The sequence below is a fragment of the Sus scrofa genome, chromosome 4 (assembly GCF_000003025.6).
Source record: "Sus scrofa isolate TJ Tabasco breed Duroc chromosome 4, Sscrofa11.1, whole genome shotgun sequence".
Lineage (NCBI taxonomy): Eukaryota > Metazoa > Chordata > Mammalia > Artiodactyla > Suidae > Sus > Sus scrofa.
The window spans coordinates 5,669,678-5,958,035 of NC_010446.5; the positions used below are offsets into that span (position 1 = coordinate 5,669,678).

Genomic DNA, 288,358 nt, shown 5'->3' on the forward strand with positions numbered 1-288,358 from the left:
AGAAGAAACCAGCCCTGATGGTATCTCGATCTCAGAATTCTAGTCTTAGAGACAGAGAAATCTAATTTCTATTGTTTAACCCACCTGGTCTGCAGAACTTTGTTCCAGGCAGCCTTAGCAAACTAATACGGAGGATAAGTTCTTCAGATTTATCAGCACATCATTGCCAAAAACCCTTCAAAGAGTATTAAAATGATTCTGCTAATAATAAATGTCACCTTTAAAAACAATGATGTTGGCCATTTCCTGTGAGAGAGCTTGTTAAATGCCAGCTGCTCTGCTTGAGGCATGCTGTCACAATAATGACTGTCCCCCTCCCTCCGCAGGGGCAAGGTGGGTGGGATAAGAGGTGGGTACCAGCAGGAGGCCGGAAGTGATAGCACAGAAGTAAAAGAGGAATACAATGGGCTTTTGTCTTTTTCCACTCATTAGCTGTGCAGCACGTGGCTATTCCGTACACTCTTTGGTCCTCACATTCCTTCTCAGTAAAATGGAATTGTGAGATTTCATGAGGCTGGGACCACATGCACCTACAAGCCCATTCATCCTTATCATTCTTTCAGTCCATGTTTCCGTGATTTTAAACAAGGGCCAGTTCTCAGTAACACCTGGTACAGGTAAAAGGCATAGCTCCTTCTCTCACGGTACTTACAAATAATTGACAAATAATAAAATACTGATGGCCATGCCTTGGGAAGTAGTATGAAACACGCTGTCAACAACGTTATGGAGACAAGCAGCCTTTGGAGTCCCTTCACATCTTTAACCAGCTCTCCTGGTTAACCCCTCCGCCGGTGGCCACATCTGGTACCAATCACAGAAGCACAGAAAGCACAAGGCAGTTTCTTTCATTCCCTTGAGCGGGGTTACTGTCACCTACTGCCTGGTTTCCCAGATTGCGTTTCTGCGGCAGCCATCTCCCAGAACACTAGTTATTGGTTGCTCCACTGGGCTGCAGAAATACAGCATATCCCACTTCACTGCAAACATGACCTCAGCCTCTGGGATCAAGGAGGTTCTGCCAGAAGCAAATCTGTTTCTTTTTCAACCATACACCATTTCTCTGGATGATGCCTGCCTCAATTCACCATTTCATTCCATGTCAATTATTTCAGAAACTGCCTGGTTGAAATACATTCTACAGGGGTGTGTGTGTGTGTGTGTGTGTGTGTGTGTGTGTGTGTGTGTGTGTATTTTTCCTTCTTCTTCAAATTTCGTATTGGTTGAGCCTGGCTCTGAAACTAGGTTACTTCTGGTAAGCCTCTAGAATTTCATCCAGGGCTTATTTTAGACTGTCAAAGCTATGAAATTGGACTCCACTCTTGTGAGAACTGCCTTCACCAATAGAATTTTTAGTAGTTTTATTTTGGGTCAGATGCAAAAAAAATTTTGAGGACAGCTTGTCTGTTGGCATCAATTCTGATTTAATACTGAGGGAGAGTCACAAACATATTTTTTAATGGAATAGATATGAGTCCTCTAATCATTCTGTCACTGTATCAATCCTTTATTTTCTACCATGTTCCAGGCACTGTTCTGTGTCTTTATTATATAAAAATAATTGTGCCACCATCACTTCTTCCAAGTAAATAAAACTCATATCAGAAGTATAGATGTATAAATAATCACATGTACATGTCATTGATGCATGAAGAAAAGGGCGTGCCCTATTATACAAGAGTGAAGGGACTCTTTTATCTATAATGTTTAGGTGAGTCAAATAAGACTTCACAGAGAGATGCCTTAACAGATGTTATCATTAGGTTAATAGCATAACATAGAAAATAAGATGTGTGGCATACTATCCTATTTTACAGATGAATACCAAGACAATCATGGCATAAAGGCAGGAAAAGAGCATTGGTGTCAAGAAGACCTGGGTTCAAATCCCATCTCTACCACTTACTGATATACTACTTCTCAAATTGGGTTGCATGATTGTTAGGATGGTTTACTCTCCCACAGGGTATGGTGTCATTACATCTCCAGAAAGTGGAAAAATGCAGTCCAGCAGGGTGGCAGTGGTGTACAGATTTGGGATGCTATTCGCAGGTCACCTCAGCCCTTTGGTACCGCACATGTTGCAAGGGAGTAACTGCGTTTCACCTCTGTCCAGTCAGCATGTTCTCCATCCTTGCCTTTGATTCATTTCACTCCTCTAAGCCCCCCCTCCACAGCAACTCAGCCCCTCCTCATGGGAGTTTTGTTCTCACAATGGCTGGGAATACGGGGACCAGTCATGCGGGACGGACCACACATAACTTGAGAGAGCCAGATTCTGGTTCTTTTTCCCTGTGACGTTGTACGTGTGGTGGTGGATTGCATTATTGGCAATGCAGCACTATTATAACTTAGCTCTGTCTCCAAACCAGGTAGAGCCTCCAACTTTTTTCTTCTTTTTCAAAACTGTTTTATTAGCCTATGTTCTTTGCATTTCTGTGTAAATTTTTAAATCAGCATGTCTTTATAAAACATTGATAATTTTGACAGGCATTGCATTGACTCTATATCTATGTTAAAGTTGAGAAGAATTGACGTTTTAACAACTTTAGCCTTCAAGTCCAAACATGATATATTTTCCATGTGCTTAGAACATACTTTCAGCAGTGTTTTGTAGTTTTCAGTTTAATGTCTTTTGCGTATAGACCTATGGAAAAGAAGTCCTGTACGAATGAATACCTTCTATGGGTCAGTTCTAAGTATCATTCACATTCCTTGACTCCCTAGAACTTCAGGCAACACAATAGCATTTTCACTTGCTTTCTTTGCTCCTATTTTTGCTGCTTGTCCTAAAAAGACAAAACAGCTGCTAATAGACAAATTAACGCTAGCAATTAAAAGCCAGTGAAAATGCAAATATTTTAGCAAACTTGAGAAAATGCATTAGCACTGGTCTCATGCCACCAAAAGTGCCACACATTTCTTAATCTTCTGGAATTTTTAGAACAATATGTTAAAACATTTGCTTTATTTTGAATTTTCCTTTTCTAAGAGAAACTTGTATTTTCTGCTAAGATTCTTCTCCTTCTTCTTCTCCCTCTTCTTCTTCCAGCTTTGAGAAGTGATGGATATGTTTATCGTCTTGACGTTGACAGTAGTTTCATGGGTCTATACTTATCCCTAAACTCATTGACTTGTATACATTCAATGTGTACAGCTTATTTATATGTCAATCATAACTCAATAAAAATAAACACAAAGATAAAAACTATCTTTTAGAAATACCTATTCAAATATTTAAGGATCAAGTAATCCATCGCCAGCTCCAAGGTGATATGAGATGGGCACTAGGTGGAGATAGAGAGAAAACATGGTTTGCGACTAGGTGGTAATTATTGAATCTGGGTGAGGGACGTGGTAATTAATTCTCTCTAGTTCTGTTACGGCAGCTACCCAGCAGCCCTGCGCTGTAGCGTATCAGCTCTGGCGACAGCCCTGTGGCTGTAGGGTACCAGCTCCGGCAGCTCTGTGACTGCAGTGGATCAGCTCTTTTACCCGCGAGAAACCAAGCGAGCACTCGGAGAGGTGGAGAACTCAGGTTTATGACGCCGGCGGGCTCAGAGGAGATGCTCTCCAGAGTCTGAGCCCGGAAGAAGGGTTTCCCAAGGCTTTTGTGGGCTACATCTTCCGGGTCCAAGCTTGGCTCGTTGGAGCGGAGTGACGTCAGGCAAGGTAGTAGATGCGGAAACAAATTGACAGAAGCAGGTGTGTGGGGGAGAGGGGTTGGGGCCATTGGCTGGACTTTACTTAGTCATCATGGCCGGGGTCTCTCCTTTGTACATTTTTATTGGGACATTTTCTCCTACAGTTTGTGTATGTTTAAAGTTTTCTACAGTAAATTTACTGAGTTCTCAAAAATATATACAACACATGGTTCTTAGTACAAAAAAAAAAAAGAAAAGAAAAGAAAAAGCCTTCATAAAGGAGAAAAAATTTGATAAGTGGATTTGAAGGATGCAACCACAGAGGAGAGAAGAGGACCAAGGAGCCCTGGGGAGACATTTAGTTTGCAGAACCCATATTTTATTTGGCAGCAGCCTCAAAGGTTTTGTTTTTGTTTTTCTTATTTGATGGGCTCTTTAAGAGCAGGTGGAGTGGGGAGAAAAAAGCAAAGAGAAAAGAGACATGGTTAATTGAGGAGTAGCAAGGACCTTGCAAAAATAGCTGCATCAGAAATTGGATTAAGCAATGTGTCCTCGAAAAATGAGATCACATTCAGATGAATAAAGCTAGATGACAAGCCCTCAGTAGACTAATTAAGAGAATGGGTTAATAAAATTACAGAGTCATTTAAAATTACTTAGGAAGTGTGTGGTATAACTAGAAAAACAGAAAAAAAAAAAGAGCAAGAATGAGTATGCTAAACACGTATGTTCGTATACATGTGTGCACATACACGCATACTCATACAGCTTACCTGATAGTGGGTGTCCTCGAATCAAATTGACACTTTACTTAGTCTCTAGGTTGGTGATATCCCTTGTTGATCAAGTTCAGAATTAGTAACAGCTATTTCTTCATTATACATGTTTTCTTAAGTGTTGGCTTTTTTATCAAAATTGGAAATCAGTATATCCTCAATTATTGTGTAAAGGATTTTAAATATTTTAGAAACAAATTTTGCTAGATTAAATGGGTTTTGAATTCATCTTTTCATTCTTCAAAGCACAATTTATTGACCTTAATATTGAATTTCCTTTCTTTGCATTTATATAGTGGAATATTTTTTTCTGAGCTTGAATCCCAGCATCTTTTTAATAAGTTGCTTACCAAAATGTGACATGATCTTAAGAGGTTTTGGTTTTCTTTTATAATGGGCATGTACCGCGTATGACGACTTATCGTTTTAGTGTTGGAAAGGGTAACAGGAGGCATCAGGGCGGAGATGAGAGACCCTGGAGAAGGTGAATGAGAACAAAAGGCTGGAAGAGGATGCAGGGCCCTTAACATAGTAAACCCGTGATTCTAGCCAGGTGTTCTCAGCCTCTCTTTTCTGATGTGTAGCTAGCTCAGTTCTTCATTCCCATTTCACGGATGAATAAAATGAATTCAGAGAGGTAAGTGCATTTTCACGTACAGTAATAGAGTCCATGTCAGAAATCAGGCATGCCTTTCAGCCTTTTATCAAAATGAAACGATTGCTTTTTTACTATAAACATTATTTTCCCAATCAGACTAATAGTACGAGTAATCTGTAAAGATTCCATTTTCTCCTGCTGCTACTTTGATTTTTTTTTTTTTTTTTTTTTTTGTCTTTTTGCCTTTTCCGGAGCTGCTCCCGCGGCATATGGAGGCTCCCAGGCTAGGGGTCCAATCGGAGCTGTAGCCACCGGCCTACGCCAGAGCCACAGCAACGAGGGATCCGAGCCGCATCTGCAACCTACACCACAGCTCACGGCATCGCCGGATCGTCAACCCACTGAGCAAGGGCAGAGATTGAACCCGCAACCTCAAGGTTCCTAGTCGGATTCGTTAACCACCGCGCCACGATGGGAACTCCCTCCTGCTGCTACTTTGAGATTGCATGCCCTGATTCGTGAAATGCGTTGATCTTAAAATCCCTTTAAACCCTAGAATTTTTCAATATAGGACTCCAAAAATTTGCGGAAAAATTTCTGGGTGTTATTTTGTGTACCTAGTAGATCTGTAGGAATTAATCATGGTTTTTTGCCAGCCAAGATGTAATTAAGAAAACTTTAAGAAGCACTATAATAGTCCAGGTTGTCGGCCACATGCTGGATATAAAAATAAAGGACATCACCACTGCCTTTCACAAGTTCATAGAGTTACAATGAGAAGAAGGAAAAGAAAAAACAGGTGAAGAAACAAATGCAATGTCAGGGGAGCTCAGAGAAACAATGACGAAACTTACCTCTAATTATGTTCAGGTTGCCGTTAAGATTAAATGTTTTAAGTATTTAAATATGTCATCACAGTAAGTCTTGGACATCCAGGGTGTGTTTTATACTTACCAGGTACCTGTCTCCTTTCAGACTGGCCCTATTTCAAATGCGCAGGGGCCATATGTGCCTCCCAGATTGAACAACGCAGCTCTGAAAGTTTGAAATTATATTTACCATAAAGGAATAGAGCAGTTCTATTATGAAAAAGGTCTAATTATTTTTCCATAGCGATAAATAAAACTGTCATTCTCCCACGTATTTCTTGAGTTAAGAATTAAATTTTTCTCCTACTTTAAGAATACCCAGGGGATCGTGATTGGGAATGTACTTCCACACGTGTGTGTGAACAACACGGGACTGAATCAGGGTCAAATGTTAGTGAAAGCCTAGGTTTAGGAGTCACCGCTCTATCTAATACAGTTGTCTTTAAATCCTGTTCCATTAGGCACAGTGATAAAGAAACCCGATGACCAGTTGATGGGACAAATTTTAAAAATAAAAAAGCGTACATTGTTGTCAGCTCCTGCTTCTTTTCTTTCTCCTCCATTTGGTGTCTCCACATCCTACTGTTTAGATTTATTTATAGATACCATCGAAATTTCCAAGCCCGCTATCGTTCCATCTAAGGCTGTAATACTGAGCTAACACGTGATGTACAGCACTCTTCCGCTTACCTTCCCAACACCGCCTATCAAAATCTGTACGTCCTGGACTAAATCTTACCTACTGGTATTTCCTTATTATGTTATGTGGAAGAAGATGGTATTATCCTCATTGTTGTTGTTATTGTGATGAGAGTAACATGATGACACACAGTTTAGGAGAATTGTCTTTGCATAAACTGCACACTGCTTATAGGAACGCATTTCGTTTCCTCTACTTATTTTTTTAAATGCACCCTGCTATCCCTCACTTTCACGCTTGGCCCATTTGATTGAATATTCTTTTGCTAACTGGTAATGTTTCGAGGCCCATCCCATGTGTGGTTTGTTCCCTCCCACATTTGATACCAGTCAGGGAACAAGTCAGAAGAGGAGGAGGCCCTTGTTCCGGGATCCTTAGAAGAAGAGAGCTCAGACAGCTCACTCTCCCTTCTCTCTTTCTGCCGTGTGAGGGCATAGCAAGAAGTGGCCGTCCGTAAGCTAGGAAGAATCTTTACCAGAAAATGAATCTCCGAGCACCTCCATCTCAGATTCCCTGCCACCAGAACTGAGAGAAGTAAATTCTTGTGGTTTAAACCCCGCAGTCTTGCTCTTTTGTTACAGCAGCCTGTGTCGACTCATATGCCTTGTACCCATCCCTCCTCCTTATCTAAGTCTCAGTTTCATCATCTGTAAGGTGGATGTCAGCCACTCTATCACATCTTCTTTGTAGGGCTGTGTAGAGAAACTGAAAAACAACTAAAATCATGTCCTAAACATTGCTTTGCAACTTGTACAGAAACTATATAAGTGAAAAGGCTGACCATCAGTGGTGTTTCAGTTTATCTTGTTTTTCCTCTGGAATTCTCATCTTCCCACGCTTGGCCGTCTGCTCCCATGGTCACTGCTTATTAAGGAGTGTTGCGACATGATCGGTGATCAGAACATAGATTAAAGAGCTGCAGGGGCACCACTGGCCGAGTGGTGTTTAAACTGAATTAGCATCCCATGGGCAGCAGGAACACCACAGAGAGTCCACACAGCCCATCCGTCAGTGGAGACTATCAGCAGACCTGGGTCAGAAGCAGCCCAGCACTGATAACCCTGTGTGACCTTGGCCAAACCACTTAGCCTCTCTGAACTTGAGTAGTAAAAGCTGCTAAATCGTATTAATAAGAGCTCTTATCTTACAAGCCTGATGCGAAGAAAAACAGAAAATCCTCCACAGCCCTGACAATTCATCTATTTCACGGAGAGGCCATGAACAATGTTCTATTAGGAGAAAGGGGAGGGGCAGCGGCGGCCCAGACCTTGGGGAGGTTCTGGAGCCCATGTCAGTGGACGCACATCCGAGGCGGGAGTTTTCCACTTACTGACGCATCGTTCATGCACTTCATTTAACAAATATTATGAATTCTTTTTGGAGCTGGGGTTGCAGAACAGAAAAAATTCTTATCCTCATGAGAAAAAAACAGAAAACAACAAAGTCTATCAAGTAATCTATTCCATCAGATGTAGGAAGTGCTATGGAGGAAACTCAAATAATAATGACAAATATATAAATGATGTGTGAAAAGGAATTTTGCAGGATCAGCACTGGAAGCCTTCTAAGAAAGGAAAAGTCAGTTGCAGGAGCCCTGGCAGAAAAGAATGTAATGTTTAAGAAGAAAAGCCAGAAAGCTGGTGTGACGGGAGCACATGGTGTGAGGCGGGTTGCGCCAGGAAATAAGCGAAGGCAGTCAACTTCAAGTTCATCAGCTTTGGACAGATTCTTATACATTTTAAATACACTTCTGCAGAATTTTGTATGTTACGCTTAACAGACTGGGGTTTTGTCAGGATACCATGGAATTCTGTATGCAGAAGCAAACTGCATCCTGAAATTATAAGAAACCTTTTAAATGGTCAGAAGTCAGCTGAGCATGCCTCCTGGTTCCAGCTGCATTCTTTTCTGATGAATAACCCACCAACTACTCTTCTACTTTATGTCTCTGAAACACCTTGAAAGAGTCGTGCACATTCAGGCCCATGTGGAGCATAATGATTCAATATCTTTATAGATTGTACACCATATAAAATTATTATGCAATGTTAATTATATTCCCGTGATGTACGTTATGTTCCCGTGACTTATGTGTTTTATAACTGGTGGTTTGCACCTCTTAATCCTCTTCACTGAGATCACCTCTCCTCCTAAACCTCTCCCCTCTGGCAACCAGTAGCTTGTTCTCTGTATCTGTGACTCTGTTTTTGTTTTGTTGTATGGTTAATTGGTTTTGTTTTTTGGAGTCTGCATATAAGTGAAAACATAGTATTTGTCTTCCTTAGTCTGACGTATTTCACTATGCATAATATCCTCCAATTCATGTTATTGCAAAGGGCAATGCTTCATCTTTTTTATTACTGAGTAATATTCCTCTGTGTGTGTGTGTGTGTGTGTGTGTACACCATATCTTCTTGATCCATTCATCTGTTGATGAATGCTTATATTGCTTTCATATCTTGGCTGTTGTACACAATGCTGCTGTGAACATTGGGGAGCCTATACATTTCGAGTTAATGTTTTCATTTTCTTTAGGTAAATACCCAGGAGTGAAATTGCTAGATATAATGGTAGCTCTATTTTTAATTTTTTGAGGAACCTACTTTCTATAGTGGCTGTAACAATTTGCATGCCCCACCACAGTATTCTAGGGTTTCCTTTTCTCCACATCCTCGCCATCACTTGAGGTTTCTTATCTTTTTGATGACAGCAATTCTGACAGGTGTGAAATGATACCTCATTGTGGTTTTGATTTGTATTTCCTTGATGAGAGTGATGTTGAGCATTTTTTCATGTGCCTATTGACCATCTGTATGCCTCCTTTAGAAAAATGCCTGTTCAAGTCCTCTCCCCTTTTTTTTTTTTTTTTTTTTTTTTTTTTTTGTCTTTTTAGGGCCTTACCCGTGGCATATGCAGGTTCCTAAGCTAGGGGTTGAATCAGAGCTGTAGCTACCAGCCTATGCCACAGCCACGGCAATGTAGGATCTGAGCTATATCTGTGACCTACATCACAGCTCATGTCAACTCGGGATCCTTAACCCACTGAGCAAGGCCAGGGATCAACCCCCTGTGCTTATGGAAACTAGTCAGGTTCATTAACCACTGAGGCACAACAGGAACTCCCCCTCTGCTCATTTTTATTTATTTATTTATTGCTTTTATTTATTTATTTATTTTTTATATAATAATTTTTGTTTTTTTCCTTATAGCTGGTTTACAATGTTCTGTCAGTTTTCTGCTGTACAGCATGGTGACTCAGTTATACATACATGTATAGATTCTTTTTTCTCACATTATCGTGCTCCATCATAAGTGGCTAGATATAATTTCCAGTGCTACACAGCAGGACCTCATTGCTTATCCATTCCAAAGGCAATAAATTGCATCTATTAACCCCAAGCTCCCAATCCATCCCACTCCCTCCCCCTCCCCCTTTGCAACCACAAATCTACTCTCCAAGGCCATTTTCTTTTCTGTGAAAAGGTTCATTTTTGCCATATGCTAGACCAGATATAAGTGATAACCCTAACCCTAACCCTAACCCTTTCTCTTTCTGACTTACTTCACTTAGTATGAGAGTCTCTAGTTCCATCCATGTTCCTGCAAGTGGCATTATTTCGTTCTTTTTTATGGCTGAGTCATATTCCATTGTGTATATGTACCACATATTCTTAATCCAGTCATCTGTTGATGGACATTTAGGTTGTTTCCATGTCTTGGCTATTGCGAATAGTGTTGCAGTGAACATGTGGGTGCGTGCGAGTGTCTTTTTAAAGGAAAGTTTTGTCCGGGTATATGCCCAAGAGTGGGATTGCTGGGTCATATGGTAGCTCTATGTATACTTTTCTAAGGTACCTACATACTGTTCTCCATAGTGGTTGTACCAGCTTGCATTCCCCCCAACAGTGCAGGAGAGTTCCCTTTTCTCCACACCCTCTCCAGCATTTGTTATTTGTGGACTTATTAATGAAGGCCATTCTGACTGGCATGAGGTGGTATCTCATGGTAGTTTTGATTTGAATTTCTCTAATAATCAGTGATGTTGAGCATTTTTTCATGTGTAGTTGGTCATCTGTATATCTTCTTTGGAAAAATGTCTGTTCAGGTTTTTTGCCCATTTTTCAATTGGATTGTTGGTTTTTTTGCTGTTGGGTTGTATAAGTTGTTTTTATATTCTAGAGATTAAGCCCTTGTCACTTGCATCATTTGAAAGTATTTTCTCCCATTCTGTAAGATGTCTTTTTTTTTTTTTTTTTTTTTGTAGTTTCCTTTGCTGTGCAAAAGCTTGTCAGTTTGCTTAGGTCCCATTGGTTTATTTTTGCTTTTACTTCTGTTGCTTTGGGAGACTGACCTGAGAAAACATTCATAAGGTTGATGTCAGAGAATGTTTTGCCTATGCTCTCTTCCAGAAGTTTGATGGTGTCTTGTCTTACATTTAAGTCTTTAAGCCATTTTGAGTTTATTTTTGTGCATGGTGTGAGGGTGTGTTTCAGTTTCATTGATTTGCATGCCGCTGTTCAGTTTTCTCAGCAATACTTGCTGAAAAGACTGTCTTTTTCAAATCAGGTTTCTTTTTTGATGTTGCATTGTGTGAGTTCTTTATGTATTTTGGATACCCCCTTATCGGACATCTTGTTTGCAAATGTCTTTTCCTATTCAGTAGATTGCCTTTTTGTTGTATGGATGGCTTCCTTTGCTGTGAAAAAAAATAAATGGAAAGATAATCTGTGTTCACATATTGAATGAATTAATTTTGTTAAAATTCTCATACTACCCAAAGCAACACAAAGATTCAATAAAATCTCTATCGAAATATCCATGGAATTTTTCACAGAACCAGAACAAATAATCCTAAAATTTGTATCAGACCACAAAAAAACCCAAACAGTCAAAACAATCTTTAAAGATGAAGAACAAAGCTGGAGGTATCATGCTACTTGACTTCAAATTATACTACAAAGCTATGATAATCAAAAGAATATGGTACTCGCACAAAAACAGAAACATAGATCAATGAAATAGAACAGACAGCTGAGAAATAAACCATGTAGGTATTGGGTAAACTAAACAGCTACATGTAAAAATATGAAATGTAGACCACTTTTCACATCATATACAAAAATAAATTCAAAATGAATTAAAGCTTAGGGAGTTCCTGTCGTGGCACAGTGGTTAACGAATCCCACTAGGAACCATGAGGTTGCGGGTTGGGTCCCTGCCCTTGCTCAGTGGGTTAATGATCCGGCGTTGCCGTGAGCTGTGGTGTAGGTTGCAGATGCGGCTCGGATCCCACATTGCTGTGGCTCTGGTGTAGGCTGGCAGTTACAGCTCCAATTGGACCCCTAGCCTGGGAACCTCCGTATGCCGTGGGAGCGGCCCAAGAAATGGCAAAAAGACAAAAAAAAAAAAAAAAAAGAATTAAAGCTTAAATATAAGTCTTGAAATCATAAAACTCCTAGGAGAAAGCATGGGCAGTATGCTCTTTGACATTGATCTTAGCAATGTGTTTTTTTTTGGACCTGTCTCCTCAGGCAAGTGTAACAGAAGCAAAAATAAACAAATGGGGTCACAGTTGGTTTTTTACTTAAGAATAAACTTGTGATTTTCTTCCAGCAACATCATTCTCCAAAAAATGAAATAGTATTCTACCAGTGTCTGAATTTTCACCATCAGTGTTTTTGATGTATTCGAAAGTACATTCTATGCAGAGAAAAGACACTGAAAGTTTATTTTGGCTTTAAAAATTAATATTTAATGCATCAAAATCACAAAATCAAAAACCCCGTTTTTGTGCTTTTGAATTTACAAATAATTTTATTTTCTTTTATAAATCTAAAAAAATTAAAAAAACTTTTAAGTCAGCCTTTACAACTTAAAGTCCATTACATGTTTTAAACTTTATCAATTGAATGTGTTCCTATTTATTAAGTACTTCAATTCTCTAGTAAGCTAAGCTTCCCACTTAACTAACTTCTATAAATCTCATAAATCAAAAGTGTAAGATATTCTAATACTTTTCATAGATGTAGTAAAATTTTCTTAGACTATTCAACTTAGAATGACAAGCAAAATCAAAATTTCAGTTCCACATTTTAAGTTGGAATGAATTTAATCTGCTAGATACTCTACAGTGTCAAATTATACTTTAATATGCCAAATTCTCCTAAATTATAAGTGATTAAAATGTCAAATAAGCTCAGATTATTTTCAAACTTAACATGAAAATATTAACACCCTGAGTTGTAATTCACATCATCATTTTCAGAGTTAAGTCTGTCATTTCCTGTGGTTAAACTACTCATTCACGCATCAATACATTCCTACAACCATGAGTACCTACCAAGTGCCAGGCACTACTTAGGATGCTGGATCTAAAAAAGAAATATCTCCAACCTCATGCAACATAAATACGAGGGAAATGCAAAGGCAGAGAGACTAACAAAAAAAACAAAATAACTGGATTAACATGAGAGAAGGATCACCATGAACAAAAAGGCCTTGGGCAGGGAGTCCCCGAGCTACCAGGGTGGCACAAAAGATAACAATTGGGAAAACACCTGGAAGAAATTAAAGAAGTCAATTTGGGACCTGAGGCCGGTGGATTCCAGGTGGAGGGACGAACAGAGGCGGAGGTTCTCAATGTGACAGGCATGTAGGAGGACGGCCAAGGTCAGTGCGGCTGGAACAGGTGGTGGCAGGAGAAAAGGAGGGGCTGGGGTCAGGGAGGGGACGGGGTCCAGGCTGTGTGGGGCCCATCTGGCCAGTTCTTCTGAAGGAGAAGGAATCTCAGGGCAGAGTTAAGGAGTGTCACGATGTGTCATGACATAGCAGGATGCCTCTAGTGCTGCACTAAGACAAGATTGTGTGGGTATGGAGTGGGGAGTGCCAGGGCAAAAGCTGGGAGACAGCTGAGAGGACTATGGGCAGCAGTGTTGCAGGTGAACCGCCATGGTGGTTTTAACCGCAGTGGAAACAGCAGAGGTGTAGAGAAGTGGTTGATTCTAGGTACATTAGAAGGATCTGCTGGTACTTTAGGGGTGAAAGTGAAGAATGACTTCAAGATAGTAGGCCTGAGCCACTGGCAGGAGGAGATGGAGGAGACCACAAGAGAAGGGAAGGTGGAGGGCTCCATGTTTGGGGCATGTCAGGTTCGGGAACTGAGCTGAACATCGGGTGGAGAGGCCTTATCGGCGGTTAAATCGATGAGCCTGGACAGAAGAGGTTCTGTGCTGAGCAAATTTGGGATTATCTGTTTACCAAATGAATTGGAACTACATATTAACCCACAATTTTCATGGGAACCTGAGACTTGGAGCTTCAGATAGTAGGGGTGATTTTATTCTCATCCTCTTTCTCTATGTGGATGGACGTGGGAAAGACCTCTAAGGCCATGTCCTGACAGTGGAGTCTTAGATCCCATGGATTCAGCTTGTACATAAGCTAATGCTCAAGCCAGTTTGTGCGTGTTTTTAAAGCCACTCAATAGAACTCAATTTATCTCTTTATTGTCTGGCCCTGTTTTGAAATCTTTTTTAGGTCCTTCCCCTCTGACAGGGCCACCATTCTTATGGATATTTAAACTGATGTGGTTGGATTCTCTTTCTATCTCATGATCTTTCTGGAATTAAGGTCTCATCTCTAAAAACAGCCTAACAAAAAAAATCACCCACATCACTTTCTTTTTTTTTTTTTGTCTGTAAACTCTGCTTTCTCCAGAATTCTGTATGAAGATGCAAATACTGGGAGTGGGGCAATACTTCAACATCAATCACACTTTGTTTTTTTCTTGATCTGAGAGAGCCAAGGTAGAGAAAAAAATCTTTGAGCTTTTCCAAGTTTCGTGTGAATCCACAGCGTGTTCAACGATCGCCATGCTTATTTGGAGGAAAATGAGCTTTTGCAAGCCGTGCGTAACATAGTAGGAACATGTATCCTCTCTCTGAGCTTAGTCACCTGGCTACTCAACCACCTCCACTGTGAGCCATGTAGCCAAGAGAGAAAAAGGCTTTCCTAAGTGTCTAAGCGGTGTTATATAAATCCATTGGTGCCAACCTGTGCCTTTTACTTAAAATACATCCACCCCCAAACTCCCCATAAGGCCATCTTGCCACAAGTTTACGAAGTCCCTGATGATTAGAAGAGGGAGAACTGTTGGAGGAAGGGCTGCTGGAGCTGGAGGGGAGATCTGAGCAAAGGCAGAAAGGAGAAAACTTAAACACAAGACCCCACTTAGGTCAGGTCACGATCAGACAGTATGGGTTCCTTCAATGCATTAAGAAAGGTGAGCTTGCATTTCGTATCACTTACATAAGAAAACTGAACCAGGAGCAACCAAGGTGCATATGGTAAAGCAAATCTAGTAAAAGTGGCGGAACAAGTTTTAGTCCTGAAATGAGTACATTTTCCACCACTTGGAAAACTGTTTTCTGAGAATTCCAAATAGCAGAAGTTTTGCTGTAGAATAGTACAATATTATTTCTAACAGAAAGCTTCAACATCATTTACTTTAAGTGGAAACAGGTCCAGAAAGGGTCAGGGATTTTTCCAACATCACACAGCTTGTTAATGTCAGAACCTCAATGAAAATTCAGGAAAAAAAAAAAAATGTCCAGGATGGAGTTTTATTCAGTCACTTTTCGAGTTAGCATTTAACTTTCTATTCTTTTTTGCTGATTATTGTGTGATTTTTTGCTTGATTATAGTGTGATTTTTAAAAAATAAGTGAAAATGATATTTGTGTGATTTTTTGCTTGATTATAGTGTGATTTTTTAAAAAATAAGTGAAAATGGTATTTGTCGTTTTCTTCATTTACTTCATAAAATGTTTTATTTTCATTTATTTGTGATCATCTAGATCAAATTTTATCTATCAAGGAGCACATGACCTGAGGCCAATTTTGAATGTGGCTATTTTTGCCACATCTTTAGTGTTCTCTAATGAGCCACACTGCTTTCTTTTCTTTCAAGGCCTGGTTGTAAAAGCATCTTGTATGCAACTTTGTGCATTTCCCCATTAAGTCAGTCTGTCTTCTCATTGGCTAGTTTTACTGCATTTGCACCAGTCTCTAAAGTGAAGAGCTTCAAAACCTTCTTTCTTTTAACGATGCCCTGTACATCTTCGTGGGTATGTATTTTCCTACATTTGCATTCTCACTCTTTTATTCTTAGTATAAACTTTTCTAACCTAGCGATACATTTAGGTATAAAAAAATAAGAACAGGGTTCTTGTGTTTAATTACTACATCAGGACTTTATTTTTCAAGTAGCTATCTTGTTTGCCGGTGAAATATGTAATTACTATAAATCTAACATTTTCCCGAACATTTTGTTACATTTTATTTTGGGACTTTGGAAGGCATCTTCCTAGAACATTTTCCTGTTCAATCTTAAAATAACCTAATATAATAAACACCATTAGTTTAATCTGGAGGATCAAGCACTGCGCACTAAGTGGCGGTACTGAAGACCAAACGCATTTCTCACTTCCTCCAAAATGTTCCAGGGTTCTGTGTGTGGACCAGTGGTCATATCTGTCTCAGGCCTCTTCCAAAGACAGTAATTATGATGAAGAATTGATAGAAAAAGCATTCATTTTTAGTGGATATTATCTATCTGCTAAAAGTCAGTTGCTTGAGGGTTTTTTTTTTTTTTTCCGTCATTCTGAGCATTCATGATGTAAGTTATAGGAACTACACCAAGCAGTTACAGGTGTCTTAATAAAGTGAACTGCACATTCTGTCACCTTTTTGTGACACCTCAGGATCACCATCATGAACAGTAATTATCAAATTACTGTGTCTAACTCGTGTGTCAGCTCCACTTCCAGTCATTAAAACTGTAGATAAGATCACCTGAAATTCCATTCTATACACTGTGGGAGCTTTACTGTTCTAACCAAAACTTATGCAGGTCAGAGCCATGAGTTCTTCCTTCTTCCAAATTGTCATTTCAGGTGATTTGTTTTCTCTACAAGTTACTCCTCCTCATTCTTCCTTCCATGAACTGCAAGTATATATATACACACATGTATTATATATATATATATATATATAACATAGAACACACATATATGAGAGCTGAGTTTGAGTTTGAGCGCGGGAGCTGAAGCGAGCTGAGTTCTCAGAGTAGTAAGTCTGTGCTCTTGCATCTGTTTTATGGGATGCAGCGGGCTGAAGGAACCCGAGTCTTCTCCCCACATTAACACTTTCTAGAGCGGAGGAGCCTTTGTTTTGGTAGCATGTGGTAGCACTCATGGGTACTAGCATTTTCAAGTTTAACAAAGAAAATCTTCCAGTTCCCAGCTTATTTTCCTCCGTTTTACTTCCTTATCTAAGGAGTGGGTTTCTCTGCTACAGTAATTTCTAGATTTTGTGATGCAGAATCTGGCTTGGGGAGAGAAGGGCAAGACCAGATCTCTTGTGTTAATTATCTCATTTATACATCCATGGGTCTTGCCTTTCTTTCCTATGAGTGCAGAGCCGCATCTGTTTTGTTCATTTTTCAACTTCCCATGCCTAGAATTGTGGTCAGCATATAGAAAGAATTTAATAGTGAAAAGTATATTTTTCAATTCCATTTTTTTATAAAGCAATTACATGTATGTTGTTTCCTAACCATGAGCATGGAGAAAATCAGTTTGCCTGAAGAAGGAAAACAGGATGGCAGAAGGATCTATCATTTCTTCTATGCCCCCTAGATTTCAGGCACTATGTTAGACATATTATATTTACCTAAATGTGTAATTTAATTCTCCTAACTTCCCAATGGAGTAATCACATTTAGAAATAAGAAAACATTAGCTTAGCTATGTTAGGTAAGTACTCCAAAATCTCATAGATGGTAAATTGCAGAGTAGATAAGAATGCAAAATCATTTTTCCTGATTTATATGGTTTTCTCATACTGATTTTCTAATGTGATCAACATAACAACACTGCAATAGCATGTATCTATTTGCTGACAAAGAAACTGAGACCAGGAGAGGAGAAATAACCTCTCCAGAGTCGCATGGCTGGCATGTACTTGAACTCTGAGTTCTGGTAGAGGCAGACCTCTAACGATAGGTTAGGGCCCCGTTCCTCAGCTTGCGGCAAACCATCAGCATGAGCAGCAGCACACGGCAGCTTATTGAAATGCCATATCTGAGGGTCCACTCTCGGAAGACTCGGAATCGTCCTGGGAATTTGTACCTCAAGATCCAAATGAGGTTTCTGTAGGATGTGGATCCAATAGGCCACATAACCCAGATCGTATCTGACAAGAATGCCAGCTCCGCACACCAGCCTGAAACCTTTCAGTCATTTGTGCTGATTCCTTAGACCATCGCCAGTTTAAACTTCAGAGGTGGTGTGAAGACACTGGACACATTAGAATGTAATGTTTGGAAAACCTTGGCATGTAGCTTCGGGACCAGACACAATGTATCACAGGAATTATCATTTCCCTGTGCTTCTTCTCCATCTAAAATGAGATAAAAGACTGATGGAAGATGCTCCTGGCACTCTCTTAATGGATGCTAATTCCAGGCTTGCTTTGGACGAAAGGAAACAGATGAAGAAGGCAAACACAATAGAACTCACAGATGGGCTTCTGGAACAAGCAAGGTGGGCTGGAGAGGGCTTTGGTGATTAAGACACAACACTATAGAACTTGCAGCAGTTGAAGCTGTCTGTTTCTCTTCTAGACACAGTGTGAAAGTAATTATTCAAATGTAAATTGTATGATTTTTTTTTCTCTCTTAAAATGGCCTTATTCACGGTAAACACAAATTCTGACAAATGGATCCAACTGAACATTATTCTGTAGATTCTTCTTTATTTTCTTATCTCTCTTTTCTGCTTTTAATGGCACTCTCCTTTTAGATGTGACTTTGCAAATAAAAAAACATGTAACATCTGGAACTGCTTAAAATCAATTTCTTTTCTCCTTTATTTTTTTCTGTTCTATAACTAAAAATGGACTTTCCAATTTGCATCATGCTTTTCTCCTCTCTTTCCTTTATAAAATAAATAAATAAATGCCATCTGGTCTAACAGCTCAGTTGCCAATTACCAGCCTGAGGCAATCCAAAACTGCCAGATAGTCAACGCAGAAAATATGGTTTCAAGAAGAAATGCTAACAGAGCCCTTGCTGTAGTATGGCTTGGCCCCCTGCCAAATTACCACCCCATGCAAACACCATCTTATCTCCTAGCGACTTGCAAGAAATCCTCGAAATTTGCATTATGGTATATCAGCACCTTGACTTAGCCTAATGAAGATGTCTTAGAAACTCAACTGTTTCATAGTTAGTGAAACATCTTGACAGCTCGGAAAATCAGATCAGCATTCTTCTGACGAAGCTGTGAAGTTTGCAAGTGACTACATTTTCAGCTTGTTAATTTTCCTCAGATCACAGTGTCTTTTTGGTCAAGGCCATTGGGAAAGGCAGCTTCTCCCTGTTGTATCCAGTTGAACTGATGTCGCTGGGTCCACAGACAGTAGTCAGTCTCATCAGGAAATAATCACTTAGCTACCTGACCTAGGGACTAGTTTGGCTGTTTAGTTAAATTACTTCAATGGAAGGTTTAGAGTTACCGCTGAGCTTTCACTCCCCTTTATCCTGCACATCTAAAGCCCATAACTCCTAGAAAGTCTCCTCCCAGTACTGACCCCTTCCTATCCATTGTCTTTACCGCTATCTAGATTCAAGCTATTAAAATCCTTCTCCTGGTTCCCATTCGAAACCTTCTGCCTGGCCTTATAAAGCCTGTTCTCTCTTCATCATGGCTGTGGCCTTTGGAAAATATACATCACCTGCTTAATATGAGGGAATGTCTTTCCATTGGAAGAATAAAATCCAGAATCCTGAAATTGGTGAAAGGTTCTCTATGAACTGACTTTGGCTCTTAAACCATCTCAGTCCTTTCACTGTTTTTCTCCACAGATTGGCCTGTTGGATCCAAAGCAGCAGACGCTGTTCTACTTTGTCCAACATTCTCGATTCAGCCCCAAACAGTGCCCGGCACTCAGTAGTCATTCCACATGTATTCTTTGAATTAATTCAGATTGAATGTTCGTTCTTACTCACTTTGTAATATTAGACAACAACAATTCTTAGCCAAAATTATCTTATCTATAAGACAAGACAACCAATTACTTCTTAGAGTTTTGTTGGGAGAATTAAAGGAGAAAGTGCTGGGAAAGCTCAGCTAGCGTACCACATTCCAAAACGTTGGTTGAATAAATTAATATTAGACCATCCTTTAATGCTGCATCGTCCATCTCCTACTGCATGACTTTAGGCAAATTCCCCTAAACGTTTCAGGCCTCATTTCCTGTCTATAGAGTGTGATAATAATATCTTCTGAAGATATTTGCTTGGCAGAATTAAATGAGAAATATATTGGTAGAGAATAGAGACTGGTACATGGCAACAGTTCCATAAATGGAATAACCATGGTTGTACTGCTATTAATTTATGGCCAGAAAAATCCATAAAAATGTACAAAGTCTTTGTTCCACTAGTTTGGGAACATTTCACACTTAGAGGGTATTTCCCCAGGAGCAGTCATCCGTCTGCCTCTGACTCCCATCCATCATCTCCACACAACTGCAGGTCAAAAGCCTTGACTAGTACGGTGTGGAAAACTTCAGGAGCCTAAATTTGTGTTTCTCCAAGAAATCCTTATTTTGTTGTTCCACACATATACCCATCATTTTCTGTTGCTCTTATCCCCCCTCTCACCCACCACTCATGTCCTTTACTCAACACACACCATTTTTATTCCTTGCCTCCCAATCAATACCTTTAATCCGTGCTCTCTTTGGGGCTTGCTGTCTTGGTTTTACCTTCAAAGTCTCTTCAAATTATGTCTTCTGACATCACTTTAGTAACTCCTATTTCCCAATCTACCTTAGGTGTCAGATATGTGTTCTGTCTTTCCTTGACCCTGGCACACGTGACGCTACACAGGTATGCTAAGACCTATTGAGGATAAAGACTCCTTCTACGTTGTCCATCCAGCCTAGTGCCTGCTAAATAACTCATAAATAAATATGTCTTAAAACCACGAATTTAAGATACCCCAACCTCATGTCTCAAACTACCTATGTGGAATATTCCAGTTCTGTCTGAGCCAGTCCTTCTTACACCTGATAAGACACATGTTTAAACACTGGGGAAAAGCAAAACAAAACAACGTCACCTTTTACATGAAGAGGTGAATATTGTAGCCATTCTTCCTGTGAATTATTAAAAGAAGAAGGTGAGGGACCTTACATAACTTCCCAGGGCATCATGTCTTCATCCAAGTAATAGAGTTAAAAGTAGCCAACACATACAATTATGTGGATTAAATCACCTGTACAGTACTTATCTGAGAAATGTCCATTAATTTCCTTCTCCCATCTTCTTATATTAGAATGTGAAGACAGTATCTTACACAAAGTTGCAAAATATGCCAAAAACATTTTAAGTAGACCCATTGGTATCCATACGCCCATTTTATTACAGAGCAAGTTTAGAGTTCCCCTTCTCCTTGAAATGCTGCAAGCCTTCCACATCATACTGTACCTCCAGGTCGAGGCGAGGGCTGGGAGGATGTCCTTGCTGCCACTCACAGAGAACTGCTCTGAGCTTTAGGCGCAAGACCCGGTTATCCTTATTGTCTTCCTTTGCATAGATAAAAATGTTGTGATTTCACACAAAATTAAATAGTATCCTCTGCATTCTGTCAACATGGATTGGCTTGATGACTTAAAAGAATTTGAAGGATAAAATGGAAGATGAGAGATGTAATGAATTACAGGCAGTGGTTATCATAGCCAGGAGTCATGTTTCCACACTCCAGGTGTTTCGAGGAGCATTTTAGTATACCATAAAGCAATAGAATCATAATTATAGTTGGAGGACTGCATTATGTTTGTTCAGTGGTTTGGTTATCATAAATATTACGACTTTTTTTCATTTCACAACCAACCAAACCTAAATTATCTGTTTCTTCAGGCAGCGATGTCACTGTCCATTGTTTACTGGGACGTCATTGGCTTCATGAATACGGTGCCTTCCTATGAGGCAGCTATACAAAGCACAGAATTATCTTGTTCATTAAGTTGTAACTGGAGAGAACATCTGTTAGAATTGTAGAAATTTGAATGAAAAAAAAAATAGGTAATGCATTATTTGTCACCATGGTTTTCATGTGCATATTGCTACTTCAACCAACAAACTGTTTTGACTTGAGTCCATTTCACGGACCTTCTTTACCGGTGAGACGAACATATATCAGTAACTCATTTCTTCAGAATATTTTTATGGACCTACTATGTGCTAGCCACCGTTCTAGTGACTGAAGATACAGAGATGGATTAGTCATTTTCTTGGCAAAAATGGTGATGTTTACTTTAGAGCTAATATGCGCATTGATAATCATGCATATAGTATTATGTAGTAACTTCTGTAGCAGAAGTGCTAAGTAAGAACATTGAAATGGCATAGTCATGCAGGAGGGCCCCAGAGACCTTGGAGTGGGGGAATCCAGAAAGGGGAGGTTTTTAAAAAGAAGAAAATATTTCTACTGAATCTAGATAAGAAATATCAGACTGATCATGGGAAAGTTAAAGTGCCGGGGCTGGGGAGCGTATGTTAAGCAAAAGGACAAATTATGTGGAAGGCATGGATGTGTGGTTATGCTATTTTCAGGGAATTTTAAGTCACTTCTTCTGGAAGTAGAATGTTATATTTGTAGTAGAGCATGGCAGAATATGGTACTTGATGTAATACAGACAAAAATCATACAAATGATGAAGGGCCTCCTACATTAAGGGAGGGAATTGGGGTTTTTGTTTGTTTGTTTGTTTCCCAGAAAGCTATAGGGAGTCATCCAAGGATTTTTAACAGAGATGAGATGGTATTGGATGTTTGTTTGAAATGATTAGTTGGACAGATGTGTGGAGGGAGAATGGGGAAGATCCAGGTGAGAGGCAGAGACCAGATGGAGATAGTGAAGTAGCTCAAGCGGGAAATGATGTCTTTCGGTATAGGGATATGTGCATTTAGGAAATAGATCCTTCATGGTTTGGACATTAATCAGATGTGATATTTGGCAAGGCTTGGAATTGGAAAACTAGATGGATGGTGTTACCACTGTGAAATGTAATAAGTGTGGCAGATTGGGATCCCTGAGTTGAGATTAAATATTTTATCTGAAGACATGCTTTATGGTATTAATTATAGTTGCAATATGAATTTTTAAAAGTAAACCGTCCTATATCTTATCCACTCGTGAAATCATTGGGTTCTAAGGTATTGCTGTTTTGCCTTTGTTATATGAAGGAATTAGTGATTTAAGGGGAACTGAGCCATCATGTACTCCATCAGCCGCATTTTGCAGATAAGCAAAGGTTCAAGGGGAGAAAAAAAAAAATAGATCCAGCTTCCAGGATTCCTGAGATTAAAACTCAAGGCTTCCACCACACTGAAAACTGACCAAATTAGCTGCAAATCCAGTGTCCATTAGAGATCACGGAAGCCTGTTTCTGATTCTTTACCTCTTTCTTCACCTCTTCCCGATACTCTGAAACCAAAACTACGCATGGAGTCTTCTCTAGTTCTTACCTCAGGCCCTGAATCCATCTCCCAGCCTCGAAGAAAGCTGGAAAAAACTAAACAAAACAAACATGTTATGTGATTTCCCAGCTCAAAATCTGTCAACGGACAGAAGGCAACACTTCCAAGTGTGCCTGGAGCCCCACTAGGATTTGCTTTGGCTGTGACCTGCAGTGTTGCATTTTCAGGGATAACCCTTGCTTCCCAAGGTTTCAGCCACAAGGAGTTGCTGGCTGTGAGGTTCAAATAGTCTGGAGTTCAACTTCCTGGGGTGACATTGGATGAGGTCCTTAACTTCTCTCAGTCTCAGTGTCCTTTTCTATACAACAGGGATAATCAAGGGCCACACCTCTCAGGAGGTGCATTTGAGACAGTGGAGGTGAAATGGCATGGACTTTGGAGCATGTAAATCCCCTCCTCGCACGTTAACACTTTTTTACTATTAATAACTTCCTAAGATTTTCTTTTTGTCATTGAGCCCCCAAGTTTAGGTTAACCCCTCTTTCTCTGTACCCCTCTATTGCCCTCTTTCATACCTGTGATACTGTGATGTCTAATAAGAACTGCACATTAGGGCATCAATCCCATTTCTAACAAGGAGCTCTTAAAACCCTAGGTGTTTTTGGAGTTCCTGTCGTGGCTCAGTGGTTAGCGAATCTGACTAGGAACCTTGAGGTTGCCGGTTCGATCCCTGGTCTCGCTCAGTGGGTTAAGAATCTAGCGTTGCTGTGAGCTGTGGTCTAGGTCACAGACGTGGCTTGGATCCTGCATTGCTGTGGCTCTGGCGTAGGCTGGTGGCTACAACTCTGATTCGACCCCTGGCCTGGGAATCTCCATATGCCATAGGTGTGGCCCTAGAAAAGATAAAAAGACAAAATAAATAAATAAATAAAAATAACTAAAATAAAAAACCTTAGGCATTTTCAAAGTGAAGAAAGCCATAAAGATAGCTTGTTCTTTTAATTAGGTAACTTTTGGACCACACCTAGGGATGGTTGCCAGGAGAACCAATCACGTGATTGGAAGGTTGGAACTTTCAGCACCACCTTTGACCTCAGAAGGAGAGAAGTGCTGGAGGTTGAATCACCCACCAATGACCAATGAATTAATCAATCATGCTTATATAATGAGGCCTCTATAAAATCCCAGGACTGGGTTTGGAGAACTTCTGGGTTAGTGAACGTGTGGCTCATTTGAGGGGAATGAGGAACTCCCAGAGGGCATGGAAGCTTTATCCCTTTTTCCCCAAACCTTGACCTGTGCACCTCTTCCATCTGATTGTTCCTGAGTTATGTCATTTTATAATAAGCCAATATTCTAGTAAGTGTAATGTTTCTCGCACTTCTGTGAGCTGCTCTAGCAAATTAATCAAACCCAAGGAGGGGATTATAGGAACCTCTTGTTTATAGCCAGTTGGTCAGAAGCTCGGGGACACGCTGAGCTTTCCATTGGCACCTGAATTATGTAGGGCTTTAGTCTTTATGACCAAGTCCTCAACCTGCAGATAGATAGTGTCAGAATTAAGCTGAGTTGTAGGATGTTCATCTGATGTCAGAAAATTATTTGGGGATGTGAGAGAAACTCTCCCTTCCCTCAGCTTCCAAGTTGAAATTGGGTCCAGGAACTCAAAAGAATACCCTTACTGGGTACCTAGTTGACTTTCCTGCAGATGTGGGTTATTGGTGGTTATGTACGGTTGATGGATATTGGTTATTGGTATTGAGTAGCTGTGCCTGGACACTAAGTTCCCTAATGACCACTGAACTCATCATCTGTTGGTCTCAAAATGACCCCAAAGCCATTTTTATTCTGATTACAGAGCCTCAAAAGGTCTCTCTGGCCAGATGCTTTAAAAACGTTCACCAGGTTACTTCTCTTTAATCCATATGCTGTCTTTTCTTTCTGTTGCCCTTGGAATAAAAACCCCTCAGCAAGGCAAGTCTCATTCTTCTCGCCTCTGCTCCAGACTTCCTTCTGAGACCCCCCAGCTTGCTCACTGTGTTTGAGACACTCAGGCTTTCTCTCCAGTCCTTAAACCTGTCATCATTAGGAGAGTCTCAGAGACACAGGGGCTTGCTCTTTCCTCCAGCAGGTAGGGAGCCCCCACATATGGTCCCAACCCCACTGTAGCCCGAGTGCCTCAGACGTCACTACCCATCACACTCTGTTTATCTCCTTGCATTATTCTCTGCAGACAACTTTTTACTCTCTGACTTATTCAGTTTTCAGTAATAGTTGCTTTATTCACTTACCTGTAATTTACTTATTTATTTATACCATCTATTTCTTTTTCCTTTGATATGATGGCTTCATGTGCAAAAGGATTTAGCCTGCTTCAGGGAAGCAGAGATGTTAAACACACAGACACTAGACTCGCATGACCCAGGACAGATCCCTGGTCTCACCTCTTAGTAGTTGTGTAGTTTGGGGTAATTTGTTTAACCCATTTCTCTTCTGGAAAAATCAACTAATTACAAAGCCCCTGCTTTAGTGTTAGTGTACCTAGCACATCGTCCATTATCTGTAAATGGTGTTATTGTAGGCGTTACTGTCATCCCCTCACCTATAAGAGGGATAGGCACAGAGAAGGCACTCAACATCACAGGCCCTGGCACAGTGCCCGAACCACAACCAGTGTTCAGCAGTGGAGTCTGCACGTGTTACTGTCAATAATAGTGCTAATGAAAATGTACTAATAACCCCTTTGTTCATCAGCAGCAACCTCAGGAATGGTGAGTGTCGGGATTTTGAAAAGATCTATAGAAACCAATAGCTGTACTACTCTTGCTTTATTTTCCGTATTTTCTTTCTCTTCATACACAGATTTCAGTGCCTATAAGCCATTTCTAAAAAGGTGGAAATAGAGAGGTTCGTCAGCCAGAGTCCTTGTCCACAGAGCTGACACTCCAGTACAGACACAGACATTTAAAAAATCACCCTGCTGGTACAGAAATAGGGATAAAAGTGCTTTGGAATCTTGAAGGATTCCCCATTCTTCCTAAAGGGGGCAGAATGTTTTCACAGAGCCAGCACCAAATGCATTGCAGTTGGAATAAAAATGAGGAATTCTTCAAGTAAAGAAGACAGGAAGGCAATTCCAGGAAGATAGAAAAGATTGTGATGGTTTAAAAAAACCACTATTCAGAGAAGCATGAGATATTAGGAGGAACTGCAACCGTGTATAGGGGGTAGAAAACAGACTGGGGTTCAGTTGCTGTTGAGGTCAAATAAGCAACGGTAACAGTTTGGGGATTGAGTTTTGTATTACAGTAGATAGGGACTATCAGAGGTTTTTAAAATATGAACGTCAAATGATCATATTTTAATTAATTTATTACCTTAAATTATTATTTTAATTAATTGTGATTAATTAAACAAGAATGGTGGATAGTGGGGGTCTTTCGGATGAGCGAGGAAAGAGTAGCAGTAAGAATATCACTGTGAGGAGTTCCTGTGGTGGCTCAGTGGTTAATGAATCCGACTAGGAACCATGAGGTTGAGGGTTCGATCCCTGGCCTCACTCAGTGGGTTGGGGATCTGGCGTTGTCGTGACCTGTGGTGTAGGTTGCAGACTCGTCTGGGGTCCTGCGTTTCTGTGGCTGTGGCGTAGGCCAGCGACTGCAGCTCTGATTTGACCCCTAGCCTGGGAACCTCCATATGCTTTGGGAGCGGGCCTAGAAAAGAATAAAAAAAAAAAAAAAAGAATATCACTGTGAAAGCTTTTATGATATTCATAATTGGAACTGGGCTCAAGCTGCACTGGTGAGGAAGATAAAAGGGAAGCAGATTTTAAGAGTATTTAGGACAGAGGGTCAAATAAGCTTGGCAGCCCTGGGGATATAGTTATTAAGAGAGAGAGAAAGCCAAAGATGCTCTGATATATCTGTTTTGGAAAATAATGTCTTTCTGCCAGTCATGTATGTAGGGAATACAAGATTAGAAATAGGTCAGTGACATGCAAGTCTGAATTTGGGAATGTTACTTTTGATTTGCAAGGCATTGATTTATACATTTTTAATTTTAATTTGTTAATAACGTATTAACTATTTCCTATGTGAATATATTTGTGCAAGGTTTTATATGTAGGTAACTCCATCACTTTGGTTAGGGCAGTGGTGGTTTTTGTTTTCATTTTGTTCTGTTTTGTTTTTGGCCGTGACGGCAGCATGTGGAAGTTCCGCAGTCCAGAGATCATCAGGCATGGAACCTGCACCGCAGCAGCAGCCTGAGTTGCTGCAGCGACACCACCAGATCCTGAAGCTGCTGTGTGTGGCCAGGAACACTAGTGCTGGCTTTTGACTTATCGTCCTGGAGGAATTATTAATAACATCCCCTTTTCTTCATTAAAGTATCCTGGTTTGCGTCATAATTATCTGGTTCCTAAGATAAACGGAAATACATAGCTGAAGAACTGAGAAGTCAATAGACATTTAGAATCTAGTGTAGGAGGTAGACATGTTTGAATAATTTTTTTTTTAATGCTGCCAGAATGAAGGAGAACAGGAATAAAAGTATCAAGATCCCAAAGTCAAGAGCCACTTTTATTTTCTATCCTAGCTTTCTGGGCAATGCATTTTTTTTTTCTTTCTTTTTTTTTTTTTTTTCAGGGCCACACCTGCGGCAGGCATATGGAAGTTCCCAGGCCAGGGGTCAGATTGGAGCTTCAGCCACTGTCCTACGCCACATCCACAGCCGGGAGGGATCGAAGCCACATCTTTGACCTACACCACAGCTCAAGGCAATGCCGGTCCCCGACCCACCAAGCAAGGCCAGGGGCTGCACCTGCATCCTCATGCGTACCTGTCAGATTCGTTTCTGTTGTGCCTCAACAGGAACTCCCTGGGCAATGATATTTTGATGTTGAGTAAGTAAATGACACTTTTTACAAGAACTTCTTATTCTTGTTCGAGGAGGATGGGCTCCAGAAGGGACAAGCATGATGCACTAGATACCCTGAGAATCCTCCCAGACGTAGGGTGATGTAGGCCTAACTGTCCCCACTTAGAGGTGAGGAACCCAAGAGACTGGGAGGTCACATAACTTGTCCATGGAGGCAGCACCTGAATTCTCCCAGCCTGACTGCAAAGCTTGCTTTCCTTGTGTGCCACCAATTTTCTTCTACCTCGTCCAGAGAAAGTGAGTGGAGAGAGGCATGCGGCCAGGCCTCGCGTGAGAGCCCACACGCCATGTCAGTGCGAGAGAGGAAAAGATGACTGCTGTCAGCAGACTTAGTGAAACCCACTCAAAACGGGTTCAGCTGGGCTGACGTCACCGTCACTGTTATCCAGGAGAGGGTTATAAGCAACAGTGTCAAAAGTGGCATTCAGATCAAGCGAAATTAAAAGACTCAAACTGTCAGACGCGACTGCGTTAATAAACCAAGACAAAGAAACTCAGAAAAGGCTGCCTCTGCCATGAGTGAAGCCACAAAAAGCTGGATTTAAATTTCTCAGGGAGACCGTGTCCCTTTCTTTGCCGTAACCTGCCACCTCCGGCTGTGAACGTTCCTGATACAAAAGAGCACGCACGTCTGGTACCTGATCAAATGACTACCCATCGCACCGTCATTTATCACCCGAGGCTTTGTTGTCCCCTCCAAAAGAGTGACGGGCAAAATCCATTCACTGAACAGTCATTTGTTGATTCTTAACTCAGACAAGCACGGTAGCAAGCGCTGTGTGTGCAGAATACCCCCTTCGCCTCAAGGTGCTGACAAACCTCGTTATTAAACTTGGTGAATTATACAATCTTTGGTAACAAAGGAGTAAGGATATTTGAAAACACTGAAGAAGGACTGGATGCGGGCCTTAGAATTCCCTTTGAGAAGAAAGGGAAACAGCAACTCAGCCAAAATTTCAAAAGACGCCTCCGGGGAGGGGTCCTACTCGGTGAGGCGTCCGTGGCGTTTGCCACGTGTCTTAGCTCCCCGCTGCTGACCGAAAATGCCATGAGCGGGGCCTGAGGGATCGCAACCAATAGACGCATATTCCTAGAGTTCTGGACGCTGGAAGGCAGGGGGCGAGGTGCCAGCACGGTCAGTGTTTGGTGAGGGTCACTTCCAGATTCGGAGGCCATCGTTCCCTTCGCCCTCGCGCAGCAGAGAGCCGTCTTTCCGCGTGTCTTCCGCGTGGCAGGACGGGCTCCCTGTGCTGCCCTTCCTGTAAGGGCAGGAACCTCATCCCGTCGCCTCTCAGAGGCCCCTCTTCTGACACCATCACGGTGGGGGTTCTGACTTCAACATACGACTTTTGGGGGAAACAGAAACACTCAGTCCAGAAACATCATCCAAACTGGACTCTGAAGATAGAAAAGAGATGTGAGTGCTCACAGTAGGGCAGCAGACACACACTGGCACTGTCCCCATTAGGCTGATCGGCAGGACCCCCGTGAGTCATTGAGTGTGAGAGACCATCAGTCATTCTCCAGGGAGAGATTTCTTTGGGTTTGTCAGGTCAAGGGCAGGTCCCGTGTATGCCACTCAACTTGTCTTTTTCTTTGTCCCAGACCCTGCTGTTATACTTATACTTCGATGGAATTGAGTACTCAGGTCTACCCTCCTCTCAGGGTACTGTTCTTCCTCAGCCCCTTCTTTTTTTTTTTTTTTTTTTTTGGCCTTTTTCTAGGGCCGCTCCCACAGCATATGGGGGTTCCCAGGCTAGAGGTCAAATTGCAGCTGTAGCCACCAGCCTACACCAGAGCCACAGCAACGCGGGATCCGAGCCACATCTGCGACCTATATCACAGCTCACGGCAACGCCAGATCCTTAACCCACTGAGCAAGGCCAGGGACCGAACCCACGACCCCATGGTTCCTAGTGGATTCGTTAACCACTGCGCCACGACGGGAACTCCCTCCTCAGCCCCTTCTAACTGTGATAGGATGTAGGAGGAGATTCCGAAGGCTGCTTGCATTAAAGCCATGATCCTGTTATAGCCCTCACTTAATCCATCACTGGCCTTCCCCCCAGGATTTTGGACCCCCCAGCCGAAGGAATTCCCGGCAGATTCTTTTGCTGGACCAAAGATGTACTAAGAAACCCCCTGCATTTGTTTCATACCGTAGCCGGTCAAGACATTTTACAATCTGGATTCCGTCTTCCCAGGCTCCTTCTACATTAATGCCTAGTATAACATGCCGCAGTAATAAAATTATGCTTGCATATTATAGTTATTATGTCATTTCTGTTATCCGCGTCACAATGATATGTGAAATTGACACAATAACATTATGTGAAATTATGGCTTTCTTTTTCTGTTAGCGTTGTCAGGAAATTTCTGGGTATGAGGAACTTGGGCTCAAATACAAAGAAGTTGTTTAGGATGTGGAGGGCAGTTTCTGTAGAACCACTGGTCCTCAGGTTAAAATCAAATGTGGTCCTGCTACATAGAACCTGTGTTAACCCTGGAGTGTAACCCATGTAACTCACCTCTGGCAACGTGGATATTTATGAGAGTGCTGCTCCGAGAAGACTAGTCCAAGCCGTGACTGATGGATGTGCCACCAGTCCAATAAAAAATTTAATTCTGTATCATTCATAAAACCCATTCTTATTTTGGAGTTTAAAAAAAAATCCTTTCCTGATGTATAAATATTTAATAACTCCTTTAAATATTAAATGGCTCCGCTCAGTACAACATATTCCAAAAATGCACATACGTCAGTGAAAATGGCCTGAAATTTTTGCCTGTCTCCTGAATCCTGTTTTCAGCAAACCTATCTCGTATTTAGCTGTATCTTTCCCATAACTAAGACCTGTGGTGCTGAGATAACGTCCATGGCGATACAGTGATCCATACAATATCCAATTATGTCAACCCTATGGATCTGTTCCTTCAACCATGGCGTTTCTCATCCAGATGCTCCCTGGGGTGGTTTTCAATACAGCCCGAAAATCCTTTGATAATTAGTAGCTGGTGGACTACATCTGTCCCGGGCTTGGGTTTCAGGGTGAATGTAAGCCCGGTGCGCTTATGAGATGGGACTTTGGGGTTCTTGGTAGGGAGAGGGTTTGCTTTGCGTTTGAGAGGCGCATAAATAATGCATGGCCAGAGGGATGACTGTGACTGTCTTAAAACGTGACCTCAGAATGCTTCGGTGATCGTCTCTGAACAGATGGGTAAGCGTCCCTCCCCTTTGACTCTGGGCTCTGTGACTGATATACCAACAGAATATAATAGAGGCCACAAGCTTCCACTGTGGGGGCCCATGCCTCTGGGAACTGCTCGCTCAGAACCCAGCCTCCATCCTGTGAGGAAGCCCATGGAGAGGCCAGAAACAGGGGCCCAGCTATGAGCTAATAGCCAGAGTCAATCATTGGGTGATTCGTCCTCTTGCCTCTGAGTCTTCCCAGGTGAAATTCTAGGTATTATGGGGCAGATATAAGCCCTACATGCTGTGCCTCATCTGAGTTCATGACCCAGAGGAAGTAGGAGAGACAAACAATTACTTTAGATTGATAAATTTTGAGGCAGTGGGTTGCATAGAAATGGTGAGAATACTAGTGCTAACTTATCTCAAAAGTCTCTTATCTTCCAGAAAAAAAAAAAAAGAAAAAAAATTCTATTATTTCCACCCTTTGGTTCTCAACCTTCAAAAAGCTTTCTTTACTTCATTGGCTCGAAATCCTCCTCCAGCTCTTTATTTTGTTTAATAATGTGGTGCCACAGATAACGTGCTGTTTACCAATCCGACTGTAGCAATACAAACTATTGAAATTTTGTCGTTTTACTCTTTTAGCCAATCACAGCAGTTGCTCATATAGTACATAATAAATCTGAATTGAATAGATGAATGAATAAATGAATGTGTGATCTGAGCCATAAATTTGTGAAAATCCTTTTTGTAAGAGTAAAGTGAAATATAAAATTTAGACATTCTTTTCAGTAGTTCCACCATTGTAGTAACACAGTATTTGAAATAAATAAATAACTTTCATGAACTACGTATATTTTTTGGTTTCTTAGTATAGAAGATACCTACCTGAGTACACGTTAAGTCTGATCCTTCAATGTGCTTTAATTTTAAACATATCCTTTGTTTAAACCAATGCTCTTACCTGTATCTTTAAGGCAGTGTTTTCCGTTTTCCTTCTTTTCCTCCTCCCTTCCTCCTTCCTTCCTTCTTCCTTCCTTCTTTCTTCCTCTTTCCCTCCCTCTCTTTCTCTTTCTTGCTTATTTTCTTCCATTCTTTCTTCCATTTTTCTTTTTTGCTGTTGTCCTTTTAGGGTTCATCTCAGTTAAAAACTCTTGGGTGTGCATTTTTAATTGGACTTTTTATCTTGGGGTAATTTCAAATTCACATTTACTGGTAAGAAATCATATAGAATGATCCCATGTCCCCTTTACCCGGTTTTGCCCAGTGGTTAACATTTTGCAAACGTATAGTACATATTGGACACGGGGGATGTTGAATCATGTCCTCCAAGCAGAGAAGGAACTCAGACTGAAAAATGAAGCGGGCACCTCCACCAAGTGCAGTTGTGAAGTTGCCTGTGGCTAATCTACACACACACAGGATGGGGCAGACAACAGTCCAGAGGCATCTGCAGCTGTACTCACCCCTTCATCAGGGGCTGCAGGGGGACTTGACGGGGCCAGAGCTGAAGAAAGAATCTCACTGCTAAGGGAGAAGCCCGTCCACATGGATGGGAGCTGGTTTCCCCCCACTCCTTGGGAGTCTCAGGACATTTATTCCTCCAGGGTCAATAAGCACCTGCATCAGTAAATGACATTCTTCCAGCTTCCCTCTCAGATGATAGGGCACTTACCTGGCTTGGGCACCTTCCTTGCGAGTAGCCTAAAGCTCTGTCACATAGGAAGGGAGGGGTTAGGACTGCCGGCCCAAATGAAACTGACGGAAAGCAGTGCAGTTTGTGTGGTGCAGCCACACAGTGCCATAGTGCAACTGGGTAACTGACCCAGAAGAGTCAAGCTGTGAAGCATTTCCGCCACCACAGGGATCCCTCATGATACCCTGGTTCAGCCATTCGTTCCTCCCTCCAGCCCCATCTTCTCCTTAACCCTTGGCAGCCATGAAGCTGTTTTCTGTTTCTATAGTTCTTTCACTGGAATGATAATAATAATACTATTCTATAAATAGAATCATTTTAAGATTGGCTCCTTCACTCAGCATCCTTCTGTGGAGGTTGTGGCATTTGTTAGTGCTTTATTCCTTTTCACTGCTGCGTGGTACTCCATGGTATGGACATTCTACAGTTTAAGTGTCTAAGGACATCTGGGTTGTGCCCAGTTTCTGCTGTTACACATTAAGTTGCTAGAAGGAGTTGTGTGCTAGTTTTAGCTTGACTAGGTTTTTAAGGAGACTGCCAAATGGTTTTTCACAGAGACTATGCTCTGCTATATTCCCATCAGCTGTGTGTGAGTGATCCAGTTTATATTCCCATCAGCTGTGTGTGAGTGATCCAGTTTTCGCATGTCAAATGTGAAAGTATATGATACAATCACTAATTTTTATTTCAGCCTTTCTGATAGGTGTGTTGTGATATCTGATTATGGTTTTAATTTATGTTTTTAATGGCTGATGATATTGAAAAATCCTTTCATGTGCTTATTTATCCTTTGTATATCCACTTGGGTGATATTCTAGATACTAGTCTTCAAATATGTGATTTGCAAACATCTGTAACTCATCTTTCTCTGCTCTTCTCAGGGTCTTTCGTGGAGCAAACATTTCTAATATTGATGAGGTCCAGTTCCTCTATTCTATCAATCGATTTGTAATATTCGTGTTATTTTCCACATGTGTTTGGTAGAATTCTCCACTGAAATTGTCTCAGTCTGAAAGATTCTCCTTTCAGAAGAAGGATTTTGTAATTACAACTGTATGATAGCCTTAATAACTATAAGGCTGTTCAAAGTTTTTATTATTTAATAATTTTATTTAATTCTGCTTTTCAATAAAGTCGTCCATTTCATTTAAGTTGTCAGAGTTTTTCATTTTTATTTTCATTCAGTTCAGTGCATTTAAAACATCAATCAAGGGGAGTTCCCGTCGTGGCTCAGTGGAAGCAAATCTGACTAGCATCCATGAGGATGCAGGTTTGATCCCTGGCCTCCCTTACTGGGTTAAGGATCTGGCATTGCCATGAGCTGTGGTGTATTTTGCAGACATGGCCCGGATCCTGCGTTGCTGTGACTGTGGTGTAGCCCAGCAGCTACAGCTCTGATTTGACCACCAGCCTGGAAACTTCCATATGCTGCCAGGGCAGGGCTCAAAAAGACAAAAAAAAAGTCCATCAAGGGATTGAGACTTTGTTTTCATCTCTTGAAATATCTAGAATTGTGGTATTTAGTCTCCAGTGGTTTGGTATTTCCTGTAAATTATCCATCTTTGCCTCTAGTTTATTTCCAATGTCTCGCATCATCCTTGACATCAACAGTCTAGTCTTTTTCCTGGAGGCTGAGAATCTCCTGATCACTTAGCTGTTTTTCTGGGGTTTTTTCTTTCTCCCTCATCTGAGTTATAGTTCTCTGTCTTTTCATTTTTATAGGTTTTTGGTGTGGTGACCTTTTTACAGATAATAGAGTTGTAGCCTCTCTTACTTCTGGTGTCTGCCCCCTTTGTGGCTGAAGTTGGTATGGGGGCTTGCTGTAGGCTTCCTGATGGGAGGGACTGGTGCCTGCCCCCTGGAAGGTGGAGCTGATTCAGTCCCTCTGGTGGGTGGGGCTTTGTCTCTGGGTGAGATTAGAGGCAGCTGTGTGCCTGGGGGTCTTTAGGCAGCCTGTTTACTGAGGGGTGGGGCTGTGATCCCACCTGGGTTGTTGTTTGCCCTGGGGCTTCTCAGCACTGGCTGATGGGTGGGGCGATTTTCCCAAAATGGCCCCCTCCAGAGAAAGGCAGCTGCTGAATATTCCTGAGAGCTTTGCTTCCAGTGTCCTTCCCCCACAACAAGCCACATTCACCCCTGCTTTCCCAGGAGGTCCTCCAAGAACTACAGTCAGGTTTGACCCAGATTCCTGTGGAGACTTTGCTTTGCCCTGGGACTCAGTGCACATGAAAGTCTGTGTGCACCTTTTAAGAATGGGGTCTCCGTTTCCCCCAGTCCTCAGAGCTCCTGCGCACAAGCCCCGCTGGCCTTCAATGCCAGATACTCCAGAGGCTCTTTCTCCCAGTGCCAGATCCCCACACGTGGGAGTTTGATGTGGGGCTCAGAACTCTCACTCCTGTAGGTAAGTCTCTGAGAATCAGTTACTTTCCAGTCTGTGGGGCTTCCCACCCGGGAGGTATGGGGTTGTTTGTATCAGTAATCTACCCTTCTACCTCTGGATGTGGCCTCCTCTTTGTCTTGCGGAGTAGGATATCTTTTGGAAAGTTCCCGGTCTATTTGGTTGAAGATTGCTCAGCGTGTGGTTGTAAATTTTGTTGTTTTTAGGAGAGAAGTTGAGCTGCAGTCCTTCTACTCCACTATCTTAATGCCACCTCCCTCCAGTGCTTTGGTGTTTTCCTTTTATCTTTCTGTGATTAATTTCTAGTTTGATTGCAGCATGGACAGAGAATACATTTTGTATGATTTCAGTTCTTTTTAATTTGTTAGGATTTGCTCTACCTCCCAAGATATCACCTATCCAGATATATGTGTCCCATGTGCGTTTGAAAATAAAGTGTTTTCCTCTGCTGTGTAAAGTAGTCCATAGAAGTAAGGTAGATCTTTTCAGTTGATAATGTTTATGAGTTCCTTTGTATTCTTGTTGACTGTCTGCTACTTGTTCTATAAACGGTTTAAAAACAGATGTGGAAATCTCCAAATATAATTGGAGATGTCTGTTTATCCTTTCAGTTTTATCTGCTCTTGCTTCATATATTTTACAGTTATGAGAATTGTGTGTCACCCTTAGGACTGCTGTGTCTCTTGAGGATTTGACTCTTCTATAATTGTGTAATATCCCTCTCTGTCTCTGGTGAATTTCCTTTGCTCTGATGTCTAGTTTTATTTGATACTAATGTCTACTGCTGCTTTCCTCCATGTAACATCTTCATAATATACCTTTCCCTGTTCTGTTCCTCTCGGCTTTCCTATATTGTTATATTTGAAGCAAGTTTCTTGAATACAGCATATTGTTGGTTATACGTTTTAATCTACACTGGTGTATAACTTTAAAAGAACAGCAGCAGAGTAGCAATTGAAGAAACGCTTTATTAATATCAACCAAATAAATCCCCAGACAGGGAGCCCCAATATGAACTGGACTGGAGCACACCTTGAAGTTAAAGTTAGAAGTCAGGTCTCCTATTACTATTTCAGCTAAACCAGCTAGGCTCAGGCACTTCAGAGAAGGAGGGATAGACAGACTCCAGGCTGATACTCTTTTCAACTTACGTGTAGGTAAAAACATGGAGAAAAAGTGAACTGGATATGTCTGCTGGGACAGACCGTGCCCCAGTCCCTTTAGGAAGAATGCTGATTTCCAGTGGATCAGAACTCTTTTTGATGATAAACTTGGTCTCACGAATGACCTGGCCCTAGCAATGAAGTAACTGCTAAGTCGTGGATAATGGTGTACAGACTGGTGAAAGGAATTTAAGAATCTTCTAACAGGAAACCTTTTTTGTTATGGCCGACTTTTTACTCTTCAAGCTAAACTTCAGAATGTTACATTTTCCTGTTCCTTTTCATCTTTTTATACTTCGGACTCCCTCTAGAGGCACTAATTCCAGTAGATTTTCCAGTAGATGTTGGGGTTTAGTCATCTTCCTTCTCTGCTTTTCCCTTTTGCGCATGGTGTTCCAGGGCTTTCCTGGGACGATTAGGTGCCCATGATTCCCGCTCACGGCAGAGAGTGGCCTTCACTAAAAACCCCACCTGGGCTGCATCACAGTTGTATTGTGCTTGAGGCAGTTGGCAAGGGCTCTTCCGTCGCTTCCACTTAGCTTGGACACTGCACAACCAAGCAGTGGTAGAGACTGAGGTTTGTTTTATCACTGAACATTCCCTGGGTGATCCAGCCCCACGTGTCCAAGGTGGAGACCAGCAAAGTCCCTCAGACAAGTCTGTAATGATTCTGTGAGAACCAGTTAAGTCAAGATCAATTTATACCAAGAGCCAACTGATCACATTGGGGTATCTCCCAGGAAGTATTGAGGAGAAACACACAGTAGAAGACAAGTAAAAGATTATCTGTAGCATCTGTGATAAATCAGTGATTAGTTGATCAGAACAATCCCAATTCAGATATTCATTCTGCACCAGCTGCGGTGATTCAGGAAGACTCCAAAGAAAAAGGGACACCATCCTATCTCCTGAAGCAGAAAAAGTCACTCCATGACAAGTGCATTCATACTTAAAGATTTTTAATTACCTTTATTAGAAAACTAAACTTGAACCTTAGAATGGCTATATGAGAGGGACAGAATGTGAAGTATTATGATGTAATGAAATTAAAGTATTAAATGACTCACTCAAGGCACACCTGTTTAGGATTGATAGTGACTGAATGTGAACCCATACTGAACTTCAGCTTCCATGCTCTGCATATGTCTGTTAAAACTGTGTTAAAAAGGGGGCAGTGTTGGAGTTCCCGTCGTGGCGCAGTGGTTAATGAATCCGACTAGGAACCATGAGGTTGCAGGTTCGATCCCTAGCCTTGCTCAGTGGGTTACGGATCTGGCATTGCCATGAACTGTGGTGTAGGTCGCAGATGCGGCTCGGATCCTGCCTTGCTGTGGCCCTAGTGTAGGCTGGCAGCTGCAGCTCCGATTAGACCCCTAGCCTGGGAACCTCCATATGCCGCAGAAGCGGCCCTAGAAAAGGCAGAAAGACAAAAATAAAAAATAAAAAAAATAAAAAGGGGCAGTGGAAGGAAGGGGGGGGGCTCTTCTTGCTAAAGATCGCACAGTAAGAAACACATGGGAAGATATCAAAGGCAACATCAAATTACAAAGAAGAGTGGAGGAGTTCCCTTTGTGGCTCAGCAGTTAACAAACCCGACTAGTATCCATGAGGTTCGAATCCATGTGGGTTCGATCCCTGGCCTCTCTCAGTGGGTTAAGGACCCAGCATTGCCATGAGCCATGGTGTAGGTTGCAGACTCGGCTCAGATCCCCCGTTGCTGTGGCTGTGGTTATGACAGATTTGACCCCTAGCCTGGGAACCTCCCTATGCTGCAGGTGTGGCCATAAAAAAGCAAAAAAAAAAAAGAATAGTGGAGTAGGCAAAAGAAAATGGGGGAGAAGCAGAAATCATGACTCACACACAAAGTTAATGAGTAAAATGTGAGTAAAAATTACTATGTTAAGCTTTGAAAGTATTTCAGGTGTCATATGAAGTTTATAACTCTGAGGCACCCAAGATAGGAACCACAGTATATGTAGAGTAACAGAGTGACCACGTTCCCCTGGTTTAACTGGGACTCTTCCAGGTTTGGCGCTGACATCTCATGTCCTGGGAAGAAGCTCTGCAGTCCTGTGCAAACCAAGCCACCTGGTCAGCCTAGGCAGTAGAGAAAGACTGAGGGTTCACAGAGATGCTTGGATTCTATTGCCAGTTCCAGTCCAGGACAGACATGCTTATTAGTCAAGTCATGTCAACCCTCTGTCCATTTCCTTATCTGTCAAATGTAGATCACTTTACCCCGCTCAGGTGTTGGGAAAGTTAAATAGATCATCTCTGGGAAAAAGCTTTCATCCAGCAGCTCAGTGCTTTTGTGTTTCAAGGCTGACAAGAAAAGTTGCAGGGCCGCAAAAGACCCCATATTTGGGAGGTGATGGCTTATCAAGGGGAAGAAGAGAGCTCTCCCATGGTAATTGCTGGGGAAGAGAACCTTCCTTCCTGGGAGCGAGCAAGGTGAGGTAGTGGAGGTGACGGCAGGTGAGAGGTTTAGGAACTGTACGGACATGTGCCCCACTTGCCTGCTGCCCCCCTCCCCGCCCCCGTTATCTAGGGGATGACTCTGGATGTCAGCACAGGCCTGCAGTGAAGACCTGAGGCCTCTGAGAGCTGGGCTGAGGGTCTCTGCCCAGCACTGAGAGCTGAGGACCTAACTACAGTGCATGGTGCTGGAAGACGTCAAGGCAAGGATGGGGTCCACAGTGAATTCCTATTTAGGGGTGTGATCTTGGCACCAGGAAAGGTGGGGATATAACAGATTGAATTAGCCACTGCCTTGGGCAGTGGGGACTCAGATCTGATTTGACTTAAAACACATAGAGTGACTAAATTTCCATTAATCTAAACATTCTAAGACAGACTTTTGTAATCTACTCAAAGAAAAATGAGACATTTTTCTGGACCACACATGTGCTCAGAGAATAGTTTAGGAGGTAGACACATATATAGTCAATTACCATGTAAGAAGGTGAAATAAGATGTGTCAGGGGACAAGGGGAATGGGACAGCTAAGGGGGGAGAAGGGGGTACCTGCTTATAAGTTTCCAGAAGGAAAGGTGGCCAAAGCAGCCCTGAAATGCTCTCCCATGGTAATCACAGGGCAAAGGACTCTTTGAGATCAGGTGAGCCAGCAAATAGAAGCCGTGAAGAACAGGCTCAAAATGCCATCTTTCTGCCTAAGAAAATAAATGCTGATCCATAGAAACAATGTTCCCTGAATGTTAATCTTTCCATCTCCTGCAGAACTTCCCTGCCGGGATAGAAGAGGAGAGAACAGCCCCCTCACAGAACACTTCGTGTAAGTAACGCTCTGGGATGCACCAGCCCTCCTGATCTGAGGAAGGAAAAACAACGACAGACCCGTCAAATGTCAGAAAAGTCACTTTGTTCCAAATGGGCTACTTTTAACCACATTTATTATAATCTATTGCTAATTCCACTGAGAGTGTAAGAATTAGCTTCCCCTTAATTGGCAATTGCAAAGAAGTCTCCCCAGGAAACTTCCTTCTAAGGGAAAATTTTAAATTCCATTAGTGACAATGACAGCACTATAGCTGAGAGGAGGTAGGGTTGGTCTAGTCTTTTGTTTAAAATATTCAGGATAATTGACATCAGAGAAGGGCAGGGAGGGAGGGAAAGAGAGCGAGCCTGTGCCTGCATTAGTTGAATGATTGATAATGGAATGTTTCTAATTACATCAGCCCTTTCCAGAAGAGACAGGTCATGGGGAACTTCTAGATCCACAGCTACAAGTTTGAGAGTCTTTGACAAATAGCTATAATTTAAAATACAATTATTAAAAGATAAGACAGATGGGAACAGCTTGTTTCTTTTTTCATGCGTGAGTCAGATGGGGCAGAGAAATTTTCCTCCCCTGATGGAACTAAGAGTTGCAACTTCAGTGAGTGGTTTGGTAAAGTTAGATTACTAAAAGTTGAAATTGAGGTTGCCTTTAACTTCACAGGGAGAAAAATGTATGTCTTCCTATTTTTCATCCTCTAGAGATGACTTATTTTAAAATAGTATTATATTTTCTGGCTGTAAATGGCATACACTCTCCTTATAGAAGTCAAAATAAAATGAAATAAAGTAAAAAATAAAATATAGGCCACAATCAATCCTCAGAACTAACTACTGCTATGGCTTTTTCCTGAGTACCTTTATATAGTTGAGATTTTATGTAATCCATGTAGAAACTTGATTTTCTTCTTATTTAGTATTAAGATACAAATGTTTGGCAATGCCATTAAAAACATTTTCTACATATAATATTTCAAGACGTTTGAATTTTCAAAGTCTGTTTTCAAATTTTATAAAATTTAAAAAGTAAGCTAACAAAATTTACTTCCTAAGATTGCTATGGGGCATTTCATTTGTTTACTACTGTAAAATAATTCTCTGACAAATTAATTTTAGTGAGTAACATTAGTTTTGTCAAATTGCTTTCTAAAACCTCTGTACTTGTTCTGTACCTTCCCCATATCCTATCAAGCAAAAATTAATTTATATATTTCTTCAACCCAAGTTCCCAGATAAGTTCTCCATAAAGGTGAGTTACTAATTAGCAACAGCACATTTAGGTCAGGAAAAACGTCTCTCTTTCAGTTCAGTTGAGTTCATCATGTTTGCTGTTTTAATCCTATTCCTCTGAAAATTCCGGTTTCTCTGTAAAAGCTTTCCCATGCCAATTGTAGGGGGAACAATGGCTCTTGGCCTTACCTTAAATCATTGACAGTTCTTTCCATGGTCAGTCTAACTTTAGTGGGCTTTTTTCTTTTATTTATGGGTTTGTTGTTTTGGTTTTGATCATTGTATGTTCTTGGAAGAATGGTGATTGCTGACTCATAGACCAGAACTTTTCACTGCTAGATATCATTTTTGCTAGTTATTAATACAAGGAGTGGCTAAATTATATTGTGTTCACTATATGCAGGCACCATGCTAAGGAATACATACATGTTTTTCCTCCAAAATTACTTCTCACAGTAAATAGTGTTATTTCTGGTTTATAAATGAAGAAGCTATAACTCATAGAGGTTGAGCGCCTTCTCAAAGTCACACAGCCACAGGAGTAGATGGAATTTAAGCCAGGCGTTGTGACACCAGCAGTCATGCACGTTGAGCAATGTAGAGTTTGAAATACAAATTCAACAGTTTCTATTTCAGTAATGTTCTGGATGTATAAAAGGCACATTTCTTAGACTTTTATCTCTAAAACTGCCCTTGGCCATGGCAAGGAACAAGGAGAGGGGGGTAGTTTTGCTCTTGTATGTCTTAGATGTCTGTTCTGAGTCAAGGATGTGACTGTTTGGGGTGGCTCTTCCTCCTATCCAAATCCTTATGTTCCTTCTACCCATTGGTATCAATTCTTTAAACAGTAAATCTTTGGGAATCTGATTATCTCCTCAGTAACCAGCTGGAAGGTGAGATCTGAATATATTCATTTTAGGAAAATAACCACTATTAATAGGGATATGGTACAGTATAAACAGTTGAAATGCTGGTTCTACCAAGCCGAGCCTTGATAACTTTGGCTCAATCCCTGTACCTCTCTGTCCTTCTATTCCATACTCTGAAACATGAGGACAGGGGTAGATTTCTCACAAGTTATGAGGATTTTGTGAAGTAATGGATATGAGTGTGTTTTATAAAGCATAGTGGCCTGATAAACACCTGTCAAAAGACGAGACTGTCCTGTTCTCTCATTTTCTGGTAGAGAAGGGAAATAAAGCCTAATGTTTGTTCTTACCTAGGCTAAGTGTGCTGCACATGCTCTGGCAGGGAAGCCTCAAAACACTCTCTGAAATAGATCCTTGTGTAGACGGGAATCTGAGATCAGATTAAGTCAGTGCCCCCCGTTCATACGTGTCCTGCATAACCTGTTCCGTATTTGAAGCCAGTCCCTCTCTCTCTAGAAGATTCACACTCTGCCCCCATGCCCACGGTTCCCTTTCTTCATCCCAAAGGCCCTTTCTTCTGCATTTGACCACCTTCCACTTCTGACCAGGCCAGTTCTTTGGTGTCTCTCAGAAGGCAGTGCAGCCCCCACATTCAAGACTCGTTCCCCACGCCCTCGGTGCGCGTCTCCCCTGGGTGCTGGCTCTTCAGCCCTGTTCCAGTTGTAGAAAATATCCTCCTTGGTGAGTTCTCCTCTCCCTCCTGCGCAGAAACTCTCTGCATAATGGAAAATCCCAGCAGTGTAGGTTCCCATGATGTGTAGGATCCATCCCTAACCACAAATCGCGGAGTGTAATTCAGCATAAGGAAATGCGTGAGTCAGTCAGGCCCTAAAGGAGTTTCTCTACCATCGTCACCCCCTGCATTCATTCTCTAATTAGACAACTGCACTTGCTCTTTCCATAGGCCCAGTGCAGTATGTTAAATAAAATTGATTGTATTTAACGTACAGCTTATATTTGAAATCCAAATAGCTGCTGTGGGTGAAAGGGCTGGAGAAAGGGGACAGAGACAAAGTCCTTCCTTTCCAAAACACTACTGCTTCCTTGGAATATGTAGTTCAGACCTAGATGATCGCTGTATTCTTATCGGCATCTTTCAGCAACAGCACCTTTAATAACAACTCAGCATCTTGTCACCCATTTGTTCATCTAGTCAGTAGATAAACCCTGGCCACATGTGTGCCAGGCACTGTCCCCTGCGCTCAGGATGGATCAGTGAGCCATACAGACACGGTCCTTTCCTTTCAGGATTGGTACCCCAGCAGCGGAAGTAGGCACTTCATTATCCATCATGATACCTGTCTCGATTCTATGGCGTGTTGGGATGGACATGTGAATCGGGGTACATGGCATCATGGGTGGCTTGTGCACCAGTTGACAGGAGTACATGGAGCAGTCATGCGAGTCTAATTAAAGGGGCGAGGGCTTGAGCAAAGGCTTGATGGGGGCAGAGAAGGAGATTCGGCCAGGAGGGAGCTGGCAAGAGCACTTCTGACACAGGAAGACCAGGGGCAGAAGCCTAGAGTGTTTAAGAATCCATTAGGAGATAGCTGGGGCCACAGAGGGACCTGTAAAACTTGCTGCGGGGACCACTAACGATTTTTGAGTGGAGGACTGATGTGAGCTAGTATTCTATTTAATGAGAACTCATTGGTGCTGGACTGCTGTGGACCACAGTTCATATTCTGAAGCTCCAGCCTCGGTTGTGATGGCATTAGGCAGTGGGGCCTATGGGAGGTAGTTTGTTTTAGGTGAAGTCCCCATGATGGAATTTGTTTCTTTATGAGAAGATGAAGGGACCAGAACTCTCTCTGTCTGCCATGTGAAGAAATAGCAAGAAGTCTTATGTCTACAGACCAGAAAGTGGAGTTTTACTAGGGACTAAATCAGCCAGCATGTGGAGCTTAGACTTCCCAGCCTCCAGACTGTGAGAAATCAGTCTCTGCTGTTTAAGCCACCTGGCATGGTGTTTTTGTTACAGAAGCCTGGACTGAGACACAGGCCCGAACCTAAGTTATTTGTATTTAATTCTCAACAACTCTGCAACAGTAGCAGCTTCATTCTACAGAGAGGCACACAAAGGTTCTGAGACATGGAATGCCAAAGTTGTGATGTTTAAGAAGGCGCAGAAGTTATTACTTCAAACCTCAGCAGAAACCCATTACCCACACCCCATACCACACTGAGTCTTACCCACATAGATTCCCAGACATCCCCACTCCTACCTTCCAGATTTTTCTGGCATCTTCTTATCTTTCAGAGCTGAGCTTAATGTCTTGGGCAAAGCGAATCCTAAATATTCTCTTCGGTGCTGCAACTTGCAGCCCCTCCTTGGTTCTTCCAGAGTACATATCACAGTCTGTATCTGTTTATTTACTGATTCATATTCTACCCGCTGCATTGACTATTAACTAAATCACTCTAAGTGATTTGCGAATATTTGCCAACCTAGCACAATGCCTGGTATTTTGTGGGTGTTAAATAAATATTTATGGAACGAGAGAGTGATGAACACTTCGAACAATATAAAAACAAACAAAAATTCATTTTTTTTGTTATTTTTACAAATGAAACAGACATGGCTCCTCCCTGTCCACAGAACCAAAAGCTGAAGCCTTCCGTGCGCTCCCTTCACGGTTTGGCCAGCGTGTGTCTTCTAGGATGGCCTGCCATCAGTCCTTGGTTGTCCCACTAGAAGGTATCTCTAGGATGTCTGGGCCCTTATTTGTCATTGGCTACCCTGAAAAAGCATATAATTCCTGCTGTATTACTTCTCTCACTAGAATGAAGCTTTTCAGGAGTAGCATCTATGGTTTAATTTATAACCTCAGATTTCACTCACCCAGTGAACATTAAAAATGACTCTTGGGGAGTTCCCGTCATGGCGCAGTGGTTAATGAATCCGACTAGGAACCATGAGGTTGCGGGTTCGATCCCTGGCCTTGCTCAGCAGGTTAAGGGTCTGGCGTTGCCATGAGCTGTGCTGTAGGTTGAAGACACGGCTCGGATCCCGAGTTGCTATGACTCTGGCGTAGGCTGGTGGCTTCAGCTCTGATTCAACCCCTAGCCTGGGAACCTCCGTATGCCGCGGGAGCGGACCAAGAAATGGCAAAAAAAAAAAAAAAAAACAACTCCAATAGAATATGTACATGTATGTGTAACTGGGTCACCATGCTGTACAGTAGGAAAAAAAAATTGTATTGGGGAAATAACTATCAAAAAATAATAAAAAATAAATAAAACACAAAAAACAAAACAACGACTCTATACCTCGCTATATAAAGAGAGAATATGAAGTTGAAATGTTTGAATGTATAAAGTTAATGTTCATGTTGGTTATTCATGTTATTCTTCTGTTAACTCCACACTTGGGTCCGGCCGTTAAGTATTATTTAAGTCACCACTGCATCACCCTAGAGTCCTCTGCTGTAGATGCCCTGATTCTTATCTTATTTTAGGAACAAGGAAACTGAAGTGCAGGAGGGTAAAGTCACTTGTCTAAGAAGACTTAACCCAGTGAGGGTTTGAATCAAGGCCGTCTGTCTTAAGAGCCTGGGCATTTGAACCCAACAGAGTAGCTGCCTCCTGTTACGCAGAGTTGATGGTATCATTGCCCCTGTTTTCTGGACGGGGGGGATCTGCTTGGAAAAGGTAGACGGAATACCAAAGCCCACAGTCTTTCCGTTACATAAACTTGCTTGTCCCAGGTTTAACTTTGTTATTGAATGTCTCTGAGAATTGAGGGTCCTAGAATCCCCAAGGGTAGTTAACACTAAAATTTCCTCACCAAAGGGAGAAGCAAATGCAATGAATTCCATGCAGGTGTGTGCAGCCGAAAAAGCCATCACATGTATGTATCCTTCCTGGGAATTCCCAGTAGAATTGAGCATTGTTGGGCTAAATGGGGCCATAGTTTTAGAAATGAGAACTCGGAGGCCCACAGAAAGTCCGACACGTGCTCCACATCACAAAGAATGAACCTGCCCCTCCCAGTGGAACCCTGCTCCTCTTGACTTCGTCCTGAGCTGCTTCTACCACTCCTTGAAAGAGCCAGGTTGGTGCCAGGCCAGACTGAGTCATCTCCTCTAAAGTGACATTAAAGAGACAGACACGTGCAAAATGTCAAGTGACCCAGTTGAAGCAGAGACCTCACTTATTTGATTATTATGATAATACTGACAGTTGTAATAATCCTTGCCACAGAGCAGATGCTGGCTATTCAATAAAAATTGAATAATGTAGCACGGTTTTTTGACATTGCTGCCCTGCTTAATGGAAGCAGCACGTAGGAACACAAACATATATCATTATGTAGGTCTGGCTGAGAAATTACTGCAAATGTGGACAGTTGAACAGTACGTTAATAATCTATGTTCAGCCTTAAAGGATCCGAGGAGTATGAGGCAGCGGGGGGTCTGCAATGCCCCCTACCACTCCTAGTGTGAGAAATCTCCTGTGAAAAGATCCATAATCAGCATTAGGAATACTTAGCATCCCCTTCTGTCCATAGCTCTTGGCTACCTCAGGAGACCCCTGCTCTGCTGTCACAGGTGTCTGTCAGAGCCTCAGTGGGGGCTGAGGAGGGGAAGCCAGACCTCCAGGAAAGGATGAGTCTAAGTGGACACAGCCAAAAAAATATATGGACCACGGCCATGGTCCGTAATGAAACACTAAGGGGAATGCTGAGATTGCAGTTGCTCAGGGAACATTATGTGAAATGTAAGAGAATGGGGCAGAGACTCAGAAAGTATAATTTCTCAATCATTTTTAATAGCAGAGCCCAGCATCAGCTTTCCATAAGCCCTTTCCTAGGTGACAGATTGAATATGAAAAATTAGGTCTCTGTCTTTAAGGGTACTGCTATATATAACTGGTAGAGAGAAACATGAACAAACAGTTGCAATGCAATTTTGTTTTTATATAAAGACACTGCTCTGTGGGCTCAGAGGACCCCCTCTCTGCCTGAGGGGAGCAGAAAGATTCAACTAGTGGAGGAAAGATGTCAAGGAGTTGAATACAAGCCTAAGTCAGAGAAAGGGGATCGTTTTGAATGTGCAAAAGACATAGGGGTGGAGGTGAAAGGTTACAAAGAGCTGCCTGGTACAGGAGCAGAAATTCAGGGAGATTGGGCCAAAGAGAATCCTGAGAGAAGAGAGACTGTGTGTGTGTGTGTGTGTGGTGGCAGGGTGACTGTGTGGTCACAAAAGGGAGCCTGAACTTCTCTGGAGAGAGTGAGGGTCCAGGGGGTGCTAGAGAGACCAGGCTAGTTTTAAAGGGGAATTTGAAGGACACAGAACAGTTTTAATACCTGTGCTTTCGTTTTATAGAATGAATACTTTAAATGGCTCCAAGTGTGAAGATATAAGACTTTTTCCAGATGACATGATTTTCATTATTTTTGGCAATAGAAACATGCCATGATGGAAATATTTCAAAACACTGCATACCATATGCTCTTTTAATGATTTTTTTTTAATGGAGAAGAGATTAATTACTAAAATGTCTTCTTTTTCCTAAAGGGATATGGCTGTGGGTATTGCTATGGATATGGAAAGAGTATAGAGATTCATATTTGTATCAATATGTATACAGATTTATAGATATATTTAGCCATATATCTACTTACACAGATATTCATCTACCTGTACATGCATATAAATATATGATGATAGAGAGTTATAGTGAAAAGACAGATAGATACATATAGATTATAGATAATGATAGAGACAGCTCTTGCATAGATATAGATACTCCATCAGTCAAGTTTCTCCAGAAAAATAAGACCAATGCACACTCTCTGTGGCTTAGCATTTTGTAAAGTGACACTGCTCACAAAGGGCATGCTGGGGACAGGGAGGTATAGCATAGGCCATTGAGATGACCTGGGCAAAATAGGTGATAGAGCCTGGAATGAGGCCAAGGCAGGTGGTCAGGTGGCCGTTGGAAGCTTTACCTAATGAGCCAGCATATTGTGGCTGGCTTTAACCTGTGTTTGATAAACTCCGTCTCTGCTTCAACTAACATGTTGACCTGTGGATTATGCTCGTGGTAGCACAGCACAGTTTCCAAAGCTTCTCAACACTTGGTAACTTTCCGAAGAGAAAACTTTCTCCCTCCAGTAGGGGGTACCAGAACCAGGAGATGCTCACCTGGTGCTTGGTAAAGCATGGTGTTGGTACCTTCTACGAGGACTGCCTCCACCTGGAAAGGCTGCTGGTACAACGTTGAGCTCTGAGTCTAAGGAAACGGCCTCTGCTCTGCCTCTGCCGTTTGTTAGCTGTGCCAGCTCGAACGAGTCTCTCCTCCTCCTGGGACTCTGTTTCCTCTCCTGGCACGGCCTTCGCAGCGCAGTGAGGCCTCCGTGGGCTGCTGTAGGTGGTGATGTCGCTACACCCAGCACTCAGAGTGTGCTTCCCACCCCTGACTCCGCTTGCATGCCCCTCCCTAAACGTTGCTGATGAAATATGGGTGACCTCACCTGATGTGCTTAGAGTAGAGAACTAGCAGAGTTGCACACGCTACACATAAGAGCAGAAATTTGCTAGAGAGTTTCTGAGACTGCAAATATACATCTTAATTAAACTAACACATTCCCATTTATGCCAGCCTAGCACTGGACTTCACCTGAACCCCATTGCCCCAGCCCAGAGAGACAAACTAAGCAGATAGCTCTTGACAGTTTTTCTTGTAATTGCAACAAAGCTTCGATGTCAGCGTCTCAGGGTGACCTACACTCTGAATATTAAATATACACAGCCATATCTTGTTTTACTGCGCTTTGTAGATACTGTGCTTTTTACAAACTGGAGGTCTATGGTTACCCTGCGTTGAGCAAGTCTATTGGCACCATTTTACCCACAGCATTTGCTCACTTCGTGACTCTGTGTCACATTTTGGTAATTCCCATATTTCAAAGCCTCCACAAGGAAAAAGACTACAACTTGCTGAAGCCTCAGAAGACAGTTAGCATTTTTTAGCAATAAAGTATTTTTAAGTTATACACATTGAATTTTTCAGACATAATGCTATTGAGTGCTTAATAAGCTGCAGTATAGGATAAACATAACTTTTTTTTTTTTTTGCCTTTTGTCTTTTGTTGTTGTTGTTGTTGCTATTTCTTGGGCCGCTCCCGCGGCATATGGAGGTTCCCAGGCTAGGGGTCGAATCGGAGCTGTAGCCACCGGCCTACGCCAGAGCCACAGCAACGCGGGATCCGAGCCGCGTCTGCAACCTACACCACAGCTCACGGCAACGCCGGATCGTTAACCCACTGAGCAAGGGCAGGGACCGAACCCGCAACCTCATGGTTCCTAGTCAGATTCGCTAACCACTGCGCCATGACGGGAACTCCAAAAACATAACTTTTATATGCACTGGGAAGCAATTTATTGTGATCCTGACTTTGTTGTGCTGGTCCAGAGCAGAACCTGCACATATCCCTAAGCTATGCCTGTAGTTTGAACCCTGTAAACCGCTATTTGTGTAGGACAAAATAGTCAACTATTAGCAACATCCTATGGCTATCTTTATACCATCTTCATGGTGGATAGTCAAAGTATTAAAACTTAAAAACTATTTATTAAACTAAACGTGTCTTTTCTTTTTCCTGCCATTTGGGTTGGTTTGATAGATATTCAATGCTGACTCTGAGCCAGGCCCTGGCTGTTTCTTACAAACAGAAAAATTAGAGGCGACTGTTACTTCCAAGGAATACACAGTTTAGTGGTGGAAAGTGAGGGTTAAACGTTTGCTCTCTGGACACTGAGATCCTAAGACTTAAGTAGCTGGAGGTTGAGCTCTGTGGGAGCAGTTTACCAAGGACAGCTCGCCTGGGGGGCCGGCCCCCTTGCAGGTTATCACAACCTTGTGCAGTGGAAATGGGCTTGTATTTTTTTGGTGGGTCAGTAAACGTGTTTCAGAGTTTTGGTGAAATCTCTCGTCATTTAAGTCTTGGTGGGAGAAGAACTGTGACCCTCACTATGGAAGACAAAGGGAAAAAAACAGTCCCCTTCTGTCCGGAAAGCAAGCCCGTGGCCGCAAGATCTGAGCTCGACAATCAGGTGCTTCAAGCTCAGGCCTTGCTGCTGAGTAGTTGGCATAAGAACAAAGGGGCAAGTTAGAGTCCATGGGACAGCAGGCCGCAGCGGTGGTGGTGTCTAGCAGCCGGGTCTGGCAGTGACTGTGCTTTGGAGAAACAGTGATGATGGTGTCTTTATCAGCTTCCTAAAAGAACGCTTCTCCCCTGGGCTGTCCTTCATGACCCCAAGTCCATCTGGTTCCTGCTTGGCTATGTAGCATGGTTTTCAGCCTTCCCATAATACATACTATCAGCTTCTAGGTATCCTTCTGCTCAGTAGCTTTCCTGCTCACCCAGGGTACTGGATTTCTGCTCATCTACTCTGTTGCTTGCAACCTAGAAACATGATGATGCAAGTTGTTTGTTAAATGTCATCAGAATGTGGCCACCAGTGCACAAGGGCCTTTACCTAAATATATATATATGTATATTTGCATTTAGTCCTCGAAAACAAACCCTGTAAAGTGGACCTTACCCCCACCGCACAGGAAGAAAATGGAAGTTGAGAGATTGTGTTGCTTAGAAGTTAGGGTTGTGGTCTCTGGAGTGGAACCTCTCAGAGCAGAGTGAGTTACCATAACTTATCACCATCTAAGAAATGGAAATAAAAGTAGCATTTATCTGAAGGGGCTTGGTGAAAATTAATTGTACACACAAACCACTTAGATCTGTGTCTGGCAGTAAGAACTTCTGTCAGTGTCGGCTGTCAGGACTGCTGGGTAATTTAGCTCAGGTCTTTTAGCTGGTAAATGTCAGAACCAAGGTCAGAACGGACTCAGGTCTTGGAGCTGGTAACTCTCAGAACCAAGGTCAGAACGGACTCAGGATGTTCCTGATTCTAAATGCTGGTCTCCAGCCTTGAAAATATACTTAGAATGCTTTTCTGAACAAATCCCTTCCCTCCCTGGAGTTAAAGTTCAGGTGAATGACTCATGTTCCTATTTCCTTGATTTGTCCACATAGATGGCAAGAACAGGAAACGTTTGATAAAATAGCAAAAAATGAAAGTCAAACACTAAAAGAAGCAGCTCACATTTATTCACTGGTTCTCTGTATCAAGATGCATTAGAGATATTCACTTAATATTGACAATAACACAATGAGGAAGATAATGCTTTCTTGGGGGGGTTGAAGGAGTTGGTGCTGGAATTCTTCTACTTTGCCAAAATTCTGCGTAATTGAGGTATATAAAAAAGAAGTGAGAATATGGAGCTCAAAATAGACCATTATGCTAATAAATCTAATATTGAAAAATATATGCAGATTTATTTATAAAAGTGGACTTTCTTACACTGAGCTGCAGAGTTAAACTGACGTACCAAGCAGCAGCGGATGATAGAAGGAAACTTGAACTTGGACCCATGCAACTCTAGACCCTGAGTTCTGACCATTATGGCACACTTCTGGACAACTGCAGCTGCATGGGGCCTCGCTCAGAACACAGTCACAGACAGAAGACTGTGCTCGAGGAATAGCCAAGCACACACTTCCCTACGCAGCCGGGGGCCAGGCTTCACTGCCCCTCCCTGGTCTTCTGCCTTCTGCTGAATTCCATGTGTCGCCTTGCACACAACCTGAGCCAAGGTACTTCTTGTGTGGTGGTTAAGGCGAGCATCGCCCTCCGTTTCCCACACTGCACGTAGTTTGAGTGCCACTGCTGAGTGCCCAGAGAGACACACAGTTGGAAGCCTCGGCCAGGGTGGGAGCAGGACCTTCGAGTAGGATGAACAGACGGTTTGGATTCAGGCCAGGTGAGCCAGGTGCCAGAACTATGCCTCAACATAGAGCCAGTGTCAGATTATGAAACTAATTCAGCTGGTGGCCGGAAACCAGAGGCAAGACATTGTGTCTGTGCCTAAGAAGAACTTGGAAGGTCGTGGTTGACAGATCTTTACATTGTCTTTGCCTGTCGTTCTCACCTTTAGTCCCAGATGAGCAAGAAGCAGGGCTCTCTAATCCTTACGAAGGTAAAGTGTGTCTCAGGGCAGGTGGGCAACCTTTCCAACCTGATACACTTATTTATAGGCAGAGATGATCATTTTCTGGATAAGTAAATGCATTAAAGAGGTCAAAAGAAAACAGACTCTTCAGAAAGTTTTCCATCAGCCAAGCCAGGCCCATTCTGTCATTTCTAGCAATACAAAAGAAAGCATGGAAAATGATTCCCTGTGGTCTTCTTAATTACCACTGTTCTTTAAAGAGTTGGAAACCCAGGCATTCGCTGGACACTTAATTAAGGTGCCTACCTAATGAAAAAAAAAATGGAATTTTTATTTTAAGCCAGAAAAGTAAGGGGTTAAAGGAAAGATTTCTTTATGTATGTGGAGGGCTCCTTGTAAGTGAGAGACTAGCTTTGTCATCTGACCAGTCCAGATGGAGTTCTGACATCAGCTTAGAGGTTGTAAGTGGTGCAAATATTATGTCACTGTATAATTGTACTCTGCTTATGAAGTAAATGGTGTTTTCCTGTTATTCTCATATTATTAGGATACGCATGTTCTTTGGGACACTTATCAAAATGAACTGTCACTCAGTGGACTGGGATGCTTCCTACTTTTCCCGAGAGCTTCACAGTGCACGCCCTTATGTCTCTCAGGAAAAAACCAGCCTCTCGGTTGCACATGTCTTAGCCTGCTGCCCTAAGTGCCCACATGGCTAGGTTGCTTTGACGAGCACAACTGTCTCCATTGATGATGGCAGCCATGGCCCTACTCCAGCCAGAGGGACAGGTCACTTCCTTCCTGCATAGAGAATTAAATCCAGTTTGTATCATCGTTTGCTAGTGAGAACAGAACTCAAGGATGGCTTGTGCCGCAGGACTCTCAAACTGCTCTCCAAGACATGGATACTTCTAATAAGTAGATGTCTTTATGTTATGTTTACATTAATTCTGCCGGGCAGCTGCCAGTAAGAAAGAGAGAGGGAGAGAGGGAGAAGGAGGAGGAGAAAAAAAGAAAAGAAATGTGGATGGGGGAGCAGAGGAGATGGAGGGAGAGAAGGGAGAGAAGGAAGGGGAGCGGCAGGGAGGAGAGAGGAAAGGAAGAGAGTGGAGAGAAGGAAGCAGGTGTGTGCTGTTGCCTCGCCAGCCTGCTTCCCGGTGGTCAGATCAGTCAGGTCCTCGCAGCTGCCACAGAGCTAGGCAGCACTCATTTTCAAGCTGGCCCTGTTACTGTCCCACATTCTCTCTTCCTTTAGTTTTGTCTCCAACCCAGACCAAATGTAAATGGTGAGGTTATAAGAATTAGATTCAGGGGAAGCCAGACACTCTTCTTGGACTTAAGACTAAGCCACAGGTGCCGGCCCTGCCTTTGCAGGACCCTGCAAAGGGGTGTTTGTTGGGAACGTTCTCCTGTGTTCCAGTAATTCTTTAATTTCCGCCTCACTGCCATTTCTTGTGTCCATAACTCCCTCGGGAAGCCCGCACGTAAGTTGTTGCCGCAGTAATGTTCTGTAACACAGTAGATGAAAGGCCAAGGCATAAAACAAACATGATTGATTCTGGATCAAGTGTTTGCTGGTCAGCTTGGTGCCCAGCTTCAGACGCAGCCCTGATCTCCCCCATGTCTTCTCTCCTCCTGGGCCCAGCAGCAGCCCTAGGCAGGGGTTCCCACTGTGAGAGCAGAAGGACAAGAGATGCAAACACAGCCACTCGGTGCTTCTTCAGCCTTAGTCTTGGAACTGATGTCCAAAATCTCATGCAAACCCACCTTTAATGAGATGGCCTTTAGTGAGAGGAATTGCAAAATCACAAGGCACAAAGTTCCAATACTGGGAGGCACAACATATTGGAAACAATAAGGCAATCCACCGTAGGTAGGGCTCAGGTATTACTAACTGCCAATGGTTACGCCACTTAAAAGTGTCTAAATTAGGAGTTCCCGTCGTGACGCAGTGGTTAACGAATCCGACTAGGAACCATGAGGTTGCGGGTTCGGTCCCTGCCCTTGCTCACTGGATTGATGATCCGGCGTTGCTGTGAGCTGTGGTGTAGGTTGCAGATGCGGTTCGGATCCCGCGTTGCTGTGGCTCTGGCGTAGGCCGGTGGCTACAGCTCTGATTGGACCCCTAGCCTGGGAACCTCCATATGCCGCGAGAGCAGCCCAAGAAAATGGCAAAAAGACAAAAAAAAAAAATTTTTTTTAAATTATACCCCTTTCCTAAGATTGGCATGTAGACTTAAATGCTGTCATTCTTAACCCCCTGGAAAAGCAGGTAGGTAAATAAACTATAATAAAACCTTATCTACCTCTTAATTAGAATTTCATTAAAGGTGAAAACTCAGCCTTACCCGCTGTTGCAGCCCTGATGTTTGACATGTATATTCGGTGAGAAAATAAAGTAAAAACTAATTTATTAAACAGTTCCAATCCTTTTCCTAAACAGCTTTTCTTTTAAAATAGCCAATGAGCAACATTATTGGATAAAACTGGACAGTATAATTTTTCCAGCTGATACAGGTCCTGATTGGCAGTAAAATAAAGGAAAGCCTCCCGTGAGTTTGACCAGTATAAGAAGGGTTTTGAGTGATACATTAGCTGGGTAATCAGAAACATCAGAAGGAGATTGGACAATGTTAAATGAAAACTTCATAAAGGAAAATTAAACCTCTTTTGATTTGTTGGCAAGGGATCTGGGAACTATTAAAAGGAAATTAATTTCTTCAGAAATCTAACTTTCTAGCTCATGGCATTGTGCTTTCTTTTTCTGATCACTGTTGAAAAAACTTATGGCATTTGGAAGATGGACACCTTTTTTCTTAAGAAACATAGACTCAATGTGTAAGAGGACTGTGCCCATTAGAAACAATTAGAGGAGTTCCCGTTGTGGCACAGTGGTTAACGAATCCGACTAGGAACCATGAGGTTGCGGGTTCGGTCCCTGCCCTTGCTCAGTGGGTTAAGGATCCGGCGTTGCCGTGAGCTGTGGTGTAGGTTGCAGATGTGGCTCGGATTCTGTGTTGCTGTGGCTCTGCCGTAGGCTGGCATCTATAGCTCTGATTGGACTCCTAGCCTGGGAACCTCCATATGCCGCGGGAGCGGCCCAAGAAATGGCAAAAAGACCAAAAAAAAAAAAAAAAAAAAAAAAAAAAGGAAACAATTAGAGAATAGAAAGTGGGCTCTGGTGCCATTACGGACATCAATGTGGGGAGTTCCTATCGTGGTGCAGTGGTTAATGAATCCGACTAGGAGCCATAAGATTGCAGGTTCGATCCCTGGCCTCGCTCAGTGGGTTAAGGATCCAGTGTTGCCATGAGCTGTGGTGTAGGTTGCAGACGTGGCTCAGATCCCACATGGCTGTGGCTCTGGCATAGGCCGGCAGCTACAGCTCCGATTCCACCCCTAGCCTAGGAACCTCCGTGTGCCGTGGGTGCGGCTCTAGAAAAGGAAAAGAAAAAAAAAAAAAATCAATGTGGGAGAAATGTTAAGGGCATTGTTAAGAGAGGAGCAGGCGTAACAAGACTTTACCAACTATAGTTAGATTGTGAAGTCAGATACAACACAAGAGATACTGGATCTGGGAGAGAAGGAAAAAGTACTATATAAAAATTCAGATGCCTCTTATTGAAAAATAATCCACTAAGGACTTGAGCTAAAACGCGCTTCTCTTCTTGTGTGATTTAACTCAGGGTAGGATGCTAGATGGAGAAGTGGTCTCCCCAGCGGAAACCTGCGGATGCTGCTTGCCGTTTGCCCTCCCCTACTTCACAACCAAGAAGGCCCATGCTAATAAAAGATTTCCTAGACTGAGCATTTCACACATGTCCTCTTTGGTTACAGCTGGGGATTTGAACAGGGGGCTCTGCCTGCACGTGGGGATCAGAAGTGTCTGTTGAGAGAAGTAGGAGGATGCTAGGTAGGCATTCGGAGATTTCTGAACAGAACAGATCGCAAAATAGTTTGTCGCAAGGAGTGGTGGTCATCCAGCAAGGGAAAGAAGAGTTGTCACAGCCATTTGGGCTTTTACACGTGTATGTGCATTGTCGGCTCTGTTCAGGAGTCTTCCAGACCCTGTGCTGGGTCCAAGACTTAGGAAGGTTCAGGGTTCCCAGGTGTACCTGGGCCACGCTTGTGGGCAGTTCCTGTTTGATGAGGGGACTGAGAGTCAGGACTGAGCCTGCCTCTAGGCTTCTACTTCTCTTTCCCTGGAGCGTTAACTTTAGATAACTTTCAGATATGAATTTGGCCGGAGAAATTTGAAATATAAACTTCTCAGCCTCTTGCCATTTTTCCTACCCAGTACTGTGTCTTGTACTTTGAAATATAATCATTGAAGGAGAGCCTCCCTCCCCCGTCAGGTCGCTGTGGGAGGGTAGGTGCCTGAGTTTGATGGATGCAACTAACACTTGATGAGCTCAACACATTTACCAGCCTCTCCCTCGGATTCTCTGGTGCTTTCCCACTAGCTCACACATGCACTTTAAAGCACTTTAAAAACCTGCTGCCTCTGTTTCAGTGGAGTTGGGTCTAACCTCTCTTCCCCATTGCAGTAGCCTTGAATAGTGTCCCTTTTCTAGTGGTCTGATCCATTTTTTCCTTGACAGGGGATGCTATTAGTGAGCAAATTTGTTCTTGGGTAATCCACTAAAAAAATGCTGTGTCTGGCACCGAAGCCATGATTGACTCTGGAATGCAATAAAGAGGAAACTCAGGGATGAGAGTCACCAACTCAGAGGCCAAGTATCTGAAAAAGTAAGAGGATGTGAAGGAGGGACATATAGACGGAAGGTGACCTGTGGGGCCACCACAGAGCAGCTGGGGAGCTGCTTCTATAAACAGGGTGCATGTGTTACTTCGCTGTGGTCAGGATTGGCCTTGATGGTTGGAGAAAATGCCCCAAATGACATTGACACTGCAGTAGATGTGAATGAAGCGGGGTGGGGGGTGGGGTGCTCCTCCGACCAAACGGAAACTTCCCATCCTTCAAGGACCTCTGCTGCTCCGCCCAGGGGAGAAAGGGCATTGACATCTGCGCTGCTCCCCAGGTGGAGCCCTCAGGCCTCCTAAAGTCTCCTCTTCTTGCCCACCTCGGTGGCTCCCTCTTGCTCCCCAGTACAGCCTCAGGGAGAGGTCAAGACTAGGAAATCAGAATCGTTCTCCTTGGATTATGCTTTTGGGGCTGAGTGACTCATGGATGAAAAGGGCAAAGTTCAAGTTCATAATTCCGCAGGCTTTCCTTTCACTTCTGTGTTAGGTTCCCCTCTTGTCCAGAAGCAAGCCTAGAGCTAAAGATGTGTCCCTCCCTCCTCCTGCCCGCATTCTTTCTGGCCCTGAGGGAAAGGGAGGGAATTTGAACTTTGTGAACTTGTAGGAAGCTCTTGTGCCCAGGCTCTAGGGATAAGAGTTTGTGTACATCATATAATGTGTTTCTCTAGCCATCCCGGGAAGGAAAATTACCTCATGTTCAAAAAGGATGACATTCAGGAGTTCCCGTCGTGGCGCAGTGGTTAACGAATCCGACTAGGAACCATGAGGTTGCGGGTTCGGTCCCTGCCCTTGCTCAGTGGGTTAATGATCCAGCGTTGCCGTGAGCTGTGGTGTAGGTTGCAGACACGGCTCGGATCCCGCGTTGCTGTGGCTCTGGCGTAGGCCGGTGGCTACAGCTCCGATTTGACCCCTAGCCTGGGAACCTCCATATGCCGCAGGAGCGGCCCAAGAAATAGCAACAAAAAAGACAAAAAAAAAAAAAAAGGATGACATTCAGACTCAGAGGACTTAACTTGTGAGGGATCCCAGAGTTGTCAGAAGCTGAATCAGGATTTCAAAGTAGGTATTCCAGGCACCGCAGCCAGTACATTGATGAGGACCCGAAACTGCAGGTCTTTTTCCAGGGTAATCCCTCCTTCTCTTGCCTCACAGGGAGACCTGGGTTCATTACGATGCTGGACCTTTACCCCTGGAGCTCAGTAGGCATTTGAGGCCTGTGCATTTGTCAGCAATTCCGGTTGGCTTGCTCTTTCTAGTAAAATTCTTTCTAGCAAAATCTGTTCCTCTTGCAAAAATTCAATAAAAGCAGAAAGGCGGGGGAGCAAGATTAGAAAGGTTGAAAAGGGAAACTAGATAACGAAGGAAGAACAGTCCCAATAAGCCTGTAATCTTTCTCATCGGAGAGTTTGTGAAAGGGCCAGGTTGGCAGGAATAAAAAGGAAAATCCTTTTTTATTAAGCTCACCTGTATAGTATTATCTCTTCAGAGGTGTTTATGAAAACATTCACACACAGTAAAACTTGCCTCCCTAGACCCAATTTTATTGAATTTCTGCAGCTCTCCATCAAATTTTAAAATCCCTGCCTATTACTCCATCTCTACATAAATCATAGCCCATGTCCATCAGACTCCAGCTTTGATGCTGTTCTCTCCAGCTCCTGGTAATTTGATACAGACTGTGCATCACGCTGCGAAGGTGCCTGTATCCTGGGCCTCCACATCACCCAGGGTGCGTGGCAGTTGCCTTGCTTCATTTCTTGGGGGGAAATCACCCAGGATCCGGAGGAAGGAGTAAGAAGGCCGCTTGCACTCTTATCCTGCAGACCCTCAATTTTTCAAGCGCCAATGAGCCATCCTCCAACTTAAAACACCATCTCGATCCTGCTGTTCGATGCTCAGAGCCTGTGCTGGGCTTTGTGTTGTTGGTCAGTCCACAGCCCTTAGGGAGGGGCAGCCAGCAGATGTGAGAGGGCATGGAGAGGTAACAGGTTGTTTTCCTAGTGAGTGAGGGGCTCTTGTATGGAGGCTTCAAGGAGGCAATGCAGGCATCCTGTGGATTCCCGGAGCCAAGAGCTGAGGACAGCCCTGGCCTTCATTTGCCCAGACTAACTCAGATTCTATTTGGAAGGGCTTTGATGGCAGACAGTGGGCTGCTAGTCTTCAAAGGTTTACAAATTAAAAAAAAAAAAAAATGCTAGAATATTCCTCTCCCAGCCTGCTCTCCTCCTGTGCTCATTCATTCATTCATTATTTACCGATTCAGAAAGCCCATCTTTCAGTCGTGTAAGTCAGCATGAAACAAACGTCACCAGTGTGCCCGTGGAGCGTAGGTGTTAGATACAGTGGCAGAAAAGACAGACATAGTCCTTGCCCTCATGTACTTGTATTCCAGTGAAGAATGCATCCAAGAGAAGAATTTGATGTAAACTCATGAAGTCCAGCAAGCGCATCTTCAACAGAAAGTCGTAGGCAAGGCCAGTATGAGAAAAACTTGTCAAGGCTTTTAAGTTATACCCATGCATTTCCCTTCTTTGGATAGGCTGCAGATCCCACACGCGTGAGATTGTGTATTGGCCTGTGGACTGATTGTCTCCACCGAATACGTGCATCCTAACAAGCACGTTAATTCACTGGCACAGAGATCCGATGAGTGCGCTGGCACAGATCGCTGATGCCTCGCGTCGAGCTGGCCCTGTGGGGAGAGGTGGGTAGGCCATTATAAATCAAGAACCTGTATTTCCACTACTGGAAAGGCTCCTGGAAGTTCTGTTTGCCCTCACTTTCTGCGTATTCTCTTCTAGTGTAGTCATTCTCTGTGGGAATAGGAACATACCTGTCTGTGGATCCCTTCACGGCAATAGTCGCTCCCACTCTATGGCCCTTTTCATCTCCAGAAGCTCTTTTCCACAGGAGTGCGTCTCTCCTTGGTCACATTCCTTTCTTCTGCTTTCCTGCAGTTTCCCCCACCACGGTCTTCTTTCCTGCCGTGCTGTCTCTTCTGAGCCATCAGCCCTTGTCCTGGCCTCCTGGATTGACAAAGAGCTTGCTCACTGGTTTCTTCCTGCACCACTGCCCTGGACTGGGGCCTTTTCTGCTCCGTTCCTTCTTTCTACTCGCTGGGGGATGCTGTTCTCATAAAGCTAAGGTTACAAAGGACCCTGAAGCAGAGGAGAGTGGCTCTTTTTGGCTCTCGCAGTCACTCCCACAAAGATGACAGGATGGCTAGAGACTAGCAAGAGGGGCACCTCCAAAACCCAGAAGTGACTGAGTGGAAGATGCTCAAAGGAGAAAGGAGATTAATTAACCACAACCCCGAAGTAGCTCAGGAATGGATTCACTCGGAAAAGGGGTTACTGAGTTTAGAAATCAGGGTTTAGCCAGGTGGAATCTAGGCTTTGCCCACTTGAGCTAAGTTGAGCGTAATGGCCATAAGCAATGTGGTCAAGGCAAAGGAAGGTATTTTCTGTTGTAAGACAGGAGTTTTTGGTTTTTTGTTTTTTGGGTGTTTTTTTTTTTTGCTTTTTAGGGCCACACCTGCGGCATGTGGAAGTTCCCAGGCTAGCGGTCAAATTGGAGCTGCAGCTGCCAGCCTGCACTGCAGCCACAGCAACACAGGATCCAAGCTGCATCTGTGGCCTATAACATAGCTCATAGCAATGCCGGATCCTTAACCCACTGAGCAAGTCCAGGGATCAAACCCAAGTCCTCATGGATACTAGTCAAGTTCATTAACCACTGAGCTGCAACAGGAACTCCAGGAGCCATTCTTTTGAGGACTTCCAGAGAGCTTGGGAGAATACTCTTACCCTATAGTTGTTGACAAGGTGGTCAGCTGGGCCCATGCTGGATCCTAGCCTGGGCTGAGACCCCTGTTCTGGCCAGGGAGGTCCTTTTTCTGATCGGATTCACACAGCCAGTAATAAGACCATACTGAGACTAGAACACCCCAAATTTTATTCGACACCCAGAAAATGGAGTAGTGGGAATCTAGTTCACAGATCAACTTTTCAACCCAATTCAGCCAAAGACACCAAAGATACAGGAAGATCAAGGTGAAAGGGAGCACATGGGAAAGAGTGGGAGGAATATTCATGAGTTACGCAAGACAGGGGTGGGCTTGGACCTGGACTGATACATCTTTCCTTTTCAGTCCTTGCGTGGGCTGGTCTGGTTGTTGTCATGGCAACCGCCAACTGTCCTGAAGTTGGGTCATTGAACTGCAATTACAATGAGCTTATAATGAGGCCCAAGCTCTCCTGAAAGTCAAATCCTCCACCATACTGGCTCTAACTAGTTGTTTTTCTTTTTTCCCCCTCTTTGACACTTCCTCCTAAACCTTAGAGAAGAGTCATTGATTTCTGTTTGAGGGAGGGGCAGGGTATGATTCTGGGGCTGGGACGACAGCCTTGATGACATAATCACCAAGAGAAGTAAAGGGCACATCACTGAGGACCGTTACTCCTAGGAAACATCACATGCAGCATCTCCTGCAGTGCTCGCAGCACCCCTTCACCCTGAGGCCATTCTTCCCATTTTACAAACAGACTTCACCCGAACTCAGGAGGGCCAGAGTCGTCCAGCCATTTACCCAAGCAGCCAGGTGAAAGGGTTGGCATAGGAATTCAGGCTGTGCCTTACCCCAAAACTTGTGCTGTTTAATTGCTGGCATGATATCCACACATCTTTACTTCACAGCTAGTATGTTCAAGGGAGTTTAGGTATAACATCTCGTCTACTTTTTAATTTTTCTTTTATTTTGCATTTTAGGGCCACACCCACAGTATATGGAAGTTCCCAGGCTAGGGGTCAAATCAGAGCTACAGCTGCCCGCCTACACGACAGCCACAGTAATGCGGGATCTAAGCCGTGTCTGCAGCCTACGCCACAGCTCATGGCAATGCTGGATCCCCCACCCACTGAATGAAGCCAGGGATCAAACCCCAGCATCCTCATGGATGCTAGGCAGATTCTTTTCAACTGCACCCCAATGGGAACTCCCTACTTTTTAATTTTAATTCTATTCTCAAAATAAAAATAGCCAGGAATAGAAAAATTTCCCGTTTGATCAGAAGGGGAAATACAGTTCAAAGAGTTCGGTGAATATGTCAGTTCAGAGCACTAGCAGATGCCGGAACTAAAATTTGAATTTACCTCGTGGGATTATAGAGAGGATTAAGTGAGGTGGTGAACACCCGGACGCACCTTGTTAGCAAGACACGTAGTAGGAACTCGGGAATCGGCCACTGTTGTTAGTGTAGTGTGCTCACTTAAGCTGCTTTAATCCACTTTTCTGAAATGCTTATCTGGTCCAGCTCAGCCGGTGATCCCCTTCTTCGCTCTCTAGGCCCAACCGCATGGCATCTCCACCTGTGAGCACTGTAGGGTTTTTGTTTTGTTTTGTTGTTCCTTGGTTTTTGTTTTTAATTTTCTTTGAATACAGTTGATGCCCAAGTTGTGTTCATCTGTTGCGTGGACATCTCCGTGTGGGGTGCGTGGTCCTGACCATGACAGTGACGTGGGCTGTAGGTTCAAGCCTGTCTGCGTGGGCATCCTGGTTCCATTCACCAGCTGTCTGATCCTAGGAGAAGCCTTGGACGTAAAATGGAAATCGATACCTGTCCTGCAATATTGGTGAAAGTCTTAAATCCCAAGGGACCCACTTCAAATTTGGTGAACAGGGACTAGGTAATGATGTTACTTCCATTCTCAGCCCCCTCCCAGCTTGGAAATCATAAACACAGACCAAAAAGCAGTGTGGTTGCCATGGAGTCATTGGTGGTTGTAACCTGATTTTCCAGTTCCCCATCTGGGCACAGGGCTCTTCCCTGTCTTTGAAAGTCTACCTTGGCCGTGTGGCTGGTGGTGGCCTGGCAGGTCTATCCATTCTCAGTGGAAGCTTCACACCGTTTTCACCAAACCCCCTTTCCTCCGAAGAGGTACCCTCAAGGTGTATTTCAAGTTGGAGACACTGACAGTGAATGCTTGAATGACCAGAGTGAGCTGGATCCCTCAGTGAGCTGGGCCGACATGAGGTATGAGCTAAAATAAGGCTTTTGTTGTGATAAGCCATGGAGGTTTTATTCAACCGCAGCATAACTTGAATATCCTGACTGATACAGCAAAGTCTACCTTGACCTTCCCTTCCATTTTATTTCTTCACCCAAGAGGCTGATTTAAACTATTTTTTTCTGTTTCCTGAGACGCCCAGAGGAGCTTGGAAGCAATCTGATCATGTAAGTGAATGATTTATCACTCCCGTTTGGCCCCAAGCAAGGCTTTGCCCTGGACCATTCATCTCTCCAGATATAATTGGACTTAAAATTAAAACTGCATTACCTTCCAATTCATTGAGAGGAAACTGGTGGTTTTGACTTAAACAGCAGTTTCAAGCAAGGTATCTATTAGGAGACTGTGAAAAATTGTTCCAGCCTGTTATCCTCCGAGCCAGCATGAGAAAAGAATTGTTTTTCAAACAGTACCTGATTGAGCTTGGGTTCCTGAGGACAGTAATTCAGGATTGGCAGTAGTGGTAGGTTGGGCTCCGTGGCGCTCCCTACTTTAACATAAGCTGCTTCATAGGAACGTATGTATTCATTGAGCTCCATCGTGAGATTTTGTTTGCAAAAAACCTTTCATTGGTAATGTGAGTCCCTGCAGAATGCACGAATGAAGAGATTGGGATCCAGGAAAGTGCAAATGGACTGAGGTCAGAGCAAGCTTCAAAGGGTCCTGATAGGTGAGAGTGGTGGTGTCGACAGGCTCAGCTCTTCCTTCTCCGTGTTTCAAGTTCATCTTGATTTGTCCCTTGAGTTTGGGAAGATGGTCAAAAGAGAATACACTGGAAGTAGAACAACTGGCATCAGCTCCTTCAGAGTTTGGAAGCCACGATGTGGACAGAATGACTTTTTACCTACTTGGTACTCAGGGGGACCCTGAAGGGGGTGACACTGGTGGCTGCCACTCCCTACATTCCTCACAGATGGGCACATCCCCTTTCCCAAAGAAGGTCTGAGCAGTAGCCTCCATGTCAGCCACAGTGGCTCAGAAGCCTCGGCATCACCTGGGCCATGATCAGAAATCCAGAATCTCGAGCCCCATCCGAGACATCCTGCGTCAGGATCGGCAGTCTAACAAGATATCCAGGTGGTTTGTTATCCAGGGTGTCAGAAGCACAGAATTTGATCCAAGGAATAAAAAGAAGGTGGTCTAGGTTCTATGGCTGGTCAGAAAACTAGAGTTCCTAGAGGTCATATCAGATCGAAACTTGATTGAAGAATTCCTTACAAAAGTTAGACTGATAAGACCGCTGGAGGAGCTTGCTACATGTGTAAGCCCCAGACGTCAAACCCAGAGATACTGAGTTAGCACACCTGGAGGGATCCCAGAGCTCTGCCTGTCAGCACATGCCCAGGTTATTCTGGTAATTAATCAGTTCTTTAGCCCTTGGCAGACCCTGACCTGTGCCTGGCCTGGCCGCATGCTCTAGCTCTAAGGCTTTGGACAAATTGATTATACTTTTAGTGTTTCAGTATTTTCAAGTAGAGAAATAGTTCCAAATGGTTGTACTGGGCATAAAATGATAAAACTTTTTTTTCACTTTTCTCCTATTAAAGAATAAAATAAAGAACTAAAAACAAAGGTAAGTTTGTTTTTCAATAAGAAGAGAGAGGGTCACTCCAACAGTGTGTTTCATCTGGTCTCTGATGTTGAAAGCATAGTGCTAGATAAAGAAGCAAATATTTGTGGACTTATTAATGATGGCCATTCTGACTGGTGTGAGGTGGTACCTCTTTGTAGTTTTGATTTATCTTTCTCTAGTAATCACTGATGTTGAACATTTTCTCATGTGCTTGTTGGCCATCTGTATATCTTCTTTTGAGAAAGGTCTATTCAGATTTGTTGCCCATTTTTCAATTGGGTTGTTGGCCTTTTTGCCATTGAGTTGTATAAGTTGTTTGTATATTTTAGAGATTAAGGCCTTGTCCGTTGCATCATTTGAAACTATTTTCTCCCATTCTGTACATTGTCTTGGGGTTTTTTTGGTTTGTTTGTTTCCTTTGCTGTGCAAAAGCTTGTCAGTTTGATTAGGTCCCATTGGTTTATTTCTGCTTTTATTTCTGTTGCTTTGGGAGACGGACCTGAGAAAACATTTGTAAGAGAATGTTTTGCCTATGTTCTCTTCTAGGAGTTTGAGGGTGTCTTGTCTTACATGTAAGTCTTTAAGCCATTTTGAGTTAATTTTTGTGCATGAGGGTGTGTTCCAGTTTCATTGATTTGCATGCAGCTGTTCAGTTTTCCCAGCAATACTTGCTGAAAAGATTGTCTTTTTCCCATTTTATATTCTTGCCTCCTTTATCAAAGATTAATTGACCAAAGGTGTCAGGGTTTATTTCTGGGTTCTCGATTCTGTTCCATTGGTCTACATGTCTCTTTTGTATCAGTACCACACTGTCTTGATGACTGTGTCTTTGTAATAGTGCCTGAAGTCTGGGAGAGTTAGGCCTCCTGCTTGGTTTTTGTTCCCCAGAATTGCTCTGGCAATTCTGGGTCTTTTGTGATTCCATATAAATTTTTGGATTGTTTGTTCTAGTTCTGTGGAAAATGTCATGGGTAATTTGATAGGGATTACACTGAATCTGTGGATTGCTTTGGGTAGTATGGCCATTTTTACAATATTGATTTTTACAACCCAGAAGCATAGAATATCTTTCTGTCTTGTATGTATGACTGGGTCACCTTGGTGTACAGTAGAAAATTGATAGAACACTGTAAAGCAGCTATAATGGAAAAAAATAAAAATTATTAAAAAAAAAGAGAGAGAGAGAAGCAAGTGAGGGAGCCAGAAGAATTCCAGATGTGAATTTCTGATTGGTTAAGGGTAGAGGATTGAGGGATGATTTTGGGACTGGCCATTGTCCTAAGTCACAAAAGCACTGGCAAGCTTTACAAAGGGGTCCAAGAAGGGCTGTGGAACCCAGGGTTTTGTGAGACACGTTTAGATGCACATGCTTGGTCCTGAAATTCTTTCTATGGTCTTGATGCAAACTCATGTGAACACTTACATGGTGTCAAGCCTTGAGATAGATAAGTACCAGCAGTGCTATAGAAACCCCTGTGTCCTTGCTGTCGGGAGCTCGAGGCTTGGGAAGCAATGGCTAGAGGTAAGTACAGGCTGTTATGGGAGAGCCAGAAGGCATCACAGAGAGAAGAGGTAAAGAGAACAGACTGTAAAGCCACACTTCTTTTCCTGAGCGATGGCTCGGATTCTTTTTAGCTAAGAGACCATAGGCAAGTGGCTTACTTCTTTATCAAAGCAACATCACCTGCAAAATAGGAATAATAGCAAGCCTATTTCATAGGACTTTTACAAATACTGAAGGAGCAAGTTTACATAATCACTTAGAATAGTGCCTGGAATAGGGTAAGCATTCTTACATAGCTGTTATGCTAACAATTACCCATTTATTAAATAGAACATAATTCAGTCACTCTAGATACCTCGGGAATATTACAGGTTAAGGGAGTCCACGGATGTAATTCCAAGTGAAGCATAAGACAAGGCTGGATACAAAATTGCAAATATTAAGCTTCAGGAAGTGTTAGCTATTATTATTGCTTAAATCAGACTGAGAAAGTTGTCTCTGACAGGTACATAATAGGGGCTCCTTAAATGCCCATTTCCCTTCTTTGAATTTAAGCATTAATTTTCCTGACTATCTATACATTGCATTTAATGCTCCAGCAACACCAAACCACTTTTTGTCCCCATAATATACTCTATGCTGCTTTCTCCTTCCATGCCTTTTTTGCTCATGATTTTCTGTTCCCGTCAGTACCTCTGATGCTCCCTTATCTGGAGGTGAATCCCGCCTGGTTATTACGACCCAGTGACAGGATAGCACTTGTCAACTTTTGCTTTCCTGACACTCACCATGCAATGTTGTAATGGGGTCTCTGAGATTCTGTGTCCCCCCCAGACTATAATCGCTCTGAGGTCAGAAATAGAGTCTTCCACTCTTGCAACTCCAGGGACTGCTACTGGACTAGTCTATAGTAGTTTCTCATCTATAACTTTTCTTAAAAAAAAATTCTTTACAATGTTTTAATTTTTATGATCACACCCATGGCACATGGAAGTGTTGGGCCAGGGATTGAATCTGAGCCACAGCTGCGACCTACACCGAAGTTGTAGCAACACCACATCTTTTAACCCACTTTGCTGGACTCGGGGGTCAAACCCACACCTCCACAGTGACCTGAGCCCCTGCAGTCTGATTCTTAACCTGCTGCACCACAGCGGGAGCTTATAGAATAAATGCATGAACCTGACTTCATGCAGGCTGGCCATGTGCTCTTTCAGTTTTGCTAATTTCATCTGTATCTTTGCCTCAGTTAATTTTTCAGCCTAGATTACTCTACTCTTCCTTGTCTCTCCTGTTCATTTCAAACCCAACCCTTCCTTAGAAAGTCAGTCCATAGTCTGTTTCTCTATGAAGACAGGCCTGTGAGACAAGCAGGTAGTAATTAAAAGCTAGTGTGGCCTGTTCTTGCCAAGTCGCCTTAGACAAAGCTGCTCAGCCTTCTCTCTCTCTCCTTAGTTTTCCTCTGTGGGGAAAGTAAGGAAGAAATGAAAGGGAAAGATAATTTTTAAAAAGGAGACAGTGTACCTGTATCACCTAAGGAGAACAGTATGTAACAGTGCAGTGTCCGACACAGAGTTTGTATTTGAGCAACAACTGAAAGTCACTGCTGAAATGGTTAGTATGCCGTTGTTTCCCACAGCACGTCCAGGACCGTTCTTTCCCCTAAGCTCCCTGTACACATCCCTGCATAGCTCGTGATGGCCTCAGATTGAACATGTCCAAAACTGCACTCATCAGCGTTATTCCAAACCACCTTTTCCCAGTGAGCTAATGCTGTAATCATTTTCCCTGCTGCTCAGACTTGACAACTAAGGTATCTTAACACTCTCCCTCTCTATTAGTCAGAGTCCTTGGTTGCAGATAATAGTGACATAACAGGACCAGGCATCTACGGGAAGAGTCTGCCCCAGGGAGGAGAAGTATGTTATCATTGAGCTCATCTAGAATCACTGGGCACTTGGTGATTATAAAAAGTAGGCTAACTTTAGTTCTCTTGTGGCCTAGTGGGTTAAGGCTCCAGCATTGTCACTGCAGCGCCTCAGGTCATTGCTGTGATGTGGGTTCCATCCCCTGGCCCATGAACTTCCACATGCTGCAGGCCAAAAAAAGAAAAAAGCAAAAGCAAAACCCAAAAGTAGGCGAACTTTCTGTTAAGTGTATAATTGAATTTTAAATTATTTGCAAATTAAATTAGCATTCCTCCTTTTGCCCTGTACCTGGTGCCGACTGCTCCCACCTCTCTACCCGTGAGAAGTGTGCTGTTCTTAGGGAAGATCTGAGAGCTCACAGACTGTCTGTGATGGCCATAAGGTTATAGCTAACCTGGTCTTTCAAGAACAACACCCACCACGATCTGATGTGTGAGGGGATGGTATTGCCACAACTCCAGTAGAGAGCTCTTCTGCTGCACTCAGAAAGTAAGCAAGGTCACCTACTGCCTCTGATCCCAAAGCCTCTCTGCTTCATGTCAGGGATGCTCCAGTGTCAGAGGAACCAGTGTCCTGAGCCCAGTCTGCATCCCCACGGAGCTCGCTTCCAAATCAAAGACCTATGGAGCTCATTAAACCAGGACAACCTAAGTCTCATGTCTGTAGCCAAGTAGCACATGAAGCCGTGGAATCTAACACACACACACATACTTTGCATGCCTCTGTGTTCACCAAAGCTGCTACATGTTGGAACTGTGTCCCCTTACTGCACAGTGCCCTGGAATTGCATGGAAATGTGCAAATTGAGGACATGCCCCCTCTACGTGAGCTTCCATCAACACACAGTGGCCTGCTGAAGTGAGAGGTAGCTGTATGACCATTTACAAGACTGGTGCCACTAAAACACAGGGAAGTGATTCATGAGATTTAAACATATACAAAAGATGGGTTTCTACCGTATCCTCCCAACATTTTTTGCAGTTATGTCACACTCTGTCAATTTTACCTCTTTTCTGTTCTTCTCCTAACACCTCAGGTCGAGCCTTCATCACCTCTTGCTGACCACTGCTGTGCCTCTGTCTTGTCTCCTTGGTCCCTGCATCTCTGCTTCCAGAGTAAATTTCCTAACACGCGACTTTGATTATGTCCTACTCTCAATGAAGTGACTATGCATCCTTTGTGCGATCTGTGTCCCAGACTTTTGGTGACACCTTATTAGTTTAAATAGATCTCCCTTAATTCAAGAAAGGAGTGGTGTTTATTGTAAGGATTATTGAGGAGCTTCCTGAATAAAAAGAATGAATGAAAATTCAAGCATCAAAAGGTAGAAATTAGTGTAATCCAAGGATCCCAACGGTCTAGAAAAAGAAGCTAGGTGGTCTTTGAGTCCACGTCTAGCTCTGGACTAGTTTAATGCTTTTTCTCTTCACCCTTTAGTCTGTCTTATTAAAGATTGTCTTTTTCCTCAGGACAGGTAGACCTGGTCCCCAGAAGCACTTGGAACATAGATCCTTGATTATAATTGCAACATCCATTAAAATGATAATATCAAATTCTTATAGCACTATTTAAATACTTGTCACTGTTTTAAGTTGTTTACCCATGTTTATTCATTTAATGCTTACCAGATTTTAGAAGATAGATAATATTATCCTCACGTTACTCTAGGGAAACTGAGGCATATGGAGGTTAAATGGATTCCTCAACTGGGCTCTTGTATTCCAGACCACCATTGCTTGTTCCAAACCACCTCACTGTGCTACTTCTCAAGGGCATTCATTGGCCAGGTTTAGAAGTCCTGCCTTCCAACCCAGTCATAGGCATGGTGAGTACTATTACTGAGAAGTGGTTGGCTCTCGTTAGAATACATGTGGGACACGTATGAATATACACTTCCTGAAAGAAAAGAAAGGTCCTGAACAAGCGCATTGCAAGTTCCATACATCGAATGTGTTAGGCAAGGCCCTAAACGCTCTTCCATCTCCAGTCCACCCATTCTCCTCACTGCCCCTTTTAATGGCCTTCTCGTCCGTCTAACCCTCCGGTCCTGCCCCAGAACAAGATCCTCATCTTTCTGGAATGCCACCCTCACACCTTTCTGCCTGTGAGGTCCCTTTCCGCTTCTTCTTCGATAGCCACGTTTGACTGGCTCTTCACCACTAAGTCTCCTATGGCTTCATGAGTGGACTGAGCAAGGTTGGTACCATGTTCTTTTTGCATCTTGCACATCTAATCCCAAGGCATTGTTGTTCCCCAGTTCTTCCACTGGACTGTGTCCCCCTGCCCAGAATTGCTCATCCCTGAACCTCCAACTGTGTGACCACATCAGACGGTTAAATAAAGAGATGAAAAGAGAAGTCAAATTGTATAGTACCTGTTCAGTAAAGTCCATTTTATTTTATTTTATTTTATTTATTTATTTTTTTATCTTTTTGCCTTTTTCTAGGGCTGCTTCCGTGGCACATGGAGATTCCCAGGCTAGGGGTCTAATCGGAGCTGTAGCTGCCAACCTACGCCAGAGCCACAGCAACGCAGGATCCGAGCCACGTCTGCAACCTACACCACAGCTCACGGCAACACCGGATCCTCAACCCACTGATCAAGGCCAGAGATCGAACCCACAACCCCATGGATCTGTTAACCACTGCGCCACGACAGGAACTCCAAAGTCCATTTTAATCATTGGTTTATTCTTTACATGTCAGGGATGCTGGAAAGGTATCCATTGTGCATATTCTCAATTCTGTACCACTGTGCAAACTTTAAATTAGCTTTATTGAACCTTCTCTGTAATCAGCAATTTATAGATGGGAAAAAAATGAAACTCAATGAAACTAAGAAAGTTGCCCATGGATATACCCTTGTGAGTCATAGATATACAATTGAATTCAAGTCTAGACTCCAAGAGATGATTTCATTATATGATACTGCGTTTTACACTAGAAAAGCCATGTCTCCTTTAAAGAAAAGTGACATTTATGAACTGAAAATCTCCCAAACACTTTAAGCATATCCAACAGAGATAAAATATGACCATCTATTTTAGCCACTGTATTGATTAACCAATTGATAATCAAGAAACCACACAGTAAACCCATTAACGTGGACATGAAAGCACAAAGGAGGGCCTGGTGTTTCCAGAAATGTTGCTATTGATTAAGTCATAGTCAGTCTGGCCTCCAAAATGCGTGAACGTTATGTGTGAATATGGAGCCACCATGCTCTGAACAGTAATGCTGTCAGAGCACTCAAAACCCCGGGTGCAATTACAGCAATTACAACGCTGACACCCTCGGCCGCCAGGGCTCTTTGGTGCAGAAAGAGTTGTTCGGTTCCTGGGGTTCGTTCTTCTAGTTTTCACTTAATCAGTCTGCCTTCTTGTAGTTTCAAATAAGCTCTAATCTCTCTTTTTGTTTCTTCCATTGTGTGTCTTCAGTAGAGGAACTCACCCCACAAGGAATAAGCTGCTAAGTGAACCTGCTGTTAACAATACCAAGTCCGGAATGGGTCCTGTTTTACACTGGCTTTTATTTATTTATTTCTAGGCTACTGCAAGCACTTGCTGTGCTGCTAGAAGTAAGAGTCCAGGTGTAAAAGTACAAAAGCTCTACTCGTGAAAGTGCTGGAATAAGAACTTTTCAAACTGGAATAGGCAGGCAAGCATAACTAGTAAAATTCAAGGGGAAAAAAAAAAACTCCATGAGTCAACTGAAGCAAAAAAAACATCTGGTTGCACCAGTTTCCGCCCTTTAACAGAAAATCTTATTATGCTTCTTCCATCAACAAGACTTAAGATGCAGACAGAGGAGGAGCATCCCATGCTCAGAGATGAGGGTATAAAGGCAGAGCTGCAGCCATCCATGCCCACCTGGCCGATGCTGGGAGATGCTTATGGGAATCGGGAAATGAGGGGAGGTCATCTGATGGATTCAGGCATGGGGGAGGGGGGAATACACCTGTTTCTCTGTGTATTTTCTGACGGCAGTGTGAGCACAGAAGTTCAGCTGAGTGAAACTGGAGGCTGGCAAGTGATATTGGCAGGGTTAGTTGAAAACAATATAAAATATCCGGCAAATTTAAGAAGGAAAGGTACTTATTAAAGGAAACTAAAGTAACTAACATATTTCTGGAAGGTTCAGAGTCTCTGCAGTCAGGAACAAAGATTTCCTTACCTGCCCCCAGACTTCCATTCTGACTCACCCACCACCATCCCAGTTGTAAAGCTGAGAGTCTCCTGTCCCGGGACACCCCTCCATCGCAGGCTATCCTACCAACTCCACCCTGCTCTCACAGTGGAACTGAGCCGGTGAAGATACCACTGTCAGTGAGCATAGAAACTACGGATTGTGCATCTCTGATATGAGAGTAACATCTGCTCCTAGAACCTGGATAACCATTCTTCCCAGACCCAGTTGGTTGAGTCCACTGCAGCTATGTCATCACCACAGTGTTGAAGGGTCCCTGCTTTCCACTCTTCCTAGCCCTTGATCAACGAGGTCTACCTCCGTAATAGGTCCTCTGATGGCTTACTGGAGTTTTCTGTTTAAGAGGGCTCTCTAAACACAAAGGAGGATCAAACGTTGCATTTCCCTAAAATAAGGACAGCTCTCAACTCTGGTAGCTCTTGAAGGGGCTCAGATAGAGGTGGTGAAAAGCTGAACTAAGGCTTGGAAAGCATATCAATTAATAGAGAAATATTTAGAAAGAAAATTGTAAGGTCAACTCGATATGTGTAGCTAAGGACAAAGAACTAATTGTTATCCAAGGATTTCTAGATGCGGTAACTTAATGCCTTTTGTTGCAGTCAACTAAAATTAAGACTTCAGGAGAAACAGAGTGTATATATAGAGAGAAATAATGAATGTAGGTATATATAGAGAGAAGTAATGAACTTAGTTTCCACTGAGTTGGAGGTGACTCTGGGACATGCAGGTGGAAAGACCCATTCTGCCAAAGCTGGCAGAAGTGAGCCAGTTCCTAAGAGAGGAAACTGTCCTTAAGGACAGTGTGTAATGTGGGCAAGATAGTGTTTACACCCAAATCTGATGCCAGGTCCTTGCTCTTTCCAGTACTTCTTACTGCTAAGATGATTTATATATGTGTGTGTGTGTTCTGTGGCTTAAATGTATCTTTCTGGCTTCAGAAGAGGAGAAGGGAAGATAACAGATAGTTAATAATTGTCTTGGAAGAAGTGACTCTACGTAGTAACCATCTAGAATGAATTAAAATGAAATATTATTTTACAAATGATGAAAGTGCGTTTCCAAGAGATGAATTTGCTTGACATTACACAGCTGGTAAACTGAATTCAGTGAGCTTTTCTTTCACTTGCTTGTCAAGTGTGAAGAGCTTATGGCTTATCGTGGTAGTTCTGGGAATGTGGACCCAGGACCAGCAGCATCAGCATTGCCTGGAATCTTCTTAGACATGCAAATTACCTGGCCCCACCCACATTCTATTGGATCCCAAACTCTGGGGGTGGGGCCCCCAAATCACCTCTCTGGGGGATTCCAATACTGCTCAAGTTTGAGAACTACTCGGTTATTGTATCATTCCAGATATGAGAAGGAGAACTTTAAAAACTTTTTTCCATTTTTGGATGAGATAAATAATTTAAGTGAGATACCATTTATAAAATCCTTAGCAGCTGTGTGCCAGGTATGTATTAGATTCTCAATGACTCTAATTGAAATATGATGAACCTAATAATTCAAATAGCAGAACAAACTTCACCAAAGACATTTTAATATCCTAAAAGCAAAAAAAGCTTTAGTTGGAATTTATAATGAATTTATATACTTTACATATTTTGACTCTCCATTTGTTTTTTTAATAAAACTTTCATGGCTTCAAATAATTTAGAAATGTTGCATACCTCAAACTATTTTTTTAAGGGTTTTTTTTTTTTTTTTTTTTGTAATCAAGTCTGCTAACAACAGAAGTTAGGAAATTAAAACTGGGCTGTCTGAAGGTGATTTGAGGCAATGAGATATATTTATTCCTCTCTCTGTTAGTGTTCTGATCCCAGCACACACTCATTTCTCTTAAAATTAGAAGTTAAGCTCTCAGAAGTAGCACGTTTCTTGTTAGTGAAGATAGTTTTTAAAAAGGCGTAATGGTCATTGCATGCTAGTAATCCAGCGGGGATGTACGAATTGAATATAAGAAAGTGCCACATCCCTTCTTGGCTCGCCTCCAGACTTGAGGTTCCAGTTTTCAGTGAAGCGTGTGTTAGAACCTCAGGCACACTGGTCCGTCACATCTCCCATGTTCAGAGCGGAGTTCTGCTTCTGTCTATGTGGGAAGCCCTTGGGCGATAACTTGGTGTCTCTACTCCTCAGTCTTTCTTTACGAAATAAAATGCTTAGGCAGCAAGACAGCAAAGATTCCTGCCCACACTGGCGGGAGTCTGGAAAAGATTTACCAACTCGCAAAGGAATATTAGATGAGGAGAGGGAGCGAAGCCATTGACTAGTGTGTTGCACTTTCCGAGAGAGTGTAAGTTGTTCCCCTGGAGATACGGACGTCATCCATTACACTGTGGATAAATTCGGAAAGGTAGTTTGCCCTGATTTAGCACTATGCTTAATTGTTTTGAAGACTAATGTGATGCAGTCATCCCTGCGTGCTGCTTTGTTGTTATATTTAAAAATAAATGCTGCACTGATTTGCTGTGAAGTTTCTCTACAGGAAGAACTTCAAGTTTGTAGCCTCAAGACTCAGAAATGAAAGCATCACCACACTAGGGGATCCAATTATAAGAGCTACGGTTTCTGTTCTGGTTTTTGTTTTTTGGGGTTGTTTTGTTTTGTTTTTCCTTCCGGCACATACTTTGGGCCAGCCAAGTGCTAAAAGTCAGAAAGCTAATGTATTTTTTCTAATCCTCAGAAAAACTGTGGAGAATTTAACAGTCCATATTGCACAGTAAGACGCCTATCTCCAGGCAGAGGCGTGAGTTGCTGTGTGTACCCTGGGAAATAAAACGTGGAGTTTGGATCCAAAATCATTTCCGCTTGACTCTTTCCCCAAGAAAAACAAACAAGCAAGCAGACTTAATTGAGCATGTACTCTTTGTTCAACACCAAGTCTTTTATATTTCTTTAGCTCATTAGCTGCAGCACCTCTCTGTAGGTCTATTGTTAGCCCCATTCTACTTCCTAGGAAGCAGTTTGCTCAAGGTCACAGACGTTGATCTGAGGGACGTGACTCTGCACCTAAGGGCTGGAGTCCCAAGCCCACGCCCCTAACGCGGTGCAGATCAGATACCGAAAATGAAGAAAGAGCACTGGTAAACTAACAACTGACATCACCATGAAAATCAACCTGCCTTCATCGGCTAAGCAAGGATAAAAATGGTTCTGTAACTATTCTCACATATCATGACAATTTGCAATGTTAAGTAGTAATAAATCTTGGGAGTAAATCCGCATTATATCCTAACAGAAATTTCTCAGAAGTGCTCTTAGGGTTGGCTGCCAGTCTCTTGGCTGATATCAGGTAACCCTTCTCCCAGGCACACAGCTTATGTTTCAGATAAGAAAAGCACTTGAGGAGAGATGTCTTGCCTCTGTGCTATTTCTCTTCTGACCACATCTGTTGAGAAACACTGAACACCATTCCACGTCGTTTTGAACAACAGTGGTCAAATACCATTAGGGAAAACTAAAAACCACCGACTCCCCCTTTTTTAATGGAAATAAATAAATTAGATAAAATTTGAGTTTTTCATTTAAAAGTGTATCTTTTGAGGAGTTCTCATTGTGGCCCAGCAGAAATGAATCCGACTAGAAACCATGAGGTTGCGGGTTCAATCCCTGGCCTCGCTCAGTGGGTTAAGGATCTGGCGTTGCCATGAGCTGTGGTGTAGATTGCAGATGTGGCTCGGATCTGGCGTTGCTGTGGCTGTGGCTGTGGCGTAGGCCGGCGGCTACAGCTCCGATTAGACCCCTAGCCTGGGAACCTCCATATGCTGCAGGTGCGGCCCTAAAAAGACAAAAAAAAAAAAATGTATCTTTCGAAGTTACTGTTGAGATTATTGGGATAATACAATTTTGAGTCTAAAAATTGGGGGTCTGTTCCTTCTGCACTGATGCAAGGAAAATGGCTAGATCAGCTATCTCTGGGTCACAAAACTAGTTAGGAGTTAGGCTAAGAAAGGGACACACATCTTTAAGTGTGAGCTTCTTGTTCCATTAGACTTGACCATACCACAGATTGGAGTATTACACTGCAGTGAAATGTAAAACACCACAGTTCAACTTCCAACTTCACTCTATAAGCATTTTACCTACAACATTGAACTATTAAACTGTTAGTTTTTCATTAAGATATATGAATAATACACTCCTTATAAGTTTGTGAAGATTAAATAGATCATGTTTGCAATATTTCTAGCATGACAAAAGAACTCCTAAACTTTATTTTATTTTCTCTTTTTAGGACCACGCCTGAGGCATATGGAGGTTCCCAGGTTAGGGGTTGTATTGCAGCTGCAGTGGCCGGCCTACACCACAGCCACAGCCACACGGGGTCTGAGCCATGAGCCATGTCTTCGACCTATACCGCAGTTCACGGCAACGCTGGGTCCTTAACCCACTGAGCGAGGCCAGGGATCGAACCTGCTTCCTCATGGATACTGGTCAGATTTGTTTCTGTTGAGCAAGAATTCCAGAACTACTAAACTTCTTTGTTCTTCTTTCCATTTTTCCCTCTAAGCCACAAATAGTTACAAAGAGTAATATCTAGCCCAAATAGCAATCTGAGTCAGCCATGGCACAGGCATGCAGCAAAAGCTGTTATTTTTAAATAGGAATGTCTCCTTGTATTTGAGAAACTTGTAGTAAACCTCTCCTGACAGAAGAACTCTCCTGAAGGTGTGTTTATCTCAGAGAAGCTAGTCCGTGATCTGCACAGTTAAATTGCGAAGGTAACTAAGAACCATTTGATATGCTAAGTACAGATGACAAGTGCTGATGAGGTTAAGAAAATGATTTAAAAGGGAATCATGTAATCTTCATTGAAAATGAGAGTAAACCTCAGGGTTCTGTACTCCTCAGAAGGGTTTTATTTATAAAATCCATGAACAAAAGTCTGAGTAGAGAAGAAACAAGGCAGTAGTGAGTTGGGAAAAACTATGGGCTCTGGTGACAGAGAACTAGAATATGAGTCCCGAATGTGTCAGTTGTACAAACTGTAGAACAATATGTGGGTGTATCAGTTAGCTAGTGCTGCATAACAAAATACCTCAGAACTTAGTGGCCTAAAATTATAGCCACTTTTTACTTCTCAGGAATCTATAGATGGGAATTACAATTCTAGCTATCTGAGTTGAACTGGCAATGCTCACTCATCTATCTTTGGGCAGCTGCAGATAACTAAGCAGCTTTTCTAATCCTGGTGCAGCTTTCGCCCAAGTCTGAGGTCTCAGGTGGGATGATGTGGTATTCAGGTCTGTTCCAGATGTTTTATCTCTCACTGTAAGAATTCATACATGCCCTTACAGTGGACAGAGAGGAACAATGGAGAGAAAAGTCCACAAGGTCTATTGAAACTTCAACTTGGAACTGAGAGATACTGGTGTTCCATATTCAAGTCAGTCTGCATGAATGAGACTCAGACACATATTTTGTGATTATCTCTTTCTTTCCCTGCTGGCTGTGATTTACAAGTAGGTTTGAGGACAATGTCTTTGTCTTTTAAATGAATCATCTATTGATCATAATACTTTTTTTTATTAAATGTTGTAAATAAGCCAAACAGAAAGTGGAACAAACAACAACCAAAAAAAGCATCTTTATTAGCTCTCACACCTGAAAATTTCAGAGATAAATATGATTTCTATCATGACCAGCCATAGGGCCCCAAAGATAAAATCTCTGACTGTTTCCTCGGCTTTCCATCGTGGAAGTCACATTGTGAGCACAGGGTCTTGGTATGTGGTGGGGAAAGTGGCCGTCAGCAGTTTCAACAGTCCTTAGAACTTTATTAACTACAACAAGAGAGAGAGGAGAGACAGAGACAGACACACAAAGAGAAAGCTTCTCTTTTCTGAAATGCTGACAAACTCTACTATAAAGACTCCTTTATACAACTTGTATCACATGTCCAGCCAGGAGCTTGGAATAGTGTGTGCGACAGATGTAGACTAAGAACAGAGAAGGTGTGCATTCCCCAAAGGAAATCACAGTGCTATTACCAAAAGAAGAAAAAAGCAGAGACTGGACAGGCAAAAAAATAGCAGATATCTACAATGAATGGTATATCCCACATCTGTTTTTCCACAGCATGCTCTTACATCCCTTTCATTCTGTTGTAATCATGTGTTTTATTCTGACATATACACTGTTCAGTTATTTTCCTGAGTACAAGGAAAATGAATTTTATCTTGTGATGTCAGTATCCCTAGCACTGTGTATGACTCTTAAGTAGGCTGTTGTTATGTCTACTTTTTTTTTCTTTTGTCTTTTTAGGGCCGCACTTGCAGCATATGGAAATTCCCAGGCTAGGGGTCAAATCGGAGCTGCAGCTGCCAGCCACAGCCACAGCAACAGAGGATCCAAGCCGTATCTGTGACCTACACCACAGCTCACGGCAACATCAGATCCGTAACCCACTGAGAGAGGCCAAGGATTGAACCGGTTCCTCATGGATACTAGTCAAGTTTGTTAACCACTGAGCCACAGTGGGAACTCTCTATTATATCTACTTTTAAAAGAGATTGTGTTGGGAGTTTCCATCTCTGATTCCTTCTTAAATTGTTAAATTCATAAGGGGCATATGCATGATTCCTCTTTTTCTTTAGTTTTATTACCTTTGGATCCAGCTCTATATTTCCATTTGTTCTGCAGCCATGCGTGAAACAGAGTTGGGTGAAACAGAGGCCCCCTTTTGTCCTAGAGACTAGACATATTCCACTAGATCTATATCTTAATCTTGGACAGATTTAGAAGTAGTAGGTTGAGGTAGTAGCCAATAAAAGAAGATAAAAAATTTTAAAGCCTGGAGCAATCTGTTCCATGCATCCTGCTTCCATTTTGTGTACCCTTTGGTGCATTAGTCTCATGTGGGATCTTCTTTTAAACAGGGGTTAGGATCGTCTGACCAGGAAAAATCTGTGTAACTGGTGTCACAGTGGAACGATGAAAGCAAAGCACACAGACACTGGGCAGACTAGATGTTAGAGAAGAGTAGACAACAGGGAGAAAAGAACTGTTAATGTTTTCACTTTGTCAGGAAAGTTTCAGATACTCTATATGGCATAACTTTGTGCTCTTCCTCCAAGTCAGAATCCACCTCCTTGTCTTATCCCACCCCAAGTCCCATGTTGACTCTTGCCCCATCACCACCATGATTCCCAATTTCGTGAGAGCTCCATTTGATCATTCAGAGGTGGCCACGTGTAAGTGGCGCTTATACCAGCTGATGTAGGACAGAATTCTGACTCCTGAGATATCGACTGGGATTCTAACTCTTCTAACTCTAGCATTGCTAGACCTGAGTAAGGTGGCTTACCCAACGTCTCCTGTAGGAAGTAGGGGATAACCCACAGACACGCAGAGCAGTAACCCTGCATCAGAGGTTACAAAGGGATCTCGTAGACAGAGGGGGACTCAGAGATCGATCCTGCCCTCTGTCCTTCCCAAAGCCAGCTCCTCCTCTACTGGTCAGGATCTACTCAAGATACTGAAATCCCACCTGCAGTATTGACAAAAAAAAAAAAAAAAAAAAAAAAATATATATATATATATATATATATATATATATATATATATATATATAAAACCATAAAGGTTTCTCAATTAGATAAAAGTAATTGTATTCCTCTGCTTGGGCTACAAGAGGAATTGTATTCCTCTGCTTTGCCGTCTCAAAATACCAGACTGGGTGAGTTAGACAACAGACGTTTACCGTCTAAGTTCTGGAGGTTGTAAGTCCAAGATGCAATTTCTGGCTGATTTAGTGTCCAGTGAGAACAATCTTCCTGGCTTGCAGACAGCTGCCTTCGTGGTAAGTCCTCACTTGGAGCTTGCAGGGGCAGGCTCCTACACATCCTCTCCCCAAGGCCATAATCCTATCCCATCACCACCCCACTCTATGGCCTCATTTAATCCATGTTACTTCTCGACTCTAAATGCAGCCACCCTGTCTGTCTGGGACGGCCTGTTCTCGGACCCTAACGTGGAACCAGCTGGCAAAGGAGAGATACAGTTTGCAGAGTCTGGTCCCCCACAAGCAGGGCAAAGCAGAGTGGCTTAGAAGCTGGGAGACAAGAAGTTAATTATTTGCAGAGTCTATCCTTTGGGATACGCAGCATTCATATGTACCCCTCTGCACAGCTTTGGACTTCCGTACAAAAGCAGAACGGCTCTGCTTTTACCTGACAAGAGGCTGCTAGCCCCTGTCCCAGTGTCCGGGCTGGCCCGTACTCCCCCAGGTCAGGAGACACACAGTCTTGGCAGTCATTGTGTTAATTGCTGACTATATTATTTACTGCTCAAATTAATCACAGTCCCATTAAATATTCTAGTACTAAGTTATACAATGAAATTTATTCTGCAACAGACTTGAATAAAGGGAAAGAAAAATTAATATGTAGAAATAATTATGTGCACAGAACTAAAGAGAAAACAGACAAATTGCCTAGAGCTCTCGTTTCTGCAGTGGGCACGAAGGCCATAGTTGATGTCTGTGACTTCCGTCTTTCTCCTCTTCAGTCCACATTCCCACTGCCTTCAGCCAGGAGCTCGTCTTGCTAATGCTCTTCACTGAGGGAATAACCCACGCCTTTACTTCCGAAGGGCCTGAATATTTTATGGTCATCTTATTTTGGTCGTGGCCATTTTCCACTAGCTTCTGCTATTAGCAATGGAAATATTAATCATCCCAGAATATCCTCTGGTTTTCTGACACAGCTCTCCTTATCTTAATGTGTAGCCACTACCTAGTGTCCTCCTAATAATGCGGATCAATCATTCTAGTCAATATAGTAACTCCCTTCCTTATTTTTTCATTTAATTGATTATTCTTCCTTTTGGTTCAATGGCATAAGGACCCCCAGTCTCAGCTTTGCACTCATTGGCTTATTGGTGTTATTGGAAACATTTCCCCCTGTCAAGCTAAGGCCTCCAAACTAGCAGAGTGTTAAAAAAAATTTTTTTTTTTTTAAAAACATTGCCAGGATTGAAATCAGAAATTCTGTGTGGGTTATTATGTATAATAATGACAAGAGCTACTCCAGTGCCTCCTTTTTCAGTCTCATCTATTTTAGCTATAAGAAAGAAAGCACCTTATAATATGAATCGGAATTGTTTTAAGGCATGTATGGTACTCTGTGATAAACAAGACTTCAATTCTGTTAGAATGATGTCTCCAAACTGATATTATAACTGAGTCCTCAGTGAGCCAACCCTGTCTCTCCGTCATGCCAATACTTCAGAATGATGGGCTGTGTGATGAAACCACTTAATTTCATGGACATAAACATTGCTGGACTTCCTTTGTTGTGAAATGACTTTCTCGATTAGAAGTAATGCCATGTGGACTCTTATCACCATGAATGAGGCATTCTTTCCATCCGCAGATGCTAGTGCTGAAGAGGCATTATGACCGGGAAAGATAATGCTACATTCAGAATGCGTGGCTGTTCCCAAAGAGGAGGACTACAAGACATGTGAGTTCGTGCATGGTGGGAGATAGAGATGGATTGTAGGAAAACTTAGTTCATGGAACCACACTACAGGCCTGCATCTCTATGAGGCTGTCAGGATTCTTCTCTCTGTGAATTGGTAACTCATAAAAGAGTTTAGACAAAATGACATCATCACATACTTATTTCAGAAAAAATCTCACTGGCTGTTCTATAAATAAAAATGGATGTGAGCACGTAAGAATTAAAACAGAAGAAGAAAAAGACGATTGCAGTCATATGAGTGAGCCTAAAGGTACCTGTAACTAAGGGAGGCCTGAGGAACATGGAGGGCCAAGTACTTAAAATCCAGAGATTTTAGAAGATTAAATCAATAGAGCTTAGCAACTAATTGTGCATATGAAGGGTGAGGGAGGAGGGCCAGAGTAAAGGATGAATAATGGATAATGACAGGTGTCTAAATTTACTACTTAGAAGCTGTAAGGCAATGAGAATTATCAGAGAAGTTTCTGTGTTGGAGATGGCTATAACCTGGAGCTCTAAACGCCAAGTGTCATTGATTCTTTATTGGTTTTCCTGCAGCTGAGTGGTTCGTTGGTTCATTGCTAGCTCATTGTAAGCTCGCTAAGGATAAAAACATTACAGTAAACCCTTGGGACAAAGCTTCTCCTGAACAATGGTCTTTGGTTTAAATTTTAAGTTAAGCAGAGAATTCAGGAGTCAGGACTACAGAGTAGAGAATTAGAGAAGGCTAAGTGGACTTTCTAGAGCTTGTGTACAGGTGATAGGACTCAGGAAAGTGGTGAGCTGTGATTGGCAAGGTGTAGAGTCAGGGGTTGAATCAGGACTAATCAGATTTCAATGCTTGTTATGCTCTTTTATCTGTATTAAACATCTTGTAAGTCAAAAAGGCTGTCACAAGTTTGTAATACTAATATCATTAGCATGCTCAACACAGGAGTGCCCACATGTATTTCCAGGAGTTGTAGGCATGTCTCAGAAAGGGAAAATGATAGATTTTACTTGCTCCTTCTTCTTCTCTCTCTTTCATGGGCCATGATTTTTATAAATGGGTAAAGCCTTTCTTTGTATAGCCTATCAGAAGTGGCCAAGTTACTCAGCAAAGCTCATGCACTGAAGAGGCATCACTTACACAAGAATAAGTCACGGTTCAGAGCTGATTAATCAAATCTAATTAGGTGGCTCACTAATTGATCCCAGAGGCTATCACCATTTGACCTCTGGTAAAAGGGCTCAATATATTCAAACTCCTCTGGAGACAAATGAATAGAAATTCCTGTTGGTTGAAACCACATAATTCGATTAACCTACTTAGTGACTTCAAGGGTTGGTAAAATCATTGAAGTGTATGTTGGGTTTCCGCAAGAGATTGAATTGGAATTTACCTTTTTCTAGTGTTTTGGTGAAGACTGTCTGGATTGCAGCATCTTAGGTGCAAGCTTCAAGAAATGATAAAATATGGTTGGTCACTACTGCTTTGGAATCTATTCCTTATTTTCCTTCTTCCCTCCCTCTCTCCCCCCCCTCCTTCCTTCTTTACTTCTTTTCTTTCTTCTTTCATATTCAAAATCCCACAAATCCAGATTCTTTGGTAATAGAACAAGTCTAGATTAATCCATCAAAGAAAAAAGTGGTTGGAATCCATAACCACCCAAACTTATAAAATAAAAAGGTAAATTACAAATTGCCAACGTATCTGACAGACACTGAATTACTTAATATATGAAAACCCCTTTGCCAATAAATGAGGAGTCATAAACATATAATAGAACAACGAGTAAAAGGTATGACTATTCCAGTCAAGAAGTAGTAAATGGAAATAAATAGCCAGTGTAAACATGGGAAGCAGTCTTTGAAATCCTCATTAAAGAAACGCAGATGAAAGCATTAGTAAGGCCATACTGACGTCAGAGGGCTAACTCACTGGAAGCTTCTAACACATTACCTTCTGGAAAGGTTGTGCTTCTACAGGGGCGTTGAGAATACACAGTCCCGGTGACCCACACAGAGTTAAGTGTGTGCGTCCATGAAAGATATTTAATTTTTATCAGTTTAAAAGTATGGAAAAAGTACGTTAAAGTGAGACTACAGAATACAATAGCATTTTGTTAACTAAAACAAAAACTCAGATGTGTAGGCTAAAAAGGTTCCAAAAAGCTAATAGTTGTTCTTTCTGAATGGTAGGAGTAGAGATCTCTTTTACTTCTTCTGTTTGTTTATTTCAATTTACTGCAATATTCTAAATGGGTGCTACTTTAAGGATTGGAAAAGTTATCTATTTTATTAGAGCATTTAAAGAAAAAGTCAATGGCAATGCCGACAAACATCTCCATGGAATTTTACCCTCTCTTCTCCCATCTGAGTGTCTTATCTGAATCTCTCATTTTCCTCTTCCTTGACTGCCCAGTTTCCACTTGTCTCTGTACAAGGCCTTTGATTTTTTTTTCCCCCTCAGATACGTATAGATTTTTTAAAGTAAAGTTTCAATATAACGATCACCCATGAAAAATCCTGGTCATTCCTGCTCTTCTTTCCTTCTCCCCTGGGATTCAGTAAAATTGACTTGGTCTCTCGACCAAAGAGTGAAGCATCCAACTAAACAACCTGAAGAAAAATATAGAAACTGAGTGCCAGGGAAGAAAAACAAATTTAATTTACTTTTCCGACTCTACAGAGAGATACTTTGCCCTGGTTCTGAGAGCAGAACTTGCATTAACAAGTAAAAGGTAACTGAGTAAGGTTCAGATTTAGTATAAACATTTTCCTCCATAAATCAGTTTCATTAAACTAGAATAAATTGCCTCAAGAAATTCAGATGCAACACATACTAGAATATAAACATATTCCATGCCTACTCTACTGGGGATTTAGTTTGTAGTCCTATTTATTCCTTACAACCATCTGGTGAATTTGGGCCCTATCTGCAAGTATTAGCCCAGTCAGTGGTGCTCAGAATTGGGAAGTGATTCTTTAGGGTCCCTGAATAAGTGGCATAGTCAGAATTTTGGGGGGTTCTGAAACCCTGCATCTTTCTCCTACTCCACGAGTAATTCCAAAATTACTTGTCAGTATCAGCACGGTAAAAGTGAAGCCTATAGAAGGCAGAAAAGAAGAGATAACCCCAAACAGAATAAAAGTAAGGGGAAAAATAAAGGTTCAAGACTTTTACAGCAAAAGCAGTAAGAATGGGAGTGATGGGATGGCTTCTCAGAAGAGAGGAGAAGAGTGACTATTCAGGGCCCCCACTCATGACACTACTGGGGCTGCCATAACAAGAACTACAAACTGGGTAGCTCCAACAGCAGCACTTTGTTTTCTCACTGTTCTGGAAGCTGGAAATCTCAGATCAAGGTGTCAGTGGGGTTGGTGTCTTATAAGGTCTTTGTCCTTGGCTCGTAAATGTCCATCTTCTCACTGTGTCTTCGTGTGGTCTTCCTTCTGTGTATGTCTGTGTCCAGACGGCCTCTTATAAGACAATGATCATCCACTCTAATGACCACATTTTAACTTTAATGACGTTATCTCCAGATACAGTCCCATGCTGAGGTTCCAGCGGTTAAGGATTCAACAAGTGAATTTGAGGGGAACGCAATTCAACCAAGAGCATTCTCCTTCTAGGTGGAAAAGGGCAACACTACCTCTAATATTTTTCTTTACCAAGGAAATTTTCTAAGACTTCATTCCCAATATTATAGTCATTGGCGTAAACATTTAATTATGTGCTGTCTTCTATATGGATTGTTTCACTCTGAATCAGTATTATTTGTTTTCAGTCTTATCAGAATTTCAGTTCCTTAAGGATAGATCCAGTGTGTTATCTTTATTACCTAGAGAAGTGCAAGTACACACACACAGTGCACAATGAATGGTTGTGAACTAAAGCAATAAATAACTAATTCGTAGGAAAACAAATGAAAGTCTGTGGAAAGGCTCCCGAGGAGTCACTAAGCCCCTCTCTGAATCAGACTCTCCCTGTGTGGAGACAGGCCTTAGAAAGCTAAGAATGGACCTCAAAATGAAGGATAACCATCAGTAGAAACTCAAAGTTGAAGAGGTAGACTCTGTATGAGACACACAATTCAGGGACAAAAATAAACACTCACAGCCTAGTATAGGTCATGGAAAATGACTTGTTGAATCCATAGATGAATGAGACAATGAATTAATCGACAAAAGCAAAACAAAAACAAAAACAAAAAACAGTGAAAGAGAGAAGAAACAGTCAGAGACATATAGGACAATTTCCAGGAAGGTAGCCCCAAATCACATCCCCCTTCTGTGATCTGTTACTAAGTTCTCCCAAATAATTCTGATATATGGACCCTGAGTCCCCTAGATCTTCTTTGCAAGTGTGTTTACAAGGTGGATGGCTTAATTATCTGAAAGCCCGCCTTGCTCGTCCACCTTCTTTTGCTCCTACAGACCAGCTCTGGCCGCCAGATTTCTGAAACGAGCACCTTGGAGGAGTTCCATGGCAATCTCCCTGGAGACAGAGGGAGGATTATTAATATACCTTTGGAAATAACAGCTCTCAGACACTGTAACTCACATTAATGTGCAATATCCCGGCCGCTCACTCTGTGGATGGGAATGCAATGTACTCATTCTGGTTTATTATAAAAGCATTAAAATGGGCTCTGTTGGTTAATCATGATGACACTTTCATCTGTTTGGGGGGGGTTGAGTTGTTTTTTGTGGGATTTAATCATCCCCTTCTTGAATTTTACCTTCTGGAAATGAGTCTGAGACATGTGGGGCTGGATCTAAGCAATGCATGTCTTCAGCATATGTTTTTTTTTTGCAAATTGGAGCCTCAATCAAAACTCCTTTCAGAATCATGGAACGTTATTTAATCAGTGTGCACCCACTTGGTGCTAGATAATGGGGGGAGCATATGTGGACCTTGACAGTATAATCTCTCATCTAAGCCTCAAAACAACATTGTAAAGGGAAAGAAAATTTTAATGTATCCATTTAAAAAACAAGAAAACTGAGCCTCAGGAAGGTTCATACATCAGCTCACATCACTGAACCAGTTCCTGCCATCCTTCTCCTTCACTCTCTTGATTTCAAGTTCTCCGTAGGCAAACTTTGGCTTTTTTTGGTTTTTTTTGTTTGTTTGTTTTCTGTTTCTGCTTATTAATGCTGCTAGAGCATTTTTTAAATTCTTTTATATAATGATTTTTATTGACATAGTAATTTTAAAATCAATAATAATTTTAAAGTAAAAGGCCAGGAAAAAGTTTAGGTGTGGGACTTAATTCTTTGGACATTGCCATTGAATTATAAAGATATCTTGAAGCATGTAATACTTCATAGATTCTCTGATATCTCACCTTATCCTCCTACCCCCTGTCCCCTACTCCCAGTTACTATGTCAACTTAGAAGTTAGATTTCAAAGTGCTTTACATTCTATTTGACCCTCAGGGCTTCTTGAAGTCGGCAAGATGGACAAACCCTCCCTGTATGATTTAGTTGAAGAGCTGAGACTCAGTGAGTTTCAAGCAATTATTTATGGACACAGGGAGAGAGGTTCATTTAGTAGTGAATGCCTCTTTTCAGATTTAATAATCAGAAAATATTATTCAAATTGCCTACATATAACAGGCAATGCTCCAATCCAGGGGTGAAAATTCTAAATGCATGCCTGTATTAAAGAACCTTCTGATTTCAGACTCTTATGTAACTACTGATACCTGGTATCAACAAAATCTTCTCAAATTTTTTTTTAGCTTTTTATTAATTATTTTTTTTCCCGCTGTACAACAAGGGGATCAAGTTATCCTTACATGTATACATTTTTCCCCCCACCCTTTGTTCTGTTGCAGTTTGAGCATCTAGACATAGTTCTCAATGCTACTCACAGGATCTCCTTGTAAATCTATTCTAAGTTGTGTCTGATGAGCCCAAGCTCCCGATCCCTCCCACTCCCTCCCTCTCCCATCCCAGCAGCCACGAGTCTTTTCTCCAAGTCCATGATTTTCTTTTCTGTGGAAAATCTCCTCAAATTTTTATGTAGTTGATCATTTAAAACACTGCCAATATTTTCCTAATGGAGTAGAAATTCATGTGTGTATATAATTTTAGGTATTCAACAAATGTTCACCTTCAGCATCTTGGGTGATAGTTGCTGAACTGGGCCCGGAGGTCTTGTGACAGTTGGGTCCGTGCTATTAAAGTCCTTCCAGCCGAGGGGTGGGCTCTCAAGGATGAAATGTGTCATGGAGAGAAGTATCTTTGCACAGATTTTGATAAGTGTTATGAAGAAAAAGAACAGGAATCTATAGGAAAGTATAATATACAGAAGATGGAGAATGGTTAGGGGAAAAAAAAATCTCTTTTAGGAGATCTCATCTAAACTGAGACTTGAAAGATCAGTAAGAATTACCTAGTTAATTACATAATTGTATCATGGAGTCAGAAAATGCTCTTGGGACCCATGAAATACATGAATTTAAATCTGCCTCTGTTAACTTAAATGCCTCCTTAGTTTAGTTGAGATTCATATGAATTGATTGATTGTTAAAATAATACTGATCCTGCCTCTCTCTGTGCCTTGGTTTCCTCATGAGATGAAATGGGAGTAGCTGATTCTTTTTTTCTTTTCTTTTTTTTTTTTTTTTTTGGTCTTTTGTCTTTCTAGGGCCTCACCCCCAGCATATGGAGGTTCCCAGGCAAGGGGTCCAGTTGGAGCTGTTGCTGCCGGCCTACACCACAGCCACAGCAATGCAGGATCTGAGCTACGCCTGTGACCCATGCCACAGCTCACAGCAACGCTGGATCCCTAACCCACTGAGCAAGGCCAGGGATCGAACCAGCAACCTCATGGTTCCTAGTAGGATTTGCTGACCACTGCGCCACCAAGGGAACTCCTGATTCTTCTCTTTTGAGTGAGGATTATGGGAGTTAATACATCCCAAGCACTTAGAACTCTATCAAGGTTATTTTAAGTTCACTAAATGTTAGTAGTTATCACTGTTGTTATCTTTATTAATGAATATAAATCTTCTGCCACATTTATTGAGTTTGCACTGAGAATAAAGACGTAACTTTTCCAGATGAGTGAGACAAAGTCAGTGAATTAACTTATACATGTGATGCTCATGTCTCTTCTGCTGGTGTGGTCTGATTTCTCTCTCTCATGCCAAGAGTCAAAGTGGAAAGAGGGGGAGTGGAAAGAGGACTTGGTGAGTCGTTTCGAGCAAGTCAGAGTGCATCCGTAGTGAAGAGTTTCAGAGTACCTCGGGCGAATGACAACAGGACTGGGTCCAGGAAAGAATGGCAGATTGAGCAGTCCAGTCCATCCTCAGGGGTTTGCAAAGTCACATGCATGTGCAGCAGGATAGACAGTCAAGAAGCGAAGCTACATGGAAATCGGAGAGTTATTAGAACAAACATTAAAAATGGAAATAGCTCTAAAGTGATCTTCAAGGTTTGAGTCAACAACACCCATTTGCCATGTGTGAGTCTAATGTAAAGAGCTCCACAAGAAGTCAGGTGACAAAGCATTTGTAAGGTGGATGTCAGAGAGTGTTTTGCCTATGTTCTCTTCCAGGAGTTGATGGTATCTTGTCTTATATTTAAGTCTTTCAGCCATTTTGAGTGTATTTTCGTGCATGGGGTGAGGGTGTGTTCTAGTTTCATTGCTTTGCATGCAGCTGTCCAGGTTTCCCAGCAATGCTTGCTGAATAGACTTTCTTTTTCCCATTTTATGTTCTTGCCTCCCTTGTCAAAGATTAATTGACCCTAGGTGTCTGGGTTTATTTCTGGGTTCTCTATTCTGTTCCATTGGTCTGTATGTCTGTTTTGGTCCCAGTACCACACTGTCTTGATGACTGTGGCTTTGTAATAGTGCCTGAAGTCTGGGAGAGTTATGCCTCCTGCTTTTTTTTTTTTCTTCAGAATTGCTTTGGCGATTCTGAATCTTTTGTGGTTCCGTATACTACTCAGCCATAAAAACAAAATAATGCCATTTACAGCAACACGAATGGAACTAGAGACTCTGATCCTAAGTGAAGTGAAAGACAAATACCATATTATATCACTTACATCTGGAATCTAATATAGGGCACAAAATAACCTTTCCACAGAAAAGAAAATCATGGACTTGGAGAATAGACTTGTGGTTGCCAAGGTGGAGGGGGAGGGAGTGGGGTGGATGGGGAGCTTGGGATTAATAGATGCAAACTATTGCCTTTGGAATGGATTAGCAGTGAGATCCTGCTGTGTAGCACTGGGAACTATGTCTAGTCACTTATGATGGAGCAGGATAATGTGAAAAAATAGAATGTATACGTATACGTGTAACTGGGTCACCATGCTGTACAGTAGAAAAAAAGTTGTACTGGGGAAATAACAATTTTTAAAAAATGAAAAAAATTTAAAAAATAAATCAAGCGATGGTCATGGGGAATAAATAGATAGACAAAGGGCAAAGGATAGATTGGAGAAATCACTTTAGGGGTATATTATAGCACAAACCAAACCCAAGAATGTGAACAAAAGATAGCAGTGGAGAACCCCACGTAGCATGGAATTCCTGGAGTATGTGGTACACAGAGAGGAAACAGACAGAGATGAGGCTAAAGAAGCAGACGGGGGCTAGATACTGAGGATCCCTATATGTGATGCTACGGATCCTATTAGGTCCAGCTATGAAAACACCCTCTTGAGGATTCGAGGGTCAGTTTTCTCTCAGAGTGACCCCAAGCTCCTCATTCAAATGGACAGGAAGAGTTGAAGATGGTAGAACTGTAGTTTTCCCCATCTCCTAGGAGACAGCTACAGGGACAGCTGACAAAAACTGTACTATTGCCGAAACATCACAATGTGAACACACAAATACACACATGCACGTGCATGCGCGTGCACATGCACCCCCATCCGGCCGATTAACCATAAAATGATAACTCTAACAATGGCCAAGGAACAGAGGGAATTAGTTAATTAGAATACATTTCACAAGATGTTCCAGGTTTTAGGCTTCACATTTGCATCTTTCAAAGGTGTAATTATGTCAGATAATATACCCAGTGCCAGAATTTTTACATAAACACTTGTGGTCTAGTTCAGAGTTATCTCTACTGCATGGAACAGCTGTTGGGAGAAAAAATATGAGCTATTAAAAGCAGTTTGAATTAGATGCGGTTTACTTGCTTAAAATATACAATGCCTAGTCACTTATCAAGCAGAGGAGTGAGTTACTATTTATTTATTATGCAAAATGTGTGCCTGGATAAGGTATACAAATTAAGTGGCTTGCAGAAGAGTGTGTCACCAGTGCTGCAAGAAGCTTAATAGCAAGTCACTTTAAATATGCATTGCAGTCCCAGGTAAAGTCTTTATTCACAGGCCCACAAATGAGAAACAAATATTGGAGGCCCCAGACCAGAGAATGAAGCAATGGGAATGTCCTCCCTTCTCCCACAAAGGTCTTTTCATTTTACTTGGTGATCATAAGCACGGTTGCCCTGCTTTCACCAAAGCAGTCTTTAGAATATAATGTAAGAGGTATTTTTACACCCGTCCAATTAAGGTTCAAGCGGGGTAACAGAAGTAGTATGTGTATTATGGAATAAGAACTTTATTCCAGGAAGTAGATCTTACACAATTGTAGGAGACACTGGGGAATGAATGTTCTGGAGAGAATCAGAGAGTGGCCTCAGTCAGTTCTTGGGAGAACGAACCACACTTCCCAGGACGATGGGCACCTGCAGCCGCAGGAGTGCAGCCACGAAGGGCAGGTGTAGGAGTTGGTCGGTGGTCAGCGGTTGTCATGGCTCTTCTGTGGCGTCACAGCTGAGCATGTGATGGGCTTGGCGTTGCTGTGGACCAGCACAGTGGAATTGAGGGTGGATTGCTGGATGGAGGCTGGGGAAGGTAAGGTATTCACCACTCACTTGTTCTAGGAAAAAAAAAATCACAATTTTCAAGTATTTTTTTAATTAATAGAATTTATTTTTTAAAGCAGTTTTAAGTTTACCCAAAAAAATGAACAGAAAATACAGAAAGTTTCCATATACTCCCTCTTTCCCACCCCACACTTCCCCTGCTTTAAATATCTTGCTTAATGTGGTACATGTACTAAATTGATAAACTTATATTGAGTATTATTATTAACTAAAATCTGTGTCTACATCAGAGCCTACTCCTTGTGCTGTCTAGTTCTATGGATTTTGACAGCTGCATAATGCAGTGTACCCGATATTATGGTATCATACAATTTAGCTTCACCACCCAAAATCCTCTCTGCTCTGTCTATCCACGTCTCCCTGACCTCTGCCCTGGCAACCACTGATTCTTTCGCCGTTTCCGTAGTTTTTCCTTTTCCAAAAATACAGCCTTTTCAAGCTGGCTTCTTTCACCTAGCAATATGCATTAGTCTTTCCTTCACGTCTTTCATAGCTTGAGAGCTCATTTCCTTTTATTGCCGTACAATAGACCACTGTATGGATGCACCACCATTTGTTTATCCATACAGCTACAGAAAAGCATCTTGTTTGCTTACAAGTTTTGGCAGTTATGAATACCACCTTCCCATTTTAAAGGCTAATACATCACTTCTACCACCCAAATCTCATACACTTTTTTTTGTATGGCCAGTACTAATTCTGATTGATATAGGAAAGGGAATTTGGGAAAAGTTAGTTATAGGTTAGCCAAGTTAACACAGTACAACCCCCCCACAATCTAGTCTTGTTAACTTGCTATCCATATTTACCTGTTAAGCTAGTTAACTCCCAAATAAAGATACTAGTAAAATTGTGCTTTCATCTAACAGAGGCGACTTTCCCTCTAGGCTATTTATAGCCCTATAAATAAAAACATGCTAATCCTCTCCATTAAAGAAAATATCAAGTCTCACATTAGTTTATTCATTGTGGGGTACCATTAATTCCTTTTCAAGCTGTGTCACATTACCTGTTAGATCTCATTTAATGTAAATATTGAGATATAATGTTAACCACTAGTAGCATATCTATAATTAGCAGATGGGAAAGTGAGAATTTAATATATTCACAAGTGTATCCATGTTAAAATCAAGAAGAAGTACTGGTAACCAGTGTAGTGCATATTCCTGTAACTGGTCACATGTTTATAACTTATAATCTCCTTGTATCTCTACTATTCATATTTCCTTTGGTCTCATCAAACACACTAAATATCCGTGGTTCCTTAACTAGTGGTTCCAAATCTTAGTTTCTAAAGATACTAGGCTATTAGCAATCCTGTGTGTATTGGCTCATGTAGAGTTCCGTCAACTTTTATCACGAGAGATGAAAGTATTGAGGCATCCAAGGAGACTGCCTGCATTCCAGAAATAATCTTCTCTATCATTATTGTATAGAGCCACCCAACTCTCCTTTATCCTTATTTTGTATAGTTAGGGCCAATCACCCCAGCCAGGACAATAATTCCATTTTTTGGCTTTGCTCCCTTGCCTGAGGAGTACAAAATGAGCAAATGACACCCTCATTTTCCACAATAGACTATTGCTGTGTTCCCGACGAGAGCATTCCTTTTTTTAGTAACAAAGATCTTCAAACCAGCAGATTCCAAGGCTGTGGAGGTAAAAATCACTAACGAATCTTTAGTATTAATAGTGAGAGGGTCTACTCCTATTTCCTCTTTTTGATTTTAGACCCACGGGTCCTGGCTAGGGGAGCTATAGCTCCATATACTGCTGGTCGATTTGGGAATACATACATCCTAAGGATATTACGTCAGCCTGTAAGTTATTGCCGCTCAGCTGGCAATGTAATTGAGCCTCCAGAAAGGCCATTCAATTTGTTCTCAGGCCCTCTGCTTGCAGGTGATGGGGAGCATCAAAAGACAAGTGAATTACACGAGCAAAAGGCCATTGTTGCACTTTATATTCTATAAAATGAGTTCCTTGCCCATAAAGAGTCCTATGTGGGATACAATGATAATAAATAGAGAATTCTGTATGTCCAAAGAAGGTAGATTGACACAGAATTTTGGGCAGAGTCAGTGCCCAGAGTATGTAGTAGAATAAACTATCACTGCCCATAATAGATATGGTCAGATATAATCAACCTAGCCTGAGGTGACCCACCGACCCTTCTGGGGAATGATGTTTGGTCTGTGGTATTGGCAGGTTGGCCACTCAGTAGCAGCTGGTGTCAGATCGGGTTTGGCAAGAGGCAGCTGTGTGACTGAACCCATGCATGTCTTCCAGTGCTGTCGTCATTTCCATTTGGACCATAAGCTCATTGTGCAAGGACATATGTGCCTGGGAAAAGAGGTTAATTCATATTCACAAGATGGATTAATTTGTCCAGTAATGATTATTTTTTTCTGAGATTTTTCTTTGGTAAATATATATATATATTTCTTCATTTTGTCTACATTTTAAAATGTATGTCTATATATGTGTTATCCCTACATCTCCACATAAACCAATTTTCTAATTTTATTCTTTCCAAGTCATTGACATTAAGCCAAACCACTAGCCACTATGAATCAGTATACCCATACTTCTGGCCGCCTCTCTGAAGAGGAAAATTAGAAACCTGTTCACTAGACCTAGAGCTGTCTAGCTTATCCTTAGAAACAGGTTCACCAGACCTAGAGCTGTTTAGTTTATCCCAAATACTAAAACTTTAGTAGGATGCCCACTACTTTTTGTCTAGGGACACGAAGATCAATTAGTCAATACCAAAGACCTCTGCTGGTCAAACCACTGGTAATCACCATGTCGTGTGAGCCCTTTGGCCCATTATGGTAGCTGTTTCCACTCTTCTCTTGCTCTTAGAGGATGCCATTTTGCCCCTGAAGAATATTATCATCTCCATTGAGTTCAGGGTGCCCAGGTTGAAGGTGGCACTTCCTACTAGCTTGCTGAGAACAACTGCAGCACTCTTCAAAAAAAATGTGTGCTCTCCACACCAATGTGTCAAAAAATAAATAAATAAAACCATGTGGATTTTTAAAAACGTTTTTGTATGGTTGTGGCTTTCTGAACTATGAAAATTGGATGCTATGAAGGTAGAGAATGACTCCTTTTTTCCCCCAGAACTATTTTTTCTTTTCATTGTAAGGGTGATAGACCTGGAACCGTGGGTCTCCTTTTTGGTGTAAACATGTACTTTCATTTCAAAGGCAACACAACTTTTCTTATATCCCTCAGAGCTAAACACTTACATTCTGAAGCAGGGACTTTTCTCTACTTTCTCCAGAGAGGATCTGTGTACCTTAAAGAGCAAATGTTGTCCTCCTTCTCTCTAGATGTGAGGAGGGGTAGATACGTGGCAGCTCCTTTGTAAACTCTGAGTTTCATAATTTTGAGGTCTTCTTGCTGTAGTGCTAACCCCTCTGTATGTGAAGAGTGACACCTCATCACATCACCCCAGAGAAGCACTGGAGCGTGGAGAAACTGCACAGGATAAATATCCTGTAATTAAATAACAGATCTGACTCTGACCCAGTTTACTGCCAAGATAAAATAAATAACTGTAGATGTAAGAATGTAGCAAAATGTACCTCTCAAAGTCTTGGTGAAGGTGTCTGATAGATATATTGGTGAAGTCAGTTGACTTCGCTCTATAGGCAAGGCAAAGGTCAACAGATCTTCTATAATAGATCTTTTTTTGCTTTCTGATCTCCCTAAACCTTTGAATATCTCCCTATACAGTGATCAATAAAGTTCTGTAATTTGAAATTCATCTCGTATAGATCAACTTTGGGTTCGGGTTTTGGTCAACCAAGTAAGCACACTCCGAGCCCCTCAAGGGAACACACTGAATCCGGTATCTCTGTTTAGTGCATCCATATCACTAGCTATGCCTGATGAGTGTTTGATTCCTCCCCCCTGAGCCAACACACTTCTATTCCATTCCCTTGCAGGACTTCTGTTGTTTTTGAGTATAAATTGGCAAGATTGTGTGTATTTTTGGTGTATTTTTCCCTCTCACTTTGTGTGCCCTACCCCCTGCTCCCGGGAGGGTATTCAGAATTGACTGTGCTTATAGGTGTAGAGCAGTGAGTGGTGGTGGAGCAGGGCCCCAGGCCTCCCTGCCTGGCTGCTGGATCAGAGGAGGCCATTGCAGGTTCTCCAGGAGAAGGGTTTTACTTCTACTGGCAAAGGCGATTTAGTGAAACTTAAGGTTAAAATCGTCTCACCTCATCAGAATCTGTCCCTATGTCTCTGAACTGATTTTAGGGTTTTATTTCACTCCAAACAATGCCCTTTCTTTAGCATAAGAGAAACTGAACCTCTGTGAATTCAACCTGTATTGTAATTCAGGTGCCACCCACCCAAGAATGAAATTTTGGATTTTGCTTTCAGGAACTCTCAGCCCTGTGGCTACAAAAGAGAATATTTCTCTTAGGGCAGTCCAAGAAAGGGAAGGAACCAGGTGTTGAGATTAGGGCTTAACTATCTGGGCTAAATATTTTCTTACTCCAAGCTCTTCAGCATACCAGTGAGCAATCCAGAACTCCATGTTACTGCCCGAAGTGTTCTATGCTGGTAAGTCCTTGGACAAGCAAAAGCTTGCATTCTGTGAAGAATTAATCATTTCAGAGGAGATATTTTATGTCACATTCCGTCACTATCCGTGTCCCTTTATCACTAGCAATGTGGGCATCACCATATTTAAGTGTCACACTATCAGAGAATCAATTCCAAATTCTCATCTTTAAATTTCCTTTTTTTCTGGAAACACTTTTAGGACCAGTAATTAAATGAATAGAGCTCGCTCAGAGAAGCGAAATAGCTGAACATTATACCACAAGTAACAACATGAAATTTAAACATTGCACAATTGTGAGAGGAGCTGAGGAAATAAAGGTCAGAAAAGAGTAAGAAAAATGGAGAGCAGACTTGTGGTTGCCTGCGGGGGAGAGGGGAGGGAGTGGGATGGACGGGGAGTTTGGGTTGGTAGATGCAAACTCTTACACTTAGACTGGATGAGCAGTGGGGTCCTACTGTACAGCACAGGGAACTATGTCTAATCTCTTGCGTTAGAACGTGCTGGAAGATAGTATGAAAAAAATAATGTGTGTGTGTGGAATGGAACTGCTAATGGCGGGTAAGGTTTAACAGGTGTCACCTCTGATCCTCTGAATTTAGAAGGACACAGCCAGCAGTGCCCTCTCGCAAGCCTGGCATTGTAGAAGGAGAGCTGGGTTTGGAAACATTAGGTGGTAGAAAATCACTCACGTATAATGTGGGCTTAAACAACGCTATCAATCAATTTGGTCTAATTTGTTTTTATAGGACATTCTACGCAAAGACGTAGAATACCCATGCTTTTCAAGTATATACAAAACATTTACCACAAACCCCCATATTCTCAGTTATAAAAACAAGTCAATAAATTTGTAGTGATTGAAATAAATGAAGCGTGTTCTCTGACCACAACTGAATTAAGTTAGGAATCAATAAGAAAAAAAAAAAAAAAAAACCCTCCAGAAACATATTTAAATACTCTAAATACTCTTATAAATACCTAAAAATTTTTATAAATAATCCACAGATTGAAGGAAAACTCAAAAGAGAAATTAGAAAATAAATCTACTAATGGATAAGTAATCTCATCTTAAGAACAACTTCACAGAACATTTAGAATAATGTTTGACCAAGTATCTGGGTACCACGACCTAGCCAATTTGACAGATATAATTGTCACAGTGCGTATTTAACCTATAATCAACTGCCAAGTTATTTCCAAAGCACTGTTTTAAACACCCATTTACAATATATGAGAATTCTTATCCAGTGATTCTGCATCCTTTGCTAGCACTCAGTGTAGTCATTTAAAAAGTGTATGGGTTTGTATGTAAATTATTCCTCAATAAAGTTGTTTATAAGTTTTTTTTTTTTTTTTTTAAAGTGTATGGGTAATGGTGTCTAGTCATGGTTTTCAATTGGATTTATTTGATGAATAATTACATTGAATTTTATGGTAGACTCACTAGCCATTTGTGTATCACATGCCAATGTTTTTGCTGTATTTATTAGTCGTATTTTTATTTGAAGCATTTTTCAGCTTCATAGTGGTCACTGTGCCGTGGACCACAGCTACTGTTACTCTCACAGAATGTGCTGTTTTCAAAATCAACCTACACAAAACTCAGCTATAGACTTTGCATTGAATAACACATTTGTATGACTGTGTGACAGAGGCATGCTTATGTGTGCAGAGATATGTCTGAAACATGCAGCATCTCTTTCAGCATCCTCCGTTCCTTAACACCCAAGCATGGCCAGTCTCTAAACTCTGGATACATGGCTGAGGTTTCTTAGAACACAGAGTAAAGAGTAATCCTGTTCCAGATAATTGGTGAATTTGGAGTCTGCCTGAGCAGCTGCCATTGACATAGTTTGAATCTAGTGGATGCAATGGGTATATGAAAGGCACATTTTAGAAGGCACACTCTGCTATTGTAGTTTCTAAGTCTCACTACCAAGAAAGAGGTTTCTCTGTAGAAATAGTTTGGTAATTAATGTCTCCTAACGTTATTATGCTATTTGCAGTTAACATATTTTTGTATCTATTGTATTACTGTTCTCCCTATTTTATAGAAGGAGAAAAACCTCCAACAGTTCTAGCAATGTGCAGAGGTAGATAGTAATTCCGTCCTCCGTGATGTACATATTTTTGAGTAGTTGCTGTGTCTGTGTCTGAGCCAATTAGGACCAAGAGTCCAGTAGTGATGGCTATGGTGTAGCTCTTTTCCCCAAGTAGCTCTTAATCTGTTAGGAGAAGTAGGCTTGTGTAGGTCCATTTAGGGAACACAAAGGGCAGAGACAAAGCATATAGCTTTGCTTGGCAGATGTAATTATCCACATTTTACAACAAAGAAATCAAGGCTCAACAAGGTTAATTGACTTGTTCACAGTGCACAGCGTGCTGGCACTGGAAGACAAAATAGAATTTATTTCTGATTATTGGAAAGACCACACGTTTTATCTGTTCCTTCCTCTCACTCTTCCCTATGTCCATTCCTCCTAAAATCCTAGCCAATGGAAAGTCCCCGACAGGGTCGTGGGCTCCTTTTGCATTCTTGTCTTTCAATTAGATTATACTGTTCTTGGGGTGTAGCACCTTTGTTTCATGTGAGTTTTGATATTACAGACCATGATTTGTGCTAATTCTGCTTCTCCTGTAGCACTAGTGCTGAATGCATGGCTGACAGTGAAAGCAGCTGTATTAAGATAGGAAGATACACAGAACAAACAAATGAAAAGCTGGATTAAAGGCCAGTATCCCCATGGGAACTACGCAGACTATTTGTAACTTCTTTGATTTTATTGTTTTCTTTCAAAAAATGCAGCTAGTACCATTTGATTCGTAACAAAAATGATGAATGCAGTGCCTCTGGCTTGTCGTCTATACATCACATGGAATTTTGGAGGCTGACTAATTATTATGAGACTTTGGTCTATTCTCATTATCTCTAAGAATTTCAATTTGTCCAATCTGTAAAGTTGGAGAAGGAAAATCTCCTGGCCAGGGTTGTTTGTAAATTAAGGAAATAAGTATTAATAAAGTGTTTAGCACCCCGAAAGCATGCGCTTAGGTAGACCTTCCTACTCCCTCACCTACCTCCTTTATATAGTGGTTGAGGCATTCACATGAAAAAATATTTATAAAAGGCTTTACAGCAGGTAAATTGCTATCTGCAAAACCCGTTTGTTAATTAGGAAAATATCTGAGCCTAGCCAAGATGGGGTAGGGGTTGTGAATAAATTGCAAAAGTCATAGTGTGTTACTTTGTTTTGTGCTGTGAGTCCCATAAGGGTCGTGCTCCCTGCCTCCTGAGAACAGACTCTTGCAGGAGATTCTCAACACTTCCCAGAATAGCTCTGGACCAAAAATAATTCTGGAACAGTTGGTTCTTCTGAAACTACTCCCAGTGGGAAGGGGAGGGCAGGAAGCAAATAAACAAAGTACCTGCGAACACAGCATATTCCTTAAAATATGTCTGTTTGGAAATAAGTTTTCCTGTTGTGTGGCAATATACACGTTCTCTGGCCATTTCAGTCAGAAGGCTCACTAAACTCTGGCTCACTGACGGTCACCCAATTTTTCTTGAGACAGAAATGACCCCCTGAAATAGACTCTAAAATTGACAATTGTATTTTTTTCTTAAGGTTGATTGTTTTAATCAGGATTCAAATAATATTCATACATTGTTATTGCCTGTTTTATCTCATAGGTGTATTTTAATTTGTAGATTCATCTGCACATCTCTTAAATTTTTTAACTTTTAAAGTTTATTTTTGGAAGAAATCAGGTTTTTCTTTATAGAATTTTCCAGAGTGTGAGTTTTACTGGTCGCATTCCTGTTGTGTCATTTATCATGTTCCACTGTTCTCAGTATTTTCAGCAAATTGGTTCTTGGGTCTAGAGGCTTGGTCAGTCCCAATCTTTCGAGCAAACTTCCTTCATCCAGCAGGAGGCACACCATGTCCGATTGCCTCTCTTATGCTGAAGTCTGCAGTCATCAGTGATTATTGGCTAAATCCATTCTTTCATTAGGACTTTCAAAATAATTGTATTCTAAATTTTTTGTTCCTCCTTCGTCTGAGGGGTAGTCATTACTGGTCAAAGAGACACAAGCAATTTCCTCTGGGGACAGAAGCAAGATAGGCTTCTAGGTAAGACACTCCTTCCTAATTAAAAGAGGCAGGTGCCAGAGGAGTGTGTACTTATTAATACCTTTCCATTAGGTGTTGCCTTATGAGGCCCCAATCCTTGGAGCTGTCACAACCATCTTAACCATGTCTTAGAATCTCTGGAGACATTGCCAACCGAGTAAGGAGGCAGATTTTTTTTTTTTTAATCAGAACAAAAACTGGAAATTTCATGACACTTTTGAGTTATGAACCAAATCTCAGAACTCACTGTTGTCTCATAGAATAACCCATGTTATTTTAAGCCACATTGATTCAGTTATTATCTCACCTGCAGCCAGAAGCATGCCGAGTAATACAGTTTCAGAGGCAGACTGGTTGTATTCCTACGGTGTCCTGGTACACAGGGACACTAATGCCCATCACTCACCCACCCCGTGGTAATCCCCATGGCAGTATGCTCTTGGACTGGAGTTGTGTAAGTGGAGCCAGTAACTAACCCCGTCTGTATCAGTTCAGACCCTCGCCACGAACACCTTTGGCACTTGAGTCATATGATCGTAAATGACAAGCATCTTATTTAGAGCCAGATGCCTTATTTGGACCCCAAAGATATCAAGAGATGTGATCCTCTCATTATACAGAAGAAGACCAAAAGAACAGAAGGATGGCATCCCTGAGTGTGGGACCAGTAGGATTACGATGTGGTCCAGTGTTCCATATGGTGATGAGAAATGTTCAAACATGGTGTGATTGACGTTGGGTCTGCGCCTCCTTTTAGGTCATTTCTTCGCCAAGATGTCTGTTTTTATTGAATCTGGGTCCACCTATCCTCAGTTTCTGACTCTGACATCCCATTCACATATCTAAGGCCCAAATACTAACTATCCTATCACCCAGCAGAGATTCTTAGAATCCTTGCTGAGTCTGAGATAGTATTTTTTTTCTGAGAAAATAACAGATTCTTTTGAACTAAAAATAAAGAATCGATGCAGAGGAATTTATAAATTCTTTGGGAACACACTCCGTTTCCCCTCAGTTATGATAGAAGATGACTTTCTAGGTTTTTTCCTTCCCAGGCCTGTCTGCCCACTGCCTCATGGATCACCCTCAGAGGAGAAGAAATTTCTAACTTGATGGATCAAAATTTGAAACTCATTAGATCATGTTTAGCAACCGCAGGGCAACTGGGTCTTAAGGAGCCAGAACAGAAACTCTGCCTCTGCCTCTGTCTCCAGGACTTCTCAGGACCTCCCTCACTCTAGGCAGCCAGATAACCAGCTGAACCAAAGCCTTGGTCTCCCTAAAGCATAGCTGTTTTCCTTTCCTTCTCTCTTCTGTTCCCTTCCTTCATCTGCTGACCGACACCATGGCACCATCCACAGTCTTAGAGTGAGAAGAGAAATAGAAAGTCAGATCACAAACTTCCAATATATCACTCAAACCAGACTTTATGAGAGCTGTACATCATAGTTTAAGCATTTGGGTGTCTCTCAGTAAAAAGGCAGTGTGGAGAGTTCCCATTGTGGCTCAGAGGGTTAAGAACCTGACGTAGTGTCAGTGAGGATTCAGGTTCAATCCCTGGCCCTGCTCACTGGGTTTAAGGATCTGGCATTGCCGCAAACTGCAGCATAGGTCGTGGATGAGGCTCAGATCTGGTGTTGCTGTGGCTGCAACATAGGCCAGCAGTTGCAGTTCCAATTCAACCCCAGCGCAGAAATTTCCATATGCCACAGGTATGGCCTTAAAAAAGAAAAAAGGGGGAGAAAAGAAAGAGAGGAAAAGAAAGAAAGGAAAAAGAGGCAGCCCGAGTCTACCTTGTGAAGCTTTGTTTGTTTAGCTTCTACTGGAATTCCATGAAGAGGAGGCTGATATTTTGGCATTCCTTGTTCCCTGAGCATAATTATATCACAATAAAAATAAAACTCACCCATGATCTATATCATATTTGTTCAAGACATGGAAGCAGAGATGTAGAAAACACCAGTAGCTGGTCTTCTCTTGTGGGCAGGTCAAAGCTCTGGTACTGGCAAGTACGGATCAGGGCTCTCTTTGGGCAACATCCTACACAAAACTCCCCCCAAACAGGTAGAATGTTGTTAGCGTGGCTAGTAGTTACCCTAAAAATCTCTTTTGGAGAGGAAGAATTTTCGTAATTTGATTTTCCTTGACTGCTGCCTACTCTGGTTGAATTATTTAAATAAACTTTATTTTTAAGGTTAGTTACAGAAAGTTAGGCAAATAATACAGTTCCCATTTACCCCAGACTCAGTTTCCCCTATTTATGGTACACTAGGTAGGATTAACGATATTGTTACAATTACTGATATTGATACATTATCATTACATAATGTCTACACTGTATTCATATTTCCTTAGTTGTTAACTTGATGTCCTTTTTCTGCTTCTGTATCTCATCCAAGATGTCTCATTATTTTTCCTTGTCATGTCTTCTCAGGTGTCCCCAGGTTATTGTGACGGTTTCTCAGATTTTCCCGGCTCTAAGTAACCTTGACAGTTTTAAGGAGTATTGGTTAGGTATTTTGTCCAGTGCTACTCTATCGGGTTATGTCCATTGGGTTGTTTTTTGTTTTTTGTTTTTTCACCATTAGACTGGGGTTGTGAGTTTTTGGAAGGTAAACTACAGAGGTAAAGTGCTGTTCTCATTAGATCATCTCAAGAGCAGATACTCGCACTGTGGCTTATCCCTGCTGATGTGAACTCGATCACCTGGCTGAGGGAGCGTTTCACAGCCTCTCCACTGCGGAGTTAACTCCTTACTTCTCCCCTTTCCGCACTCTATCCTCTGAAAGGGAGTCACTGCCTACAGCCCACACTGAAGGCAGGGGTTGGCCAGGGGTTATGCTCTGCCCCCTTGAGAGGGTAGTATCTATATCAGTTATTTAGAATTCCCATGGACGATTGACTCTTCTTCTTTATTTCTGTAGTCATATATTTTTATCAGTGTCAACACATGGGTATTTATTTTCACTTTAGATTATAATCTAATGCTACTTTATTTTGATGCTCAAATTGTTCCAGATTTGGCCATTGGAAGCTCTTTATTTGGTTGCTGTGGTCCTTTGACGTAGCCCCTATTGTAGTTTTGTTTTTGTTTTGCTTTGTTTTATCACCTCTTACCTTTTCGCACTATAAGATGGTTCAGGCTCATCTTGCGTTTTTCCCACCCTGATCACAAAGTGAGTTATTTCTCCAAGGAACCTTTGTGCCTTTCCTTAGAGAACAGTCTTAGAGATTTTTGAAACCAAGATCCGGGTGCTGGATTTGCTTCCCAGTTACAGTTCTGTCTTGTTTCAATCATGTTTTCTCTCCTGACTGTTTTCGTGTTTTTACTTAATGTTAATTTAAAAAATTAAGTTAGAATTTAAGAAATCCTGCTACTTTCTCTTTTATTCTGCTTCTCATTCAAAATTAGAGTTGTGAGATTTAGCAATTAAAAATACAATCTGCCAAGACTGGAACAGACGTTTTTCCAGAGAAGACATACAGATGGCTAACAGGCACACCACAGGATGTTCAGCATTGCTAATTATTAGAGAAATGCAAATCAAAATCAAAATGAGGTATCACCTCACACCTATCAGAATGGCTATGATCAAAAAGAAAAATCTACAAATAGAATTGGCACAGCATTGAAAATCAACTATACTTTAATAAAAAATGTTTTAAAGTCTAGATATAACACATGCTGAAGCAGATGTGGAGAAAAGGGAACCCTATACATTGCTGGTGGGATTATAAATTGTTGCAGCTACTATGGAAAACAGTATGGAGGTTCCTTAAAAACTAAAAATAGAACTTCCATATGATCTAGCAATTCCACTCCTGGGTATAAATCTAGAAAAAAAAAAAACAAACCAAAAATGAAAACACTATTTGGAAAAGATACATACATCACCTCAATTTTCATAGAAACACTGTTTACAACAGCCAAGACACAGAAGCAAGTCAGGTGCCCTCAATGGATGATTGAATTAAGGAGAAGTGGTCTATATATGCAATGGAAAATTACTCAGCTGTAAAAAAAGAACAAATTATTGCCATTTGCAGCAACGTGGGTGAACTTAGAGAACATTTGACTTAGTGAAATAAGCCAGACTAATACTGTATTATATCACGTATATGTGGGATCTAAAATATAATGCAAATGAATGTATAAGCAAAATAAAATCAGACACCTTCAGATATAAAAACAAACTTATGATTACCAAAGGAAGGAAGGACAAGGTAGGGTTATGAGATTGACGGATACAAACTGCTGCACGCTTTTACTCTATGTGAGCAGAAGAAGCCACAAGGGCATTGTGTACCACTCAGAGGCCATTATCTCGTAATAACCTATAACAGAATATAATCTGCAAAAATACTGAGTCACTGTGCTGTACATCTGAAAATGACAAAAATTATAAATCACTTATATTTCAATTTTTTAAAAAAGGATATAAGAAAATTTTAAAAATATAGTCTTCCAGCTAAATTTGAATTTTAAATTTAAAAAAAATTTTAAAGAATAAATAAGTCCCGGAGTTCCCATCGTGGCACAGTGGTTGACGAATCTAACTAGGAGCCATGAGGTTGTGGGTTCGTTCCCTGGCCTTGCTCAGTGGGTTAAGGATCTGGTGTTGCCGTGAGCTGTGGTGTAGGTTGCATATGCGGCTCAGATTCCACGTTGCTGTGGCTCTGGCACAGGCCAGTGGCTACGGCTCCAATTTGACCCCTAGGCTAGGAATGCCATATGCCGCAGGAGCGGCCCTAGAAAAAGGCGAAAAAACAGGAAAAAAAAAAAAAAAGAATAAGTCCCATCCATTTTGGGATTCGTGCTTTTAATTAATTCATCAATTGTTATCTAAAATTCAAATTTAAATGTCTCCTATATTTTATTTGGCAACTCTGTTCAGAGTTGCAAATTCCAATGGAAACAGGAGGTACATTTTTGGACTACTGCAAAAAGAGTGACATGCACCAAGTCCCAGGAACTTAAATTCTGAGTCAAGGGTAAGATTTGAGGAACAAGGATGTGGTTATGAATGTTTTGCTTAGGAGAAAATTGACAGAACACTGTAAACCAGCTCTAATGGAAAAAAATAAAAATCATTTAAAAGTTTTGCTTGAGGGGTAGGACGCTGCTGTGGTTGAGTGCAAACTGTATTCAGATAACATAGTTTCTTTCTTTTTTTAATTGAAGTATAGTTGATTTACAATGTTGTGTCAATTTCTGTTATACAGCAAAGTGATTCAGTTATAAATATACACTCTTTTTTTTTTTTTTTTTTGTCTTTTTGCTATTTCTTGGGCCACTCCCGTGGCATATGGAGGTTCCCAGGCTAGGGGTCGAATTGGAGCTGTAGCTGCCAGCCTACGCCAGAGCCACAGCAACACGGGATCCGAGCCGCGTCTGCAACCTACACCACAGCTCATGGCAACGCCGGATCGTTAACCCACTGAGCAAGGGCAGGGACCGAACCCACCCGCAACCTCATGGTTCCTAGTCAGATTCGTTAACCACTGCGCCACGACGGGAACTCCAATATACACTCTTTTTTAATATTCTTTCCCGTTATGGTTTATCATAGGACATGAATATAGTTCTCTGTGCTATGCATAGGACCTTGCTGTTTACCCCTTCCATGTATAATAGCTTACATCTTCTAACCCCAACTGCCCACTTCATCCCTCCCCCAACCTGTGTTGGCAACCATAGATCTGTTCTCTATGTCTGTGAGTCGATTTCTGCCTTGGAATAGATTCAATTGTGTTATACGTTAGATTCCACATATAAGTGATATCATATGGTATTTGTCTTTCTCTTTCTTACTTCACTTAGTGTGATATTCTCTAGTTACATCCATGTTGCTGGGAATGGCATTATTTCATTCTTTTTTATGGCTTAATAGTATTCCATTGTATGTATGTACCATATCTTCTTTATTCATCATCCATCAGTATACATTTAGGTTGTTTTCATGGCTTGGCTATTGTGAATAGTAGTGCGATGAACATAGAGGTGCATTTTTTTTTTGAATTATAGTTTTATCTGGATGTATGCCCAGGAGTGGGATTGCTGGATCATATGGTAGTTCTATATTTAGTTTTCTGAGGTACCTCCATACTGTTTTCCATAGTGGGTGTACCAATTTACATTCCTACCAACAGTATAGGAGGGTTCCTTTTTCTTCACATCCTTTCTAGAATATGTTATTTGTAGACTTGTTAATGATGGCCATTCTGACCAGTGTGAGGTGATATCTCATTGTAGTTTTGATTTTCATTTCTCTAATAATTAGTGATGCTGAGTATTTTTCATGTATCTATTGGAAGTCCCAGCCATAGCAATCAGACTAGAAAAAGAAAAGTATCCAAAGTGGAAGGAAAGAGGTAAAATTGTCATTGTATACAGATGACATGATACTATAAATGGAAAACCCTAAAGACTCCACACAAAAACTACTTGAAATGATAAACTAATTCAGCAGGATAGCAGGATAAAGATTAACTTACAGAAATAGGTTGCATTTCTTTACACTAACAATTAAATAGTATAAAGGGAATGTAAAAAAAGCAATAACTCCTAAAATTGCACCCCCCCAATCAAATACTTAGGAATAAACTTGACCAAGGAAGTGAGAACTGTAAAACATTAATGAAGGAGATTGAAAATGATTTAAATAAATGGCAATATATCACATGCTGTTGGATTGGAAGAATTGATATTGTTAAAATGGTCATGCTAAACAAAGGAATCTACTGAGTTACTGTAATTCTTATCAAATTACCCATGACATTTTTGACAAAACTGGAACAAATAATCCTAAAATTTATATGGAACCATGAAAGACCCAGAATCTCTAAAACAATCCAGATGAAAAAGAGCAAAGCAGGAAGCTTAACCCTCCCAGACTTCAGATAATACTACAAAGCTACAATAATCAAAAGAGTGTAGTATTGGCACAAAAACAGATATGTATCAATGGAACAGATTAGAGATCCTAGAAATAAACCCACACACCCCTGGTCAATTAATGTTTGAGGAAGGAGAGAATAATATACAATAGGAAAAAGACAGTCTTTTTCAGCAAGTGATGTTGCAGAAGTTGGACAGCCACATGTAAATCAGTGAAGTTAGGACACATCCTCTCACCATACACAAAAACAAACTGAAGATGGTTTAAAGACTTAAGCATAAGGCATGGCACCATTAAACTCCTAGAAGAGATCATAGGTAAAACATTCTCTGACCTAAATCATACCAATGTTTTCTTAGGTCAGTCCCCCAAGGCAATAGAAATAAAAATAAAAATTTAAAAATGGGAGCTAATCAAATTTATAAGCTTTTGTACAGCAAAAAACACCATAAATGAAATGATAAGACAACCTACAAAATGGGAGAAAATATTTGCCAATGATGTGATTGACAAGGGCTTAATTTCCAAAATAGAGAAAAATAGCTTATACAACTCAACCACAACAACAAACAACCCAATCAAAAAATGGGCAAAAGAACTAAATAGACATTTTTCCATAGACTACAGTTTCTTACTTAGCCTCTGACATTACAGACATAGGAGGCTGAACAACAACAGCTCAAAACTCAGAAGGCCTCCGTTTCTTGCGAGTAGAGAAAACATACAGAGCAGCATGATTGCAGCCCTGATGGGAGTACCCTGCACTGGCATTAAATCCAGAGGACGTGGGTTGGGGGCTGATTAGGATCTAGGAAAAGCTGAAAGCAAGAGAAATGTCCCTTTTGCTATTTTTTTAAATTCTGTTATCTTCAGAATAACATTGCTGTCTTCCCTTTGGCTTTGCCTGGTGAGAGTAACTTCTGCTGGGTAGTGGTTTTACTTTGGAAAAGCGTTTGTAGTAGGGTCACATTTGATTGAAAACGATGTGTGTGTGTGTGTGTAAGTTTTGTGTGGTTTTGTGGGTGTGTGAATATAAGCATAAGTGTTGGAGGTTATTTGAAGGTTCCTGGACCCAATTCCAGCATGGGGGTGGTGGGTTCTCCAATAACAAAGAGCAATTCTCTGTAATATGAGCTGAGTGTCCTGCAATTCCAGTCCATTCTGACACTGTCCACCCAGAGACAGCATCAGATTCCACGATACAGGGCTCAGGACTGACCCCTCCCCATGCTCCCACTTCAGTTACAAGCCCAGGTTGTCACCTGTACTTCTGACCAACGGGCTGGAAATCAGAGATTCCCATGACTCCCCTCCTTGGGTTCAAATGATTGGCTAGAGTGGTTCACAGAACTTGGAGAAACATTTTACTCCCCAGAGGACTGGCTTCTTACAAAAGGACAGGACTCAGGAACAACCAGATTGAAGAGGTGCACGGGGCAAGGTATGGGAAAAGGGCAGAGGGCTGCTACGCCTTCTCAGATGTGCCACTCTCCCAGCGCCCCCATGCGTTCACCACCCCAGAAGCTCTCCTAACCCAGTCCTTTGGGGTTTTGTGGAGGCTTCGGTACATAGGCAGGTCTCATTAGGTCATTGGCCTTTGGTGTGTGTTTCCACCTCCAGGTCCTCTTGCCTCCCCCAAGGTCAGGGTGTGGAACGGAAAGTTCCAACCCTCAATCACGTGGCTGGTTCTCCAGGCAACCAGCACCCATCCTTGGAGGGGCCTGAAAGTCATCCATTGACAACAAAGGAAATGCCTTTGTTGCTCTCATCACAGAGGAAATTTCAGAGGATTTAAGAGATCTGTGCCAGAAACAAGAATGGGGACAAACACCAAGTCTATATTTATTATAAATCACAATATCACAGCGGTGAATAAAGAGGAAGTTTGTGCCTGTGTGTCTGTGAGTGGGGTTATTTGTGGTATCCAAGGTGGCAGGAGGTGTTGGTGTCTGTGTGTGTGGGGGTGTGTGTATTTAATGCAGAGTGGAGGTACGCAGGTGTGTGGGCTGCTGTAGGAGACTGCGTGGCAAGCAGTGTGATAGTGTTTTTTCCATCTGATCTTTTGAAATTATTGAAGAACAGCTTCAAAACTTCACAAAAGAGTCTCTCCGGTTCTCCTTGGCTACTGAAGCTTAATTAGAATTTTATTGAAAAATATGATTCGTACTCCTTCTCTTCTGTCTGGTCTTTGTGGCTTCAGCCTCTTTCTTCTTTTATTGCCCTATTCTATGAACCAAACGTTAAACATATAAAACCAGGCAGAATAAGACCATCCTGACCGATCGTGTATTTTATCTGAGAGAAGAGATGTGGTTAGAAAGCATGTTCATCCTAGAAAATAGGCGCCTTCTGTCTGAAGTTTTGTGACTGAGGCAGGAGGCTCTGGAAAGAAAGTCTGATATTAAATCGTGGAGTCATTTGGACAGGATACACCAGGTACCTTCAAGCTACAAGCAACTCAGCAGCCAGCTCCACACACATTTGCCACAGAAAGTTAGTATTTAAGTAAACACACAGACCTTTCATCACACTTTCTCTTTCATTTTCCTCCCCTTTGAAATCTTCACAAATTTGAGGTGGCAAAAGATATACGGCTCTATCTGAAGGACAGCTGTAAGTTGATGTTTATGTCACTTAGAGTGCATAAGACCAAAACATTAGTTATTCGCAGTATAAAATATAAAGTGTTAATATTTTACTTTATGTCGAGCACCACGTGGTATGTAAACGGCAGGTGCTGCAATGAGTTCCAGAGGTATTTGAAGATGGCGTGTGATATTCAGTACCAACAGGAAGCATGTGTTGTCCTTTAAGCACAAAATACCCATAACCCAGAAGAACTGGAATCAAATTTACAAAATACATTTAAAGGGCAATTTAAAGTTCTTTTAATAGCTGCTTAATTCCTAAGTCTTCCTCTTGACACTGGATGGAATCATGAGCTGTGCAAAGCTGGGGCGGGAGTGGGTAGGACTATCAGGAGCAGAGGCGCCAGATGAACCAGAAATTCCAACTCAGAGGCAGTACAGGTACCCTGTCTGCAAACACAGCCCAGTAAAAGGTAGAGAAAATATTAGTGAAGGACTAAATTGATTTAGAACATAATTCACTGAAGCAAGAAAAGTATCAAAATCTGAAGTAACAGAGTAAATTAAATTAAGAAGTGTTTCATACAGTAATTACATAATTTAATTCATATTATTTTACAGTTTTATATATTGCAGATTACAGAAGATGCTTGGAATAACTTCTCATAAGAAGGCCTATAAATGGTTTAGATATAATAAATTCCCTCTTCTCTTACACGTCTTCATCCACTAAAGCAAGGATGGAGACTATATTTTATCACCTCTATCCTTGCTTCATGCCTATGTCTATGTATGTTATGTAAATACATAAATACGTGTTTGTTTCAAGGATTTATGTACTTCATTTTAATTGTGTAAGAGACAATGATTTTTTCAGTTGCTTTCAAGTAGGCTAAAATTTGAAAATCTCTCTGGTTAGTGTTTACAGCTATAATCTATTTTCCATAATTTTTTATGATAAGGATTAATGATAGTTCATATAAACTTTCCATTTGAATAGAAATATAAAATGATACGTTATCAAATTTCAATCCCAGCAGCATTTTTATGAGACTATGGATATCAATTTCATCAACTTGCCAACAACTTATATAACTCAATTTTTTTTAAATGTGCCAATCTATTTTGTAGAAAAAGTACATCATAATTTTAATTTTCTTAATTAGTAGTTAGGTCAAGATCTTTTAAAATGTTATTTACAATTTGTGTTTTCTTTACTTTGAAAGAAAATTTAAATTGTGGAACTTTTAAAAGTTATATGTTTTTCAGATTTATTTGAAGTACTGTACATACATATTTTTGACAACTTCATATAGTCTAGCATATATTTTCCCTCAGCATTTTCCTTGTCTTTTAATATGTGTTTATGAGATCATTTTCACAGAAATGAAGTTGTTTGATTCAATTGACTTTTTCAGTTTTTTTCCTGTATTGATTTTGCCTTTTGTGTCTTTTTAGAAACAGCTCCTTTTACCGACATTACAGTCATATTCTCATATAATTTCTTTTAACTTTTTGAAGTTCTTTGCAAAGACCGTGTTCCTATTTCATTCATTTGTTTTAAGTATAAAGTGTTGATCAGTTTTATTTGTTCTTCAAACATGTGGCCAAATGATCCCTAAACCACATAATGGACTAATTTACTCCTTTGCTATGGCTCTGAAAGACTTTTCTTGCCTTACCCTGCAGGTAATTCATGGTGCACTTCACTAGGGGGCACCATGCACACAGCCTTCCACGTGGACTGCGCCTCTTAGGGCTTGTATAACCAGTATCTTCCTCTTCAATGCCTGCCATTAACAGAATTAACAAATTCAAGAGAACTTACTAGTAGACTCTTTTACGTGTTTTAATGATCCACGTGTATGCAGTTTGTAGTTATATCACTACCCTATAATTATTACTTAAACTTTAAAATATTTTATTTCTGATCAAACTAATCCCATTTTTGGTTGAAATATTAGCTAGCTTCTATTTTTTTATTGAAATATCATTGACATACAACATTATATTAGTTTCAGGTGTACAACATAATGGTTTGATGTTTGTATAATTTAGAAAATGATCATCACAATAAGTCTAGTTACCATCTGTCATCTTTCACCATATAGAATTACAGATATTTTTTTCATGTGATGGGCACCTTTAAGATTCACTTTCTTAGCACCTTTCAAACTCGTAATACGATATTACTGACATTAGCACCAGGTTGTAGTGACATCTCCATGACTTATTTATTTTATAACTGGAACTTTGTACCTCTTGATAGCCTCTGCTATTCTTAAACAATTTCTCTTCCTTGTGAATGTTAAAACACTTGTCAAACTCCATGAAAAATCCTATTGGGATTTGATTAGGATTGCTTTTGATGTAGGGATCAATTTAAGAAGGAAGAAGGTCTTTACGATATTGATTCTTGTCATCCTTAAACTAACTAGATTTCTTCATTTACTCAAGTATGTGTTTTAACTCTCTAGTTAGATGAGAATATTTTGTTTTTTCTTCTGTGATATTTTAAGGAGATGAAATACACCGGTGCATTTTCTAATGTGGAATCTTCCCTACATTTTTGGAATTGAAATTGTTTCATTTAAGCTTGGTTTTTATTGCTTTTTAACATATTGCCGGTTGTGTTATCAATGCAGGGACACTCATTATCTAAGCATTCAAAATGTGAGTCGGCATTTGAGGTTGCCTAGAAAGAACCAAAAACAAAAGAAAACACTCCAGTGATCCGATGAATTGTATTAATCCCTGTTGAACCATCCCTCTCCGTTTAACAATGGATTTCTATCATTGCTCATATAGTAAAACTTATTCTGTCTCTAGCGATCGGCAGTCTAGTCATCTAATAAGTACAATATGAATGTAAACAGATTGCAAAATAAAATTTCAGACATCAGAGATGATGTAGACATTTAGAGTTAATAAAAGATTGGTAGAATGCCCATATCATTAATTCATTCAATAAATGTTAATGAATCAACTACTATCAGGAATCATTAATTTGTCAGGGTCAAATAGTGAAACCAAATGAGTAAGATCCCAGCACCTCGTAGGGATTATATTCTACTGGGAGATAGAGATAGTACATTAAGTATTAAAAAAAAAAAATAGTTCTTGTCGTGGCTCAGCAGAAACAATCTGACTAGCATCCATGAGGACGCAGGCTCGATCCCTGGCCTTGCTCAGGAGGTTAAAGAACTGGCATTGCCATGAGCTGTGGTGTAGGCCACAGATGTGGCTTGGATCCTGCATTGCTGTGGCTGTGGTGTAGGCTGGCAGCTACAGCTCTGTTTCTACCCCTGACCTGGGAACCTCCACATGCCGCAGGTATGACCCTTAAAAAAAAAAAAAAAAAAAAGACAAAAAATAAATAAATAAAGTACCAGTTAGTGATGGATGTTAAAAGATCTGCAACAGCAAATAAAGTCAAAGTAAAGGACGAGTGTGAAGGTGAGAGGGGGCTACTTTAGAAATAATAAGTGGGGCTACCACACAAACACTGGAAAAACATTTTCTTCATTCAACTAGATGAAAAATAAAAGGGAATGGATGATGAATGAAGGATAAATATTTTAACGTCAAAATATTAAAAGGCCTTTGGAAGGAAGGTGTTGCAACTCCGAAAGTGTTCTGCCGAAAATATGCCTTTCCCCGGTGATAACTTCCAGCAAGCAGACATGGAGTGGCCAGAAGGTAGAACCATGGCATGTCGTGGCTTTAGGAAAATGGCAACGATAACGGCAATAATTAAATCATTTTGAGTTTTAATATAAAATAACTAATAATGGCGTAACCGTAATCATACAAATTTTAAATATATAATAACATTAAACTGTATTTATAAATGCAGATGCCTTTTTTTCAAAGCAAAAGCTAAATAAATTCAACTTTATGGTTTTCTCTGAAATGTTGATCATTGTTTCAATTTATGGCAATTTTGTAGCATTCCTGAGTCCCTACAGACTCAATCATGAAGGTCTCTGAGTTTTAACTGGAATTTTTGAATTTGAATTTGTAACTTACGTTGGTTTATGTTTCCCTTTTTGCTGTTTTATTCCAGTGTGGGCATTGAAGCCTTGCAGGTCTTGTAAAGTGTGCAGTGGAACTTTTCGTTTTTTCTTTCATTCTAAAAAAATGTATGTCATCTAGGATACAAATATTTTAACACTTGATCCTATAAATCTTATAACCTTTTTGGGCCTGGGTCACTCAAGGGGTTAAAAATTCACTAAGTTTTTAAAACTTTTCTTTTTTTCCCCTGTATTCAAGTGTTCTACTTTGAACTGGGTAACTCTGGTAATATTTTATTAGCATAATGCGACTGACTGGGTAAAAGGTAATGCTATATTACTGTGCATGTTATTATCTTAAAATACCAAACTTTTTAACATTATTTTTTCTGTCTGTGGTCACACCTGCAGCATATGGAAGTTCCCAGGCTAGGGGCTGAATCAGAGCTGTACACCACAACCTACACCACAGCCACAGCAACACCGAATCCTAGCCGAAACTTGTGGCCACACTGGATCCTTAGCCCAGTGAGCCAGGTCAGGGATTGAACCCACATCCTCACAAAGACAATGTCAGGTCCTCAACCCTCTGAGCCGCAATGGGAATTTCCATGATCCAAAATTTTTAAAGTAAACTTTCTACACGTTGAAATGCACACATCGTAAGTGTGTATTCTCAACAAATGCATATACCCATAAAATCGTTCCCTGTCTCAAGATATACAACATTTCTGTGCTGTTCTTCCTAGTTAATTCCCATTCCTCCTGATAGGCAGCCACTTTTCTAAATTTTTTGTTAAGTTTATTCTAGAACTTCACATTAATGGAATCATCAAGAACGTACTCTTTGTGCGAGGCTTGTTTGATTTCACGGCAATTCCTATGAAATTCATCCACACAGTTGCTAATTCACTGGCCTCTCTCTCTCTCCAAATAGCAGCTTAAGGTTCTCTGTTCTTTCAGTTTCCACCTTCTGTGTCCTCACTGGGTCCTTTGACCTGTCCCAAGATCGCTGATGGGTAGTTTCTCCAGCCAGAGATTATAGCATGGGGTTTTAGCATTTCTGCCTTGGGTCACTCCTTCCCCTTCACCCCCTCCCCTCTGAACATCCCTCTGTCCTTCCAGACTTTAACTCTTCCCTTTTCACCACAAGTCAGTACGATTTTAACGTTCCACCACCCAAACAGTGTATGTAGACTGAAGAATAACCTCGTGCCAAAAGAAAAAAAAAAAAAAAAAAAAAAAAAAAGGCCAGGTACTGTCACATCTACCTTGGTACAGTTGACAGACATCTTTCTCCAGTTTCTTCCTGCTTTTCGTTACTTTCAAAAAGTGTTGTTGTTATTGTTTTAATCTTTTGCCCAGATTTTATGTGTTACTTGTGGGCACCGCAGTTTGGCCAAACCACTTTATCATGCCTAGAAGCTCTGTGTACATTACATTATTTATAAAATCTTCTTTGCGGAGAGTAATCTGTAAATGTTTCCTCTCCAAGTATCCATCTCTTTGACTTTTTGTTTTATTTCCCAAGGGCTTTCTTTGAATTTGTCTTTAAACTGTTGAATTGATATTTATTCCTATTTCGGATGATATTGTTCTCGTTTTATAGAAGCAGTACCTGCCCCAATCTTCCTGGGGACATCAATTACTTCTGTAGAAGTTTTATTCTGTATTACACATAAATATTTCACATGAGAGGCAGCATGCAATGGGAGGCTTGGGAATTCAACCTGGGCCTTTATTTTAGTTTTACCTCTAAAAATCTCTGGGAATTTGGGAAAGCTGCTGTATGAATCAGAGCCCAACCAAACAAGATAAAATATGAGCCATAAATAATGTAGACGGGTTTTGCACAGGGACCTGGATTCACAGGTGATGAAAGAGGTGGAGCAGCTCAAGGAGTGGAGACTGAGGCAACTAAGGGACTAGGGGGAGAAGAAGCTTCTGTTCCCTCGTGATGGGGCAAAGGAGGGGGGTATTGTTCCCAGAGTCTCTGCAGTAAACCTGAGAGAAGGAAGTAAGGCAGACCTGCCTCTGAGAGCTGAAGCTTCACCTTCATACAGCCTGAGGCAGAGAGAAAAAGCCCTTGTGTTCCTGTTGTCTTGCCTTTCAGTATATTCTAGTGCCTCCTGTTGGCCAAACCTGGAAGATATCTGGCACAGCTGCTTGGGAAAGGTGGCCTGAAGACAGGCATCAGAACAGGGGAAGGGCCAGGAGCGGATATGAGAGCAAATAGTGCTACCACAGCACCTCTATTTAAAACTTGACTTAGGGAGTTCCCTGGTGGCTCAGCAGGTTGAGGATCCAGCATTGTCATTGCTGTGGTGCAAGTTCAATCCCTGGCCCAGGAACTTCCGTGTGCCATGGGCACAGGCAAAAAATAAATAGATTTTTTTAATTAAAAAAAAAAAAAACTTCTTTTGCTTTGAAGTGGGGATCTTAATACCTACCATTATGCATTTGAAGGAAGATTATATAAAATAACACGTGTGACTTCCTGGCTCAGACCTAATGAGTGATAAAGGTTAGGTCCATTTTCCTCACATAAACTGTTTATAACTTTATATTTGTCATAAGAGGCTATGTATTGTTATTGAAAGCACATTGCATGTGTGTCTGTGTTGTAGATTGCAAAAACAAAAAATGACTGCAAATTCCTCCCATTCCATTATGTATACTCTTTTAAAATATTGATACCCTTTCTTTCCAACTTGATCTAGAGGTTGAAAACTTGTCCCAAATAAACATATGAAAAGATACTCAACACCATAATAGGTTATTAAGGAATTGCACATTAAAACAACAATGCAATGCCACTACATATTAACTAAAATGGCTAAAATCTAAAACATTGACAACACCCAGTGCTGGTGAGGATGTGAGCAGCAGGAACCCTCATTCATTGTTGGTGGGAATGCAGAGTGCTACAGCCACTGTGGAGGACAATTCAAGTTAATTCTTTTAAAAAATTAGTTGGTGTTCTGGGGGGAAAAATGTGATTTTACTGTGTCTTTCATCAGGAGTTAAAGTTTGTCTCTTCATCCATTAAATCTGGCCTTGGCCTTATGATGGGATCTAACCAATAGCACATTAACCAGTGTGAAAAAGCAGAGGTTTGAAATGTGGCCGTGGCCTGGGAATTAGCTTCTCTACTACCAGGAGCTCTGTTACTACCGGGAGGAGACGCCCGGGCTGGTCTGATGAAGGAGGTGACACCACAGAACAGAGACAGGCTGTCCCAGCTTAGGGTCCTAGACCAGCCAGCCCGTTAGCTGACTAATTCTGCCGAAGTTACTCTAAATGAACCCAGCAGGAAAAACCCCCGGCTGAATCCAGCCTAAATTGATAACCTGTAGAATTAGGAGTAAATGGCACATGTTGAAAGCCACCGAATACAGGACAGTTTGTCACACAGCAAATGAGAGCAGATACCTTTGCCTACAGAGTCCAGGTCTCAGCTCTTCCAGCAAATTGTAACCCTGAAGAAGTCACATTAAGATATGTTTCCTGGTTTTCTTGATTGCAAAATAAAGCAGCAGAGCAGAGAGCTAGGAGAGGCTGCACTTATTTCTAGTTTTCTTCCAACTCTGAAATTCTGTGATTATGCAGAAGGGAATCTGTATTTTTTTTTCTCTTTTTTTTTCCCGTAAAGTTATTCAAAGATCCATTTTCTCTTTCCAAAGAATCTAGCTTGGAGGATGGTTTATAAATATCTCATTATGATAGCGCAGATCTCCTGTCAATGAAATGAGTTCCAAATGTCCACATTTAAAAATTTACAAGAAGTTCAAAGAACTCTCAGAGCCGACAGCTATATCAATACTAATGGTGTCTGTTTCCAATGCTGTCATCATTATAGCATACTGCAGGAAAAGGCTTGGTTTTAAAATCTGAATGATTTAGGTCTGAATACCAGCCCTGTGGTTCTGTGATTCTGAGAAAATTACTCAATATCTGGTTATTGGCCAGGAGATACATATAAACATATGAGGATGTCTTCCTCTGAATTAGTATTCAGGGAAACACAATAAAGATCATAAAACATCATTCCTCTGCTATTTAAGTTGTAAAATTTGAAAGTAAAAATTCTAGTGGTTAGAAAGATTGTGCATCAATAGAGTGTCTAAAAAATACCAAAAAAAAAAAAAAAAAAAAGCTATGGAAATTTCTCCAATACTCGTTGACAGAAGAATGGAAAAATGAGTTAATATACATTAAATACAGTGTTAAAACTGCCAAAGTGGACAAACCACCCCTCCCTTCAATAGTGTGCATGCAACAGAGCTGGATAATTTTTAATAAAAAATATGTTACAAAGGATTACATACCTTTGAGATCTTTTATATTTTTTATTTTATTATTTTAGGGCCACACCTGTAGCATATGGAGGTTCCCAGGCGAGGGGTCGAATCAGAGCTATAGCTGCTGGCCTACACCACAGCCACAGCAATGTGAGGTCTGAGCTGCATCTGCAGCCGACGCCACAGCTCACAGCAAAGTGACACCAGGGACTGAACCTGCATCCTCATGGATACCAGTCAGATTTGTTTCCACTAAGCTGTGACAGGAACTCCCATGAGATCTTTTTTTAAATAATGTTAGGGGGGAAAAAAGTACCCAAGTGTACTTTCTTGAGTACATACAGATGTGAAAAATATTCAATTTGCAAAAGCAAGGGGACAATGAATGCAAAACTTAGATTAGTGTCTACTTGGGTGGGGGCAGAGAGCACAGGGAGTGGAGGGGGTCACATTCAGGGGCTCACATTTTTTTGTTGGGTGTTAAGCAGGGTCTAAAACTTTTAATTACACTTATTATTAACAGAGAGTAGAGAAAAGGCTTTTAATGCACCAATGATGAAAGTGTCGCATATCAAGAATTAAAATTAATTTTCTGTGCACTCATTGACCTTGAACCCAAGAGAAAAAAAAATAATGACCTAAAACTGTGGAGACTCCTAATTTTGACTGGGAAAAATGAATCAGTGTTCATATAAACAGTGGTGGGGGTAGAGAAAGGAAATGTGAGGCTCTGGTTTCTTTCTTCATTTGCCCCCAGATGTTATCTGGGATCTGGCAATAAATGAAAAGGGGTTTGGATGAATGAGACTGTTGGTTTCTGCTGCTTTATATTTTACTGTCAATCTTCACATACTTGAATTTGAAAAAAAATTTTTTCTCCACCTCTCAGTGACTGGCTCTATGATCAGTAAATAATAATAGCTAAATTTATCGAGTGCTTATAAGTACTTCTTATGCATTAATACATTGAATTATCATAAATATTCTTTTTTTAACCCTCATTTTACAGAGGAAGGAAAAGGCTCAGAGAGGCTAAGGAAATTGCCCAAGGTTATATTGCTAAGAAGTGACAGAGAGGGGATGTTATTCTAGGCAGTGCACTCCAGAGATTACATACTCAACTGCTGCATCCTCTGCCTCTTCGTACCACATGCACTTAATCAATATTGAATAGATGGATAAAGAAGCCCAGAGTCCACCATGCTCTGATGAACACGGAGAGTTTTTCCAGCAGAGAAGTTGCATTAATTGTCCCCTGAATTCTCCAAATGAAATCCGTCTCCTCCACCTGGAGCTCCTTGCTGATGTCCCAGCATTCTTTGTGCCCATGTTTACATACCATGTAACACACAAAATACAGTCATGCTTCTGAGTACTTTTTGAATGAGTGAATAGCTCGGTGAATATCTGTTCCCTGGGGCTAGTATCTGGAGCTACTGTTGTCTCAGTGAGAAGGGAACATTCAGCCTATGGTGTGAATGACCTCTTTTCTCAAGGATGTCAGTAGATACTGCCCTCGTGGTTTAGATGCCCTGAGGCCATTAGTACTCAAGGTTCTTGCTAGAATCTTTCTGTCAATAGAAACATCTCTGGCAATCCATGTTCCCACTTTTAAAAAAGTATATCCAAGAGGAAAGGAACCATAGTATCAAGCAGTAGCTGAAATCTATAATGTATCATTACAGACACCGGGAAAGGCACTCCCTTCAGCCTCACCTGCTCAAGAAATGGGTTTTGGGGTTCTGGATGCTCAGCCTAGGTGCAGAATCAAGAAGGCCTCCGCTGCTGAGACCAGGTAACCCTTCACATAGCAGAAGGCAGTGCTGTGTTAAAGGGAGCCGGGAGCGTTGTAAGCAGGTATTGAATCCCAGCAACTCCATCTATTGGCAGCTTGTACTTAAGTTAGATAGCCTTTTGCAGCCTCAGTTGCTTCACTTTTAAAATGAGAATCTCATACCAAACACAAGGTTTTATGAAAACTATGACAAAGTAGACCAAGAAAATTAAGATAACATTTGTCCTAGGAAACTAAGACAAATTACTTCTTTAAAGTAGTTTTGATGCAGTGACCTGCCGATTTATTTACGTGCTTACAAATACTGTGGAAATGAAGTCTCTGTAGAACTAACATCCTAGATGGAAAACTAACAACAAGAAAATTATATATATATCTATATATCCATAAAATATAAAATACAGTAGATAATATGATTTGGAGAAAGGAATGGTTTTAGACTTAGACACACATTCAAATCCTAGCAATGACTTTTGCAAGTCTGGGCAAGTCAGTTTGCTTCTCTGCCCTTAGGGTCGCCTTCCAGGTTGAATGAAAACGTGTCAATGAAAACATGGAGCCCAGCTTCTGACTCTTGGTAGATGTGATAAATGCAGTTTCCTTTCCTCACGCCTTTTGCCCACAGAGGAACGGTCTAACACGTTGGCAGGCATCCAAGGCTCTTGATTATCTGAGCCCCACCCCCTATCCCTTTGCAGTTGACCAGCTGGTCATGATAGTCAAGTTAATCCTTCCTCTGGACCCAAAGAGAGCACGTGTGATTTGCAGAAGGCTCCTGCCCCATGAATCAGCAGAAATCAGGGGAAGGATTCTGTGGGTCTATCCTTCCCACAGGGGCGGACCGGCAGTGGTTAACGAATCCGACTAGGAACCATGAGGTTGTGGGTTCGGTCCCTGCCCTTGCTCAGTGGGTTAACGATCCGGCGTTGCCGTGAGCTGTGGTGTAGGTCGCAGACGCAGCTCGGATCCCGAGTTGCTGTGGCTCTGGCGTAGGCCGGTGGCTACAGCTCCGATTCAACCCCTAGCCTGGGAACCTCCATATGCCGCGGGAGCGGCCCAAGAAATAGCAACAACAACAAAAAAGAAAAAAAGACAAAAAAAAAAAAAAAGAAAAAAAGAAAACTACTCTGGTCTCTTTGTAATAAAAGAGGAATCTGAGGCTTAGTGAGCTTAAGTTACATGTGTAATAAACGGTTGGATTTGAACTCAGCTGACTATACTGCACTACATACTCTGCCAGAGTTTTCCATCCATGTCATGTAGTGTACAATTTAAAACCTGTCTCTGGAAAATCCCACTGTCTCTTCTAAGACTGACCTTTTGTCCATCAACCTGCGGGGTGAACTATTATCACTTTAATCCTTAAACATAACCCTAGCTCTTTCTTACCTCCGTCTGCTACTGCATTTTCTTGTCTTTGATGTCTCTCCTTTCCCTGGGGACACCTTCCTTCACGTGCCATCCCCACTTTATACTGGCACCATATCAACAGCAATTACTGAAGCATCCTTACCAGTGTAGAAGTCCTCATCCCAGCAGACTCCAGAGCTGGTTCCCACGTTTTGGTACCCTCACTCCACTGTTCCTGCACCTCCCTGGAGGCGTGTCTTAGTTCTTGGTGTTTTGCAATTCAGATCCCGTGCCTCTTGGCTCCAAAGCTAAGCTAATGCTCATCCTGCTTCCATGAGTTTCCTCCCTGGTAGTAACATGGGAGTGCCTGCAATCAGGCTCAACCCTATGCAAAGTGCTTTCATCTATAGTAGATGCATATTAAAGCTACTATACAAGACGGAAGACAATAAGAAAATATATGGAAGGTATAAATTTAAGAAGACAAAGAATCCCGAAGAAACTTACCAGAAGTGGTTTCCACTTGATCATTGCAGCAGAGGTACTCATGGATTTTGGCATCGCATTAGTTTAAGATCAAATGTGTTTTCCACCTCTGCCACTCACCTGCTGCATGACTGGGTGGAAAGTCCCTTATCTTCTGTAAGTTTCCGTATCTATTCAACAAGAATTGTATCACTCTTTCCAGGCTACAACGAAGATTAAATCATTTAAATATAAATAGCTGCGGCATATGTCTTCTACATGTTTTTCTTTTCTAATGGAACCAAGAACTCTTCCCATAAGCAAGATACCTGAAGCACCACAAGGCTAGGACTCTGCAAGTTCGTAGGAAACGTTAGCCTTCTTTTTGCTAAAGCAGCGGTCAGCAAACTTGGCTCATGGGCCAGATCCTGCTTTCAGAAATCATGCACTGCTGGCACCCTGGCACTCGTTTGTTTATGTAAAGTCGAAGGCTGCTCTACGATGGGAGAGCAGAGTGGTGGGGGCACAGAGACCACATGGCTCCCAAAGCCTAAGCCACTTGCTATCTGACCCTTTAGGAACAAGTTACCTGCACTCTGGTCCACACCAGGCTGACCCTGCTCTGCATCACACGGTGTAGTCAGGGTTGGTCCACATCAGAGTCTCGTGACAGCCCAGGCGACACAACGTCCCTCAACTTTCCTTGACTTTCTAAACTGTGCCTCTCAGCTGGGCTTCCGAGACACCTGATGTTCTTGGTTGAACCCAGGAGGGAAATCAACTTGGCTGTGTAATTCTGTTTGCACCGGCTTCTTTTTCTGACTCCAGCAAAGTCAGGAGTCAGGGAAGCGGGGCAAAATGAAAACTTATATATCTGCAAAAGATGGAAGAAGAAAAAGGGAAAACACAAAAGGAGACTTAACAAAGGGTTCGTCTTTCTTCCCTCCAGACCTTGCAGGGGTGTCTGGCTGGGGCGGCATTTGGCTCTGCTAAGTCTTCAGTAAGACAGTCCCAGGCAGCAGCTGGAGCCCTTGGTTATAACGGAACATGTGCTGCTGGCTGTCAGGTTCCTGCTCCTTTATTAAAACCATGCTTCCCTCCAAACCTCATTTCTCCTCCCTAGAGAGTGAGAACCAGTGTGTCCTGTCTGCCCAGTGTGTCCTGTCTGCCCAGAATTACTGGCAAGCTCCCTGGGCATATCAAAGAAGACTGGTTTGCCTATTTCAAGAGGCTTCAGGGGTGTTCTTTGCTGTAAGGCATGTGAAATTCCTTTGAAGACAAATGGCAAAACATCCAAATGGGGGGAAAAACATAAAAAAACAACTTAGGGAACAAGAAGTGTCTTTGAACATTGATTTATTCACCCAGTCATTCATTTGATGAATACTTATTGCATAGTTATTCTGTGTGAGACACTGTAATGGAACCGGGAGAACATGCAAGTCCCAACTCACAACATGTATGTTGAGTGGGAACAGATACATTTTTTAAGTATCAAGAAGTAACTGCTTAATTAGATTTGTAAGTAGAGCTATACAATAACAAATAAAACCAGGATGTTTTGATTTCAAAAAAATCTTGACTTTAAAATATGATCAGGGGTTAAGAACAAAGAATGGATGGTCCATGAATACTGGATGCCCAAAGTCCTAAGACATGATAAACTGGACATGTAGAGGAATAGAAAAAGTGAAGGCAGTGATATATTTAGTGCTTTCTAGGTTACGTTACGTACAATCTATGAATGTATATGTTATGTGTGTGTGTGTCTAGATGCACAAAGATGAGTGGACCTTTAAAGATTATCTAAATTTACTGTGTTCGATATCTGATTCAGCTCAAAGAATCCTGACACACTGTCATTCTACCTCACTTGAAATCTCCAGGGATAAGTTTATTTCTCTACAAAGCATTTGACTTCTTTCAGAGGTATTTTCTACTGGAAAGTTATTTCTGAAGTTAGGATAGATTTAGGTCGCCTGGATCTTCTTGGCCTTGACCCTAGCTCTGCTTCCACTCAGGAGGTCAGACTCATCGAATGTGGTCACCTTCAGGCCGTTGGAGGGAGCCTTTAGATTCAGCTTCAGGCAAAGACCAACCCATCATCCACACTGAGAATTTTCTTTTTTCACAGGTTTTCAGTGTGCTGTTTGTGCCATACTGTCATGGGATGGGAACACAGGTGACAGTGGAAACAGTGTCTTACTGGGAGAAGTTCACACTCTGGATGGGCAGTGACGCACACACACCTGTACATTATTTTATGTTACTGTTTATGCTGCTGAAGAGGTAACGTGCCATCGGGGCAAAAGAGCAGTGAGTGTCTCATTTCCAGGCACTGGATTCTTTATGAAATGGCCACATAGCAATGCCCCGAGGAGGCCCTACCGTGACGCTTGAACTTTCAGATTTAGGTTCAGTGGGAAAGAATGGAAACAAGAACCATGTGAGAACCATGGTAGTTCCAGGAAGTATATTTGTGCCTGGATTATAAAAATGCTTCTGTACTTATCCTTCTTCCATGGACAAGCAAACTTGCTAATGGGGTGTGTGTGTGTGTGTGTGTGTGTGTGTGTGAGAGAGAGAGAGAGAGAGATACAGAGATACAGATAGAGAAAGATCATGTTAAAGGTACAGAAAAAGTTGTAGAGGGATGGAAAATAAGTATAAGCTGTACTTTTCAACACTTGGGTGTTCTCCACAATTGGTCAAAGTGCTGTATTTGTGAGTGACAAAGGTACCCACTCCCATCTGTTAGCTCAAATATGTGTTCACCAATACACATTCCCATGGCTGATTTAAAATAAGCTCAGGCTGCAGAGACATATTGCGCGTGAGAAATATGTTACGTTGCTTATATAACGTTTCTTTCCAAAATTACCCTGTGCATTGCCAGCTCAGAGGCAAGCCACCCAGGAAGTGGGTCCTGCCCCTGGCGATGTGGCAGAAATGGGCAGTGAGGTCAGCACCTTAGGAAGCAGGCAGATCTGAGTTCAGATACTCTCTCTGCCATGTATTAGCTCCCTGACCTTGGTCAAATCACTTAACCTCCCTGAGTTCCACATTTGTAAAAAGCCTTGAATGTGCCATGAAACTCTCTGGGTGTTATTTTTCACACACACACAAAAAAATGCCGAGATTATACATATTGAAATGCAATGTGATAGAAGATGCATTTTAGAAAGATTTCCATAGCTGTACCCTATCTCAGGAAGGGGGTGGGCACTGGTGATTAAAAGAGATTGTAGGCAAATTTAAAGCCTATTTCTAGTTTTCTAGGTGAGAATCTTTAAAGAAAGTATGGGTTTTCTGAAACCACTACACGTGGTTACCTGACTTCTAGCAGGGACACAGAAGCCACTGGAACCAACTTTGCCTGAAACAGGCATGGTTGGCTTCACAGGAGAGGTTATATTTAACCAATACTTGGATGATGAATAGGAGTTTTGTAATAAAGAAAAATAAGATGAGGCATTCCATGAAGGTAGAAAGAAAGAAACTAAGGAGAAAATGTACAGAAGTGTATATGCCCTATTAGGATAAGGTGCAGTTATTCAGAGAGGCTGGAGTGCATGAGATTTAAGAAGTACGGGGAGAGTTTGGGGAAGGATGAATGCAGACAGTAGTGGGATTAAAAATGACTAGAAATGATATCATATGGTATTTGTCTTTGTCTTTCTGGCTCATTTCACTCAGTATGAGATTCTCTAGTTCTATCCATGTTGCTGCAAATGGCATTATGTCATTATTTTTTATGGCTGGGTAGTATTCCATTGTGTATATATACCACGTCTTCCGAATCCAGTCCTCTGTCGATGGACATTTGGGTTGTTTCCATGTCCTGGCTATTGTGAATAGTGCTGCAATGAACATGCGGGTGCACGTGTCTCTTTTAAGTAGAGTTTTGTTCGGATAGATGCCCAAGAGCGGGATTGCGGGGTCATGTGGAAGTTCTATGTATAGATTTCTAAGGTATCTCCAAACTGTTCTCCATAGTGGCCGTACCAGCTTACATTCACACCAGCAGTGCAGGAGGGTTCCCTTTTCTCCACAGCCCCTCCAGCACTTGTTATTTGTGGATTTATTAATGATGGCCATTCTGACTGGTGTGAGGTGGTATCTCATGGTAGTTTTGATTTGCATTTCTCTTATAATCAGCGATGTTGAGCATTTTTTCATGTGTTTGTTGGCCATCTGTATATCTTCTTTGGAGAAATGTCTATTCAGGTCTTTTGCCCATTTTTCCATTGATTGATTGGTTTTTTTGCTGTTGAGTTGTATAAGTTGCTTATATATTCTAGAGATTAAGCCCTTGCCAGTTGCATCATTTGAAACTATTTTCTCCCATTCTGTAAGTTGTCTTTTTGTTTTCTTTTGGGTTTCCTTTGCTGTGCAAAAGCTTGTCAGTTTGATGAGGTCCCATGGGTTTATTTTTGCTCTAATTTCTATTGCAAAGACAAATACCATATGATATCACTTAAAACTGGAATCTAATATCCAGCACAAATGAACATCTCCTCAGAAAAGAAAATCGTGGACTTGGAAAAGAGACTTGTGGCTGCCTGATGGGAGGGGGAGGGAGTGGGAGGGATCGGGAGCTTGGGCTTATCAGACACAACTTAGAATAGATTTACAAGGAGATCCTGCTGAATAGCATTGAGAACTTTGTCTAGATACCCATGTTGCAACAGAAGAAAGGCTGGGGGGAAAATGTAATTGTGATGTATACATGTAAGGATAACCTGACCCCCTTGCTATACAGTGGGAAAAAAAATTAAAAAATTATTAAAAAAAAAAAGAATATACAAAGTAAGAAACCATAAAAAAAAAAAAAAAGACTAGAAATGGGGCCAAGTTGGTTAGAAAAATTCTAATTTGGCGGCTTTTTTTTTTTTTTTTCCTAAGACAGGCCAGGCCAATTCACTTCTGAATACCTATGCTGCAGACTTAAAAAAACAATTCCAATTTCCATATGAAAACTTGGGTCAGCACACCCTCAACCCCACCCACCACCACAATTATATTGTTCTTTCTTTTCTGCCTTTCTCAGCTCACACACACTTTATCTTGCCCCTGACTTTCGGAACTGCTTCTCTCATCTCCCTACACTCCTGATTTTGGACCTCTCACACTCCCCAACCTGCATGTTTCTACTCAGGACAGCTGGGCTGGAGGCTTTAAGATGCTACAGTCCCACCTGCCCAGACGAGCTGACCCTTCAGCAGTTCCCACACCCAGGCAACCGCTTCCTCCCACCCACAGAGTCATCTTCTACCCCAACCTCTGTCCATTAGGGGAAGAGCCACAGAACTTCCTTGGTGTTTCCTTTGTCCTTCTGGTCTGATCACAAGTGGAGGTGGGAGGCCGTGTGTTGGTAGAGCTCAGGGGAAGTGGGCAGTGGGAGCAAACACACTGGTCTCCTCCGACCCACACTCCCCCTTGTGAGTTTGAATTCCAAAAATTCTGTTCTTTTTTATTTTATATTCACAGCTGCACCTATTGCATATGGAGATTCCTGGGCTAGGGGTCAAATCGGAGCTATAGTTGCCAGCCTACACTACAGCCACAGCAATGCTAGATCCAAGCTGTATCTGCAACCTATGCCGGATCATTAATCTATTGAGTGAGACCAGGGATCAAACCCACATCCTCATGGATACTTGTTGGGTTCTCAATGGGAATTCTTCTGTTCATTTTTTTTTAAACATGTGATATATGCCTTTTATTTTATTTTATTTATTTTTAATTAGATTATATTTATAATACATATAGGATGCAATATAATATATATGTAGGATTCAAAGCTAAAAATGGTATAAAAATAACCTGAGAATTTTTGCTCCTGTCATGCGTCTTTCTACTCTTGCCTCATCCACACCCATGCTCTATCAGTAGCTGGTTTTATTAGTTTTTTTTTTTAAGTTATTATAGTTGATTTACAGTGTTCTATCAATTTCTGCGATACAGCAAAGTGACCCAGATTTAGATATATAGAAGATAGATAGATGATGATAGATAGAGAGGTGATAGATAGATGGTTGGAGATAAAGATACATACATTCTTTTACTCATATTCATGTTCCATCACAAGTGATTGGATATAGTTCCCTATGCTGTACAGCAGGACCTCATTGCTTATCCACCCAAATGCAATAGTTTTCATCTACAAACCCCAAACACCCAGTCCATCCCGCTCCTTCCCTCTCCCCTTGGCAATCACAAGTCTCTTTCATGAGTTTGTCTCTGTTATGTAGGTAGGTTCATTTGTGCCATATTTTAGATTCTACACATAAGTAATATTATATGATAATTTGTCTTTCTTTCTGACTTAGTTCACCTGGTATGAGAATCTCTAGTTCCATCCACGTTGCTGCAAATGGCATTAGTTTGTCTTTTTTATGGCTGAGTAGTATTCCATTGTGTATAGATACCACATCATCTTAACCACTCATATGTTGATGGACATTTAGGTTGTTTCCCTGTCTTGGCTATTGTAAATACTGCTGCAATGAACATAGGGGTGCAAGTATCTTTTTGAATGAGAGGTGTGTCTGGATATATGCCCAGGAGTGGGATTGCTGAATCATACAGTAGTTTTATATTTACTTTTCTGAGGTACCTCCATACTGTTTTCCGTAGTGGTTGTACCAATTTACATTCCTACCGACAGTGTAGGAGGGTCCCCTTTTCTCCACACCCTCCCCAGCATTTGTTATTTGTAGACTTGCTAATGATAGCAATTCCGACTGGTGTGAGATATTACCTTATTATAGTTTTGATTTGCATGTCTGTAATAATTAGTGATGTTGAGCATTTTTTTCACATGCCTGTTGGCCATCCATCTATTTTCTTTGGAGAAATGACTGTTTAGGTCTTCTGCCCACTTTTAAATTTTTTTGTCTTGTTTTGTTTTGTTTTTAGTTTTCTTTTTACTGCAGTTGATTTACAATGGTCTGTAAATTTCTGCTAATTGGGTTTTTATTTGCTATTGAGTTGTATGAGTTTGTATATTTCGGAGATTAAGCCCTTGTCAGTCTCATCATTTGCAGTTGTTTTCTGGCATTCTATAGGTTGTCTTTTAGTTTTGTTTTTTTGTTGTTGTTGTTGTTTTAATGGTTTCCTTTGCTGTGCAAAAACCTGTAAGTTTGATTAGGTCCCATTGGTTTATGTTTGCTTTTATTTCTATTGCCTTGGGAGATGGAACTAAGTATGGTTGATGTCAGAGAATGTTTGCCTATGTTCTCTTCTCTTACATAATGTCTCTTACATAGTGTCTTGTCTTATGTTTTAGTCCGTAAGCCATTTTGAGTTTATTTCTGTGCATGGTGTGAGGGTGTGTTCTAGTTTCATTGATTTACACGCAGTGGTCCAGTTTTCTCAGCACCACTTGCTGAAGACACTTTTTCCCATTTTATATTCTTGCCTTCTTTGTTGAATATCAATCGACTATAGGTGTCTTGGTTTATTTCTGGGTTCTCTATTCTGTTCCATTGGTCTGTCTGTCTGTTTTGGTACCAGTACCTGTTGTCTTGATTACTGTAGCTTTGTAATATTGTCTGAAGTCTTGGAGAGTTATACCTCCTGCTTGTTTTTTTTCCCCTCAGGATTGCTTTGGTAATTCTGGGCCTTTTATGGTTCTGTATAGATTTTTGGATTGTTTGTTCTAGTTCTGTGAAAAATGTCATGGGTAATTTGATAAGAATTGCATTAAATCTCTAGATTGCTTTGGGTAGTATGACCATTTTAACGATATTCATTCTTCCAGTCCAGGAGCATGGAATATCGTTCCATTTATTTGAATCCTCTTTAACTTCCTTGATTAATGTTTTATAGTTCTCAGCATATAAGTTTTTCTCCTCTTTGGTCAGATTTATTCCTGGATATTTAATTCTTTTGGGTATAATTTTAAAAGGTATTTTTATATTCCTTTTTATAATATTTCACTGCTAATATACAGAAATAAAGTAAGAGAGTTCTCGTTGTGGCTCAGCAGTAACGAACCTCAAGGTATCCATGAGGATGTGGGTTAGGGACCTGGCATTGCCATGAGCTGTGGTGGCAAGCAGCTGCACTCCAGTTTGACCCCTAAACTGGAAAATTCCATATGCTGAAGGTGCAGCCTAAAAAAAAAGACACACAAAAAGAAATAAATTAAGAAAATGTATGTTTTCTTCCTGCTCTTCCTGAAGTAATTACTGCACAGGGTGCATGTGGGGGGGAGGAGCAGGTGACTCATTTTTCCTGGAAGGTGCTCTCTCCACCAGACTGTGCTCTTTAATCATATTTATATCTCTTATCCTCACATTATTCATCATGGATCATGGAGTAAAGATGTCATTGATTTCTGTACCCATGCTATTCAAGATAAGAAATCCGATCATTTTCTTAGAGCCTGATTATTTTTTTTTCCATTTACCAAAAAAGAGAGGAATGAATGAAATCATTATGCTTTTGACTTTGGGAGTAGGGCATGATGAGGGTTTAGAATCGTGTGGATAAGTACTTATTTGAGACAGTAGCGACGGCAGAAATGAAAACAATTGTCTCAGCCATTCTGAATGAGACAGAAGTAGAGGGTGAAGCCAGGACATGGATCCACAGAGATTATATCAAACAAGATAAATTTTGACAGGAGGCAAGACTGTTTATAGTGTACTCTGTACAACACTAGAAGACAAGAACAAGGCTAAGTGTGCGAGGGATTCTTGAAAGCTTTATGCTTAATCATATAACTGTATTACTCCATTTTATAGAATGTGCTTCATGGAAAATGATGATTTCATTGTTTAAATAAAAATTATCTGTCACTGACTAAGAAACTGAGGTTTTTCACTCATTTGAGAGAAAGAAAAATCTGAGCTGTTTGATAAATGTCAGTGATGGTGTAGGCAAGTAGGTATGGATTCACTGCTGGAGGAAATGTAGATTTATGTAGCCACATTGGAATTCATTTTGAAAATGATATTGCAGTATGAAATTCACAGACAACATAGTCATTCCTGCTGGCTACCCTTGAGAACAACAAGAAAAAATGTACAAGCATGCTCATTAAAGCACTGTTTATAATACTGAGCATTACAAATTGCTCTAAACGTCTAACACTAGAGAAATGGCTAAGTACGTATGTGTATTCATTCTTCATAATATCGTGAAACAGCTAAAAGTAATGAGATAGCTGTGTATGCTGAGATAGAAAATCATCAAAATGTTTTGTAGAGTGATGGACACAGGTGGAACAATACATGCAATGTGATGCAATAGCTAGACATACATTCATATAAGAAATACTTCATGTATTTTACAAAACATATGTAAAGGCCCAGAAGGGTGTGCACCAACTCCAAATAGAAGGAAGTCTTCAAAGGGGATGTTCACTTGAGATGATTATACTATGAGCCCGATTCTCCCTCCTCCCTCTGCCATGCTCTGGGCATAGGGCTTCTAAGTTATGCTCACTAATGGGCAAGATGTTGTACTTGCTACATGGCTCTGGTTTAGCTGTGCTTACCTTGGCTTGTACAAAGAGGTGAAGGTAGCTGCACCAGGTCTGAGTCCAGGCCTTAAGAAACCTTACGTTTCTTCTTTCCCTCTTGCCTCCTGTCATTCCAATGAGAAGAACAATTCTGGGACAGCCCACTAGTCACAGATGAGGGATGAGAATTCCATAGATCAGAGCTGAGCCAAAGAACCTTCAGCCCTTCAGAAAGAAGCAGAGTAGAGCCCAGACCAGACCAGCTGAGCTGGACCCACCAACCTGCACATGCAGGTGTGATAATAGGGTGGCTTTTTTCTTTCTTTTCTTTTCTTGTTTTTTTTTTTTTTTTTTTTTGCTTTTAAGGGCCGCACCTATGGCACATGGAAGTTGCCAGGCCAGGGGTCAAACCAGAGCCACAGCTGCTGCCATAGCCACAGCAACACAGGATCAGAGCTGCATCTGTGATCTGCACTACAGCTCATTGGAAACACTGGATCCCAGACCCACTGAGCAAGGTCAGGGATTGAACCTGCATCCTCATGGACATAGGTCAGATTCGTTTCCACTGAGCCCTGATGGGAACTCCTGGGGCAGCTTTTTCAGTCACTGAGCTTTGGGCTGGTTTGTTATGCAGCATTATTGTGGTAATGGTTGACTGATACATAGGCTTATCTCAGATCTTTATTTTCTAGACAAAGAGAATAAGACAAGGGATACAAATACCATACAGAAAAAAATTAAACATGAAAGAAGAAAGCTAAGGTGTCTACTTGTTTTTTTAGAAGCTTATTGTCGTATTCGATGTGGGTATGTCAGGCTGCCTTTTAAAAGCACAGGGTAGAGAAGATGATACAGAATAAAATGTGTACAGAAATTTGTATGTGCAGGTACACATGTCTATACTTTTATCTCCGACCACAGTAGTCTGTTTGACCTTGTACCAATCATTTCTCACTGCTGGAGCTTCTTTTCTCTGCAGGTGAAATAGAGGCCAGAGATTGAGCTAATGATCTGTATTCTCTAAGAGGATGTGCATGCTAAGATGCCCCATCCAGCCCAAAGTTCCACGGTGGTATAGACGATTGTTTGGCTGTTGGGCCTCTGTGTTCTGTACTAAGAGAAAGTGTGGGAGACAGTCCATTTTGACATATTTTTCCCATCTTATGACATGATTTCCTATTTTCAGCCCTCAGAACCCCCTTTAAATCAAAACTTGAATATAATTGTCTTGCTTTTTACTTTCCCACAAAGCCACCACAATGCCATTTTTTCATGAGACAGAATAAAAAGCACATGTGTAGCCTTCCTCATCATATTAGGAATAGAAACTAACGCATCTATATTTACAGAGTTCAGTGTATTCGCCAGGGGACAGGCAAGAGCAGGTGACATAGATTAAAAGCAGCGTGACACAGTTCACACCAGGTCTGGGTTTGAAATTAAATGGTGCCTCTAACCAACATAGACCTTTGAAAATGTACTCAGCTTCTCTGGGACCTATTGACTGATTTGTAAAATGAACCTAAGAGGACCATCCACTTCAAAGGGTAGTTAAGAGCCCTAAATGACATAAATGCAAATTTAGAGTTTAGAGGACAACTGGGATGTAGTACCAGAGACTCAATGGCTCTGTCCCACCTGTGCCTACAACAAGCCTACGAGGGGAATTTTATCAAACACTCTTTATAGATAAGCTGCATCCTCATGGAACACTAAGGTCTGTACCGTACCAGCTACAGGAAATAACCCGAGGTCTGCAGAACTGACCTTCTCTAAGCTGGGAGCGGCAGTCACTCTCGGTCAGCCAGCTGATGCATTAGGTTTTGTTGCCTGTGTTTCTGGCTTCCAGCCCCTCGACCTTTCCTCCTCCCTGTGGGTTCAAGGTTCAGATTAAGGGCTATCCAAGAGATGCTACGTAGTCCGAGGGGCCCAGCACAAAATGAAAGTGTAGGTCCCCTTGTTTGAAAATCATTACCCATTTCAAGTCAGAACAGTAGAGCTTTAAACCAAGGAGGGGCTCCTCAAATCCTGGGGCCCCGTGTGACTGGGCAGCAATCCCATGGCACTGACCCTGGGACTACCTGGTCTTATTAGGAACCCTCCCCACCCTTGGGCTGATAAAATTCAAGCCCACTTAAATCCTTAGTTAAAATGCCACTCGAAGACCATGCAGTCCGTGCTAAGGGCAGGCGTTCTGAATTGGTTTCTCTTTCTTCCAGTACCCCTAACATTACGCTTTACACATTACGCGTTACACTTTGTAAACCTTTAAAGAAAGGGAGACGGATGGCTACGAATTCACAAGAGGAGGATGTGATCTAGGTCCCCTACTCAGTAGATTTGTGTCTGGCTGAATCACTTAAACTCCTATATACTTATATCTTTGACTCCTACAAATGAATCGAATCCTTATGTAATAGAGATCGTGTGTGAGAAAATATGAGATCGTTGTCTTACTGGTAAAAAAATTATACAGCTCTTAGAGCATGCGTGAGTGGCTTGGCAGACACACAGCTGCTGTATGCCCTCGCTGTACTGAGTGTGGAGGGGGCGTGGAGGAGACATGTTTTTCCTGCACTGGTGCCATAGCCAAGTCTACAACACATGTCCTGTGAGTCTTCCCATCAAGGCCACAAGGTAATCATATCCACCTCAGCCTGAATTGTGTTAGCCAGTATCAGACAGAAAAGTAGTATGAGTCTTCTTGCAGTAATGGACACAGGATGGCAACACGACTTGGATAAACAACTCCTGGAGTTAGCTGTGGTTCTTTTCAGGAGCTCTGCAATCCTCAGCGTGTAACCTAACCTTTCTGAGCCTAACAGCACAATGTGCTGTGAAGACTAGACACTGCGCTGAGTGCCAAAGTCTCCGCTTTAAGTTGGAGCCATCTACAGAGTAGTTTATGTACCCACCACCACCACCACCACATCGCAACATATATGATGAGAATATTTATCTCTACAGTGAATTGCAAGTAGTAGCCTATTCGGCACTGGACCCCATTGCTCATCGTCTCTCATAGAATCAAACTTTCCCCTTTCACTTTTTCCATTCTTTGAATTTATGTTAAAATAATGTAACGCAACAGAATTAAAATGTATTTCTAGTTTTCTCTTATAAGTACCTGTGTTATCCTATTGGTCTTTTCGGAGCTGAAGCGCCTGGGTCTTACCCATGATTTCACTCGTTAATGCCTTGTTAGAATTCTTATTAACGTGACACTTAATCTAGCTCTGAGGTTTCATAGAGCAGATGGTGATTATGGTGGCGTTTTTTATGCTGCGAACCTTAAGTACATCATTTTGCACTTTTAAAGTATCGTTTTAAAATCAGAGGTCACTTTGCCCGTTATGGTTTAAAGTACAAAGGGTACAGTCAGCATGGTGCGTTCATGTATTTTCTTATGTTAAATTTATTCAGGAGTGACCATCACACTTTCCAAATACAGAGTTGAATTTTCATAGAGAGTCACATTCAGAGAAAAACAGTTTTTTCATTCATGCATACATTCAATTTAGTCTTTCATTTATTCTTGATTCACTCAACAAAGATCTCTGGATTATATTTCCAGCACTGTTTTAGGTATTATTTAGACAAATGGATGGACATACTTGGATTTTTCTATAAATGATTTTGCAGTCTGGCACAGTGTGATCGGAGCTCTAATGAAGCCTTTCACAAGTGCACAGAGATCACAGAAGGAGAAATGCCTGAGTCTGCTCGAGACTTCAGAACCTAAAACTTGACAACTGAAGTTTGGAGAAGGCAGAGTAACAAGGGGGATCATTCCAGGCAGATGGCAGGCAACATGAGAAAGTAGAGTCTTAACCCGTAGCAGCTGGGTCTGCATGGTGGTAAAAGAAAAGGCCGTCTCATGAGGCAACGGGCATCCTGTGTGTAGGGATGCTTATTAAACAACGTATATCTGTTGACCTAGCAGACCTGCTACAAGCCCCCACAATCATTTTAAATCCTGAGCTTTTATTTTTTTTTATTTTTATTTTTGTCTTTTTGCCATTTCTTAGGCCGCTCCCGCAGCATATGGAGATTCCCAGGCTAGGGGTCCAATTGGAGCTGTAGCCACCGGCCTACCGAGCCGCATCTGCAACCCACAGCACAGCTCACGGCAACACCGGATCCTTAACCCACTGAGCAAGGCCAGGGATCGAACCGGCAACCTCATGGTTCCTAGTCGGATTCGTTAACCACTGAGCCACGACAGGAACTCCTAAATCCTGAGCTTTTAGACAGAGCTGTATTGGTATGCAGTTTACTCCAAATAAGTATTGGGAATCAAGCCAAGGAATGAAGTGAGATCAATTTGAGGAGTAAAAGCAAGAGGCAAGACCCAAGGTGTTGTGCTGAGGATGGTGATCAGAAAAATGAGTCAGAGCCAGAAAGCAAGAACGTCCAGGATGTTCTTGTTGGCAAGACGAGAAGTTCTGAACAGAGAGAATCCATAATGTGAAGACTTCAAGTGCTCCGTTATTACGTAGCGTGACTATTCTGGGGGTGGGTGTGGGGGTAGGGCATAGACCAGACTTCTTTTTTTTTTTTGTCTTTTGTCTTTTTTTCTGTTGTTGTTGTTGTTGTTGCTATTTCTTGGGCCGCTCCCGCGGCATATGGAGGTTCCCAGGCTAGGGGTGGAATCGGAGCTGTAGCTGCCAGCCTACGCCAGAGCCACAGCAACACGGGATCCGAGCCACGTCTGCAACCTACACCACAGCTCACGGCAACGCCGGATCGTTAACCCACTGAGCAAGGGCAGGGACCGAACCCGCAACCTCATGGTTCCTAGTCGGATTCGTTAACCACTGCGCCACGACGGGAACTCCATGACCAGACTTCTGAGAGGCATGGAGAAATACAATAAATCTATAGTTGGCTGAACAGAGCTTACAGAGGTGAGCGACTTGGGGATATGGAATTATGGGTCGTATATGGGTAAAATAAAGAGTGTATCCAACATGGATCATCGTGTCATCATCAAAACACTTCGGAACACACCAATCGCGTCTAGTCGGTCCCATTAGCCTCAGAACCATCCTGAGACGTGCACGGTTCTCTGCAGTTTGGTATTCCTCACGTTTAACTGTCAGTGCTGTCCTAAGAAGTGTGAATTATTGTCTCCCCTGAGGGTGAGCACATTGGCCCCACAGTGTGTGTGACTTATTCAAAGTCCTGCAGGGCTTAGGCTTCCCTGCCTAAGATTTCTATCATTAGTTCTTAGAGAGTTTCAGTTAATTCATTTGTTCAGTGGAGATAAAAATAATTACTAATCCGATTACGTCAAAGATTGCTGAGAAGATCCAGTGAGATGATGCATTTAAAAATGTTTCACAAACTATAAATGGTCAACCCCACATGATTAGTGGGGTACTGGGTAATGCCAAAGAAGGAAGATGAGGAGAAAGGAGAAGAGTTTAGGGTGTTTCTGCTCTTTTCTGTCCGTGGTCAACACCCCCTCTTTCTCACGTATTCCGTTCTGTTGTCATAGGGAGTTGTTCTGGGTGAGTTGCTCACACCCACCTTCCAATTCAGCATTTCAGGTCTGCTCTTTAACCCAGGTTGTTATTAGTGTTAATTTCATTGACTACAGTTTTCATTTTTATTTGCCCTTTTGTTCTTCTTACCCACTCATCTAAGGGATTCAGTTACCTATTTTTTATCTCTTTGAATATCTTAAACATAATTGTCATATAGTTTAGACAACATTATCTGAATTGTATGGGGGACAATTTCATTAGTCTCTGAATCTGCAGATTTACTGCCTTGGGGGCTGAAGTTCAGCAAAAGTGAAGAGGCATCTAATTTGAAAGGCAGAAAAGGCTTTGGATTGGAAGGGAGGGGTGTGTTTATGTGCATGCTTAATAAAAAGTCTCTGGAAGACTCCATTAGCTCCAATTTCAGGAGCACTTAGTATTGTTAGGATAGATTTGATGCTAGGAACTTCCATTGCAATAAATCATTTATTTCCTAAATTCAGTGAGCGCTAAACCGCCTCAGTTTAAATCTGAGGAGGCTGGTAGTTCCCGTCGTGGCTCAGTGGTTAACGAACCCAACTAGGATCCATGAGGTTGTGGGTTTGATCCCTGGGCTCGCTCAGGTTAAGGATTGGGCATTCTGGAGTTCCCGTCGTGGCGCAGTGGTTAACGAATCCGACTAGGAACCATGAGGTTGCGGGTTCGATCCCTGCCCTTGCTCAGTGGGTTAACGATCCGGCGTTGCCGTGAGCTGTGGTGTAGGTCGCAGACACAGCTCGGATCCCGAGTTGCTGTGGCTCTGGCATAGGCTGGCAGCTACAGCTCCGATTAGACCCCTAGTCTGGGAAACTCCATATTCCGCGGGAGCGGCCCAAGAAATAGCAAAAAGACAAAAAAAAAAAAAAAGGATTGGGCATTCTCATGACCTGTGGTGTAGGTTGCAGACATGGCTCGGACCCTGGGTTTCTGTGGCTGTGGTGTACACCTGCAGAGACAGCTCCGATTCGACCCCTAGCCTGGGAACTTCCATATGCTGCAGGTGTGCCCCCCCCAAAAAAAAGACAAAAAAAAAAAAAAAAATCTGAGGAGGCAAAGGACAGAGAGGTTAATTCCCGGAAGTTCATTTAGTGGGAACATTAAATTTGAACTCAGATATGTTCCTCCAGGTTACAGCTTCTTAATCACTAAGCTATCAGCTAACAAGTCTAACCCGAACCAATCGCAATTCTCTGAAATTTTCTTTCCAGGCCCTCGGAAATATGAGAAAAGCCAAGTTATCTATTATAATGAATATCGTAGGATTTTATTTAGCAAAAACTATTTCCATTTTGGAAACATACAGACAGGTGTCAGAGAAACCTTTGCTCCTTTGCTCTACCACCCATTGTCTTGTCAACGTGTGAGTTACGTGTTGAGAAGAAAGCCCCCAGCCAGGTAAAGAGAAAGTACCCTTCTGCTGTGGGGGATTAGTGTGCTGAGGACAACAGGGGAAAATCTCTCGCATCTTGGAAAGGGGATTTCGTATAATGGGACTTTCCTAGAGGTCTCACACTCAAATTATTTTAAATTAAAATTCATCTAAACTAGAATTAATTTCACTAAATTAGAAAAACTCTAAAGACCTCAGATTTTTTTTTTATATATATATATTTATGATGACGCAATGGTTGGTTTGAACTTTTGAATGATTGATCAAACAAAGTAGAGAATGCACAACTGGACCATCTGTGGGTGGCAATGCAAAGCCAGCTGGACTCCTAAGAGGAGAAAGTGTTGTGACTCTTTTCTGTTTGGGACACCCCATGGCATTAGCATTTGAGTTGCTGCTGATAAACTGTTGAAATCACTATCAGAAGAGAAAAATAAACAGTAAATAAAGATAGCAGCTTAATGACCCACATCATTAAGTTGTGAATGGGCACAGACATTCCCTCACATTCCAATGTAGTTGAAGTCTCAGTTTCTTAATATTTAGAACACATGCTTTGAAACAGATTGCTTCCAGCCCAAACAGACATATCAGGGGTGTAGGACTTGACACATGTAGGAAGATGTATTTCAGTGGTTCCCGAGCAAGCTCATACAAAGTGGTCATGGAATTATTAAGAGGGACGCTGGAGCTATTTTCAATAATTTAAATAGCCAAATGGAATAATGTATTTAATCTTAAAAAAAAAAAACCCTTAATAAAATGCCCAGTTATTTCGTCTTGGCGATAATTATCACACCTTAGTGGGGTAACCTCCATTGTCCCCTGCTGACTTAAAGATCCAGTAAATAGCACATATGTCTGATGAACAATAAAATTATGGAACTAAAACACTATTAACTATTAAAAAGAGCTTAGTTTTCATATTGTGTGTCTTTGTTTTTAATAAAGAGAGAACTTAATTTTGGTCAATGTAGAGGGAGCCTGCTCCTGTCACCCATACGTTTCTTCTGGAAATTGTTTCATATTTCAGAAGTCACACTTATATTTGTTCGAGCAATTCTATCTCCAAGGACCTATGTAATGAAAATAATATGAAAGGGAAGACTCCGTGCATGGGAATGTGCACTTTCCCTGGAGCACTACACATGGTATCAAAACCTAAGAGGACGTAAATGACCAAGAGGGGGCTGGGAGACCGGTTCTGCTGTTAGCATTCCCTGTAATGTTCTGTAGGAATTGCAAATGTTAATTAGAAACAGCACATCAAAATACAGAAAATAATTATTACAGAATGTTTAAAATTGAAAAGCAGATATTACATATGCGCTGTTTATAACTATGCAAAACACGCATAGGCAGTAGACTGGAAGGGGAAACAAAACACAACATAATTTTTTAAATTAGTGTAGATATTAAAATAGGCACACAGAGTGTGCATAGACATATAAGATGGACTAGAAACAGAAATTCACATTAGGAACTAATTCTTTATGACTTGGGTATTAGTAATAGTATTGTTCCTTTTTAATTAGTGTGGAGATCAGGGTTTTTTTAATAATTAGTGTGGATTTTATTTATTCATGTATGTATTTTTCTTATTTTCTCAAAAAGTATGTAATGTCTTTATATTAGTTTTGTAAGTAAACTATTAAAGTAAAAATGGCAATTATGTTTCATTTACAAATACATTTTCATTAGTAAAAGACTGCAAAACATGGGGCTAGTTTGAAGGCATATAAGATAATTTATGATGCAGGGAAAATGGACAAAGTTATGTTGTCTGTGTCCTGGGACCTCTGTTACTCACATAACTTTATATTTGGCAAGAAGCTTTCACCTTCATATTCCCACACTGTATGTGTCTCAGAGATAAGGTTCAGTGTTTGCTAGATGAATGCTATCAGCTTCCTACTACTAAACCCTTCCCCGTATGAGACCTGAATTACAGGTATGACGGACACTCCTGAAACCATAGCGTGGGTCACAGTGGCCATAGGAGAAGGAAGCCTGAATTTCCCACATTCTTCCCCAGCAGTGTTTCCATTGCACTCAGCTGACACCTTCTGCAAAAGTCGTTTCCCCTGAAGTGACATTATCATGGGGAAATGCTCACCATTCTGGAAAAAGACCCTCTTTAAAGTTTAATACCCTTTCCCAGGTGAGAACACTTGTCCCTTCAAACGTCATGACTTTTTGGTTGCAAAAGATGAACTGCCCTTTCAAATTATACCAACAAAAATTGATTTTACATGTGTCAGAGTTCTTACCAGCTCGTGAAGTTCTGCATGTTCTTCCAAGACAGGTGGGATAGAAAGGTGAAAATTATAGGAACCAATACAAAATCAGTGGTGGTTTTCCATCTCAAGGGATTAAAATGGGAAAACCCAGTGTGTTCACGGCTCATCTAAGTTGTGCCATGTGTCTGTACTTTGTTCCTGTTTATCGTTGAACAAAATCCCATTGTACTTATGTACCACAGATTTATGTATCTGTTCATCCATTAATGGGCATTTGGGTTGTTTCTACATTTTGGCCAGTGAAGAAAAAAAAAAAAATGGGAAAACCACTCCACACTCTATCACCTGCTGCCTGGATGTTTGCTTCTGTTGTCATTCTTCCCACACATGAGCCTCCTGGCATCATCTCATATGCTCTACGGAACCAACATGTGTCTGAGTCAGGCAGGATCACTGGATCGTTTCACTGAACAGTTCCCTTCAGATCCTGTTCAATCACTCTCGCTTTATCCGAAGATCTCTATCCTGGTTTTTATTCTTTCGTTCAGTCACTTATTCAAACTTACTGTGTCTCTAGCGTATGCACGGTGAAAGGAAGTGTGAACCTGCCACTGGAGCAATGAGTCAGTGTCCATAGCCTGCACTGGGGACCTCAGGGGAGGCATTCTGGAGTGAGCCTGAGCGATGACTGAACAGAGGTGTTGACTACCTGTGCCTGTGGAAGGTTCATCATCTGCTTGAAGCTGAGCATCCTGTAGGTATGTTCCCTCTCTGAGAGGTTTCCATCAAGTCTTTGGCCTTTAAGACATAATACTCTCTGATATTTGCTATTTGTATTCTTTGTGATGATAGCCGTTCTGAAAGGTGTGAAGTGACATCTCGTTGTGATTTTGATTGACATTTTCCTGATGATTAGCTACATTGAGCATCTTTTCATGTTCCTGTTTGGCCATCTGCATGTCCTCTTTGGAAAAATGTCTATTCAGTTCATCTGCCCATTTTCTAATTAGGTTGTTTTGTTTTGTCTTTTTCATTTGATGTTGAGTTCTCTGAGCCGTCTGTATATGTGGATATTAGTCATTTATCGGTCATATCATGTGCAAATATTTTATCCCATTCAGTAGGTTGTCTTTTCATTTTGAACACAAATAACAAATGTTGGGAAGGATGTGGAGAAAAGGGAACACTTGTACACTGTTGGTGGGAATGTAAATTGATGCAGCCACTGTGGCAAATAGTATGGCAGTTTCTCAAAAAAATTAAAAATAATAGATTTATTATATTTAGACTGGATATGTAATGATGTCCTACTGTGTAGCACAGGGAACTATATCCAGCCTCTTGGGATAGACCATGATGGATGATAATATGAGAAAAAGAATGTATATATATATAATATATATATATATAAAATATATATGTATATGTATATATGTATGAGTCACTATGCTGTACAGCACAAATTGACATAATACGGTAAATCAACTATACTCTAATTTTTTTTTTTTTAAAAAGAACTATCATACGAACCAGCATTTCCACTCTTGGGTATATATCTGAAAAAAAATAAAAATACTAATTTGGTAAGATACATGCACCCCAATGTTCATAGCAGCATTATTTACAGTTGCCAAGATAAGGAAACAACCAAAGTACCTATCAACAGATGAATGGATAAGGAAGATGTGGTATGTATATTCGGTGAAATATTACTAATCCATAAAAAGGAATGACTTGGAGGGCATTGTGCTAAGTGAAATAAGACAGGCAGAGAGAGACAAATACTGTATGATGAAAGTTATATGTGGAATCTAAAAAATACAACAAACTAATGGATATGACAGAAAAGGAGACTCGCAGCTATAAAGAACAAACTAATGTTTATCAGTGGGTAAGGGGGTGGGTGTAAGATAGGCTCCAGGGTGTATTGTACAACACGGGAAATACAGCCAATGTTTTGTGATAACTGTAAATGAAAAGTAACCTTTCAAAACTGTTTACAAGTTTTTAAATTTAAAAAATAACAATATATTAAAAGTAAAATATAACCATTAAAAAAGCCACACTACTCTACTCTCTTATGCAACACTTGGCTTTAAATGTGGTTAGGAAAGCAAAACAAAAGAAAACAAAAAGGTCTTGAGATATCTGAGCAACTTGTCCTATATTATTTCCCACCTACCTGTCCCAAATGTAATTGTGTGTCACCTGACATCTACTTTCTCTTTTGATTGATTGTGGTTGATTGTGTTCATGCTCTTTGTGGCTTCTGAAAAAGGACTGTAGCCAGTTCTGTATGATGGCTCTTAAAACATCTGCCTAGACGCCCACTTTTGCTCATGTGTCACTGAGCCAAGAGAAAGCACGTGGTTATCGTATGGTTCTGCCACAGTTCTGTTCCCATCTGCCACAAGAATGGCAAAACCCAAGGAGAAGCTACCCTTCATTGTATGTTCAGATTGCAGTGGACGTAGAGCAGAGTCTGAGACAATCCACTGTGGACACACGTACGGGCGAGAAATAGAGCATTGCTGTTGAATGACATAAAGACGTTGGATTCCTTGTTACTGTGGAATAACTTAGCCTAAGATGACTCATACATTCTTCATGTCTCACTCCTCTGGACATAGCATAGGTATATGGTTTTTCAGATAGTTCAACCCAGATCTTTTAATAAACAGTTTTATTCAGGTTGTTCTTCGTGGGTTCTGGTGGCATGTCCTACCTTATGCAGGTGCTTTAAATCCCAGATCCATAAGTAAAGAACCCCCCTCCTGATGACCACTGTTGATCGATTGGGCATTCTTTTTTTTTTTTTTTCTTTTTGTTTTTTATTACTCAAATGAATGTATCACATCTGTAGTTGGATAATGATCATAACAATCTAATTTCACAGGATTTCCATCCCACAGCCCAAGCACATCCCCCCACCCCCCAAACTGTCTCCTCTGGAGACCATAAGTTTTTCAATGTCTGTGAGTCAGCATCTGTTTTGCAAAGAAGTTCAGTCTGTCCTTTTTTCAGATTCCACATGTCAGTGAAAGCATTTGAGGTTGGTGTCTCATTGTATGGCTGATTTCACTTAGCATGATAGTTTCTAGGTCCATCCATGTTGCTAAAAATGCTGGTATTTCGTTCTTTTTGATGGCTGAGTAATATTCCATTGTGTCTATGTACCACATCTTCTTGATCCACTCCTCTGTCGATGGACATTTAGGTTGTTTCCATGTCTTGACTGTTGCAAATAGTGCTGCAATGAACATCGGCGTACATGTGTCTTTGAGAGTCATGGTTTTCTCTGGATGGATGCCCAGGAGTGGGATTGCTGGATCAAATGGGAGTTCTATGTTTAGTTTTCTGAGGCATCTCCATACTGCTTTCCACAGTGCGATTGGACATTCTTAAAGTCAGGTCATCTTACTCTGAAGGGGATGGGAGAACTTGGATGTCATATCCTTTCTGCATAAACAGATTCTTCTTATAAGCCCAAGGTCATCACTCTTTGGGCTTATGTCAGCTGTCAATTATCTTCAAATAAATCACAATGAAACAAAAAATTTATGTAAATCAGACTTAAATACTTGAAATAAGACCAAATTTGTTTAAAAGTCTCAGTGATTAACCCTTCGTAGTCATACCCATTACATTTGTATAATGTGTTGTCATTTACACAGTGTTTTCACATGCGCACTTTTGTTAAATTCTTATAATAATGCCACGAAGTACAAATCTTTAGTATTATTGTTTTTACAAGTGAAAAATCTTTCAGGTCTCCAGGACATGTTCAGGAAAATTGTCCTGGAGTCACAAGAGAATAAATTAATTTTAAAAATAACCCTACAATATTTTAAAATGGGATTTGAGATACCTATCTACATAATTATCCAAATATGTGCCAAGTGTCATGCATTGGGGATTGTAAATTAAATAAGATACACATAGACCTCGGCTTTGTATGATTTACAGGTCAACAGAAACACATTTTAAAAAACCAACTTAAAATGTTCTAAATTTAACTATTTAATTAAATTATGATAAAGCAGAAATCCGGGGTGCTATGGAAGTGATTTTTAAGGGTCTGACCTGATCTGGAATGAACAGCAAAGATTTCCTTACAGTTACTGAGTTTTGAAAGACATGAAAATGTGCCAGATGACAGTGCTGAGCAGGCAAGTGAGACAATGTCTTCAGTTGATGGAAACAGTATCTAGAAAGTGACTCAGGTGGAGAGGAACATGATGTGTGGAGGAAAGGAAAGGAAAACTGATGCAGCTGCAGGGCGGGCAGTGATAAACTTAGAACTGTTGATGCTGGTAGGAAGACGTGACTCTGATCCAGCCTACCTTGTGGACCAAGTTGAGGGTACCAACTTTTCCTTAGAGCAATGGGAGGTCATTTCAAGCAGGGGAATGTCATGATTAAGTCTGCATTTTTGAGAGCTCATTCCTACTGTTGTGAAGAAACAGAGAGGAGCAGAAATAAACTCTGGCAGACAAGGCTGGAGACCAGGCACAGACATGGTCCCTACCATGAAGAAAACAGTTTTATTCAGAACTAGCCATCAACTCCATACGTGATTGTGACGACAATATTGTCAGAAGCCAAGCAAGGCTTCAGAGAGCTGTTACCTCAGAAGGTAACAGCTCTCTGAAAGATGTAGGTGCCAGTGGCTGCTTTCCTTGATTTTCCCTTTTATTTCTGGACACATCTGATGAAAGACGTGCATCATGCTTCCTTTTTTTTTTTTTTTTTTTTTTTTTTTTGGTCTTTTTTAGGGCTGCAGGTGCAGCATATAGAGGTTCCCAGGCAAGGGGTGGAATCAGAGCTATAGCTGCCAGCCTACACCACAGCCACGCCCATCATGCTTTCTTTATTCTCTGCATTTCCGATGCTTTGCCATCTGGGGCCTTGCTGACACCGGAACTGCCTTCCCAGGGCTGATGAACTCCTAGAAATATTAAATGAAGGATCCATGAGTGTGCCTTTTATGTGCAAACTAACCAACATAGAACCCCTGCCCCAGCTGCCTCCTTCAAGGAGCTGCTCTCCTGCCCTCATCACCAGGGCTGGCACCAGATAACTAGATTCAGCCCCATGCCCAGAACCTACCAAAATGATTGGCATTAGCCCATCGGACACTTAGGCAACCTGACCTGTTCCTTCCCACAGAAGCCTACATTCTCCTTCTACCCCCTCCGCCCCTACAGACCCTGGTGCTCCCACCCCCGCCCCACCCCATGAGGTCCTCTGTGCTGTGGGTGCCTCCTTCCAGTGGGACTCTGAGTAATGAACTGCTTTTTAAAGGCAGTTGTCTTATCTGTCGGCCTCACCCTATCTGACTTATAATAAAACCTATGTTTTAAAACAATTGGAATCTAATATATGGCACAAGGAACCTTTCCACAGACGAGAAAATCATGGACTTGGAGAATAGACGTGTGGTTGCCAAGGGGGAAGGGGAGGGGGTGGGAGGGACTGGAGCTTGGGGTAAATAGATGCAGAATGCTGCCCTCGGGATGGATTAGCAATGGGATCCTGCTGTGTAGCCCTGGGAATCTGTCTAGTCACTTATGATGGAACACGTAATGTGAGAAAAAAGAATGTCTACATGTATGTGTAACTGGGTCACCATGCTATACAGTAGAAAAAATATATATATAAATAAATGATAAAAAAATTTTACTCTTTACTATGTAATTTGGTTGAGAATGAGACCACAAATAAAGAATATATAGTCAGGAAAAAAAAAAAAAAAAAACAATTGTAACATAAAGCCTTCAAGTAAAGCTCAACTTTCTGGGACATAGTATCCAACATTTACAGGGGGCGTGCTGTGTGCTAGGTCTCGTTCTAAACACGGCCTGCATTAACTCAACCAGTCCTCACAACACGCTACTGTTTAGGGGTGAGGGTGTCACAGCCGTCAGAGATTGCAGCCACCTCCCCACTGGTGAGCCCTGAGGAAGCTTAGGATGTGGAAACTCAGGCTCTGGCCCCAGATGGCTGAGGTGCATATGAAAGGAATGATTTCATTGAGCCTAGACTCTTGCATCTTCCCCGACGTAGAAAAACCCTAAATCCTTTAACTTGAGTTATCTGCTTTTCTTTTATTAACAGTAATCTTTTGGTCCTACTACCTGCCCTTTGTAGCAAAACTCCTATATATCCCAGGTCCCCCCCTCACTTCCCTGGAGTGGTTTTTTAGGGTTACTTAAGATGCTGCCTCCTGGGCTTAAGTCCTGAGTTTGGTCCACCGTAACTCTCACCTTCTAGGTGAGGCGTATTTCATAGTCGACGGGGGACTAGTCTCACCCGATCTTACAGGTGGGCAAATGAAGGCCTGGTGGGTGAAGTGACGCTCCCTACATCACATAGCTTGTAAGTGGCAGAGCTGGGCTCCAAGCCCATTTCTGTTGACTCCAAAGACCTCCCTACCGATGTGACAGCTAATTCCTCTGGGAAATGTGGAGGAAACAGTAGAGAACCTTCTCTAGGCTATAACGTGCATGAAAGAGAGCGAGAGAGAGCGAGAATTGCTGCAGAGGATGCCTGGTCATGGGGCCGTGGGTGAGAAAGTGGGGAAACAGGAGCCATGAGAATAGTTGTTCACACTCAGAGAGGAAAACTGTGCCCCCGGCAAAGGGCACGTAGTTGAATTTTCCTTAAATGGGTACCAAGGCCAATATGGTCACTCTCAGAGGCCACATTTGCCTCTTGGCCAGTTCTAATTATCAGCATTGATGCCTTCTATAGACAATTATCCAGGCTTGGGGAGCTGCCTCAGTAAGTAATTGGAGTGCAGGGAGCTCTGGCAGGTTATTCACACAGACTTCCTCCCCCCACACCCTTGCTCCAAATGCAGTCAGCACAGCCTGAGTGGGAGCAATCAGGCCTCTGCAAAGCCAGCCCAGGGCTGTCGAGCAAATTGCAAAGCTGAACTCTCTGCATTAAGAGAAACCCATTAGCACCACAGAGCTATTGTAGCTGTCACATCACTGGGTGCCTGGCCATGCCTGCCTGCTCTTCCTCTGAGCCTGGCTGTCAGGGATTGGCTATGCCTTTGAGATGGATCAGAGCAAAGTTGTACTCCACTCGCTCTGACTTCTCGAGGAAGGAGTTCTTACCCAATAAAATAAAAGGCTGGTTTTCCTCCACTCGCACCTCCTTCCCATTAAACACTTCTGAGACTGACTGCCCAGAGTCAGCACAGACGCCAGAGGTTAAGGGCTCAGTGCCACAGGGCTGTTACTGACCTCAGATGGGCAACGGCAAGTCCCAGGGGGTCACCTGTCCTTCTGGCTGATAGGCTCTGATTTGGGGGTTCCTGATTCTCCCCTTTAGCTTGATAATTCGCTGGAATAGCTCACAAAGCCCAGAGAAACAGGGGACTTACTCTTGCTGACTTATTACAGAGGATACAGGAACAGCCTAATGGAGAGGTTTGTGGACAGACGCACAGAGATTCCAAGCCCTCTCCGGGTATGACTCTCCCAGGACCTCCATGTCCTCACCAACCCGGAAGCTCTCCAGATGACTTTGGTGAGGGTATTTATGGAGGCTTCTTTAGCAAGGCGTGATTGATTAAAGCAGTCATCATTGGTGACTAATTCAACCCCCAGCCTATCTCCCTTCCTTGGAGCGGGGGTAGCACTGGAAGTTTCAACCCTCTTGTCATCTCTAATCCAGAGGTTGGTTCCTTTGGCAACCAACCTCCCATTTATAGGAACTTTGCACAAGTCCCCTCATTAACATAAACTTGAGTGTGGTTGAAAGGAGTTTGTTGGGGGTAACAAAAGACACTTTTTTTTTTTTTTTTTTTTTTTACCTTTACCACCCCAGAGCAATTTCAGAAGCCAGGAAGGAAAACCAAATATACATTTTTTATTGTGTCACAATATCGCATGGGATCAGGGGCACGTGATAGGAGTAATTCAATTACTTTCTAACCCTTCTCTGGTGAGTTGTTAGACTGTCCCAAAAAATGGACCAAATAAGAGACATAAACAGAATAAAACCAGCATATCCCAGTATTGGCCAATCCTAGTTGGTGCCTGCAGTCAGGATTGGGGAGAAGCACTGTGTGACACACATAAGTACAGCCTGGCCTGGTACCAAATGGTCAGTGCTAAGGTAAAAAATGTGACCCCCTAGCCCAATCTGCTCCCTATTGTTTGGACTTGCATCCAAAAGGAGAGTTTCAGATGTGAAACCTTAGGCTGAGTCTCCCTAGGACAGTGCGTCTTTTAGAATGCACTTCATTTTTTTTTTCAAATACCATACGACATCACTTATATCTGGAATCTAATATGCGGCACAAACGAACCTTTCCACAGAAAAGAAAATCATGGACTTGGAGTCTTGTGGTTGCCAAGGGGAAGAGGGAGTGGGGTGGATGGGGAGCTTGGGGTTAATAGATGCAAACTATTGCCTTTGGAATGGATGAGCAATGAGATCCTGCTGTGTAGCACTGGGCACTATGTCTAGTCACTTATGATGGAGCATGAGAATGTGAGAAGAAAAATGTATGCATGTATGTGTAACTGTGTCACAATGCTGTACAGTAGAAAAAAATTTATATTGCGGAAATAACATTTACCAAAAAAAAAAAAGAAAAAAAAAAGCTAAAAAAAAATAGAATGCACTCTAAATGTTCTCTGCTTCCATCAGCACCTTCCCGCAAAGCAGCCTGACTTCCCACTCTAGCCACAAACATGAAGCATCTCCATCTAACATGTGGCCTTCACATCTGACCCTTCTTCCCAATTAGTGTCCACCTTTCCCAGCACAATCGTTCTGCTATCAGAAACTTTTCTTTGCCTGCTTTTCATGGTTGAGAAACATCTCCAAGTCATCAACAACCTCTCTCTTGTGTCTTTTCCTACTTCTGAATGCTGTTTCCATTTCCATCATGCCCTCCCACTTTGCTCTAATAAGATGCTTCCAAGAAACCAGCTTCCTTCTTCCGTCTGCCTGTCTTCTCACGTCCTTATTTATCTACTGGTTCGCTTCTCTTCCCTCCACAAGCTGTGTCTGGGTGGCGTTGGATAAAGACGCTACATTTCCCACAGCATTGAAATAGACATTGTGTTCCTGAAGCTTTTGAAAAGTGGAGGTGGGTTGGCACCCAAATATCCTCAAGCATTGTGACGGGGAAAGCTGCATCTTTTTTCTTACTCAGCCAAGCCAAACACCCTTTCTGTTTGCCTTTTAATTTACATCCCGAAGAAAGATAAATTGTAGTACACAATTCCTGAAAAGTGGGTGAAGAATGACATTTTAATAAAGTAGGATTGTGGGCGTGAATCATGGCTGCTGAGGACTGACAGGCAGAATAAAATGAAAACGATTCTCTGCTGCACAGCTTAATTGTATGTCTCCGTGTTCTCCAGCATTTTCCATCAGTGGCATCCTGGGGACTCGTGCCTGAATGCAAAGCAAGCTCACCCACCTTTCCATGCCAACCTACCACCCTTGTGACATGTGTCTGTTATGTACACAGAGCGACACCAGTGCTTAAGAAACACACAGTAACTTTACTTTTGTTCCTTCATATTATTTTATGACAAAGACTATTTTGCTCAAACCACATGGACCCTTCTCTCTTTAGAAATTGTCTTTATATGCCAGTGTTTCTAAAACACTGGATTATAAAGAGTCAGCTATTTAACTGGATCTCGATAAATGAATTCAGAGCCAACACCCACATCTCCTGAAATTGGTTTGTCACTCTGTGGTTATATCACATGTTTAATGCCAGTGATGTTTTCAAGTATAATAAGATCATTGGATTCTCAAGATCCAGCTTCGTCAATCTTTTCTTAACTACACACTCCTTCCAAGCTTGAAAGATGGAAGATAGTTCACCACTGATGAAATTTAAAAGAAACTGCTTTGGAATGTTGAAACATTTTGAGGATAACAGGAGAGCTTTGAAAGGACAATTTAAGTGACATATCCAACTTGAATTAGTAAGTTATTGAATGTTCAATTTGAAAATGCCAACTTCATATCCATGAAGTTACACAGATGTTGAAAGCAGACAGTCCTGGGCTTAAAGCCCACCTCTGACCCTGAAAAAGGAGGTGGAATGATTTATCTGAGCCTTGGTTTTCCAAAGGATAAAGTGGGAATAATTGCGTACAGAGGGTAGAGCTATTGTGAGAACAGAGACACACATGAAGCTTAATCATTTAGTGTCCAGGTGTGAAAATGAAACCACAGTGCACCTTTTAGATAGAGGATCAAATACACGGACTTGGTCACCCCAGGATCAGAAAGCTGAGAGAGGAAGTTCCTGTTGTGGCTGAGTGGGTTACCAATGTACCCATGAGGACTCAGAGTGATCTCTGGCCTCACTCAGTGGGTTAAGGATCCGGTGTTGCAGTGAGCTGTGGTGTGGGTTGCAGATTCAGGCAGCTTGGATCCCTTGTTGCTGTGGCTGTGATGTAGGCCTGCAGCTGTAGCTCCAATTCAACTCCCAGCCTGGGAACTTTCCTATGCTGCAGGTGCAGTCCTAAAAAAAGAAAGCAAAAGCACAAAAAAGAAAAAAGCTGATAGAGCAAATTAAAATTATTAACTGCAAGTCAGTGACTTCCCATAGAACTGAAGGAAGAGAAGAAGAGAGGAATATTACCAGAAACGAGAAGCCAGTAGGGAGCATGTTGGGCAGTTGTTGGCACAGCAAGGAAGAAAAAGCAAACTCAGCACGTTCTCGGCGTCAAAGGCCTGATTCCATTTCCCAGCGGACCGACGGGAGGAGAAGGGAACTTGTCACAGAGGTGAAGTATCAGGCCCTGGGACCAGGCTGTCTGGGTTCGGATCCACCCCGGCCTTGCTTGCTCTGTGTCTTGAACAGACCATGTGGCCTCTTCATTCTTCAGCTTGCCATTGGTGACGGGGGGACAAGAAGACCACGCATCTTCTGAGGACTCAGTGAACCAAAACATGCACTACATGCAAAATATGTGCTAGATGCAAAGTCTGACCCATAGTCAATGCAACGTGAATGTCTGCTAATACCATCAGTAACACTGTCCTCCTGCCATTGTCACTCTTCTCCTTGAGTCTTAGGGCAGAAGCACCCTCCCACATGGAAAACTGGAAGAAGGTAAAGTAAATGTTATCTCCGCCGACTGGGCTTGTCCTTCCTGATGAGCTGTCTCCTCCGTGACTGTCAGCTTATGAAGACGAGGGTTACTTCTTTTTGGATGCAAAGTTTTCTCTGCTCTATAGCCCTGTGCCTGGCTTGGGAGAGGAGTGCAGCGAACATTTGCGGCCTGAGTAAAATGCATGGAAACTCCTAATTTCTGATTTGGGCAGCTGGGTGGATGGTGGCGCCATTCTTTTATTTAGGGCCCTATTGAGAGAGGTCAGGACGTAGATGGAAACTGAAGTTACACAACTGGACGGTGTTGTTCCAGGGAAATGTCTGGAACGGAAAAGTGTATTTATTTGTTTTTACCATATACTCTGTGCCAGCTATTGTTGCAGATACTGGGGAAACGAGATGAAACAGAAGTAGACACCAGTCCTTGCTCTCACGGAGCTCACATCTTCTTGGGGCCGTCTGATAGTAATAGGATACTCTAGTAATAGGTCAGTTACCCAGACTGTTCAGAATAAAGTGAGTGCCATGGCAGAGGTTGAAATGGTATTTATTTCCCAATTTTTTAATGAAAGTATTGTTGATTTACATTATATTAGTTTATATTAGTTTCAGGTGTGCAACATAGTGATACAATATTTTTATAGATTATACTCCATTAAAAGTTATTACCAGAATACAGCTATAATTTTCTGTGCTATACAATATACCCTCTTTAAAAAAATTTATTGCAGTATAGTTGACTTACAAAGTTGTGTTAATTTCAGGCATATAGCGGCATAAATCAGTTCTGCATATGCTATACAACACTCCATTGTGGCTTTTCTGTTTTACGTATCAGTTTGTATCTCTCCTAACCCCATAACCCTAACATGCCCCCCACTTCCCTCTCCCATGGTTACCTATTGTCTGTTCTCTGTATCAGGGAGGCTGTTTCTGTTTTGCGTATACATTCGTCTGTATTATTTTTAGATTCACCTAAAATGGTATCACGCAGAGGCTGTCATTTTAAGTGTGATCAGGATAGGCCTAGCGGAGGACTTTGGACAAAGACTCGGAGGGAGTGAGGGAGTGGACCCCAGGACCACCTGGGAGAGGGTGCCGGGAGGATGCGGAGGTACCAAACGTGAACCCCCTGACTCAGGAGCACATGCCCTGTGCCCCCAGCACAGCACGAGGCCTCTGCCCCCACGAAGGAAGCAAGAGGGACGTGGAAGACGCAGTCTTCTGGGTGGGGAAGTGCAGGCAGTGGAAGACCCTCTGGGATGTGGCTCTGCTCCCTGTGAGATGGAGAGTGGGAGGGCTGAACACAGGCACAACGGGACTCGCTGTTTTAAAGGATCCCTTTGCCCACCGGTGTCACCATAGCGCTGCGGGTGAGTGCGGACAGGGCAGAGCAGGTGGGACGTGCTTGCAACACTTCACCTGAGAAACAAAAGCCAGCTTGGACCATAGTGGTCGCAGAGGAAGTTGTGAGAAAAAAGTCCGATGTGGGTACATATGAATGCCAAGCCAAGCCAACGGGCTGTTTTAAGGGGTCAGATATGGTTACTAGAAAATAAAAGGAAGTCAAGAATATCTTAAATGCTGAAAGAATTTCATTGTGTAAAGAGCAGGGCTGTGTGAAAAGCTGGGCCTTTCCCAGCCATCAGACACACTGATATTTAAGGATGGGCAAAAGAAGACAAACCATTAAAGGCACTGAATGGGAGAGGCCAGAGAAGGAAAAATACTCAGGAATATTTCCAAGGAAAACAAGAAAGTACGTGGCGGGTCAGTCCTTAAGAGGGCATATGGGATGATGCCGCTGCTCGAGGTTATTCCGTTTATCCTGGGGCTTAGACACTGACTGTATCTCAACTAATATGGAATAACTTTTCCTTATAGAGAAGAACCAAAGATTGGTGGGTGGATAGTTCAGCCTTGAAACTGACGTGAAGCAGAAACGAAAAGTGAGGGGAGAAAGAACTGAGCACGGATGGGAATGTGGTTGGTGCTGGCATGTGCACTGCCCTCTGTGCGTTGTGGTGGCAAAGGAAAAAATGAGCACTTAATGTAAATCTTTATGGGGAAAAAGCTTGCGACACGTTAATTAGTTTTCTTTCACTCCTATAACAAATTACCAGAACAACAAAGACTTGTGATCCTACAGTTCTGGAGTCAGAAATCCAAACTGGGGTTCATGGGGCTGAAGCCAGGGTGCCAGCAGGGCCGTCTCCTTCTGCAGGCTCTGGAGGAGATTTGTTTCCTTGCCTCTTCCAGCTCCTAGATGCTCCCACATTCCTTGGCTTGTGGCCCCTTCCTCCATCTTAAAGGAGGCACTGGAACATCTTCCTTCCACTGCTTCCTTTCTCCCGGCTCTCCTCTGTCCTCCAGATGGTCCCCAGACTGCATACAGAATATCCCAATGAAACAAAGGCCGGGCTTCAGAGGTGAGCATGGAGAGGGGGCCTTTTCTTTGTGGTAGTTATCAGACACAGGAGCTGTCCTGATTCTCTGTCCACTTGGGTACTGGGCCTTTCGAGAAGCAGGATTGAGTAGCCAGGGGAGGGAAGCAGAGTGCAAGCTTACATTTCAAAACCAACAGCTTCCACAAAATCAAATCATGCAGTGTTATCTAAGGGGTTGGGGGGGAGGCAGATATTCTTCTACCCTTTTAGCTTCTCCGGCTGCTCTAAGAATGAAGACAGCATGCAATAGATTAATAGGCAAAAAACCAAACATGTATCCATGGGAGAGACCCAGAAAGACTTAGTAACTCATCCAAATGGCCAAAACTTAACCTTAAATGCCATCTTCAGCTAAAGACAGAAGAGGATACTGGGGTAATAGTTTGGAACTTCAAAGAGGAGGAAGGCAGTTTACATGGAGAGAGAAAGGCAAATGCTTGGTAAAGAAATGTTTGCTGAGCCAGGCAGCGACAGTGGGACACAGGAATTTTAACCGAGAGACTTTGCTGGGTTCCCCCGTCGACACGGCTAGTTCATACTGTGGTTTTCTATGGTGATGGCTCCCTTCCTGGAACAAGTCCCCGGTCTACACTCTCGAGGCAGTGAGGGAGAAGTCAGAGTTCCTTCCTCAGTCTTTTGGGTCTGGATTATTTTCAGTCCGAAATAATTTGCCTGCCTAAGAGATATTTTGGGGTGGCAGGTTTTGCTCCCCGGCAGGGTATTTAGTAGCTAAGATGAGGAAGTGAGGAAGGTGAAGGCTGCAGTGAGAAAGAGAAGACTGGCTTAGCCACTCCAAAGTGCAGACTAAAGACACGAATGTGAACACTGATGGGCCAGAACAGAGAAATGTCAGTAACTAATCACCAAGAATGATGGGTAAGAGCAGGAAGAGTCCTGCTCAAACCTCTGCAGCAGAGAAACCCCTTCCCAGCCAAGCAAAACTACAAACAAAGGGAGTTCAGTGAGCAGGAGTCAGAATTCATCATGAGATGAGAACACACAAAAGTAAATTCCATCCAAATATCAGATAATTTAGAGGCCCGGGGATGCTTGCCTTTACCCGGGCAGCCTGCAGTCAGGGACAAAGAGACTGCATCGCTCCAAGGACAACACATAGAATATCCTATCTTCATTTATTTTCAATTCACTGCTCTGCCCACAAAAGCGTCTAAGAGCAGGTAGGTGGTGGAAAGTGGGAAACGACCTGCGGCTGTGACAAAATGCAGATCATGGCGCCGAGAGGCTGTCTCATTGCTCGGGAATGTGAACCGGTTTTTAAAACCTTCCTGAGACCTGGGGGTCTGCAGCTCAGAAGTGGCCGCGAGGGTGTGAGGGAACTAACGCGGGGAGTGGAGGTGCACGAGGGTCCTGCTCGGCTCAGACCTCGGGGCGTCTCCTGGGTCTACAAAGCCCAACTCTGGGCAGGTGCTCGGGCTGCAGCTTCAGGGTGTGCGCAGAAGTCCTGCACAGCCCTCCCATGCACCGAAAATACTAAGTCCCTGGCCCCCTGTCCTTGTTAAACTCCCTTCATCTCCGAAAAAAAAGAAAATCAATAGCGAGTAACTCGCCTCTCATCACCTCCCTGCTCTCCTCCCTCGGCAACCTCCCCCGACTCAGTCAAACTTACTGGGCTGCACTTGGGGGGAGGGCAACTCTATTTGTTGTGAGCAACAATGCGAGAGCTAATGAGATGAGTGTTCGAAGACAGTCTCCTAAGAAACGTATACAGAACTCATGTAGCTCACTTCTGTCAACACCTAATCGATGAGGAAGCTAGTATCATTATTCCCATTGCCATGCATGGCTGTGTTGGAGCTCGAGTCCAAACCAGTATAAAAACCTGTAGGAAATACATACAAGATCAGCATTTATCTTACGATCGCCTGGCTCTACGTCACGAGACAAAAGGAAAAAGTCAAGGTTCCGAATGAGAAGGCATTATTCTGGGTTTGCATAACTGACATCCTTATCTGTTAGTGGCTTGAATAAGCCCAGCAGCCGTTATAAGATCATTAGAAAAGGGTAGCACAGGTCCAGAAGGCCAGTCGGTTGCACTCTAATCACAGGAGAAGCAGCAACCCTGACAGGGGCCCCAGGGAAAATGTATTGAAGCAGCTAGAAGAGTTTAATGAGTGAATCAAGGTAGGAGAATCTCTACCTGCGCACTAGTGGACACGGTCTATCCCTGGGGACGCAGATGAGCTGAGGGACAGCTCGTCCCCCTCTTCCTCTTCTTGGTCCCATGGCAGCAGCAGATGTCTGAGAGAACTCAGAGATGTGAGCAAGGATAGAGGCAGAGGAGGGGAAAGCATCCTTGAATCAAATACGTCGGCTTGGCTCAGCAGACCTCAGCCTAGCCCCGAGTCCCCTCCCACCACTGACATGGGGGTTTAGGGTAAGTCTTTGGGCATTCATTTCCAGAACCCAGACGGGAGTGGGACTTGAGGAAGAGGATGAGAATACAGCCTCCTAATTGCAGTAGAATCTAACTTTCAAACCTCCTTTTCAGCGGGCATCTGGATGATCTGTTTAATGCGACCAATTGCCCGGGTCTCTTTCCTGCCCAGCAGCCTGTGGAGAGAAGCACCGGGGAGAAAACGATGTAACGAGGACCAGGCTCAGGACAAGCTGAAGTGCCTGGCACAGAAGCATCCTGGTCTGCAGCAGGGGCCCCCTGATTACCGCAGATCTCAGGAAACCTTGGCACTGCCCTGATCCAAATGAGATGCCAGCATCAGGGAACGTTCCTTCTCCATGCATGTCTTTTTTTTCCTTTCCTCTTCAGGGTGATGAGATGTTGGATGATAAAAGTAAAATATTTTAGCCATGTTACAATTTGTAAAGCGCACCCTGCAACTACCTTGGCTGGATAAGCCTGGTTCACCCCTGCTCTGATGTTCCCCAAACCAGCTTTCACCAAAATAGTGAACACCCTGCAGTTCCTGATCTGTCTGACGGATCGTTACAACAGTGTTTTGCAGTATTATCACACTCAGTTCACTAAAGCATGCCAAGGCACAGCGAGGTTAGGAAATTCACCGAAAAAGAGACAATTTGCCGTCAAAGTTTATATTTATTAAGCTGCAGCAGGCGTGGTGATAATCACTCTGTGGAGACAATGGCAGTAACCAACCCCCACCCTGCAACCTCTTGAAGTGGGTATTATTTATCATCATTTTCATTTTATACATAAGGAATCATAGACTGGCACTGATTAAATAACTTACCTAAACACATACACCTAGAAAGATTCAGAGCTGGAATGCAGGCAGTGCAACTGCAGGCCCTCTTCTAAAATTCCTTGTTGAATTGCTAGTTCACAAAGACCTTGGCTTTGAGCAAAGGTCTTCTAGGTGAGGACACAGCACACGGAATACGTAATACATCTAGATAAAAATAAAATCCTGTTTAATATATAATTATAAATTATATATTGAAATACATAAAGGTTGTAAGTATGAAGTTATTTATCGCGTGAATCTCAGTAACCTGAAGATTTTCGGTTGCTTTGGTTTGGTTTGGTTTTAGTTGGCAGGTGTGCAAGTTTGCAGCTGCTGAGATGAAACTCATTGGTGGTTTAGATTCCTGGTTCTCAGAGGATAGGCAACAGATCTAGACAGGAATGGATAAAAAGAGAATCGGTCATTCTGTTGTTGGCAACACTAAGAGGGATTTTAGGGAGACCATCGGTATCTAATGGGAATTAGTGAATCTGCTTGCTGTGAGGTGTGCCATGGGCACTTGCTCCCATGGAAATGTCAGCAAAATTCAGAGTGATTATTATATTTGATACTTTTTTTTTTCTGGAAAATACAGACATTATAAGCCCTCTGTCAAAACTGTTGGGAGCATATGGGGACAGCCAATTTTTCCTTTTATATCAAGAGTGTAACTGACTCCCAGCCCAAAAGGAAGTTGAAAAAAAGAGCTGACCATACATGCATACTATGCAGAATAGGTATTCTTTTTTTTTTTTTTTTCCCACTGTACAGCAAGGGGGTCAGGTTATCCTTACATGTATACATTACAATTACAGTTTTTCCCCCACCCTTTCTTCTGTTGCAACATGAGTATCTAGACAAAGTTCTCAATGCTATTCAGCAGGATCTCCTTGTAAATCTATTCTAAGTTGTGTCTGATAAGCCCAAGCTCCCGATCCCTCCCACTCCCTCCCCCTCCCATCAGGCAACCACAAGTCTCTTCTCCAAGTCCATGATTTTCTTTTCTGAGGAGATGTTCATTTGTGCTGGATATTAGATTCCAGTTTTAAGTGATATCATATGGTATTTGTCTTTGTCTTTCTGGCTCATTTCACTCAGTATGAGATTCTCTAGTTCCATCCATGTTGCTGCAAATGGCATTATGTCATCCTTTTTTTATGGCTGAGTAGTATTCCATTGTGTATATATACCACATCTTCTGAATCCAATCATCTGTGGATGGACATTTGGGTTGTTTCCATGTCCTGGCTATTGTGAATAGTGCTGCAAAGAACATGCGGGTGCATGTGTCTCTTTTAAGTAGAGCTTTGTCCGGATAGATGCCCAAGAGTGGGATTGCAGGGTCATATGGAAGTTCTATGTGTAGATTTCTAAGGTATCTCCAAACTGTTCTCCATAGTGGCTGTACCAGTTTACATTCCCACCAGCAGTGCAGGAGGGTTCCCTTTTCTCCGCAGCCCCTCCAGCACTTGTTATTTGTGGATTTATTAATGATGGCCGTTCTGACTGGTATGAGGTGGTATCTCATGGTAGTTTTGATTTGCATTTCTCTTATAATCAGCGATGTTGAGCATTTTTTCATGTGTTTGTTGGCCATCTGTATATCTTCTTTGGAGAAATGTCAGAACAGGTATTCTTGTCACTTATACAGTAGCTTCATCATTATTTCTTCCTGCTTCCAATTTTTTAGTAATAAAAATACAGGCCATATGATTCTCTTTGCATTACAGAACAAAAGCAAAAACAAACATGCCTGCTCTACAGAACTTCCAAGTTTATGACGGAGCTCTGTGCAGCCCAGGGCCTGGGAGCTGACGTGTGAACTCAAGTCCTCTGTTCCCTGGCGTAGGTTCATTCCTCCTTCCTAAAATATGAAATCAGTCAGTATATCATCCAGTCATTCACTAAGTCATTCGCTCATTAATTTGATTAGCAAACGTTTATTATGACCGTATACTAAATGCTTTCCGTGTGATATACCAATAGAGTTCCCCTGCCAATCTTTACTATTTCACTCCTGTTTCATAGGGCAGTGAAGATGCAGAGAATTCGGCAACTTGTCTGTAAATACACAGCTGATCGGTGACTGAGGTGTGATTTGGAGCCAGGCATTTGGCGGCAAGGCCCTAAGTGGGCCGCTTCTCTGTCGGAAGGTCTGTGTGTAGCACAGGACACAGACCACACCGTCACCAGAAGTGGCCAAGACAGTGTCTGTGTCCCTGCCATGGTCTGTGTCATGTTTTCCATTCTTTTCCCTTCCCCTCATCATCTAATTCTTCATCCAGTCTGTGTGACCCAAAGCCCGAGGTAGGTTTCACACAGGACCCTCGGTCCCTGTCACACATGGCTTAGAGTGCAGCCCTGAGAATCCTGAGGCTGCGCTTCACTCAACACAAAAACAAAAGCAAACAAAAATGAGTTTAGCAGATGCATTGTAAACCCTGTGCCTCATCTTTCTTCCTTCAGGATTCATGCCCAACTGGAAAAATCCAAGCAATGCATAAGAGTGGGAGGTACCAGGGAACATTCTTCTCTCGAGATGACACCGGGCTGCTCTCATGACATGTGGGAAGCCCACTATTCTTGCACAGACATCTAGTCCTCTGTAGTTGCCTCTGCTCTCCTTGTACTATTCACTGACTCGGCACGTGGTGATTTGGCTTATAGGACATAACATATCATCTGTGTCAGGGGTTGGTCAACTGTACCCCGTGGGTCCACCTTCTTCTGTGATAAAGTCTTACTGAAAGGCAGTCATGCTCACTTATTTACATTTTGTCTCTAACTGCTTTTGTGCTATGATAACAAAGTTGAGTAGGTGTGGCAGAGACCACGTGGCTTGCAAAAGGGAAAGAATTCACTAGATAGCACTTTACAGAAAATGTCTGCCAACCCTGCTGTTTGCCATAGAGATAATACTGTGTGTGAACATTTTACTCGAATAAATGCAGAGGTGTAAGGAGTTCAAGCAGAAGGTGGGAACTGCCTGTAAGGAGTCCCACCCCTACCTGGGGATCGTACATGTCTTGAACGATGCATCTACATGGCTTTGCCTCTGATGTACTGATGTTACGTAAGCCGAAGTGACAGGCCCTCAGCAGTTTCTATTATTATCCATAGCAAACGCTGAATATCTTTGCTGCATAAAGTGAAAATACTACAATTGAAGAAAAAGAACTGCTCTTATTGAATGGCAGCTGTGTTCCAGGCCCTTTATGTATATCCGTCCTTTTATTCGACCATTACCTCAACCAGGTGAAGTGGATATTCTCATCTCAGTTTTACAGCTGATGACTCTGAGACTGCCCACACAGTGAGAAGTGGAGAAACAAGAGTTGTACACCCAGGCTCTGAAGATATTATTTTTGCTCCGCAAGATTTTCCAGTGATAATGTCTTTCTTTTGAAGTTTACACGTCGCCGTCATATGCCATCATTTCTTTAAATCTGTGATCCACACTGCAATTTCAACAGAGCTGGCACCACTGTCTTTATTTTACCGCAAAGAATTTGAGATGAAGAATCATTGAGTTGTTAATTACAAGGTCATATTTATGTAACACGAGAGTCTCCAATGTTTGATTCTCTAAAGAGCCCTGAGAAGCAGGAGGTTCATTATTATCCCAACTTCACAGATGTGGAAACAGGACTCAGAGAGGCCAAGTAAAATGCCAAGGTTCAGATGCCAAGAAGTGGGTCTGCCAGGACTCAAATCCTTATCTCCTGACTCCACACTCCTCATTCACTCTCCTCTCTCAGAGCATCCACTCGGAGTGTATTAGATGTTCAATGAGTGCAGAATAAATGAGTAACAGAATAACTTTTTTATTCTGCACTCATTATAATATTTAGAATAGGGCAAGGACATTTGGCTTGATGTTTTTAAAAACATACTTATTACGATCTTGGAAGCATACATTTTCTTCTCAATCTATCAGCACACATTTTGGGAGTTCCTGTCATGGCTCAATGATAACAAACCCAACTAGGATCCATGAGGATGCAGGTTCAATCCCTGGCCTTGCTCAGTGGGTTAAGGATCTGGCACTGCCATGAGCTGTGATGTAGGTCGCAGACACGGCTCAGATCCCATGTTGCTGTGGCTGTGGCTGTGGCTGGCAGCTGCAGCTCCAGTTTGACCCCTAGCCTGGAAACCTCCATATGCTGCGGGTGTGGCCCTAAAAAGCAAAAAAAAAAAAAAAAAAAATCTCTACTCTCAAGTGAAGAGTTGTTCTTCCATCTGACTCCTGAAAGGCGATGCAGGAAGTGATAAAGCAGGGGCTAATGAGCCAACTCTGTTTTTTGCCCAGTTTTTGTAGCTCAGTGACTGAGTGGGCATGGGCAAGTTATTCTATCATCACAGGGTCTTTGTCTGTAGAACTGGAATATCACACCCATCCAAATTAAAAAACAGAACAAACATAAAATACGGTACCAAGCACCTACACAGCCAATCCCAGCTCCTCCGCAGAGCTCATTCAAGGAGATCACTGGTTTGGGAGGATGGCTGACGCTCTGGATATTTAGGTATATTTGGATTGGGAGGGAGAGCGTAGAGGTATCCATACGACGAATATCCACTGCAGGTTTACCACGTCCAAGGGTTGCTGAAGGACCTAGTTCTTTTCATGCCTGCGGAGAGCCCACCATAGGTCACACACCAGCCACCTGCCCTCCTCACTTTCTGTCCAGCCTTCCAGGAGCTTTCCTGCCTCCGCATCTGTATTGCTGCCTCCTGTGTGGAATAATTTCCCTCCAGATATTCAAGGGCTACCTGTTTCCCTTCACTCAGGTCTTTGGTCCAGTGAGCACCCATCTGAAAGGGACCCCCCTTCCCAGCTCGCTACGTGTCCCGACCGCATAGCACTTATTCCCTGCCATGCAGTTATCTGTTTAGTTCTTTGTTTAGCACCTGTCTCTCTCTCTGCAGAACGTAAGAGGACAGAGATGAACAAGATACGCTCTAGGTCATTACGATTCTCAAGACCCGGTAGAAACTATGAGTCAGAGGCAGATATGTGGCCCAGGAGAGGAGCTAATTGTCTGAACCATTTTGCAAGCCCCGCTAAGAGATTCTGACATTCAGGAGCCAAGAGCCCCTTTAAATATCTCTTTTCTTATCAAATGGAGAAGGCAGACTTGACTATGGAAGATTCAATTAAGCCTGGCGAATCTATCTTTCATTGACTGTCTCCCGTGTGAGAGAGACCCGGTTGTAGCCAGAGGAACAGCAGCGTAATGGGATGGTGAAACCGACTTATGGTTAATTGATGTTTGAACACAGGGGAGCAAATGAATATTTGAAGAACCCCAGGATGTGAGCTTCCTTCCACGTGATGCAGCGCTCTCCTTGGCTCTCCGCGTGTGCCCAGTTTACACCCGCCAAGGCCCATCCTGTCGGTTTTAGAAAAGGCAGCTTAAAGAGACACCCTTCCATCTCTTTGGCCCTAGCTTCCTTTACAATTAGATATAAAGTGTGTTCTGCACTATGTCCCTCTCGTTCTTACCTGCCGTCGTCTCTCAGACTTTTTACACAGATGACTGAGATCGTAACGTGGGATCGTGGAACCTGATCAGAAGTCCAGGAACTGGGCTTGGGTTCGCCAGTCCCGGCTGTGTGAGTGAGGGAAGATGTTTACACCTCAGTTTTCTCATTGCTACGCTGAGATGTAAAATAAATGTACATGAATTTGTACGACTGATTTCATAATGTATATAATAAGAGTTCTTATCCGAAGTTTATAAATTCCAAGTGGAGGCAGTATTCCACTAGATATGTGTGCTTGCAGGAACATAAAGACGTGAATGCCAGTGATATAGGTTGCATGTAGTTGAGTGAATTTTTTTCCGGATTCTGTCTCCATGCAGGTGCTAAAGCCTTTGTTAGATTCTCAGAGCCTTCCTGACACAAAGAAAGCCGAGCCTTCCCGCTGAGAGATATAAGGGGGTTATGAGGGACTTGGGGAAGTTGTAGCAGGATTCTTTACTTTGGTTACTAAAAGAGGAAAAGCAAACTGTAGAAACTAGTCTTTAGAATCCCTTGGGTTATTGATCAGTATTCTCTATGTAATTCTGTACTCAGAATTCATGGACAGAAAGTTGATCAGGGGAATGGTTAATTAGAAAGGTAGGGTCTAACTTGGACAACTTGATAGATTCTGTGAGCCATGTTACCAAGTAAGGCAGCCACAGAACCCCCTAAATTCCACCTTTGCTTTCATGTGCTCATGCCCATACTTGTTGTGTTCGTTGGCAGTCGTGACTTCTTAGGTTACCTGTAATGTTTTCAGTGTTGTCATCTGAACAATTACTCCAAGAGCTTGTTAGGTTAATCGTCTTGTAAGGATGCACTAGTCAACTCAGCAAAAACAACTCAATGGACTAATGGCTTATGTTCCTAAAATGAGCTAGTTAGGAGTTCCTTGGATGAACTGCTAAATTCCAGTGATTCTCAAGCATTCCCATCTACAGAATAAGATGTTGGGACAAGATTCCTGGTACTGTCCCGTCACAAGCAATGAATCCTCTTCTACCACATTTCCACACCTTCTGCTCTCCGAGCTGCTTCTGTGTTCTCCCTGTGTTTGTCCATCCCGTTGTCTCAGGCTGGACAGTATGTCTCTCTTCTCCATCTATTGAAATCTCAATCCTAAAATCTTAAGCCAAATGCCTCCCAAGTTTTTCACAACACTGTTCTTTGGCCAGTTCTACGTAACATGTAAATTTTACTTCTCTTTAGCATACATACTCCACTACACACAGGTGCTCAATATATACTCATGTCCAGACAGATATACCTTAATGTACAAGAGGAAATCCACCCATATCTCCCTCTGTCCCCAGAAGCAGAAATAGACCTACAGTGCCTAGTGATTCATATTTATTAGTGGAGAACTAGAACCCATGCCTCCTAGTTTTAGTATGTCATGTCAGGAGAGATATATACTATGATCTAGTAAACATAGAGAAGAAAATGCAGAGCTGGACTAAGGTGAATTAATGCTTGAGAAACTAACCTGGTTGGGTGTATCCACGTCTCCGTCAAATGGACCATCTTGGGATGAGTTCTCAGTGCAACTGGGGAAGTGAGATACTTAGAGGAGGAAAACCAGCAAGGCAATGAGAAGCCATTCTGGGTAGAAGAAACTCACCCAGTGTCTTGGATGGAGGATGTGACCGAAGAGTGGCTGCTGTAATTCTCTGATTGTTGTCCTCATTCTTGGAATAATGCATTCAAGGAATATCGCCAATAACACTTAGTTTCCTTTGGTACCATGTGGTGAGGTTGAATTGCTGGTTAAACTTTCCCAGTGAGCTAGAAAGAACCTGGAGGGCCTAAGGGTGCATGGATTGGCCCCATGATTAGATCTAGTGTATCTGTGGTCCCTGCAATGGTCAGAGAGAAGCGCATCAGAGCCTGTGGCCTGTTCCAGCCTAGGGTGTGTTCCACTACGTGGAAACCGTGTTGCCAGGCCTTGATCTCCATGGTAACCTCCCCCACACAGGAACACACCATAATCTGGATTCTTATTTAAGCGATAGCTTTTTTTCCCCTTTTCCCATTTACTTCCCCGGAGTTATAAAGTCCTGTAATGCATGATAAGTTGCATCCACCTGATATCATCAACAGACTATTCTGCCAGGAAACGAAATGCCCAATGAAAGCAAATCAATGGCCCATGGAAGCAGCTCTTCCCAGCAGTGACCTAATCTGCCTGCTTCAAAAGAAGGTGAGGAAACTATAACTCAGTCGCAGGCCGGGATTCCTGGAAGCGATCATTGTATATGCAGCACTGTCCTCATGTTCTTTTTATAGAGGCTACAGTGGCATGAACGGTGAGGTGGAAGGGAGATAGCAGTGAACTTGAGCCTTGGCCCTGAGGCTTGGCTGCAGAATTAATCTGCTAAATCATGTCTCTAAGCCTCAGTTTCCTCATTGGTGACATGGTAAGGGTGGAGGCTACCCAACCTACCTCTTCAGGTCTCTTGTTTTTAAGGTGTTACAGGTGAAGACTGTGTACCTTTTCCATAGCTACGCAAACATCAGTTCTCACCGCACATCACGCTTTGACCCCTCTTTAACTTTCGGCAGGAGTCTAAAGCTGAGGCTCCTCTATCTTCTCTTTAGTCGAAAGAACGGCTAAGAAGGGAAAAGCATAAGCACTCATGCAGCATATGGAAGGTAGGGGTTTTATTGTTTTCCTTTTTTTTTTTGCTTTTTAAGGCTGCACCCGCAACATATGGAAGTTCCCAGGCTAGGGGTCAAATCAGAGCTGCAGTTGCTGGCCTACACCACAGCCAGAGCGACGCCAGATCCAAGCCCTGTCTGCAACCTACACCACAGCTGACGGCAACGCCGGAGCGAGGCCAGGGATTGAATGCATGTCCTCATGGATGCTAATCAGATTCGCTTCTGCTGAGCCATGATGGGAACTCCTATTCTGTTTTCTTTACCACCACATGCCCAGCCCTGGAACAGGAGTTAACTTGCGCACAAGTTTAGTGAATTTGCTGCATGGATATATTTTTGTTTTGGTTGGGGTCTGTAGGAGCAGACTCTGAGACAAGGATTTGAGTGGCAGTGTTCACCTGGGAAGAGCCCTGTAGGACACACCTCAGAGTCGTGTCTCCCAAATCACAGTGGAGCTGGGCCACTAAACCACTCTCCTGTCTGCCAGGTGGTTAAGGGCTTCTTCCAGGAGGCGTTAGATCCCAAACTTCCTGCCCACACCCCCCAGGGACACAGGGAGGCAAGGAATGACCGCCAGTGAAGGACGGTGGGGCTGGTGGTTGGAAGTCGTGCCAGCATCGCAAAAATACTAAGGGATTATAGGCAGGGCACCAGTGGCATCAGTTTCAGTTATGTATCTGGAAGTTTGGGTAAATTATCTCAATTACTGTGATTCAGATGGAGTTTTCTGTTATTCACTCGTTCTAAAAAAGTGTAATTAATCTATGATTTGATGTTTTTATGTTGGATGTAGGAGAGAGTAAAAGCTGACGGGACAGTGTCTAGATTGCTATGAAATTGGACCATCGTGCGTGTGTATTTTTTTATTTTCTTTTTAGGGCCACACCTGCAGGATATGGAGGTTCCTGGGCTAGGGGTTGAATCAGAGCTGCAGCTGCTGGCCTACACCACAGCCACAGCAACGTGGGATCTGAGCCACATGTGCACGCCTACACCACAGCTCATGGTGACACTGGATCTTTTAACCCGCTGAGCAAGGCCAGGGACTGAACCCACTTTCTCATGGGTACTAGTCATATTCTTAACTCACTGAGCCACAGGGGAACTCCTGTGTGTGTGTTTATTTTTAATAAAAGCTGTTATCTGGGAGTTCCTGTCACGGTACAGCAAAAACGAATCTGACTAGGAACCATGAAGTTGTGCATTCAATCCCTGGCCTCTCTCAGTGGGTTAAGGATCTCGTGTTGCCATGAGCTGCCGTGTAGGTCACAGACATGGCTTGGATCCTGCATTGCTGGGGCTGTGGTGTAGGCTGGCAGCTGCAGCTCCAATTCGACCCCTGGCCTGGGAACCTCCATGTGCTGTGCGTGTGGCCCTGAAAAGCAAAAAAAAAAAAAAAAAAAAGCTATTGTCTGTTGTGACTAGAGGTCAAGGTGTTGTGGTGAAAGAGTCAAGAACAGGAAAAAGGTCAAAAAGGCCACAGTATTTGTGTCCAGCTGCTTTCCTTGTCATCAGCGGCCGTGTGATCACAAACAATCTGCCTCTCATCAGTTGCAAAATTAGAGTCTTGAACCAGAACGGAGACAAACTATATTTAAGGCACATGCCCACCTCCACAGTTAGGGGTGTCTGCCTAGAGGGCCTCGTTGAGAAACGTGGGACCGTGTTCAGGACTCTCTTTGTGTGCTGATGCCTCCGAGAAGCTGTGAAGGCCGTGTCTGTGCCCTCCCAGGTCTGGATGATGGCTGCGGCCACGGAGAACTCCTTTCACCCGTCCTGGCCTGTCTAGGTTCTGAAATAATCAACTTAATAGAAAATGTCCACTCATGAGAGACAGAGACTAAGGTTTTTTCAAAAAAACCCTCAGATGTAAATAAGAACATGCGCTGAGGCACCACTGTAACTGCTTGTATCTTCCTTTCTTCCCGTGAAGTTCAGAAGACCCGTCTGAACCAATAACACTCAGGGTCACTAATTTGCACAGAAAACGTCCCTGCTGTGAGGTTGCCAGGGAGGGTTGGTTAATACGATTTCTGTCGCATGACAAGTAAAGGAGCTGTCACCACAGATGGGTGCAAAGGGCAGAACTTAACAAGAGCAGAGATACCAACATGAAACAGAGGTCATGAGACTCTGGGAAACACAGTCGGATAACTTGGACCATCATGTACTCATTACATTTGTTTATAATTTTAGATAGACATTCACATGTATTTTCATAAATGGCCCTCGAGATAAGCACGGAGATAAATAATAGAAAGCCAGCCCAGGGATGCAGTAGTCATGTCTCCGTTATTCAATAGTCTCTCCCCATTCTCTAGACGAATTTCAATAAATGTTTTTGCATCAATACCTTTTTCTAGACAAGATCAAGCATTTTTCCCCTCAGTTCATGCCCCTTGTCAACAGAAGAATCATTGCGGTAACATAGGTTTTCAATGTATGCACTGTACATTGTACCTATACAGAATCACCGTTAAAGTTCAGTCTCAGCTTAAATTATAGCTTTTATTGTTTGGCCTCCATGATTAGACTCTAAGCTCTTATCTGTGGCTGTCACAGCTGGGCCCTCAGTACCCAGCTCAGAGGCTTAGATATAGTAGCTGATCAAAACTTCATTGTTGTAAAAATTTCCATTTTAATGATAAAATAAATTAGAAAAACAAACATTGAAGGAACTAGATCAAAGCCCTTTAGAAAATGAATGACAGAGGCTTATCTAGAATCCAGTTCTTTTTCCTGAGTCCTGATAAAAGTAACAAAAGCAACAGATTTTTGGCTGCCAGGGTTCCACTCCTGTCTGATTTGGACAGAAAGGAAAGCACAGTCCCCCAAAATACCAGCTGCAGATTAGTTGGGGGCGGGGGGGATTAATTGCCCAAACAGTCACCATGCGTCAAAACACTCTCAATTTGCAGTGATCTATGTTGCCTTTTCAGGTGGTCTCTGCCCTTTTGAGCCTAATGGACGGTGACTCCAAATGTCAGAGTTTCCTCTTTCTCATTTGACCCTTGCATTTCAGAGAGAATTACATTTATCACAGAAAGGTCAGCACATTCTTTGAAGTGAAATATGTGCAGAGCAGGAGGGAAAGTAATGGTTAATGGGAAGTGGCTTTTCAGGATCCTTGGCAGTGGGAAGCATGTCGTCCGACCTCCAGCTTTAGAAAAGGAAGATCCAGCCACACTGCTCCCTCCACTCCCCGAACTCACTCAGTCTTCTCAAGCACAGCCTGGAAAAGAGGGCACTCAAGTCCTGTCCTGAGCCTCAATGGATCAGTGTTGTCACCTCTTTGTGTGTGTGTGTGTGTGTGTGTGTGTGTGTGTGTCATTACCAGACTACTAGAACTGGGGTACAAAGAAAATTTCCAGGAACAATTTTCAAAACGTTGATTAAGTGTCTGCAGCATATACTAGGTCTTGGGTTTACAAAGATAACTGAAGATGGCCTCTGAATTGTCAGAGCTCAGGGATCGGAGATGTCTAGAAATGCTTCTCTGTTATCTTGGGAAACGATTCCTCTTTGAAAACTCAGGCCAGAAGTCCGCTCTTAAAGAAAGATTTTCCACACCTTCCTTCAGCATCTCCTTCTACAAATGTCTTTATCTGTTGGTTTTGGATATATGTACTTGTACCTGTCCCCTTGCTAAAAGGTGACACCTTGAAGGCAAAGACCCTTTATTCAGCTCTGTATTCCCAGAAGGCTGAAGAATGTACGGAGTGGGTTTTCCATGGAGGTTAGATTTAAAAGAAAAACGTTACATATCTTTGGAACACTTAGCAAGTGGTCTTGTCCATAACTCTGTATTTCCTTTCCCCACTTCCTTCCTTCCCCACTTCCTCCCTCACTTCCTTCCTTCCTTCCTTCCTTCCCCCTCCTTCCTACCTTCCTTCCTCCCCCCTTCCTTCCCACCTTCCTTCCCCCCCCACACACTTCCTTCCTTCCTTCATTCAAGTTCTTCCTGTGGGCAACTTCTGTATCTTTGTAATTTTGTGACCAAGCAAAGTATCTCGTCTTCTAAAAGCAAATGGATTTCCAATGGTCTTGGAGAAGAGTGAGTTAAATTGCTGGTGGCTACTATACCTTGGGCACTCTTAGAATTCCAAGTTCCTGTGGAATTGATTTTGATGCCTGCCATTTTCAGGATAAACTGACTCTCAAAAGCTAATGGCAGCCAAAGAGGAGAGGATAACAGGCAGCCAAAGAAGAGAGGATAACAGGTCATCTCCCACATGCTGCTGTGAAGTAAGAGAACAGAAAGAACAAATAGCTGGCCCCTAGGCTTGCCAGAAAGGTGACGTGGTATGGCCCCTAGGCTTGCTAGAAAGGCGACGTGGTATGGCCCACCTGTAGGCATTTTGTATTTTCTCTCATCTGGAAACATCCACACCATCTGTCCCTAGGTCTGAATTGTCTGGCTCCATTGCTTTCCTGTTACACCCTCCTACACCCACTCCAAATAAATGTGTAAAATCAAACACCCATGCAGGCCACCAGGCTCATTGAACCTTTGATATGCACCTAAAGCTAATTTTTTCCATTCTAATGTTGTTGCTCATCAATCATGGCTGTGAAACGCAGGGGCAAAACCTGCCTGCCATTCAGCAGCTGGATGTGTGTGTTTCCCATGTTTCGGTGGGCTGGCTGAGAACCATTTTCTTCCTGAATGAAGGAAGTCACCCTGAACACACATTCATTTCTGGTAATTGCTTTTTTCTTTTATATCTCAGTATGCCAGAGGATATATTTTTTGTTGTTTCTTTTCTGTTGGTTCCATTGCTTATTAATGGACTGTGAGTTCTGTATGTTTGGGTTTATTTCCTGTTGGTCAGGGAGTGCACAGAGAGGAAACTCTTGTGCTTAGGGGAAACTCTTGAGGGCCTATGGAGATGGAACGTGTGCTCAGACACATGGTCAGAAAAGAAGAAGAAGAAGAAGAACCTAACTTTGCACAATGCCTTCACAGACAACATCTATTTTCCTTCTCTCAAACACTCGGAAATATTGGAAGATCAGGTTGTGTTGTACTGTTTTCCAGGTTAACAGCAAATTCTGGGAGGTTAAAATGACTTAGCCCAAGTCATTCCCATGAAAAGTTGTGGAGCTTGCTTGTAACAAAATCAAATCCTGACTCCAGTCAATTCTCTTTTAATGGACCAATATAAAAGTTACAACAATAAGAATAAACCAGTTATAATAAACCAGTTTTTCACTTTACTCCAAAGATGTGCTGTGACATCCCCTGACGCCATCTTTCATCTTTGTAACCTGAAAGACAGCTACTCTCTGTCCCAAATTGAAAAGCCTGAAAGAAGAGCTCTGTTGGTCGAGCTTAATGACAAGCATAGCCCTGGACCACATGCCAAGACAAGAGGCATGAATAACCGGAAGGACCTGGCTTATGCACCCAACCTGGGGCTAGAGGATGAGACGCTATCTTTGGTCTCCACCCCAAAATCACATCATTGCATAGGACAGGAGACAGTGCCCAAGAGGAATGGGGCAGTAGATGGAGAGAAGCACCTCGTGTGCACTCCAGAAATGTCCTAGTGCAGTGACTGGTGGGTGATGAGAAGTGACCATGATCCAGTATTGAAAAGGGGAATGGGCTGGACACTATTCTACCACTTTCCGTATGTGAACATGATTTTACCTGTCTGGGCTTAACCATCTATAACATGGGGAATCCCCAGATTGGCTGTGGATAAGAATCGTTTTGGAGATTTTAAACATATATGCTGGAATGATCTAACATGTATGAATATGTGTGTGTGTGTGTGTATTAAATATATATATTTAATGAGGAAAGTTAGAAAAATCATTATCTCTTGGCCAGGAATCAGGGACCACTGTACTAGATGGCTCTCCAGATCTTTCTTATTCTAATATCTTATGATTACATGAGAGAAAGAGAGAGAGACAGAGATTTTGAATGAGGGATAAGAGCCAAGTTCCATGACTGACCCCAGATAGCTGTACCAGGTACCACGCACTACCCCACTGCAGTCTCTGCTTGCTCAGAAACAGGGAAACCTGCTTTTGAGCAAAGAAGATTCTCCAATCTTTCCAAATAAAGATCAGTGGGCTCATTCTGCATGCAGACAATTTCATCAGCGGAAACACACCCCACAAACAGACTCCTCCCCACGGTTTCCTGCCCTCCAGCTTTCGGAAAGTCATAACAGATGCTCGACAGCCGAATGGAGCCCCAGACTGCTAGCAGCTGTGCATCGACTCCTGCTAATTAAGCCACCTATCACCTGACCAACGGTGCATCCCGCGTTGGGACTGCTCCAGGAGAGGCAACAGTCACACTGATCACTCACCTTGAGTGGAGAGGATTTCAGACAGGAAACAAGCTCCTTCCAGTACCACCTGCTTCTTCAGGGAGGGCAGAGATCCACACTGAGAGCAAGAACACAGTTTACTGGGGATTAGTAGCATAGCTGGTTTTGAGTATAACAATAAGTAGCTCAGAGATCATTGAGTCAAGGAGTTCTCAACCAAAGTATAAATCCGAACCACTTGTGGGTATTTGGGGGTTACCAGTCCCTGGATTGAAGGCTAGACGGTCCATAGCAGAAGCTCATGGAGGCAAACACAGAGGTAGACTTAAAAAAGCCCTATTTACTCCAATGGGGGTAAAACTGACCACAGACTACCTACCTCTGAAACAAATGCAAATACAGTTCTGTTCTCTGTTAATTTAAGAACAGAATTCAGACTTTTTGAAAATTAAATAAATAAATAAATAAATAAATGCAAGATGAAAATTTGAGGGCTGAGGCTATTGCGTAGTGTGTGTTTGTTTTCTTTCAAAACTGATTTTAAAATATGTTGGTGTATCATCTCAGTCAGGTTAGGGACACAGCAAAGGCAATGAACATGAGTTTGTAGTCATGTAATTGACTTATACTCTGCCTACGTATTCTCATTCGGAACAATATTATGAACTCACACACATACACAACTAGGTAAGAGCCTTTCTCTGAAAAAAAAAAAAAAATGATCTTACTTCCTAGATTTGAATTGCAACCCCATCACTTACATGAAACCTCATGCAAGTCGGTTCACCTCAGAGTCCCCTCATGTATGAAACTGGGATGGCAGTAATGCCTACGTCACAGAATGGTTGTGACGTTTAATTTTTTAAAAATCACAAATAGAAAGCACTTTGTTCCATGCTTGGCATGCACACGCTTGGTAAATAGGAGCTATGATTATTATTCAAAGCCTGAGAAACCTGCTTCTTCTTACTGTAGATACCAAAGTCCTAGGCTACCTGGAGTTAAATACTGACCATACCATTTACCAAGAGCCATGATCCACTTGTCAGCTCTGATCAAAGTGAGGACTGGACCAGTGAGAGTCTGAAGGAAGCTAATAGGGAACCGGAAGGGAAGCTGGGATCAGAAGCCTTAATGCTTTCGACTCAAAGTGTGGACCGTGGAACATCCCAGCATCCCAGCATCACCTGGAGCTTGTTAAAAAGCAAGAATCTTGAGCCCTGCCCCAGATGTATTGAAACTAAATATGCATTTTAACAAGATCCCTAGGTGATTCATACATACTACATTAAATTATGAGAAAAACCGCTTTAAGGGGTTAGGTCCATGTAAGGCAGATCCTGAAACAACAGCGTACTCAGTGCAAAAATGACAAAAAAAAAAAAAATAGAATTTTTCAACCATGGGCAAGGACAGTTAGAGAGTCAACCCATTGACAGGTAACTGACAGGTAATTTTACAGGGACAGAGCCAGTAAATGGAATTCTGAAATAGAAGGTTTTACTATCTAGGGCTATTCTTTAGGGTCAGTTCACTTAAGAGGGTCTGTAATCCTGACCAGAGAGGTCAAAACACTGAGCAAATTTAGAAAACAAAAAAAGAGAGGTTCTGATTTCATGCATCAGAGGCAAGATGAGAAGCTGAGGCAAGATCTCTGAGCTGGAGATGGGTCTGGAGCAAGAGAAGAGCTGAGAGGTCAGCAGAGGAGGAAGCGGAGTGAACTGTGCAGGGAGAGGAGCTGGGTGGAAAGAGTATAATGGCTTTTAAAGCAGCGTGAGAGCGTAAGACACAGGCCAAGGGGAGGCCGCAGGTCAGCCGTGCCTTCTTTCACACACCTAAAGTGTGTGTGTGTGTGTTCGGGTGGGGAGGGTATTAAACCCCAAGCCAGTAACGGCTTACATTTATTGAGCATTTATTATGTATGTTGTTCTAAGTTTCTCATATCCGTTATCTCAGTTAATCTTTAGAAACACCTGTAAAGTGAGTACTATTATTATTTTCACTGTAGTGATAAAAAATTGAAGCATGGAAAGATTAGATATGTTTTCCGGGCTCACAGTTATGAGCCTGCAGAGGGAAAACTCAGCAAAACTAGGATTCAGCAGTCCTGTGCTTTGAATCTCTGTGCTACACACTGCCTCTCCCCTAGTGAACGCCCTGTTTCCCCTGCTTTCTAGCTAGGTGATACCGTGACCTTGCACTGGTGCAGAATTCTAGGCAAGCCCCCTCAAAATCTCCTGGTAAGCTCACAGTGTCCCACTGCAGATGGAGTTGTTAAGAGTCCAGACACCATCTACGCAATCTTCCGTCCCATTGTGGATCTGTTTGTGACGGGATGTTAAATGACCCTTCCACGGTCTTAGAGATTCTGTGGAAGTCACGAATAGCTGATTCTAAGCACACCATTGTGGAGCAGGCCTCACAAAGGTGATGGCCATGGGTAGTCTCGTACAGAACTAGCCCATCTTACGAGAGGAGGATGTCAGAGGCTGGAGGCTTGGACCCTGACCATTGAATTTTTGTTGTTGTTGTTGTCGTTCCTTTTTTTTTTTTTTAATCATGGAAGTGCCTGCCTCACCAAAGGCATCCATATCAAGGAGGCATCCACTTCAGAGAGGGGCTCTTGCATAAACACAATGCCAAGCCCGGGCTAGACAGCCAGCCTTCCTCTGACTGAGGCTTTGAGATCCTGGTTGGTTTCAATAACTGACCATTTGGGCTGATTTTTGTTTTCTCTTCCTGTGATTAAATTCTTGCTCTAACATGTTAAATTCACCAATAAAGAATGAGGCTGGAAAACCTAGGCCTCCACTCTCAACCCCAATAAAAGCGAAACCCAGGTCCACACACACTCATTCTCTCCACCCATGACCTCACTCTGTGGTCCCTGGTGTGCTGCGTAATTTCTAGGTCTTGTAAGTAATAAACCTCTATTTTTTCAGAGTTTTCTTATGCTTACTACTTGAGGGAAACCATAAAAAGAACCACAAAGGCTGGTCCAAAGCTTATTGAAACAGTGGTTTTCAATAGGCTGAGGGCAGAGCAAAACAAGGCTGGAAGACCTACTTTGGGAGTTCCCTTGTGGTGCAGTGGGTTAAAGACCCAGTGTTGTCACTGCAGCAGCTGAGGTAATTGCTGTGGCTTGGGTTCCATCCCTGGCCCAGGAACTTCTGTATGTCACCGGCATAGCCAAGCCCCCCCACTCCCCCCCCAAAAAAAAACAAACAAAAAATAAGAACAGCAAAGTGACCTACGTTGGCCAGGGCTGTAAGTCAGTGAATTCTTGCTCTCCGTGGGAGGAGGGGGGCTTTCTGCCTTTTCATCTTAAAGCAAGTGTGGAGCTTCAAGGGAAGTATCAGAGAGCCGGACATGTGTTCCTTGAAATTCAGGGGACTTACAGGTTGATACCTGATTCAAACCTCAAAAAATCTGAAGGCAAAAAGTGTCTGCTAGAGTGACCAGGATAACAACCAAAAGAGGAGAACATGGTAGAAGCCAACAGAAGCGGCCAGAGGAGGCACTGCCCATGCCAAGAGGACGAACCAGCCCTTCCTGTTTAGGGAGGTTCCACCCTGAACAGGGTTCCACCTGGGGAGGCCCCAAGAAGGAGTAGTTCACAGGGAACGCCGGCAAAACATAGCCCTGCTGGCCGTGAAACAGCATTCCCACCGTCCCGTTCCCCCGCTCAGCTCCTGGATGATCAGAGGCAGCGCAGGGAGAGGGTGAGGAAGAGACGAAGAAAACAGAATGAATAGATAAAGAAGCCCTTCGTGGCCTCTTCCCTAATGCAGGTTTTCTAGTCTGAGACAGAACAAGTTAAGGGTGGAGAAAGGCTTTATCAGATGAGAGATTATGTTGGTGGAACTAGACATTTTAATGCCTGAAAGTTACTAGCAACATTATAAGATATAGTCCAGATTCCACCCGCAGACTAAAAACACTTCAGCAGAACTTTACAGATACAAGGTGATGCAGTTGGTCTGTTTACCTCCTTGTAAGACCGGCTCATCCTTTGTCCACTTGAGAACTGGGTTGGAACCCAGCTCAGTCCCTGGCTCCACATCTTTCAAAGCCCTCTCATCCCCTAGCTCAGCGCCAGTACCACGTGTTTATCCTGTGCCTTCAGATGCCACATCACGGCTACCTGCCTCTCTTCCGTCCGTTCTCCTATTTTTCGGGTTATTATGGGAAGAGATGGAAAAAGACTAGACGTCAGGCAGCCATGTCCTGTTGTTATAGCCAGATCCATCTGAAGGCATGTAAACATGCACTAGCGTTCCGTATAATCACACATTTGTATGTATTATCATTTGCTATTAGTTTTATTTCTCCTATTTTAAACGTTATTATCCAAACAGGCTGGGCAAAAGCTTTCTGTACTTGTTCCACCATAAATAAACAAAAACGCCTAAACACAATTTGTAATATGTCATCTCCAAACCACAGCTAGGATGCTGCATAAGTAGGAAACCAAAATTAAATCCAACTGGGCACAATGCCCAGACCACTGGCTTCCGGCAAACAGGCGCAGAGGGAGAAAAAAAGCAAAGACTAAATTGCAAAAAACTGGTGGAATAGCAGAAAAACCACAGTAATTAACCCCAGGACCAGTTTTTCTGTTCTGGGACCCACCTTTAGTTACCTTTAGAAAATGAATATTGAAAATTATCCATTTTTACTTGAAGTGAATCTCCATTATTGGCATTGCTCAATTTTCTCAAAGGAAAGCTAGAGAAAGACAGTCTTTGTTATTTTGTAGGTACAGGTCATTTTCTTTAGCCACCTAATACTTCCTTAAAAATTAAAATAATAAAAAGCAGTGCCAATAAGAGTAATCACCAAAACAGCAAAATCAGTGGCAGCAGTAACAGTAACAAGAGCTGCTCCCCTTCCTGGGTTTCGGGAATCCCAGGGGTACCTCATTTCTTGCCCCTCAGCACACCTGAGTCTACCTGGAGCTCCGGTCCTTGGCCGGGAGGGCAGCTCCCTACCTCCAGCATCTGGATCTTTCATCTCTCTCCCCTGCCTCTGGGCTTTCTCAAGCCCCATGAGAGCTGGAGCGTGCTCTCCCAGGGACCGTCCCAAACCACAAACAGGAGGATCAGACACCCAAGGAACAATCTTTAATCAACGTGAGATGGGTGTCAGTGGATAAAAGCTCCAGTCTTTCTGGTCCACGGTTGGACAATTTAAGTTTCTGTAATAGGCTCTGGTAGGCTTGAACCCCAGAAGCCCACAATGGAATCTCAACCCACGTGTGCCTGGGCTTTTCTCCCTGTATCATTTTCCCTACTTCTCGAATCCCTCCTTCTGGGATCAACTCCTCAAAGTCTACTGGCCTCAGAGTCCTTGTTTCAGGGTCTGACTTTGGAGGATCCAAAATAGGACTATCTTCTGTCATGAGTCAGTTACTTTAAATATGCTTAGAATAAGTTTAGGTATTTTACATCTAGTCTCTCTAATCCTCTTTTAAACATGCTTATTAAAATTATGTTCCTTGTTGAAGAAATGAGAGGCCAAAAAACTTGTCGGAAGTTTTGTAATTCGACTACAGCGTAAACAATATTAGAATTCATCTCTGAAACCTGTACCATAATTTCTTTAGAAACGTGTTATCCCTTTACCATAAGCTTTGTTGTGTTCGAAGTCACACAAAACATATCATCACCATGTCTAATACAACCTCGGGTACTCTCAGCGGCATAAAGATTTTTTTCCTGTAGATTGGGGGGAAGAAATCAATGAATTTAATAGGTTTAACAATCGTGTTGCGCAGCATCCAAATCAAACACTGTGGTTGGGCCTGAAGATACAACGACGATGAAAATGAAAAATTTCCCCCCGAGTATCATGGCTTGCCAGGAAAAATACAAGAAATCGGTGGACGAAGCAGGGTGAGCTTTATCATAAGAGGATGAACAGAATGCTTTTCGTTATTCAAGGCTAAGTGGAGGCCACAGCTTGGACTCGCCTTTGGGACTCACCTGCCGCCAGTCAGCGGAGAAGGAGGCCAGCAGCGTCTCCAGCTACTGTCCCCTCAGGCTGTGTCTCAGCTGCAGAAGGAGGCCTTGCTTTTGCCCTTCTGAGGCCAGCCCGCATCCAGTGACTGAGCGAAGCACCCAGGACCCAGCCCCTTTCCTGTGTCCCAGGATGATGCTGATGGAAACTGCTCTCTCCCAAGCCCTATCCCAGGCTAAGGCATTTGTTGTGACCTTTCCTCTGTCTAATCCTGCGTCCTTCCTTCCCATTCCTTTCACAGATACTGATCTCTAGGAAATATTTTACACTCCAGACACCATCTCAGCGTTTGCGCTCAGTAAGCTCAGCCTGACCGTTGGTACCAAGAGTGATGCGAGAAAGCAGGTGGTAAAGTAGAAATGTGAAGCAGCACCATTCCCTGGCTGGCCGGCAAGGAAGGTCTAGTAGAAGGCGAAGAACAGACAGTCCCTGACAGGAGGTTGTGGTCTGGTTGTTAAAAAATGTTACGGGTGAATTAGGTTGCACAGAGGAAAGGAATCAGCTAATGAATATAATGTGCGGGTTATCTGAGACAGGTGTATGGGTGAAACAGTACCGTCTCCTTTACTTGAAATCGACAGATCATCGATGTTGGTAACATCTCTAAAATTTCTTCACAGTAGTACAGGTTCACGTTGAAGTAGATAACTAGATCCCATCACTTGGCCAAGCGGACAGACGGAACTAACCACTACAGTAGTTCCTTTGAGTAGAGCCATACAGGTGTCCGGTGATATCCTAACCTGCCGGCCAGCATCGAGCTTAGAGTGCCCATGGCATCCAGAAGACCACCCAGTGGTCATTTCTCTGGTCTCTGAAGTTGTGAATGACGTATTTGGTACCTTCTCCGTCCTGACAGCATGGTCTTTGGGGTAAGAGCTACCACAGTGGAGAAGGTTAGTTGGAAACCTCTGAAATGAACCAGCATCCTCTCTCTCCCCACCAAGGTTGTAAATTAAGAACAGCACTGCGCCTTAGGGAGAAGACAAGATGAGCACCACTCCGAAGGATGGAAAAGATGCAGAAGCAGAATGATCACTGTGCTGCCTTTCTTTAATTAACCGTGATGGGTACAACATAGGGCCTGGAAGAATCCTGGGGGATTACGGTAAGAACTGCAGCTCAACAGATCCCAGCTCGAGCCACCCTGAGAGAGCAGATCAGTACATCCTCAGAATGTGGATTTTGGTACTGCATTCTCTCCTATCCTTATCAGAAAATTAAACACACACACACACACACACACACAGTTTTGCTCTAGGACTGTGTTACCTCTTCTGTCTGCGGCCGCAACAGTGTAGCTTAAAGTGACCTAGACTTTCAGGATATTCTGTGAAACATCATTTCGATCCATTACATTGATGACACCAAGTTGATGGAGCTGAATAAGCAAACAGTGGCTAACAAGCTGGAGGACACATATGCCTCAAGGGTGGGAAATAAGGCCCACAGGAATGTGGAGGCTAGTCATAGCTGTACACTTCAAGGTCAAACTGTCAGGAGGTCATGAGATCATGTTTTAGGAACATGGCTTCCGCAGTGAAAGATAAGTTGCTGTGTGTCACATCTCTCCCCACGAAGAAGAAACCTCCAAGCCTGGTGGGCCTCTTTGGGTTCTGAAAAAAGACAGGATTCGTACTTAGAAATGTTTCTTTGGCCCATGTCCTGGGTGACACAGAAGGCTACCAACTTGAAGTGGGATGAAGAGAAGGAAAGAGTTACTGCAGCGGGTTACTGGGTGCAGTGTGGAAGGCGCCCTATTGCTTGGGCCATCTGATGCTGCATACCTCTGGTATTGGAAATATCAACAGTGGAGAAATGCTGCTGGGTGTTTTGGAAAAATCCAATGAAAAAAATACAACACAAGCCATTGGGATTCAGGAACAAATTCAAACCACCTGCAGCAAATAATTATAAGCTTTTGAGAAACAACTCTACATGGAGACAAAACATCTGACCATAGCACATTAAATGGTAGTCTGGGCCCAAACTGCCCATTGCAAACTGGACTCTATCAGATACACTAGGAAATAAATCCAGACAAACCCATCTCATTCATTATAAGATAAAAGTTTTACATCCAGGATGGAGCCTGGATGGGACACAGCACAAGCATACAACTTGAAGAGTTAGCCCCCACACCCCTGAATCCATGCTCCTGAAAAGAGCACTGCTGATGAGCGTGCCTGTGTGTGTGGTAGAATCCTATTCAACCCATAAACGAGGAGGAAAAATCTCAAGCACAGTTTATGGACTTCCTGGTGCAAGCTAAAAGGAATGGAAACTTTGCTGAAGCCTCATACAAAGGTTTCACTGAAAACCAAGAGGATCCTCAGAAAACTAAATATGGAACTTCCATGTGATCCAGCAATCCCACTCCTGGGCATATATATGGACAAAAGTATAATTCAAAAACACATGCACCCATTATGTTCACTGAGGCACTATTCACAGCAGCTAAGACATGGATACAACCTAAACGTCCATCAATAGATGAATGGATTAAGAAGATGTGGAATACATATACAATGGACTATTACACAGCCATAAAAATGAAATGCCATTTGTAACAACATGGATGCAACTAGAGGTTCTCATACTAAGTGAAGCCAGAAAGAGAAAGACAAATACTATATGATGTCACTTATATGTGAAATTTAAAATATGGCACAAAGGAGCCTATCTACAAAATAGAAGCAGACTCACAGACATGGAGAACAGACTTGAGGTTGCCAAGGGAGAGGGGGGAAAAAGTAGAATGGACTGGGAGTTTAGGGTTAGTAGATGCAAACTATTACATTTAGAATGGATAAGCAATGAGGTCCTGCTGTATAGCACAGGGAACTATATCCAGTCTCTTGGGATAGACCATGGTGGAAGATAATATAAGAAAGGGAATGTATGTATGTATATATATATATGTGTGTGTGTGTATGTGTGTGTGTATATGTGTGTATATATATGTGTGTGTGTGTGTATATATGACTGGGTCACTTTGCTGTACAGCAGAAATTCGCATAACCTTGTAACTATAATAATAATATACATGAAAACTAAAGAGGAGGAACAGTCCTAATGAGCAAAGTTTGGAGCAGAGCAGTACCTCATTTACTGTAAGTGGGAAGACACTTGGATTGAGATTACGTATAATCTGTATACACTCATTGGCGGTGGTGAATCTGATCATAGAAGAATGAAGGATCAAAGACAAGGAGAGCTGCAGAAGATACGTGTGGGCAAGTAAATATGAAGATTCTTTTTTTTTTAACTATTAATGCCCACCAGAGCACATCAAACACTGAAAAGATGCTAAACAGGTGGGGAAGCACAGTACTCCACTGTTTGGTGTTATCCAGCCTCTGGCATCAGCCACTTCATTCTTGTCACATTGGGCTCGTGAGCACATGCGAAAAAAGATGAAGGCCATGTGTGGTCTCCACACCATGAACTCCCACTCACCATGGCAGATCTAGCTGCTCTCACCGCTGATGGTCCAACACACCAGGAACAGAGGCAAAATCCTGGTCCTTATGTGGCACAATTCCACTGGGAGATCCAACCACGTGGTGGGAAATTAACTACATCAACTTCTCTCCTGGAAGGGCCAAGAGTTTGTCCACTTTAGGGTACACATATGTATTAGGTGCTTTCAGGATTTTCCTTACCTTCCGGAGGGCCTCTGTCAGCACTTGCTCTCTGAGGACTTTGGGTCCACCAGCATGGCACCCCACACTATGTTGCTAGGGGGCTCACTTTACAGCAAGGGGGTTTGAATGTAGGCGTGTGGGAATGGAATCCACTGGTCACACCACATGTTGCTCCTCTCAGAAGGTGCCAGCCTGAAAGAGCATTGAGATGCCCTACTCAAGGCAAAGCTGAAGTGCCAGCCTGGGGACAGTGCTTTACAAGGAATAGCCCAGCTGCAGAGGGTGTGGTCAGCAGACACTCTTCAGCTGTAATCGCCTTCAGAGCTGCTCTGCAGAGATCAGCTACTCTGAGCAGCGTGCGGTGGTGACTGAGCTGAGGGACGCATGCGAAGTTCCAACCGTGTTGGTTCAACGTGGGAGGATTCTGACTAGCATTCCTCCGTTTGGACTGGCTAAGGCTCTTGCATCACAGTTTGACCTGTTTCTCTGTACAATTCTGCCATCCCCCAACCCCACTCCTTTCACGGCACCAACCCCCGATTATCATTAGCCCCACACCACTTCTGTTTTATCATCTGCTTCCAGAAAACCCAGTCTGCAACATACCCCTAGAACTTGAAAGTGTCAGAGACTAATTACTCACAGGCATTGGAGGGAGGTGCTCAAGAATTTCCCCTGTGCCTAACAAGCAGTGGTTACTGCATAAACACTCAGAGATTGAACTTGACTTGGAAGCCGGATGTTTTAAATAAGTCATCATTTCCAGTGACTGAGGGTATTCAGAGTTGCAAGTGATGTCTGGGCACATGGCGGCCAGGGCATGGAAGGATGAATACTGTGGGCTTCTCAGAGGAAACTTCTCCAGATGGATGGATGACTTGATCTAAACCATAAATAGCAAAAAGATGACTGTCAATGGAAGATGAGAAGTTACTCTAAGAGGGGAGTGATCATAACAGTTGGTCAAATGGTTGAGCTCTTGAAGGCAGAGACCAATGGAAAAGCACTGGTCAGACATCATCCTTTTACTTCTAATAATAATGCAATAAGAAAACTACTGTTGCTTTTCATATTTTATGTGTGAGATTCTCACCCTCTGAAAGCAACTTACTCTTTGAGAAGCAGAGTTATCCATCTAGAAAACAGAGGAATGGACAGAAATAAAAATGTGCAAGTTCACTGACAAAATAGTTAAACCAATGCCAGCAACTGACTACTTCCAGACTTCTGTTTGTATGTTATATTATAAATTCCCATTTGTTTAAGCCATTTTGTAGTCAGATTTTTCGTTAGTTGCAACAGAAATCATTCCTCACTGATTAATTGGGAGTAATTGCATATTTACTCTAAATTGAAATCTAATATGCAGTTAAAACTTTACCTTTCAGCATAAGGCATTTGCAGAAATCATATGCAATTCCCAGAATCATCTTATGAAATTCCCAGAATCATCTTATGATTTGTATGACTAATGGAAAATAATAAAATGCAATTAGCAAGTCTGCCTACTTTCTTATCTTTTTTTATATATAATTATTTTTATTTTTTTCCATTATAGCTGGAAAAATAGCTATAAACTATTCTGTCAATTTTCTACTGTACAGCCTGGTGACCCAGTTGCACATACATGCATACATTCTTTTTTCTCACATTATCATGCTCCATTATAAGTGACCAAACACAGTTAATAGATGCAGGCTGTTTTCTTATCTTTGTCCCTTAAAACACATTTTATATACAAAATGCCCTTTTAGAATTATAGGTTTCAGATTTAAGAAAGTAGAATAGAGACCAGCTTGGTATAACCACTGCCTGATGCAGGGACCCCTGCATTTGAGGATTTTTGTCTCTCCTTGAACATTTCATCCATCATTAAGTGACTACTGTATACAGTAACCTGTTTCTTTGATACAGATATATAATACTCTATAAAGTTCTTTCTTTTGGGAGAGTTAAAATCTACTACCTCTCTAGAACCTCATTTGCAAATCCTGTTTCTGACCCCTGAGGCTAAACCTAAGTTTATTAATTCTCCTGTATTTTACAAAGACAATCATCTTGCCTTCACCTGCCTCAAACGTCAACATACTCTTTCATTCACTCAATAAATATTTGCTTGTCATCTATTATGTATCAGGTACTGTTTTAGAAACTGAGAATATAACAGTGAAGAAAATGGGTAATGTGCCGGCTCTCCTGGAATGGAAGCAGAGAGAGGCAGATGATAAATGAAAAAACAAGAGAGAAACATCTGTTATAAAGACCAAAATCAAAAAGAGAGAGGAACATTATAACATGCATAAATTTCCAGGGGGACATCTTTAGATGAGGTAGGCAAGGAAGTTTGATCCAAAAAGGTAAGGTGTAATCTGAACTCTGAGAACGGTAGGATATGGCCAATCACGTGAAGAACTAGAGGAAGAATTTCTTTGGGGGGGGGGGAGAAAAATAAACTGTAACTTCCTGTAGCTCTTTTTTCTCAGGATTGCTTTAGTTGTTTAGGGTCTTTTGTCATTCTGTATACATATTAGGATTTTTTTGTTGTTCTATTTCTATGAAAAATGTCATTGGGATTTTGAGAGGGATTGCATTGAATCGTAGATTGCTTTAGGTAATATGGACATTTTAACAATGTTAATTCTTCCAATCCATGAGCACAGAGTATCTTTCCATCTCCTGGTGTCTTCTTCAGTTTCTTTCAACAGTGTCTTGGAGTTTTCAGTGTACAGGTCTTTCATCCCTAGGTATTTTACTCTTTTTGTCGTTATTTTAAATGGGATTGTTTTCTTAATTTTTCTTTGTGCTAGTTCATTGGCAGTGTAGAGAAACAAAGTAGATTTTGGTATGTTGATTTTGTACCCTGTAATTTCACAGCATTTGTTTATTGTTTCTAAGAGTTATTTGGTGGAACTTTTAGTTTTCTGTTTATGAAATCATGCAGTCTCCATATAGTGACAAGTTTACTCTTGCTTTTCTAAACTATGTGCCTTTCATTTCTTTTTGTTGCCTAATGGCTCTGACTGGGACTTTCAATACTGTGTTGAATTAGCGTGGTGAGAGTGGGCATCCTTATCTCATTTCTGATCTTAAAGGATTATCTTTCCTTCTCACCACTGAGTATGATGTTAGCTGTGGGTTTGTCAGATGTGACTTTTATGATGTTGAGGTACAATCCTTGCATACTCATTTTATTGAAAAGATTTTACATAAATGAAGTTGAACCTTGTCAAATGAACAAACGGAAGGTATCACACTCCCTGATTTCAGACTATATTACAAGGCTACAGTAATCAAAACAGCATGGTATTGGCACAAAATTAGACACAAAGATCAATGCAACCTAACTGAAAGCCCAGAAATGACCCCACAGATATATCAAGTACAATAATTTACAAGGAGGGAAGAACATACAATGGAGAAAGGCTAGTCTCCTCAGTAAATGGTATTGGAAAAAACTAGACAGCCACATACCAAAAAAAAAAAAAAAAAAAAAAAAAAGGTGAGATTAGATCACCATCTCGCATATAAAAAATCAACTCAAAATGGTTTTAGGAGTTCCCATCATGGCTCAGCAGAAACAAATCTGACTAGTATCCATGAGGACACAGGTTCAATCCCTGGCCTCGCTCAGTGGGCTAAGGATCTGGCCTTGCTGTGAGCTGTGGTGTAAGTTGCAGACGAAGCTTGGATCCCATGTTGCTGTGGCTATGGCTATGGCTGTGTGTAGGCTGGCAGCTGCGGCTCCAATCCAACCCCTAGCCTGGGAACCTCTATGTGCCATGGGTGTGACCCTAAAAAGAAAAGACAAAAAAGATCATTTTAAAACATGAATATAAGACCTGAAACCATAAAAATCCTGTAAGAAAACAGGCAGTATATGCTTTGACATTGGTCTTTGCAATGTCTTTGGGCTACATCTCCTTGGGCAAGAGAACTAAGAGCAAAAATAAACAAATTGGACTACATCAAACTAAAAAGCTCTGCACAGCAAAGGAAGTCATCAACAAAATGAAAGGACAACCTACAGAATGGGAGAATAATATTTGCAAATAATATATCCAGTAAAGGACTAATATCCAAAATATATAAATAACTCATACAACTCAACAACAACAACAAAACAACCTGATTAAAAATAGAGGGACACAGAGTTCCCACTGTGACTCAGCAGATTATAAACCCAACTAGTATCCATGAGGATGCGGGTTTGATCCCTGGCCTCAGACACGAGTTAAGGATCCGGCCTTGCCATGAACTGTGGTATAGGTCGCAGATGCGGCTAGGATCCAACATTGCTGTGGCTTTGGTATAGGCCAGCAGCTGTATCTCCAACTCTGACCCTAGCCTGGGAACTTCATTTGCCGCAGGTGTGGCCCTAGAAAGCAAAAAAACAAAAAAACAAAGAACTCATTTATCCAAAGAAGACATATATTTGAACAACAGATAGATAATAAAAGATGTTCAACATCACTAATTACTAGGGAAATGTAAATCAAACCAAATATGCTATCACTTTTTATTTTTGTCTTTTTTCTTTTTAATGGCCATGAAGTTCCCAGGCTAGGCATTGGATCAGAGGTGTTGCTGCTGGCCTACACCACAGCAAGGCTGGATCCTTAAGCCACAGAGTGAGGCCAGGGATCAAACCTGCTTCCTCATGGATCCTAGTCAGGTTTTTTGTTATTTGTTACAACAAAATAACAAATTTTGGGGAGGATATGGAGAAAAGCCTCATACCCTGTTTCTAATATGGGGAAGGTAGATTAATGCAGCCGCTATGGAAAACTGTATGGAGATTCCCCCCAAAAATAAGAATAGAACTGCCATGTGACTCAGTTATTCCCCTTCCAATTGTTTATCTAATGAAAACACTAATTTTAAAAGCTATACACACTCCTATGTTCATTGCAATGTTATTTACAATAGCTAAGATATGAAAGCAACCTATTGTTAATAAATGAATGGATAAAAGATTTATATATATATATATTATATAATGGAATACTACTCAACCATTAAACAAGATGAAATACTGCCATTTATGACAATATGGATGGACCTTGAGAATATATTTTTTTTGTCTTTTAGGGCTGCACCCGTGGCATGTGGAGGTTCCCAGGCTAGGGGTCCAATCGGAGCTGTAGCCGCTGGCCCACACCAGAGTCACAGCAACATGAGATCTGAGCCGCGTCTGTGACCTACACCACAGCTCACGGCAACACCAGATCCTTAACCCACTGAGCGAGGCCAGGGATCAAACCTGCGTCATCATAGATGCTACTTGGGTTCATTAACCGCTGAGCCAGGACGAGAATTCCGACCTTGAGGATATTCTGCTGAGTGATATGGGTTAGATGAATGCAGGTCAGTATAGTATGATTTCACTCATCTGTGGAATCTATATTTTTAAAAAGCAAAATAAATGAACAAACCAAATCAAACAAACACAAACGTGTAGATACAGGGAATAGAGCAGTGATTACCAGAAAGAGGCTGCAGAGGAGAGCAGAATTGGGGAAGAGGATCGCTGTAGTGTACTTAGTGTCGAAATATGTATTGTATATATGGAACTTTTATAATGCTGTAAACCAGTGTTACCTCAATTTGTTTTTAAAGAGGATAAATTCCGTGAGGTGTGAGTAACTGGTCTCTGTAGAGACAGCAGTAAAACAGATCTATCCAGAGAGTAATGGATGAAAAGAAAGTGAGAAGAAACACCACTGGAAGGAAAAGAGCCCGATGAGGAAATAGTTATGGGTCAAGGTGAATTTTGGATTTGATTAATTCAGGCAATGGGATCATCTAACCACTAACACTGGATTATTTAATACTTGCTTTCCTAAGCTTCCTAGAGGTGTCATCTGACAGACATGGCCAAGCTCAAATTTCAGATTTCTCATCTGTAAAAATAGAAACACTGATTAAACTATAAATTATTTTTGAAGAGACAGTGATATGTATATGTGTGATGTGTGAATTCCAGGGTGCTGTTTACATGGGTACCATTTCTTTTCTTTTTCTTCTTTTTTTCCTTTAGGGCCATACCTGTAGCATATGGAAGTTCCCAGGCTAAGGGTCGAATTGGAGCTGCAGCTGCCAGCATACACCACAGCCACAGCCACGCCAGAACTGAGCTGCATCTGCGACCTAATCCCCAGCTCGGCAAGACTGGATCCCTAACCCACTGAGTGAGGCCAGGGATCGGACCTGCATCCTCGTGGATACTGGCCGGTTTGTCACCACTGAGCCATAGCGGGAACCCCACATGGGTACCTTTTCTAAGATGACATTCTTCCTTTTCTAAACTAGATGTTCTCAATTCCTTCACTCTTCCTCATACTACATATGACATAGTTTCCTATTTCCTCTTCACCCTGGTCCCCCACGAAGGCTTACTGTATTTAGAGTAATTATCTGACAGTGTTAATTCCAAGTGTCGGTTTGCTTTGCGTTGGAACAGATTTGTCTTGGACTTTTGCAAAGAGCATGGCGGGACAGCTCGTGATGTCTGAGAGTAAGAACGGGGACAGAAGTTAAGGCCACTTGGATTCTATATCAGGCAGAAACACAGCCTCTTAGTGGAATCTGATACATAGACACTGATCTTGTGGTCCAGTTTATCCATTTGTATAATGGGGATAATAGCTATCTGGATTAATTGGATGAAATGAATGTGAACTCCAGCAACACAGGTAATGCCAGTGTTATGGTATGGTATGATAGATTATTATGTAGAATTAGTAAATTGTCTCTTAATGGATTTGTAAGTACAATGATGCAGCAATTTATTAAATGGACCCTAGAATAGTGACCATGACATCTGAATGCAGCACCTGATGCCCAGCAGGGCATTCTCTCCTCTCTCACCCATAATCTCAGGAACGTAGAATGAGAAAAACGCAAAAGAAAAACTCCAAATGCACATATGCCCCACAAAAAAGAACTTACCCTCTGATGATGGATTCCTAAAAAAAAAAAGGCACACTCGTGAGTGAAAATACTGTGAATAACTTCATGTATATAATTACAAATTACCTGCACATACGTTATGTGCAGAGTAGAGGTATATGCAGACATATAACAATCCGTACCTATCATCTATCTATTATGTATCTATCTACTGACCTGTCTAGAAAATGACATTTATATACTTCTTCCCAATTCCCAAAACAAATCCACGAGGTAGATATTATTATCAACATCTCCCATATCAGAGATAACAATACCAAGGATTAGAACAATCACCCAAAGTACCCAGCTAGTAAATGGAGGTCTTAAGATTTGAGTCTTTTTTTTTTTATGGTTTCAATGTCTATTCTTACCCCATCACTGAACTTATTTTTTGCCTTATTTCTCTCATCTTAGAACCACTGTCATCATATCACCATCATCATCACCATTATTTTTACCAGATGCCTTTTCTTGAGTATCTACCATGAAACTTAATTTGAATTCCCTGAACACACTAAGAAATGGCTATTATTATCTTCATTATACAGAACAAAGAGATGAATATTAGAAAGATATGGTTTCTTATCTCAGATTCACATCCAGCAAAGGTCGATCCTTGAAACAAACTAATTTCCATCAAGTACAAACCCCTGCCTACTGACTATAGCAAATATTTTTAAAAACCTGAGCATAAAAATAGAGAATTATTAGATGTGTGATACATTAAATTGTAGCCCGTTGTAATCAAGAAATATGTATATGAAACCATTCCTCTTAGTCTCAGATTGTATCAAATGAACCCTCAGCCAATTACTATCAAGCTGTACTGTCCCTTGGAAAGCCCGGTGGATTCCAGGAGGGAGAGATTTTAATAGCCCCTTTCCACCTGCCAACATGTTAGGCAAATCTGCACATGTTCCATGTTAGAGCTCTGAGGCAGCAAACAAGCACATCAGTAATTACTTATCAACAGCCTTTCCCCCTGCCAGTCAACTTTGTATTAGTCAGACACTACAAATTATGCTTCCCTAACAAACAATCCTCAAATTTCAGCGACTCACACACACACGAATGTGTATTTTTTGCTCATGCAAATTTTCTGTGCATCTGAGTCACTCTTCACATCCAGTGAACTAGGCTGTAAAAACCTCCATCAGCCCGTAGCTGCACCCTCTGGAATAATCTCCTTGGTTATACAGCAGGGGAAGAGACAGCTACAGGACCTCACACTGAAATGTAATGATTGACCAGGAAGTAATATGTATCCTTTCTTCTCATAACTAATTAACCAGAACTAGTCACAGGGCCCTTCCAAAGACCAAGGGTCAGAAAAATATGGCATCCCTGGGTCTTTAGAAGAGAACCAGATAATCATGAAGAGTAGAACCATCTATTACATCTTTAAAGCAACTGTCCTCCTCAGATCCTTTGTATACTGTGCACATCTCGGGCTCTCCTTTCTCTACCTTTTTTTTTTATAACATTTTACTGAGACATTATTCATACACCAAACAATTCACCTGTTTAATGTAGTTTACAGTATATATTCACGGAATTCTGCAACCATCACAGCCATACAATGTCAGAATCTTGAATGGGCATTAAGCATGGACATTTTGGAAGGCCATTATTCAGCCTACCTACCACACCTGCGATGCTCTTTGTCTCAGGGCATGCTTCTCCTTTGGGAAGAACCTCTGTGCCCCCTATACCAGATAGCAGCCCACTTCTCCTGGGGGGGCGACCCTGCTCTGAGAGGCGATGTCACACCCCGATCTTCTGTGCTTGCCCCCCTGGTAGGGAACCTCTGCCCCACAGCCACATGAGGAAAGTGGATGTTGAGGCCTTTCATTCTTAGCCTCTTTCACTTAAAGCAGAGCCTTCACCCTACCAGTGGGGGGCCATGTCAGAGACGGGCCCAGGAATAGCATTTCTGGAATTTGGAGCTGAACTAATGAGATATGCCAGCAGCCTGCTCTCCCTGGTGAGACCACAGTCCTAGACCTGGGGGGTGAGGTGAGCAGGGAACCCCATCTTCTTGCTCCATGTGCCTGGAGTAGAACATCCATCACAGTGAGCTGGGGAAAGTGGAGAGGGTTGTGAGTGAGTCATGGCTCTAACGCCTCAAACCCTCACTGTTCTTACCAAGACTTAGTAGATTTCTTGAATAAACGTTCCATTTGCTATATGCTTTTAGAACCATTTCCAGAGACTTTAAATGGTGTGTGTGTGTGTGTGTGTGTTTCTTCATGATTTTCAGCAGTTAAATGATTGTTTCATTGGTGGAAGGTCCATTATACTCCATATACCATCATTCCATCGGTCTCCTCTCTACCCCTTTTTTAGGGTGACAATCCATGATTCCTCTGACCTACGGCTCCTTCTAACTCCAGAATGATGGAAACACCCCAGAGCACTAGGAGATTTCAAATATATTATAATCACTGGTGTATAGTCCATGGATAAATGATAACCAATGGATATTCTAATAAGTATATTATACTCAATGGATCACTAACCTGCCTTCCATTAGTCCACTTACAGGTGATAGCAAATCCACGTCCAAGATATCTAAGCTGGATCCACTAAAGGAAAACCCTATAACATATGTTCATGTGCTGCTTTTCCTAGATCAGAGTTTCCTGATGCCTGCCTTGAATGATCCCATTGCTATGACACGCATTTCTTCTCTCTGAATCCAGGCACAGTTTCTTTCTTTTTCATTTTTCATCTTGAGTCTGTAATAATATTGTCTCTGTTCTGTCTTTACTTCTTCCTTTCTTTTTTTATTTTTGGCCATGCCCATGGCATCGGGAAGTTCCTGGGCCAGGGATGGAACCTGCGCCACATTAGTGAGCTACTGCAATGCCAGCACCAGGGCCTTCACCTGCTGCACCACGAGGGAACTCCCACTTCCTCCTGTCCAGCACTTCCTCCCTCTGCTGCTTCCTGGATGATGAAACATAGGTTATCTCCACATTTCCCCTCTTAGCTATTTCTCCTGTCCCAATTCCACAACTCTGTTATTCTCAGGTAATGCTAACCTTAGGATTTTAATGCCTTTTCAATCCCAAGGGATTCTGAGGTTCCAAGAGGGGCCAGAGACTCTGAGACTTACTCCAGTTCCCTCAATTGTTACCCCTCATGGACCGTGGCTTAGAATTCTTTGTAGTGTTTATCACTGTACGCACCAATCCCTCTATACCAGCATTTCAGAGGAATTTTGAAAAAACTGCCAGTTATGAGTGGGTGTTGACTTAGCAAGACTAAAGAGGAAGTACCAAGAGTATATAAACTTAAACAGAACTTTTCCAAACAGAGTTAACTGGATTAAAAATAATAATAACTAGGGGACAAACCATGATGAATTTAGGAGATTGCAAATGGCCATGGCAATTTAGATGAAATCGGAGGATATGTGGAGAAGTTTAGAGCCTGGCATATTTGGTGTTAGGATTTCAAATGTTTTCAATCAGCAGGGCCTTTTTATTCCATCCCCCCCTTTCTCTTCTCCCTCAGAAAGCATGTAGCAGAAACGGGCACATCATTGTAAATCAACTGTACGTTAATTTTAACAATTCAAAACAACATTAAAATATGCATTCTACCCTTTAAAGAAAGCATGTTGCAGAAGGAGAAACATGAAAAGGTTAACAATTGTATTTTAAAACTAGTATCAGCATCTTTCCTATGAAGACTACACTTTGTTTAGCAAAACATTCCGGCAGATCTTTTTTAGCTGTGGAAAGCAGGCTTCAGGTTATTTCCCAGGAAAGAGGAATATAAGCTAAAACCTAAACAAAACAGAAAACAAACAAAAATCTAGAATGCATTGTATAATAATCAGTAATAACAGCAATTTAGTTATCTCTTACGCTGAACCACAAATATTTGTAGGTACTTTATATGTTTACATACAATAAAATTAATTTTCTTCTGTTTTGTTTTGCTTTTTAGGGCCGCATTTGTGGTATATGGAAGTTCCAGGCTAGGGGGTCAAATTGGAGCTGTAGCTGCCAGTCTACACCACAGCCACAGCAACGTAGGATATGATCCACATCTGCAACCTACACCGTAGCTCATGGCAGTGCCAGATCCTTAACCCACTGAGCGGGGCCAGGGACTGAACCCACATACTCATGGATACTAGTCAGGTTCGTTACCTGCTGAGCCACAACAGGAATTCCCAGAATTTCTTTAACTTTTAATCATATGAAGTAGGTTATTAATATTCCCATTGGGGAGATGTAGAAGATTAATCATCGATTGATCAGCAACTTTCCTGAGGTCCCCAGAGCACTGGCAGAGCAGGAATGCAAAGCCAGGTGTTCTGGCTCCAGGTGTTTCCCCATGCCTCCACACCTGCCCACAGAAAGGCAAAGACAGACATCCACTGACCAAAAGATGCTGGGAAGGGAGGGGAGAAAACCGTGATTAAGAAAAAGAAGAAAAGAGGCGGCCCTGTCGTGGCTCCATAGAAACGAATCTGACCATGTCCATGAGGACGCAGGCTCATCCCTGGCCTGTCAGTGGGTCAGGGATCCGGTGTTGCTATGAGCTGTGGGGTGGGTTGCAGACGTGGCCCGGGTCCTGCCTTGTTGTGGCTGTGACTGTGGCTGTGGTGTAGGCCAGCAGCAGAGGCTCCTGTTCAAGCCCTAGCCTGGGAAGTTCCTTATGACACAGGAGCGGCCCTGAAGTGACTCAGGGAGAAGAATTTGAAGGGATCACAATGACTGGATTAGGGCGTAAAGAGGAGGGTCAGCTGATGAATTCTCTACGCACAGAAGTGATGAGGGTACTTGTAAAGGTATAGTTACCTAATATTAAACTTCACATCATTCTTTTCTGTATTGAGACACAGATACCCTCTAATCAAGTCTTCAGAGACCTACTATGTGTTACTAGTAACTTGGAGAAAACCAAAGACAGGAGAATCACCTTCTAGCTTCCTCTGTTTAGTTCCTTGAAACTAAAGGAGATGTAGGAGTCATAAACGCAAGAGCTCAGCAGGCTTGGTCTACCAGAACAGAGTCCATTAGGAAGACAGCACCTTACAAGGCTACGGGAATTAAAGGGAGGCTATAAAATTTCTTTGGACTATGGGGGGGGGCTCAGAAACACTTACTGTGAGCTAAGGTGCTCTGTGTCAGTGTCGAGGGCTGGAAAAGACATGAGAAGTGGTCCAGAGGTGGAAAGACCTGCATACTTGGGTTCTAAGCTTTGCCCTGGCTGCCTCTCAGGCAAGATATTGGGTCTTTGTGTCCAGATATGTAAATGGCATCTGAATTGTTTAATCTAAGTGACATTCTCCAATTAGCTAGCTGAATGGATAGAGAAATAGATGATAGATGGATGGATGGATAGATACATAGATAGAACATTTAATCAAAATAAGAATCAATCATTATCTCTTGATAAACTAAAAATGCTTCTTCATTTCTTTCAACTGTTATGTGTTCTTTCCCCATTTTTACTTCTAATATATGAATGAGATATTCAAAACAAATGTTGGAGTTCCCATTGTGGCTCAGTGGTTAATGAATCCAACTAGGAACCATGAGGTTGCGGGTTTGATCCCTGACCTTGCTCAGTGGGTTAAGGATCTGGCGTTGCTGTGAGCTGTGGTGTAGGTCACAGACACAGCTTGGATCCCTCGTTGCTGTGGCTCTGGCGTAGGCCAGCAGCTCCAGCTCCAATTAGACCCCTAGCCTGGGAATCTCCATGTGCCATGGGAGTGGCCCTAGAGAAGGCAAAAAGACAAAAAACAAACAAACAAACAAAAAAACACGAAATGTCAAATACGAACATGATTACGCATTTCTGAACAGTTGGATTACTGCGTTAAATAAGGGAAAATTTTTCCTGTAAGGGAGTTCCTGTCATGGCGCAACGGAAATGAATCTGACTAGGAACCATGAGGTTGCAGGTTCAATCCCTGCCCTTGCTCTGTGGGTTTAAGGCATTGCTGTGAGCTGTGGTGTAGGTCACAGGGTCACAGGTGGCTGTGGCGTAGGCCAGCTGCCGTAGCTCCGATTCAACCCCTAGCGCCTGGGAAACCTCCATATGCCATGGTTGTGGCCCTAAAAAGCAAAAAAAAAAAAAAAAAATCCCAGTAAGCCATATTGCCGTGATCCAAACAAAAACACTGATAATTACGTAATTTTATTCATGTCTTCACTTCTTCACTTTTGCATCACCATTTCTTGAACATATGTTCAAGAGGTGCACACTTGGCAATAAATAGTTCAAAATCCAGTGGGAAAAGTAGTAACATGTTACTGCAGTACTTGTTCTAAGGGAGCATGACGTGGATAATGAGCTGAGATGTGATTTAAAAGGGGCACAGAAGATAGCCCTGTCTTGGCCAGGGATTTAGAAATCTCCTGTTCCTTTCTGGCTCCACCACTTCCGTTACCAGAAAGGAAGTACATGCAGAGCGCGAAACGATTACTTACTTACTTACTTATCATGCAGAACTCACGTCTCGAGCCCCAGGTAGAAATCAGCAAACTCAGCTAAACCATCTGGCAAAGAAAGGCAAAATCAAAGAATGCCTGCTGCTCCTGACTTCCTCAGAGGTGCAGGGCTGAAAGTTTATCTCGGGGCACCGGTCTGCAGCTGTCTGCTCCAAGCCTTGTCTGGCTGCGCTGGACCCAGTGGCAAGCTCTCAAGGATCAACGCAGGGAATGGCAGAGAGAGTACACACGAGACAGAGCCCAAGTGTGTCCACAGGCTCAAGGGTCCATCTCTCACGCTGTGTATAAAAGCAATACTGAAGAGCAAAAGAAAAAGAAATAGTCAAGCCTAACCTAGACCCCACAGCATAACCTAATGACCCTCCTAAAACCCCTACTCCCAGTCACTGTCCTCGGACGAGCCTGGTTTGTGGCTCACTCCCCCCAAAGGGGGGAAGTAGAATTTTGGCACATACATACCCAAAAAACACCTTGATCTCTCCATGGAGGCCACAGGAACACAGACAGAGATCATTGGGCTGGAAGAACAAGACAGACTACGTGCCCCTATCAAGGCAGAGGGGAAAGTCACAAAGAAGCAGAAGTACTGCTAAGGCTCCACAATGAGCCAGGCCTCCCCAGGAAAGAGCGTTCATATAGCTGGGCTCCTGGGCAGTCTGACGGTCCCAGGACCCTGAAGCTCAGCTATGTCCTGCCACCAGGTTTTGAAAAAGAGCCTTAACTTTTCTAAGTGCCTCAGGTTGCTTAAACCAGCAGAGGCAGTTTTTTAATTAATTATAGCCCCAAATTGTAAAGCACTATAACGCTCTACCTTTTGTAAGGCAATGCTAGTTGGTAACATGATAAAAATGAATTGGTACACACACTATTTCTAATGATTAACAAAGGGGGAAGACGGGCAGATAATAAAATAGCCATCACATCAACCCACCGAGGGGCTAACGTGCCGTCCATATTTCAGGCCAGAGAAGTGAGAGGCAGAACAGTCTTTTGCCCAGCATCCTCAGTAAGAAACTCACAGCATGGCACTTCATCCCCAGGACTTGCTCATCCTAAAGGGAAGGCTGAGCCCAGCAGAACTGGAGATGACACCAAAAGAAGCCGTTTCCTTAGCATGACTGGGGGTGCTCCTCTGAGTCTTTGGAACTTTGGATCTGACCATCTTTCCATGGACTCAAATCTCTTTATCTTGAAGATGCATTTGATGTTGGAGGAGCAAGAAGATGAGTTTCTCAGAGGCCAAGTTAAGGAATAACTTGGGTGATGCAGTGTCTTCTGGGTGAAAGAAACACTGTGGATACGATGGAAAGGCCTCACGGGTATCTGATGAAACTGTTCTGAAAGCACCATTCAGTGTGTATCAGCCCAAGTATTTATGAAGGTCACTGGAGTCATCGAGGGAAATTTGACACCCGCTAAGTGGGAGGCAGAGAGCCCTGTGGACAGAAACTCTGAGACCCAAATACTGCTCTGCACTAAGTTTATAGGATGACTGTGTCCAAATGACCACCTCTTTCTCGAACGCAGTTTTTCATCCGCAAGTGAGAAGATGAGCTGGATACACTGGTCCTTGCAGATACATTCATTTTAAGGCTCCTGTTTATACTCTGCTGAAAAGTTGGGATGAACTGAATATTGGTACAGTATGTACTCTTCTCTCTCCTCTCTAGAAAAGCAAAGCACTCAGAGGAATTAAGGAAGGTGGAAAATAGAGAGAAGGGCTTAACTCAGCTCCTGCGTGGAGCCCGGGAGAAGATAAGGCGTCTTCCTGTTTGTGATTGGCTTTCTTCCCTCCCACGTAGCTGCAGTGGCAAATGAGGCTCATTGGAGCCTCCTATTGATTAAGTGTCTTTGCCTTTGGAAGGTCATCTGGGACTAAAATAAGTTTGTGGAGCAAGAAAATGCGGAGTGAGTGGCTCAGGCTGGCTCTACGCTCTTAGAGAATTGGGGGCGTGTTTTCTGTGCCCCTGGAAGTTGCAAGTGACATGGGGAGACAGGAGGGCAGGGCGAGGGTGACGTGAGATGATAGCAAAGGAATAGTATGCAGCTGCTTTGTCTGTCTCCTCTGCCGTAAGCCGACAGCTCCCAGCCTGAGGAGCCTAACTGTGAACATGGAATTATTTACCAGGTCCTGGAAATTTAACTAATCTGGAGGTTTGTGTTTAACTGTAATTGTCTGCATTAAGCCTGCTGAGCATATACACTCTTGGTTTTAGAATGGGCCCAAGAAAACCACATTCAAGCATTACAATTCTTTCCGTTATGAATACAACACCCCGGAGCAGGTTTCTGAGGGCCCTGACAACCTGAATTACTGTCTTTTCCTACTCAGCTGCTTGCAACTGAGCTTACAACAAAATGGCTTTAAACAATGTCATGCCTCTTTACCCACAGATGCAGCCTCCCGGACCTCATTCAGGGCCCAGTGGCAGCATAAGGCAGGGAGTGTTGGATCAGGAGGTACAGCGCTCAGGGTTCTCCCTGTGGCTCTGTGGCCGATGAGCCATGTGACCTTGGCAAAGGGCATTTCCCAGCTCCTGCCCACATGTCCCCTCTCAGAGCACAATGAGAATTAGAGTAAACTGGAGAATCTGAATCCCTCCAAAATCTAACCCGATCCCGCCAACATTTACAGAGTTTATACGTGTTGCTGTCACTGTGCTAGACAGCTCCCAGCTGTATAATTTATTTTTATTCCATTGAAAACTAGAGTCAGGTAATTTTCATGCAATTTTTAGCACAAAATCACTGGACTGGGAGCCACAAGCCTCAGGTTCTACTTACAGCTTCATCATTAAATATTTGTGTGATCTTTACAAAGCTACATCAGCCATCTGGGTTTTAGTTTCTTCATCTGTAAAAGGAGCAGGAAGAATGAGGGTTATGTTGAGAGTTCATAGACAGCCTGAAAGTATTTTTTGCCCGCCAAGCCGATAATAACCATGCTCTGAGTGCCCATTCTGTGCCAGCTGGTCAGATAAGAACTGGGGGCGCAGAGAAAAACTATCTGGAAAGTTATTTAGGGAAATTCCAAAGGGCGAGAAGTTGGATTTATCCCCTTTTGACTTTGCCTTGTTCAATCAAGACATCTTCCCGAATGCATGGTCAGAATTTTGATTTGATTCCTCTCTTTTTCTTGGAATCTGCGTCATTTTCTTACTTGGAAGTCTTTGCACAACAGAGAAATGGTTGACTTCCATGTCCATCCTCCCTCCAGGCTGGGCGTCTTGAGGACAAAGCCAATATATTCATGCAATTCCAGTGCAGGTTCTGCCCCCCAGTAGGTGCCTAATAAAAGTGACTCATAGCTCTTCACCTTGTGTTACTCTATTCTAGGTTGAAGTTTTCCCCAACACACGGAATGGAAAAGAGTCCTCACGAGAGAAGATCCATTTGCATTGTAGTCTCGATTCTAATCTTAACAGATAGTAAATCAGTGCATTCCTAGTTCTTAGTTGGCTAATTTGGAACGCTATGCAGTAAATATTATATCCGCTTCCTTGCGTTGTCAGGAGGCAAACATACTGTCCCTGCTTCCGCCGATGGTGGGTTTGGTCAGGCCATCGGATGTTTCTTTGGCCATCGGATGTTACCAAGCACAGTGTGACCAGAGATTTTAAATGTGATTTCTAGGAAGAGAACATGGCCTAGGGGTCACTGAGCTCAAAAGAATGAGATACACACAGAGTAGAGTTGCAGTAATTCTGGAGTTTGGAGCCAAGCCCAGCCTCAGTCAGCCAGCACCTCACCAATACTCAGATCCATGAACAAGAATAAATAATTGCTGTTTTAAGTTGTGTTTTGAGATCATTTGCTATGCAGTACCAGGGTGGTAGCAGATGACTGACGCCCTCAGAAGGCCGCCGTTGAAATATTTCTGTGTACACCATGTCTGTCTTATCAAGAAAAAACTAATGGAGAAAGCTCAAAACATTCTGGGATCTGGGTACCGAGATTAAGAACAGACACTGCCTTGAAAGAGCTCAGAATCTGGTAAGTGAATTGATAACTAAAGTACACTGTGATGTGTGCTATGACACACTGAGCCTACACACGGAGGAGACCTCAGAGGGGCCACGTAGATGGCGCCGAACAACACCTAGGGGCTTCAGGAGAGGCTTTTAGAAGCAGTGATGTTTAAGCTGAGTTCTTTCCTTTTCTTTCCTTTTTTTTGCTTTTTTTAGGGCCATGCCCATGGCATATGGAAGTTCCCAGGCTAGGGGTCAAAGCTACAGCTGCCGGCCTACGCCACAGCCACCGCAACGCCAGATCCGAGCCATGTCTGTGACCTACACCACAGCTCAACGCCAGATCCTTAGTCCACTGAGCGAGGCCAGGGTCAGACCCGCAACCCATGGTTCCTAGTCGGATTCGTTTCCACTGCGCCCCAAGGGGAACTCTTGGCTGCGTTTTGACAGATGGGTAAAGAATAGGAGTGCCCAGAGAAATTAAAGACAGTGAACCAGAAAGTCGCATGTGTACTGTCCCTCATGTAAAAGGGAATGTGGCGTGAAGGTATACAGAAAAAATCTCAGACTTGGAGACCAGAAGGGTCGTGAGTTCACATCGTGACCCTACCACTTCCTAACTGCACTGATTTGCAGATGCTTTAAAAAGGCATCAGCCACAACCTTAAGCTTCTTCCTAGAGGATAAACAACCAGCAAGCCTCCTTCTCAGAAGTACGACTCCTTCAGGAATAAACACTCCAGCCTCTGCACCCACCGTCCTTGGAGTTGCCCGCTCAGCCTGCGTCTAACCTTCTCCCATGCTTCTCTGTCAGACCGGCCCCCAAGTCCATGTTCACCAGGACCTTCAAATTTGGGGAGCACTGTCACGTGAGGGGGAAATCTATCATTTAAGGTAATTCATGGGATCAGAATCTAAATTCTCCTTGCTCACTCCTTCTCTAATGCTCCGTCCCTCCCTCCGTCTCTGAACAAAGCTCTCACCATTCTCATCAGTGAAGCTCTGGCTTCTAGACAGAAGGACGTTCCTTTGATTCTTCACAGACAACAAGCTTTGTTCTGCCTCCGAGTCTTTGCCTTTGTTGTTCCCTCTGCTTAGAAACCTTTCTCCAGGGGTTGTTTTCTTTCTTCCTTTTAAAATGACTAACCCTTGGTCAAAACTCAGGTTCCACCTCCAGCATTTCCTCTTAGGAGAACATTTTTCCTGATGACTCATTTGTAATAATATGATTCAGACGAAGGCATATAAAATTGCCTATTGCTAAGGTACATCTGAACTGTCCCCTCCCCATTCACGGTCACTCTGATTGTAAACTCTACATGGTTTTGTAACCCTAAAACCTAGATAAATGACCAGAGATCGTAAGTGTCCCCCAGGGATTCTTACACATCCACACGGAGAACTATTCAACATAAAGGCCGAGGACACCGAGTCAGCTCAATAAAAGTCAAATTCATCTCAGCCGAACTTTCCTCAAAATGGAGCGGGGTCGTTCATGAAACTCTGAGGCAAGAACTTGAAACGAAAGGTCGGTGGTGGGCGGGGGTGAGGGACGAGACAGGAAACATCCCGGGGGTAAATCAGGTTGACACTTGGCTGTCACCTGAATATGTCACGTTTTATTGTTTAGATAATAGAGAGCCACTGGGGAGTATATTAATCAGCATCCTTGTTTAAAAAATAAAATCAATCTAGCTACCTTAAACAGGAGAAGAAATATTTATTACACTTCGGCACTCACACCATGTCTGAGGGATCAGCTTTCCTGGGAGTGGGCTACACAGCCATCACTCTAGCGGCTAGACACATCCCCAGACTGGTCTAGCAGAGACACTGCTGTGTGGAGTTCTCTGGTGGCCCAGTGAGTTAAAGTTCTGACTCCTGTGGCTTGGGTCATTGCTGTGGCATGGGTTTGATTCCTGGCCCTGGAAGTTTTACAAGCCAAGGGAGCAGCCAAGAAAAAGAAAAGACAAGACAAGAAACACTACTGTCCTCACTGTCTGTCCTGGGAAACTATGACTCTCTAACTGGATGCCAGAAACAAAGCCACAGCTGTCCCAGGGTAGGACACAAGAGCATCTACTTGGCGGAATCTCAGACCTAAAGGGAACTCTAGCTCAAGGGTGTCTCAGAAACATGGCCCTTTATCTTTTCATCCTCTCCGGGGCGGGAAGGTTTGTTAGAAGACCTTGGACAGCTGCTACATAAGCCAGCCACTCCATCCGCCACCCGGAGCTCCACTTCGGGAGCATGAGTCGCTGCGAAGAGCATGTCAGACAAAACTAGAGAGGATTCCGGAGAGGCGGGTCTGTGCACTGGGACTGGCTACTTCCTAAGTTCCTGCCAGTATTGGGATTCGTTGACTATCTGATCAGCTTCTCGAAGAGGATCTAAGTTAGCAAAACACAGTCGTTTGTTTTTTTTGGGGTTTTTTTTTTGTTTTGTTTTGTTTTTTTTGTCTTTTGTCTTTTTTGGTGGTGTTGTTGTTGTTGTTGTTGCTATTTCTTGGGCTACTCCGCGGCATATGGAGGTTCCCAGGCTAGGGGTCGAATCGGAGCTGTAGCCACCGGCCTACGCCAGAGCCACAGCAACGCAGGATCCAAGCCGCGTCTGCAACCCACACCACAGCTCACGGCAACGCCGGATCGTTAACCCACTGAGCAAGGGCAGGGACCGAACCCGCAACCTCATGGTTCCTAGTCGGATTCGTTAACCACTGCGCCACGACGGGAACTCCAAAACACAGTCATTTTTTATTGAACAACTACTGAGCTCCCAGCACAGTGGCGAGAGTCTTGCCTGCATCAATTCACAAAATCCTCTTAGATAGTCCCTGAGGTATTTGACTAAGAAAACCCTCTCGTCTTCTTCATTCTCCCTCTGTCTTTCTTTATATGTCTCTTTCTTGGGCTGAAACCCTCTGTTCTAATGGAGGAGAAGCTGAAACTCAGAATATTTGTTAGTATATTAGGCTACATACTTTTCTAGGAAACGGGGTTGTTGCTTTTAAATGTCCGTGTCACTTTCTAACATTTTCTGCTCTGATAATGAATGGCTCCTGTGTGCATGCTCTGGTCATCTAAGTGTCAGCAGCCAAGCGCAGAGACCCAGCCATATATCCAGCGCTTCTATGTGTGTTGAAAAGAGAGTTTTCCTTTAAACCTCAAGCCGCAACCATGTTCTTCTACAATCCAGTTTTTTTATTGAAGATTCTCTCTTTTTTACTATTAGGTATTTACTCAGACAGTCATAGATCCTGCATTTCTGTGTACAACTTCCTCAAATGAGAATTCTAGAGAAAGAAAAAGTGAAGGCTAGAACATGGGCACTAAAATGTCACACAGAAGAAGCTCCCCTGTGGTGCAGCAGGTTAAGAATCCGGCTTTGCTACAGCTGTGTCACAGGTCAAAACTGGCCCGGGAACTTCCACGTGCCTCGGGAGCAGCCAAATAAAGTTACACCGAATTCCTAAGAGTAGGTATTTTCTTTTATCACACCGATAGCATTTTCCCGGTTGTGATACTGTCATAGCCGCGTAAAAGGCCCCCTTTGAGGAAATTGAGGTGAGAGGCACGTAGATCCTCTCTGTGCTACTTTTGTAGTTTGAATCTCTAGTTCAAAACAGCATCTTTTAAAAAGACAATATCACGATCATCAGCAATAAAGGTAGTGAAATCACTGATCTCCTGTAGGCAGGGAGGTCTCTCTCAGTTTCCAAAAAACACAAGACCCTGTTTCTTACGTCTTCAAGGAAGAGAAACATTCTCCTTATTTCCCGAGCGTATGCACTAAAAGAGTTATTTTGAAAATAAAACAGGTCGAACTTCGAAAAAGAAAAAGAGGGAAGGGTGGAAGGAAGGAGGGAGGGAAGGAAGGAAAATAGATATTTTATGTCCACTTTCAGTTGTAGAAGCAGAACCTTAAGAGTAACTAAATAACTTAGAATTATACTGTTAAGATGCAACTGTGTTTACAAAAAAAAAAAAAAAAAAAAGAGTTCCCGTTGTGGCACAGCAGAAAGGAATCTGACTAGGAACCATGAGGTTTCAGATTCAATCCCTGGCCCCACTCAGTGGGTTAAGGATTCCCATGAGCTGTGGTGTAGGTCACAAACACGGCTCAGATCTGGCATTGCTGTGGCTGTGGTGTAGGCCAGCAGCTGTAGCTCTGATTCGACCCCTAGCCCGGGAACCTCCATATGTCATGGGTGTGGCCCTAAAAAGACAAAAGGCCCCCCCAAAAAAGTGACTGTGTTTAGATTCAAAGTTAGATATTTCTGCTCCTCTTTTATTCCCTGTGACTTGGGTGCTCTGATAATACTGTCCCTGACATTCAGGGAGGCAGCAAAGCCAGGGAAGCCAACTGTGCAGCTTCCAAGGGGACTGCTCGTAGCCAGGGAGTCTTTGATCCCTGAGGGCATCTGGACCAATGCTTGACCAGCATTTGCCTCTGTCAGAGCTTTTCAGAAGCCTGCTTATGAGCGCATCTTGCCAAGAATACACCAGCGTGAACGCCATAGATTGTAACTGTGAGTCCAGCAGCCACCTCTGTAACCTGAGACTGTGCCGTAACCTCGCAGACACTCTTGATCCCCAGGATGAAGAAGGAGCAGGCAGCCAAAAGCAAGATGTGGTATGAAGAACTGGGGAGAAATCCTTTTGCTCCGTTGGAAACAAAAACACCCTACAGTCAGGTCCCTTTTCTTTGATAAAATTTGCTCGGAGCATATCTGTTCAAAGAGAAACATATGGTGTGGGTGGGAGGTAGGATTTGCAACTCCAGGAGATTCAAGTTAACATCTCATTTGTAGGTATATTGTCTTCTGATAGTTTCAGTCCTTCCACACAGGAAGGAGGACTATTGATTCAGAGATTCGGGTTGGAAAATGTGAACAGAGGGAGAAAGTGGGGAGTTTGGTTACAAACTACGTAAAGAATGACAAGATGAGTTAGGAATTGTGGGTCCAAGACCCTGCTCCATCACACAGTAGCTGTGAGACCCCGAGACAAACCTCTTTTCAGTTTCTTTTATGCAAAACCATCTTGGAACAGGTGTGATGATTGATAAAGTAACCTAAGTGAAATAATTTATAAAAGGCAAAAACTCTGAAGATTAAAACAATCCAAATCTTTAGTACTTACTGAGCGCCACTTGTATGTCAGTTTGTTATCAGTTATGTGATGTCCTTTGAGCTCACCAGCTCTTCTCTTGCTCACTGTCTTCTCAAATACTGTTCCCTCTGTCTGGAATGCTGTTCCCACTTATATTTTTTTGTTTTCTCCTTTTATTTATTCAGTTCTTTTCTCAAAAGTCACCTCCTCTGAGCCATCTTTTCTGATCATCATACAGAAAATTGAGAGTAGCCCCTGCCACTCTCTCTCTTTTTCCAGCTTTATTTTGTTTCATATTTGTAAGCTATAATTATCTTTTAGAAATTTATTTTAAAGATGGGAAGACTGAAGTCTGCAGGCACTTCTCTGTATACTATTATAGCTAACATTTACTGAGGACTGGTTATGTGCCAAACTCTAATATAGGTGCTTTGAACATCATAACTCAACCTCTATCTGGTTAATTTGCAAGTATATTTTCTTCTTTAAGGAGTTAAACCACTAAATCGAGAAATGAATCAAAGCCAAACTTCTTGTTTTATCAGCTTGGCCAAGGCTAAGCGCCACGGGTGATGATATTTACTTGTCTGGCTTCCCACTTGATTGTGCCTTAGTCACTGTCGAACCCTTGGACCTCGCACACTGCTTGGCACGTCATAACTGATTAATGCATGGTCATTGATTGGAAGAAAAATTCATTGACTGAAAGTAATCTCATGCCATACCTAGAAGACAGTAGATAAATATCATCATGTGCATTATTATTAAGCACCTTTCTGAACCTGGCATTGCATTCTTCACTTGCAGGTGCATTATTTCATTTGAACCTGACACAACCTAATGAGTAGGTACTATAATCCACCTTTTATGTATTAACATTCTGACACTTATAAGGGTGAAGTGACAAGCAAACAAGTGTCTGTTATTTAAACCAGCTCTAACTTTTTATATCCTATACTAATTTCTCCATTGTGGAAACTCAGGTACAAACAGACTCTAAAGGTGTCTCTCTCACTGACCCAAATGTCTTTGAATGAAGAGTAATCTGTCAAAGAAAATCCATCTTTTGGGAGTTCCTGTTGTGGTTCAGTTGGTTAAGAATCTGACTAGTATCCATGAGGGTGCAAGTTCGATCCCTAGCCTTGCTCAGTTGTTAAGGATCCGGTGTTGCCAAGCTGTGGAGGAGGTCACAGATGTGGCTCAGATCTGGCGTTGCTGTGGCTGTGGCATATGCTGGCAGCTACAGCTCCAGTTTGACCCCTAGCCTGGGAACTTCCATATGCCACAGCTGTGGCCCTAAAAGGAAAACAAGTAAAATTCGATTTCGCATTTTCTTTCTTGGAAATAGCCTTGATATTCAATCAGCAGGAGATCCTGAGTTTCTACACTATGCCAGGCAGTGTGCTAATTTATTGAGAAAATCCAGATTCAGACCAGTCATCACCTCCAAGAGGCCCTCAACCTAGTGAGAGAGACCATTATGCAAAAAGAAAGGTTGATGCCATGTGGTCAGTACCTTCAGGGAAGCTGTTCCAGGCAGGAGCTCAGCACTGCCGAGATGAGACCGGTCCCTAAGCCCCTTCCGATGCACTATTATGTGACTTCTCTTCCAGTCGCCTAGTTCCCTCCCTCTATCTACTTTAGAAAAATTCATAACTTAATAATGCATGAGGGAGCATTACCTTAAGGTATAATTATGCTTTTCCTCAAATGACCTATGCAATTACACCAGAGCAGTGAACAGCGATCTCAGAGAGAAGGTGGAACAAGTGCCCAGGAATATAATGCTACAAAATGATCCCCGTTTCAATTTTCCTTCTTATAACTACATAAAAATTACATTTGCTTCTATCACAGAGATGTGCAGTAAAAAATGAAAAAGACCCATTAGATTATCCACTCCCATCTCCTCCCAGGAAGTTGCTTTTTTTTTTTTTTTTTTTTTTTTTTTTTAAGCTATGATAGGCTTTCTAAGGACTTTAGTTTTTCCAAGATAATAGGGATAATGAGGCGGGAGAAGGGACCTTCGTTCAGTGTTTATAGTCTAAATCTGCACACTGTTACGGGGGGGGGGGGGGCCAGGGGGCAGGGGCAGTTGGGGGGTGCACGCTCCCGGCCAGAGTATAGGTAGATGGGGCTCAGGGGAAAGGTGGGAAATTTTGAGCCAGGAGACTCAAGGCAGGGCTGGGTTTTTGAAATTAGAGCCAGGGTTAGCGTTAGAATATATGATCACAGCTGGATTTTAAAAGGGGCCTAAGTGAGTGGTTGTGTGGGCCGTTTCAGGCCGGGAACCAGAGGTTGGAGATAGGCATGTTTGATAGAAACACTGATATGGATAGAACATTCAGGTACATTCTTATGTCTATGTAAACATTTTATAAACTTTATAAAATGTTACAACTGGGTCACTTTGCTGTACAGTAGAAATTGACAGAACAGGATAAATCAACTGTAATGGAAAAATAAAAATCATAAAATAAAAAAATGGAAATACATTCTGGGAAGTGCTCTAATTCTGTTCCCTTAATGTAAAAATCCTTACCTTAATGAGTATTGTTAAAAAAAAAAACCCTCCAAACAATTGCCTTAATGTTGTAGTTATTCTTTTTAATTTTTTTGAGGCATAGCTCATCTACAAAATTATATTAGTTGTAGGAATACAAAGTGATCCCATAATTTTTATAGATTATATTCCATTTAAAGTTACTACAAAATATTTTCTCTATTCCCTGGGCTGACATTGCATCCCTGTATCTTTCTTTACTTTGTACCAAGTAGTTTGTAGCTCTTAATCTGCTTCTCCTTCTCGCCAATCCCCCCACTCCTCTCGCCTCGCCAGTAGTTTGCTCTGTGATTCTGTTTCTGTTTATTTGTATTCATTACTTTATTTTTTAGATTCCACATATAGGTGAAAACATACAGTATTTGTCTTTCTCTGTATGATTTATTTACTGAGCATAATGCCCTCCGGGTCCATCCAAGTGGTTGCAAATGGAAAATTTCATCCTTTTTTATGGCTGAGTACACTCACGTATATGCAGCACATCTTCGTCCACTCGTCTGTTGGTGGACCAGCAAATCACCTCCATATCTTTGCTATTGTAAATCACGCTGGAGTGAACACCAGGGTGCGTCTATCTTTTTGAATTAGTATTTTCATCTTTTTCAGATGTATATCTTGGAGTGGAATTATGGGATCATATGGTAGTTCTATTTTTAATTTTTGAGGAACCTCCATACTGTTTTCCATGGTGGCTGCACATTCCCTCCAACATTGTATTAGGGTTCCCTTTTCTCCACATTCTTCCCAATGTTTGTTATTTGTTGTCTTTTATGTAAGAATGGTTGATTAACTTGTTAACAAACAACAAACACTTTAAATTGATCATTCTTATATATTTGTAATTGGTTTCATCATTACTTTGTGGTTGGGTGTTAAAATTTATTTCAATTTTTATCCTTTTTCTTACTTTTAAATACAACTATCATAAACATCCTTGGATAAAGAGCTTTAAAAGTGTTTATCCATTTTAATTCAGTAAACAGTTTTTCTGGATGCATAATTTAAAGAGAAGATCAGAAATGAAGTCAAAGATTTATGTATGTTTTGAGACTCAAAAAAAGTGTTGTCCGGTTTCAAAACCTGTGGCACTTACTTTTACCGTGTCACTTTTCTGTGTGCAGTAAGACTGGTTTAAAAACAAATAAACGGAAGTTCCTGTCATGGCTCGGCGGTTAACAAAACCAACTGGCATCCATGAGGACATGGGTTCGATCCCTGGCCTTGCTCAGTGGGTTAAGGATCCCACGTTGCTGTGGCTGCGGCATAGGCTGGCGGCTACAGCTCTGATTGGACCCCTGGCCTGGGAACCACCATATTCTGTGGGTGCAGCCCTAAAAAGACAAAAAATAAAAAATAAAAATAAATGAATAAGAAGAAATAGAAGATGCTGACACATATGCACTTTCTTGCTTATAGCAGAAAGCTACTTTTAGATCAGTGCATTTTACTAAAGAGAACAGACTCAGAGTCAGATGAACTTGGGCCATACCATGCCCCAAATACTTATCAGCAAGTAAACTGAAAGATTTAATCCCCTTAAATATCAGTTTCTGTATTTGGAATTTTAAACATTGATGTAATGATATCCAAAACTTCCAGGCACAAACATGGAACCCAACAAAATTAATCATTTTTCTCCTTCTAGATCCTGAAGTCATATTATTCTGTACATTCATGCATTCATTCATTTATGATTGTTTATTTTGTTTGGGTTAATTATATTCTTTAACTTTATCGATCCTTGCAAGCTTCATATTTATATTTATCCTTATTATAAACAATGCTAATCTACTCTTTCTGATAGCTGCATAATGTTATGCTTATTTGGGGATACTTTATTCTTTTTTCCACTTTCACCAGGTGGAAGCTCCTGTAATTCATTTCAGACATTTCTTCTTTTCTAATGTAAGAATCTAAAACTATGAATTCCTGTTGGATTTTTTAAATTGTTATTTAACAGTAACCAAGCAGGAGGCATAACTCTCCCAGACCTCAAGCAATATTACAAAGCCACAGTCATCAAGACAGTGTGGTACTGGGACCAAAACAGACATACAGATCAATGGAACAGAATAGAGAACCCAGAAATAAACCCAGACACCTAGGGTCAATTAATCTTTGACAAAGGAGGCAAGAACATAAAATGGGAAAAAGACAGTCTATTCAGCAAGACTTGCTGGGAAACCTGGACAGCCACATGTAAATCAATGAAACTAGAACACACCCTCACACCGTGCACAAAAATAAACTCAAAATGGCTGAAAGACCTAAATATAAGACAAGACACCATCAAACTCCTGGAAGAGAACATAGGCAAAACACTCTCTGATATCAACCTCATGAATATTTTCTCAGATCAGTCTCCCAAAGCAACAGAAATAAGAGCAAAAATAAACCAATGGGACCAAATCAAACTGACAAGCTTTTGTACAGCAAAGGAAACCAAAAAAAAAAAAAAAAAACAAAAAACAAAAAGACTTACAGAATGGGAGAAAATAATTTCAAAATGATTTTTTGTTGTTGTTGTTTTTCTAGGGCCGTCCCAGAGACATATGAAAGTTCCCAGGCTAGGAATTGAATCTGGAGGCCTATACCACAGCCACAGACACACGGCCTCATGGGATCTGAGTGGCCTCTGAGACCTACCACAGCAATGCCGGATCCTTAACCCACTGGGCAAGGCCATGGATCGAACCTGCATACTCATGGATACTACTCCAGTTTGTAATCCACTGAGCCACAATGGGAACTCCTGAATTCCTATTTGATTCCGTTTGAAGCATGTTGAGTGAATTCCAAATGTTCACAGAGACTTTCTAGGCATTTTAAAAAATATACTGGTTTCTAATTATATCATGATTAGAAAACTTGCATTTCAGTTATTTTCTGTGTATTGAGATTTATTTAGTTGCTTATGTTTGGTCTGCATGGGTGAATATTCCATGTTCACTTGAAAAGAATGTACATTTTGCTATTAGTGGGTGGAGTGTTGCAAAATGTCAGAGTCAACTTGAACTGGAGCATTGCACAGTTTTTCTCTATTCTGACTGACTTTTCCATTTGCTCTATCGATTACTGACAAATGTGATGAAATTTCCAATCATGGTTGTTCATGTGTATGTTTCTTCCTTTCGTGTTTGTTCTTTTTTCTCTTTATAAGGTTTGATCTGCTATTAAAAGTAAAATCTAGTGTTGTAGTATTTATATATTCCTAATGAATTAGTCCCTTTATCATTATGCAGTGCCCCTCTGTGTCTCAGTTTGCATTCTCAGTTACTTTGATACTGTCATGATCACTTGTTTTCTGATGTGTTTACCTAGTATATAATTATTTTTCATCATTTTACTTTAATCAAGTATTTGTATTTAAATAATATTTCTTAGGGGTAAATGTACATGTATCAAATTTTTAAAATCTATTTAGCAGTCTCTGCCTTTTATTTCAGGTTTTTATACCATTTACATTTAAATGCTGGCATGATCTGATTTGAAACTACCTTCTTAACATGTTTTCTGTGTCCTATAATACTTGCCCTGCTGACTATCCCATGAGCACTTGAGAAGAGTGTAGATTCTGTTGTGGCTGGAAGTAGCAGTCCATAAACCTCCACAGGTCACGTGGATGAGTACTGTTGACGCTTTCTGTCTGCCTGTCTGCAGATGTAATAGGGCCACGCTTCTGTTGTTCCTTTGAATGCTTTTAAGCCATTCTTCTTTTCTTCACTTCCCACTATTTCACTGTGACATGGCTAGGTTCATTTTTCCTTTCATTTATCCTTATTAGATTTCTCTGAGCATCTTCGATCTGTGGAATGTTCTCTTTATTTTTTCATTCAGTGGATTTCATTATAGTTATAGTTGTACAACTATCACTACAACCTAATATTCGGACATTTCCATCCCCAAACCCCAACCCACTCTTCCCTGCCCCCCACCTGTCCCCTTTGGTAACCATGAGTTTTTTCCAAAGTCTATGAGTCTGTTTCCGTTCCGCAAAAAAGTATCCTTTTTTTTTTTTTTTTTTTTAAGATTTCACATATATGTGATGGCATATGACGTCTGTCCCTATGCTGTCACTCACATGGAGTACTCTTTAATTTCAGAAAACCATTGACCATCATATCTTCTTTGTTTTCAACCAACCCATTCTCAGGTTCAACTCCTTCTGGGATCTTAATTACTCATATTATGAGAAATTTAGCATTTCTCCATGATCTTGAATGTTAATGTCCTAGTTCCCTTTTTTTTTTCCCTTTTTATTTCTGTTTGGATAATATAAACTTGTCTTTAAGTTCACGTAAAGAGATGCTGGAGGGACTCGGTCCTTCCGTGCTTTACACTCAAGCTTAGCTTCCAGCACCTGGTCCCTGGCAGGATTCTTTTCCAGTGCCCTTTCCCTGATGTTGATTTTTATAACTACCTTTTTCATTTCTCTTCCTTCTTCATAAGGTGCTTTGTTTGGTTCATGGAATCATATTTCCCTCGTCAGAATGCCTTTTAGCGTCCTCCTGTGTTTATGAGTTCTTTAAGTTTTTCATTCTATAACTTTTTGAACCTACATTCCATTTTCTTTTAAGCAACATTCTATGGGTATAATTTACATACAATGAAATTTACCCATTTATTTTATTTTGTTTTATTTTATTTTTTTAGGTATGCACATGGCATATGGAAGTTCCCAGGCTAAGGGTCTAATTGGAGCTCCAGCTGCTGGCCTACAGCACAGCCACAGCAATGCCAGATCCGAGCCGTGTCTGTGACACGCCGGATCCTTAACCCACTGAGTGAGGCCAGGGACTGAACCCACATCCTCTTGGATACAAGTCGAGTTCCTTACTGCTGAGTCACAATAGAAACTCTTGAAATTCGCCCATTTAAAGGTTACATTTTGATGATCTTCCATAATTGTATGCACTAGTGTACCACTGCCACAATCGAGAGAAAGGAACTACCCAGCACTTCAAAACTTTATCCTTTGCCCCTTCCTAAGCGATCGTCAACCACTCACCACCCTCTTCCATCCTAAAACGCTTATCACTATGGTCTTGCCATTTTAGAATTTCATGCAAAGGGCAGCATATAATATGTAATCTTTCGAGTCTTATTTCTTCTCTTAGCAATTATTTTAGAAGTTATCCATATGGTTGTGAGGGTAAATAGCTTATTTCATTTTATGGATATACTGCATGCAATTTGTTTATTATTACTTCACTGTTCAGATATATTAGGATCGTTTTAAATTTAGGGTTACCATGAATAAAGCTACTACAACTATGTAATATATAGGATTGTATGGGCAAATGTTTACATTCCCCTTGGGTAAATATTTAGTTAAGGTATTCCTGAGTCTTATGGGAGACGTATAATTTATTTTATAAGAAATTTCTAGGAGTTCTCATCATGGCACAGTGGAAACAAATCTGGCTAGGGACCATGAGGTTGCAGGTTTGATCCCTGGACTTGCTTAGTGGGTTAAGGATCCAGCATTGCCGTGAGCTGTGGTGTAGGTTGCAGACGTGGCTTGGATCCCACATTGCTGTGGCTCTGGTGTAGGCTGTTGGCTACGGCTCCGATTAGACCCCTAGCCTGGGAACCTCCCTGTGCCGTGGGTGTGGCCCTAAAAAGACAAGAAAAAGGAGTTTCCAGAGGAGTTTCCAAAGTAGCTGTAACATTTTGTATTCTCATCAGAAATGTAGGACGCTTCCAGTTCTCCTCTATCCTTCACAACACTTGATATTAGGAGTTTTAAGTTGTCGCTGTGTTAGTGTCTGTGTAATGGTGATATCATGGTGCTTTTAATTTGCATTTCTCATATTCATAATAATGAATATCCCTCTATATGTTTTAAATCCTTTTCCTATTTAACTCATTAAAGTTTTTTTTTTGGGGGGATGCCACACCTGCAGCATACAGAAGTTGCCAGACTAGGTAGAAGTCAAATCAGAGCTGTAGCTGCCAGCCTACACCACAGCCACAGCAACACCATATCCAAGCCATGTCTGCAACCTACACCACAACTCATGGCAACGACAGATCCTTTAACCCACTGGGCAAGGCCAGGGATCGAACCCACATCTTCCTGATACTAATCAGGCTCATGACCGCTGAGCCACCATGGGAATTCCCATAACTCATTTAATTTTACAAATAAAATATTTCTAAGAGTATTCGTAAATAAATATTAGCCTTAATATTATTGAATTATTAAAGTTTTAATGGATTTTAAATATTAGTACTCTGCCAGATATATCCATTGTGAATATTTCTCCTAGTTTATCTTTTGATTTTATTAAACATGTATTTTAAATAGATGTTTTTAAATTGATGTAGTCAAATGTACTGTTTTTCTTTTATAATATTTTTTTGTGTATCCTGTTTAGAAATATTTGCCTAACCAGTTTCTAATTGATATTTCATCCATATTTTCCTCTAAAAGTGTTACACTTCTAGCCACTGCATCTAGATTTTTTACGTTTTAAGTTATTTTTGTATATGGTTTGTGGCCAGGAGTGGTTTTAGATTTTTTCTTTATGAATATTATATAGTTCCATCACTGTCTGATGAAAGGAGAAATAGAGAAAATGAATACCAAATAAAGTCCAGAATGACTATAGAGACAAGAAGAACTATTGATTTCCAAAAATTGTTAATATGCTCTGCCAGCACTGCAGTGATTCATGCTTATTTCATTTCCAAAAGTTTTCAGAATGAGGGACTGAGAGAGAGAGCTGAAAACGTAAAAAGTCACCCTTTCATCACTGGAAGGCGTTGAGTAACCTAAGATGACCATGCAGGTAAACACAGCTCAGTTAACGGTGGTCCACTTGTGTCAACTTTATTATCTAAAGATCTTACCAGAGCTCGACTGTCTCTGCCTCTACCAGTGCTTTCTCACCCAGAGTATTCTGGACAGCAGAAGTCTGGGCTGGCAGGACGGTGTTTATTCTTCCTTTCTCTTGGGTTGGCAAGGACAGATGATTGTCCCTCGCTGTCCTTTTCCCACAGTAATTGAGTCTTCCATCAAGCCTGTACTTCTCAGCAGACAAAAGGGAGCACAAGCAGTTTAAGTGTCATATGGTGGCTTCTGGGAACTGCCTGTTAAACAAAGCCATCCTGTGATATCCTTTTCCACACTCCTTCCACTCCCGAGCTTCCGTTGTAGGTGTGTTAGCTGGAACGCCTTCTCACGCCAGGATAACAAGATCCCTCACCTAGAGGTTGCAAAAGGGAATAATGAAGTTATTTTTGTTCCCAGAGGAAATTTTTTTTTCTTTTTTCTTTTTAGGGCTGCACTCACAGCATGTGGAAGTTCCCTGGCTAGGCGTCAAATCGGAGCCACAGATGCCTGCCTTAGCCAGAGCCACAGCAGCACAGATCTAAGCCGCATCTGCGACCTATATCATAGCTCATAGCAACGCTGAATCCTTAACCCACTGAGCAAGGCCAGGGATCAAACCCACATCCTCATGGATACAGATTCATTACCACTAAGCCACAATGGGAACTCCTGCCTAGAGGAATTTTTAAGCCATTATAAAAACTCTGACCACTCAAAGATGCACTAATTTATGTGAGATTGAAATAAAGATCTATTTTATATAAACCACTCTTGCATGAGATCTCTGTTGGTTACATATGAACACAATTCTAACCTACTATGTATTTTTCGATCCATTTACTTTCAACTTGCTTCTGTTCTTTGGTTTAGATGTATCTGTTATAGCAATATATAGCTGAATTTTTTTCATTCAATCTGCCAATAGTTTAGCTTTTTCTAATTCCTTTTAACTGGACAATCAGAACATTCATACTGATTGTGCTTACCGATATATTTTATTCCTAACATTTTATTTATTGCTTTCTTTTTGATTTTTATTATGATATTGTCTTAAAATTAATTATGTTTTTGGATTATTTTATATGCATTTATTTTTTCTCCTTAAAATTTTAATTTCTCTACTAATTTTGAATGTGTACAAAACAATATATTTGTATCATTTTGTTGATTACTCAAATTTAATTTGTACATTTAACTTAAAAATCTAAATTTAGGAGTTCCCATCATGGCGCAGTGGTTAACGAATCCGACCAGGAACCATGAGGTTGCGGGTTCGGCCCCTGCCCTTGCTCAGTGGGTTGACGATCCGGCGTTGCCATGAGCTGTGGCGTAGGTTGCAGACGCGGCTCGGATCCCGCGTTGCTGTGGCTCTGGCGTAGGCCGGTGGCTACAGCTCCGATTCGACCCCTAGCCTGGGAACCTCCATATGCTGCGTGAGCGGCCAAAGAAATAGCAAAAAGACAAAAAAAAAAAAAACCAACTAAATTTAAGCAATATCTTTACTATTCTCCTACAAAGCGTATGTGTTTTAAGACTCTAAATGCAGATCACCTCCTTACAAAGCAAATATTAATCTTATCCCAGATCGAAGGTCTTTCTTGAACAATGAATATTCAGCATTATTTTCACTACTTTGTAATGGTAGTGCGTGAGTAGCTGTATTCATATAGTTAACATTGTGTTTGCTCCCATCCATTCCTTTTTTAAATGGCTTTATTGAAATATAATTTATGAACCACACTCTTTACCCATGTAAAGTGTACAATTCAATGGCTTTTGATATATTCACAGTGTTGTGCAACCACAACCAAAATTTAATTTTAGGAAATATTCATTGTGCCCAAAGAAATCATGCATCTATTAGAGGTCATTGCACAGTTACTCCCATTCACCAGCCAAACCTAGTCAACCACTAATTTACTTTATGTCTCTATAAAGGTGTCTGTTCTTGACACTACACGTGAGTGGAATCATAAAATGCATCATCTTTTATGACCAGTTTCTTTCACTAACCCTGATATTTAATGTTTTTCCCCCTCTGTTATCAATTTTTCTGTCCACTCAATTATTTATTATCAGTATACAAATATGCCATAATGTCTCCCATCTAAAAAGTAGTATGACACTGAGTTCATATTCTTAGACTCTTCTGCCATATTTTTCTGTTCCTCTTCAAAGCAGAATTTGTCGAATAAATTTTCTCCTCTCACTCATCTCTCATTCTGTCTTCTTGTCACACATTTTCTCCTCCACCACTATACTCAGCTCACTCACATCAAAGGCATCAATCAATTCCATATATATGTGTGTGTGTGTATATGTGTGTGTGTGTGTATATATATATATATATATATATGGAAAAATTCAACCTCCGTGAGCCTCCAGGTGACTTATTTTTGTCAATTATTCCTTTTTTTTTTTCTTTGTCTTTTTCTAGGGCTGCTCCCGCAACTCATGGAGGTTCCCAGGCTAGGGGTCAAATTGGAGCTGTAGCCACCGGCTTACGCCAGAGTCACAGCAACGCGGGATCCGAGCTGCGTCTGCAACCTACACCACAGCTGACGGCAACGCCGGATCCTAACCCACTGAGCAAGGCCAGGGATCCAACCTGCAACCTCATGGTTTCTAGTCAGATTCATTAACTACTGTGCCACGATGGGAACTCCAATTATTCCTTCATTTTTGCAACACTTTTTTCACTCTGTTTCTGGAAGTATTCTGGTTCATCTCCACAGTTGAGGATGTTTTCTTATGGAAAAATAGCAAATCACTATGATGTCATATACCTTAAGCTGAAATAACATTGTGTGTGAATTACACCGAAATAAAAAAGAAGTTCCTGAGCCCAGAGCACCACTTGCAAAATGACATGCAGCCATGCACACATCAGCCACTGCACGCTGCCATAATGTGCTCCCAGGATGGACCTCAGATTACGTCATCTGTCACTAACATGATCCCACGTTATTTTTCCTTTATCTTTACATAGCATCATCAGGCTTTCCACTGTATTTATTACAGTCATCTCTAAAGTTACCTAAATTTCCAGCTGACAGGTTTTCACTCAAATACAGGTTTTTAAAATTACCTATGTTATAGGACCTCTGGTCCTACTGGCTTTAGGTGTAAATGTATAATAATAAAAAATGGGTAGTGAATTTGAGATGGAATGATTGGGCATCAGGCTTGTGACAGCCTTTAGGTCATCTCTTAAGAAACCTCCTCCCTCACCTCCACTCTTGTCTGTTTATTGTCTTTGTAACTTTCCAGATTTTTAAGCTATTTATTTAAAAGCAGCCACGCTTATTTAGCATTTGCTGGGTGGTAACTGCCGTTCTGGGGGTACCTAAGGGAGATTGACTTAATTCTCTTAAGAGTCTATGAGGTTGCTACAATTTTATATCCACTTCACGGTTGAGCAAACGGAGGTCAGAAAAGGAAAGTGACTTACTCAGAGTCCCACTTGTGACATGAACAGAGCAGGGCTTGCACTCAGCACTCTACCCCCGCCCTATCCTGCCTTCCTAAGTCTCGGGGACTTGCGACCACGTGCAGGGCTACTCTGAGGAGAGAAGCTGAGGACATAGTAAAAGAGGTCATTGTCTATACCTCAACAGAATTCTCCTGAATTCAGCAGGTTACAGAATAAAAGGATGAGCTAGACCCAGCCTGCGAGTTAACAAGTTTACAAAGATTTCTTATGTGATAGCTAATAGGCTGGCTGGTGGCTCTGTCCATGGGTGACAGGGGTTTGGAAATGTCTGGGTTTAATTATCAGAATGAGAGGCATCTGTTCATTAGGACAAAATGGAAACTTCGTTTTTTTTTCCAAAGATGGTGTTTACCACATTGGTATTTTAGTCCTGATAATTCAGAAGCCAGTTTTGCTAATGGCTAGACAGTGTACTCCAGCATAGCTCCAAATATGGAGGTTTAACGTGTGTCATGGAAATGAAAACAAACATTTTTAGTGCAACTGTGTGCTAAGTGCCCGGCTAATTGCTTTACAGGGAATACCTCGTTTAATCTTCTTCAGGGTTTACTGAGGAAGGTAGTATTATTAACCACACCTCAAAGAAAAACAGAGTACGCTCTAGGCAGATTATATAACTTGTCCAGCCCAGTACGATGTCATTTCCTGATGCTCGTGTTGAAATCCAGGATGCTGAGCTCCAGTCTTGTGTGTGTCATCGCATTATAGGATCACGACTCAATGTGTGTATGTGCATTCATGTGTGTGTGTTCACGTGTGTGTGTGGGGGGGTGTCTGTGTAAAAGTCTGATGAAATAATAAGCATTTAGATGCGAACAATGTGTTTTTTGAGTTACAAAGAAAAAGGTCTATGATTAAAATTGTACACCTGTATTTCTGCTCTATTTCTATACTATATACCTATATTTCTATTTTTCTACCTGTAAATAAGAATAATTATTTTATGTTTCACAGGTGTTTAAATAAACTGTGATTAAGAAACCTAAAAAAAAAACAAAAAAAAAACTTTTTTTTTTTTTTTTAAAGAAACCTAAATTGTTTAGAGTTTTGCAAGCTCAGCACTACTGGCATCTTGAGCCAGCTAATTTGCTGTGGGGTGCCCTGCGCATAGTAGGATGTTTAGCAGCATCCCTGAGTTCTGTCCACCAGATGCCAGTAGCATATTGCCAGTTGTGGTGACAGAAAATGTCTCCAGACATCGTCAAATGTCCGCTGGGGACAAAATTACCCCAAGTTCAGAATTAAAGTAGAAGAGCTGATAATTTAACATTCTCAGTATATCTTGTCTCTGTCATGTTTTAAGATCTTTTTCCTACTTTTTTAAACTTTGATTCCCTTCCTCCATTAAAATTAGTCTTTCGTGTCTTAGGAAAAGATTGGGAGGGATAACATCTGGACAAAGAAGTCTCTGGAACATGGGAAACTGTGACACCAGGGGAGTCCCCTTCAGACCAGAAGGGAGGGAAGAACTGGTGCAGAAAGAAGCAGAGATGAGAAAAGGGGTGGAAGGATTAAGAGGCCAAAGACAGGCCTGCTCTGGCCCTTTACATGAAGGGTTGAAATGGTTGGAATTGAACAGGACAGTACTTCTCTGCTCCCTTCTAGGCTGAAAATACTGCCTTTAAGAATGAGGAAACCACAGCTGTGAAGTGAGAATGAATATTAAGGAACTACTTACATCCATGAGCAGAAGTTACAGCTAAGGTGTTTGGGTCCAGAGGAAAAACAGTCACTTGGAAGCAAACAAAATAAGGATTTAAAATGAAGATGGTACCTACAGGGAGATCCAAGGTCTGACACACAGGTAAGTTTGTACCTCAAGTTTCTTGTACATTTAAAAAAATTTAATTATATTAACTGCGTGCTTATTAGGAGCAATACTTTCAAGATACTGTTCCTCCAGGCATTTCTTTAGCACACAGACATCCAGAGGATCTGGGGACACTGTAAACACTCATGTCTTAAGACCCCATCCCAGGACTCTGATTCCTTAGGTCTTATTATCTGTGTTTTTAACATGATGCTTGGGCAGTTTGTCCCGTGCGTGGGTGCATCTACAACCACGTTTTGAAAAATACTCCTCTAGATACATTGACCTAAAAGTCCCAAACCTTGTCCCTTTTACTCCTTAAGGAGCCTTTTCCTTAGGAGCTTTGACCAAAATGTGTATGGCTGTTAGAGAGTGGTTCAAAATCAAGCATATGCCTATCTTGGGAACTTGGTCTTTAATCCCAGCTATCTTGATGTTATTCCTATGCATTTCAGCTAAACCACATTCTTCGTGATCTAATTATAACCAGACACTGATGACTATAATGAAAGCCTCTACATATCTAACCATATTCATCACTGTCTGGTTACGAGAGTGTTACTAATTCCAAGTGGAACCATCCATCAACATGGTTCTTTACTTTTCTTTCAGACAATCCATAAGGGCAAGCTATTTTCATCTAAGAGCAAATAAAATGAATCTATAGGACAAATGAGACAAAAGGAAGTTGTGCACCTGTGCTTCTTTCTGTCAAGCCATTCTCAGTAGAAATAGACAATCAATAAATTTAGAATTAGTATAAATAAGTCGAAACATTAAATAAACCATCTTTCTCTTTGATGGAAGTTAGCTTCATCTTGGAATTTAAAGACCACTAAGAAAAAAATGAATATGCCCTACGTCAGTCCTATTCATCTTCCTCCTCATTATTTTCTTTCTCTTTCTCTTTTTAAATTCCCTTATTATGACTATAGTTTATGAAGCACTTACGTCATGCACGTCTCATTCATCACTCTTAGCAACCTTATATCATATGCAAGCAAATATCACAGTTGAGAAAACCAAACCTCCTGGGGGGTCAGTGTCTTTGCCAAGTTCATACAGCAAGGGAGAAGCAGAAAAGATGGTAGAAGCAAAGTCATTTGTTTCCAAATTTGCTTTTCATATATCTTGCAAGCAGGATTTTAATCTTTAGGAAAGCCTTATAATAAAAGCAAAATACCCAGTGACATGGTACACAATGCAACTGGTTTACTAGGAGAAAAAGTACTGATGAGTCTTGATATCCAGGAGGGGTGGAAGTACACTAGATTATACCCTTTCATAGCCCGGAAGGATGTCAGATGATGTCAGATGATGGATGCTTCAGACTGAGTGGATCTGAAGGTCACCCAAGGTTGGCACAATAAACAATGACCAAAGTAAAGATGTAACCCAAATCACTGCCACTGACAACTCCATAATTTCTTCATGGCCTCCCAGCAAGACATCCCAAGTGGGCCATTACTCACTGCTCTGCTGTGTCAGAGGTGAGCATGATTGTGCTTCTGACCTCTGAAATCATCTCAAGTCTTCTCTGAACAAGGGCCTCGTGTCTTCCACAAATGGTGATTTAAATTCTGCACCCTTCTTATTATGCAGGAGAGATGCAAGTCTCTCTGAGTTATTGGGACCACTTAAAAATAAAACTTGAGACTGATATTCCAAAAACATCAGATATATGACTAAATAATAGCTTCCAAATACTGAGTGTTCAATATGTATCAACAAAAGCATGTAAAAGGCATGGTACCCTTGGGAATATATGTCTTTATAATCACTCATTCAGTTAGTCGTTGACCAAGTATATATTAAACGCCTCGCTGCATGGTTGTGACAAATGTGATAAGGATGGTCTAGGTTATGAGGACATAAATATCACAACAAAATTCTCGTCCTTGACGAATTCAGAGTCTATTGCAATATGTTTTCAAATGCCATGGGAGGGGGAAGGTTAAGGCATAGCTGGCTCTAGAAAATCAACAGGCATGGTATTAAATGTCTGCTATGTGTAAGACTGTGTGTTATCTACCATTATTTGTAGGTAACTGAAAGATGAAACTTAGTAATCTTTCAAGATTCAGAAATGTCTGTGGGTCTGCAAGCTAGGGAAACATTAATAGATATACTACTTCTACTCCTTATTGACCACCTACTATACTCTGAGAACTACGGTAGATGATATGTACTTAATGAAAGTTAAAATATGGTCTGTACCCTGAATATCTCATTATCTAATGAGTTGTATCTGTCAGGTTAAATTATACTGTACAACTTCTTAATAATAAAGCTTATTTCTCAGTCATGCTACATACACAGCATAGTTCAGCTTTAGCTCTACTGCCATGGAGAGTAAACCTGGTGTGCAGAGACCAGCTCAGCAGATGAGGGCTAAAGAACAGGTGCTGTGAAACTTACGGAAAAAGTTAACATCCAACAAGACGTAGAGGCATTGATCCTAATTAAAGGTGGGAACCGGGGGACTCAAGGTCTCAGGGACCAAGAGCCTTGCTTCAAGAAACCACACTGCTTTGATTGTGCTCTTTAGGATTAAGTCAAGTGAGGAGGGGGCTATAGGTGCAGGATGTAGTTTTTTTATTATTATTTTAAAAGTTCTTTTATTATTTTAAAAGTCACATAGCTGGTAGATGGTTAAGCTTCTACTCTGACCTTCAGGCATTTAACAATCATTAGCATTTGAGGAAGCTTGGCCTTTTAACTATCTACGCATAGCATCTAGAGAATCATCATTGTGCTCTGCAAACAGCATGCCTATCAGTGGCAAGCGGTGTGCCTAGGTTTGCACCTCGGCTCTCCTTGCTGACGCATGTTCTGCTAACAATCGCTCATAAACCCCTTGGGGCCATGAGGTTCCTCTTTCTCTTATTCTTAAGAGGACATATCATGCTGTGCAAACGGTATGTCAGTTTGCACAGGTCCGGCATGCCTAGACCAATGCATTATGTCCTTATTCAGCTGACCACGTGAATAACTTACGCCTTTAGGTCTTTGTTCTTAAGCTTAAGTCATTTACCAGCACTGCGACTGTTTTTCAGGCAGGAATACGGGGTAAAGTAAAGCAGGATAAGATGGAGTTTTCAGCATAGAAAATAGAAGCAAAGAGGCTGAGAAAATAGTGTAGAAGTATGTCTCTCGACACTGGTGAGAAAGTGTCTGTCTGAGAAATTGCTACTCTTGTGGTAAAGGGAGTGAGAGATACACCCAAAGGGACACGTATCACTTATGCTTACCTTCCACTGGCCAGTGCACCTCTCCTGGCCATCATAGAACCAACAGGAGAGGGGAGGAAAACCATCCCACTGGAACAGGCATTAAGGGAAGGAATTAGGAGATTTGGTGAACAATATCTGTCTACCACAGTGAGTACACTAGAACCACAAACCCCCCTGCTGGTACTTTCCCTCATTCTCAAAACTAAAATCAGTGTGGACACACTTATCAGTTGGCAAAAAGAAAACATTGTTTGTCCAAGAGCTATTTTAGTAAGAAAGACCCAGTGCAAACCTATGAAATTATCTCCACCTGTAACGCCAAGAACAATGGGTTATGGCCCAATGAGACTTGGAAAATCCTGACCGCATAATTTTAGGTTCCATCTTTCTAGAGGTTCTGGTTCCCAGAGCAGGAGAAACTAGGGATCACAATACTCTGCTAAACTTAAAACTATCCAATGTTAGTCAGCTCTTCTCTCAACATGTCAGTTTCTACACCTTTGAAATACTGACTATAGTTTCTGCTGCTACGGATACTACTACTGCTACTGCCATCACCACCTCCATCACATCACCACAGCACTACCACCACCATCACTGCCTCCATCACCACCACCACCAGCACTAACTACCACCATAGCCACCACCATCATCACCTCCATCACCAAACTCCATCACCACCGCCACCAGCACTAACTACCACCATAACTGTCACCATCACCATCACCACCTCCATCACATCACCACCTCCATCACCACCACCACTAACGCTACCACCATAGCCACCACCATCACCACCACCACCTCTATAACTGCCAGCATTATTACTACCACCGGCACTCCAATGTCACCACCACCACCGCCATTGCCACTATCACTTTTTATTAAAAACTGGTGTGTGTCTTCTGTGCGTTTTTACTAAATTGAATGTACTGTTATCCTCTGAGGTAGGTACTATGGTTATGCTCATTTTGTAGCTAAAGTAAATGAAGATTAATGACATTTTTAATTGCTCAAGTTTCCACAGCTAATGAATAACAGTATTTGAAATTTAAATCCAAGAATTCTGATGTCAAAACTCAGAAACCTACCTCACATCACATAAACTGCCTCTAAGTAGCGTTGGACTCCTTAGAAAAGGTCTAACCTCTCTTTTTTTGTGATGGCAAAAAACCAGAACAAGAGTAGAAACAAAACAGTGTTCTGCTTCTTTCACTACTTTTGGGCCGTAGTGGGAAAATCACAGGGTTTCGGACCAGAAAAAAATTTTTTTTCTGTTCTAGTTTCACTGCCAATTGACTGTGCGACCTTACAGAAATCTGTTAACCTCTCTGAGGTGTAGCTGTAAAACTGAAACAATAATCTTGGATTGCCTTACCCGGTACTGGTGAGAAAGATCAAAAATAAATGTGACATCACAGTGTGAGCTCTAATTCCTGTAGAGGTGTAAATTACTATTATTTCTGCTTGATTTTTCCTCTCTGAAAACCTAGCCTCTCCTTAGATCACAGAATCGTAGATTATGGTCTCTCGTCTGTGGCTAGAGGGATATTTACCATATTCACTACCAAGAATAATCATAAAGACTTGAAGTTACTTGCTACTCAATAACAGAACAAGGACAGTTTTTCATTCTCAGGTCTAACAGAAGGCTGTCTCTGGTTGGTCTGGGACCCCAAGACGGCAGGGTCCTAGGGAGTCGCCCAAATGCTTCCAATTCAATGGGAGGACAGGTGATGAGGAAGGAGTGAAAGCCTCTATTGTTCACCCTAAAGAATCATTTCTAAAGGGAGGTTTTCTGACTCATGAGCTGCCAGCAGTTATTCAATTATTCAGTTCACAAATTGGCAAGCCAATTATTTCATCTGAAAAGAAAATAAAAGGAAGATTATGGAACACGCAGGACAACTCATTGGGCTTGTCTTTCATAGACTGAATGGACCTGGGTCCTGCAGAGAAGAAAGACCTCAGGGGACAGCCCGCCTGGTGTGTATTCATGAATGCCTTACCGCTAGAAGGGATCCTTTGCATGAATGCTGTTGGCTTTTCTGAATAGGTGCTGAGCTGTTGCCCTCCTGAGCCACCCTGAACTCACTGTAGGCCTTTGCTGAGTCCTAACCATTGTCTAGGACACTGCAGAAGAGTCCACGTGCTTCTACAGAACCCAGGCCCACCCCCAAGATATAAAAGCTGCCAACTGTAAGACCTTCAGTAGATATGACCTCTCCTCTCGATAAAGCCTGATTTAAAAAAAATTTGAATGCAGTGAGAGTAAATCGTGGGAGGTGAAGGTATAAGAGGCAGGCAAAGGGAGGTAACTCTTCCTTTACTTTATGCAGCACGCTGCTGGGTGATGCTCAGATATTGCCTGCATCCACTTTATTGCTCTGGAAGGAGGAAATTATTTAAAAAATGGGAGCTGTGCTAGGTCCTGGTGTGGCTCAACCTTACTTGTATAAATGGGTGGATATTGGCGAGTTTGCCTATAATCTTCAGCCAAACTTTGTGGGTTCAAATAAGCAGCTGCCTAAAGAAAGGCAACCATTCTGATGTCTTTATGTCCCCACCGAGGGCAGCACTGATGTGCCCCAGACACCTCCATTTAAAATTCCTCTACCAATTTGAACACAGATAGATGTTTTTACATACTCCAATTGAAAGAGGTGAATCTACTTTCTGGCATAGAGAGCCTATTCATAGGTATGTTGCAAACTTTACCTGTTATCTTCTTATTGTGATGTGTATACTTTATCTTCTGGGCAAGGGCACCCATATCTTAATAGGATTTATCTAAGAAAAACAGCTCACAGTTGCAGAACATTATCTATTTCTATTTTCCCCAAAAGTAAAGTGGGGGGGGCATATATACCTTATATAAAAAGAAAAAAAGTACACACCTTGTGAGAATAGATCGATCCAACTTAAAGTTCTTAAACTTAATTCAACTTTTTCCAGGGCCGCACCTGCGGCATATGGAGGTTCCCAGGCTAGGGGTCTAATCAGAGCTACAGCTGCCAGCCTATGCCACAGCCACAGCAAGGCCTGATCCAAGCTGTGTCTTCGACCTACACCACAGCTCACTGCAACACCAGATCCTTAACCCACTGAGCAAGGCCAGGGACCGAACCCACAACCTCATGGTTCCTAGTCGGATTTGTTAACCACTGTGCCACGACGGGAACTCCAATATGATATCACTTATATCTGGAATCTAATATATGGCACAAAGGAACCTTTGCACAGACAAGAAAATCATGGATTTGGAGAATAGACGTGTGGTTGCCAAGGGGGAAGGGGAGGGGGTGGGAGGGACTGGAGCTTGGGGTAAATAGATGCAGAATGTTGCCCTCGGGATGGATTAGCAGTGGGATCCTGCTGTGTAGCACTGGGAATCTGTCTAGTCGCTTATGATGGAACACGTAATGTGAGAAAAAAGAATGTCTACATGTATGTGTAACTGGGTCACCATGCTGTACAGTAGAAAAAAATATATATAAATAAATGATTAAAAAATAAATAAAAAATTTAAAATGTATAAACAATTGCAAAAAAAAAAAAGAATAAATATGGAAAAAAAAAAAAAACCGTCCCCTAAAGGACACAGAATTTATCTCAGAAGATTCAAAGAAAAATGCCTTTTTTTTTTTTTGGCCTCACCCTCAGCATATCAAAGTTCTGGGGCCAGGTGTCAAATAAAAGCTACAGCTGAGGCCTTCACCACGGCCACCGCAACACCAAATCTGAGCCGCATCTGTGACCCACACTGTAGCTTGTGGCAACACTGGATTCTTAACCCACTGAGTGAGGCCTGCGATTGAACCTGCATCTTCACAGAGACAGGGTCGGGTTCGTGTCCTGCTGAATAACAATGGTAACTCTTGTTATGTTTTTTTTAGAGCTTGGATTTATTATAAAGAGAATGTAATATGCAAATCACAAGAAACAGTAACTTTTTATTCATAAAATTTAAAACTACAAAAAAAAAAAATCATTTCCGGAGTTCCCATCGTGGCGCAGTGGTTAACGAATCCGACTAGGAACCATGAGGTTGAGGGTTCCATCCCTGCCCTTGCTCAGTGGGTTAACGATCCGGCGTTGCCGTGAGCTGTGGTGTAGGTTGCAGACGCGGCTCGGATCCCGCGTTGTTGTGGCTCTGGCGTAGGCCGGTGGCTACAGCTCCGATTCAACCCCTAGCCTGGGAACCTCCATATGCCATGGGAGCGGCCCCAAAGAAATAGCAAAAAAAAAAATCATTTCCCATAACGTCCTTCTGTTAATGCTGGTTCCAGAGTCTTCCATGGTGGTTAAACCTGATCATCTCCATAGCTCTCTGTATAAAGGACCCTCCTCTTTAGAGAGTCAGGAGCTTTTCTTTATTTTGTCTGATTGTTTTAACTAATCACATATGTTTGCTTTGTGAAGCCATGCCTTCTGGAAAAGTTACTACTTGTGGTACTGCTTGGATTTACTTTCAAGTTACTGCTGTAAATTTTAAAATAAGGGACAGCATTTATGACTTTAGAAACAATATATATTATGATCTAGTTAAAGTTATAGGAAAGCTTTCCTCAAGGCCCCAGACTGAAAAAAAACCCAGTGTGTGCACAGATCAATGCTTATGTTCCCAACAGTGGTGCCCAGACGTGTGAATAAAATATGGCCTGTTTTGAGGGAGTTCCCGTCGTGGCTGAGTGGTTAACAAACCCAACGAGCATCCATGAGGACGCAGATTGGATCCCTGGCCTTGCTCAGTGGGCTGAGGATCCAGCATTGCTGTGAGCTGTGGTGAAGGTCGCAGGTGAGGCTCAGATCCCACGTTGCTGTGCTGTGGCGCAGGCTGGCAGCTACAGCTCCGATTTGACCCTTAGCTTAAGAACCTCCATGTGCTGTGGGTGTGGCCCTCCAAAAAAAAAAGATGAAAAAATATGGCCTGTTTTCTCCTTGTTGCTCGGGGCGCCCTTCCCCATTGTCACAGGACAAAGTCACGCCCAAGCATTTCAAACACCTGCAACACTTTCCCCTGATCCCTGTATCTGAACATTTTATTTACATCTATGTTTTTCTGTGGTACTTTCTCCTGCTTCCAAGCACCCATTTTTTAACACGTGACTGTTGTGGTTATTGTTTTTGCAAACACAGAACCTCTCTGGTTAGACTGTATGCATCCCGAGGGCAGGAATGCTGCCATAAGCAGTTTGGTGCATCCTGGAAGGGCTGGCACATTGCTTGACACTAAGTAGGTCCTTAAAATGATTACTGGACTAGATATTTTGAGAATGTGCTACCAGATGATGAAAACTAGACAAAGCAAAGGCCTTTGAGCTGCTGGCAGGCAGGTGTCAGTAACTCCCCAAGGTGCTCAGGAGACAGAGGAACGAAGGTGTACAGAGTGAGGCCTTGGGAAGTGCAGAGGGGGCTCTGAGGTGGACGGGTCTACACTGTCACATCCCTACACTGTCCTTCGTGTCCTTCCACCCCTGGCTTGCATTTCTAACACTCTGGAGAGAAGATCATTCTGAGCAACACTGGGTCACTGTCCTAGCAGAGTCCTGCGTTTACTGGTGTGAGAAGGGGGCCGGGAGAGGTAGGCATTTTCTCCCACGGAGACCCCGCATGGTTGGAGAAATGCCATTTTCCGAAAGAAAGCTGCGTGATGTTAGAAGACCCTTGGGTGCCAGAGGACTAAAACATAAATGTTTCTTCAATCTCGGCTTTTGCTTAATGAGTGGCATAGAGAAGCCACTTGATACATATTTGTTAAATATAAGTGCAGCACCAAGAAATCTTTCCAGGTATTTAAACACAGCGCCGGAGGAAGCATGGTCCTGCTGCTTCGTGTGTATATTTATGTGGCCATAAACAAGGTGTCACTAAGCCTCATTAGACCTTGAGAACAAATTGTGTTGTATCACACACAGATGCAGCCTGGTCAGGTCCATGCCATTCAGAGCCAAAGGGCAGGGCACCGCACGGAGTCCCGTGACTCTGTCCTTCCCTCTCCTGACATTCTCCAGGGAGCCCGAAGCATATGTGCCCACTCCCTCCGGGTCCCCAAGAGCACGGATACGGCTGTCATCTGCAGGAATGTGCCAGGTCTGGGTTTGCTGACACCACCGCAGCGGAGTGTTGTGCTGAGCGAGTGCTCTTCTAAGTCAGCTACAGAGCTGCGGAACCCAAGCTGGAATCGTGGCATCTGTCCTGCTGCCCTGACGGGCTTGGACCTCCCCTCGCTTCCCAGCTGGTCCTTAGGCCACCGGTGCTTTCACATCTCATGAATCATAACAAACTGAACCCTGCAGGACGGTCAGCACCTTCCTTTGTCTCAGGGGAAAGTCGTCTCCAACTGAGCCCACAAGTCTGGTTGCTTCCCCCGCGCCCCGATATGGCTGAGTCCAGGTGTATGTCTTTTTTTTTTTTTTTTTTTTTTTTTTGTCTTTTGAGCCGCTCCCCAGCGGCATATGGAGGTTCCCAGGCTAGGGGTCTAATCGGAGCTGTAGCCACCGGCCTACGCCAGAGCCACAGCAACGCGGGATCCGAGCTGTGCCTGTGACCTACACCACAGCTCATGGCAACGCCGGATCCTTAACCCACTGAGCAAGGCCAGGAATCCAAGCGCAACCTCATGGTTCCTAGTCGGATTCGGATTCGTTAACCACTGCGCCACGACGGGAACTCCAGGTGTGTGTCTTTAATTAACCCTCTTCATCTTGGAAGATTGTGGAGAGAGACTTGATCCTCCCTTATAGACTACGCAAGGGTAAGTGCTTGTAGCAGAAGGGCGCCTCTCACAGTAACACTCCATGGGCCCGAATGAGGGAGTGGCATCTCAAAGTTACCATCACAAAGGCCTGTCTGATTATCTTATTTAAAATTGCATTCTGGAGTTCCCTGGTGGCCGAGCTGGTTAAGAATGCAGCATTGTCGCGGCTATGGCTCAGTAGGTCAAGGATCCCGTGTGGTCACTGCTGTGGTGCAGGTTCAGTCTCTGGCCTGGGAATTTCCACATGCCACAGGTGCACCAAAACAAAACGGCCTGCCTTCATTCTCCTAAGCCTGTCCTATTTGAAAGAAAAAAAAAAAAAATTCTGTACCATTGATCACTGTATAGGAAATGATGGATATATATGTATATTTTTTTTTTTTTGCTTTTTAGGGCCGTATCCACGGCATATGGAGGTTCCCAGGCTAGGAGTCCATTCGGAGCTACAGCTGCTGGCCTACACCACAGCTGCAGCAACACAGATCCGAGCCATGTCTTCAACCTACATCACAGCTCGCCGCAACGCCGGATCCTAATCCACTGAGCAAGGCCAGGGTTCGAACCCACAACCTCATGGTTCCCATTCAGATTCATTTCTGCTGTACCACGATGGGAACTTTTGATGTATCTAATTATTATGTATGATATTTCTATCTTCTTTTGCTACATTATAAGTTTCATGAAGATAAGAATTTTGTTTTATTCCTAGACATAATCCAAGTGTACCTTGCAATTTCTGCATACATTTGTTGAGTGAATAAGTAAAGGACTTTGAGTTGCGTATTACTCTTTATTTCTCCTCAGGGACAATCATCTGGTCCTGTGACTATAGCCTCGAGACATCAATACCTGCATCAACCCAGCTCTGGGCCCAACTAGAACCTGCCTGCTTCAGGGCTCCTTAGGGTAGATTACTTCTTGGGGTTCTCGTCCTCTTCATGTCTTCCAGACAGATCTGTTTGTCTGAACCCCAATAGTGGAAATGGGCCAAGTTTTCTGCCACCATCTGAACAACTTTGCAAGGAAATTCCATCATTCTTACATAAAACAATGTATAAAATAGACATTTGGAAGGGAGAAGAGTGCACACGCCAAATGCATCTAAAACTTACATTTGCGTCTTTTTGTCCAAGTGTGATTGATTTACAGTGTGCCAATTTCTGCTGTACAGCAAAGAGACCCAGTCATTCCCTTTCTTATATTATTTTACATCATGATCTATCCAGAGACTGGATATAGTTCCTGGTGCTACAGATAAGACCTCACTGATTATCCGTTCTAAATGTAATAGTTTGCATCTACTAACCCCAAACTCCCAGTCCATCCCACCCCCTCCACCCTTCCCCTTGGCAACTATAAGTCTGTTCTCTATGTCTGTCAGTGTGTTTCTGTTTTGAAGGTAGGTTCATTTGTGCCATATTTTAGCTTCCAAATATAAGTGATATTATATGGTATTTGTCTTTCTCTTTCTGAGTTATTTCACTTAGTATGAGAATCTCTAGTTGCAACCATGTTGGCTGAAAAAGCATTATTTTGTTCTTTTTTATGGCTGAGTAGTATTCCATTGTATATGTATATGTACCACATCTTCTTAATCCATGCATCCTTTGATGGACACTTAGGTTGTTTCCATGTCTTGGCTATTGTGACTAGGGCTGCAGTGAACATATGGGCACAAGTATCTTTTTGAATGAAAGTTTTGTCTGGATATATGCCCAAGACGGGGACTGCTAGAGCATATAGTTGTTCTATATTTAATTTTATGAGGAACCTCCATACTGTTTTCCACAGTGGTTGTACCAATTTACATTCCCACCAACAGTGCATGAGTGTTCCCTTTTCTACACACCCTCTTTAGCATTGGTTATTTGTAGACTTATTAATGATAGCCATTCTGACTGGTATAGTTTTGATTTGCACTTCTCTAATAATTAGTGATGTCAAGCATTTTTCCATGTGCCTCCTGGCCACCTGCATGATGAAATGTTTTACATTTCTTCTTCTTCTTTGGAGAAATGACGGTTTAGATCTTCTGCCTGCCCATTGTGTGATTGGCTTGTGAATACCATTCTTAATCTTCCTCTTGCTAAAATCTGCTTTCCCCTAATCTCATTTCAGTAAGTAATAGTCAGCTGTTGAAGCCAAGCAATGGAGTCATTATCTCTAATTTGGTTTTGGCTTCTGCCTTCAATGAGTATTTCTTGATTCCCTTCTAGATATGGTTCCAAATAAAGCTGGTGGTCCACAACTTCCATTTATCCCTGAGGACTGAACTCAACCCCAGCCCTCCTGCAGACTTGAGCTTAACGCAGATACTGACCAAGGATTTTTCTACCACCTGATCCTAAGGATGCAATCACGGTCACAGTGGACTGTGTGTGGACATGGTGTCTCTTCAGGTGGCTCTGGTCGCAGGTAGGTCTGAAGTACTGACAGCTCTGAGCTAGCCTTCCAGAAGGCGTGACTGCTCTCCCTGGGCCCCTGGGCTCTGTGCTCTCTGAGCCTGTCCTCATAACTGCATGGTTCTCCTTTGTGAAGAGAAGAGCAGAACCTGGCCGTTCTCTCATTATACATCGAATAGACTTTTCCTAGTATCTCCTTTGAGAGGTGCAAATTCTAATGGCTGGGTTGCAAACTGGAAAAAAAAAAGAGAGGTGCCTATCTTTTACTCAGTGAGTCTGAGAGATGGGGCTAGTGGTTTCTTTGTGCCCTGCTGTCTGTCTCCTGAGGCCCTAACACAGTGACCGATCCACTTTGGTACCAGTACCCAAGGCAAGAGTGAATGTGCTCAGATGGGCATGGAGACAGGTGGGCAAGTTCACTCTGGAGGTCACTGTTACAGGCTGAATTGTGTCCTGCAAAATTCACATACTGACGTTCTAACCGCCAGTACCGCATAATGTGACTGTATTTGGAGATGGGTCTTTAAAGACGTGATTAAGTCAACACGAGGTCATTAGGTCAGGCCCTAATCGAACATGACCAGTGTCCTTAGAAGAGGTGATGAGGACGCAGACATACAGTGGGCGAGGACCATCTGAAGACAGAGGACTGATGTCAACAAGCCAAGGAGAGAGGCTGCAGAGCCAACCCTGCTGACACCTTGATCTTGGACAGCCAGCCTCCAGAATTAGGAGAAAATAAATCCCCATTGTTTGAGCCATGCAGTCTTTGGCACTTTGTTATGCAGCCCTAACAAAGGCAGTGGTAGACGGCATAAACTCCAGAGCTCCGTGAGCCACCGTACTGTAGGGGACTAGCCCTCAGGGAGATCCAGGCCTTTAGGGACCCAGCAGAGTAGAGGGCACGAGATGGCAGAGTCTCCAGCAGAGGAGATGCCCCACCTACTCTACAACTCTCTTATACCCACACGAAGGAACCCTGCAAGTAAGGCCAGGCGAGGACTGCAGGGACCAGGTTCTAGGCCTGACAGTGGGTGACTTGCAATGCTCAGCAAGGATGCTGTGAGCTCAGGCAGGTCCTTGGTAGAAGAGAGTGAACCATTCGAGCTTCTAGGACAAACAACTCCAGGGGATGACGGACAGCAAATCACTTTGCTGACTCAGACGTGCTCCATGGATGGGAGGGCTTCCTCTGATTATTTTCACTGCTGTTCTCATTTAACAAAATCTAACCAGCGGCCCAGGACACAGCGCATTCAGCCGCACTGATGAATGCCCCCTTCCGCCTCTGCGGTGGCCTTCTTCATCTGTTTCCGTTTCAAACACCCCATGAGCAAAGTAATTGAGTTTGAATTGCTTGGGGGAATGCCCCTCCTTCATGGATCCACACAAGGAGACGCTCACAGTTGCTAAAGATTTATTATTTCGCCTCCTAGGTGTATCCTGGGGCTTGTGTCCAGCACAGTGACTGCATAAGGGAAGCCCACCTGTGCCGTCACTTCCAATACCGACACAAATAAATCCGGGCCAGCCCTTCTGCCTTGATCACTTATGGAAGCATCTCTTTCACCCTCTAAAATGGAAACGTTTTTATCTCACAGCCTTCTCATGGGAGCTGTGTCTCAATTAACTCAGTGTCCTGAGGCGCCCCCGTTCCCCCCCAGCCCTCTAGCTTTCCACTGCTCTGGGAAGGGGAGAAGGACTCGGTGATGTTGCAAACACAGAGATATTCCTGGAAACTACAGTCCACGTGTAAATAAAAAAAGCTCACATTTTAGATTGCTCATTACACGCTAAGTTTTTACACGTCATGTTTTTAAGACTCACACAACCCCATGAGGCCAGAGTTGTTCTTATCTCTCTTCACAGGGTCAGTGGTCTTAAAACATAACTGTGAATTCTTAGACACCCCTTCTATGGTGAGGGGGCTCTCTTTCCCTCCTATCTGGGTGGGTTATGACTTTGTCGGCTGGTAGAGAAATGACATACCAGGCTCTCAGTGGCTCCAGAAACATGTCCTAAAAAGCCCACTTAGTGTTGATCTTTATTGGAAGTCTCACTCTTGGAGCCCAGAAGCACCATTTAAATGCCTGACTGCCCCAAAACCACCACGCCAGAAAATCCATGCATGCCTTTGGTCAGCAGCTCCATGGGCACCCAACCTCCCACCATCCGCACCAAAGTGCATGAGAACACACTTGTCTGGAACCTCAGGGCCAGCGATCTGCCAGCTGGAGACCATCAAGGCACCTCCTCTGACACTGTGTAGAAGAGAAGTAAAATCAGCCAAGCCCCACCCCTATTTCTAGCCCACAAAATTATGCAGAATATTAAAATATATGTTGATTTAAGACAACAATTTGGGGCCAGTTTGCACACAGCAATAAAGAACCCAAATGCCAGCTGAAACAAAGAGGCAGACAATGTGAAGAACTTTCCGAGACCTCAGTGTTGACTTGTCATGGATCCCAGGTTGTACTCCAGAGAATCCACCTCTCTAGTCTGACTTTTTAGCAATATTGCCTTTTAGTAGAAAACCCACAACCATATGATAATTATATTATTAATAATACCCAAAGAAGAAGTAGGAATTGGGTCAGCCAAAGAAGTGCTTTCTAACAGTTAGGGACGGCAACACTAAAGGCAGGGATGTTTCAGCCTTCAGAGAAATAGCTTAGTTATCTGTAGTCAACTATGTGACTGCAAATCCTTGCCCAAGGCCTTATCAGCTGCGTGACCCCCAGGACCTCAACTTCTTGAAACCTTTGCCTTCTCGTTTGTAAAGTGGAAAGATAATAACTGTGAGGTTCAAATGAGATCAAACCCCGCAGAGGGTACACACTAAATTTTAAGTGCTGGGGAAGTGCTCAGAAGGTAATTTCTTTCCTCAGGGATGGTCAGCTAGCAGATGTTGTTAACGCAGTGCTTGGGACACTTGGCAATGGATACAGTTTCCATTGTCATGATGGAGGCAGCGTACCATGCACTGCTGGGTAAAGGCCAGAAATTCTGCTAAACATGCTATCATGCACAGGAGGGTAACGCTTCCTCCCACCTTAACAAAGAATTATCTAGCCCAAAATATCCGTTGTGATGCTGTTGAGAAACAGCGTCATAAAAGAATCTATGTAATGTTACAAGTTAAAATAGGTTAACACCTAAGATTCCACCAAGATTGAAGTCCATCCCTCAAATATTCTATTATTCAGGTTTTAACAGGAGAGGATTCTGACCTTTAGCAATTCTGTGATCCCTAGATTATAAGATCTAAGACTTTATGTGTTATGATTCTAAGAAGCTACAATTCTAAATCCTTGGGACTCTATTTATTACTCTAAGGTACTTTAAATCTAAGATTACTTTTCTAAGCTTCTATGATGCGGAAATCTTAGCAGGCTCTAATCTGAGATTCTAAGGCTTCTTGAGGTTAGTTTTCTAATAAACTCTATTCTAAGAAATAAGGCTTCTATGACTTTACAGTGTCATGATGCTGCCATTCTAAGACGTTAATGTGCCATAATGTGCATTTATGATTCAGTGTGTCCAAAGCAAGGCATTTATCATGTTGAAGGTGAGCAATGAGGCTGTATTTCTTTTTTTGTTTGTTTCTTTTGCTTTTTAGGGCCGCAGTCGCGGCATATGGAAGTTCCCGGGCTAGGGGTCGAATCGGAGCTACACCTGCCAGGCTATACCACAGCCACAGCAATGCCAGATCCTAGCTATGTCTGTGACCTACACCACAGCTCATGGCAATGCTGGATCCTTAATCCACTGAGCGAGGTCAGGGATCAAACCCACATTCTCATGGATACTAGTAAGATTCGTTTCTGCTGAGCAATAAGGAGAGCTTCTGAGGCTATATTCTTAAGCTTAGATACCCAAGCTCTTTGACAATCTGTTTTTATAATCTAATAATGATGCTTGAGGAATGGAGATTTCCATTGAAATTCTTCTTTCAGTAAATGAAAGTTCAAAGCCTCTGTTGCAATATAGAGTTAACTGGCTCAGTTTTTACTAAGTTGCACATTCTTGGCTATAAAGAGGACACTAAAATTTGTATGCATAGCCCTGAAAAAACGTACTTGGGGGATACCGTCATAAGGGAACTTTATTTTTTGTCTCCTATTGCATCTCTTCATATGCTGTGAGGGCATTTACGCTCCGCTCCTGCATTATATTTAAGGTCAGTCTTATACGCCTTCTGGGCATGTATGAGTAATTAACACATGGGTCATCATGGAGCAACTTATCCCTTCCAGTGAAATAATCAAGAGTGTAAACTTTATTCGAGTTGCAGCTACTTTTCTTTCCTGGGACTGGCTCACTGCCCACTGCCCCCTGTACCTGGGGAGAGATTCCTGGTTGCCTCCTTTTTTCTTTCTCCATGTTGCTCTTTTATTATCCCACCTTCCTAGTCCTGATTCCAGACCCTTCCAGGGCTCAGGAATAGGGATGGGGGAGAAGGAGAGGAAAGAGGTAGGAAATGTCTCGCTCTCAACTGAACTGTGGAGGGAGGGCTCGGGGCGACCCCTCCGTGGAGGTTCAAGCCGTGTCCTTGTGTTTTGAAGTAAAGGCTTTTTTTCCTTCAGCCTCGCAGGCCTCCCCTCAGTCTCAAAAGGCCGACTCAAGAGTTCACGATCCGGAACTACTGTTCCAGCTCAAAACAGGTTCAGTCTCCGTGACGCTATGTCCTGCCTGGGCCCACGGCCTCACTAGCAGTGGTTACTTTCCAGGGAGAGTTGTATCTGCTCCCCAACACCCCCTCCTTTCGTGAGCCATCGTCACTGCGGAGAGAAGGTCGAGATGCGACAACCCCAAAGACCACCAGAAACCGTCACCGGACCCCCTGACTCCGGCCTTGATGACTCTGAGGTGACCTCTGGAGGGAGAGGAAGGCAGGCGCCCTCATCCTTATCAACAGCCCTGGTTTTTCGAGCTAAGCCTTTAAAACTCCTTGCCAGCCCCTCTCAAGGGAGGACGCCCCTTCCTTTGCTGAATAACGTGAGAAGTGTTTATCCAGTATCTCCCTTTCAGAGTAGGGTTAAACTGGATGCCGTCCAAGTCATCATCTGTAGGGGATCCAGGTTGTGAACACGGCCATCGAAAGAAGAAGAAGGTCCCAAGGAACTGCCTCTTACCCTTCGCAAGAAAGAGCGGAAGAACTAGGGACGGGACCTTTGACATAATCTGAACTACTCCCAACCCTGTTTCCCGCTGCCCCATTTTTCCGATGAGAAACGTAAGATACAAAGGAAACTGGCAGTTACTGGTACCAAGAGACAGAGCCACTGACTGCTGAATGAAGAGAAGCTAAAGTTCAGACTCCACGCTTCATTTTCTCTCTAGCATGACGGGAGCAAAGGTAACTGAATCTTTGGCTCTTCTCCATCTTCTTTTTTTTCTTTTTTCTTTTTTTGTCTTTTCTAGGGTCACACCTGCGGCATATGGAGGTTCCCAAGCTAGGGGTCTAATCGGAGCTGTAGCCACCGGCCTGCATCAGAGCCATAGCAACACGGGATCCAAGCCACAGCTCACGGCAATGCCAGATCCTTAACCCACTGAGCGAGGCCAGGGATCGAACCCTCAACGTCATGGTTCCTAGTCAGATTCGTTAACCACTGAGCCCCAATGGGAACTCCTGCTCTCCTCCATCTTCTAAAGAATACTCTGTGTTTTCTGGTGAGACAGGGAGGTCTTGTATTGTGCTGTTCATCAGTATTTCAAAAGCTAATAGAAAGGGTTACATCTGTTCAATTGAGAAAGGCCATTGAGGCATCTCTGGAAGAAATGAGTTAATCCAGGACCTATGAGGGGGGGAAGGATATGCCTGAGAGCCCCAGCACACGGAGTCCAAGGAGGGTTGGCAGCAACAGAGAACAGACGAAAGAACTTTGGTTCCGTTAGGAGTGGAGGCTTCGCTTGGGGCGATAACCATCCCGCACGTAGGTTTTGATGAGATACAGACTCCATTGAAGAGTGAGCCAGAGCTTCCCTTCCCATTTTATGAGAACTCGTACATTTTTAACTACTTCCATCTTGCTTTTTTTTATATCAAGACTGGTGTTTCTTTCCAATGTGACACATGCTGAGCCTTAACAGACAACGCATTTTTGTTCAAAGCACTTTCCTGCCCACCAGTCCCCCGACATCCCAAACGTCTCGTTCACGCGCCAATTCACACCATCACTGTTGCTTGAATTCTCCAGGGTCTTCGGCCAAACTCTTTGTCGTCCCTTGGGTGTTTTCTTCAAGAAGCCTCTTTGACCACCGTGGCTGCAGGAGACACATCTTGGTTGTGTTTTTATCAGGCCCACTCGTGGCTGGTCCATACCGAGATTCCAGGAAATACCGCCATGTGCAACCATCTGGGATGCTGGGGCTCCAGGTGACTAAGTCAAAGATTTCCTCCTTGAGCCTCATGACATCTCGTAGTGAGAAGCGGCAGGTGTGAGGGAGGTGCAGAGGGAGGCACCACTGAGCGTCTGACCCCTTGCTCTCACTGCTGTTCGGAGGAAAGCAGAAAGGCCACCCCCAGCTGGCCCAGACAGACTCATTCTTAAAGGAAGACACAAAATTAAAATTCTGAAGCTCTCAGTCCATCTGCTGCCAAGTACACGGCACCGATTACACACATTCCTTGACTATAAGAGGCTTTGACAAGCAACAAGTGTGGAACATGCTGAGAGTTGATTATTCTATTGAAGAGGCTCTGGGTAAGTTGGATAAATGAAAGGCATGCTGCTTGCCTCTGAGATCGAGGCCGAGGAAATCAAGTGAAATTGGCAAATACAACATTTCAAATGAACTCCAGCCCTCGCTTTCCAAGACACCCAGAGTCAAACCAATATATCAGGCTCAGAGGAGACATCCGAGGTGCTCAGTGTATATTAATTGGCAGTGTCACTCCTGAGTCCACATTACATACAGGGATATTGAATCTCAATTCCAACTCAACGCACATTTATTAAAGGCTGGTTCTCCGTGTATTCATTCATCACTCATCGTACACATGTTTTGTGTGTCCAGAACTGTGCTGGGTGCTATAGAAACAGGAGGAAACTCATACTCTAGTGAGTGGTCCACACAGTAAATGATCACTCCAAAAATCAGCAAGGTTTGATCAACACAAGGAGGGAGAGTACTGGGTATGCAGAGACCGTGTAATCAGGGACCGTCCTGGGTCCCCCGAGGGCGTGATAATTAGGAAAAGGACATGAGTGAGGATGCCTTGGCGGGAGCCAGCGAGGTGAGACCCTGAGTTAGGAGAATCACCCACGTCCTCTGTCGCAGGGCTGGTGGCTGTGTGTGGAGAGGGACAGAGACGAGCAAGACCCAGGATGACCCACATCAGTCATAACGCTTCAGAGGCAAATGACAAAAATCTTGGACAAACTCAAGTGACTATATGAGCAGTAAAGAAATTTACTATCTGATATAACTGGAGAGCCAGATGCCGGGCAGCCTGTAGAAGTAGCCAATCCCTGATACTGTACTCGGATTCTTTCCATCAGTCTCTCTCCCCTTCTCTCTCCCTCTCTCGCCTTCTCGCTCCCCCTCTCCTGTCCTCAGCTCCAGATTCTTCCTGAATAGCAGGAGGGCTTCCGGGGTACCACGACGTCTATGCATGCTTTCTTGTTCATGTTCGGGGACAGCACAGAAACTCCTCTCTTAGTCACGAGCCGTTGGACCTATTCTTCAGTTTTCTTGGGCTAATTAAGTCATGCCCCCATCCCACGAGTTCTGGCAGTCACAGGGGAACATCACATGCAGATTGGTTTAGAGCAGTCAGAAGCCAGACTCTGGAGCAGGTCATGGAGTCACCACCCACTAGAAGGGGGAGGGGATGGTGCTGGAGCAAAGTCAGAGCCCTGGGAAGAAAGGAGAAGCAGGCGTGTGGAGCAGATGGTGCATCACCTGTCATCAGTGTCCGCTCCACTGTTTTCCATGAACTCGGAGAAAACTCGGGTCCAGCTGACAGCTGGATGTAAGACGTGAAGAGCGGGTCCTCAGGTTTGGTTGTGAGAGACTGGATTTTACCCCGGTTCCTCCAGCTGCAGGCGGGAGCAGCTGGATTAACAATGTGACATCTCACTTTCGGCTGGATCCCCTTGAAGATGGGGGGAGGGATTACAGCTGCACGGCGTCTGCTTTGGAGCACTGAAGACAAGAGTGGAGACAGTGAATTTGACATACGGCAGATAATCAATGTATGTTCCTTCTTCCTTCGCTGCCCTCCATCTCTCTGGCCCCAGAGAACGGGGGACACTTCAACTCTCACTGCTAAGCAGAATCTCTGGAGCCGCAGCTGCAAAGTGGGGTTTGACAGTTGGCGCCAGAAAGGCATGCAGAGAGCACATCTTGCATACAATACAGCACTGGAGACAGAGCGACATACCTTAACCTTGAAGAACAGAAAGACGCCAGAGCATGGATGGAGAGAGAGAGAGAGAGAGAGAGAGAGAGAGAGAGAGAGTGAGAGTGTGTGTGTGTGTGTGTGTGTGTGTGTGTGTGTGTGAGTGAGAGAGACTCCGAGTGTACAGGAGGTGAGGTGGGAGATGAAGGCAGAGGAGGTATAGGTCTGGTCTATTTACAGACAGGCACCATGCTGGCCTCAGAATCCGCCCTCCTTCTGATGTCTAAGGCCTTCTGTCTAGACCAGGTTCAGTGTGTGTCTTTTTTTCAGCAAGCATTGTTTTTCCTCAAAACCCGCACACAGAGGCTACAGCAGGCAACACCCCTCCCCCGCCCTGTTCACCGAAGTGCTAATATGTGCATCAACTATGAATAGCCATACACAGGTTTTTGTGTGAACATAACTTTTCCTTATTCTGGGATAAATGCCCAGGCAAGCAACTGCCTGGTCATATGGTAATTTTATGTTCAGTTTTATTAAAAACTGCTATTTTAATGAGTGGCTATACTATTTTACGTTTCCAGCAGTAATATGTGCATGATTCATTTTCTCTGCATCATCACCAGCACTTGGTGGTGTTGATATTTTTTTGGTTTTTAATTTCATCCATTCTAATTGGTGTGTCGTGATATCTCACTGTGGTTAACCCTACCCAGACTCACCCTCAGACCCCACCAAAGCTGCAGTAGGTGTTTAGCCAGAGGGCACTGGGGACTAATCATCCCCAGACTTATCATCTGGTTTCTCAGGTGGCAAAACCTGTGATGGAAAGACGGAATCTGGGCTACTCTTATTTCAGCAATTCACAAAAATACATAATGAGGTGATATACGAGGGGAGGGCAGAAAACATGAAGAGGAAAGAGAATTCTAAGGACAGACCTTGGATAAAATCTACAGGTCTTAGAAAATTATATAACAGCTGAAGTCCAAAATATTGACCTGGGAGAGAAAGAAAAAAAATTTGTGGGGAAGTAGAAGTGACCTTTCAATAAATAAATACATAAGTGCAGAGGTGATGGAACAAGTGAGCACACGAGTGAATACATAAACATTTTACACTTTGCTGCACACAGGAGCTCCTTCTGTGAGCGTTCTCCTACACTTGCCAGCATTTCGTGTCTCCAGTATAATAGGTACCTAAATGCATGGCAGGTTTTCTTTTTTTTTTTTTTTTTTTTTTTGGATGGCTGGTTATTTCTTTACAAAAGAACCATTGTCTCTGTGATTATGTAGCCACGTCAGACAGCAAACAAGAGTATTTTGCTGATCAAGAGAGGACAACAGGTATTATTCTACAGCCATTTGCTGCCAGAGCAGGAGCTGAGCCCTTAATTCACCCTGACAACTACTTTTAAGTAGCTAAAGTGGGCTGGAAACCTTCCCTTGAGACATTCACGGGAAAGCACAGTTTGGATCAGCCTAATAATGGAATGTCAACCGACTTCCACAACAAAGCAGAGGCGTGCGCCCCTCTGTACAAATCCAGTAACCTAGAGGAGCGCAGCCTTGGGCACCACTAATAAGGATTCCCTCTCGGAGGACTGAGGCCAGCAAGAAAGTGTTATTGCCTACAGGCGAAGGTCCTTAGCATCCCCCACCCCCGAATAAGTCAGCCCCGACTTCCCCAGTCACTGAAAAGACGCAGTGAAACCCCAGAAGCAGTCCTAACGAAGAGGAGGGCATGGAGCCTCCAGGGTGAGGGAACAATTTAAAGAAAGACAAGGAAGCCAGTGGAGTCCGGCAACTCCGCAATTCCATCCGCTGTATCTATGGGAGGAATTAATGATAAAATGGGGAAAAGCGAGGTCTGGTTGTGAGATGTCTTGGTGCAAGTGGTGCTCCGTCTTCTGGTCTGAACAGGATGGCACAGATGCGTTTTTCCTGGTCCCTCCCCACTGAGTAAACCCTGGAGCCGGAGCAGGAGACAACGAAGGAGACCTCGAGAGGTGTAAGAGGAAGGTCGGCAAGCTCGGGGTCCCGGCCTGGAAGAACAGCTTGGGGACGGCTGGCCTGTCTTCTCTCACCAAACTGAATAACGTCCCCGAGGTCTGGTGTTCACTAATCCCTGACCCACCAACAGAGGATGTGCAACCAGATACCTTCTATCCCCACATTAAGCTGGAGTCTCCTGAATACATCAGATGACTCAGATACCACCAGCAAGAGGGGCTGGCTGGGATCCCGCAGATAACCAGAGGACAAGCAAAGGCTTCTTTCCCCGTTGGACCTGAGACTCCTTCTTTCCGCTGACAGGTTCTGAGGAGTCAGGCAGAAAGCAGTAAAAATACAGCAAAACCAATGGTTATATCCAGAAAGCCTCTTTGTCCCCACGGGCCCCACACCCACCTTTCCCACTCAAAGACACCAGGGGAACAAGTGGGATGGGAGTGGGGGCTCCAGTAGGTGGAGACACCAGCAGGAGACACCTGACAGCTGGACTTGGGGAAAGCCCTCCTCACACTCCTGGCCGGGACAGAGAAGCCCCAGAAGCACCAAACCAGGCAGATGAAAGGAGCATTGTGGACATTCTGAAGAATCAAATTGCCATGGGAATCATGCTCCACAAAGTAAGCTGAGGCCTGCAGCTACACCTCAACTCATGGACTCTTGCTAAGATAAAAGATTGTGCTAGGACCCAAAGTATTCTAATATACAGAAAATCACCTCTAACACCAAAACCCAAGAAATCACAACTTCAGCAAGAGAAGACCATCAACCGATGCCCTTCCAGAATGAGTCAGACATGGGAATTGCACAATTGTATGAGAAGGATTTTAAAGCAGTACTTATAAACAATGCTTCAAAATTCAATGACAGGGAGTTCCCATTGTGGCTCAGCAGGTTACAAACCCGACTAGTATCCATGAAGATGTGGGTTTGATCCCTGGCCTCGATCAGTGGGTTAAGGAACTGGCATTGCCATGAGCAGTGGTGTAGGTCACAGACATGGCTCGGATTCCGCATTGCTGTGGCTGTGGTGTAGGCTGGCAGTTGCAACTTCAATTCTGCCCCGAGCCTGGGAGCCTCCATATGCCATGGGTACAGCCCTAAAAAGCAAAAGAAAGAAAAAAAAAATTAAGTGACAATTTCTCTTGAAACAAATGAAGAAACAAAACCAGTAAAAGAATAGTAGTTTTATTCCTACTACTATTAGAACAAAAGAACCAAATGGAAATTAAGAAACTAAAAATACAATGAGAGAAATAAAAAAAAACCTCACTGGACGGGCTCAAATGGTAAAGTAGAAATGGCTTGTTAATCAAGACTGTGTCGTCTCAGTGAATGGATCGACACGTGGGTCAGCGGAACCCCGAGATCCTAGAAAGAGCCCCACACAAATGTGCTCAGTGAATTGTGACAAGTGTGGAAAGGTAATTTACTGGAGAAAAGACAGCCTTTTAAACATGTGGTTCTGGGTCATTTTGGCATTCTTAGGCAAAAAAAATCTTAACCTACTTGCAACGCAGTATATAAAAATTAACTCAAAGTTGATCATAGACTTGAATATAGAATATAAAAATATAAACCTTTGAGCAAGAACAAACTAACAAACAAGATGACAAAAGAGAAAATCTTAGGCTCTTGGGTAATCAGAGAGTTCTTAGTACCACCAAAAACATGTTCCAAAAAATGGGCAAATTAGACCTTATCAAAATGCTAAAAAGTTTGTTCTTTGAAGAGTCCATGTAAATAGGAAGAAAAGGCAACTTACAAACTAGGAGGAAATATTTTCAAACCTCATATCTGGTCAAGAATTGGTATTTAAAACATAGAGTGAACTGTCTAAGCTCAGCAGTAAAAAATAAGACAGAGAAATAGACATTTCACTGAAAATATACAGATAGCATATATAGCCCATGAAAAACACGCTAATATCATTAATCATCAGAAAAGTGCAAATGAAAACCACAATGAGACATCACTACACATCTACCAGAATGGATGACATTAAAAACAACAACAAAAAAATATCAATCACACCAAACGCTGGTGATGATGCAGAGAAAATGAGTCACACACATCACTGCTGGAAATGTAAAACAGTATAGCCACTCCTTAAAACAATTAGCAATTTCTTATAAAATAAACCATAAAAATTACCATTTGACTAAACAATTGCACGCTTGGGCATTTATCCCAAAGTGAGAAAGATTTATCTTCACACAAAAACCTGTACGTGAATATTCATAGTAGCGTTATTTTCAATAGCAAACAACTGGAATCAGCTTGGCTGTCGTTCTGCAGGTGAATGGTTAAAACTGCATGGTACCTACTATTGTGGCTTATTACTTATCAATAAAAAGGAACAAAGACCATGAATGAATCTCCAGGGAATTAAGCTGAGTGAAAAGGGTCTATTCCAAAAGGTTATATAAACTATTCCAGATCTTCACTGTGGAGATGGATCCAGGAACCTTAAGATATGATAAAATTGTATAAAACTAAACATATACATAAATGCAGGAAGCAGAACTGGGGTAACCAGGATGAGATCAGAGGATGTATTAATGTCATCATCCTACAATATTTAATATAGTTTGGAAAAATTTTGCTATTGAGAACAACTGGGAAAAGTAGTCAAGGGATATCTACATAGTATTTATTACACATATATGTGAATCTACAATTATCTCAATAAAACTTTTGATGGAAAATTTGCTTGCTGTGACTCGGGGCAGACGGTGGGCTGGCTGAGCTGTAAGCTCTGGAGAAAGTATCTAGAAGGGTCAGCATGGTTTCTACTGGCTGATATTAGGAATATATTAAAGTGGTAAGCTTGGTCAATGATTGGCTGGGTTTTAAGAGGAAAAAGAAAGAGACAAAAAACAGTTCAGAAATTTGGGACCTTGAAGAGCTGGCAAAATGACTATTTCTTTGGCTCTCAACTGTAAGAAGTGTGGTTGAAAAGACAGGACCGATCAAGATGCATAAAGATTCGGACTTTCTGCAAAAAACTAGTAGTGTCTCAGACCAGTTGTGGAAGCAGAGTCTGAGACCATGTTTTATGTTCATGTGTCTTATCTGAGTAGGAATGAAGGACTAGGAAAGCCATGCAGGGAGGGAGGAAAATTCAATCTAAGAACACTGGCCATTCCTGTGGGTGGCAGATGGCCAGTCATCACAAGGCCTTCTGAGAAGCTTTGCACAACTTGCCTCAGACTGTCTAGCCATTAAGTGTAGGAGAAGAAACCATAAGAGAGGAAAGCAACAAAATGTATCAAGCTTCAGAATCTGTCTAGGTTGTGATGACTGGTACATGTAACTGGATTTAAATAGATCATAAACTCCCTAAGTTTGGGGGTAAATTGCATTGTCCAAGATCCTTTGACTCTGAGATCTAAAATGGCCTTTGAGACTCCAATACTTGCACCAGATAGAAGTGGGCTTTATAGATTTACAGAAACTTTGAAGGCTATAGTATCCACCCGGGAGGGTAATGTACAAGAAAAGAACTCCCAATGAATAGAGCAAAGATCCATGGAGAACAAGGAACAATGAGGATTCTCCCAAAGAGCAAAGCAGGATTTAGTTAAGAAACATCCCCATTTTCAAGTTAGAAGACTTCGTAAAGCCTGTCCAATGGGACGTCAGAACTGACACGGACCAGTGCCTGCTGTGGGTTCCCATTCTTCCACTTTCTAGCTGAGAATGTCTTTGCATAGGAGGAGGATGGGGAAACAGACAACTCCCTTTTTATTTGTAAATTACTGAACCATGAGACGACATATCCAAGGGGAACCATTGCAATTCTGAGCATCACTAGCCTTTGAGCAGAATGCAGTGGACAGAAGTGACGTGGCTTGGCTCTCCTAGGGAGGGCATGAGAGCTCTTCCGAGGGACAGAAGAATGAAACAACTTTTTTGGACAGTAACCAAAAGGGTAGACCGAAAACAACACCCCTGTTTTCTCTTCTTCTTTGGCACGTAACTAGACTAAATTTTCCACCCTCCCAGCAATTAGCCAATGCAATATGAATTGAAGTAATTTACTTCTATTTTTAGGTCTGACCCATTCAAATATAAATTTGCCATAGATAATTTTCAATTGTCCGTTTCCATCTGTTAGCTTAATGTAGAAATTTTGAGGAAGCAGAGCCAAAAACAGAAAGAGTCTGGTTCCCCACTATCTTTAGAGATGCTCTAAACCATTCGCTTGCAACCCACATTGGACCATCATTTATGCTGTTTGGCAAAGAGGAAAAATTTTGCAGACGTAATTAAAGTTTCCAAACAATTGACTTTAAGTTAATCAGAAGGGATATTATCCCTGATGGGAGCCCCCAGTCACATAAATCCTTTATAGAAAGGATTATAGAAAGAGGGTCTAGATGTCAGAGTCTTAAAGCGTCATACTTTCTGCTGTTGGCTTTGAAGACACAAGCTGCCATGAATTCTATAGACCAAGGACATGAGGCTGCCAACAGTCTGATGGAGCTGGGAAGTAGATCCTGCTCTGATTGCACCTCCATGTGACACCTGGATTTCAGCCTTGGGAGACTCTGCAAAGAGGGTATGGTTAAATTGTGTCAAGCCTTCTGACCTATAGAAATTGTGACATGTTGTGTCAAGTTGCTAATGTGTGGTAGTTCATTATGTAACAATGGAAAAGGAATCTAGTTATATCTTGAATAACATCTTAATTATTTTTGTGACAAAAAGTTATCAGTAAGGTCTTGTCAAGGAAAAAGAGTTTTCTTATATTTTCCCTTATTTTTCAAAGTTGACCTAAACAGTTTTCAATAGAAAAGAACCTCTGTAGTTAAGATGGTCTCAATCGCATCTTTTTCTCTATTGAGTCTAACTCATCCATTATTGGTATTATTTTTGAGAGGTTTACCACTTGTAAGAATCATCTGAGATATAATTAAATAAATATCTTTCTTTATATCTGCTGACATTTTTACTTTTGTAAAACCATGTGAAGTGTGTATTAGCGTGACACCAGTTATTGTAAGTGTCAAATCCTCAAATCTTATTGGCTTAGAATAAAATGTTATTTCTTCCTATGAAACATTCCAAAGACAGATACTCTCCAGGAAGCTCTCATGTGCAACTGGCTCCCATGCTTTGATTCAAGATACAGTTTGTTCCAACTTGTATTTGGTGGCCTTTAACTTCCTACAACTTCCAAAGTCGTAGGTGGCCTACAACTTCCAAAGTCACCCTAGCATTCATCAGCCAATGCGTAGGTAAAAGAGAATGAGGAATCATGCATCAGAAGTCCCTACTTTTGAGGCCTTGAAGTAATGCCCATCACTGCTGCCTAAAGTTTCATTTACCAGTCCCAGAATACACCTAATCTCAAGGAACTGGAAAAATCCCGGAAAGTCCAAAATGGTGGCAAGGATAGGGCAAACACTGGGAAACACTAGGGTAGGGTTGCAGTTCTCAACCTGATGACTACACTTCAGGTGACACCTTTCAATGTCTGAGCCTTTTTTGATTGTCACAACTAGGGGGAGGGCTGGTGCTGACATCTCATAAGGTCAAAGATACTTCTGAGTACCCCACAGATCACAGGACAGCCCTCCCCCTGCACTGCAGCAAACATTACCTCTCCCCAAACATCAATAGTGACCAGATTGAGTAACCTGGCGTAGAGTAAATAGCAACTGATTTGTGAATCCTTGATATTACATGTTCACACAGGAAAAATTCTTAAGCATATACTATGTGCCGGGTACCATTCTGTCTTCGGTGATGCAAAGTGAACAACATAGACAGATTCCTCTCCCTCATGGCACCTATGGTCTGGCTTATTACATGTGTGACCCGATTAACCTGCTTGAAAGGTCTCTCTCCCTTATGAAGTAAGAGCACAATTCACAGGGCCTGTATGGAGTTTAAATGAGACAATGTATGGAAAACATGATGCTGAAATGGTACTCCTTATGCTTCATGAGGCATGAATTCAACAGATGTTACATTCCAAAATGAACTGGAGAAAGACCACCGTGGAAAAATAACTGGTTGTAAGACTGTCACAGAATGCGGATATAAAAGGATAGATGGGGTAGTGGCCAGGAAGACTCTGCAACTGGGGTTTTGGGGAAGGACCTTGGGGCCAATGAGATTGGGAAGGGGGAAGTGGTAGGAGCCTGATGAGAAAGGGTAGGAGCCCAGTCAGACTTGATATGTACCCCGGGATGGGTGCTGACTCATGAAAGGTACAGTAACCTTGGGCTTCTAGGATGCAGAGCAACATCTTGGAAGTAACTGCACTTCTAAGAGTCTATCAAACACGCATGGAGCTTTGGGACCAAATGAGGTAGGATGGGAGCATGGAGTGATTACCAAAGAACCCCTTCCCCAAAAAGCCACCTTCCAGGTGGTAACACTCAGCAGCAATGAGCTGTGGAGTTTTCTACTAAGACAGAAGACCAGAGGTAACTCAGGAGGAAACAACCAAAGGAGGTCACTCCGTAGAAAGTGCAGTAGCAGGGTCTCAGCAGAGCAGATTCTGGAGAACCCATCCTGGCCCTCACAAAAGAAAGGGCAACCCTAGTTATCTGCCAGATTAAAAAAAAAAAAAAAATCTAAGGACAAAGCTAGATAATCTAAGAACAAAACTTTCTTGTTCCCTTTATCTCTCTTCTCTACCCTCTGCTTGGTGGGGTCAGAAAATTATTTCAGGAGTCTGGAGGAGGAGAAATTCCAAGCAGAAAAGAGAGTAGGAGGATTATACTAACCTCCCTTGTTTCAAACGAGCAGCTTAAACCCATTTACAGCTTGTAGAAGATTTAAAACTAAATCAAGTTTAGAAAATCGGTCAGGATAGGATAGGCTCTAATGAGATAACAAGTAAGCCCACACATCCATTTAATTCACACCACAATTTTTAAAAAAATCATTCTCACTCACCCGTCTAAATTATGACAGTGGGGATGTGTGTGCTTATCTTTGGAGGGTGAGGGTCTGTTTCACATACTCACATGGGGAATCTCACCAACTGAGACTCCAGCTCATCAGTAATATCTCAACAAATGACCTCCAGAATTTCTGAAGTGCAGCAGGAGAGAGCTGAAGTGTTGTCCATGGGCTTTTATGAACTGACCTGTGTACACATGACATACACCGCTTTTCTCCATATCCCAACAGCCAGAATTCAAGAACATGGTAGCAAACAACATGGCACCAGAAGCTGGGAAATGCTGTCTTCCTATTGCCTAAGAAGGACAGAGCTGGATATGCCTGAATGTCACGAGACATGTTTCTACAATATTTTCTTAGCCTCTTTGCTTCCATTGTCTATGCTGAAAACTCCATCTTGTCCTTCCTTACTTTGCCCCATATTCCTGCCTGAAAAACAGTCGCAGTGCTGGTAAATGACTTAAGCTTAAGAACAAAGACCTAAAGGCATAAGTTATTCATGTGGTCAGCTGAATGAGGACATAATGATTGGTCTAGGCACGCGGGACCTGTGCAGATTGGCACGCCTTTAACACAGCATGATATGTCCTCTTAAGACTAAGAGGAAGATGAGCCTCATGGCCCCAAGGGGTTTATGAGGGGTCGTTAGCAGGATATGCATTAGCAAGGAGAATGGAGGTGCAAACCTAGGCAGGGTTGCTACAGATAGGCATGCTGTTTGCAGAAGCACAATCGTGATTCTCTTGATGCTTTGCATAGATAGCTGAAGCCAAGCTTCCTCAATGCTAATGATTGTTAAATGCCTAAAGGTCAGAATAAAAGCTTAATCAGCAACCGGCTATGTGACTTTTAAAATGCCTTAAAAAAACCTATATCCTGCACCTACAACCCCCTCCTCACTTGATGTCATCCTAAAGAGCACAATAAAAGCAGTGTGGTTTCTTGAGGCAGCGCTCTTGGTCCCTGAGACCTTGAGTCCCCCAGTTCCCACCTTTAATTAAGATCAATGTCTCTGTGTCTTGCTTTATGTTAACTTTTTCCTTAAGTTTCACAGCACCCGTTCTTCAGCCCTAACCTGCTGAGCTGGTCTCAACACCTGAGTACTAGACCCCTTCCCTTCCTCCAAGTCATAATCCACCAGGACCAGACATTTTCAATTGCTTTCCTGTGATTCAGGGTTTTAGATGGACCCAAAGAGGTCAGGGAAACTGAATCTCCATCCAGGAGCAGAGGAAAGCTCACCAACACTAGGTGGAAAAGAGACAGTCCGATGCACAACAATAAAGAAATTTCCATTAGATTCCACCAGTCCTACAAGTTCTACTTTCTGGTAACAGAAGTAAAGCACCAGGCACATCAGGTTACCCAGACTGGGCACCACACTACTGATGCTCCAGGTCTTTCTCTTTTTTTAACGCACGAATAAAGTGTCAATACCTTTCTACTTCCGATGTGAGAGAAAACACTATCCTATACCGTGTCGTTTTTATAACATCGAAATCTGCCATTGTTTTGTGCCTGTTCTAGATGCTTTGCTGACACCTATTTACATTTTCTTTTTTCTTTTTTTTTTTGTCTTTTTAGGGCCACACCCGCAGCATATGGAGGTTCCCAGGCTAGGGGTCTAATCAGAGCTGTAGCCACCGGCCTACGCCAGAGCCACAGCAACGCGGGATCTGACCTGTGTCTTCAACCCACACCACAGCTCACAGCAACACGGGATCCCCAACCCACTGAGCAAGGCCAGGGATCGAACCCGCAACCTCATGGTTCCTAGTCGGATTGGTTAACCACTGCGCCACGAGGAACTCCTACCTATTTACATTTTCTCTTCACAGCCCTCCAGGGGGTGGCTCCAGGTTTCCACGAGGGGGTTAATGCAGAAAACTCTGCCGAGTGTGGGGGTTACGAAAAGTCATCATTTCCTTGGTTAATGATTTTACTAGAAAGTGGGTAGACAGTATCACTAGCAAGGAAGAGAGCATAGAGAATGTTATTTTTATACGAGAACAAATGTGAGCATATCTGTGGGGTTTTAGCTTTATTAAAGTATAGTGGATATACTTTCATATTTTAAAAAGTCAATTAAAAAAAGAAACTATAAATTGTGGTCACCAAGGGGGAGGGGAAGGAAGGCAGTGGGCGGACTGGCAGTTTGGGGTTAGTAGATGCAAACTATTACACTTAGGACGGATAAGCCGTGAGGTCCTGCTGTGCAGCAGAGGGAACTATAGCCAGTCACTTGTGATGGAACATGACAGGATAATGTGAGAAAAAGAATGTGTGCGTGTGTGTGTGTGTGTGTACAAAAAAATGGGTCACTTTGCTATACAGTAGAAACTGACAACATTGTAAATCAACTATAATAAAAAGAATTAAAAATAAAGAAATTATGCTCAAAATAAAAGAAGAATAGTTGAGACGCCAAACTTGTACATATTTAATGTATATATTGTGATGAGTTTGGGCATCTGCATATCATCACCGCAACAAGGCAGCAGACATGGCCAGCGTCTCTGAGCATGCCCTATACTCTTTTGTGTGTTCTGCCCCCTTTGGTAAGAATATCTAACAAGAGAGCTAGCCGTTAACACATTTTATTTTATTTATTTAATTTACTGCTTTTTAGGGCTGCACCCACAGCATATGGAGGTCCCCAGGCTAGGGGTTGAATCCGAGCCACAGCTGCCAGCCTACACCACTGCCACAGCAACACTAGATCCTTAACCCACTGAGCGAGGCCAGGGATCGAACCTGCAACCTCCTCCTAGTCAGATTCATTTCTGCTGAGCCAAGACGGGAACTCCCGTTAACACATTTTCAAGTGTACAATACCGCCTCATTAACCACAGTGAGCTCGTGGAACAGCACATCTCTGAAACGTACTCGTCTGGCAGGACACAACTTTATATCCATTGAAGAGCGACTCCCCATGTCTCCCTCCTCCTGGCCTGTGACAGCCACCATTCTGTTCTCTGCTTCTACGAGTGTAGTTATTTTAGATCCATCCCATTTAGGTAGCTCTGTGCTGCTGTCCTTCTGTGACTGGCTTGAGAACAGTTGGGTGTGTGCAGCTCATAGGGGGAAGGCATATTTGACTTGTTTTATATTTTTATTTTATTGTATATATTTTTGTTTATTACTTTCTTGTATTTCTGTGCAGAAAACTCCTGATCCCATCCCTTCCTCCCTCTCCCCACCACACTGGGGATCAGACCCAAAGCTGTCTGCACCCATCCTCTCCTTGCCCACAGCACAGTGCCCTGGGGGCGGCTTTGTTAAATCTCTCCCACACTTGGCTTATTTTCACTGAAGCTTTGGGAACCCCACCTTAGGAGAACAAGAGCAGACAAGATTCCTCCTTTTCCTCAGGGTGTTGGGGGCATCACAGAGAAAAGGGAGGAAACGCCGTACTAATAAACAGGGAAAGAGAAGGGAAGAATAAGAGTTTGACCGAAATACAAAGAAGCTACAAAGACTCTGCTCTAAGGACATGTAAAAAGCGAGCATCTGTGCCGTCAGCAGCAGCAGCATCGTCCCAGCACTTGCAGGGCTTCTCTGTGCAAGAGCATCTGCCCCACCAACGTCATTTAACCTTTCAACAGTTTTTGATGTAGATACTATTACCTGAAGCCCTGCACTTGATAAAACGGAGGCCCCGGAAGGTTGGGCAGCTTCTTCAGAGTCCCTGCAACTCAGAATCCCTCACATGGTGTCCATTCTCCTCCCTGGCCCTGCCCTGTGACGCCCCGTGGGGGTGTCACATCTCAGGTCAAAAGCTCCCAGACGAGATTCTGCAAACGCTCCCTTGCCGTCCCACCTTCCTGAGGTAGCTCCCCCTAGTCTTTTTGCCAGAGGGAAGTAATAACCTCTGATTTATTCAGCAGCATCCACGAAGGAAGATTTTAATTCCAGGCCAAACAAAACCACTAGCGGGAGAAGCCCCAAACAAACCGAAACTAGAATGATCGTTAACGTACCAGTTGTTTTAGATCGTTCCTGGGCAAGCTATAAATAAACGCATGAAATAAGAGAAGCCATAAACACGATACAAACCACTAAGAAGAGTATGAAGCTGTGATTTCTAAACCACTGCCTCATGGGATACAAGCTCAATGAAAGGAGCCTCTAAAAAACAGGGTGATGTCGTTATCTAGTTTGGAAAACTGTCGGAGCTTAGACATTCATGTTAGCATTATAAAGATGCCGAGAGGTCCGGCACTATTGCAGTTAACTTGGCTTAACTCTGTCAATGACATTTCCAAACTCATTTGGCCACAAAACCATCTTTTCTCTGTAATGAATGTCCTTGATAAAACAGACAGTATTGTGGGGTGCGGAAAATGCCAACAGGAAGCTATTTCTTTTCCCTTCTCGGCCTTTGTCCAAGCCCGTTGTGTAACACCTCGAAAACTTGCCTCCTCTGCGCCCAGCACACAGCGAGCAGGAGACTCTGCGGTGCAGGTAGCAGGGCCCCAGAGGAAGTCTCTTCCCCAGGCTGCTTTCGCTGGTTTCCCTGAGCTTCTCTGACTTCTTGACCTTGAGCTGGGCTGTGTTCCTTGCCACGCCTGACCAAGCCTTTTGGATTTTCTGGTTCGGGCTGAGCTGCGGGACCCTCACCTGGCCTCTGACCTAAGAACGTCACCCACCGGCCTCGGTTCATCCAACGTTTGGACACGTCTTTCCCGAGAGCCCGCGCGGAAGGCAGCGATGACAAGGACAGACCTGCAAGTTCACGCCGTTTGTTCATAAATTGGAGCAAGACAAACAGGCTGTCCTCAGGCAGCAGCGCGGCACGCATCGCGGGAGGGTAACGTGGGGGTAAAGAGGGGCGTCCGAACCGAGCCTGGGGGTTCGCAGAAGACTCCGAGGAGGAAGAGGCGCACGCTCGGAACCGCAGGGTGAACCGGGCTTGCGAAGTGAGAGAACGGAACGCAGGAGTGGAAGACGAGGGTTGAGGGTTCCAGGAAGATGGAGCCCCCTGGGTAAGAGTTTGAGCCAAGAGAGAGAAGGTGATCTCAGGGCAGAAACGAGCCCCATTAACTGAGACGTGGCGTAAGGAGCTGAGAAACAGGACGCGAGGCTCAGAGGACAAGAACGTGCCCCGGGGCCGGCAACCTAGACGTGGACGCTTGGCCAGGCCAGCCCTGGGGCCAGTCCTCAGCCGGAAGGGAGAAGAATTCGAGTCTCGAGTTCATGCAGCTGCGGGCCCTGATGAGCTTCGCCGGGGTCAGAATCCTGCCCTTCGGCCGAGATCTTCAGCAAGTTAAGCAGACCCCAGGCGCCTGTCAGGAGCCTCAGGAGCATCACCGAGTGGATGCAGGAGGAGAAGCGGGGGCTGAGGCCAGGGGACCGCACGTGCGGGGCCTCAACCACAGCCCTGCGCTGGGCTCTCTCTCATCCTCCTCCTCTGACCCCGAGACTTACGAGTTAGAATTTCAACTTATATCTGAGGAGGCGGATGATGAGAGATGACATAACTCACCCAAGGTACACAGGCTACAAATCACAGTTAGAACCTCAGCACTGACCCACAGAAACCCCCTCTTTCTGTCATGCTGCCTCACTTAATGCATGCTTTCGTCCTGGTTGGTTTATTAATATTAACGGCAGTCATATAATAGCTGAATTAACTGATGAAATGTCTTCTTTGGACCAGGTCTTTTATTGGGTGCTCTGTGCACATCATCTCAGGTCCGCCTAACAACGGCCTGTGAAATAAATATCATCGTGTTTAATTTGCAGAGAATAAGCCTATAGTTAAGAAGCGGTCATTTTTTCCGAGGTAAATGGTTATTACATAGAGGAAGTAAGACTGGAATTTAGGTTCTTCTCATTCCACACTGCATGTCCTTTCCATAGCCACACTCCTTCTGGATTGAAAAATGACTGAACAGAGACAAACAAAAGCATTCACGAGGGCACTTAAAAAAAATGAAATGCAGTGAATTTTCTAATGGAAAGAACAGGCCTTTTCACCTTCTTGAAACTGAAGCAGCCTCCTAACAGAGAATTTGGGGGTGTGGTGCATTTGTCCATTACAGCACAGAAGACCGAGATGCTCAAGGTTCCTCCATCCGTCGGGGGTTTATTTTATTTTATTTCAAGGTAGATGATGAGCATCCCATTTATTCTAGGTGCTATTGTTGATGACATGCTAGTTGCCATAAAATCTAAGAAGTAAGATCAATTTTATGAGCAATTAAATGGGGCCTATCCAGAGGTAATTAATTTTATGATGGAGGTTGAGCAAGGTGATAGGAGAGCCTGTTTTAGATGCATTGATGATAGGGAGGAATAATGGCTCATCAGCTATGAAACGGTTCCAAATTACCCTGCTCTCAGGTCGTTATTTATATTTTAAGTCTGCTGCCCTCCCCGTTTGCCTCATGAAGGGATAGCGTATTGTTATCCACAGCCTTTTAGGGAGTGATTCAAACTTGCTCATGTGCGTGTAATGGAAACTTGGGCTGCTAGGAAACTGGACCTGGCTTTCCTATAAGACAGGTGTTCTTTGATCTACAGTTGGAAAAGCAGTGAGACCATTTATCAGTGAAAGGAGGTGCTCCTCGCTGAACTTGGGAAATTGATAGCAAACAGCTGAGAAACAGGTGTTTTGGAGGTTATGCCCCAGGTAGGATTGATGAATCTTTACATTCACTAAACAAATATTTATTGTGGATATTCTGTATATCCGGCACTATGCTAAATACTTGGGATAGAAAATGAAATTAACATCGTCATTGAGGCGCACGTGAGTCTGTGATAACCGTGTTTCTCCTTGAAATGATTCAGAATTAAAAAAAAAAAAGGCTCTTGAATAGGCTGGACCATCTCGAGATCCAATGGTCGCAGAACGCATGAGTAACGTGGCTTGCCTCCCCAGTTATTGATAATGCTTGCCTTTGTCCTTAGAATTGTGTCCCTGCCCCTGAGAGAGGCAGGCTTAATTGTGATCATCAGCACAATAAAACATGCCGGAGGACACTGTACCCACTCACCGCACTTTATCAAAGCATTACCCACCCTTCACGGCATCCTCGCAAAGCTTCCTTCCCCCCCATGTTTTCGGAGCATCCACTCCCTTCTCTGTGACCCCAGGCACTGACACAGCATATGGACTTTTGAGTCAAACTAATCTGTCAAACCCAAGCTGTCTTCATACTAGCTTTCGTTTCCTTAAGAAATTTCACCAACGATCTATCCTGCAACCAAGAAGCAGGTGGAACAAACTCTAGCCCAGTGACTGAGAATGTTCAGTCAAACCCACCCAAACTGCTGAAGAGAAAACAAAGAACGGCCTCACTGGGTTTCAGGACTGAGAAGTCACGTGGAAGTGGCTTCAAGCACAGCTGTCTCCATATTCGCATTTATGCAGAGGACTCGGTTTCACACTTCCTCCATCACTGCTTCGTTTGTTCTTCTCCAGAGGGCTTCTCAGAGGGTGACTCTGGTACCTCCACATGTACCCTGTTGCCACTGCCTAGGGTTCCACAAGGAAAAGGTCCTCACTCTTTTATTTGCTCGAAAAGACATTTCTGAGGTTTCTCTCTGATTAGTCCCAACTGGGTCTCACGTGCCACATCAGACCACCCACTGCGACGGGTCAGCTCTGGACCATACCCTCACCCACTCCTAGAAGCGAGGAGTGAGATGAAGTCCTTAAGAACCCACAGCCACAGAGGCTGATTTCCCAAAGGGGACCACGCGTACTTCTTCCACTACGGGGCCAACACACAAAGCAGAGTCGGTACCTATTTTTTCTGAAAGTCCAGCACGGAAGCCTCATAAATTTGTGGAGAAAATTAAAGTCAATGAGTACAAAGTATCTTACTCAGTGGGTAGAACAGAGTGGGTGTTCAAAAAGTCCGCTCTCTTTCCTTTCTTTAAAAATAAAACGCATAATTTTGTGCTTTCCTGTTACTCTCAATGGGCAACTAAAGGTTTTTGGTTTGATGCCAACTCATGTTTACAGCCTTGTGGAGACCAACGACCCTGAGGCTGACACTGAGCGATCGGGTGTATTTTTAAAGGAACAGGGTGTATGAGAGCACAGACTGGAATTTCCAGAAACACATCGAGAGATTTCCTGGATACGACCACTCCGGTGATGTCGCCGACTTAACTGGGGCTGTTCACAATCACGTCATTGTGGTCCAAGAAGAGAGAGTCAGCCGGAGCTCTGGCTGACAGGGTGCTTCAATCACCACAGTAAAAAGAACATTATAATTGGGAAAAAAAGAGACATTCCAAATTCACATATGACACAGCAGTTTCCCTGAGGCTTGACAAACAAAAGCTGTGATGAACAACCAGGTGGCAACATGCTCTTTCAGCTGGACTAGAAACACATCTTGCGGCACCCACATAAATATAGACAGTCTCGTCTAGGATAAAAGAACAGTCAAGTAGAACAGTCTTGTCTAGGATACAAGAAAAAGCCACTCTAGAACAGACCTGGTTGGACTCTGAAATATGTTCTCTTGGCCTGGGTTTGGTCATCTAAACTCCTGGCTTTAGGATCTACCAGAAAGAATAACCATTTTGTTTCTGGTGATTACCTGTATCATGATGGGCCACTCACTGCCTCTTGTTTGGAGCCCTAAATGCAACTGCACAGTCATTTTCTCTGCCAGATAATTCAGCAATCTACCCTGAAACCAAGAACCAGGTGGAACAAACTCTAGCCCAGTTACTGAAAACCTTCTCTAAAACCTTCATGATCAGAAGACGGCAATGACGAAGATGTGGAAACCACGATGAATGCCTGCAGCCTGACCTGACGTGCCCTTGTCCAGAGAGAACCAAAAAAGCAAACAACAAAAAAAGAGTTGAGGGGTTCCCGCTCCCCGTGGCGCAGCGGAAACGAATCCGACTAGGAACCATGAGGTTGCAGGTTCGATCCCTGGCCTCGCTCAGTGGGTTAAGGATCTGGCGTTGTTGTGAGCTGTGGTATAGGTCACAGACGCGGCTCGAATCCCAAGTTGCTGTGGCGTAGGCTGGCAACTGTAGCTCTGATTCGACCCCTAGCCTGGGAACCTCCACATGCCTCAGGTGCGGCCCTAAAAAGCAAAAAAAAAAAAAAAAAAAAAAAAAAAAAGGAGTTGTGATACTCTCTGCTTTTACCGGTGAACCACTTCTTTCTTCCTACTGCCAAGATAAAAGTTATTGGCATCCAGTCATTGTATTACTTCAAACTTCTGACAGCAGCACACAACAGAGAAAATCCCCACTTTCTCGAAGTTTCCCTCAAATCACCGACTACAAGTCCAGATGCTATAACAAGTGCCTCCTAGCAGCATCTTAGTGAAAGTCCTGTGGTTCCCTAAGGTGTGTGGCATCCAGCTTTCAGCAGCTCCTAAACCCAGTGCTGTCAGGTTTCAGTGTCCTTCTGAAGGGCATTCGCCCCGTCACGGAGCACGCAGGAATGTGAGTCTCCATGTGGACTTATGAACACGTGGGCAGGTTACATTAAGGGAGCCACTCTTAAAGGTCAGGGCTCCACCCCCAGGGGCGCGCGTCCTGGCAGCATCTGTGGAATCTCTAGGATGAATCTTGGGTTTACACTGGATATACTTACATGAAGAGCCTAATTTTGGTGAAGAGTAAGAATAGTTTCCACAAATGACAGAACCGCAAGAAAGAACCATGAGTTCAGAAAGGATTGGGAGATGGGAGACAGAAATCCTGCCTGTCTTTATGGGATCTGTGCTTCCATCTTTCAGGTTTCAACTTCCAGAACCTTGGGTACAAAGGACACCTACTACGTGCAGGAGAGGCTGAATGATGTGAAAAGTCCAGCCCATTAGCCTTTTAAAGCAAGCCATGTGGGAGTTCCCATCATGGTTCAGGGGGTTAAGGACCCAACATTATCTCTGTGAGGATGCGGGTTTGATCTCTGGCCTCACTCAGTGGATTAAGGATCCAGTGTTGCTGCAAGCTGCCATGGCTGTGGTGCAAGCTGGCAGCTGTGGCTCCAGCTGGACTCTTGGCCTGGGAATTTCCACGTGCTGCAGGTGCAGCTACTAAAAAAAAAAAAAAAAAAAGGAAAAGAAAGGAAAGAAAAAAGCACGGTGTACTTTGAAAACCAGATTACTGAGTGGTATGTGACTCTTGGGGTCCCTTTTTCAGTTACAACCAGGCCTTTAGTCAACTCTCCCTTAAATGCACCAGCCTCGTCCTACTATGTGAGTGGTTACACTGAATGCCCACCCTTGGTGCAGAGGCTCAGAGAAACAACACTGCCCCCAAGGCCAATGTGGAAGCAGAAGCAGTCAGAAGCTAGACACCAAATAACGATGCTGCTCAGGGGCAACTCTGAGGACGTTTCTTTTAATTATAAGAGAGGTGGCCATTCCTTCAGTGTGTGTGGCCGTTGCTGTCTTAAAGGAGTTTTGTCAGGAGCTCAGTGACCGCCCGTCCTGGGGTAAGTTGCTAATACTTGGGAAATAAAGATGAGGCGGGAAAGCCCTATGGCTGAAGGAATTCAGGAGCCGCCTAAGAAGGAGCCCGCGAATGGAGGAAGGCTGAGGGTCATAACCTGAAGCCGCTCACCACCCCAGGCCTCACACCCAATCCAGTTTCCACTGGCCGCTCAGCGCTGGACACTGGAATCCACAGCCCCAGTGCCCTCTGCCTTGCCAAGAATGAACGTGTCTCTGCAGACATTTCTGTCAGTTCCTTTCTGCACTCATCTTCCGGCCTGTCACGCACAGGCAGCAAGTCACCATGGGGTTATGAGCTGCTAAGTCCAGAAACGCAGAATGTGACTTGAGCAAAGAAAACTACTGAGCGCTGTTTGTTCCTCACTGAGCAGGAGGAGGGTGCGCACAGGGGGCTGGAATATTTAGATGTCTCGGAACTACAGGTGAGGCTTCACGAAGGTCACGGTGGCTTTTCTTCTCACAGAATTAAATAAAACATGCCATAGAGGTTCCCTGGGTGGCGGCAGCTTTGACAAGATGTTAAAATCACTGGCTGTGTTGTCTCCGCTGCCCCTGAAATAATTTCACATGGTTTATTTGCAGCAGTCTACTCGTAGAGGAGGCGAGTCTAAGAGAGCCTGGGGCGCACTGAGGCAGACTTGAGAGGTGTGCCAAATCAGGCTGCGTTTGTGTTACCCAGTAGGCATTTTTTGGTGCATATACAATATGCCATCGTTTGTGTTTGGGCTTACAGAGAAAAGGGTTATGTGTCTGCCATGTATGTGCTCAGTCCTGAAGAGGCAGAGCCCGCTGGTAAACCCTGTCGTCATCCTTCCTCAATCCTTCCATCCCTCCCCCCGGCACAGCGTTCTGTCCTGGGGGAGAACAGCTTTTCACTCGCAGTGAGCAATCATTTCTCCCCATACTTGCTCACCCCTAAAATTCGACTGCTGTCTTCTCCACTGCTGACACCCTAGTTTTGGTCACCATTCTCTCTCTGTCTTTTTTTCTGGGAGAACAGAAAATTCTTCCATATGGCCAGATGGGTGCAGCTCTCATGACCCTACAATCCCTAAACTTATTTTCCACGCAGTAGCCAGACTCACTTCAACTGCCGAGTAGTTTCACTCAAGCCAACTCACAAGTGGCGGATGGGAGAAATGGTGTGCCCTTTGCTGAAGGTCATTTGATCATCTGCTATATTTTACACAAAATGGCTGGTAAATGATTAAAAGTGAGGAACATATGAAAAACATAAGAAAATGTGACTCATGATCAAGAGAGAAATTAGTCAATAGAAGCAGGTCTGAGTTTGGCTCTAATGTTGAATTAGTGCAGTATGACTTCAAAATAAGTATGAAAAATGTATTAAAAGATCTAGTGGGAAAAGTTAACATGTATGAACAGGTGGAGAATTCCAGCAGGAAGGTGAAGCTAAAAAAAAAAAAATGAAGTGAAGATGCTAGAAATAAAAATATGATATTGTTTTATTGGCTTCAAAACAGTCTGAGTGCATCAAGGAAAGGCCCACTGAACCTGAAGACAGGTCCACAGATGTGACCTAACATAAAGCACAGAGAGACAAAGAAGATTCAACAAAAATGAGCTCCAGCATCCAAGACCTTTGGAACAAAATAATATAACACAAGTAATTGGAGCATCAGAGGAAGGTAGAGAGAGAATCAGAGAGTTTCCAGTAATTTTCCAAAATTGTTGAAAGACGTCCATTCATAGAACCAAGAAGCTCAGCAAATCACGAACAAGACAAATGCAAAAGAAATTGCACATACATATTTTATATCAAACTCTGAGGTCTTTAAAGTGCTGATAGGAAAAAAAAAGTGAACCCAGGATTATTTATATAGCAAAATTACTCTTCAAAAAGGAGTGCAAAATAAAGATATTTTCCGATAGAGAAAGGGTGGGAAAAGTTGTCTACAGCTGATCCAAACTGCAAAAATGCTGAAAGATACCACATGATAGTCCAATCAGCAGGAAAAACTAAAAGATAACAAAAAAGTCAATATACCTTTTTATTATACACACATACATGCACAAATATGTATTTTTATAATTTCTTTAAAGGCCACGGATTTTTTAAAATGAACATACTGCAATGTATTTTAAATCCATTACATAAAATATCAGACAGTCAGGGTGGGAGTCGGATTAAGGCCAGGGTGAGGTGAGCGAGGCACAGGACACGGAATTTAAGGGGGCCTCACCCTTGGGTCACATGTGCACCTCATTCACTCCACCTCTATCCCAACTCGGAGTGGGAGAGGTACCATGGGAATGCGCCATCAGAGGAATCTTACATTTCTCCTGGGGTGGAATACTTTTATTTGAAGAAAAACGTAGTACGTTAGCATGCCTGTTGTAATATCTAGAGCAACCAATGAAAAATATGAGGTATAATGAATAAGTCAATGTGATAAAGTGGAATACTAAAAATTCAAAAATAGAAGAAAGGCATGAGATACAGAGAAATGAAAAGCAAATGCAATAAATAGAAAACAAATAGGAATGACAGTAGAATAAAGCCCCTGTACACACACACACACACACACACACACACACACTCTAAGTAAAGAGACTAAGCAATCCAATTAAAAGACAGAAGTTGTAAAATTGGATACAAAGCAAGACCTGGTTACAGGTTATTAACAAGAAACTTCAAACAGACTGATGATAAAAGGACAGAAAAAATACATTGTCAAAACATCCAGAGAAAAAGATGTAACTATTAATATTCATCAAAGTATACTTCAAAAAGCAAGAATATTACTAAGCAAATGCATTTAACAATGGTTTAAGATTACATTAATCAAGAGGGTGTAACAATCGTACTTTGCATTAAGCTGATAGAGTTTCGAAAAGTTTTACAAAGCAAAAACTGACAGAACGAAAGGGCTACATAGATAAACATACAGTCAAATACAGGGATTCCAACACCCTCTTTTGATAATTGTCAGAACATCGATAAAAATATTAACAACATCAAGGCTTGTAGAATTTTTCTACACCAGCGTTTAAAGGGAATATGAAAAACTTTAATGCTGCAGTAGAAAAGACGAATAGTATAAAGGCAATGGCCTTAGACTGTAACTTAATACATATTCACACAAGCAAAGCAAATTCAACACACCCCAGAAAAAGGAAGACAATCAAAATACGAGTAGACATTAATTAAATACAAAAATAGCTAAAAACAGGGGGAAAAAATCAGCAGCTATAAGTTGACTATTTGAAATGCTCAATTAAGCTGATAAAAACTTCTAAGGCTGATCCATAAAAGAGCGGGACACCAGAAAATACTTATGTGACTTCGGGTACAATGGAGCAAGAAAGAACCTGAATTTGGTAACAGCATAGGGCTCGGTTGGGCTGTAGTTCCCAGTCAAAAACTGAAGCAGGCTCATTCCAGCCAGACCACAGGGGGGTCTCGTACAGCAGGGATAATGAAGTCTCTAACGGGGAGAGCCGTGGGCAGGAACCCAGCCGTCCACTTTGTGTGGGAGAAGTGACCACAGAGGGGGCTTTACAGAGTCCAACCATCACCCCAATTGGTTTATTTCCTTATTTTTTGAAATTATAGTTGATTTACAGTGTTGTGTAAATTTCTGCTGTACAGAAAGGCAAGCCAGTCCTACGTACACACACACACACACATATATATAAACATTCTTTTTCTATTATCTTCCATCATGTTCTGTCCCAAGAGATAGGATACCGTTCCCTGTACTGTACAGTAGGACCTCATTGCTTCCCATTCTAAATGTTAAGCGTTTGCATCTACTAACCGCCAACTCCCCGTCCATCCCGCTTCCGCCCCACTCCCCCCTGGCAGCCACCAGTCTGCTCTTTCCGTCTGTCTATGAGTCGGTTTCTGCTTGGCAGAGAGGTTCCTTTGTGCCATAGTCTTCACAGTCTTACCTTTAAAATTAGGTGAGAGATTCACTGACTTCTCAAGTATCTTTCAGACCTAATAACTCAAGGACTCAGGAATTTTTCAGCCTCCCAAAGTTGCCCAGAGAGTTTCACTGGCTGGTGTATATACACACTTTTCTCTGAAGATGACAGGACAGCAGTAAACTTCCTCTCCAGATTTTATCTAAGTCTGTGAATTACTGCTCTAAAATCCATGTTCATCATTGGTAAATTATTCAAAAATACTTCACAATATTGAAAGGATAGCAAGTCATCTTCAACATGAGAAATTCAGCTTCAAAGACACTCTATAAATGGGGATAAAAGCTGCGTTAGAAGCCAGGCGCTTACACAGCTAACATTATGACTTTATAGCCAACGTTTATTGGCTGCTCACAGTAACCCACTGGTGACTGTACTTAGCATTTTCGATGGATTGGTTAACCTTGATCTTTTGAACAACCCTCTGGGAGACTCATTTTAATTACCCCAAATATTAGGAGGGAGAAAATGAGATTTTAGAAGGTTAAGCAATTTTCTTAAGGTCACATAACTGGGATTTTTACAGGCAGCTGGATTCCAGAGCCCACATTCAACATGATGCCACTGTTCCCAGGGCTTGCTTGATCCCAGGAATCTACCAGAATTGTGTGAAAATAAACACACAGACAGATTTATCTCCTCACTTTACTCAAGGCCTGTTTCATCAAAACCCCCATGGGAGGTGTCTGGGGATTTGTATTTTTAAGAGTTGCTCTAAGAAGGGCTGAAATTCAGGCAGATCCCTCTGGCGTGTTTATGCCTTTTGTGAAGATTTGGAAATAATTCCATCACGTTGGTAAACAGCCTCTGCCCCAAGCCCCTCCCCACCTAACCGCCCTGCTTCCCGGGGCCCTCTGGCTTCCTCAGGTTCTGGTAAGGAACACGTACATGCCCGGTTCAGCAAGGTACCTCCAGACCCAGCTCCAGTGATACCAGTAGACGCCAGCAGACTCCTGAGGAGTCTGATGATGAGGTGAGTTTAGGAAGCCACTAGGAAATTCACAGAGGTATACAAATATGTATGGCTTTTAATTTTTTTTCTTTTTAGGGCTGCACCACAGCATGTGGAAGTTCCCTGGCAAGAGGTCAAACCAGAGCTGCAGCTGCAGGCCTATGCCACAGCCAAGGCAACACCAGAGTTGAGCTGCATCTGCAACCTACAGTGCAGCTTGAGGTAACACCAGATCCTTAACCCACTGAGCCAGGCCAGGGATTGAACCCAAATCCTCACAGACACTATGTCGGGTTCTTAACCTGCTGAGCCACAAGGGGAACTCCAACATGTGTGGTTTTTGAATGCAGGATCAAATAGGTTCAGCTTCAAGTTCTAGACTCACTATCAACTTAACTACCTTGCATGAGGCTCTTCATGATTCTAACATTGCTTCCTCATCCGTGAAAAATGAAGCAAAAAGACTTTGGGGTTATCATGAGCATTGCATGAACTGATTATGTAAAAACACTACAGTAAGGTAGCAACACTCTACAACTGTGAAGAGCTTCTACTTTTACTCTTAAAAGAGAGAACTCAAGGAGATGTTTCTCTAATGAGATAAAAGAATAAACCCAGCTGTATTTCAAAGGACACCCTAAACTACCAAATATCCTCTTATGGCAAACAAGAGACTCTGTCACCAAAATTTCTGGGTCTTTCAGTGAAATCCACTTTCCTTTTGGAGACTTCCAACTTTTCTTCCTGCCTAATGGAAGAAGTCTTGCACCTGTCATTTGGACTTCGAGAGCCTTGAGCATATGGCCTCTGACCTTTAGAGCCCTGTGTATTTCCAGGCAGGTAAAAGATTACCAGAAAGGTGTGTTGAAGACATTTCTATTAAATCACTGTATTTCCAGTGAGTGTCCCAATGCCTTACGCATATGTACTTTCATGTTTACATTCACCCTCGCACTGCTGTCTTTGTCAGGTCTCATAGGGACCCTGCGACGTAGGCGGGGACGAGAACATGACGGATACTTTCACACAAAAGCATTAGACTGAACGTAGTCCACCTAGGAGTCAAGTATCATGCTATTAATGGTTTGAGGATATAAAGGCAACAGACAGCAGTTAGATAGACAGACAGATACATACATACATATCCATATGTGTGAATTGGCATGTGTACATGTGCACACATGTGTGTTTGTGTGCATGTCAGTGCATCTCTCTCTACCTATAAAACAAACCATAAATATTAGTTACTCTCCTTTTTTTTTTTTTTTGCCTTTTCTAGGGCCACTCCCGTGGCACATGGAGGTTCCCAGGCTAGGGGTCGAATCGGAGCTGTAGCTGCCGGCCTACACCACAGCCACTGCAACTCGGGATCCGAGCCACATCTGCAACCTACACCACAGCTCACGGCAACGCCGAATCCTTAACCCACTGAGCAAGGCCAGGGACCGAACCCACAACCTCAAGGTTCCTCGTCGGATTCGTTAACCACTGCGCCACGACGTGAACTCCTAGTTACTCTCCTTAAATCAAAGAACAAATGGTATGACTAGACTTCCACCACCCAACTGCTAGCTCTCCTAATTTACCAGTTTAAATCACTTTCCTCACGCCATAAATACACTGGAAAATGCTAAGTCAACAGTTAAATCACCGAACATAGTCTAAATGTGGCTCCTTGTATGTGGCAGCCCAGTGCAGGTTCTAGAGCCTGAGGGGGAAACTCTAAAGTGGTCGGCAGGGAAAAATGGCAGGTGGTTCCACTGGGGAGGCAAAACTAACACTTTTCCCCAGGGGCTAAAAATGATAGCCCATTCTTCCCGCACCATTGACTCAAAGGACTATAATGAAACTATAATGATTCATCATGTCGCGGGATAGTACTGTTCTGGGAGTACTTGATCCATGAACTGCCGGCACGGTGCGCTATGAAAAACCATGAAGGGACGGCTTGCCATCGCGCATGACACCGCGAGACCACAGATCCCAAAAGGATCAGCCTTTGCCTGCTAGCTCGAGGGCTCCACTGCTGAGACACAAGGATAAAGCAAAAGCAGAAGAGGGTCTTCAGGCAAATCATGGCACTCTTTCTGAGAGGGGTGGGGGAGAGAGGGAGGGCGATGGAGGAAAAGAGAGGAAACTAATACAATTCCATGAAAGCAATTAAAAAGTCCAAAGTATCTACACTGACCTGTGTCAAGGTCAGGTCAATCAGTCCGTAGTCATTAAGCCTCTAGGATGAATGAGATTTGAAGTGATACACAGGAAGCATTTCACCTTTGGTAATATAGGCTGGATGTTTTCGAGCCCCCCCAAATTCACAGGTTGAAACCCTAACACCTAATGGTATTAAAAGATGGGGCCTTGGGGAGGTAAGCAGGTCATGAGGGTGGAGCCCGTACAGCAGAGGGTTCACGGAGCTCGCGGTCTGCTCTTTCCACCAGGTGAGGCTGGAAGGAGAAGTTGAGAGTCTCTAACCTGGAAGAGAGACCAGAATCTTACCACGATGGCAACTGGAGCTCAGATTTCCAGCCCCCAGAACTGTGGAAAATAAATTTCTTGGAGTTCCTGTTGTGGCTCAGGGGTAATAAACTGACTAGTATCCATGAGGACACAGGTTTGATCCCTGTCTTCGCTCAGTGGGTTAAGGATCTGGCACTGCCATGAGCTGTGTGGTGTAGGTCACAGATGCGGCTCGGATCCCGCATTACTGTGGCTGTGGCGTAGGCCAGCAACTGCAACTCCAATTCAATCCCTAGCCTGGGAACTTCCATAAAAGAACAAAAAAGAATTGCTGTCGTTTATAAGAGACCCTATCTGCGATGGTTTGTTGGGGCCGCCCACGCGGACTGGAGTGTTGGGCTTTTCCTCATGTGAGCATGTTCCCATGCAGGAGAACTTAAGTTTCCAGGGATGTTGCGGAAAAATAAAACAGAGTCTGATAGACCTGGCTTTGCATCCAGTTCTACCAACTTCCTGCCTTATGATCTTGGGTTAAGAATTAAGCTTAAATTTCTTCATCCAAAAAAATTTTTTTACGTTATCTGCTAAAGGAGATCAGGTTTGTCTGTAGAATTTAGGTACTCAAAACCAGGAAGCTTCTCTGTTTCCTACTTTGATTCATACACACCTTTTGTTCCTTCTTTTTTTTCAGGGTCGCACCTGTAGCATGTGGCAGTTCCCAGGCTAGGGGCTGTATCAGAGCTACAGCTGCCAGCCTACACCACAGCCACAGCCACGCAGGATCTGAGCCACATCTGCAACCTACACCACAGCTCATGGCAACACTGGATCCTTAACCCACTGAGCAAGGCCAGGGATTGAACCTGTGTCCTCATGAATGCTATTCAGATTTGTTAACCCACTGAGCCATGACAGGAACCACAGACACCTTGGAAAGAGTTGCTGTGCTCACTGTTTCCACTTTCTTACCTCCTGGCCTCACCTGACACTCTTCATTCAGGTTTTCATGACCAATGGTTCACCAAAATAGCCTTTCAACACCAGTGATTGTGTCCATGTTACCATATCTGATGGCCAAATCTCCCTTTTTCTATAACTTGGTCTGCCAGCACATTGCCACAGAATTGATCACTCTTCTTGAAACACTTTCAAGGAGAGCTTGATTTCAGGACGACACACTCCCCTGGCCATCTGTCTACCTCACTGTCTCCTTTTCCGGGCCCTTTCTACCTTCCTGACCGCTGCATAGAAGAGACCGGAAGAGTTCAGCCCTCGACCTCTTCTCCCTCTTTACATTCACACCTTTGATGATCCTACTCAAGCATGTATCTGTTTTCTTTTTTTTAGGTACAAAAGTGTTCATTTATTTAATGATTTTTATTTTTTTTCATTATAGCTGGTTTACAGTGTTCTGTCAATTTTCTGCTATACATGATGACTCAGTTACACATACTATATAGATTCTTTTTTCTCACATTCTCATGCTCCATCATAAGTGACTAGACATAGTTCCCAGTGCTACACAGCAGGATCCCATTGCTCATCCATTCCAAAGGCAATAGTCTGCATCTATTAACCCCAAGTTCCCAGTCCATCCCGCTCCCTCCTCCTCCCCCTTGGCAACCACAAGTCTATTCGCCAAGTCCGTGACTTTCTTTTCTGTGGAAAGATTCATTTGTGCTGTATATTATATTCCAGATATAAGTGATATCATACGGTATTTGTCTTTCTCTTTCTGACTTACTTCACTCAGTATGAGAGTCTCTAGTTCTATCCAGGGTTGCTTCAAATGGTATTATTTTGTCCTTTTTGTGGCTGAGTAGTATCCCATTGTGTGTATATACCACATATTCTTAATCCATTCATCTCTCCATGGACATTTAGGTTGTGTCCATGTCTTGGCTATTGTGAAGAGTGCTGCAATGAGCATGCGGGTGAATGTGTCTTTTTCACGGAAACTTCTGTCCAGATATAAGGCATGTGTCTTTAAATAACATATTTACTCCGATGATGGTCAACTTCTCTCTCCAGTTTACCACCTTCTGGTGTTTCCATCTCTGTGTATGGTGACTTTTCACTCAAGCTTTCTAGGCAACAAAGGAAAAATCTGCCTTGGTTCCTCCATTTATCAGCTACACAAAAGCCATCTACCAATAATACCTCCCACTTATGCCTTTAAAACCGCCAGTGAAACAAAAACCAAAGAAACAAAACAGACCGAAAATCCTACTCATCACTCCCACTGCTGCTAACCTGGGCCAAGCTGCCATCATCTCTCACCTGCATAAGTGTCATAGTCGCTATATTGGTTCCTTGCTAGGACTTTTCTCCTCTATAACCAGCTTCTAGAGCATTCGTTAAAATCATAAGTCTTTTCATGTCATTTTCCTGCTCAGAACATTTACTATTAGAAGAAAACTCAAAATCCACATAAAATATGTTGCAAAGTCTTACAACATCCTACATAATCTTGCCCCCCACCTGTCCCCTCTCCTCACCCCTACGGCCCCACCACCAGTCACTGCACTATTGCTATGGCGGCCACCTTTTTTCAGCTAAAAGATATCAAGTCTGTTCCCACCCTAGAGCCTTTCTACTTATTCTTCCTTTTGCTTAGAACATTTTTTTGCATGGCTTGCTTGCTCAGTTCCCAGGTTTCCTGAGGAAATTTCAGGTCCTCAGGAAAGCCTACTCTGGCCACCCCAACTAAAGCAGCCTCCCGCCACCCTCTCCTCATCATTGTCACTTGACAAGCCACAGCTCTGCATTCCTTTTTGTTGCAATCATTTATATCTGAAATTATATTTTTATTGATCAATTGATATAATAGTCTATAATAGTGTGTTACTTCTACACCCGACTTCTATAATAATGTAAGCTCAATGAGGACAGAGTCTTTTCATTTGCTTATGTTCTATTTTATGTCACGCATTCTTAAAACCATTTGGACCATATTGTGTGTGCGTGCGTGTGTGTGTGTGTTGTGTGTGTGTGTGAGAGAGAGAGAGAGAGAGAGAGAGATGCATATATATGCACACATATACAATGTATTTCAATTTAGATTTATATTCACACTCCTACTAGACGAGTGAATGGAAGAATAACCCCACAGATGCCGAGTGTGCAGAAGTGACCCAGAGGCCCTGTGTCCTCAGTGTGCTGCCTTCCCTGACCACTCCGAGTCACTGGGACTGCTCCAGAATGCCCATCAGGAATTCTCTGGGCTGCAGCTAACAAGGCACAGACCTCCATCCAACAATAAGACCTTTTGGAATCAAGTCTCAGCGGGCCCTTGTGAAATAACACAGACACAGTGCTGTAAAAACAGCCCACAGAAACAGCATTTATAACTCTCTTTACTACCGAAGTCTATCATAGGAAATGCCGAGAAAACACATATAAATAAAAATGAATTCTCAGATTTATCTGCTGAGGCTGTAACAACCTAATAAGGTTTCCCCAGCAAAATCAGGGCAGGCAGGGAGGAAAAAAGCACCTTCAATTTCTTCGTTTCAGCCCACAGTGAAAGCCAATCCCTGTTTCCAGCTAGGGCCTCCTGTGATCACACATGAGTGGTTCTAACTACCTTTGATTGGAGGTAAGAGGGGAAGGCACCATGCTTTTGCATTGCTTAACTCCACGGCACACGGTGCAAAGAGGCCCTCATGGTTCCCAGGGTTTTGCATCCCTCTACTCTCACTAGCAAAACTGATGTAACATCACCTAAAGGTCTGGCCATCAACACCTCACAAGAAAAAAGACGTATTTGTGTGTGTGTGTGTGTACATGCCCTGCTTCAGGCAAGAAGTTAACACACACACACACACGCACTCTGCTCTACTTCAGAATCCAGTTTGCTTCAATCCATCAAGAGAGTACCAAGCCCTGAGCAGTGATGGCCCAAGATACAAAGAGTAGGTCATTCCAAATCATGGGTTGTTCTAGAAAAGAGGCAAAGTTGTGGCTCCGGTAGAGTTAGGGAGACTACAGTCACGGCACAGCAGTAGATGGTATCTTGAATGTTAGTTTAGTGGAGAAATAGAAAAAGTTGAATGAAAATACTCAAGGCTTTGGGACATATCTCAGAATCTGCTGAGAAAGGGGGAGGGGCAGCAGGTGCTAAAGCCAGAACTGGGGGAGGAGCAGGCAATCAGCCACTGGGAAAGAATGAAAGGAAATAAATGGGTGAGTGCTGAGTCACCAACCTGTCAATGTTTCATGTGCCCTATAACATGCCGAGGGCAGTGCTGAGCTTCAGTGATGCACACACCATCGTGAGAACAGACTGGGGTTGAGGTGGCAACTAGTAAGAAAGTGGGCAGTTTTAGGAGTTCCAGCTCGGCAGGTTAACTAGTATCTATGAGGACGCGGGTTCTATTCCTGCCCTCGCTCAGTAGGTTAAGGATCAGGCATTGCCGGGAGCTGTGGTGTAGGTCACAGACACGGCTGGGATCCTGCATGGCTGTCACTGTGGTGTATGCCAGCAGCTATAGCTTCGATTCAACCCCTAGCCTAGGAACTTCCATATGCCTCCGGTGCGGCCCTAAAAAGAAAAAAGGAAAGCAATGGGCAGTTTTAATACGGTGAACTCCCCAGCAAGAATTTTATTATGCACAACACTGCCCAGGATTTCTATTCACCATCACAGACTGAGCTGACGTGAGAATTCTCTATCTCCAAGCTAAAACAAATGGAATGCTGGGCAACACCTAACCCAAACGTGTTATTTTTTATACCTAAACTGAGTAATCCAATACAGGGATGAAGAGCCAACACATAGGGGATGAGATAACCAAACTAAAGGATTGATGGAAGAATCAGGACCAAATATGAACTTCCGTGCCTGGGGGATAGATTTTTCACATCAGGGGAGGTTACAACATACAGGCCAGAGAGCTCTGCTCACCAGGGCTACCTGCTAAAGAAGCAAAAGCATGAGTGTTTAGTCTTTACATGAAATAGGGAACAAAAACTCTACCTGCTGGTCAAAGAAAGTAGGGAAAAAGCATACAGTCGTGCCTGATGTGACCAAAACTCAGGCTTTGCAAGAGGATATGGCCTGCACATCAAATAAATTAATATTTTAAAATGGGTTTGGGATTGTCATGGGTGCACACTCTTGTATATGGAATGGACAACGGGGACCTGCTGTACAGCACAGGGAACCTTTCTCAATATTCTGTGATAACCTACGTGGGAAAAGAATCTGAAAGAGAATGGATATGTGTATATGTATAACTGAACCACTTTACAGCAGAAATTAACACAACATTGTAAACCAATGATACTTCGGTAAAACTTTAAAAAATGAAAAAAAAAAAAAGAAGCAAAAAGTAAAACTGCTCTAGGATCTATGAAACCCTATGCTCCCAATTCTCTGAAGTAGGTATAGGCACAAATCTGTCGAGATGAACAGTCCACAACTAGGGGCCCAGACAATTCTTCCACAGACTTAACACCCACTGAAAATGAGCTCACAACCAGAAATGATAAACCACACCAGGACAGAAACTCCCAGGGGGGCCATTAGCAGAAGGTTTAAATGGGAAGAACTTGAGACAATGTATTTATTGAGTCAACAAGTATTTATTGAGCAGCAACTATATGCAAAGGGACTACTTTCAAAGCACTACTTTAGGCACAGTGATACATAAGTGAATACAACAGACCCCAAAATTTTGCCTTCATGAAACTAAGAGTAAGAAAGACACTTGAAAGTCAGCATCCAAGAAAGAATTTACAGCTAATGAATTACCTCGAATTTATATGCTTCTTCTAAAAACAAAACAAAACAAAACAAAAAAAACCTGAGAGTCAAAAGGTCAGAGATATATCCATTCTTCAGTGTCTTCTGTTCATTTCTGAAGATGGACAGTTATAACATAGTACTGCTATGTCATTACATCTGTATGCATAGCTATATTTATATCTAGCTGTCTCGCGTCTAGCTATAGCTGTAATTCACTAGGCTCCAAGTCTGATGATGCAGCCCAGGCACTTGGATTTGCACTTGGCCGTTTCCTCTGCTTCCATCAGGGAACATCTCTTACCCCGGGGACAGAAGTATACACAGCACTGAGGTGCAAACTGCAGAGTCAAGCAATCTCGGTTTGAATCTCAACTCTCCAGTTACCAGCTAAAAGAGTTTCAAAAGTTTGCCTAAGCCCACTGTACTGTTTCCACAGTTTAAAGAAGAAGATAAAAAATAGGCAGAGGAGCTAAATGGAATTTCTTCAAAGAAGACATAGAGGTGGCCAATAGGCCCATGCAAAGAGGTTCAACATCATTAATCACTGGGGAAATGCAAATCAAAACCATTATAAAATATCCCATCACTCCTGTTAGAAAGGATATTATCAAAAAGGCAAGAAATAACAAAGACTGGCATTCCCCATTAATGGGAAAGAAACTGATACAATCGCCATGGTAAACAGTATGGAGAGTCCTCAGAAAACTAAGAGTAGAACTACTAAGTGAGTCAGATAGCCCACGTCTGGGTGTCTACCCAAAGAATATGAAAACATTCGCTTGAAAAGGTGTATGTGCTCCTATGCTCATCACAGCACTGTTTGCAATAGCCAGGAAAACAACCTCAGTGCCCATCAAGGGATGAAATGGATAAAAAAGATGCGATAAGTGTGTAGAGGACCACAAAAGAAGATTAAGTCTTGCTATCCGTGACAACATGGATAGACCTTGAGGGTATTACGTTAAGTAAGTCAGATGAAAACATTCAAACACACGTGTAATTTCACGCACATGTGGAGTATAAAAGACAAAACCAAAATAAATGAGTAAAGCAAACCAAACAAAAACACATACACATGTACAGAGGAGAGACTGGTGGTTACCAGAAGGGAAGGGGTGGCAGAGGGTGAAATAGGTAAAGGGATCTACTTACTGCACTTTGCTTGACGGAAACTAAATTTGTGGCGGTGAACAGGCTATAGTGTATACAGAAGTAGAAAGACAATGTTGTGCCCATGGAACTTACATAATGTTAGAAACCAATGGTACCTCATAAAACGAAAATTTGAAAAAAGAGGATTTCGCTAGACTGAAACTCATTGGGCGGTTATGATTTGTCTCTGTAAAGCAGGCGGTCATACTTGGCAAATAGGAAGAACTCAATAATTATTAACTATAATATAATGTTCTGACACAAGATAAAATTTACCCACGTTAAGCTCTGATGCTTCTTGATTCTTTTTTCAAAGGACAGGATTCTTTTTAAATTCTGGAAGATTCCACCATTCCAACCCTTAAATCCAGTGAAACAAAGTCCCTCCCTTTTCACAGACCAACGATTTCGGGAGGGGAGGGAAGCGTTCATTAAATTGATGAGGGATGGCAAGGATTATTCCAAAACCAAAGTGAGTAAAACCTGTTCAATAAATTTGGATCAACAAGTCAACTGTGATAGAGAAGAAAATTGTTCAGACATGCGATTTGGAACGATCGAGGGATAAATCTCCTTTGAAATGTACATCCATTCTGTCCTCCAATACCTCCGAAGGTTGATTAGCTCACTAAGCTGGGCTTTATGAGAAAGCCCCTGTGATATCTGCGGGTGAAGTCGTGCTGAAAATGACGGAGTGTGGCATCAAGGGCAGTTAATCCTACCTTGTAGCTGTTTGATGTCAGTGGAATCTGATGATGCTAAGATCTGTTATCAATGCCCAGTGAAGTCATCAGAGGCCAGTGTGACTGCCTTTTCTATGAGGACAGTGGTGAGGACAGGATGAGGACAACACTGCCCTGTTAATGACTGTGTATGCATACTCTAATTTCCCACAGGCTGCTCTGGAATATCACTAACAGGATCTTCAGTCTACAGTTCAAGAAACTAAGACCCAGAGAGGCTAAGCCACATTATCAACAATAGGAAAATCAAAATTCCAAGACAGTCAGTCTGATTCCAAAATTTCTGCATGAAAATCTGCCGTAAAATAATCAAATCAATGAAGTCCATAAATGGATCTTTCTCCAAATCACTCTTCCTCGGTCCACAAGGAAAACACATTCAACTGTATTGGTAAATATTCTAACAAATTCCTTTTAATCATAAGATGCTTCCACTTGAAAAGTTAGTCTTGTGACTCTGATATTTTATTGGTGTATTTTTTATCTGTCCTGCATGCTTGGTTCCACAAACACTTTTCACAAGGCGTACGTGTCCCTAATAAAACAATGTAGCCCTTGCATTAGGAGCCTTCCATAAATTAGTTTGACAGCCAGTTAAAAAAAAAAAATCGTGTTAAGAAAAAGAAAAATCACGGCTTCCAAATTGTGATGGGCATTTATTTGGACATTTGACAATAATATTTGCACATCTGGAGTACACGTCCCGATTATAGTTTACAATTGTTTAGCCAGCTGTCTCATTCTGTTGCCACTGGGTGTTATCCAGACACGTATCTTAATCATTCATGAGCTCTGTGGAAACATTCCAAGAGGAACAAATAACGGGGCTACCGTTCCTGCCTGGATGCTGCCAGATAGGATACAGAGTCTTCAAATGTCAGCGATGAAAGAAACTTAAATGATCACTTGTCCAAGCACATCCTTTTGCAAATGAATAAACTACAGCCCACAAGGAGGATGCAAGCACGGTCTTAGTCAGGATAAGGCAAGGTTCAGCTGCAGCAACCAACAAACACCCTGACACTTCAGTGCTTGAAGGTGGGGGTACTTCCGTCTTGTGCTCCATGACCCAAAGCAGAGTCAGCCAGATGCAGAGGCCACAGGAGGCCCTCCTGCCACGTGTCTGACACTCATCATAGGAAGACGAACACAATGCAAACTGTACCCAAGGTCTTCAAGTTTCTTCCATGAAACAAAGCTCGTCACTTCCCCTTTATCGTGTTGGCTAAAACACGTCACATGTTTAAAGGGGAGAAGGCACATATAATCCTACAAGTACTCGAACGGACGAAGCCATGTATATTTTTGAGTTGCAATAAATATCATAATTCACGTTAACTGTAGTCACGTCGCCATGGCATTAGAGTAGAATTTGGTGAAACGCATGATTCCAGCAGAGGTCAAAACCAGGAAAAAGAGGCTCGGGCAGACCTAGAAGAGCAGTGGCAGAAGGCCAGGTGACAGGTAACACCTGAAGTCAGAAGGAAAGCTGACATGCTCTTCTAATAATCTCTCCATTTGGGGCAAAGTGCTCTTTGGATAGTCGGCGCATCTGGACAGTTCAGGAAGCAGATGTCCAGCTCTGACCCTACAGATGTTGGAAGGAAAGTAATGCCAAAGTAAGTGGATGTTGGGGACTTATCAGACTCCACTGGAGGTTCAGGAGCCACTGGCAAAGGAGAATCTGAACGAGGGTGTAAAAATAGGCAAAGCTGGAACTATTTGAATATTTGGCAGCTCATGATCCAAACTAAGTGTTGGGAGGGTACCAAGCAGGGAGTGAGGTGGGAGATGGAGAGCTGGAAGCGGTATGAGGAGGGGTCCAGGAGGACTCATCGAACCCAGAGAGGAGATGTGGCGAAGGGACATGCATTCCCCTCGTGTGGTCCTGGATGCGTGTGTGCTAAGAAGCGGGCGGCGTGAAGATTGGCCGAAGCCTGGCAGTTGGATCTGGAAAGCACTAGGTGTGGACTCTGGGCCCCATTCTCCCTTCACAGAGAGTGCTCCGGCTTGAGCAACTGGAAGGCAGGTGAGGCCTGCCTTTAGAGAAGGAGAATAATGTTGGAGAAGATGAGCGACTTTGCTGGTGCCCAGGATGGGGCTTTAGACGCCACCACGGTGGACAGTGCGGGCTGGCTGCACGGCTACACTGTACACTCAACACTCCCAAACGCTGAGCCGAATTTTTGTGCCCAAAGACAGATTCGCTTTGAACTGGAGCAGGCTGAACACCAAATGACAGGAATGCTGAGAAATGACAAGCTGCGAGACAACCTGTTCCTTTGGGTCTGTGAACTGGTTCTCCTGGTTTTTTTTCCATCCAGATCCTGGACCAGTAAACTTCCCAGTAAAAACCCCGGAGGAGCTATCGTTCTTGAGGGCTCCCTGCCTCAGTGTTGAATGACACGGAATTAACTCCTCTTGGTGTCTGCTTGGCCACCCTTTATTCCTGATTAGGCACCTACTCCTCTGCCCTTGGCTTTGTGGAAAATGACCACCCACCTCAGCTACTTCTCTGCAGAGATGGTCACTCACAAAGCCTGGACGATGTTGGGAAAATGTCCCACATGCTGCAAAGGAAGCTGGGCCTCATGAAGGATTAGAAATGGGAAGAAAATGGAGTTTCTTCGTGGCTCAGTGGTTAACGAACCCGACTCGCATCCATGAGGATGCAAGTTCGATCCCTGGTCTCACTCAGTGAGTTAAGGATCCAGCATTGCTGTGGCTGTGGTGTAGGCCGGCGGCTACACCTCTCATTGGACCCCTAGCCTGGAGACCTCCATATGCTGCCGGTGAGGCCCTAAAATGACAAAAGACCAAAAAAAAAAAGAAAGAAAGAAAGAAATGGGAATAAAACGACAATCAGAGGCCAAGGCACCTGGCTCCCTCTCTCCAAGTCTTTCTCTCTCCTCCGCTTTTAATCTCTCCTTTTTGCTCTCTTCCCAAATTCCTTACCTGCTCAGAAAACAAGCGAGGCCCCCACATCCACAGATGTACATGGTCTCGCAGACAAAGAGCACAGCAGAGGCCTACGGGGCTCCGGGGCCTGGCCCCCAGACCCCCAGCAGGCAGAGGCCAGTGGGCCTAGTTAGGGCTATGGAGTCACCTCTGCCTGACCAGACCAGCTGTGACCTGGAGGCCAAGGCTAAGGGCCCCCGAGGGCACCTCTCAGGAGGAGGGTAAGCGTCGCTCTTTAAGAAGGAGTGTGGAGTTCCCCTTGTGGCCTCGTGGTAATGACCGTGCCTAGTATCCAAGAGGATGAGGGTTTGATCCCTGACCCCGACTCAGTGGGTTGAGGATCCAGCATTGTCATGAGCTGTGGTGTAGGTTGCAGATGAAGCTCAGATCCCACGTTGCTATGGCTGTGGTGTAGGCCAGTAGCTGCAGCTCCAATTCGACCCCTGGCCTGGGAACTTCCATATGCTGCAGATATGGCAAAAAAAGAAAAAAAAGAGTAAGGAGTTCCAGTGTTGGATGGAGGAGAGTCTGTGTGTCCAGGCAGCATGGAAGGAACATTCCATAAACCATTTTATATAACTGTCACGAGAACCAGTCAGCGTAGCCCCTCTTAGCCCATTTTACCAATGAGGACTGAGAGATGCAGAGCACAGATGGCACACTGCAGCAGGGGTCAAACATCGGGGATGAGGCCAACCCAGAGAACAGCCACGTGGCAACTCCTCGCCACCCTGGACCTAGGCCCTAGGGTCAGGGTGAGGGAGCCGTGTTCTGGAACCTGGTGGGAGCGGCGGGGGAACCGTCTCCTCCTGGGGGCTGTGGTGCAGGTGGAAGCACCAGCTGCTACCCAGACTGGTCCAACAGGGACAGAACAGCTGGAGCAAAGACTGTGGCCACTCTCAGGCTTGTCTGCTGGCACCTCCCACTAGCAACTAGAAACAAGAAATGCTGCTCAAATGCTGTTGTCCCCAAGGCCAGCCTCCCAAGGCACCAGGCAGGATGAGAAATAGACCTCTCAGGCAAAGGGGGGATAATTAACAAGGGGTGCGAGGGCCCGGGCTTCCTTGGGTTCAGCCCGTGCTCTTCACCTTGCAGTATTTCTCGGTGCTCCCATCTCCTTTACCACTTGACTCTTTCTTGTCACATAAATGCCAGCTGTATTAAGTGACTTGGCTCCCTTATGCCTTGCTGCTCAAAGCATGGTCCGTGGACCAGCTGCAGCAGCATCACCAGGGAGCACAGAGATGCGGTCTCAGGCTCCACCTCAGATCCACTGAATCCGATCCACTTTGACTCGATCTCCCAGATGATGCCTTGAACATACAGGTGTGAGAAGCACCACCCCAATGGACCACGCCCACTCTAGCCCTGGGACCACGCCCACTGTAACCCTGGGACTTCAGACAGGAGGCACCCTCCTTATCTTGGAATGGGGTAGCACACTCACATAGCATAATTTTTAATTTGTCCAGGAACATTTTTAAAGGGACTCCTTTCTCCAGCACGGTGGGAAGGCTAATGCTATGGCTGGTCGCCCCCACCTCACTGGATTCCTGCGATTCAGGCTGATCTGGGTACACATATGTCACAGATACACTTGAGAACAGTGCTTCTAATTACTGCAATGGGTGAGTGACTACATATGTAAGAGAAAAGGGATGTGGCCCCAACAGGACCACTCAGCATCCTTTTCTGGGGACTTAATGAGGATCCTGACAGAGTAATCGCTTGTACAGGACCATACCAGCCTGGAGCAGCTTATGTTCTTCCATGTGCCTGACTAGGAAAAAATGCAAAAGAATTATCAGGAAAACAAAATATATCTGTGAGATCAAGAGAAATGTAGACATTGTCTAAATCATTGTCTAAACGCATGCCTGGACAGCTCCTTGAACCTCTCAGTTATGGCAGCTTATAAATTCCTTTTTCTGCTTAAGCTTATTATTTTGGCTATCTCTGCCAAAAAAAGACAAATGATGTCCAATTAGTTCTTCTGGATATATTATATTCATATTCATCTTTGTGGAAGAGCTTAAGTGTCACCTTCTTGGGAACCCTTTTGTGACACCACAAACAGACATTAAAAAAAGAAAATTGGAGTCCCTGCTATGGGTTAAGAATGCAACCGCAACATCTTAGGTCACTTCAGATGTGCAAGTTCGACCCCCGGCCCAGCACAGTGGTTCAAGGATCCTGCATTGCTACGGCTGTGGCTCAGATTCAGTCCCTTTCCTGGGAACTTCCATATGCTGCAGGTACAGCCATTAAAAATAAAATTATTAATATGCATAGTATGTAAAGAGCTATAATGAGTCACTAAGTTGCCAACCATCCCAGGATAAAATGGACAATTTCCAAAGAAATAGATCAAACCTTAAGAGTATATACAGTGGAACAAAACAATTATATTGAAACTTGTCAAATAGAAGACAATGAATCTGTCCACATTCCTGAATAATCAAGAACGCAAATCAGTTCAAGCGCTTTTTCTGAAAAGCGTTCCCTAACTATGATTCCAAGGGCATGAAATGAAGATATTCTTTCTAGATGTAAATTGCACTTTTGTAACCTTATAATGAAACAATTAAAATGTGAACAAGAGGGAAAAAAAGAAAGAAATGTCCCATCTCTTTGCCAACATGACTTTCTGGGCATCTCTGCCACGGCAAGCATCACACCACAGGACCACAGCCTGCCCTCCTGCATCCTTCTCACTGGACTGCAGTAAGGACCAAGGGTAAGGACCACAACTTTTTCACCATGGAAACCACAGCCTACTGTCTGGCATATAACTGGCACTTAACATATTTTGAAGGTGAAAAAAAAAATCAGAAATACTATCCCACATTTTACACACACAGAGGATGTGTTTTCAGTCCTTGTGAAAATTTCACATTAATAGCATTTCAGCAGAATTGGACAAATTCTCCTGGGCAGGTCCAATAAAAATAAAGGAACAATGTAATCACCCACTCTTTTCAGCTTCATTAAGTAAAGAATTGGAGGTAAAACTAAGAAGCCAGGCAGCACTTGGGGATTTGATACATGTCTTTTAAAGGACTTAAAAAGAACAATTACGAAGACAGGGTTCCGCAGTTAAAATGAATCTTAATTGAATCAGTCTGGAAAGAGAAGCCTGAATTAGATTTAAAGGGAAAGTTTAAGGGATTCTTCATAATTAGGTAAGTTAATTCAAACCATTCACAGTCTAATAGTTCCGTCCACTCCTACAGCTGGGTTGAGAGGAAAGAGAACAAATTAATAAGAAGTACCTCTATAAAATCTATACCATGTAATTTAATCTCCTTCCCTCGATGGACCTGAAGTGGTGGAGAAACTGGTGGTGGAAGGAAGATGGTGCCTCAAAGTGAAGACTGGAAAATGCAAGATCAAAGGAGAATTAACAGAGGCTATTTCTCCAGAGAAGAAGTCAATGACAACATCCAAAGTCATACGAACGAACCTAAACAAAGCCTGAAATGAAGAAGCAAGTTCAATGGTCTGCCCTGGAGCACAACAAACACACAGTCTATGTATGCACACACCTATATTTGTGTACGTACACACGATGGCCCTGAAACCAAACTAGAGAATGGATGCGTTGCGTTGCGTTGCCTAAGGTTGTGTGTTTCTTCCTTTAAATACACAGAAGCTGCTACCTGCCTAGTGAGCTGTCTGCATGGATTTATCACCCTGGAGCCAGGGCAGCAACAAGTCCTAACAGACGTTGTGGAATTATAGTCAAACAAAGACATATGTCATCTGCTAGCTCCTACACCACGGTGCACAGAGCACCCAGGGAAAAGCGTTTTGTCCTTGCATCTCACAGTTGGCAGCCTCTTCCTCCCGCCTCGGCTCTCGGGGACCCCTCCTGCCAGCACACTGCCCTATATTGTTCGTGCCTCCTTCTGCTTATTTATTCCTTTTTGCTGCAGCTGATTCCACTCAGGTGCCACGGGACCTTTAGTTTTCCTCCACTGGGGGGCATGCAAGTAACAATAAGTGGTTACTGAAGACCACAGATGCCAGGCTGGTTCTGGAGGGCAGGAACTGGCTGAATCCCCAGTCTGGTTTTTAACTGGCTGAAAGATGTGCTCACATCCTCACCTTGTCTCTACTCTTTTACCACACGAATGATGTTGAACATGTCTCTTAACCTCTCGGATGTCCAAGTTCACTGGGCTATCAAGAAGATTAAAGGAGACCATCCCTGTAAAATGCGGGTACCTGGTAAGAACTCTTTAAATGTTAACCTGTTATTGCGGCAGTTTTTATTATATTTACATGTAAATAAATTTTCCAATGCATCTCCACAGGGTTATGGAGGCAACGGAATGAGATAATGTATGCGTTGCTGCTGCGGTGGGGCAAGACAAATTGTAGAGGCTCAACAGAAGCTATTTCAATTTCTTCCCATCCTTTCCCTTGTCTTCTGACATCTTCCAAAAAGTGGAAAGATAGATATGTCAATGACAGAGAGATGAAAAGAAGCGTCTGCTCCGGGAAACCATTACACCCCCTTTAAAGCACGGCAGGAAGGTACTGGCTCCCACAGAAACCCCAAGACAGTCTTTACCTTCTTCAGAGGGGCCCTGGCAGTGCCCTGCTCTCACTGCCACTTTATGAGAGTCCCAGCTCAAGAATACAACCCGACTTTTCTCATTCTGAGAATAAGAACTAAAAAGAAAAAAGAAAACAAAAATAAAAACAGGAACTAGAATTTGCTCCAGAGTGTCTCGTATCTGAGTCTTACTTGGAACAAAGTGTGCTGAGATTACACTCAGCAAATTCTATGGTGATGAAGGTCAGTACACAAAAGTGACAAAAGTGTGTATTTCCATTCCGTGAAATAGAGGTGTTGTTTTGGGGACCTCACTTCTGCTGTAGGAAGGAGCCTGTCATCGAGTTCCGGCCTAGGGTGGGGACAATTTATATCACGCCTTGGCTTCACCCGACTCAACACCCTCCTACTTCCTTGTCCACCTGCCAGATGGGTCTGGATAATCAATGTAAAGCTGAAAACCACACTGGCTTGGGCTTTCAAATAAATCCATGAAATAAGCCACCCTCGCCACTATCACCCATCAAAGTGCCCACTGACATGATCCAGTAACAAGCCCAAGACCAAGCTGGTCTTACGCGTGACATTCCTTGGAATCTGCTGGAAATGCTGAGAAAGAGGTATCTCTTTCCGTTCTAGTTACTCAGCTTTCTGCTGCAGACTGAGGTCAGCTTGTGGTCGTCTTTCTGCGGCATTAGACCAGCTTGCCCAAGAGCAAAGCCAATGCCTAGGAAATCAGGACGAGCTAAGAGGTGAACCGACACGCCCATGTCATAATGGATTTTTCAGGTACATAAGCCACTTCTTCTGTGAAACAGTTTGAGCTCTTTCTATCAGATGCAATCTAGAGACGCCTGGGGAATATAATCCTATACTATGTTTATTCAAAAATTCTTATAATTCCTTTTCCTGCCATATGTCAGAGTTGCAACATGGTAAAATGGAAAGAACTCGGGAGTTTTGCTTCGCTATGTAATAGCTATGTGACCATGGATAAATTACCTAATGTCGCCAAGTCCAAACGTCCCATTATTAAATGTGCAGATAAAACTAAAACAATGTACACGGTCTCTGGGATACAGAAACGGGGTTGCTGGGTTTAAGTTTCGACATGTGGCGGAATGAGTTATACTGCAGCATAGTTAATACTCCTCTTGCATCTTACTTAGAAATAATGAATAAAGTCAATTCTTTAACTAGTCACATGTAGGTGAACACAGAGTCCACAGGGAAAGGGCACCGTGCTGGGAACCACTGCTGTGAGCGCATGAGCGCATCCTGAGGTCTTCTGAGCCAAGAGACGCCCGTGACATGGACATTCTAGGGGCCACGGGGATGTCAACCCCATAGAAGGGAAGATTTGCCGCTTGGCCAGGACATCCAGAGAGGGTGCAGTGAGTGCCCCACGCAGATTCAGGAGGTGAGAAAACCTAGCGCCCGAGTGAAGGAGGGACCAGAGAAGCACTTCCACAGCCAAGGAAAGGGAAAGTGAAGTCTGTCTCCAGCTAGAGCTCTGGTTGGGGAGGGAGATGAGGAAGGCCACTCATGGGAAATTATGAAACACCCAAACCTGCTTGAAGTGCTGGTTTTACTCTAACTGAATTGCTCAGGAATTTCTAAACCAATATATTAACAAATGAACACATCTCAAAGCTGGAATGCCCCTGGGACATCCAGGGGAAAGAAACTCCAAATTTTTCTGAGGCAACATTTCCAAAATCTAAGGTTTGCCCACCAATACCCCAAATAAAAACACCCTTATGGGAATATTACCTCCGATATCCGTATCTGGACAGCAGCTTTCTTTTAATATAGGCAAGACAGATGCTAATTAAGTGAATGCAGAATGTATTACTTTGGATAAAGGTGAACTTATAGATGATAGAATGAATAATTCACCAGAAAGATAATATAATCCTGGACCTATGAGGTACTTAAAAGCATAGAAGTTAAAAGTTAAAACATAAAGGACATCCAATTAACTAAATAATACTCAATAGAAAGATGTTTCTTATATCTGGATAAGAAGATCATAAATCAAGCAAAAAAAAAAAAAATACTAAGGATAGGAGTTCCCATCGTGGTTCAGGGGTAATGAACCCAACTAGTATCCATGGGGATGTGGGTTCAAATCCCTAATCTTGCTCAATGGGTTAAAGGATCCAGCGTTCCCGTGAGCTGGGGTGTAGGTCACAGATGTGGCTTGGATCCCGTGTTGCTGTGACTGTGGTGTAGGCCAGCAGCTGTAGCTCTGATTAGACCCCTAGCCTGGGAACTTCCATATGCTGTAGGTGCAGCCCTAAAAAGACAAAAAAAAAAAAAAAAAAAAAATCCTAAGGATATAGAAAATAGATTGACAAATGTTTTCTCAAAAAAACATTTCTGTAAATATTTTAGGATTGAGAAGCCATTTACAGTCTCTATAATATTCTCTGTCTCTCTCTCTTTCATATACACAATCCCTTAAAAATATAAAAATTATTCTTAACTCATAAGCCACATAAAACAAGCCCAAACCATGAGCTGGATTTGGCTAGTGGGCTGTCGTTTGCCAACCCTAGATCTACAAAATAAGAACATAAGTAACGAGCCTAATCTAACAGATATTTGTTAAATCCTGCACCAAACAAGTAAAGCAGTATGTGTAACTGGGTCACCACGCTGTACCGTAGAATATTGACAGAACACTGTAAACCAGCTATAATGAAAAAAAAAATCATTATATATAAAAAAACAAGTAAAGTATGCTAATAGTTTGTAGATTATCATTCATTCATTGTTTTTGAGGAAATATTAAACATCTGTAGTGATTTCACATTATAATCCATAAAATAAATGAGCCAATATCATTAAAAGCACAATTTCATACCATATTGCAATAATATTGGAAATTAATATAAAAGAATGTCCAGGAGTTCCCATGTGGCACAGTGGAAATGAATCTGCCTAAGTATCCATGAGGATGCGGGTTAGATCTCTGGCCTTGCTCAGTGGGACAAGTATCCGGTGTTGCTGTGGCTGTGGCTGTGGCTGGCAGTTGCAGCTCAAATTCAACCCCTAGCCTGGGAATGTCCAAATCCCACAGGTGTGGCCCTAAAAAAAAGCCAAAAAAAAAGAAAAGGAAGTCCCACATGCAAACATTTAGAAACATAAAAACAAAAGGTCTAATACCTATTGGGTTGAAAAGCAAGTCATAATAGAATTTTCACAATATTTCAAATTGAGTGAACATGTAAATACTACTTGACAATTGAAAATGTACAGCCTTAAATGCATGTATGGAATGGAAATAAGGTCTAGTAAAAAAAAAATACTAATTACATTAAAAAGATCTTACTAAGAAGGTTACATTTTTTTCTTTGAAGGCAGGAGGCCAGCATACACTCTCACCCTCGCGTCTATTACGTAGCAGGGTACCAGAGATACCTGTCAGCACCGGAAGACCAGAAAAAGCAAGAAGAAATAATGTAAGCACTAAAAAGGGAGCAAGCAAATTGGTACTTGGACAGACACTGTGACAACAGATAGAAAAATGATCATCTACCAACTATTTAAAAGATCGAGTCCGCTAGAGATGAGATTACAATAAAAAAATCAATAAGGTTCTAAACACTAGGAATAATCAGTTAAAATAATTATCATTGCTACTAGAGTAGGCAACCAAAAAGATCTAAATTATTAAAACATATTTCGTGCTTTGGGAGAAGACATTCCACATGGTTAAGGTTCACACGACTGCAAATTAGCTTTTATTCGAAATCAATGTGATCTTTATAGGGCACTGTGTCCCCAGTAGGAAGTAAGTGTGATCAGAGAATCTAGGGGTGTACACGACACTCACAGAAGTCCCTGAGGCCCTTCCCGTCCCTGTGGCCATGGGCTCCTTAAGCTAGAGGTCGGGGACACCAAACATATATGGAGAAGGACATTTAGCAGACAAAGGGTGGGTCATAAGAGACATGGCTGTGTGCTATCCTAATCCCTTTTCTTTTCTTTCTTTTTTTTTTTTTTTTTTTTGCTTTGTAGGGCTGTACCCACAGCATATGGAGGTTCCCGGGCTAGGGGTCCAATGAGAGCTACAGCCACCAGCCACAGCCACAGCAACACAGGATCTAAGCCGCATCTACCCACGGTAATGCCACATCCCCAACTCACTGAGCGAGGCCAGGGATTGAACCAGCAACCCCATGGCCACTAGTCGGATTCGTTTCTGCTGTGCCATGACAGGAGCACCAACTAATCCCTTTTCAAAAGGAGACTTGCTGCTCTCACCTGCAAGGCGTGCAGCCCAGAGACGGCCACTGATAACCTCCCGGTGTTTAACTAAATATCTGCTCTCTGTCTTCCATGTATGTATGTCTCAAATATAATCTATACTATTTATAGACGAGTGAATATTGTCTTATAACATGTTGTGTTTCACAACATGTTGTATATATTTATCAATATGATTAAGCATGTTACAACAGGACATCCACGGCCACATCGAATTCTAAACTCTAAATACCTTGGAGTTCCCTGGCGGCCTGGTGGTAAGGATCTGGCACTGTCACTGCTGTGGCTTGGGTTCCATCCCTGGCCTGAGAACTTCCACATGCCATGGGTGTGGCCAAAATATAAGTAACCAAAAATAAAATAAAATCTAAATACTGTAACAGATTTATCTGATTTTGATAACTTCTTTTAACTGTATTTCCCTTCTCTGTATGGAGCAAGTTAAGAGCTTCCCCTACAAATGGCAAGGAGGAATTCCCAGGATAGACCCCCACAGGACTGGTACCCATTAAAATCCTTCCCATCACCCACACTGTAGAGAGCTGTTAAAAATTTAGGGATGATACAGCAAAGAGAGTAAACTCATTATACTGTTTATCATTTCTACTCAGCATTTTCCCAACTTATGAATTTAAGTAACACCTGCTATTCTTGAATCTGCCTCCTTTGGCCCCAAGAGAGAGTCTAGCCCCAGGTAAGATGGGCCAGAGCAGATGGGGCCTTTCCAGAACCAATCTCTGGTGGCCCCTTTTCCATCCTAATTATTGGGTATAGAAGCAACTGCACAGTATGAACAAAATAAAACTTATGTAATTCTGCTTTTAATTTATGCTTGCAATAAGTTAAAGTGGTGTCTAATTGCCTATGCCAACTACCAAGTCATACCAGGAGGAGAGTGACAATGCATTTCTAAAAATAGACTCGACTGAGACTGTCCGTGTGTGAAGCAGATTAACTCCGAGGAGGGAAGAATGGCGGTTTGTACATCGTCAAGGAACAACTATTAGGACTTCAATACACACACACATACACATGCATACAGATATATTTTTCTCCTTGATGATGCATCATAACATACGTATCATATCTAAACATACATCATATCTTATATAATCTGTGACTTTTCATACGTGTATTTCTATTCATGTTTCTACTTGCTTTTCTGATTCAAAACATCCAAGTGACATGCCCAAGTCGTATCAGTGATGGCCCTGAACACGACACCAACACATGCAGAAGGGAAGGTTCTTTGGAGACTTCAAGGAACACAGCCACGCCCAGGTCAAGCCCCCCCAAGGTCAAGCCACTTCCAACGAGACCACACAGGGCAGTGGAGTTGGGGACACACACTTCTCTACAGAGCTGCTCGCTCTCCACTTGGTCACATGAAGCACAGACACTGCGTCTCGGTCCTTGGAGAAGAACCTCTGAAGGGGATGGGCCGAGGATACACACGCCTAGGAGGGTGGGAAAGGCAGAAATCCCGGGCCAGCTGTACAGCCAAGTGGTCAACTTCCGGTGGTCCTGAAAAGACAGCACCGCACCTGAACGGCTACATAAGTGCGGATAAATCACCCGACTTTGCTAGTATTTGGCTTCCTCTCTTACACATGGGAGACGTAAGGTCTGTCTCTCGGGGTGTCTGTGACAATGACAGATGATAATCCATGTAATCCATATAAAGTACTTACAGTTTTGGTTGTGAGTTTGCTGGAGCTTCAAATCAGTAAGTTCTGCCATGTACGCAGAATAAGACACAACGCTTGAAAAATGTCTTAATGTAAAATCTTCCCAACTCTGCGAGGGCATGGTCTTACTGTGACGATAAAGGCTAAGGAAAGCTGTGGTGTGAGCGACCTCACGTAATGAGCGATGGCCTGGACCTCGGGCTCAGCCTTCTGAGTCGAAGGCAGACACTGCCCTCTGCTCACACTGGAACAGCCTACAGCACACCCAGTCGAATCGCCTCCTCACCCCTTCCGCCGGATCCAAAAAACGGTGTCACACATCCCAGGAGCACAGTCTCACTTATAGTTAGTTGTCTGTCACTTGAAAACTTTAAAAGGTAAGAAGAGTTAAAAACACTGAACCCCGTCTAAGGACCAACTATATTCTGCCCAAATTTGTAGCACATGGATGTATTTAACACACATGCCACATACAACTTAACCATATATTAAAGACGAATGTGGTCCACAGACACACACACACACACACACAAATGCAATATGTGTTTGTCTGTATAGGTTTTAATAAAGTTTAGAGCAAATCTTTGTTATTTAAAAGTAACACATAAGAATCAGTTAAATGTGGATCCCAGTCCTTACCGATGTCACCTCACTATGACACCGGTTGTGTCCTTAGAACGGTAAAGGCAGCATCTGTGCAATCCAATGCTAATAGTACATTTATTTATCATGCACCTTGGCTGGGTTTAGCATTACATAAAATGTTTGTTTTTTGAAGATGCATCTCCTCAAATATTAGCCTTTATACAGACTCATACTTTAACTGCCCAGAATTTATCAACAGTCTATCTAGGTCTGTAGTTACTTTTGTCCCCAACAGCTATTTTGTCAATCCATGAAAATGAAAAAATTCAACAAGTGCGGCTCTCCTTGAATGCAAAAACATCACAATAACCTCCGTGAAATGCTATGTACGTGTTGTGGGAGGAGCTTAATCACCCTCCCGGGGTTTTCAAGGAAAAAAAAAATCACTGTCCTGGCAGACTACTGCCTGGAAAGCCCACCCATAGCTAATGCACCTTTTCATTTTGTTGATTTCCTATCTGCTGCCTTCAAACAGTCTGCCTCCTCCCACCTCGTCGTCCACCTCTAGCCTTTCCGTCCTGCCCAGCCCAACCGCAGCAGATAGAATTATCAGTCATATGAAATCACAAAATGAGTTCCTTCTCAGGATCTGCTTTGCAATCAATTCATGTCTCCTCCATGGGAGTTAAATTGAAAACATATGAGAATGAAATTGCATTGTTCTTGCTTTTCATTTCCTGTAGCTAATGCATATTTTGCTCTAAAAATTCAAAGGTACATATGTGAGTAAATAGGAATAATCTCTAAATTATGTATCAAGTATGCATTTATACAGAAAAATACTGATAGAATTATTTATTACAA

The 288,358-nt window shown here is 42.6% G+C and overlaps 1 long non-coding RNA gene across 1 annotated transcript; it reads left to right on the top strand.

Moving 5' to 3' along the window:
* LOC110260213 lies at positions 39,751-230,903 on the top strand. The gene is made up of 5 exons (XR_002343061.1): positions 39,751-39,815; positions 81,408-81,497; positions 140,745-140,925; positions 218,090-218,288; positions 230,504-230,903. It is a non-coding gene; the product is annotated as an uncharacterized LOC110260213 (long non-coding RNA).